Source organism: Pagrus pagrus (genome assembly GCF_965226575.1).
Source record: "Pagrus pagrus genome assembly, chromosome: 15".
NCBI lineage: Eukaryota > Metazoa > Chordata > Actinopteri > Spariformes > Sparidae > Pagrus > Pagrus pagrus.
Genome location: NC_140199.1, coordinates 21094586 through 21382943, shown reverse-complemented (window position 1 = coordinate 21382943; position 288358 = coordinate 21094586). Strand labels below are relative to the sequence as shown.

Here is a 288358-nt window from a genome sequence, read left to right as displayed (position 1 = left end):
TAACGGCGGCACTAAAATCTTTACTGTGATGCTATTATGACAGCTACTTTGATTTCCTGTGCTGCATCCTCATCCCACTGCTGGCTGAAGATGAACTGTGAGACAAAAATTTGTACAAAATGACAGAGAGAGGGAGAGACACGTCAATGATATTTATTAACTGATGTGATTTAAAATGGCAGTCACTGGTCCTTCATTAAATAATTCATTGCCGAGCACACAGACAATGATGCCGGTCATTTTGGGAAATATGCTTATGTGCTTTCTGGCAGAAAGAAGATCGATACCAATCTCGTGTGTGTATGGTAATGACCAAATAATAGTCTGGCACATAAGCCCCACACTGTTTAACCACAAAGTGTCTTTTTTTACACTTCAGTTTTGGGTCGGAGATTTATTGTGTTAATTAGTGATCTTCTGTTAGGTGGATTTTATTACCTTTGGACAGGACCCGGCTGTTTCCTCCTGTGTCAAGCCTTTATGCCAGGTTAAAATTACCAGCTGCTGGCAGGAGCTAGGTATTAACCCTAATGTTCTGTTTGGAGTGAACCTTCTTTAACAGCTTGAAACTTTTTTTATTGCCTTAATACCTTGTGACTTTTTCAGATTTTATGAGCTTATTGTTTATAATCACGATTTCAAATGACATACTGTAACTTCCCTGCAGAAAATGACACATTACATCCATTTGGGGTCTCGGAGACCACAGATGTTAAATAGCCCTATTTGTTATTAGTGTTCAAGAATAGTAAGATCACTATAGATTGCATACCATGCATTGACAAAAATGCCAGAAGGAAGGGGAAATTTGTTCACTCGAAGCCTGTGCAAGACTTGCTATGAAGGCATCATGAACATACTTACGTTGTTAGGCACCTATAGCACTGTATAATCATAGTTACAGGCACTCATAATAATTCATAATGTTTTATAACAATAATCACAACTCATCATTACACTGACATCCACAATTCTTTAAAAACATACTTATAATGCGTTACAGTGTGCCTCTAGTTATAAAGATAACTATACAACATGGCATATCATTTTGTAGGTCAGGTATCAATACTTGATAATTGCTGTCTATTGCTCACTATTTTTGCAAAGATCATAGTGTATGAAAATAAGTTGTAATACATGATAGTCATTTTAAACACATTATAATGTGATTATAAGTTACCAGTGGCAATTGAGTGCTAAGTAATGCAATGGAATCTGTTTGTTATAGGCAGATGTAACATATTACAAGTTAGTTATAAGTCACTATGGTCATTGTTTGCTGAGAGTAAGTACTAGCATACACTGAATGGATTATATATGGTTATAATGAGACATCAGCGTCATAATGAGATATGATTATTGTTTTAAAGCATTACGTATCGTCATGAGTGCTGAAACGATCATTATACGTGCTATAGGTGCATTTTAACGCATTATAAATATGTTCATGATGCCTTATAATGCATTATAAACATGGGCTTTGTAGAAAGTGTTACCATTTTTTTTTTATTTAGTGTAATACAATGCTTTATAATGCTTTATAATATAAATGTAGATGCCCAGTTTGTGGCAACCGGAAGGACAAGCATTTCAACACATTCTCTGGTGTGACAGCTAGGCAAGACAGCTGCCAAGTGAAAGACTTTTGCAGGCGTCAAGTCACTGGATATTTTTTTTTTTAATGAGACATCCAGCAGGGTTTGCGGTGACAGAACCAAGTGAGCCAAAACATGATCTTTTTCGAACCCTAAACAAGCGGTTTCCTGCCTAAACTTAACCAGACCATAAGCACAGCGTTGCCACAACTTAAAATAGAAAACTGAACCTCAAGAATAGTACAGTTGAAACATACAAAAAAGGTAAAGTTTTAACATATCCTTTTTTCTTTTGCAGAAACGTTGTTATGTCCCCGTATGGCTAGGGGATGAAGGGAGTAACATAGTCAAATAATAAACCGGATGTAAAGGAGGGGAAAGAAACAATGGGTATAGGGAACTCAGAACTGCTTTATTTAAGCCAGCAAAAACACTAATTAGCCACCATGCTATTGTCTAAGAAAAACTGTTGTTCGTAGCTCATGTGCTCAGGCTCTCTGCATGTCACGGTCGCCACCCCAGCCCACTGGCATCCGCGGCAACTTATACTGGTTTGGCCTAAGTGGCAAGTAGCCTCAGGTGTGGTGCTCCACACACTGACGAGGAGGAGGGGGAGGATGAGGGTGTCACCTGAATGGGACAAAAGAAAACACAACACAAAACACACCCACAGCACTGGGGCTGTAACAGACGTCCATTGCCAACATTTATTCTGGTGGTTGGGTTGCATCTTTACAGTGAGGTCTCTGGGACCCCAAACAATGAGGAAGGAAGGCCAGTGTCAACAAAATCACCACACATGGAAACAATCCTAATATCTCTGTTTGTGTTTGCAAATGAATATCAGAATAAAAGCAAAGCAATGATTAATATGATCCTGTAGACAATATTGGCTGGTGAGGGAGTTTGTGATGATACCTCTGAAGAAGCTTTGAATCCAAGGTGCACTGCATTGTCCTTGCAGCAACCAGCTCCCAGCCTTTGGTTATTCAACCAGGTGCTTGGTCTCGATCAATTGTGCCTTTGTGAGGCATGAGAGGCCGTCCGCCTTGGAGGTTCCCTGAGTCAGCAGGCTGGTTCCTTTCGATGTAATATCCTGTTTCTATACAGTGCGCTGCTGGTTATTTGTTATATTTCCCCTGGTGCTTCATATAATATGTTGTTCAGATGGAGTCGTGTCTGTGCAGTAAAATAACTGTTTGCATATTTTGAATTTGTGTGAAATATGTTGTATTAAATTAAATGTTAAGGGTTCAGGGATTATAGTGCTGCGTCGATATTTGTTTGAATAATCAGTTTGAAGGGTTTCTTTATAATTTGTCTGAAGCTTGTGCAGCCCTGTGGATGCTGGGGTCTTTTCTACATCACTGCGCTTTGAGTATTCCTGTCTTTCATTTCCCAAAGAGCCGTCCAAGTTAAGCTTGGAAAAAAACATAACACATACTCATTTTTCCTCTTGGCCTGCAATGTATTTTTTCTACTACATTGTGCTATGTTTTGTGCAAGGTAATGTAATTCCCTGAAGACATGTGCTATATCATCAAAGGCATGAGTCAACCTCGCAACTAAGAAGCGTGTTTTGTAAAGCGTGCCATTATTTCCATATGCAACATACTATCTATACCGCGATCAATAATAATATCAATAACATGGTTTAACTAGTTTACATGCCCTTGAGACTTAATATGGTTAATCAAGAGGCATGAATCTCAATGTCAATATTTTGCCCCGCTCGGTAATCATTTCAGAGCTGTGGGGATAGAAAGAAAATGTTAATTTCGTAATGTTTTGAAACGCCGTCATTTTGACCGATTTACCCATCAGACTTTATTTGCACAGACAGCAACATTCTCTGCATCTGTGCTCGGAGGAAGAGATTTAGCCCCGCTCATTGCATAATCATTTCTTTCTCTTTTGCTTGCTATACTTAGCAAGAAACCTGACATGCCTCACCAACAGGGCCCACAGACACCTCCATCCTCATGTACTCTTTTCTAAGGACTTTTTGCAGTTTGATGTATGAAGACCTGGCATTGTTAACATCAGTAAGGTGTGCCTGGCATGCAAATTCAGCAGATATTTTGTTATTTGTACAGTGTGTCTCCTTGCAGCCTGTGCTGAAGGTTAGTTTCTGGATGTGTTTATGTTTTCATGTACCACTAAAAAAGTAATGTTTTCCACAGAATGTGTGCTCCATCTGAAACAGAATTTTTCCCTCCCAGTATTTACCATATGTATTCTGCATTATAATTGTTACTTAGAGCCTGATCTCTTGGGGGTGGGGTGTTGGGGGGGGGTTATATTCAATCCTGTTTATCAGCCTGACTGCGGCAGTGATCTGCAGAGCTGAGCTCTGTTTTCGGGTGTTGCTGTTCTGTAATATTGACTGCTGGCTGGAGCTGGAGGGGAAACCACACAGGCTCCCACGCCCTCGTCCACACCGTTGCTCACTAATGTTAGCTTACTAGCTAATTAGTGTACAGTAAAGTAAACTGGCTGTTTGGGCACATAAACACTGCATGATTAAAGCAAATAAATACAAATGTTCCTGCCATCATACTCGCTTCACTGTTGATTTTTTTTTTTTGGACATTAAACAACCACCACTGCTGATGAAAAGGATAAAGGATAACAGTCATCAATAAATGCATATGGGTCATGTTTTCTTTCCTTTTCAGACTTGCATCATATTGCAAACATATTTTAATTAACAAGTCAACACTTCTCATAGCTTATTTCCAGTATAAAGACTGAAAGGGCAGAGGTTACAGCTAAACCAATTCACAAAAATCGTTTTGAGCTTACATGGAAAATGTCACATTCAACCATTTTCATCCCCAGTGAATTGCAGTGACTGACCAGCAACTGTAATGACATCATGTAGCAGCCAACAAGCTGCCGGTAGAGTTTCCTAACAGCCTCAGACCACAGAGGCTGAATAATGAAGCACTCTCACACCAAAACAGGATGTCATGACAAATCACAGATAGGCAACACATAACTAAGAGGAATAAATAGCCTGAGGCTGCATTCCTTTTTTTTCCGCAGGTTATCTGCAGCTGTATATTTCCTCTTTAATCATGACATGCACATTTAAGTATAAAAATTTAAAATGGATGCAAATCGTGCATTCGAACAATCAAAGTCCACATTGATGATCAGAAAAGCGGAGGAAACAGCGACTAAGCTCAATGTCAAATGCTATTCATTAAGTATCAGGATGGCTTATAATCAGGGATCGATTTTGTACCCTTTGATTTGAAAAATGCTCAAAACACAAGGCCTTAAATGCTGCTGTGATGCCAGCAAATGCACCTTTGGGCCATCAATCCCCCCACCCGCAAGACAAATGTTCTTACAAAAGCCGCAGATCAATTGACGATTGCTTTATATCACTTATAAATGGAGCGTGAGCAATCGAGGGAGTACAAGATGTGAGGCAGTGCACTGGAATGGCTCCAGCGGGGGGACTTTCAAACAGACAGGAGGGACGCTGTCTCTGCCAGGTATGGATGCGGCGACAATGCCAGCACCCTGACGTGAGCTGGTGATACACAGCTCAGACTATTCACATTAAATTCGAGCACATTCTGTCTTGGTTGGACTCAGGCAGGTGGAGTGGAGGGACGGCAGAACTGTCGGATGAGCTAAGTTCCAGACGAAATATTGAGCACTTGTGTAAGTAATTGATAGAGTGTCCATGAAACCGAGGAAAAGGCACCCTTGATCCGTCACATTTTCAGCTTTTTCCTGCCGATAACAGTGGAAAATGTAATGGTGTAAAAATAATGGCGCTTTTAAAGTCTGACCATGAGTTCCGGCCCCTTTAGTGAGGCGAGTTCAAATGTTATCAGGAAATTGCAAGGTGGAAAATAATCATAGAATTGCATGTTAATATGATTTTTTTTTTCATGTTTGCAATGACAGGAGGGCCCTCCTCAATAGACGCAACAATATCCTAGGAAAATGCTTCTAATAGCAGAGCGTTCAAGGTAGTCTCTCCAACCTATTACCCAACCCCTTCATACAGTCAAACCCTTGCTTTATATTGCTTTTAAAGGTCAACAAGAGTGACAGAGAAGGGCTGCTGGCGTTAAAATTGGCACTACGGTTATGATGATCAATTATAGTGGAAATGTAATTGACATTCCCTTTCATAATGTTGCTTATGTAGCTAAACGCGGCACACTGCACCATATATACGCAAAAAGGGAAAATGTCTCCCGTCTTGTTGAGGCCTGCTCTAATGCTCTCAGATCGCTGTGAATCAGCCATCATAAGGGTGTGTTTTGAAAGCTTTTTAACCCTCTGCACTAATGACAGAATGAGCACTCAGACACAGCCACCATCTTATGAAATACACAGACAGCCTGCTCCCACTCAATCTGCTCCCAGAGCCTGCGTTGTGCAGAAAATATCTCCTGCTCCGCGCTGCCGGTTTGAACTGCTCCCACTGGGTGCCTGTCTTTGCCATACCGGGTGGACAGCAGATAGACATCAAGCCTCCTTTGCTGCCTCAGGCCATCCAGTTACTAAACTAAACAGGACAACAACAAAGGCCCATGCATCTAACGTAGAAACAGCTTTGGCTGCCTGCAAATAGTGGCTGAGTAAACGCACTTACTCAGGTGACCCATGCTTTTGTATAACTGCAGTTCAGTTGCTGTGCAGCCCTAAAAAATAGCCAGATATAGATTTAACCTGCAGTGAATTGAATCACACTGAAGTTCACAGATTGAAGTGAACCGACGTGAAACAAGCTGCACTTTACTGAACTGAGTTGGTGGTTGACAGTGGGATGAAATGCTATTCCAGAAGTGCTAAATGATGTGTTAACTTAATATCTGAACACAAGCAATTAACAGCTTCACCTCAGCTTACCTGTACATACCTTCCAGGTGCTGTGGACGGGGAAGTGGAAATGCAGTCTGCCTCTGGTTTGAAGGTTACTGCTGCAGAAAAAAGAAAAAAAAACCCTGCTACACAAGGGTATTTGACAGATTGGCGGTGTGCTGTTGCTGCAGACACAGAGGTCCTTGTCGTGTCATTCTACGTGTTCTGTGTCCAAACAAACATATAAATAAATACATGGTTACATTTTTGGCCACACTAGTGGCGCGGCTCTGGGGATGGCACTCTCGGTCTGCCGGTCCATCACTTTGGTCTAGACAGAAATATCTCAGCAACTTTTAGATGGATTTCCATTAAATTTTGGATGAAACCCACTGACTTTGGTACTTTCCTGACCTTTCCTGTAGCACCACAATGAGGCTGACATTTGTGTTTGTTTGGTGAAATATCTCAATAATTATGATTATGGATTGCCATGACTTTTTATTACTCTTTGGCAATCACCCTGACTTTTCAGAGTGTCACCAGCCAGGGCATTCTTGACGGCTGATTGTAGGAGTCTTCAACTAATCCCATAAAGCAAGAGGAGATTTAGTAATGTCTTACCCAATAATGATGACCGATTCTGCACTTAAAGGTCTCATAAACAACCAGCAAAGTGTTAACTAATGTAGGCAGAACCAACCTGGGGCTAGGTAAAACACATACATATAAAATGATTGTTTTAACAAATATCTATTCAACAACCACTAAACTATTGTCCACCCACTGTTGTTGAAAGGCAATCTCAGAGCGTCTGAATGGCCTACCATGATGCATTATGATGTCACTTTTTACTGCAGCCTGCTAAAACCACAGATAAAACAATTAGTCTGCAGCAATACACAGTGTCAACTAGCAGCTTAGATAGTCAACTATAATTCTGTGGAACGCCTACAGCTGGACACTGAGAGATCTTCACATCAACAACATGACCTCACACACACTTTTTCTATCTACATTGTTGGTTTCCAGATGATGAATCCTACTAACACTTTTCACAAAGCGGTCGAGGACTCACAACACTGTCTGCACTCTTTTAAAAATATTCTCTCTTTCTTAGGCTACGTGTAGACGGGTGCAAGGTTTCAGGTCCAAATTGCTTCTTTATCATGTACAGAAACATCAAACTAACTCACTGAGTAAGCAGATGAGTCACAACTATATAATTCTACCTAGCTCTCAAAGACAGACTCAAACAAATATGTACAGCACCTTGAAAACCAGCATTTTGCACATACTTTATCACAAAAGGAACATATTGGGTTATTTTCTAGAAATACTGAAAAGATTAACACAAAATCAAAGTGTGAAATCTTGCATAAATATGATAGCAGCAGAAGGCGCGTAAAAAAGGCAATCAATCAGGAGAAGGGGACTCAAATGGGAACGTAAGATGAAACTTGTCAGAGTGAGCTACGTTTTGGAAAGGCATGCTATTTAAATCAACCTAAACAAACATCATCCCTGACAAGTCTTTATTAGCAACCAGGGGGACAGTGTCAAACAAGTTCTATTAAAATAGATGAAAGAATCCACTGTGGCAGAAAAAAAAAACCATATATTAAAAATACGACAATTGAAATCATCTTACTTATAAAAAAAGGTTACATTTTGAAACAGAGTCTATATATATATCTACATATGCATTATAACTCAGCACCTGAGCTAAAGATGTGTGTGTGTTTTTCATATTGAGTATCTCACATCCGCCAGGGGAAGAACTGCATCACTTTGTTGATCACTTGGCACCATCATCAGGTCAACATTTTAAATATGCCAGTGGTGGACTCAGGATGTTTGAGGGGCAGGGGCGAAAAAAAAACCACATGTATGCAGGGGGCACCAGTGTGCAGAAAGACATGATATATTAATAGTGAAGAAAGGGCACCTCACCACATTTTGTCCACTGGAAGGGCACCCTAGAGTGCACTTTATCATGTTTTATCTACCAATCCAAGAGGGCACATGGGGGCACCGGGGGGGCCATCCCCCTGCTGACTCTTAGTCTTGTTTCATATGATTTAAAATGTCAATGGTTGTAGCTGTTCAAAAGTCACATTCAAAACTTTATATTTGGCTTGTTTGCCTTAATTTGGCTTTTGTACTCGTTAATCTGTGTCCAATAAAAGATAAAAAAAAAAAAACAGTGGAGCTGAACATCACAACGCTGCATCAGGAACAAAAAGATATTCAACCTCTGCTGTCTTACACGTTGCTCACAGTGACACGACACAGTTTGGTGTCACAACATTAAACACAAACTGCCTGATTTGCACAAAGGCCTAATAATGTGGTCTGTTTGCAGGGAGCAGAGAGAGCAAAGAGCACGAAAGAGGGAAGACAGGGTGATTTTATTATATACACTCTATAATAAAGATGTTAAACTGTAAATTCAAGATGCGCACTGATTCGTTATACTAGGTTATCGACCTGCCTCCAATTACAATTTCACTTGATCATGTTTTCTTCGAGCATATAGGGTAAATCTGTTTGTTCACGAAAATATAATTATAAATGCATGTGAAATTGCTGTGAACCGTCGTCCTCATAAAAAACTGGCTTAAAATGTTTCTTTATTTCGTGGTGATAAAGATAGTTGATACATTTTGATTTGAATGGTCGGAAATTTAGAACGGCTTCACCTACTGACTAATTATTATGAGGACTGTAACTTTGACTGCTTGATAAATATGTGCAAAAATTGGAACAATGTGACCTTTAGCAAATATAAATGTCTCTCACAAGACAATATAATTGGCTGCACCGAATACCATGGGGAGAACAATTAACTATAGCAAGCAAATATCTCTGTCCCCAAACAGTAATGCAATGGAGTTGAAAATAAATGATTCAAAGCCTGTAGCCTGCAGGCATTTACTGTAACTTAGCATGGCGTGCATGTGATCGCAATACGATTACACGTTAACCGTAAATGTACACACTCTGCTAATTACAAGTCATTCTCTTGAAATAGATTAGACACGCGGTGCGCTGCAGAGATTGAGCAGAGCCCTACACGTGCAGGAAATGACAGTGTAATTACTGAGATGACTGCAGCATCCCGGATACCTGCTTTAGCTTAGTACGCAGCTGACAACAAACAAGCCTTTGTTGGAGAACCTGCAACACGCAGCAGTACATGCAAACAGATCAGATTCAATCATGATTTTACGACATCGTAAAGACAAAGAGAGGAACATGAAACGTGATTTTAAACCCACCTTTGTTTTCAAGATTTTTGACAACAGACAGGACTGCAAGGAAGTTCTGAATGTTGTGTTAGATGCTCTACATTCATGGTGTGTAACATTTATAAGATAAGAATAAGAACACTATAATGCTCATTTATAAATTAGTTTTGTCTGCTTACTTTTGCTCCTGAGGAGTTTGTGGAGCCTGTGTAGCACTGCTGCTGCAGTAGAGCTGTGCTTGAGGAGTCTGTTTTTTTGTTGTCAGCAGGATTTTTTTCACTCCTACATAATTCATAACTCTGTCCTTCACTTTCATATAGTTCTACTTGAATGCAAGTCAACCCCCTCCACACAGACACAAAAATAGATTTTAGTTCTGAGCATCCTTTTTCCTGCCATGGTAAACCCCCCCGAACTCACATGGACCTGAAATCTAAGATCCTTGGTTTGGTTACAATGGAGACTGTAATCAATCTCCATTGTACGCTGGTACAATGTGTCACTCAACTTCTCACATGTGGCATGTCGACCATATTTGAGCATGTGGAGCTTCTTTTATTAAAGCTGTTAAAGAATGAACTTTTTTGGGAACAATCTTTGTTATACGTAACCTAGACATCTACAAACATCCCAAACATGTGCTCATGTGTTAGCCTTCTCATTACTATCGCTTGCAACAACAAGCCTCATTTTCGTCATACTGTTAAGAGTTTGAAATTTTGGGCAATAAACATATTCGCTTTCTTGCTGAGAGTAAGACGAGAGGTTTGATACCACTCTCATGTGAGTGCTAAGATGATGCCAGCACCCGGTCAGCTTAAATGTACAAAGACAGCAAAATAGTCAAGTGCATAACCTCATGTAAAAAACATGCCTCATGTAACCTCATGTAATATTTTTGTATGGATTGAGCTAATACTGTAATGTGATTAATGAGCTTTAGAGGGACTGATTTATTGCCTTAACACACTCATGAGCTAGCTAGTTTACCCTGTTTCCTGCATAGTTTAGCTGTTTTTTTATGCAAAACATCATTTGGTGGTAGCTCTATCATTAGAAATCCTGAGAGTAACTGTTAACTGCTTCTAACTTTAGCTGCTAACTGTAGCTGCTGTTAGCTAGTTAGCTCAGTTAGCTGGGCAGTTATGGACCCAGCTGGGAATCCCAGAGATACCAAAGCTGGCAACATAACTGCGCTCAGTGAACACTGTTGGACTGAAACCAAACACAGCCTCCTAAATAGATGGAGGCCATTTTGATGGCAGGGGGCACAGTACCTCCTCTGGCTAATCTGACTCTGAAGGGACATCAAAGACATGATGGGCATAAGAGGAGTGACTTGGAGTTTTGACGTCAGCGCCATCAGCGTCCATTTCTGGAAGCTTGAGCTATTACTTACTATCGGACTATTGCCTCTTGTGCTACAAAGTGGTATTACATGTCATGCGTCACTGACAGCTAACCCACCACTCTGACCTCCCAGTCCAAAATGCTAACTGAGCTAAGCTACAGCTTGAGCTAACTGAGCAGTCAGCGGCAGTTAGCGGTCACTCTGGTGATAGGATTTTGAGAGGTGGCTAGTTCTTACATGCTGCAACGTCCAGAACTCTTCCTTTAGGAACAACACACGAAGCAATACTTCTGCAATTTAAAGGGAATTTTAGCTTATTTGTTGTTGTTTATGATAAAGCCTGCATGTGTTTCCTATCTGTCCATGTTTCAAGTGTTGTCCTGTGCTGTCGGTTCAGTCAGTTTTATTACAATCAGACACCTGCAACAGTTAGCTGCCAGTAACTCTTGATGAGAGAAATGCTTTTCAGTTTGTGAAAAATAGTTTACTACTGTAGAATAATTCAGAGGTTGGATACACTGATAGATACAGTGCATCATTTCGCAAAGATATCCTTCCGTTTTCCAGAAATAGCATCGACTATCAAGTATTGTTATGAAGATTTTCCCATTTTTCTGTTTTGTGATTATCTTGTGCCATATGGGGACCACATTAAAGTCAAAGGTTCTGTCTATCTTAATGTGCTGCCTCTGTCATTGCCTGGGATGTGTTTCCAGAATAGGTCAAATCATGTTGCCATTAATATTTCAAACATGCTAAATGGAAACAGATGTTCATATGGTCGCAGTGTCCAAATAGCTGTCCCTTCTTCTAATAGGACAATATATATGAGAGACAATTTCCTACATCAGATCAGGAAGATGGCCCTATCTATTTCTTGTTGAGCCATTTATCTTACCAGCATTGATGAATTCATTATGGTGACAATTCCTGCCGCTATAATGAAATGCCACCCAAAGATTGGCCCCTGCTTGAATTGGAGAGCAGAGATATCTACCCCAATAATTTTAAATTTCACTCCTTGGGAAATCCATCTTTCTTCTGTAGGGCTCATATTATTCAACACGCTATTGTGTCTGCCATCACTGAAGTTCTCTTTGACATCTAAATGAGATGAGAACATCCCCCTTCAGCAAACCATTTTCTTTAATTTCACCCCTTAGAGGTTTAGACAAGAACAGGAAACTTTGATCAAAACTAGTGATCAAATCTGTACCAAACCTGTATCATAAGTAGCAATTAGGGTTTTTATTACAGTATATTATCAGACTAAAATAGCTGTTCTTAGATACATGATTTTTGGGGTAAGGAATTAATGACAGACAAGCAATTGTCCTGATGACTAAATTATCATAATATAAAAATTCAGTAATGACAAGTCAATAAAAAATTTGCAGCTTGAGGAAACATTGAACCGTTATGGTGCCAATGATTTACTTTTATTTATATTTCAATTAATTCAAATATTAGTTTGGCTATGAAACCATGCAAGACACAAGAATAAAGTTAAACTCAAAGCCAGTCCTTGGGCTATAAATACACAAAGCCTCCCAAGGCAATTTCAGTAAAATTTTGGGGAACTTATACTTATGCTACTTTATTCTTGAGGAAAATATTGCACAATTTACTTCAACACATATATTTGACATATTTAGTTCCAGGTCAGTTTGCTGATTTAGTTCAATACAACAAAATATAAACAGCAAATGGGAACATGTTATATTAAGCCTTTGTCTATTATGCATCATAATGCATTATGAAAATACTTATAATGCGTTATAACACGCCTATTGCTGCATAGAATCATTGTTATAGGCCCTCATGAATATTCATAAGGATTTATAACAATAATCATAACTCATTATGACACCGATGTCTATGATGCAGTTTAAACACACTTCAATATAATGCATTAAAATGTGCATTAAAGTACTAACGGTAATAAGGTACCAATGAATGGATTACTCCAATCTTATTTTGTTGTGTAAAATTATTTTACTTATTTGAATAATGCATTATAGACAGAGTTATGGTTATTGTTATAAAGCCTTATGAATATGAATATTATGAGTGCTTCTAACTAAGATTATACACCACATTCTTGGTATGTTCATAATGTGTTAGAATGCATTATAGACATGGGCTTCATAGAAAGTTTTACCCAACAAATAAATTACAATGTCATATTTAGATTGAACTATTTAGATTTAGATTGAAAGTATAACAAGTTTGTTCATTGGTAATGTAACAGTCTCAGCTGTATACTCATGCATCTGTATAACCTACATAAGCAAACAAGACCATCATTGAGAAGTTTGGTTATTTCTTAATTGTCATAGTTATTCTTAATGTCTGTCACAGGGTCCATTCCAACCTATCCGGGTTGAAGTCATAAAGCTATTTTTTATGGCGGTGAGGGTGATTTGAGGGGGTCTGAGTCTGAGGAAAGGAGCTGTGTAATCTGGTGGTACAATATGGGACTAAAACAACTTTATTTAGCTTTTTTCCCCCTACAGCCACCAGAATCAACAACAAAAAAAATGAAAGCAGCTTTTAGTACAAGATCTGAGTACTTCTTTCAAATCTGCTCCTGAGTAGGAAAATAATACAAGGCGATAACAATGTGTCCTCCAAACACAAGAAAAGACACACGATCCATTTGGCAAGCCACGTCAGTCTGCTTCTTTTGAAAGAGAAAAGACGGTCTAAATGCGCTGTCCTCACAAGCTGTTGTCACTCTTCGCTGCCCAATGCTGTAAAAGTTTTGATGGGATGTGTGTCACTGGATTATCTCGCCTACATTCCCCCCAGGCTTTCATTGTAGGTCTGTGACATGGGCACAGGCATTTAGTGCAACTCCCAAGTGTCACTGGCAGCACAGCAGGACGCTGCATGGCTCCAGGAAACACCATCTATCATTGTCATAAGACCAATCATCCACATCAGCAGGGCCTTTCTTTCAGCAGGAACCATGACACCCATTAAGCGGTCTCGCTGACCCTCTTCTGGTATATATTATATCCCTTCTATCTTTTTTTGTCTCCCTTTTTCTATGGTTATTATCATCTAAATATCATCATGCAGTGTAAAAATCACCACTGATTTTGTTTAGTTTTCCTGCTTCGAGAAAATACCAGGTTGAAATCGTCTTTTTATGAAATTGCTTCTGACCTCAGGGCACAGTTTAAGTCAAGTGGTAATTGCCTGCAAGATATCAAGTTGGATTTGGGGACTTTATGGTCCAGATAAAGTTCAAAATCTCAATTGTTTGATCATGGTACTTTGTTCCTCGGAAGATAAGGAACTGTTGGCATGATAAGAGTTATTGGATATGGGAACTTCAATATTTGCCACCAATTGAGGGGTCTGGCTGTAATGAACCCTATGTAACCAGAATCACGACGGGAAATGGAACCCCTGGGTAGGCAAAAAGAAGTTAATTTCTTTACTGAAGAGAGAGTAGACAGGAATATATCTGGAATTTATGAACAGTTAAGAGAGCAGATATGAGGAAGGGGAGATGGAAAAGTGTTATCAATGAAGCTCATAAAATAAAATTAAAAGCTACATTTCCAAAAACATCCAAATGGTCCACCAGTGCCTACATTGACCCTTTTGCTTATTGTGATGTTGTTTCTTGGAGTACCTTCATATGTTTCGTGTCCGTATAATCTGTACAAGCTAAGAAAAAAGGTTATGTAAGTCACTTAACCGTAATATCAACCCTTCCTTAGTCCTAAACTTGGTACCCCTATGAACCTCAGTCAACTTTCTTGTTTCCTGTTAAAATTATATATCCTATGTGCTAAGCTAAACTGCATTGAAAAGAAATACAAGCTAGCGATGTGGTTAAAAGATGTTGCTGGGTGCGCGTGGGAGGTATTCCCAAAAACGATGAGACGTTTTGTCTGATGTAAAGAGTGGATTAGTCTGTGTGGTACGCCTCACTGTCAGCAGAACATCAACACCATCACCAAAGGCACCAGCGTTTGTTCAAAAGTAATATTTTGATGTAAAGTCACATTATATTAAGGCCATGATCTTCATGGACACATCACATTGTGAACAGTCACATCTTAGGTTAGGCAGTGTTACCAAAATGTGAGCTAACTGGCTAGCGAACGTATAATGTTCAGCACCATGGTCTGTATTCAGGAATAAATACATATACACATATTTCTTTTTTTCTTCTGTGTTCATGCAAACTATTATCAAGCTTGTCTGATCTAGCATCAGTGACTAAGGGGGATGGGACTTGGGGGAATTGGTCAATTGATAAAAGTATTAAAATTGTGTCACAACAATCGTCATTATAAATCAAATTTGACCAAATAAATGCACAAAAAACACATTGATTCAACACAATACTGATGTAGAAACATGAACGAAACTCTTCTTAACACTCATTTTTTGAGCTATGTACATTTGTAAGTTTTAACGTTGTCACGATATCTTGCAACGTGTGACATAACATGACGTGATGAGACGCAACGCAGCGTAAAGAAACATAACAACCTAATCTATGACTGTACAAAATGAAGCCTTATCCTTCCACTGCAAAAAACAATGAATGCTCTAGCTACTATGTTTGTTGTTGTTGTTTTTTACCAATTTAAACATACAATATGTAATTTCTGCTGCTGATCCAAAACCGTTTACCGATGAATCTCCTATCCTGGAAGTAGCAACAGGCGACCACATGAATCATAACGTTACCTTGAATAAACTTGTTGATTTCTCTGGGTTTGGACATTGTTGGAAACATTTGGGATAATGTAAGTACACAACTAGACAAAGTATATGACAAAGGCCTAGTCATTTTTAGACATTTTAATGCAGAGTTCCTAAATAATATATCTGTAAACAGGACGGTGGAAACAACACCCTCCGAGGTCCATTTTCATGGGGTTGATCTTAATTTTGTGCAGTAAGCACGGACCCACTCCTCTGCACCCATACTACTGGGAGATAGTCTAAATAAATAACTACAATTCTGATAGCACTATAAATTTTTCAGATGTCTACTTCGGTGCCGAAGAGTGCTTTAGCCTCAGGTGTATGCATTTCTAAGGAAGTACATGTACATGTTCGCAGACAAATTGGAGCTTTTTCACATAAGTCGCCATCAGACAGATGTGGGTCATGAGACTCATTTGTTTGAATCGCATATTAAACCATTTATTTCATTGGTGTAAACTTAATATGGGGAAACCGGGATAACCTTTGCAGGCTGCTTTGTCCATTTATTGTATTTGAGGGTACAAATCCTTGGAAAGAAAAAAATTCTGAGTGGGGTTCAAGTTGAAATTCACTAGCTATAGTGCCTAGTGAGCCAAGAAGTTAATTTCAAGCCATGCTGGCAGTACACAAATGAAATGCAGTTTATTTTGGTCAGTTAAAAAGTTTTCATGAGCCTATATTCCTCGCATGCTTGTATTTCACTTTACACAGCCTGCAGCTCAACCATGAAATCCAGCTACAAAAATGTAAAATTAGTGGTCAATCAAAACAGCACATCCTGATCTCCATGCACTGATGCTTCTTACAAGACATTCACGAGCTATATAGTACATACTGAGCTCTCTGCCCACACTGCTCCCACGTTCCCGCAGCTTGTTAATGCAGATTCCAACAAGGAGAACCTCAGGCTTTATTCTCCCAGTGCAGATCATGAAAAAGGATGTTAGCTCATTCAGTTTGATGGAGCTCTCTGCTCTAGCTCAGCAGGCGAGATAGCGTCTTGGTCGACGTCTGTGCAAAGACGAGCCCCGGCTGTACACGTCTGGAATAATCCACCTGCACCTCTGGAGAGTGGTTCAATTCAGGCCATGTTTCAGCTGACCCATGTCAAAATAGCTTACGAGCAGGATCATGCATCATTTTCTTTGGTTGTCCAAGCAGCAAATGGACATTGGCATCATCTGTGTCAGTCAGTGTGAGTGGCCCAGTTACATCAGAATATCATTTTAGAAATAACGATGGCAAACATTTCCTAATCCCAGGATTAGGAAATGTAAGAATTATGCTCCGCACAAATATTTACCATTCCATCTTTAAAACACATTATCGTCATTTAGCTGCATATTTAACTATGGTATACACCGAGTAACATGTACTTGGACGGATTGTGTACATCAATCATAAATGAGCGCATGGCTGCAGAAGACAGCTGTATTGCCCCGAGCTGGAGAATAACAGTTCTCGCGCTGTCCTTTTCGAAGCATTCGCTGTGAGGGGCTGTGTTGAACAGCAGAGCAAGAAAACATCCTCCAGCCTAACTGCCATAAACAGGATTGATGTCTGCAACCAAGACGTTTGACTTTATCCAGTCGAGCTTGAGAGGGATCATTCGGCTTCATTGAGCTGAACGGAGGTTTTGATGGAATTGTTTTTCCCCACATATTTTCTTTACCTGTTCCCAGCCATTATTACTATGTACTACAATGATCGGATGAAAGCGAGTATTATTAGCTCAAAAGCTACGTTATGAGGTGCCCTCTAGCTTGGGGCAACAGTCTTTCTTATTAGAATCAAGTTTTAGGTTAAACATACGATTATGAGTTCGTAGAGAGAACGTAAAGGTAAAATTACAACGTAATGGGTCTTTCCAGTGGAGCTATGACTCCATCAACATCCTAAAGTATACCGAGCTCTGAAACAAGAGGCTTGAAAATGATATGTTCAATTAAAGCAGGCTTAATTTCCGAGATATTAATTGCACTTTGTCTGCCATACCAGATATTAGAGGATTCAATTGGTGGAGTCATCTCTTAACAGCAGAGCTGACAGACAAAATGGTGGAAACACCAAACAATACATGAACCTCAAGTATCTAAGAAAGACTGGGATAGCCCTTTGCTTTCAGTGCAGGTTCAACTTTGTTTGGGACATTCAACAAATCCTCAGGGCTGAAAGTTAACATATTCTTTCGATCAGGACAAAGGATAACATAAATCCGCTTCAAACTCTGCACGCACATAAAAATTAAATGATGTTTACCGTATTTGAGGCCCTAAAATTGGACTTTATCCTAGTGTTGTCACATTTGTTTAGCAGTGTGCAGGGACGTATTAGCATTCTGCAACATTGAATTCTAATGAGGTGACATTGTTTGCACCGTAGGATGCATTGGTTCCCGTGAAATATCTCTCGATGGTTTCTACTCATAATGCATTGCAATCATGCCACCTATTGTCTCTCACGAGTTGGCAGTCCACTCTGTATTTTAAATGCATTCTTTTATTTTCTCCATAATCTACCTTTCTGAAGGTGCAGGTTTTGTTTTTGTACACTGGCTTTGTGGTTTCTGCTTAACCCATCTTACTTATCTGTAAAGATGCAACCAATATAACAATATGTTAACTTTCAACTTGGCACTTGCATACTGTTAACTGTCTCTGTTCATCTCTGTATCTATTGTCTTCAACTTCATTTTTATATGTTTGTTTTATGTCTACGGCTGTTAGGTGCTGCTGCCTACCTTGGAGACTCACTTGAAAAAGAGATTTTTTAAATCTCAATCACACTTTTCTCTGGTTAAATAAAGGTTAAACAAATAAAATCTATCAATTTCAAAAGACACATTTACTTTAGCAGATATATTTGTTCTAATAAATGGAAAAAGTTAATAAGAAAAATCCTGAATTAACTCATCTGTTATTTAAATGATTCACTAATTTAATGTCTGAGACAGCGGTTATTACAAGTGGTTTTAATAAAAGAGAGTGATTACATGAACATTTTTACTTGATTTGATATTTATTTTTATGCCAGAAATCCAAGTTTTGGGCTGATGTAACAATGGAAGTAATTCAATATTTTGTTTTATTATCGCCTTTATTGCAGATTATGCTGTTCACACTGCACCCAATAAATGTGTATTTAATCATGTTTGTTAATTTTTAACAAAACGATTCATGTATCAAACACAAAAAATGTGTTCATGCATGGTGTCCACAACCTTGGACAGATATCTAGATGCCATTATGTCCCAACCACCAGTTGGTGGACCCTGAAGTCTTCCCCACAATTCCATTTGATTATTATCTTTGTACCTGTTTGTCCATTTGAGATATGGCATTAGCAATTCAAAATGTCGGGAAGAAGTACATCTGTAATAAAGTGGGACATAGCATAACATAAGAAGTTAAAATACTTTTGTCTACATTTTTAATAACATTTGTCTTGTACATTGTATTCTGTGACTGAAGATCTATTCCAGTGGATGTTAAGCGCCTATGGGTATATTCTGCCTATTAAGATTCTGCCTTATTTTGAATGTTTAATCTTAAATTATTATATAATTTACACAGTAATAGTTTTATAAAACAGCAATAAAATATGTATATATAATAAAAATACATTTTCTAATTTTATTTTTAAATGTAGACCCAATAGGCAGAATATATCCTGGGGGGCAGTTTATAGATATTCCTGAAGCACTGTTTATATCATTGCCAAATGCAGTAGACATTAAAATGTACATAAAATGTATTAAAACAAAAATGATTTTCTTTTTGTTTAAGAGTATAAACAGACATTGAAAAATATTGCTTTGTCATTCAATAACTCATGCATGAAAGGCTTAATACAGCAATGAGATAAAAATGGATATTTGACTGAAAGTTGTATTTTTAAGGCCCAAAATCACATTTTTTTGGACTCGTGTTTAGCATTTAGTAACAATGGAAGTAATAAAAGCTATAGTAGTTTGTTATGGCCCTGGTAGATTATGTCATTTAACAGATGCAACCCCATAAATGCATATTTATTCATGCATGTTCCTTTATAACAAATGAATTCAAGTATTTAAAGCACAGAAATTCAGGAAATAATACAGTAGCACAGATTGTAATGCCTGGAAGGTGAACATATGTCAGTACATCCGTTAAGAAAGTTAAGACTTAACTTTCATTTGTTTAATATTCAGTACTCATTGATCATTGTTCAGAAAACTCTGGGTAATGTGTCACACAAATCATATAGGTGCCAGCGCGCAAAAACATCTAGAAAATGGGACCGGCTATTATAACAGGCGCCTGTGCCAACTGAAATGTGTTTGGTGTTTGAGGTGAGGCAGGTGCAATGGTTTGGCTGCAGTCCCAGATGATTCTTATCTTTGTATGCAACATTTATGCAGAGCGTGTTATAATGTGCAGCCTCAGTCTGGCTCAGTTTCCTCACTGCTGGGCAGACTGTGCTCCTGGAGTGTGCATGGAAATGAGCTTGTGGTATAATCCGAGTGAGTATCGGCACACATCCTCCACCCAGACATCTCCCAGCCTCTGCTCATCCGAAGATGCTGGTTAAGTGCTACCTGCCACACTTATTCAACACCCATTCAGGCCACTGAGAAATGGAACCGGGATGAGCTATTTATCCTAAAACGGAATTTTAAATACACAATTAACCTACATACAGTCTTTTCACTTCATTGTGTTACTCCCAGAAACTGGATGTAACAGAGAGGTGTTAATAATAACTTTTTCCCCCTACTTCCCCTCATTCATTTCTGTGCCGCGAGTGCATGGATTTGTCGAATTGCAAATATTATAAAGGTTCCGTTCAAATTTGATTCCGCATGAAGCATTACTGGCAGATTTTCTGTGAGAATGAGGGCACAAAAACTTCCCCACTTGAAAGCAGAAAGTGAGGAGGGAGCAAATTAAAATGCAGGACCCTGTTCCCCAGATCTCTCATAGCACCATTTGCATGATATGAAGTCCGCTGGGTAATGCACATTTAGTGACTGCAGTGTTTGCCAGAACCTTTGCTCTTCACATGTTTAACACCTCCGATGAAGTTTTGACACCTACAGTCTCACCAACTGTCTTTCTTCCCCGTCTCTCTGTCTCATTACCTCAGTCTAATCTCACACAGGACCTCGCAAACAAAGGATAACTCGTTTTCCTGTCATTTAATTGCCATTAGTGCACAGGATAAATGGATCCTGGAGGACGCAAGACTAAAAAGCTGCTGTATATAATGAAGTAAATGTTATCAATTTCTGTAGGAGCGATTTAACAATGCTGATTCCATGTCCTGGGTGAATACTTGATTGTAATCAAAACAGCCTTATCTAATCACTGCGTTACAGATTAGACCAAACGATGCCAAATTAGGCTTCGAGAGGGAAGGTTTTGAAAGAGTGTGCCCTGTGCCCAGCAGTGTGTATCCTGTTAAGTGTAACGAAACACAATCGATGTCAGTCTTGACAAGCAAATTTGAAAAGATGATCAATGGAAAATCCGCGGTACTAATGAGGCCAGTGTGTGTTTCAGGGTGGTTTTTGGGGAGATTTTCCCAATATCTTGCTGAGATAAAACCTTTCACTTAAAGCAATTTATGCTTATAAATAATTAAAAATGAATAGGATGAGTCCTACGTTGGGAGAGAGTGTACAATTTTTTTTTTACAGTGATGTAAGAAGAAAATCCACTGCTGCAGAGCTTTGTGTTGAGCAGGTTTAGTGAGTGATGGCAGCAAGTAGATTAACTGATCATGCAGATCATGCAGAAGCAATCATACGTCTAACCCACAGTGACATGTTTACTCTGAACCTCTGAAGAATCATGAGCACCAGCGTGCTGCAGCAGCAGTCCCGATCACTAATGCACCATGTGATGAAAGGGAATCCTGTTTGGGGGGAAAAAACAGCCCGAATGGTAAAACTTTCATTTCCAGCATGGTGGCTGTGTTTGTAATTCACCACAAATTACTGAGCATATTTGTAAATAGCTTAATACTTAAACATAATCAGGGCCCAAATAGATAAAGCGGAAAACAAAAAAATTGAGTCAGCATTTTCTGTTGCGCATCAATTTGTAAAAGGATGATGAATAATTAAGAGGAGCTCCATTAAATGCTAGAAGAATGCTGATGAAATGCCTACCCACATACCTAAAGAAATTTATACCCTACATTAATATATATTGGAAATGGAGTAGAACACATTAATATAGATTGGTATTTTCTATATGGGTCAGTTTAACTGGTCAAATGTCATTAATGTAACCCGGGCTTATGAACATCGCCCGTCTAGTTTCGAGACAGCTCCCTGAGTTTTAGCTAGGTCATTTACAAGAGAGCGACACAAACTCCAGTGTGGAAATGTGAAGTAGCATTCTGTAAGGAATGAATCATAATTGTTTTTAGCTAAAAATGACCACTTTACAAAAGATGAAAGCTAACAGATCCCCACAGTACAACCCTGACTCCCTAAAAAAACTCTAAATTATGGTAAAAAATGGTGTTTCACAGCACTGCAACGTGCAATTCTAATCCCTTTCATAGTAAAATCAGCCTTAGAAAAACAACAACATAGTGATATGGGTGTACACACATCATCAGCCCTTTAATTACCGGAAATATAATTGAAGACATCACCTTTGTGTCCTTAAAGATTATGTAGCATCTATATATATATATATATATATATATATACATATATATATATATGTGTGTATATATATATTGGTCTGTGCGCTTACACATTGGTCTCCAAAGCCTTTCAATGTACACAAGGACCAACAATTGTCAGAGTTGATTATTATAGTGGAATTTTAGAATTGTACTCTTCGTCTTCGTGATTATTCATCTTCTGTAAAGCAATTGGGAGCAAAGCAATCCTGTTTATGCATCAGAAGAGTTGTTTTTTCCTCAATCTTGTATTGTACTTAAACTGGTAACTCTTTTGGAGTGTGCTGAAGTTGCATGTGTACAGTATGTCTGTATTGTGTTGTGTACAAAGTGCAATGTTTACGCTGCCCTCTTGGTCAGGTCACTCTTGAAAAAGAGATTTTAATCTCAATGGGACTTTTATCTGGTTAAATAACGGACATATATATGTAACTATTGAAAGAGGAAGTAACACATTCTTTCTCTTACAAATGATGAGCTGAATTCAGAAGAAATAAAATGTTACCTTGTTCAATTCTACATATTATTTATTACTTATTGATTTATTTTATTTACACTAAACCATTGTGCTGCTCTGTATGTCCAGTAGCTTGTGGTGGCTATTGTTAGCTAGACAGATAAGTAGTTATATTTCTAGATAAAATATTACTTCCACTCTTTTCTACCTTTGCTAGCGTTACACTATGTTTTAGTATGTCACAGATAAACATTTAAAAGGTTTTTGAAAATATTTCATATCTCACCAGGAGACATGTTTGTTTTCTGCTTGTGGCCCCCTTCCTCTCAGTCAGATTGCATAATGTTGATGATATAATACCAGTTTTCATTTATATAATGCTTAATTTGTTATGTGTATTCACTACCAATTTCTGTTGAGCAATAATATGAATTGAATTTATAAAAGGCACTTTCTGAATGTCATCGGTTAACATTTAGACATGCAAAGTGGAGATAAACAAATATGATAAGGTTCAAGACCCTCTTCTGTGATATCCTGCACTTTATTATGGATGTACTGTAAGAGGACAGAGAGAGAGAGAGTACAATGGAAATGTGTCCATCACGATTAAGTTTCTTCAAAGAGCAGTCTCTGTCAGCACAGTGGGCTCTTTGGCTGACAGCTTCTGTAGAAACTCACATTGTTTTTTTGTGTGAAAAATGTTGTGTGCCTTTAAATTGTGCCGGCACACTAAAGGAAAAGCTCGGAGCAGGTATACGCGGCCCTTGTCATCACCTCAGCAGGAATTCAAAACACTTACATTGGCAAAGCAAAGGAAAGCTTGAAAGACTTTGCAGTTTCATTGAAGCTTTGAAATAAACGTAAAGTGGAAGAATCTAATGTAGTACAGTAGTTTTACATGATGTTACAGCACTTTCATGAAACTTGCTGCCAATGAAATAACCACTTGTCTGCTGGAATTGACATTTGTATATTATCAAATTGCCTTCATAATTACCTTGTGCTGAACAATATAATTACTGCCTGGATGTTTTTTTAGAGGCAATCTTTTATTGTCAAGATGTTTTTTATTGGAGTATGCTGACATAAGTATAGATACATGAACGTATATCTAAAAAGCTAAATAGATGAGGAGGTGACATGCTCTTTTTCTGTTTCTTTGAACATATGTGTATGAAATAAAATAACAATATGAAATGTTAAGGAGAGCAGGAAAGAGAAAAGAGGATGCAAAGGAAAAAGAAGATGATACTGGTAATATGTATTATGTGTTGTCACAATGCTGTGCTTATGGCCTGGTTAGCTTTAGGCACAAAAATCACTTGAGGATTAAAGTAACATCATGTTTTGGCTCACCCGGTCCTGTCGCCACAAACTTGGCAAGAAATTCTCCTGACATCTTGTTAAAAATATCATTTTTTCGGGCTGTAAATCATCAGTTACAATTCTTTTCTTAAAAAATACATGGTGTTGTTACCACTAACATGAGAGGAAAATGTCTTGAGGTCTCGTTAAAAAGTATCCAGTGGTTTCCCGCTGAGAAATGTTGAACATTTTTGCCACTCTCCAGGTAAGTTAACAACATTTCCTCATGATGCTGTTAGAAAATGTAACTCAGTCAGCGTTGCGTTTCCCTCAATATATACATGTATTTGCTGTTGCAAATTAGTTTTATGCAAACATAATTTATAGGACACACACCCATTTGCGATGTATTCATTTGGTTTCACTTCCTGTCTCAAAAAGGAATGCAACGCAATGTAATGTTACGTACAGAGGGATGAAAATATGGATTAGTTTACCATCAGACATTACACATTTAACAGTTTTAAATAAGGTCTAATGGAACAAAAAACCCGCCACTCTCCGTTTTGCTACGTAATATCTGACTATATGATCATTAACCCTCAAACACCTAGGATCATTTTGGGGGCGCCTGACTCTCCTGCATTTCCTTGGTTTTCCCTACCCTATTCCAGCAGTCAGCCTCGAGCATTTTATATAATTTGATTCAGGGACACCTCAAGTTTCAGTCGTATTAATTCCCGATTTACAATTGCTTTGTCAGAGAATGGATGAAATTACCAGAATTTTTCACGCCAGTCAAAATGTTGTGTTTTATATGACTGTGAACTCTTTTCATTCGTTTTCTTTATCTTTTTAGATGTACTTGGATGTTTCAGACTTCTTTATGATTCTTTTTTCTGAAAGTTACAGCCATTTATTGTAATAAGGAACTTTCCTGGTCCGACTTAATTTTTTATTTCATTGCGTTTGTTCTATGTCTCACTGACTATAGATACTGTATATGTGGGTACTGTCGTTGTTGTTGTCATTAGTAGTTTTATTGTTGCTGATTCATTGTTTTTTGTTTTAGTAGTCTGTTATAGTCTGTTTTGTTTCCAATTGTCTTTGATTTTCAATTGTTTTCTGATATGATGTCATTTTTACCTGTGTCGACCCCAGGAAGAAGGGCTTCTTCCTCAGTAGTGGCTAATGGGGAACCAGAAAAATTAATAAATACATCAAATTGGTATGTCGATGATGACTTTATCTTTTTTACATCGGTGCAGGCCAGACAGAAAAACACATAAAATTATAGTATTGACAACTATTTTCCACTCTTCCCAATAAAAAAAGGAAGCCTGTGAACCACAAATTGTCCCCATTCTGACTTTATGCTTTTTATCCTCCACCAACAGGTATTATCTGTTTACTGCTCTCACTCCTGGGACCCAGTAAATATTGTTACTTTAGCACTCTACAGCCTCTGAGCTGTTCAACAAGCTTCAGTTTTCATTGGATAAAAAGCTAAATGTGTTTTTCTCCTCACCGCCGCTGGAATTCAGGAATGAATTATAAACAAGGAATACAAACCGACCGGCTACACCACAACGTTTACACAACTGCATGTGCTGTAAAGTCAAGTACACTGCTCATCACCTCTGGCCCACAACTAGAGATGGGTTAGTTTACATTAAAAATTAATGTTCCATTATGCCCCCGGGGCCACTGTTGCTATCCTTGGTGCAGAGACATTGAGCACTGTGACCTCGGGGAAGGACCCGTGCCACCTGGAGCTACTTGGCTGACCTAAATCTTGGCTAACAGTGGTAGCGCCTGCTGTGACTCACCTTCTGTCTTTTGATACATATAGCAAAAGACTACCTGCTATTGTGTATGCTCTTTGAGTCCTTGTGTGTAGCCTATTGTAGCCATAGTATCAAAAGTAATGAGATGTATGGTGACCTAGATTTATGTTTTACCTTCTGAAAAGTCTATTTTCTGAAGTGAATAGAAGAAACTGGGTACTATAAAAATGTCTCCACAAATGCTGCTGATGAAAGGCTTCTTGAAGTGACTGCCCTTACTGATCAAAGAACAAGGAACATCTTATATACTGTATGTATTTTGTAAGGTACAACAGATGGCCAATATTTACAATTTACTGACATCAATGGGCACACACGGGTATTTAAATGAACAAAGAAATGAAGAAATATCTGCAATGACCTGTAAAGAAAATACAAAAAACATGTTGCATACATTCTATGAACTGCTTGTTTTTAATAAATTATCCATATCTACATGCATATTATTTTCCTTGTTAAAACCAACCTAATGCATGCTTATTATTATTATTTTTGAAAAAAGAGTCAGCAGTCTCATTCCAGTCTCTCAGTTATGGGACAAAATGTAGAATGTATTGTGGCTGTCTATTGTATGATACTGTATATGACTGCATGGATGACACATCTGTAAAACTGACTTAAATCAACAGAATGTATAATTAAGGAGAATTAGTTAGATGACGCGGAGGAAATTGTAAGACTTTATAATAACTATTGTTAATAAATCGTAAATGTATAGTTAATCAAACTTTAGTTAGTAGCTACTTCACTGTAAACAAACAATGAAATGCTTTAACATTTATTTATATTTGAAAAGGTTTCTGAACATTAGTTGCAATATAATAATAGCAATCCCAATAATGTTTATAGATGAACTACACAGTATTTATTTACCATTTACAAAGTATTATAAACAACGGTTGCAACTTTACAATAAACAATTGCTTGATAAATGGTTTATAAAGTGTTTTATTGTTTGTTAACAGTGAAATCACAGTTAATCTAATGTTGACCATTCACTAATGATGGTTATTAAAAAGTTTTTAATACTTCATATATAGTAGAATAATTTCACTTCCAATGCTTTGTATTTATACATTCATCATGTGTTTTGTCTGGAAATTTGGAATCTGCAAAGTTGATAGTAACTATTTGTGTTACACAAATGAAGTGGAGTACAATGTTGATTATTTCACTATGAAATGTAGTGCAGTAAAAGTATAAGGTAGCATTAAATGCAAATAAGTAAAGCTCAGAATTGTACCTCAGAATTATACAGGTAACACTTAATAATAACCGTTATCAATAAATGGGAGGTTTAATTAAACTTTTGTTAATAGTTATTTTACTGTGAAAAACAATGAAAATTGGTTAGCCATTTATTAATTCTAAATAATTTGTATAGATTAACTACAGAGTATTAATTAACCATTTACATGAACACCAGTGTAAACTAAACATAAACAATTGCTTAATAAATGTTAAATAAAGCATTTCATTGTTTGTTAACAGTGAAATAACTTTTAACTAAAGTTTAATTAACTATACATTTACCATTTATCAGTGATTTATCAGGTGTTCAATAAATGTAGTGTAGCAGTAAAAAGTAGATTATACCCTTCTGAAACAGAGTGCAGCAGAAGTACCATTAAAGGAATAGTTCACTCTAAAACAAAATTCAGTCATTATCGACTCACCCTCATGCTGATGAGAAGTCCGGTGTAGGTTCTTATTCCTCAAAGTGCAGCTTGAGACCCGCGGGGGTTCCCTCCGGCAACGATAATCCATATAACGAGCGTCAATTGTGCCCGAGAGGAAAAGGTCCATAAAACTACACAAAAACTTTGTAATATTCCTCCATACTGCTTGTCCGCTGCAATCCAATTGTCCTGAAGTGGTGACATCCAGAGTTTACTCGAAACAACGTTATTTAGTACATTTTTCAAGCCTAAACAGTCACTATGCTACATCTGCCTGGAGGCACGCTCCGCGTTCACGCGAGTCTCCCTCACAGCCGATTGCACTACGGAAGCCGCGCCGGACAAGATGAACGAGACTCGCGATAGATACACACCGGTATTTACTTCCTGCTGTGAGCGACTGCGCGACACACAAACACAAGAGGGATCTGCCTGCACTAGTGATTTGCAACTTTGACACTCATAGCAGGATGTAAATACCGGTGTGTATCTGTACGGAGGAAACATTACAAAGTTTTTGTATAGTTTTATGGACCTTTTCCTCTGGGTCGCCACTTATGCTCATTATATGGATTACTCCCCCGCGGGTCTCCAGCTGCACTTTGAGGAATAAGAAACTACAGAGGACTTCTCATCAGCATGAGGGTGAGTTGATAATGACTGAATTTTGTTTTAGAGTCAACTATTCCTTTAAATACAAGCAACTCAAGTTTAAAATTGTACCTTAAAATTGTACTGGAGTAAATGTATTTCACTCCAGCACTCTTGTGGCAGAATGTTGTCAAACAAGCTGAATGTCATCTGTATTATAAAAAGAAAATGTGATATAATTCAGTGGATACATTTCCAGGATTAAACAGGACCTAGAATAAAACATAACATTTCTGCTACAGAAAACAACGGGGTCCCTTCACTCGCAGAAAACTACCTTGAATGCTTAACATCCTCAGAGCCAAGGGCGTCACTTTGTGTTGGAAAGTGGTGGGGAAATGAGGGCTCAGATTTTAGGCGATGTAATGTGGGGATCAAATGAGGTCAGGGTAGATGATTGCATAATGGCACTTGAAAATTCATTTAATCTCCTTTGTTAGTTCATATTTCTTGGTGCAAGTTAATTTCTAGCACATTGTATCATGCTTTAAAAAGTGATTGGGACAAAATTTGCCATTTGGAAAAGTGGTGGAGACATGTCCCCAACATCCACTGGTGTAAATGACACCAATGCTCGAAGCTACATCAGCTAAAATAACATGATATTTCAGGTGATGGATCCGTTTTGATAAGCATCGATCAGGACTTCTGAAGAGAAGCACAAAAGAAGGGCTCATTGGAGGTGGCCTTTTCGCTTTAAAACCTGGTATGCTTTTAATAAGCCGCCAATGTTCGCTTTGCTTGAAATTTGACTTTTAAAACTGAAAACAAAAAACAGTGATTAACCAGAGTCCTACTGAAGTTGTGCCAAGCCGTCAGACATGAATGACAGAGAAAGAGCAGAAAATGTGTCTAACCTGTGATATTGTGGTATAATCAAATTTCTTGCTGAAAAATGCAGCGTTCACATGTCGCACAGACAGCACATTTTCTGTGTTCACGTCATGAACCTCTATGACATAAAGATGAATTAACAATATAAAAAATGATATATTGCTCTATGCGGCCGGCTTATTAATCCTGAGAACATCATTCCTCTGATATCTGTCATGGTGGCCAACAACAACTACGAATGTGCTCTTTTCTGCAAACACTGCCAGCTGTGACTCCGAGGAAACAGACAGTATCCTCCCATCTGGCAGACAATGTTCACAATTTATCACCATCAAATAAGTTCACATGTACTCTAAAAAACTTAACTTCCTTAAAATATTAATGTCATACTTTTCAATCTAGATACTAAATGACAATGATCACATTCAGTCAATTAGAAACTAGTAAAGATTGTGGGAATAAGTAAAGTACTTCCAAAAGATAATGTACTTTCCCATTTCTGTAGTTCTTCATTGAGGTGAGCATTGAAGTGGATAATTAAATGTAAACTGCCCAGTGTAATTTGTCATGTCATGTGAAGGACCCAAGGCATTTTCACAGCGAGCAGATGCTACTCAGCACTTCTCTAGCAAAATCTTTCATATGGGTCACAGTTTCCTTTGCTGTTGTTCGTGCCAGATGGCTAAGTTAGAGGGCTTTGCCTTTCAAAACCACCTTTGTGCGCATTTTAATAGATTCTAAGCGTAACATTAATGAGAGCCCGGACTGTACAGTTGTTGTCCAGGTGCCTTTGAGCAAAGCGCTTGACCCCCAGCTGCTCAGTGATCAGCGGCGAGGTTATACCAGATAGATAATGGGTGGAAAATACATTGGGTAAAAAAATAGGAGGGTTTTGTTGGAAAGAGATAGTACAAGTGAACTCTCCACAAACCTATTGAAAAAAAGACTAATATTGAACGAACCATTGGCCGTGGCATGACCTTTATTTCTGTGTTACTCAAAGGACACTGGATTTTGAATCTGAATTTGGACATAATATGACTACTGGCGAGCAGTGGGCGTTCAGCTTGTTCATCTCATCATTAAAAAAAACTGAGAGTCGGAAAGTGTGCAAATGCAGGTCATTATGTTTTCCAATGGAAAACAAGTGTCAACACATTTGTGTTCCTGGAGCATTAACGATAGATTATACAGTTTGCAGACAGTTTGAGTCTTATGGCAATGTTGAAACAGTTACTACAATCACTGGTTTTATATTATTTTTTTCAGATGCTTTGGGCAAATGAAATAGATTTCAAGGGTAGAAAAGGAGAGGAGTCTTTGACAGATAAAAGCATGAAAAGGCATCCATGATTGCAGTTTTTTTTTTGGAATGTTCTAACCATTTAATAATGGAATACTGCGTTTTGGATTAAATATGTTTCTGAAATGTATCTAGTGGACATTTGGGAATAAGAGAAGATAGCTCTTGTTGGAGTTTCATGTACTACTGAAACTTTGAACATTCTAGCTTGTTAGATTGTTTGTTTGTTTGTTGACTGAACCTTGCTGATGGGTTTTCATCTTGAAATTGTTTGCATTAATATAATCATGACAAGCTTTCTAACAATGTATGGCATGACTATAACTATATAAATGACCTTGTCTTGCTAAAGTCCTGGAATCATTAGTCAATAATCAGCTCAAATCATTCCTCTCAATACATCCTGTTTTGAGTCCTCACCAGCCTGGTTTCAGAGCTAAGCATAGTACTGTTACTGCTATCACCTCAGTAACTAATGATATTATATCTGCTGTTGATAAAGGGAAATACTGTGCTGCCCTCTTTGTGGATCTAACAAAAGCTTTTGATACTGTTGATCATGCTTTGCTCATACAGAGGTTAAGCAATGTTGGGTTTGATTGTAATTCCTGTAATTGGTTCAAGGACTACTGTCTCATAGACAACAAAGTGTGACTGTAGCAAATGATCGTTCCGTGTTTTTACTTTGTCTAAAGGGGTTCCGCAAGGTTTAATACTGGGTCCTGTCTTATTCACAATCTATATTAACAATATTACATCCTCCATAACAAATCGTAACGCCCATCTTTATGCTGATGATACAGTCCTGTACTGCTGTGCTAAAACTGCACATAAAGCTAATAAAAATACAATTATCCAGCAAGCTTTTGACAAACTGCAACTGCAAACTGCAAACTGATTCTCTTTTTTAACCTGAAGTTAGTCCTCAGTTTAAACAAAACCAAATTCATGATATTCTTAAGAGCCAGAGATGCTGCAAACAGATCACTGAAGCTTTCTTTTTATCTGTCCTGGATCATGGTGATGTTATCTGTAGACATGCCTCTGTCTCCACTCTTACTCCACTAGACTCGGTTTATCACTCTGCCCTCAGATTCATTACTGGTGACTGTTATTCCACTCATCATTGTATTCTATATGAAAAAGTTGGGTGGGCAAGTTTAACAGTAAGATGTGACAGCCATCGGTTTCTGTTTCTTTTTAAAGCCTTGAAGGGCAACATGCCACCATATATCGGCTCTCTATTAAACTGGTCACAGAGTCACTTTTCAACATGCTCTAGTGATTGTATTATCATTTTCAAGCACTTTTTAAGTTGTATTGTTATTCTGTCATATTGTTTTTTATCTGTTATTATTTTATGTACCCATTCTGTTTATTTGCTCTGTGATTATGTTTGTACCCTCAATGATTTTTCGAGATTTAAATAAAGGTTGAATGAATGACATGAAGGAATACACATAAATTAAACCGTTAGCCTGCTTGCTTAGCTGTGTTTGTATTGTTTGGCGAACTAGCCGTGCAGATTAACATGTTAACAGACAACAAAATGCTTTATGAACCTTATAAAGCAATTGTAATGGTTTACATAACAAAATCAGTTGCAACTTTACAATAAGCAGTTGTTCAATAAATAGTTTAAAAAAACATTGCATTGTTTGTTGCAGTGTAACAACTCTACTCTCAACTAAAGTTTAAATAACTATATGTTTATCATTAATTAATGATGGTTAATATAAAGTGTTACCTCCCCTTATGATGCCAGAACAAATGAGGGTTTAGTCAGGAATAACCATGGACCAAAAGACAATAGTGGGATATCTGGCTTGGACCCATAATCATCCAAAACTGCAATATCCCTACATCCCTAACCAGTAGGCAACGCAAGTCAAAGGCACCTGCTTTCATGTCAGATGAAACATGATTTAAGGTTGTCCATTTCATAAATGAGGTTCCAGGTGCCTTGAACAGATTTTTGCAATGATTTACAAAAATAAAGCCTTTAATCACTCTAATAGACTGATGAGCAAATTAAGTGTAAACAAGGTGAAATATTTGAATGTCTTATTTGCATATCTCACTGAGAGCAGAATATATTTAGTTAGATACTGTGAATATCCCTGGAGGAATACATTTGGGACATTAATGTACGATAAGCAGAGACATGTATTCATCCACAGCAACATTTTTCTCCAAATTACCGTTGACTTTAACCCAACTGAGACTGCAAATCAGTAAGCCTGGCATACATGTGCTTTCTCCATTTGCTTGACAATGGGCACAGCTTAAAATCATGAAACGATCTTCACTGATAGTTTTATGTCATACAGCTGACATTCAAAGAAATCCCAGACTGGGTTTCTGTGTATGAAACCAGCACTTTTATATAAAGTTTTGGACTCAAACGGATTTAAAAGCAAGCAAAACAAGCCTAAACCTTTCTAGCTTAACTATAAAGGCTTTTTGGTGTAGCCCACAGCGTGACTGACACATATTGGGGTATATTCTTTTGAATGTCTTTTGAATGAGATACTGAGAGCAAAAAATGGAGCCTGCTGTGAAACCTGTGCAACCTCTTTTGTTGCATTTTGCATCAGCATGTGATCGCATTTTGACCGCTTTTACTTTGACAATTCAGCAGGAAATTTTGAAACTAAAAATAATCTGAGCACATTCTGACTCTTGTGTAAACACTCTGACACTGTGATTGCTCCTGTAATGAGTCCTTTTCATTCACACACTCATGACTGGCAGTGTAAAGTGTGCAACCTTTTAATGTCCCCCACCCTCTTATTTAGTTCTGATTTTTCACATTGCTGTTCCCATTAAGAGACACACAACAGCAAAGCTCAAGGTTGAAATGGTATTTTATTCAACTTGTCAGGGACAATGACTGACATACATGTTTGAAATGACTACTCGATTGACCTTGAACTCATTGGTGACTATAACAGGTGTATGTACTGTAGTGTTGCTTGCAATAGCAAAGGTGTGAAAAAGGAGCACTGCACAGGAGAATATACCTTCCCATGTTTGCACTTACATGTGGTAAGTGGCAAATACTTTTTTCCAGTAGAAAATGATTCCATCGACTCAGTGAATTATTCAGATTAGCTATAGGACCCTTTCTTGAGGGACATGTTGCTGTTGAGTTCTTCAGACGTCATTTTTCACCACAAACAAAGTTCCATATACCTCCATCATATATGCATACAGTCAGCTATCATTAAAAAGATGACTTTTTTGTTTCTTTTTTTTTTTTGCTTTGTTTCGGAATATGCATATTTGGTGCAGGACAAGTAGCAAAACCTTCCTGTTTAGATTCAAGGAAGGCTAAGTAGTCAGGAAAAAATGTAAGCAGTTAATGTTTCTGCAAACCACAGATACATTGAAATTTGTACGTGTCATAGCCTACTCATTGACATTTCCACAAAACGTGACATGGGTTAGGTGTTTCTAATGCGACCTCGGGGCATCGAAGTTTGTGGCAACCAAATCAGGTATTTTAAGCCAAAACATGATATTTTCCAGACCCTAACCAAGTGTTGTTTGTGCCTTAACCTAACCATGGCATAAGCACAGCATTGTGACAAAAGAAAAATGGAAAATTGATCCTTATGAAACATAAAGTTTTAAGTTATCTGTGGTTTTGCAGAAACATACTTTGAGAACTTTCAGAAACAATACTAGATGGTAAAATTAAAAAAACAATTCTCTAAATCTTCCTCCTAAAACATAAACCACTTTTCTGATATCTTTTATACTGAGCTTGGATGTTTTAGAATTGAATGTAAGACAGAGATACCTATCTGTATTATCTGTTGTTCTCTGTCTGGTAACAGACTTTGGTGACTGAGTTTTTAATTAATTTAATATTGATGAGTCTGATTTTGACCCTCCCCCGTCTCAGCACAACATCTTCACAGTAATGATGAGATCATTCAAATGTAATGAAGACAGTTAACATAAGTAATGTCTGACCAATAACACTCAACATGTTGTGGAGGAAATTACAGTTTTACAGCACCAAACAAAATTTTAACTTTTGTGCAAACTGTTTGCCATTCATATGTCATCGTCATATGAGTTTTGCCGTGAAGGAGAATGTCCAGCGGCCAAAATGTATTTTGGTCCACTGTTAGTGGGAGAGAAATGATAAGAGCTGCCCAGCCTATCATCAATTTCCATTTGTATGATTGTTGCAAAATGGGCGCAGTAGAAAGAAGCCATTGGAACTGTGAGAATCTTACACTGATGATTTCAATCAGTGAAAGATTTCCTGAATTCAAACTGGCTGTGCTTTCTAAATATGACATGTCATTGACCACAAACCCAGGAATTCAAACAACCAAGCAACCTTTTAAAGTGTTCGTTTTCCTTAAGGTTGAGAATTTCTCAGCAAATAATAAATGTTCTAAATCCAGATTAAGAAAGCCCGCGGTCATCTTTTATCCTGTTATCTTTTAGTCATTAGGTCCTGCAGACCTAATTTGTCAATCGTGCCATAGTAAGCCCCCTTCTTAAAGATTGGTGGTTTTGTGCAGGCAGAACATCTGCCGTTATTGATCCACGAGACTCTAATGCCCTTCTGATCCATATCACTGTAAGGCCTTATCAGTGACATACAGGGATTCTCTCTGATGGTTATAGTCTCCACTGAAGTTTCATGCATGGATGCCTGAATATGCAGCTTCTCGTTAAGGCAGTAGCATGGAATAACAAGATATTAACTCATGTAACTGTGTTTAATATGTCACATGGTTTCTATGCATTATATTGCTTTCAGTGTACAGTTCAGCTCTTTGTAGATTAAAGTACTTTGGTTGCATAAAGTAAATATGTATCATTTTAAATTTAGTTGATTTTCGCTTAAAGATCTGAGTAGTTTCACAGTGCTTAGGGGGGATTATGATATGCGATGTGAAGGGCAGTGTAGAGCTCTGCATGAGGATAATAATGCATGTGCTCATACTCCACTCAGTATCAGGAACCAACTCTTTGCATCTTATCAAGAGAAAATGAACAGTCACTGATGTGTGACTGCTGGTGGCCTCACCCACCTATCCCCTCATCTGAAGAACTACCTCCTGTTAAACTTCTTTTCCTCTGAAACAACCCAGTTTAAGTGTTAACTCTCCTTTGGAATACAGATTTCCTTTCCAGCGTTTCTTTGCAGGCAGAGTTGGGTCAGGAGTCTGTTAGAAATATTATAAAATCTCTGTGGTCAGATGCCCTGCTCCTTTCCACTGCGGCTACACTCTTTGAATGCACAAGATGCAGCCGTTCCCATGGCAATGTCAACTTTCATTTTTTCCTCTTTATATTTCTGTTTTTAGGCCCCGTCTTCATTCTCTTTCCATCTCTTGCTCCTGTCAAAAATCTTTCCATTGATTAGCCAGAGAATTTCATTAGGATTTTTATTGCAGAAATGTGAAGACAGCTCATAAGATACAGAGGAAGATTACAGAAACCATTAAACAGCAATTCAACCTAATGACCCCTTTAAAATGAAGTTCATGTGGCAAAAGAGGCTTCTGAGCAAATTCAGGACACATACATAAATACTCCAAAGAAAAATGTTTCACTTTTTTTTCAAAAAATGTAAAAAGTATCATTTACAAGAAGAGTTAAGTGTCAATATTAATCCTTTCATTTGTGCTGATAACAGGTACTGTAGATTGAATATAGGAGATGAACACATCCATCTAGTTGGTTTTGTTTATTTACAATGTAGTATTTCCCATAATTTCAATGTTTTTATCTCGATAAAAATAACGGTAAAACTTCCAATATTAAAAAAGGAGACTTCCCTTTCGGAAAATATACAGGAATGTCCTTATATGCAAAACATCCTTGTACCTAAACAACATAATAGGTAGTTACATATGTGACATAGCCTAAGTTATGTACTTGCTCTTAATACTACATCGAGTGACTTCCTCCTTTGCTCCTGTGATAATTAATATGGCCACTAGAGGTCACTGCCTAAACATTGGTCCTTTTAACCTCCTTAACCCACCCTCACTATTTTTGCATTTACTGTGAAAACATAAGCTTTTATGCACCAGTTACATAACAACAAGGATAACATTAGTAAGCTACAGGCTATAATAACATACAACCTTTCAATTATTGAAGATCAATGTAATTATAATGGATTTAAGAGACCAGTGCATATTTCTGATGACGTGAAAACAAAACTGTGCAGTTGTAAAAACTAAATGTCATCATTAATACTGAGATTTTATTTTTGATATTCACTTTTTTTAACTGGCTATTTCTATTTTTCACAACATTACCACTCTTTCCATGATTTCCCTCAGATCGTGCATGTTTAAAGTAGTTCTGAGCAGACTTCAAACTTGAAATGTCATGTTTGAAATGCAGAACTAATACTTGTGCAGCTGTGATTTAGCCCAAATGTCACTTTAAAAGTTTGTGCTTCTCCTTTGTTGTAATAAAAAAGTATGTTTATGTCAAAGTCAAACACGTTGGATAGCCAAACATCATAGAGGCAGTTTAATACATCAGACAGAGGACAGTTGCCGTCCACATGTCTACAAGAGGGTGGCCGCTGTGTCTCAGGAGGTAGAACGGGTTGTCCACTAATCACAGGGGTGGCTGTTCGATCCCTAGCCACATGTCGGAGTGTCCTTGGGCAAGGTACTGAACCCAACGTTGCTCCCAGTGGGCAGTCCAGCACCTCGCAAGGCAGCTCCGTTGCCATCTGCTTTGTCTAGCGCAATACGGTCCATTCACAAGAGACTACTATAGATCATTTTAAGCATTTAAAAAAATACTTACACTTGTGGTACTGTACCTTAAGGCACGTTGGCAATAGCATAAAGTTTTGGCCATGGCTGTGGCCACATGGCCTGCTGCCTTCTGTTGGAATGCAGGCTAGACATAACTTATGTGCTCCATCACAATGAAGCTCTCGTCATTGGTGGATTTTTATCTCTGTGGCGTTTTTAGTCAAGCTGATTCTATCACTTGGGAGTTTAACATGAAATGAAGATAGTAATATCAAGAAAAACATAGGTACCATAAGTACCCATAGCTGCATTGAGTCATGCATTTTGTATTATATCCTTGATTGATAATGATGTTCCAGTTTATTTTGGTCTTGTTTTGACACCTTGCACTAATGAGTCAGAAAAACAACCTCAATTGAGAAATATTCCATCCCTTTCCTGCGAGGAAACACTGACGTCGTAGTCCCACATACTAATCACATATTATAATGTTCTCCTTTTTTCTAAGGCCAGTGACTCATTGGCATCATGGTCTGTAGTTTCATATAAAATATTAATGTGTCTATGTGAGTCTTTTAAGTCTAGCCAAGTTAACACTTACAGCACACCTAAACCCCATATCAAACAGCAGCAGCTGCAGAGAAGCCCCAAGCCACCTCAGCTTAATCCAATTTGACTGGCCATCACTGTGGGCGATGCTGGATGGAACATTATGTGAGGTGGATAGAGCTTTTTACCCTGCATTAGTGGAAAGGGATTTATCAGTCCACTTTTGACTTTGCAGTGAGAAAATAAATTGGTCAAATGCTAATATTTGTGCCATTGTGTCCCACCACATGGGCATTTGAGTGATAAAATGAATAATCTGCCATTCATCAATATTAGCGACACACAAAGAAGAGACTGGGTGGAAATCACTGGTCTCTGTTGGTGGTAGTTTTCTCATATTTTCACAAAACATATTTTGCAAATGCTTAAGAAAAATGTCACACTAATGCAAATTATTTGTATTTACACTCTTTGACCTTGAAATGATCCGCTGATTCTATTTTTTCTTCAGATGCACAAGTTGGACAACCTCCATTTCTGCCTCTTGGACGCTTCACAGCCTGCACGTAATTTGGAAACTGGTGAATTGTCTGAGGAGTCTGAGCTCCAGTGACAGAGAGGGTGCAGAAATAAGCTTTTAGCTAATCCATGCCAAACATATCAGACATCTGTCACTTGCGGTGCCGGCCAGCCTTCTGCCTCGCGAGCTCATTTGGCACTCGAAACTAAAGATTTCTGAGACAATCTTTAGATTATGCTGCTATATATCTGTCTCTGTACTTTCATGCCGCATGCACTCTGTTCTCGCTGCCAACATATCAGGGGGCTCCCCGCGGTTTAAATGTCAGAAAGATCCTCATTCCAACCGACAGAATTAACTTACAGTCAGCTCAGCACGCCGGGGCTCCGAATGATAGGATGCACCATCGGGAGATAATGTTACTCACCTGAACTGCAGCACCGTGAGAACAAATAAGATGTGAGGCAGATGCAGAGAGACTGTGGCATTGTGATGACCTCAAAACAAACAATTAGCTTCACAGAATTTTCATCTGAGGGGAGATACGGCACGATCTTGCACCTTTTTTGAGAAAGGTTGATAACAAAAAAAAGAACAACAACAAAGGAATGAGCAGGTATTGCTCATTTGTTTTCACACACTCCAAACACATTTTATATTCTGTCACATCCTTTTGCTCTCCGTGTTTCTCCCTCTCTCATAACAGATGGTGAGAGGGATTCACTCCTGGGTCAGATGCACACACAGAACAGGTAGCACAGTGTGGTAGTAACTCAATGCACTTCACTGCAGTGTCATGGAAGAGTGTTTTTTTCGCAACGGCTTTCGCAATTTGAAAATAACAAAAGTTTGCTTAATGGAGTCGCCTGCAAATTTTAACAGCACTTGACGCAGTTGTGTTTGCTCGGTAACTGTTGCTTCCTGACCGAGCTCTTATTATCAGAAACAGATGCTGTGTGATAGCGGCTGCATTACAGGTGCCTCTGTACGTGTAACCCTCATGAAAATATCGCTGTGTAATTAATTGGGATGGCAAAGAAATAAAGAGACAGAGAGCACTGCGGTAACATCTAATTATCTGTATCATGTTTCCATTTTATCCAGATTGGGCATCTCAGCTCCTGAAGAACAAAAAGCTTCCACAGAGTAGATGGAGTCAGTTTTTAAAACACCTGGGAGTGAAACTAGTGAAATATGCTGATAGAGAGCAGCTCACAGGGATTATGTAATGTTGTGTTGACGCTTCATTTGACAGCGATGTGTTCAGGAGGCCCCTGTAGGTTTTTGCCTTTACATTACATCCCCCAGTGATGCTTCTTGAGCTAGTTTGATTGAGCAAATTACATTTCTTTAAATTGGGAAATGGAAACATAATGTTGTGCCTAAATATGGAGCTTTAAAGGCAGTGAGATTCAGTGAGGCCAGGAAACATAAAACTGAAAAGCTTTGGCACCCTCTGCTGTTAAAGAGTTTTCCAGATGGCAGCTATTTACACAGACCTGCTGTAGTGGTGCAGGCCTGACAGAGAGGAAAATGAAAAAAATAGCTTTTGTGTGAGGTTTAAAGACACCATTTTGCCCTCATCTACCTTCCTATTGGAATGCATTAGTTCTCTACATGAAACCTATGTTGAAAAGAGTTTTTTTGTTTTTTGTTCTTTTCCCAGGTGATGATTCCCGAAGGAACGTCAGACTAATTGTTGCTGTTGCTTGTTTCATATTCTCCTAATACCTTGCAGCTTTCCTCCCGCTCCCAGGAGTATCGCACTTTTGCTCGGCTGTTATTTGTCGGGGCAGTGCTTTGCCCGCGTGTTGTATAGTCTGCTCTGGTTATCCGGGGTGAACTAAGAAAAACATTAATTGGTGGCACTGGATTCTGTGCTCTGTACCCGCTGTGAGCCCACACCACGCGTCGGTGTGGCAACCCCATCATCCCTCCCATCCGAAATCTCCTCTGACAGGGCCAGCAGCACCGAGCTCCTGGTTATCATTTATCATCCCAGCAGATTGGCTCGTGCAACACACGCCAGACTGATGGGTCATCCTCATGCTGGGGACCTGGCTGGAGTAAAGCCGTGGCGAGTTGTCTGCATGATTGGAGACCTGAGAAATGAAGAGGAGGGCTTGTCATTAAAGAGAGAAGGGGGGCGGGGGGACGCCACACTTCTAATTCATCTCTCTAGTCATCGCTCTGCAGTGTAAGTGCTTCAGACAGCTCCGATATCGTATTAGCACACCTGCGCAGGCCCCAAGAGGAAAGAATAGGGCTTCGTAGTGGTGTTCCTAAACAACTCCCTCGGAGATGTACACCAGAGATTACCCCATTAATACATCCCACTACTCACTGGGGGTGGGGGGGTGGTGCTCTCCTCCAATGCACATCTGTAGGATACCACAGGTGGCACCAGGAGGTATACTCTAGGGCTCATCAGCTGAGTGGATGTCACGCTCAGGGTGGGACACTTGATCGCTGGGATAATGTAATGCTGCTGCGCTCCAGGGTGCAAGTCGTATAAATGCAAGTAATCTGACAAACTGTCATTTTACAGCTTGATGGGTGGTGAAAATCTGGAGGCACGTTCAGCCATATTCCAAGGTAAAACAACATATTTGATAACTTGTTAGCTAACGTCAGCATTCAACAACTTCCTAACTAAAATTACTCTTTGACTACATCCTGTGTGTTTCACCTCAAAGTGTCTCCAAGATGTGTGCTGATATTTCTGATTGTATGGTATCCAACAGTAACGTCAGCTAGAATGTGGTTGAAAGCTAACGTTAGCTGTTGCCTAATGGAAGCTAATCAGTTATCAAACCTGTCGTTTTACCTTAAAATATGATCTTGATGTCCCTCCGGATTAAACTATCCGTTGTCTTTACAGTTCCTAAGCAATGAAACGATAACGATTTCTCATTATTGCCTGCGTTTATATGACTTGCACCCTTGAACACAGCTGTACGACATTTGGGCTTCCCACCGTGAGTGTGATGTCAGAGGAAGATGGCCACCACGTCCATTGAGAATGTTTGGTCGGCTGTTGATACGCTCTTTACGAGCTTTTGAATCACTCCTTCAGCGCTAAGCCATGCAATGTTAACACAACACTTTTCATCTCGACTCCACTTCATTTATTGTGAATGCCTCGAGCTGATCAAAGGATGGCGGTTGACAGGTCATCATTAAGTCATAATCTTCCCAAAACTCCTTTGTTATTCTTAAGATCTTGGGCAAAGCAAATACATACTTATGAGCGTGGACTGCTGTCTTGGAAAAGGTCAACCCTGACCTGCTGACAAATGATGTCATGAAGAGCTGCTCCATCAACCAGGAGGTGACTTTGTTGACTCATGGGGATATTTCCTGAAGCCTCGACACATTAATGAGCTTAATTTCATAGCAATGCTAAACTAGGGGATATCTCTTTCTCTCTCTCTGCTGAACGTCACCTCTTAGTGTTAATGGGGCAGACATGGACAGTTTTGCTTTCATGACAAATTGAAGTATTGGCCAGCTTTCATCTGTTCTAGAAGAAATATGGTCTCAGACACAAGGCTGGATTTCACTGTCCAAGTTTATAGAGGTAATATAAACTATGTTTTAAAGTGGATTTTTACTTTAATGGAAATTACTTTTGCATTTCACTTTTTGGCATCCAGCAGCTAGCTGTCTCCCTGCTCCTATCTCCCAGGATGGACAGACTCTGACAGGTCCTATTCAATATTGCGAGGTGAGTTAATCGCGCCGGATATTATTACCGGTTTATTAAACTAAGCTAGTGCACGAACAATAATTCAAACAGCTGTAGGCTTGTAAAAATATAATTCGGAGGGTTCCATTATTACATTTCGCATTAGAAAAGGCGTTTTAATACATACCGGATCTAATTCAATCCTGAGAAGTAAATCTGTCAAAACTCACCCGCCCACTCTGAAGCAGAATGTACACGTTCAACTAGTTCTACCATAAGTGAAAAGCTGGTGTAGGAAATTGTCTGAGGAAGTTGTGTGGTCTGATTTAAATGGGCTGTCTAGTTGTGATGACAGAGGCACAGTTTACCATGACCATTCATGCTGTTGAAAGCAGCTCTCTGGGCAGATGTGATCAGCGGAGGCAGTGTCTCCCTCCAGCCCAGATTGACAAGCCAGACCAGACTCAGGAGATGGATATCACAAGGGACAGCTGAGCTGCAGGAAACCAGTGGTGCAGGCAGTTTTCAGCCAGCCTCATTACAGTGGACAGGTTGATCCAGGCAATTGCTCCTCAGCGAAGGTTGACATCCAACGCACTAATTGTGTAATGCAGTATAGGATGACAATTATGATACAGTTCCCTGGTGTAAAAAATGACTGTAAACAATTAGGGTGTTTGATTTTACTGGAGCAAAACAAAAGGAATGTGTGAGCTGTACGTGTGGGGAGATATATTGTTCGATGCACTTGCAAACCAATTTCCTTTATGCATAATTTAAGACGGGCCACATTCTTCAGAAGAGCAAATGGGAAATTTATTTGAACTGTGCACTACAGTTGTAATCACAATTAGCGTAATGAAGGTAACATCTCGTCTGCAACTCGCTCATTCACCTCATCTCGCCGAAGTACATTGTTTAATGCTCGTCTCTTTCTTAACATGAAAGCATCAGATCAATTATCGAATATGCACGCTCGGCCTGCATTTCAGTATTCTCTCATGTGTCTCACTCACCATGGCAAGAGCATAATCTATGAGCATTAATCTTTATTATTCAGCAGAGTCACAGCAGAATTCAAATCACCGACCATATACTCAAGGTCACCGTAAGGAGAGAAAAAAAAAAACATTTTACACAGATTAATAAATCAAAGTATATGCCCCCAATCAAAATGTAAGTGGAACACTCAGTATTGATTGAGGTGTCCTTATTTTGCTCGGTAAAACCATACTGGATACATATTTCATCACACATCCAAAGACACTAAATGGATTCAAATAGAGGATGTTTGCTTTTCACTTGCTACTTTTTCTCTAAATCAGGCGATTAAGCATTCTGAGGCCGTAGTTACCATCCGCTGTGCTCTGAGAATGCAAACTGCCCAAGACAAGCAGTTGTCCCCAAACCTGCTGTGAGAGCAGACAGATCACTGGTCAATTTACTGATTGGACACTAATTGTGCATGCACTGAGAAGCAGCCAATACTGCCCACGAACAGTACACAATACATTTCTCAAAGTCAAATCGTGAACATTAAAGATGTGCCAGAGAGATGTCAGGGGAAAAGGGGAAGAAATCATAATTCTTTCTCTTGTTGTTACATTAAATAGACAACATTATCTTTCTGACATTTTTTTTACTATTCTCCTCTTTCTAAAGACATTCCGTTCTGCTGTATTTGACCATTTGATAAACGCCTCCAGCAAATGACAATGACTGTCTAATCGTAGCTTAGCAAACGTAGCTAGGCATGGCAGGTCTAAATGGTGTGCTACAGTGAGGCGAAAGTCTACATTTACAGAGCTTGGAGGGTGGCGTCTTTTATTTTATTTTAGCTTTTCCAAAAACTAAATGAGCAAAAGTGTAAGGAACGGCTTAAACAGCTTCTTTAAAGATGCACTACTGCATGAAAGTATTGCCGTCTTGTTGAAGTCATACTTTGGAAAGATCGGGGGAAGCATATCAGCAGAATAACTGCTAACTGCTGCTAACTGTAGCTACTGTTAGCTTAGTTATACAACAAGCAGTCCAGACTGGGAGGTTGTGGGTGTTTACAGTGCTAGCACAGGAGCTTTGGACCAGTATGGGCTGGGGCTAGCTGGTTAGCATGCTAACTTCAGTAGATATCTCTGCAACACAATACAAAGATGTCAAAATGTCAAAAAAATAACAGTTTTGACATGTTGATAATTTGTGTTTTTTTTTTATTTTAATGTTTTCAACTCAAATTCTTACATATTGCACCTTTAACTTGCTCTCACTTAAGCTGTTGTTGCGAGTATATCTCGCTGTCTAGCTTACACTTACAGTAGTAGCCTCGTGTTACGTCCAAGTCATATGTATCATGCAAGATGAGAAAACAAATGACAGGTGACGCAGCAGTAACTGAGGAGTTTGGTTTGTGTGCCTAGAATAATCTATTTAAACTATGTTCCTGTTTAAAAAAGTAAAAGCTTGCCATTTTAACTTTATGTAACTTGCAGTCTGGTGCACTCCTTTTCAAACGTTGACCTGCATTCATAAAACACAAGTCTTACAGCATGTTTTGATCCACTTCTGCATAACCACTCAGCAGCATGCAGGCACTCATCCAGGTAAAGAACCTTGAACTAAAACATATAAAAGCATGTCTGCCAGTGAAAATTAGTCACTGACTTGTGGTTGTCCTGTCGACAGCAAATTGTTAGATGCTTGAAAAGTTCCTTATCAGTTCATTTGAGAGATTATGAAAGAATTTCACTCTCCATTGTCTGCCAGGGAGGCTAATTATTTTATCACAGACATTTTAATTAGCTGTATCTCAGAGTTGTCCACAGAGCTACAAAGGCTACAATAGATAGAGCAAATAGTGTACGTGAGCCTTTTCATAGGAAGACGTATGTTTCACATAGAACAGCACAAAGGATGCACAGAAGATATTTTATATTTAATGACTCTGTGTGAACTTCTGCAACGCACAAAGTCGATGTTAGAATTATTGTAGTGCCCATCTCACTAGGAGTGTTTCAGCATGTAAAAGCCTCATCCCAATCTGATGTCTACATACAGTAACATCAGTGAAAAGATGAATGTGATGAAAGGATTGTGCAAACACAGTAAGATCATCAATAAATCCAGCTGGGCCTTGTCTACATCGCTGAGGAACGCCGAGATATGAAGTTATATTAATTTTTTACGGCAGTGGAGCTGAAATCGGGGGTTAAAAGTGAAGGTGACGCAGATTGATTGGTGGCTCATGATTGATTAGTGAGTGGACAGCTGTACAGAAGACAATGGAGCAGGCTGATGCCAATGACAAAATTATGTGGTTAACTCATATTCATCTCTTTTATTAATGACTAAGCAGCTCCTTTCCAGGCATCTTCTAGATTGTCAGTTTTTTTTTTTCCCCCATCCCGCCCCCTCGCTTTCCTCATCGCCCGGTAAAATAAATTATAGACAGGAAAATGAAAATGTGGCAGGTGATTTGTTGGAGAGATAGTTTGTTATTGTGTGCATTTGGAATTGATAATTGCCAGGGTGACCTATGATCTCCTTGATTAACAAGGACACAGCTCTATATCCTGGCTGCTGCGGGGCTGATTTGCAGAGCTCTTTGTCAGCATGATTCCTTTGCCTTTTTGTACTGTGTGAATCACACCGATACGCTATCAGTCATCCATATTTTATTCCCTATAGTATAAAAAAAAAAAACCTTGTGAAGTTATATTGATTTTTTTCTTAATTCTCTTGTTGGAATTTTTACACCTGTATTACTCAATATTGTGGGTTGTTCAACATTAACTGACACATGCAAGGATAATGCCAATTTGTAAAATTAAGCGTGGCTACCATAGGTTTAAGTCAGCCATCCAGCACCACTGTTAAAGATGAAGTTTTAAAGTCATGAATGCTTGTCAATCCACAGTGTGGGGGCAGCTGCTCATGGAATATTTACACAGCTAGAGACGGGGCTTTGCTGGAGTCTAAGGTCTGGTGGTTGGAACCACATTCAAAGGAAACGGATAAAGGCCCTGAGGATTCATGCAGTGCAGCATTGTCTCTGACATAAAAAATAAAAAAATAAAAAAACAGGAACAATACTGAGAAAAAATACCTTTATTTAAAATTCAGTTCTAAACCCAGGCATGGAAAAGCCAAATAGGAGTGTGAGTGGAATGTAAAGCAGAGCTGCAAGCACCAGACTGGCATAGTTTAGGTCACACATGCATGACAGGCGCTACATATTATTTATTTTTTTCCGCTGAATGATAAATTCCAGTTAGAGAAAGTGTGTTTGTTGAAGCTTAGTGGCATCTTCTCCCTATGAGGCTGCCCGGCAAGCCTTTCCAAAGCTAACTAAAAAGGCTTCCTCACATTCGGTTTCTACTCATATATTCATTCTCTCAAGAATCATCCACATGATGCCCAGTTTCTTACACATGTATTAAAAATGAAAGTGAATTGATTAATATTCATCGCGAGCCATATGGTAAACAAGTAACTCTGTGGCGGGGAGATTTGGTCCGGTTTGGTGGTGTCAGCATCCTCTTTTTAAAAGGAGAAATTTGAAAAGCAAACTCCTTTGAGTAGACGGCAGACTGGTATATTTAACATCAAAAAGACCTGCGAGCGGAAGTAATGAAAGATGCTGATAGAAACCACGCTCGTCATCATGGGGATAATACAATTCTGTTGATGTTTGATTGCCTTTCTTGTTACCGTGTGAGCAGCCGCTGATGATACAAAAGGTTGCTCTTTAAATGTTATAAAGTGCCGAAATGGGGAAAAAAGCTATTTTTACTTTGTTAATAATAATTACCTGTATTATGATGAACATTTTTCACCAATAAATCCCCCAAATGTGATCAAAATGACCCGAAATCCATTACTCAACAGTACCAGTGTGTGTACATAAAAATTACACCCAATGACACCATTACGGACTCCAGTTTCCTCTGTCCCTCCCATCGTATAAAACCTGCAAAGTGGCAATTTTCAGAGTGTCATTTTTTTATGGTGGTGCATGTGCTGCAAGTCTGGTTTTCATGATTGTGTCCCGGTGGCTGGTGTGCAATTTTATTTTCCAAGAACCAGGATTAGTGATTATTTCCATCTGAACATCCTGCTTCTTCTGGAAATATTTCAAACCACTGCAGGGAGACATTATCAGTTTCCTTGTGATTGTGAGCATTATTTCATTCAAGGTTTTGTACAGGCTTTGCTAATTCAAATAGTGACCACTGTGTGTAGGGGTCCGCTCAACTGTGTCCTTGTGTACTACTGAGTAATCAAAGACAAAGTCCACACAGTCGGACTCGTTTCAAGCCCCATCATCTTTCCTCGACACGCTCTGTTGTTGGCGGACTGTTATCCATAAACACATTGTTTGTGACTGTCTATTCTAACTATTAATGAGACGACACACAGTTACATCTAGTCCTCATCCTCAAATAAAGCCAAACACAGAGAAGTACTGTGTTTGTTTGACCGCTGTAATATTGAAGCGATCACTTTGATTTTCATTTCCCAAACAGACTCGTCTGCGTTATCGAAGGTCAAGGATCATCTGTGCTTTTAGCTCTTCTGCCTGACAACAAACAGCAGCGAGGGTTAAAAGCACATCATTTCACCCCTATAAAGCATTTTTACACTGTTGACTAACTGACTTTCAGATTTCGCTGATTACTGCGAAGACGCTGCAGGGTCAGAAGCGCAGTTACATTTAGAGTGCAAACACCATATTAGACAGACCTTGGCCTAATGTCTCTGAGCAGAGACGGTTCAAGACTCTGTTCTTTCTCGGCGCGGTGGGTATCAGAGTGCAGTGTGTCAGTACACACGTACATTTCACCTCATTAATCAAGCAAGGTTATTCTAACTTCACATGTAAAGTGAGGTTCAAGTTGAAAGAGCATGTCCCGGCAAACGAGGTAGTAAGTAGAGGGACTGTGAAAACATTTGGAAGACATTTTCACTTTCACTAAAATAATGAAGAATATATCAATTTTTTATGCTTCGGCGGCTTTAAATGTTTCATTCACATTAAAAATTTGATAAAAGTGGACCCCTGAAACCTTCCTTTATTGATAAATGACAAGTGGATAAGTTATCCAGTTGCTTAAAAGATCATCTCCTAGTGACACATTTTCGATAATAAAGGACTCTTTTATGGCATTTTTGTCCCCCCCGAGGGTCTCAGAGACAGAATTTATCACTCAATACCACAATAATGCAAATTTGTGTTGTGTCATTTACACTGTTGCTGATGCTCATAAGGAAAAACCAAATGAAAGACAGTATTAATGTCTTCCCTCAGCACTGTTTCTGAGTGAACTCTTTCATTATACTAAAATTCAAATTGGCTTGCGACGAAAATAAATGTGGTTAATAATACATCGGTAATGACTAGCGAGGATCATGTGTGCTCGGGAGTCAAAAGGCTCATATCCCACACATGTGAAGTCATTTTGATACATCGACTGCGTGCATAGTATATTTTCAAAGAGCCTCGACCATGCATCTTTTTGACAGACATTGATTATCTCATACAGTTAACATACATTTCCCTTTGCACTCACTTGAAGTGTTTATGATTGCCATACAAGAGGAAGTGCAAGAACTGCCCTCAGCACTTAACCTCACCGCGTCAACTGCACTCCGCAATTTCTGCAACAGTTTTTAATTAAATATGAAGAAAAATGGGAAAACAGCCCTTGAACGGATGCAAGCAAAGTGCCCACGCTTTAATTTGTTAATAGAGCTGTACATCATTAGTGTAATGATCGCATCGAACCGTAAGACACAGGCCTGTATACACTGATAGTGACAACCAATAGACGCATGAAGCACATTACTGTAAGCATGAATCCATAATGCAAATAGTCTGCGTGTGTTAATAAAGGAGACAATCTCAAAGTGTTTGTGGATACCCGCATTCTCACAGTACGTCTAGACTTCTTCACAAGTTTCTTTGGCTTCGCCGCTTCTGTGAATGTGAAGTTAATCACTTCTATTCATGTCCCAGGGTGGGTTACTGCTTCCTTAAATCATGTTGCTCTAAATAGTGTGAGATCTGGGAGTCCTTCCTGCGAGATTATTGTTTTTATTACATGAAACCTGCAAGACAAAGAGACCCTTAACAAAGGTTCACAAGAAATATTTAACAACACTGACAGTCTTCAGCCATGCCAGCTGCTCTGCGAAGATGTACTTTGGCACAGTAGTGATTTGAGCTGAATGCTAAAATAAGCATGCTAACGAGAAAATACTAACATGCTGATGTGTAGCAGGTATAATGTTTACCATGTTCACCATCGGTAACACTTTATAATAAACATCATGAATAAATGGCATATGTTGAATTAATTAAACTTGCTTGAGTCAATAGTTATTTTACTGTTATCAAACAACGAAATGCTTTATAAAACATTTATAAAGCAATTGTAAAAGTTTATTAACATCAGTTGCAACTTTACAATAAATAATTGCTTAATAAATTAATAGCATTTGTTGTTTGTTAAAAGTGAACTATTAACTAAAGTTTAAAGTAAAAATGTACCATTTAATAATGATGGTTATTATAAAGTGCTACATTCCTTCCTTAGTTTAGCCTGTTATCATGGTGACATTTTCTGCCTACCAGTAAACACTGATTACAACTGATGCTGATGGTGATAATTAGTTTTGTTGGTATTTGGTCATGTGTAAGTATTGAGTAAATCAAAATTTTGACCAGATGATGGCGCTACATGAAAAGTGAAAGGGTTCACCAAAGTAATTACAAATCACCCTGAGGACAGTGTGAGTGTTTGTACCAAATTGCAGGGTAATCCAATGTCACTCAAAACAACAGATGTCAACACCTCCTGGTGATGCTAGAACAAAAGCCAGAGGATCCCCAAATTCATTTGGAGTCATTGTTTAGGGAACATGGATGTTTACATAAATGTTTTACCAAGTTTATCAAGTAGTTTCTGAAATTTCAACTGAGGAGTGAAAACTTTGACCTTTGGTTGCACAAGATAAAAAGTCAGGGGATCATTTAAAGGGGACCTGTTATGCTTTTTTGCTTTTTTCCTTTCGTTCAGTGTTTTATAGATGATCTTGTACGAGTGAAAGATCTTGAAAGGTCAAAGTCCACGCCAACCAAAGCTCCTCTCTCCCACAGAAAACACTGCTCCTGAAATGCCTCATCAGTAGTCCCAGTTTAATTCAGTTACTTTGTGACATCACGTTACATCATCATGTCACATTTGCATAAGTTGTGCCTTTTGGCTAATTTGGGATGTAAGAATTGATTTAGCACAGTTGCTCTGTTGTTGTTAGTGGTGGTGGTTCAGGCGTGGTTGAGCTGACCAATCAGAGCAGACTGGGTATTCAGGAGTGGGGCCTTAAAGAGACAGGAGCTAAAACAGAGTATTTCAGACAGAGCAGGAAATACAGTGCTGTAGCACTGGACAGTATGAGACAACTGATGTGTTTTGGGGGCATTAAAGCATATAGCTCTATTCTAGTAGTATCGCAAAATAAAATTAAGAACCTGAAAAAGTGCATAATGTGGTCCAAGCCTAAAAGAATGAAAAAGTCAGCAGATTAGTCCTCCAGGGACCATTAATGTATGTACAACATTTAATGGCAATCTATCCAAATTCATAGAGATAGACGTTGTCATCCCTAGAGTCACGCTTTCTTTGTAGCAAAAACAGGAAGGTGACTTCTTTCAGTACACAAGAATCATCAAAACAAACCAAGTCCAAGTACATAATACTACCCTTACATAGCGTAGCGGGGAAATGCAGATGCACCACTTCTGCATGGTAATTTGCTGGAGAAAAAGTAGCAGCACAGTTGTAAAGAGACAAACAAATACTCCCAGATCTGACCATTAAAGACGTATCCAGTACAACTTCTGTGATGACAAATGGCATAATAGCTTATTCCACAACATCACAGAAAAGCAAAAATGATTCAGCACTTCAAGAAAAACTTCTTTCAAACGAGCTCATTTGGGGTTTGCCAATAAGTCATCCAGCTGAGATGCCAACAGGGAGGAGTCCATTATCACTGTGCTCAGACAAATGTAACATATGGACTACCTGGTGGTGACGGAGCTGAGCTGGAAGTCTGAATACATTTCACTGCTGCCTGGAGAATTTACCCTTATCTGTGTGTGTGTGTGTGTGTGTGTGTGTGTGTGTGTGTGCACCACACTGTTGGGTACAAAGAAAATCCATAATTTTTCAATGAGATTGAGAGTTCATATATTCTTAAAGCAGTCAAACTATAATGATTCATAATGGTTGGTAAACATCAATAGACCGATGTTTATCACATGATCAATAGACTGATGTTTATCGCATGAGATGTTGTAATGGACATGAATGCTGTAAAAGAGCCATTATATCAAACAGACGTACTATCCTGCACCCACACACACGCCTGAGTGCAGGCTCAGTCGCACAAACAGGAGCAGGTGATAATAGGGCTATTCTTTATGCGGGGTCATGAATAATTCAGAATCCATGTGCTCAAACAGATTCTTGAGTTGACAGAATAATATGACAGATTCTGCAACTGCTATTAGATGAGAAATATCACAACTGTTTTTAGAGATTCTAGCAGGGAATAAATTGATCTGCTCGCTGTGTAACTGAATTCAATATCAGGACATTTCAGAAAATCCAAAAGGCTTCATGAGTATGTATATGTTTATAAATAGGGTTCCTGCCTCTGCTTTTCAATCTGCTGTACACGTAGACGTTTGACATGAACATGAGGCAAATTACGATCTCTTTTCAAAATAATTTCAAACCACATGATGTCATTTATGTTGTTTATTCGTTCCAGGAATGACTCTTTAACAGGAGATATCCCACTGTCACTGTTATTGCACAAATATGCACACTGTTCCACTCTCGAGCTGGCTTAGTAGTCAGGTCATTATTCCTCTTTCAACTTTGACTACATGACACCACATTTCCTCGTGAATTTCATCTTCTTTCCTGGTCACGAAATGACCAAGCGCGCAGGGTGCCATTTGGGCTCCGGAAACGTCTTTGCAGGGGAGAGCGATGGCAGCGTTTCCTCAGGCTTGGCAATTGGCCTCCCCATGAGTCAGTGGAGAGATACTTATTGTGTTCTCATTGTTCAATAAGGCTTTGCATGAATTTCTTCCACCTCTTAGCTTGCTGAGCCAAACGCTCCCTCAACGCCAAAGTCTTCATTATGGCCGTGGAAAGTGGGCTGGCTCGAGGTCACCCCTGATGTTCCACCGGCTGCCTGGGGAAGACTGGAATTAGAAAAGCTACCACGCTAACAGGCCACGGCAACCAACTGCGCTGAATGACTCCAATCTCCTTTATAAGTTTGGCAACAGATTAACAACGCTGTAAACGCCGCTTGGTACAGGATGCTGGGGATATAAACAAGTTCTTACAGATTCTCGCACTGCTGCGGCCGATACTCTCTGTGTGGTTCTGGAGCATTCTTTGGAAAGGCTGGCTCGCAAACACTTCACACTGAAAAACTTCCTGGAAATAAATAAACAAATAGGCTCTTCATGCAGCATCTGCTCAGATGGAACGCATTCAGTCAAGGCCTGAAAGAGACGGCCAGGCTAATGAGAGTTAACTGAGCACAGCAAAATGATTAGAGCGGCTGACCCAACCCTCCAAAATTAAAAAAAAAAGAAAAGTGGGAAAATACATGATCACATTCTACCAGGGGAACAATTGCCTCTATCTGCACTGACCAATCTCCCTTTTAGAATATGCAAATAACTCTAAATATGCAAATGGACTGAGCTCCTACATGTGTGAAGGTCATGCACATTCATTTCTCATTCAAGACCGAAGGCCGATAATTATGAATCTGATGCTTTATTGGCACCTGATAAAAAAAGAGCCACCAACGTGAACAAAAAGCCTCCATCTTCAGCATTCAATGGGAAGGCGGTGTGATCAGCAGGCGATGTGGATGACTGTAACTCCCCATCCTCATGTCCATCATAGTCCCATTCTCCCCATGAATTCAGCCAATAGGTAATGAAGGCTATTGCAGAGCCATTGATGCCGCATTGTCAGTGACCAACTGCTGGAGCCTGGAGGTTACAGTGGATTTAATTGACTGTTGATTGTTGAATGGATGCCACTCTGAATGTCAGGGCAAAGCACTTGAAAAAAAGGGGTTAAAACCGAAGCAGGAAGTTCTTTTATTTGTCAAGCAGCTCGTAATAAGCACTGTTTATTCTTACCTTGAAAACACACAGATAAGATATCCCACTGAGAGAACACGTGATGGGAGACAAAAAAAAAAAAACCAGCAGCTTGAGATGCACCTGTAAGGTGCAGAACAACCCGGAACAACTTTCCAAAGAGAGCACAAGTTGGCCCCAGAAGCGTTTGTTCCTCCAGCAGCGTGAAGGCGGCGAACAGGAGGACGTGCAGCTTGCCGTACACCACCAACCGGTGAAGGAATCAACACAACAGCGGCTGTCACCCATCAGGAGAGGAGGGAAGCATCACCCAACACACCACAGAGTCCCACTGACAGAGCGGCGCAGGCTGGAATTACGCTCATGTTATACTCTCACTTGGCACTTCCTCTCCTCTCCTCTCCTCTCCCCCCACCCCCTCTCAAAAATTTGGAAAAAAGAAAAAAATAAAAGTCCATGAAATATTCCTGCTTTTGGAGGACGCTGCAGCGGCAAAAGCGCGGAGCACAAGTGAGAGGGGTCCAGTTCAGGGGGGGAAACCCTTTTGACTCGAATTAAGGGGGAGGCATACATGAGAGGAGAAGAGGGAAAAAACAGAGAAAAAAAGAAAAAAAGGGGGAAGGAGGAGGGCAGGGAAGAAAGTATTGGTGGTGCCAGACGCAGCGGCAGTAAGAAGCGTACGTACGTGCTTTATCTTAGCGGCTGAGTGTGTGACGTGATATTGCAGCCTGCTCCTGGAGCTCTGCAAGCAGCACCAAGCAAAGCGCGTCTGTTTCTCTCTCTGTTGTAACTCACTGGGCCCCCCAACATCTCCACATCCACCCACTACGGATCTCTCTCTCTCTTTTTTCCTTCCTCCCCCTGTTGTTTTTTTTTTTTTTTTTTGGTTTTTTGGATTTTTTTTTGTTTTTTCCGGAGGGAGGGTTTGCGCGACTTGCTGGAGAAGAGAAAAAAAAAACACACATCAGTGGGAATAGAGACGTGGAGTCTGGCGTATTAATTTATGGTAATACTGTAAGAATCTCCTCTTTTCTTTCCCCCACTCCAAGAATTCTTCTTTTCTCTCTCTCTCTCTTGTCTTTCCTAGCCTCTGCCTCTCTCTCCCTCTCTCCCTCCCTCCCTCTCTCTCGCTCTCTCTCTCTTCCTCGGTGGCTGGCGTGTGTTGTTGCGCTCCGTTTTTTGATGGGAAAAACCCAGAAGAAGAAGAAGGAGACGGGGGGGATGTGAGCGGGCAGACCGGAGTGTAACGCATTTTATTTTTCATCCATTTGAACCATCTTGTTGCGCCGGACGGACTTCTATTGTCGGGGATGGGGAGTATCGATTCACCGGAGGGCTGCAGAATTTATTTATAAAGGATGTGGTCAAGTATGTTGGGAAAATAGCCATAGCTTCCGCAGTGTAAGGTAAGGACTTATTGCGATTATTTGTTGTGATTATTGCACGGAGCTCATTTTCATATGTCATCTGTCAGTTAAAGTTTCGCCTCCTCCCCCCCCCCCCCAGCCCCCCCTCAACCACCTCCTCCGTTAAATATTTGTCCTGTCTGTTCAACATGAGGGCTCTGGAAGCTTTCATCCGCTCGTATTAGTCCAGGGTGCTTAACAGATGATTTTTAAAAAAAAAGAAAAAAGAGCTGATCTCTCTCTTAAGAGGCGAAAAATCACTTTGGAAGCGGCGAGCGTCGAAGTGACACCGCATGAGATGTGGTCTCTATATTCAGATGTCCTCCCGAGACGAAGCCCCGGCAATAAAATCAGCGTCTCCTGACGAGCCGATCCTCGTCTCCAGAATACTGATTCTGCCCCCCACCACCAGCACCAGCACCCCACCGCCCCGTCCTGTAGCCTCGGCCATGAATCTTGCGGAATCATATGGATTTATCGCGACTAAAAAAATATATATAATAAAAAAAAAAAAAGCTGATTTCGCTCCAACGCCGCTTCCACAGATCTTTATGTAACACGTATATTATCCTAACGTGGTGTGACGGGCGGCTCTGAGCGCGAGGGGGGGGAGAAAAAGGCGAGAAGTTGGAAACATGAGTGCAGAATTTATCTATCAAATCTGGACTCCAGTGTCTCACATAGCCTACTTCGTATTTCAACGCCTACACACACACACACACACGCACGCGCGCACACACGCACGCTCTGCTGTGACACTGCTCACAGCTGCATTGCCTGTAGGATTAAAGCAATCAGGACATCGCATTGCATTCTCTCTCTCTCTCTCTCTCTCTCCAGCTCTCTCTCCCTTTCTCACACACACACACACACACACACGCTTAGGCGCGCATGCATGCATGAGCTGACGCACACACACACACGGGGAGAGAGACACATACTCACACGCTGGCTCTTTATCAAATTGCATTGTCAAATATGTCAAGCCCCGAATTTCGGAGACATGCAGGTCGTGTTAGTGGAGCGAAAGCGCGCAGAGAGGAGAGGAGAGGAGAGGAGGAGAGGAAAGGAAAGGAGGAGAGGAGCCATGGTGACCAGGCGGGACGCAGAGAGAGAGAGAGAGAGAGATGTTTTCATTGTGAATTTTGCCTTCCTCATATTATCACGCCGCCGTGTGAGGATGCAGACTGTAATCACGAAGAAAGCAGCCTGTTCTGAGAGAGATCCCGGTTACTGCGTAAAATGAGCAGCCGCGTCCCCACAGCTCGTGAGCGCCGACCGCACTCACTTGGACAGCTCCTCTCACCGCTTCGTCCCCTCATTCCAGATATTCCGATCAGCTATAAGTTCTCGAAAGTATTGTGCCGCTCCAAACACGACCTAATTATAAATGTCTAAATGACTCACATTATTGCACCCAACCAACCAACCCCCCCAACCTTCCCCCCAAAAAATAAATAAAAAAATAAATAACGGGTGAGGCAGCCACAAGGTGGCAATGTTTGCACAAAATATAGTAATGAAGGAGGCAGGATGGGGATGCAAAAGACGTGTTGCTGAGGTCAATGTGTCTTTTTTTTCGTCCTTCCATTTTCGTGTGAGGACTCTGGCTAGAAATGTGTGAATCACGTCGATCAACCCCTGACAGAAATCACCTAACGTGCTCCCTGTGTGCTCTGCTTTTAAAAATCCCTTTGTGTAATTCTCTCCATCTCTCCCTGCAGGCCAAATGACATAGGATGAAGGCTGTTCGAAACCTGTTGATTTATATATTTTCCACCTATCTTCTGGTTATGTTTGGATTAACTGGTGCCCAAGATTATTGGTGTTCCACTCTGGTCAAGGGGGTCATTTATGGATCATATTCGGTGACTGAAATGTTTCCTAAGAACTATACAAACTGTACATGGACGCTGGAGAACCCAGACCCTACCAAATACAGCATCTACCTGAAGCTATACAAGCGAGACTTGAGCTGCTCTGAATATTCTTTGCTTGCTTATCAGTTTGATCATTACTCACACGAAAAGATCAATGAGTTGCTGAAAGTCAACGAGTCTATAGTGTACCTGTGCGATTCGAAGAATATTTATGTATTTTTGCTGTATGACAAGAATTTCGTTCAGCTACGGAGAGTTTTCCCTTATGATTATAACGGATTGACGCCACAGAAGCTGGATGAGGAGGAGAAGTCCATTGTGGAGTTCTTGGTGTTGAATAAGGCGAGCCCCAGCCAGTTTGGGTGTCAAGTGCTTTGTACGTGGCTGGAAAACTGCCTGAAATTAGAGAAAGGGACAGTGGAGACGTGTGGGATCGTGTACACAAAATGCACATGTCCCCAGCATTTAGGCGATGGAGAATCAGAGAGCATGCTCATGCTCAACAACGTGGTTTTACCTTTGAATCCACAAACGGAGGGTTGCTTGTCACCCCAACTACAAGCTGGGCAGACCTGCAACCTGAGTGCAGAAGTGAAAAGGCCTCCTAAAGAAGGTGAGTATCCTGTCCTCTTCCTCCTTTATGCTGACATAGATATAGACTTAATGGACTACTGTATGCCTAGATAAGATAGCAATCATGTCAGTCAAATGTGCACGTCAATCACTCCCTTCTCTGCCCTTATTGCATGTTTGAAGTGTGATGGCCCATGAAACAAAGAGCACACATAGATATAGACTGCAGTTGGCTCAGAAATGTGTCAACTCCAAGAAACAAAGCTGCCAGAGGAGTTGGGTGCAGCAAAGACCACAGCAGCACAAACCAAAGCACCTAAAGGGGGTCTTTCATTTGGCTGGACTGCATTCAAAATGCACTATCATTGCTGTGAATTTAAAATGGCTGTTTTTCTACACATTGGCACAGAGTTAAAATGGCTGCAAATCCAAAGAAATTTTATTTTTGTGTGTTGTACATTTCTGTCAGTGTCATCCTGACAAAGACCAGCAGTGGCCAATATGGACACGTCCTTTGCTTTTTACTGGCATCTATGTCACATGGAACAATTTGGATGGTGGATGCAGCAGTGTCAGATTGGATTGGGGTCAAAACTTGTGCATATGGTTTTAGTGCTCAGTCAAATCTGCAGCAACTGATAATTAAACATATTTACACCGAGAGTACTGAATAAAAAACCCTTTCTAAAGATGTTCTATTACATAGGGGTGCTACTTTTCCAGTGTTGCCATAGAGCAATGCAACGTGTTTCACTGTATGTTGGAATTGAGCATTAATTAACACGTAGTCAAGGGAAGAAAATGGCATTGTCGGCACGCCTGCTTGCAGTTGTACCTCACACGTGCATAAATGCATACTAATAACACACAATACACATCCACCCACTCTCACAGGTAGTCAGCCGAATGAACATTTAATAGTAAATGTTTATGATAAGGGCATAATGGTAATGTTCATTAGTGTCACCAGGTAGCAAGGGGGAGATTTTCTAGTCAACACACTTGTGTAGCTTTTTGGATTACAAAGGGAGCCCGTCTTGGCACATCGCTGCTTGCATTTTTACCAGATAGCAGAGGAAAAACCCCAGAGGAATTCGCTGCATACTTCAGAGGTGAGGTGCGTTTACCGTGACACACAAAGGAGGGGCATTCATCACGACACACTGAACCAAAAGTAATGAGTCAACCTTTAGGTTTTTTTGCTTTTTTTTGGAGGGGGGGGGGGGTTTATAATGATACCGGGGAATGTTATGGAGCTCTTTCCCCTGTGGCACTTACTAAAATAACAGTTGCTATTTTAGCACCGTGGAGAACAGGTGGCAGTTTGCTAATCAAGACAAACAGGTGAACATCGATTGCAGTCGTTCAGCTGTTTGGTTGACTCCTGCTGCTAGATCACATGTTCCTGAAACGCACCAATTCAGGATTTCTTTCCCAGAAATATTCCACTACTACGCCTAAGGTATTTTTAATGCTTTTGTGAGAGTTACTCTCCCTTCAAAACTCGCCGGATGAGTGGATGATGAACTCGTTCTGAGTATCGTTCACCTACCCTTTCACTAGAGCCCTTAAGCAATAATGCATACAGTTTCTGATGCAAATTACCATTACAACTCACCCTGCAGTCAAGTAGCATGTGCAGGAAGACCAGGAGGTATGACTCAGCTGTGTATTTTTTGTCCGATGATTTCGTCATTTAATGAATCTCCTGTCCAAACCACAAATACAACCAGGAAGAGTTCAGCTTAATTTCCACAGAAAACTCTCTGCCCCCAAAACAACATTTGACATTTTTCTATCAGCATGTTAATAACAGCTTAAGAGCAGGGCTTATTTTTTTTTTTTTCCCTCTCAGAAGATTTTCCACAAGCTTCTATTTATAGGGTCGGTTGATGGGAGGTTTGAATAAATCCGTTTTCATCTGGATAACGGGGGAGATCACCGCTGGGTTTTTAAAGAGCACTGTGTCTCCAGTGGCATCATGGTGACAGAGTGGGTGTTCCTGATGAAGAATAAAGCATTACAAACAGTCGACAAGGGCTCCATTTGATAAAATCGCTTGTCTTTGATCTTCTCAGTTCCTGGTAGAGGATGGCTTTGGAGCACATCAAAGAAACGCAGGGCTGGAGGTTGTGTACTGCAGCCATGCCAGTGTTTCACACACATACTGAGGATAACAACATTTTAAAGGTTAAGCTTAACTGTCTGATTATGCAAAGAGATAGAACTCGCTCCTTCATTTTGTGGCATCTTGAACACCGAGGAGACACAATGAAACCCTTAACAGATGTACTACTCAGATGAGTCATTTATGCAGTTTTATTTTTATCACATTCTTTTATTTCATGAATAAAAAGTTGTAAAAAAGAGGCAGCACAGTGGCGCTCACAGCAAGACAGATTTCATTCTGTCTGTTTCTTTTCGTTCTGTTTGTGTGGGTTTCCTCCCACAGCCCACACATACGAGTCAAGTAGGCCGATGACTCCGAGCTGCCCATAGGTGAATGAGTGACTGTCTGTGTCAGCTCGGAGATGGGTGACGTGTCCTGGCTGTTTCTTGCTTCAATCCAGTGAATGCTCACATTGGCTACGGCTAGACTGATTCAGACTTTTGGAGTAGACAAAAGAAAAAACAGCTAGGTAGAAAAGGTTTTACAGTTTTCTACACTGCAATTGGTGCATTTTATTTTGAAAAGATGAATCAAGCGCATGAAGAGGCCTTCATTCTGCAGACAGCAGCTACAAGCAGACATTTTAGAGTATGCTCTCACCCAGATATCTGCCCTCTCCTCGTCCAATCCCGTGCAAACGCTGGTGTTTGTGTGTGTGCAAGTTTATAATCCTTAAATTCACAATGCACTGTTCAAATCATCCACAAATTGCTACTGGCTCGAGGAAATAAGCAACATCATGAGGCATCGTCTTGTTTCGTGGCTCAGTCTCACAAGTCTGCCCTTGCCTGAGGAATAGTGTCTCATCTTTTGTCTCGTTTGCTTGGAACTTGCCAGTTTTCAAGGATCGGGGTCAAAGAGTTTCATTGCTTGAGAGGGATGTGCTTTGTTGCATGTCTTTCAAGGTGTTCACTCATAATGAAGCCTTGAACGGTGACGTTCGTGTCACGAGCACTCTCTATTAAAGGAGAAAGACTTGTGACTTTCTGTTTCCTGACATACTGCCAGTGGAAAGCCTGTTTTGCAAAGTAATTCTTTTAAAATGAAAAGGGAAATCTGAGATTTCTCTTGCAAACATAATTTTGATTCTGTCAGATATTTCAGTTCATCTCTGCCTCCACTTCCTGTTTCCGTGTTGGTTATTGGCTTGTGGGGAGAGATGACAAACGTGGCAGTGACAGTAAGATGATTTCTGGTGATACGCGTTCGTAATTTGTTTCAAACCCGATGACGCTACAAAGATCTGAAGCTCATATGCATGCAAAATATTCACATTAATATTTTATGAGTCCAAAAAGTGGGCTTCTTAATTCATTGTTAGTACAAGAAGTAGGTTAGAAATGACTATGGCATCACAGATTTGAGTCCCAATCCACTTGTTTTCCACTTGAGAGGAAAGTGTCACATTGATTTGACTCTAACATGCAATATTTAATACTGTATATTAAAATAAATAATTTTTTTATTTGGATTTTCTTGCTTTGTCTAACAAGAGTGACAAAGAGGGAAAGAGACTTCATCCCTTTACTGCTAAAGCTTTTTATATTAACTGAGATACATATCCACCTTCAGACTAAATGCAGATGCTTCTTTGTGCAGTTGCCTATTTGATCATTACACTTTCTGACGACACAGACCGTGTGCCATGTGGAAAATGGCAATAGGATTTTATTGGCAAATGAAATGTGTGTGAAGCGTTCTAATGCACTGTCACCCGCCAAAGTCCTGAGCACTGCAGCAGCTCAGCCTCGCTGCCTCACATAGTGAGGCCTTTTATTCACTTTGGATCTCAGTCAAGTCACTCAGTAGTCACACTGCATTATGCTCACCCCCATTGTTCAGTACACTTGGAGGCCATTTTAGTTCCAATTCAGTGAAGGAGAGAGCTCAGCTCAACAGCACAGAATCTGTTTGTTTTATCTTCGACATGCATTATTTGTCTTTAGCTATAGTAAATACCTTGACTATCCCATGTCTCACTTCTCTCTAAAATCCTGAGCCGACTTATTCCAGCTTGTAGCCTACTGTAAATACTGTTCGTAGGCTCAGCTCTTGGATTTTCAGATGTGTTAGTTTAGTAGATGCTTCTTCTGTGTTCATCCTTCTGTATTCGACCTCCTGAGGCAGCTGTGTTGAGAAATGCCAAAGAAAGTTGTCCAGGAATGACAAGGTCAACACAAAAAGCGTGATAGACTGCAGGACCCTGAAGAATCAGCGTGAAAAGTGCCAGCCATCTTTTTTGTCCATTAGCTGCGCCTAAGATTTTGCCCATTTAAAAAAACAAAAAGGATGGTGCAGAGTGGGGAACGATTAAGTTTTATGCTATAATCAATTACGCAGCTTCGGTTTTGTGAAACACAGAAATGAGGTCAACAATTACTTCTGGATCTGCAAGACTGTGATTATTAGAAAAAGATAATGGAGTCTGGAAGTGAGTGAGCAGTCGTTTTCTGTACGAGGCTAGAGAATGTACATATATAAACTGTATATTCTTCAAATGGCCGAGGTTGCTGTTTCTGGGTATAAAAATTTATGAGGCTCTGAGGTGACTCCCAAGTCGTTTTACACAGAGATATGAAACCGCAAAAACTGTTGCCATGTTTAAAGTTCTGCTTAAGCCACTCACACTGTCACACATGGATGCAAATGGGCTCTATGGAACCACAAAAGTCTCAGTTTTCCAGCTATTACAAATTTATGATTCAATAAAGTATTGGGTCCACCACATGGGGCCTGGCATGGTTTTTATTTTGCACACAAGTTGAAGGATTAAAAAGATAAAAACTTGTACTTGTGCAGTTATTGATAATATTAAATAGCACTTCTGGATAATTGCTTTATTAAAGGGCCTGAAAACCTATTTTCCCAATTAGCTTCTTACATGAAAAGATGGGGTCTGATATGAACAATAAAATTTTATGCTAAAGTTAAATTAGTCTTAGTTATTTCACAGGGCTCAATTAGGAAAGGGCAATGTCATGTCTTTGTGCAAATGTTCTGGGTATTCTGTTAAATTTCAGCTGTAAAACTTAACTTTTCGTCGAAGTTCATTATTTTTAATAATCAACACCGACTATTTTGACATTTTCTTCATTTCTTATTAGAGCAACTATGCTTCTACTCTCCAGAACCTAGATTCAGCCCTGATGCTTATAATGATAACCTGGCAGTGGGGTGGATGCAGATCAGCTGTGAATTCTGCGGTTCATTTGACATGGATTTGTGATCTTAGTCTTGAGGCTCTGTTTCAGCAGCATGGCAATTGGAAGTCAGAGTGATAACTCTCCGCTGTACCCAGACTGTGTACTGCAAACTGCCTTAAAGTAAATTAAAGCCTCGTGTTGGCACAGCTGAACTGCAGACAGAATGCAATGAAATGCAGGAAGCCTGGAAGGAAGAAAAACCTGAAATACAATTTAAAAGTGTGGACATGATTTATGGTTTGCAGACATCTAGAAAGCATTACAGTGTGTGAATCAGTGAATTCATAGCAAAAAAAAATACTGCATGAATAAATGTTACAGTTAACATGTCCCCAGAATGCTGATTAAAAAAAAAAAAAATGTTGAAACTACTTTAAATGAAAAGACATTTTTTTGATAATTCAAGTGAATCTGAAATCAGTAAAAGTATTAGGCATATAATTTTATGGAGCATAAAATTATGTTTCACAACCCTGGTGTTGTTGTTCAAATGCAGAAATAGAGTATAACACTACAAGGAGCAATGTGCATTGGTAACACTTTATTATAACTCTAACGACCAATAAAAAGCTTTATAAACCTTTTGTTTATTGTAAAGTTGCAATCGATATTTATACGTTTACAATTGCTTAATGCATTTTTATAAAGCAGCAAATAACTATCAACTAAAGTTTAAATAACTATACATTTACCATTTAGTAATGAGGGTTATCATAAATTATCATTATCATTATTATAAATTATTATTATCAATGCAATAATGTGCTGTAGTTGATTGAGGAGGAGCTCTTTTTGAAGAATAAAGTAACACTGCATTGAAAATAAATACTCAAGAGTACTCAAGTACTCACTTAAGTACAGTACAGTACTTGAGTAAATGTACTTAGTTACAGTTCAACACTGACGGTTACAGATCAAGTCAAAGTACCACTAAATTGCCCAGAAAACCTCAAACCTACATTACTTAAATTACTGCATCAGTCCATCTCCATCACTTCTGCAGTGTCATGGAGGTGACAAGTCCTCCTTTTTAACTTTACAGCTTACAATAAATACAAATGTGATAAACACTGTGAGTAGCACTTGTGGCCTATAACAACGTCATATTACAGCAGGAATCGTAATCAGAGTAATGGCTTACGTAATGTAGTGTCTAATTCTCTGATGTGAGGCAGCCACACCTCTCTGTGGCACCTTACCAGTAAAACCCTGAATAAGCAATGCAGAAACGTGCATGTCTGATTTATTAGTGTTTGTATCCCACCTGTATGCATGTTTCTTGTTATGAATTCCAAACAGTGGTAGATTTGTGTGCCTGTATATCCACGCCGCACCAGCTCCCACAACTACTCATAAATTCTTCTTGAAATGCCACAGATTCGCCTGTTTAGCATTCAAGCTCTCATTCAATTCGGCTATGCCCATTAAATAAAAATAACACAGAGCAACAAATCTAAACCTCCACCGCCTTGCAGACAGTGAAAACGCTGGATTGGGGCTGGTTTGATAGACTGTTTGATGGTTTCCCAGTACATATGAAGAGAAGTTAATGTGAGAAGTAGCTTTTTTTTTTAACTATCAGTATCTCGGATGCTTAATTAATGCGCTTATGCTGAACAATTTGCAAAATGATCATCATTTTTGACTAAATCTCATATTGAGACAAAACACGTGGTCTGTATTTTAAATGGCTGTACTATAGGAAATGTGCTTGATAAATGGTAAGCATTTCATTATTGTTAACAGTACTAAAGATGTTACGTTTACTAATGCTGGATAATATAAAGTGTTACCAAAGACTGTTTTGCACATTCATTTTAAATGAATATGTTTTAGGTAAAACACTTTATATTAGACCTTTTTTGCTTTTCCAATAACTTGTTTAACATCTCATCATGTAGCACACTGGTGCTGCATCAATTTTGCCGTTGCAGCACATGCACGGTTGAGCAGATTCTGTTCTTTGTCAAAGGCTCCATGCAGTATGCCACAGCGCCGTTTCCTCGCCACAGCAGCAATGCATACTTATCATGAACCATTTCCATTTGTAATTGCACGTCTTGCTTTGACATCACAGCATCCAGCCTCTATTTTGCAATTTATGAGTAACAGATAAGTGAACCTTGTAAATCAAAGGAATAGCCACTGTTGTGCTCGTTTCCTTCAAAAAGGTTTCTATATGAATGCAAACATGACAATAATGAGTCTCTGTAGATGAAGACTGTCTCATGTTCTTATTATACACGTTTTTTTTGCAAGCATCATATGCATAATTCAGTAGTAACCATCATGTTTGATTTCCTGCCCTCAAAAAAAAGAAAAGAAAAAATATTCTAGCAGCCTCATTCAGGAGAAAAATAGGGAACACTATGAACTTGCTTCAACTGTATTCACTAGAACTCAGTGTGAAATGAAGATCGGGTATCTTTGCTTCACAGCATTAAAGGAGCAATTCAGCTCATTGTACAAACAACACTGGACAACAACAATTGTGATTCTCATATGACAAATTTCATTTTGAATGCAAAACCCTTCAGAGCGGGCCTCAACAATCATGCTATTCATCCTTTTACGAAAACATGAACATTCACATGAGTGTTTTGCGGCTTTGCTCAACAGTTCTCAAGTGAGGGCAAGGCTTTGAAGCTCTTAGTGTGAATAAACACTGTCAGATGTCTTGAACATTTCTTGTCATTTTTTAGAGGCAAAAAAAAAAAAAAAATCTAACTTTTGTGTGGGCTGACTTAATGTGGTAATTTTTTATCAAGCCCTTGTTGTGCGGTGCCAGAGATGTTAATGTAAATTATGCACTGCGTTCAGCCTCTCAGTTGCATGTTCCTGCGTTTCAACCCAGTTAGTTTTGGCCTGTCACTGGATGGCTATTTCAGCCCACAGAGGAGAGGCATTTGCATAAACATCCACCCACAAAACCTGGCAAATGAGTCTGTCACTCAAAGACACTGTCTATGTGGTAAAGTGGAGGCAAAATCCATTTTTTTCTCAAGGGGCTTCTGTAACTGCTGCAGCTGTAACGGCTTCTGTAGCTGTAATGGATGCTGCCTTTAAACGTACATGTTATACTATGATCTAGGGCAGCGTACACACTTACATAATCAGTGTGGCAAGACAACATCATGTATTCTACATATTCCCCAAGTAGATTTTTAAATATAACATCTATCAGACCTATTTTAATCATTGACTTACAGTTTTATGGTCAAGGGCATGAACTAAAAGGTGAAAGCCACTCAATAATTCACAGTTTTTCCTTGAAAGCCAGACTGACCAATTTAGAATTTAAAAACTTTCTTCTCACACTAGGAATAAGTGAATCCAGATTGATTTGTCAGGATCAGAAAATCCAGACCTAACTCCTGACCTTTTCTTTCTTTTTTACCTACCACACACAACGTCTATTGGTTGCCCTCTTTTCCATCCGCTCTAAGCTACATAATTAGCATGGGCAAGTAATGAGGATGAAAAAAAAAAAATCGTATTTGAACTTCCTTTGTAGCCAAGCCTTCACTTTGATGTGAAAACAACACAACCGAACAAAATTGGAGATGAACGTGTCATGTTCTGTAGAAGATAAAAGTTAAGAAAGTAGAGTAAATAAAACAACAAGAATTGCATAATAGTATAGGACAAACAAGTATTCATCAAACTATGTCAGTTCTCAGCCAAATGTCTTTGTCTTCAGAAGGGTGCACTATTAAGCTCGACAAAGTGCACAACAATTGTTGTCGAATGACAAGGGTGTGTTTTGTTGATTCCAAATATATGAAAAAAGATTGAACATCAAATTTAACAGCAAATAGTTTTCAGATTTTACAATACAGTGACAGTTATTGTTCACAAAGAAACTAGAATACATCACACACAACTGACTGTATATAACATATTTATTATCAATAAATTAAACATTATTACATTTCCTACAAGATTTTCATGTTTCAATTTGTCTTATTTGGGTTTTCAAACTTTTTGTGCCCAAGGCATACCAAAGGGCAAGCCAAAAACTCGAGGAACACCTGTATTCAAATCTGTGCAAATTAGCCTCTATAACACGTTATCTGATCACTCTGTACTGTTTAATTTAATCTTCTACTGACAAATAAAATATGACAAACAACTATATTACTCATGAAATATTTAGAAACTAAATGATTCAAGAATTCATTTAAAACTTTTTTATAAAACCACCAACAAAAATTTAAACCAGACAGGTCACAAAATTAAAAGTGATGTGTTTGTCTATATGTCTGTATATATACTGCACGTATTAGGTCTGGGCATTATACACAATATATATCATTATTGTGATATGAGACTATATATTGTCTTAGATTTTAGATATTGTTATATGGTGTAAGCGTTGTCTTTTTCTGGTTTTAAAGACTTTATGACAGTAAAGACAGATAATTTTCTGAACTGTCCAGACTGTTCTCCTTGTTCTAATATTTGCCTTTACCCACATAGTCATTATATCGTCATTACTGATGCTTATTTATCAGTATTGTTGCAATATTGAAATTGAGGTATTTGGTCAAAAATAGAATTTTTTTTAGAAGATTTCAAAATATTAAGATATCTTTTATCTTTGGTGACATAGCTGTAAAATATAGACATATTATTTCAAGGTCACATTGCCCTGCCCTGGCACATATGTATGTAAGTATATTGACATAATAATGAATGGTTGTAACAAAATCACATGGCACACCATTTGGGAATCACTGAATCTACTTGGCCCAGTATATATGTTATCAGGTGTTTTTGGGCGGTACTACAGACCAAAACAACAATATTACAAATGCCTCATCACATGGCGTCTTTAGGCACTGTTGAAATCAAATGCAGATGTAAATTCATAATTTTGAAGGAAGAGCTCTCTGAAATGGCAGCACTAATGCTATACAGATGCACGATGGGATATTTCAGTAATGGCCATCACTAACTGAGACAGATGACATTTGCTTGTGCCGCCTGTATGGTTGCATGGAGCATTGTGGTTATTCGGCTCCTCTCACTGTAGGGAGAAGTGTTACGTAACACAGAATGAGATTCAGAAATTATAACTCTGCAACACTCTTGTGCCAGATTGTCAGCCTTTCTACAACTCTCTGTCCTTCATAGCATAGACAGAAACGATTCTGGTAGTGAGTCTCTCTCAATAATAATTATAATAATAGCAAGATCAATGATAAACTAAATAATTTTAACTTTAAGAGGTACATTTTTTTAATTACTTGCAATAGTTTTCTGAAGATATGTGGTAATTTAATAATTGGTGAACAGTGGAATCATAATTTTATGGCAATGACATCTTTAAATCCCTGTAACTTCAGTGTGTTTTGTGCTTCTGTTAACTTCATGACCCAAACAGGAAAAGCAGTTACAGAAATAACTGGAGGATGGGCTTTTTTTTCTCTTGACTGCAGGTGCTTTGTTGGGCTCCAGATCTTGATTACCTGAGTAAAACAACAAGTGCCCAAGTGCAACTACAAAATGGTTCTGTTTTGGAAACGCTGATGTTTGGCACATCCAAATAGGAGTCAGACTAATTCATCAAGTCTGGACACAGGGGAACTTAATTTGAAAATCAGATTAAAACCAACATTCCTGGCGGCGTTGAAATCAAATTAGAGCAGAATTTCTGGATACTGTGTGTGCCACAGTCTGCCTGTTTCAATCAGATTTCAAACTGTTTCTTACACCACTGGCAACCAGCACACCACACTGATGTCACATTCAGAGCATGGTTAGCCTGCCAGCACTGCTGCACATCTTAAACTCATCTGTCAGTGATGCTGTCTGGTGTGGTGGCAGAGATCTGCACCACAACTAGATATTGCTATGGCATGAAGAGAGGGACGATTTATCTTGATGCATTCGTCTGGCCTGCAGCATGCTGGTCAGACTCTGGTCACACACCTACACGCGTCCTTACTGTAGCAACCAACGCAGATGGGGTAACAATGCATGGACATAATACCTAATCGATCACTTACAAATAGGAGTGTGGACAGTTGGTCCTGAAATTGAATTGGAAACATAAATGTGATTTTCTAGCCGTCTGGATATTGTCTTTTTGCAAGATAGCTTGTATCCACTGTCTTTGCTATTGAATTAAATGCATACCAGCTTATCTGTGAAGATCAATATCAGGGCCTATCAACACCATTGCAGATATAAGCATGTAACCCTCCCCTTTATTCAACCCTCAAAGACCAAGAACAATTTTGGACAACTGACTCTCCTGTATTTATTATGTTTTTCATACCCTATTCTAGCATTCAGCATCAACTGCTATACATCAATTGACTCAGGAGAACCGGCCCTTTTAAAGTCACTATTTTTACTGATTAATCGGTTTGGCCGATTAATTGGTGCCAATAGGATTTTTTACAAAATATTGTTATCAGCTAAATTTGGCTCCTATACTTAGATATGCAGTAGTGATACATGCGTGACAGACTTTAATTAATGTCACAACTTTAGCGCAGACTAAAAGAGATTAACGTTACATCAGAGGTAGTAATTCACCACTCCATGAAATACCTTCCACGCATTACTTTGGCGACAGGGTTAGGAAATATGGGCTATCGTTAAATCTTTGTGGTCCCGTCGTGATGTTAAGCCTTGGAAGAGCTGATTTTACCGTAGGCTGACAAGTGTGGCATTCAAGTCATATCTAGTCTTGCATAGCCAGACGTCTCTCATCTGACCAGTTTTCAGTTTATTCTCCACACAAGTTATCTGGTCTCGAATATATAACGCAACACCATCACAGTGGTTTCACAGATTGTTGAAACTCTAAATGTGGTCAAAATCTGGGACCAAAACATTTGGTCAAGGTTGGTTAAAGATTGGGATAAAATGTTCACTCTTGCAAAATCTTTCGCAGGTCTGGCTTCACCATCTTGGCACAACCCTGTTAGAGGCTGCACTTAGGCTTTGTGCAAGATGATCATTATTTCTACAGCATGCTCACACTGAACACAAGGTACAGCTGGGGCTAATATGAATGTAGTTGCAGGTATTTTGATCGTTAAAGTACTGGGTAAATTGATAGAGTAAGAGGTTATTACAGTTTATTCTCTTGAAGGTCCGAAGCAAATGTTACAGCAATCCATCCAATAGTGTTCCACAAATGTCAACTTCATGGTGGCACCACAGAAAAAGTTGGAAGGATTCACTCTCTGAGGATTTACGTCTGCATAATGGCAATCTACTATATAGTCCTTGAGATATTCGCTGAGATGCAATCGACAAGATTTTAACGTTTTCATCCGCAGGGCTACTGACAGTTTAAGTAGGGATTTAGTATCGAGGACTACTTGGTTCTTGAGGTAAAAAAAAAAAAAAAAATGCGTTTCATTGGTTGAGGGAAACCAACATTGGCCTCTTGTATCAGAGTCATGTGCCTTGTTGTTAGGCTTAATTATAAAGCTCATTTTCACCTGCTTTCACAAACGACCCACACTGTCACAGTCATGCTGTTTTCCAGCATTAATTTAGCAACAACCGACAAAGTACACAAGTGAAGAAACATTTTTTCTGCCAGTCTGTAACGTAGAGAATATAACTGCTCTACTGGAGTATTTAATATCAGAAACAGGCTCTTTATTTAAATAATCCTTAATTGTCGATTTAGTCACACTCTCCTCGTCATGTCTCAATGGCAGTCTCAGTGTGAGATCTCTAAACACAGTAAAATGAGCAAATCACACTCCACCAAATTAGTGAAAGTCTGCTGTGGGGGGACCTATCCGTTTGGCCAAATACAGAAGACACATCAGATGGTTAGTTGCTCTCTGTAGTATTGTATTAAAGAGAAAGAGCTTCAGAGCGCAGGAGTCATAATGAAATGTGACAGATAAATCAGAAGCACTTGGGAGATGGCTTCGGATTACTGAATCAATACTGTACCACCACAGCTAGTCCAGACTTCCCAGACTTGCTTTGTTTAAGCAGCGCATCCAGTAAAAGCCTTCACTTTGGTTTGATATTTTTTATCCTCTGACATTGCTGGTTTGTAAATCCAGTTTAAGTGCAGAGGTCCTATAGCAAAACAAGCTACAGTATATTTGAACAAATAAATGCAAAGATGCAAATGAAGTTCTGAGAAGGAACATAACTCACATGTCACCTGGGATCAATTAATTACTTCTCAGGAAGTCTACAGAGGCACAGGTTTCTGTCACTTCATTTCTTCACTTTGCTGCAATGAAGCAAATGTCCTCAGGGTGCATTGAGTACATTGTTACATCAATTTCAGGGGCGGTTACAGGTGTTACAGTGCATAGCTCTGATCAGTTTCTGATGAAACTGTCATTTTCCGCTTGGTGGAAAATTATGTGGAAGAGCTGACTGTTATGTAAAATACAGTCAACATTTTGTCATTGCTGTATCAATGGGCACGTTAATGCTGCACTCAGTTGTGGAAGACAAGCGCTGGATTTATAAAAACAGAGCTCATCTGTTATTCTGTAGTCCTATACAATATAAACCCATTATTGGATTATGCAAGAGGTCAACGAAGCATAATGTGTCGGTATCTGCGTTCCTCCCTCTGATGATGGAGGCGTCTAGTTCATTGCTAGAACTGTAGCCATGCTGTTACCTTAGTAACCATCCTCCCAGTCATCTTTGGACTGTCTGGTTATTTGAATTCCATGAACGACATCTCACAAAGCTGACATAGATTGAATTTGTTTCTCAGGTTTTTTTAGCAGCAGAAAAATGACATGTTTGGCAAATGTCATTCATGTTACAGTACGCTCAGTTTTTTTAATGCATGTTGGTGCATGTTAGTTAAAGATAATCAGGATGCAAAAAGGGATTTGAAGGGATGAAGAATTAGTGGTAGATGACCAACATTTATATTTATTATTAGAAAATAATATGCTTTGCAAAGTCATTACTGCATATCCTGTAACAAATAATTTACATCAGCAATCACTGTTAGCTACATACATTCCTTTATATTACAGAATGATTTTTATGGGTCAACTACAATTCATAAGTATTCCACTGCAAGGTAGTTGAATTTTAAACTGAAAACAGACATCCCCCCCACCCCCACCCACAGGCATTTGCACGAGGTATTATTATTTGCCCCGCTGTGGACAAGATAACCGGATCATTTCTGTTTTCCTCAGAGTAGAAACCAAGAACAACACAGGACAAAGCGTAACATTGTGCAACTTGTAGTTCATAATGTTAAGTTAAAGCGAAAAACTTTTCATTTCCAGTTTAAGATAGTGACTGTTAACTGCTAATATTATGGATTTGACATCTCTTGTTGTGATCTTTAATTCATTATTCACTAATTTGGCATCCTTTTGATCATGACAGAATCAAAGACAAATGTGATTCAGTTTAACATTTTCTTCAAACATTTGCTAAATTTGTTTTTATATTTCATTTGTTTTACTGTCTTCTTGGTAGCGTCTGAGTGTCTGCGACTGGGAGTACTCTATGATATATATCAAATATGACTGCCATGTAAATGCTACATTCTCTATAATCTGTTTAAGTCTTTGATTTGGCGCATTCAAAGACACCTTTGTTTCCAAAGGAAACATTAATAGACCATTTCTATGTGTGAAGCAGTTGTACAGGCCTTTGATTCTGTCTCTTTGATACTTACATCTATGAAAAAAGGTCATGTACACAGCTGCTGCTGTGTGTGTGTGTCCGTGCGCGTGTGACTGTGTGTATTATATCAAGCTAATGAATAAAGAGCAAATGGCACCGATATGATAATGGAGAAAATAATCGCCCCGTGATTCTTACCCCGCCTCTGAGCTGCATTTGGTTTCTGTCAGTATTAATAAACATTTCCTGCACTTCTATTTCATGATGACTCAGTGCATTAGAGAATTGTCTCTAATTATGCCATGCATTTGTACCTGATTTAAAATTTTAATCCAAATGCAGAGCGTATAGAATATCGAAACATATGTGGGGTCTATTATGTGCCAGGGTCTCTGAGATCTGCAACAGACCTGCAACAGTGACAGACATTTAAATAAATAAAACTGCATTTGCATAGTTACAAAGAATTACAAATGCAGTTATAAAAAAAGCAGGCAAGTAATTAATTTGTCATTATTCTCATTTTAATAATTCACTGCATCATCTGTTGTGAATTGGAATTAAAGAGTCGGTTATTTTGTCAGTTCCTCTCAAAACATTTATTCATATGTGTTAGTGTTGATGTGTTCATGCTGATCTATCATGGCACATATCATGTGATTTATCAATTGTAAAATAGCTTATGTTTCCTATTATGTGGTGAGGCTTAAATCCCGGTAAACGTCTAACCATCACAGTTGTTGAGAGTTTGACTGCATGACTTTTCAGCCCCAAAATCCAGTGCAGTTCACTGTAATAGTTGAAAGCCAAACCTTTATCATCAAGCTTATTCTGAATTCTGAAGGATTCACCAGGATCAGTATTCCTTGTTCAGAGGCTTTCTCACTTCTTTGCTCTGGAATGTACTTGATGGTCATCCTTGTGCGTCATTGGATCATGTGGTCACAGCCACACACAAAACCCTTCCTTATCACTGTGCCAATGGAAATGTGCCTTAATAGTTTTGTGGAAAAAATGTAACAAAGGAAATCTTTAACGTGGCTGATGAAATATATAAATGATTGCATCACAGTTTTGACTTTTGAGCAAAATATTTTGAATCATAGGTTTATAAATGTATTTATTCAATCATCTATATTTGATGCTGCCCTATTTGAGATGCTGGCACACAACGGATGCCACAGCAGAGGGGAAATAATAAAGTTAAATCATAATGGTTTATTGATTTTTTTCGTTCGGAACCCTGTTTTTGCATGGAAGGACAGATAATTATTGCAGCAACACAGATGAAACATTTGCAGTAATTTAATATCTAAAAATTAGATTTACTGGACTCACGGAAGTGTCACAGTGAAAGGTGAAGCAATGCTTTCATTTGTACGGCACATTTAAGTATAAAATTTCAATCTTATAAATGCATAGTACTCTTGTTTGTACACACACACACACACGCCTAATGTTGCTATTTGAAACGTCTAAAAACACTCGTATCCATGGAAACCGTTGCAGCAGATGGATCATGCATTCAGAGACAGTGGTGACATACTGCACAGCCTCTTTAATCATTGTTCAAACTGGAGGATACACAGTTGCTATACATACACCAGCACGCTCTTAATAAAGCAAATGCAGCCTCTATAATGAATCGTAAAGGTGACCCCTGCAATGTTGTCAAAACCTGTTGAAATGAAGCCTGCACTGAGTTCACACAGGGATTTCCTCCAGGAGAACAGATTCACAAAGGTTAATGTTTAATGTCAGTGTGACAATATAAACATAAACCTTCTTTTTGACCTTGTCAGGCCCTGACAAATATCAAACTGAACTGTACTGTGTGTTGTACTTTTGCTTTGGCACGTGGAAAAAAAAGAAAGAGTGGTACACGCAACACTAATACAATTTTCTTCAAGGCAAAACTCCAACACTGCAATTAAAGAAAAATTCACCTGCCAATTAAAAGCTTGTGTTAATATGCTTTGGGTCATTCTGTGATCTGATTCTCCGCTGTTTTGATTTCTCTGGTATTTCTACATGTCATGAAGAAAACATTGAAGCAAATATAGCTCTGGCTGGTGCACATGACAAGTACACTCGTGCTAGTGTTACTAATGATGGGCAGAGGTTAGACCTTTCTCCTTTGACCAGATTTAGTTATACAGCAAAACTCCAACTAGTAGCCAAAGTCTTTATTTGCACGAGCAACCAAACTGATTAGTGACATTATTTATTTGATGCAGCCTAATTGGGGAACTATTAGTGATAGAAACAAAGCTGATGAATGTCTGCTGTTAACACAACCTAAGGTCAAAATGTTATCAGGATAAAACACTTTCAGCATGAATCGTGACTATTGCCATTGAATTAGCAATTTCCTCATTGAAGTTTCACATGATGGGTGTCACATGCATTCCATTTTAAACAAGGATACAATGTGCTGAATGTGATGTTATTTCGCCGTTGGACACACAGCAAACAAAGCACCCATTTTCACAACAAAGTGCCCATTCACTTTCAAAGCATAAGCCCGAAAAATGCGTGACATTACAGTAAACTGCTGCTACAGGGCTACTGAGCAGTGATGGAGGCATTTCAGGTGTCTTTAGGCACCAACACCTGGAACTGCTCTGTGGGTTTACCCCTCGATGGGCACATTTATATGAAAATGTCTATACCCTCCAGTACTCTCCCGCAGTGATCTAAAGCTATCATTTAGCAGGTGCTTGGAGCTCAGAGATCCTCCAGTTTAAGAGCTCTGCTTCTCAGACCATCTTGCCAAGCCATCAGCTCAGCGGTGTCCAAAGCTCCACTGTTGCGATGTTGTCTCAACAGTTACTGAAGTGCAATAATTGCAGCTTTCTTCTCTGACGCGAGGTGACAATTAGAGAAAAGGGGGCGAAAGAAAAGGATGAGCAGTGAGAGCGAGAGAATTTCCTTGCCATTTGGCAGAGTGAACGTACACATACTGATAAATCAAAGGATTTTGTAAACATTGTTCTATGTGGGTGTCAAGAGATGCAGCGTTGACATTTTTTTTTTTTTTCCGAGTGGCTCCAGATAAGCGATAAGGCCCTGAATATATTTTCACACTAACACAAAGGCTTTTTGTGTTGCCTTTTGTCTTCCACTTTCACTTTGGAAATTACAGAGTTCACCTTAGCTCTGTGACTGTTAAGTGTAATCAGCAGCTTTAAGGTCAGTGTTGCCTCATATCGTTGACCCGAGAGACAAATGAAAAATAGTGTCTGATTTTGTTATCTGTGTTCGGAGCAGACAGAGGCATTACAATAAGCCTCAGATGTTAGGGTCAGTGGGCGTCTGCAGAGATTGCTCATCCCAGTGTCAGTGCTTATCACAGCGGCTTGCTCCAAAGTGTCCGTGTCTGAGTGACCCTATTATGGTAAGTCTCCAACCACGAGGCCTTACTGTTTAGTCCATAAGGTGAATTTCACCCTCCATTTGCCATTACAGTCTCTGCCCTCCAGTCTGCTGTGTGCACTTCTTATAATTTGCACAGCTTACAGATTGCTGATTGAAAGTGTCTTACTTAGAGCTATATTAGCTGTGACATATGTTGCTGGCACAGCAGTAAAGCGTGGGCAAGAGATGTTAATGAGTTACAGATTATCAGTCGGTGCATCCGCAGAGCACTACTGCTGGTTAAAGGAAGAAAGAGAATTGAATCGATAAAACGTTTAAAAGGTTCTGAAACCCTATTTTCTCGATCAGCTTCTTACTTAAAAAAGATGGCTATGTAGACGTGAGAATTTTCTGAAGAAGTTGCAATAGTTTTGGTTACATAGCATGTTAAATAAAAGCCTCATGTCTCATTAGTTCATTAGGTTTAAGTGGGCAGAGCTCCTTTGGGAATTGGTGATATCACATACTTCAATGTACCAATCAGAATATAGCAGTATTTGAATCAGTTAATTTTTTGGGTTAACTCGTTATAACATTGATCATTACCTATACATTCATTAATATTTAATGTTCTGGAGAGAGTTTTGAGGGAATTTAGGATTTGTTTTAAGTGTGCAACAATTGTAATGAATAGTACAGTATAATGTATGTCAAGTCATTTGTAAAGCCAAAATTATAAACACCTGCTAATGCAGTCTTCTCAAATGTGATGATTTACTACTTTATTCATTTAACATCACTGCAAACTGAATATTTGGAGTTTTTGATTGCTGTTTGGATAAAACAAACCATTTGCCATTTTATACTTCTGTCAAGGGCTGCACAACATTGTCATAAAATGATACTGCAAATATTTTGACAGATATTTGTGTTTGTAATATGATTCACGATTAGTGGGGATGGTCATTTGTGCCACAATTTTCATTTTCACTGAAAAAACATTAAAATCATGATGATGTGACATTTTGTTAGGATCTGTGCCAAACAACGTTTTCTAAAGTACTTCATAATTATATTATTATCAAACATTTGCAGCTTCTTGCTATTTGGATAGTGTACTGTGTAATATTGCAATAGCGAACATTTTGTGGATTAAACAAGTTAATAAAGAGATAATTGACTGACTAATTTAAAAATAACTGTTAGTTGCAGCCCTATGTACATCGTCAGAAAAGGACGGCGGACTTTATACGGTCGTACAAACAGTAAAAGACTAATATTGCAGGGATCAGACCACAACAAGCAAGATCCAACCAACAGCTTACATAACACCAAGGACTTATACAGAACAACAAATAATGAGGACAAAGGGGTCAACTCTTCAATCTTCTCAATTTAGGTTTAATGTACCTGTTGCACTGACCAACTTCAACATGTGCCATCGAGGCCCTACTAAACACTGCACAAGCGATGTGATGTTAGTGATGAGACATTTCATGCAGACACTTGTAGCCTTATTAATGAGCTCCTTTTAGCTACATGTAAAAATAGTAAAAACAACTGCAATGAGCAAACAGCTGGATATAATCCACTACAGCCTCCATGGGTCGGATATTCCCCACACTTGCCTCTCCACTGCTTGCACTTGCTGAGGTGATACTGTGATTAAATTACATCAGAAATTTTCCTTAGGGTCTCGCTGAGCTCAGCGAACCATTCTCAAATGTATCTGACAATCCAGATATCGAGCCAGGAGTTATTTTGACAAAACGGGCAAGTAGAAGTGTGGATGTCATAGGGTGGAATATTATCAAAGTGGTGAACACATAAACACATGATCATGTCAGGAGGGAGGTGTAGACATTGCAGTCAGCTGTTACAAGTACTAGTACATCAGGGTTTTGGTTCGAAAATGTCCTACATAACTGTATATATACACAACAATATTGCATCATAACAACTCTGGCTGTACTGAGAGTGGAAGCAACTCCGGGGTTTGTTCAATGAAGCAACTGATTTGATGTCACCAATTAAAAGTTATACAAGTGATTAGTTTCTTGAAGTGATTTTCTGGGACGACCAAAAGTAAAATTTCATAATCATGCAAGGCATAACGACAGATTGTTTCATAATAAGTAGAATGGCAGAAATATGTTGTTCCTCTAAAATCTCTACCTATCTATGCAAGAGCTTCTCGCATCATGCTCTCTGTTGACTGTCCTCACAATACAAATGATCGATTACATTTTTTTCCCACAATGATCCCACTCTGTTTTGCTGAAGGGCGCCCCAGAAATTTCAGCTTCCATTGAGCAACAATTGAGTTGAACTAGTTTTGTGTTTCTGTCTCACCGCAATGTGAGAATGCAGGACGCGTTTCTCTTTGTTCTTTTTGATCAATTTGCAGTTTTCCCAACCATGTTACGGGACTGCTAAAAGGGCTCTCATGTGGTTTACTTTATATAAGCGCAAAACACACTGAACAAATGTCTGTGTATGCTTTCAGCCCTAAGGCCATACTTGTTCACACAGAAAATCATAGAGCATTATTTTTGTCCTTGTGGGAAGCACATATTTGGATGTTTGGCCAGTACTTTATTTGTGCCTGTCCTACAGATGCCCTCCATCAATTTCTTCTAACGTTCATCTGAAAAAAAGCATTGATTTATTGGACTTGCAGCATTTTTGGACATTAACAGTGAAAAAAACAAATTTCATCTCAGAGGGAGAGTTGGTTTGTGTCCATTCTTGCAGCATGTCAGGTGTGTAAGTCCAAGCCTGACTGAATTCCCAGATGGACTGAAGCCATCAGCGCAGGCCAGACAGATGAATCTAAAGCAAGCAATGAGATTTCTGCCGGAGTCTGCCTTTCAGGACAGAATGGCATTGGCGAACTTAGTGGGAAAGAGGTATTTGGTCTAGACAGTGTCTCCCTGCTTTTAATGCACAAAGCCCGAGCTTTGTTTAGAAGGCCCCTCACGTCCTTGGGCAGGGCAAAGCCTGTCAAACAGGGACTGTCAGAATACCTCCTGTCTTTAACAAAAAGAGGAGCACGCTGATCCTGTTTAATTATTCAAGACCTCGGACTGGCAAGAAAAAATAAACGCCACCCATCAGATAATGTCAGTGTTGGCTTCGACAGAGTAAACACCCACACAAATCTGTCGCTACCTTGGTATGTTATCACTCCGTTTTCTCATGAGAGTTTAAAATGTAAATTGAATGTCTACGGAGAGGCGCTGCATTTCATTATTTTTTGAAACTGTGAAAGTCATGTAGAAACTATTTGCATTAAGCACAGCAGAGAAATGAATACAACCTGTTCTTTTGACTTCTGGCCAAAATCACAAGGAAGTACTGTATGTTCACACTGGGGCCATAAGGGGACCAATGGCTTCACTGAAAAGTCAGTAATCGTTTGTGCTGTAATTTGCCCCAAAAAGTCACAGCATTGCTGCATACCATCAATGTTACCACAGCACTTAATGCAAAAAGTTGTAAATTCATTTGTCAAATCAATCCAAATCCAACACATTTTCAGTCCATTTTCATGCTGCTATGCATTAGATTTTTTAAACCACTTTGCTTTTGAATAAGATTGTGCTGTGTTATTCTGTCGTCTAAAACTTCAGGGTGCTCAAAATCACCTTAAGAAATGTTAACACGGTCTTTTCAGCGTGGTGTGAAGTTAAATAGTTAAGCCTGTCAGATACATTTTAATGTTTTTCACTGCAATATATTACAGAAAGCCTAGGAACTATAACTCAGCAATCAGTGAAATATTTTTGCATTTAGAGGTTGACAAAAGCACCAGGACCAGGTTTTCATGAAAGGTTTTTAAACTGTAGAATTAAAGTAAATTGCCTCGTGGGCATTGGTGCATTACATTATGTCCCCATTTGAGTTAAACATACCCCCCATCAGAGCTGGATTCCGGTGTCTGTTATGCCAGCGTTGTACTAGTTCTGATCATCCCTTGGCTCGCTCTGTTAGAAATTGCTAAAATCGGCTCGGATAGACAAGAGCAGAGGAAAGTTTGCCCTTTAAAGTCTGTGCAGAAACACTGTGGGAGAGGGAGAGAAAACCAGATCAAAGACCCAAAATTATCAAGCCACATATTTTAACACTAGTCCCCAAAAGCAAATTAATGATGTAAAATTACAAGCATCAATGCTCTTGGTAAAACATGCACCTCAAACATTGTAGCATTTTTTTTTTTTACTGTAAAGACATATTCTGTTTCTAAAATGGGAGTGTGACAATACAACCGTTCAGACACAGTGCAGCTGACGCTTCATCGGATGTTATTTCCTTTCCCATTTATTTCTGATGCTATTCATTGGATTACAGTTTGCTGGCTCATAATAGCGTAGATGTTGTCTGAGTTGATTAATTGGCCTATAATTGTGGAAACAAACATGTGTGAAGCCTGCGTGCTGTACCACAGTTCTCGATACTGTACTGTAGACATTTTAATTTTGCTTTAGCCGTACAGCATAACCTTCTGTATTTATCATCTGTTTGGAGCTGTTTCATTTCTCATTTCACATAATTATCTGTATGAATTTCTTGATGGGAAAGGCTACAAAAGACGTCCACGAAAAAAAGGCAGACGTAACATAAAACATCTGTTGCCATCTTCCATTATATTACATACAGAGACAACATTCACTGACCTGCTTAACAAGCATCTGCCTGTGTGCTAAGAACATTATATCATATGAAGGTGATATGTCAGGCTTGTTTGGCTCATAGATATCATAGAAAAGACAGGAAAAAGGTGGAGATGCAACAAAAAAAGGGGGGGATGTGAGCACAATACAATGCATGTCCCCGCTTGCTGAGCAACCAGAACACCCCATGGCATGTTATATTTTGATATTTTCATAAACATGTCCTATTATTAGCTTGTCCTCCAGCATTTGTGACATCAGTCTGACTGCGGCAATCTCCCTTCATGTCTTGGCTTTGCCTATTACACTTCGTCTGACTCACCAGTGGACTGCGCCTCCCAGCTGGCCATAGGCTGACACTCTCTTCCACCTCATTACCAGGAAGGCCAGTGAATGAAGTGAACGTGCCTCCTAGTCTAGTTAGAGGTTGACACCCGGGGCTGTACAATACCTTATGTCATTTACCTTTAAAGACAACTGAGAAAACAGATATAATGAACCAAGTTAGGCAAGTGTTGTGCAGCCGTAAGATTTCTTTTGAAATTTTATAGTTACATGCACGAGATTGAAATTCAAACTGTATGCATTTCCGTTTCTTCAATATGCCTCTCGCAGAACACTGATGTTGTCAGTTGCTGGCGAGAGTGGGAATATTTATCCACACAATGCTGGGAGAATTCTTGTCTTGGTTAAAGGCGTCAGACCCAATTCATATTCTCATATCCATGTCCCTCCTGAACAACAATGCAAAGTGACTTTTTCCTCTATGCATTTTGCCCAAATATTTTTTAAAAATGTATTTAAAGCAGAAATGATTTTCGCCAAATACGCATGCATCCTCTACTTGGATTTAAATCTGTTACTCTTGCAACATTAAACCAGTAATTTGTTGACAAAATAATTTGGGCATGATAATGCATGCTGCTGTTTGCTTTTGCCTCTTCTGTATACAGTAAGTATAGTCATAGCTCATTTATTTCTTAATAGAAAACACAATATATTATGTTTTGTCCTCTTAGGAATCGGAACATTAATCGTGTTTTGATATAATGATCCTTTTATTCTGTTTTAATGAGCTATGCAGGAACAGTACATTGAGACCACTGATTCAGGTTCAGACATGCATGTGGCTCCAATTATCGTCATCGGCTGCACTGTACTATATTTCACCTGTCAAATCTTTTTAAAGGGCAATCTCCATTATTAGTAGGTTGTTTAGAGTAAAAGCATAAGGTCACCTTTGTTGCTTTTAGCAGCCACGCCAGCTCTGCAATTTGAAATTTTGCCATTTCGCTAAAGACACTTAATTATGGATGGGCTGAAGTGAGCATTTATCATATTTCACGCCCAATATTATGACATATTTGTCAGAGCATTAATTTAGATTAATGGCATGGGGAGGGTTTTGGGTGATCTGTAAAGCCTTTGACAGCTCATCCCTTTAAAGTAAGATGGTTTTAATGAAGGTGGTCTGAACAGTAGGCAAATGTATAATAAAACTTGAGCCAGTAAAATGTATTATAGCTGCAGTGTGAAGCCAGACAGCAGCGGTGTTCAATATGCAGTAATTGCCCCACTAGGTGTGTGCGCAGAATTAAGAGGAGGCAGGTGCTCGTCCAAAAATAAATAAATGAAACAGTGAGGGAGCAAGGGAGAAAACTGTTCTTTAGATAAGAATAGATAAAAAGTAAAAAGAAATGGGTTACTTAACAAGGGAACAGTCACCTCAGACAGCTTCACTGACCTCGGCGTTCATCCTAATATTAAATAATCTCACGTTTAAAATCTGCTCTTTCCATTTGCTCTATTGCCAGCAAAGAGCATTGTAGACACTCACAGGTGATAACAGGAGCTTCCATTCAAAGCCGAGTTTATTGAGACGTAGTTCGGCAGGGGCACTAGTTGTACTCTGTCCACGTGCCTTTCGACCATCACCTCGGCTCCGGCATCGCAGAGAACGGCTGCATTATTCAAATGCATTTTGTGTCCCAGCTATCTGTCACGCAGAGGGGCTGTCAAGTGCCATAAAAAGGTGGGTGGTACTGTCATATGCTTCCCGCCCGCTGCTGAACTGAAATGAACCTGACACATAGGCTGAAGCACATAAACATAGGATGGATATTTGTCGCGAGGGTGGATGGCTGGGTCGGGGCGGACGCATTCTCGATGTTTACATCCTCTCCTGCCCACTTTCATACGTATAATGGGACAGCTGTGGACTTTAAAACACTGTGCTTACAAAACTGCATGAGTCAGGGGTTTTTAGGCTCTGTAGCCCAGCAGAGACACGCTGTGCCACATAATATTAATTTTAATTAACCGTTGTATAGATGTAAGAAATGATAGATGAAGATACAGTATCAGGCTTTGTGTAGCTATTTTTTGTAGTTTCAAAAACCTTTGGACAGCTTGTTTTGTTTAAATGAATTAGAACCTTTAAAACAATTGCACAAAGTAGTATTAATTATTTTTTAACTGAGGACCTCATCTGTCTTTCCATCTGTGATTTCTTGATTCCTGATCTCAGAAAATAAGTCGCTTCTACTACAACTTGGGTCTTAATGCTAACAAAGACCAACTCTTTCCCCCTGTTTGCGTCTCACTCCCTCCCTTAAGTCCACTTGTATTAAAACCCTACAGAAAATGTATTGCCCTTACCATTGCCACTGGCCAAACTACTTTTGATTCAAGTCACATCAACTTGGGAGTCTCAATAATGACTCTAAATGAGCCAAGTTCTCATTAAAGGAATTTCAAACACCCCACTTCGACTTGATCTGTTGTCACACATTCCTACCGCTTTGTCCTTTATCGTGTTAAAAAAGAGAGCTTGGAAACGGACAGGGAGCCCAGTTACCCTCACCCTGCCTTTAATTTGGACAGAGTGGTATGCACATTGGTTGACTTGGTTGCTTGGTAACAAGAAGCTAGGCATGTGATTCCCTTCTCTCTTCTCTGTTTTAGATTTAATTATGAAGTCGTTTTATAAGCGATATGCGGGTTAGCTCATTTTGGACCTGTACCCATCTGATACATCGGAGACATTCCGAACTGACCCAGCTCAATATCACACAAACAAACCAGACATCTGCCTCATCCCTGACCCAGAGGATTGGAATGAGTGCAGTGTGGAAGTGGCAGTGTTTTTAATCCTTCATGCAATTCACTCGGTTAGATTCCAAGTGGAAGTGAAAGTGGCAACAGTATTGCCGGTTTCGGTAGCTGACATTAATAAACATAGTCATTTTCCGGGAGAGAAGCTAAATCTAGCAGACATCAGAGCACTGAACCCCACCGAGTTACCAAACAAAAGTCTTCTTGTTCTAACTCCAGAAGCCGCACTTTGTGCTGCTTGTGGCATTGCGGTCTCCTTTGCCCTCCCTTTGCGTTCGCTCAGAGATGCTGCTGAATAGATAGAAGGCGTGACTCTGGTGGGTTAGAGGCAGGAGGGGGAGGATGAAAAGCATCATGTAAGTAGAAAGGTCTGAGAGTTTTGGGAAACAGCTATTCATAGCAATAAGTCTTTGGTGTTTTTGATTATTTGTATGAATATACTTGCTGAAGCTGAATCCAACTAAAGCAATCACAGACTGCAGTCTAAATATGGAAGTGGCTATGCAAGGCTGTACAGAGGTACAGTGGTGCTTGAGAAAATTGTAAAGTCAGCATGCTAAAATGCTCACACTGACAATGTAAACATGCTGATGTTTTGCAGGAAAATGATTTACCAAGTTCACCATCTTAGGTTGTAACCTTATGACTGGGTGCTTTGGTTGTCAATGCCTAACATTTTTTGTCAGCTTTGTGAGTCAAAAGTTTGATAGTCATCCACAAACGGGACCAAAAATATACTGTAATGTATCTTGAACCCCTGAGAAGACATGACCAAAGCAAACATTAAAAATAGGCTGACCAACAACAAAAATAATCTGGGAACAAAGAATGTCTCTACAAAATGTTGTGCCAATCAATCTCGTAGATGTTGAGATACTTAACAATTTCCATGAAAAATTTGACTCATGGGTGGCATATGGGTACCAACAATTGGATTCATTAATGATTATCTGTACAAACATTCATGGCAATCCATCCGATAGTTGGATATTTTCAGGCCAACCCTGCCATTCTTAGAGTCATGCCACTAGCATTGCTTGTTAGCACCACACCATTCCTCCATCCTTATGGCTATTTAAAGTACTTGCAGTATTTTGATCAGTGATGGTGGTGGTAATGTGTTTCCTTTTCTCTATGGTAATCCTAAATTCATTCACTGTGTTTAGTCTTCCAAATATATGTAAGCAGAGAATTGATTGCTCCTCTCAGCTCAGGTTTCAAGCTGAAATCCCCTTGGTATTTTTTCCAATTCTGCTATTTCTCTTAATGACCAAATACTGTACTTGCATATATAACAAATTAATGAATTCAGAAATATAGCAGTAAATACTAATTACTATGTCTTCAAACTAATTTCTCCGTTAATTAATTGTTCACTTAATAGTACCAGAAGTGACAGTTGCATTGTGTCTTCAATGTCATATTCAGTTTATGCAATAATTGCTTGTCAATTGTGACATATTCAAAGGTCTTTTCATTTATCACAAATTTGTCACTGTATAGTACGAACTAATTACAGCAAAAGAGAAAATATTTTATTATTATTGTGATGGAAGTGAGGATGTTTGGAAGTTCGTATTTGATTCAAAATGTTCAAGGAAGTGAACTGTGAGCATTAAATACTGCACATAAAGCTCTCTCAGTTGTTTCAGTATAATTGGATGTAACTGTAGGTTGACCCTGAATAGAAGCGCTTTATAGATAGTGATATATATTGCTTTTTGAAATGAGCGGTGCATTGACTGAGCTTCGGAGGCTCTCTCTGAGGTTTATGGAAGTCCTCTGTTATCCACAGTACCTTGCAATTCAAAGTTTACTGTACTTTTTTAAGAGGGGGGTGGGTAAGTCATTTATTGTCTAGATCTCCAAAGCAACAGAAAGAACAGGCACAGAGTGAGTGAGAAGAGAAAGTGAGGGATGAAGCTGCAGCCTTGAATAACTGTGCAGCCTGCAACTGGGATGAACAGATAATGAGTGAAAATCTCCAATTGATTCATCCTCTTGTGAGATTCCCCTTGGAAGTCAATTCCACTGCATGTGTCCTATGCTTAAGATGTGGAAGAAAGTAGAAAAGGAATCTTTAATGTTGGCAAAGAATGTAGTTTATCGCAAAGCGAGATGTAGCTCATCATAGGTTGATCATGGAGGAGGTCACTCAATGTGAGCTGCCAAGCCACAGTTGACCAAGACGTTAAGACAAGGAGAAACAGGAAGGCTCATTTGTAATGAATTATTGAGAATGTCATATAATGAATCCTGTCTCCTGTCTCCGTAGGGTGCCTAGAGACACTGGAATTGCTGATTGCTCTAACTTCAAATGAATGTATTGCATTTTGCATTATCTTATAAATAAAGTCATGGAGAAAGTGTCGGGCCTCATTAGTTTTAGCTATTTATATGTCAGTGTTTATTAGATAGAAAGCTATGTATAAAGTGTATATTTACAAATAATTATCCTCACTGCAGAAGGGGCCAGTATTAACCAAAGAAAGTCCTTTTTCTATTTGAGAATATGCATTTTCATTAGGGATATACATAGCGATGAATCTCATAACATAAGTTGCTTGTTGTCTGTTCCAAGATAGAGACAGAAATGTTACTGGATGTCTGGCATAGTTTTGTGACAGTTTCTTGGTTATGTATTAAGGGAAACTAGCCTTCACTTCATATTAATTCTTCTGGGTATCCTGCCAGTTAGATTAATGCATATTTTACGCCCAACCCAACTGGTGCTCAAGAAAAGTATCCATCTTAGAGGGATGGACTTATTTCACTTCTGACCTCTATGTCCAAATAATTGATTTTTTCTTTTAAATGTTTTGACATCAATGTTATTGTGTTAAAAAAAAGATCATCAGCAAATCTGTCTTCCTAAATATCACTTCCATCTGCCTCAGGAGTGCCACTGGAAATAAACAGCATGGAATGCTAATTGTTGCCTTGAAAAATGGCTATGGAGACACTAAGGGGAAATATGTCACTTGTTAAATAAAGAAACCACAACAAGCATTTAAAAAATGCCTTGTAGGAATAGACAAATCAATATTGCAATAAAGGCTGTCCTATTATGACATTAGATTGCTCTTTTATGTGTAATCTACACAGTCTGATAAAAGTGATTTAGCTTAGTATACATCTGTAGCTGCATTTTTACTGTAGCATCCAGGGTATACCAGAGTTAAGCTATTCTTTAATATACATAGAGTGTATCTCCAATATACAGTGGTTCTTGTTGGGTTCAGAAATGTCAGTAACCAGTCACTGAGTTACAGGAAAGCTGTTGTACTTGTGTATGGGTAGGTGAGCAGGGCATTTAGCTAAAGGGAGATATGTTTGTCAGATGTGACAGATGCCAAGTAAGTTAAGATCTTGTCCCACTGAGCTCATGTTCCTTGTGGTGGGTAGCTGACTCCTAAGGAAAGTGGGACTTATGATTTGGTCAGCAAATGAAGGCTGTTTGGAGAACATGAGCTGTGTGGGAGCTGTTGGACTACTTCTACTAAGCATCCGATAAAAAGCCAACTGAGATAGGCCAGCATATCATCTCTCTATTTTAGAGTATGCTGTAGTCCTCAGGAGCCTGTGCATTTCCTTATTAATATTACAATCAGTATTTTTTGTCAGTATTAAACAACTACAGCTCCCATGAGTCTTAGCCATATGGCGTGCTGTCGAAACTTCATCTGCAGTGTTAAATGCTAACAAAGTAATCTTGATATCTTGTTAAAATGACAAGGTGCTTTCATTGGACTCTCCAGTGGTAGCATTAGTATCATCCTTCTGAAAGATGACTGCCTGCCCTTGATGCCAACCCACTTTACTTGGATCAGACTTCCGTCAATCTGGCTCTTTGATTTCAAGACCATCAGTACAGCAACCTGACTGCTGCTGTTCTAAGCACAGGAAAATATCCTGTGTTGCCAGCAACCAATAAATGTGAGGTATGAACACATTGATTGGTTGGACAGTCAGTCAATCAGTCTGTCCTGTCTGTAATCTGACACTTTACCCATAACCTCAAATGGTACTCACTCATTTTGTATTGAGCGATGCTTACTTGCCCATATTACAATCTTACTAGTGTGTGTGAGATTGATTTTTCACCACAGTGCAAACTGTGTATAACACTGTCTAACACTTTACTTAAACCCCGTTTGGGATTGTCTCATCTACTGCGTGGGAGACGGTCCCAGAAGGTCCCGAAGAAAAGCTCTGGGAAGCATCTGTGACTGGGGGTGTGGTAGTTAACCAGACAAAATGCATTAGTCGACATTCATAAAGTTGTTCCTCTTGCACAACCAAGTGTTGGAAAACAGTTCATATAAAGCATTAATCTCACTTTAATGAACCTTCTCAAAGTTTGTTTGTGGCTTTTGTTGAAAAAAATATCAAGTGCTACTGTGGTTTGCACCAACCGTCGAGTGACAGTGAGCCTCCAGCCTCAGAGGGCAGTGATGAGCCCATTATGGTGGGGTGCACCGCAAGTTAGCAAATAAGAAGCAGCATTAGAAAACGTACTTGATGTAGAGACACAAAAGTGGCATTGTCTGTTGTTAGTATTTTTGAGAAGAGATTGTAAAGATAAAAATGATCTGGTTGGTTTTGCAAATGTATATCTGCTTAAATGGGATGTTCCATCATGATTTCCTAGTGTCCAGAGTAATGTCTTTAGATTTCTTATTTGTCAATTCAACAATCCAAATCCCAAAGATATTCAGTTTACTAGACTGCAAGACAAGGCAAAGTCCTGACATTTGCAAGGCTGAGAACCAACAAACGCTTGGTATTTGGCTTCATAAATTACTTAAATTAAAGCGTAAATATCAAAATAGGCGTAAAATTATTTAAATATCAACTAATCAGTTAATTGACCAGTTGTTTCAGCTCTGCTAAGAAGCACAGCGGCATAGCAGGGTAGATGTAGATCTACTCTTCTTGACAATGGGAGGCTGATGTGATTATCCTGATTATTCCAGGATGGCAGTACCATCAACTAGTGCAGCAGCTGATGTTGTTAATGTTAAATATGCTATTAAATGAAAAAAGAACCCATATAGACGGGAAAAAAAATTCTCCAAGAGATGTTTAAATCACCATTATTTACACAAACTGGAAAACCACACAAGGCTGAGGGATATATTCATAAAAATCCAAACACACGACACCCTTGTTTTTTGCTAATAAAATATTTTTCTGATGCAATTCTGTATCCTCATTTTCTAGTTTACAGAGCTGTGTTTTTATATTGACACTCATGGTTGTTTGTTTCCTGTCATAAAACATGATTAGTATGTAGAGAGTTGTCTGCTGATGCTGGATTACAGGTAATTAATTTTTAAAAATGTCATCTGCTTTGACATTTTGCATTTAAAAAAAGAAACAAGTAGTACAGCAACAGCAGAGGGCAGCTGTAGGGCAAAATCCCAGATAAATGAAAATATAACGTGTGTTGTATTTTAAATATTGAAAGGGACAAAGAAATTTAAACTCAGAATTTTAATGTTTACAATTAATGAGGTAATGATACAAACTCCATACTGAATAAACAAGCAGTTCTCGGAGGAAAATAAGGTCCCGGGAACACTGTTTGAAGCTAGAGAGGTGGCAGGGTCAACCACATACAGTATAAATGAAGTAAAACATTATGAAACTGTGCTGTCCTTTAAGGTCATTTTGTTTGTTCAGTTTATTCAGTCATGAAAATGAAGAGAGTTTGTTTATTTAGTTCTTTTTGGCATAGAAAAATCAGTCCATGAAGATCTTTCTCTTCTGATTAAAATAGCTTCCCTAAAACTACAAAGTGCTCCTTTAAGATGCATTAAATTTATAATGATCCTTTTAGATTATTTATGCAGCACACTATGAGACAATTCACAAAACTTGGCATTGTATTTAGGACGCTGGTGTTGAACTTCTGGTTGTCCCACTGGATAGTTTCAAGTAAAAATAGATACAGTAAGCTATACATACTGCACACACCAGACCCTGTAGATTTAATGTTAATCATGTGTATATTTATCCACTTCTGTAGCTGCAAAAATCATCCTTATCGGTTTTTTTTACCCAATTTTTTTTTTTCATTGTAGACTGGGGTATATTTTCAAAAACAGATGTATCACTTTATATTTTACACTTTCTGTATTTTAGGTGTACATGCAATAACGATGTACAGTAAGACTGACCTCTGTGATCGTGAGAATGTTAAATCTATGACAGTCTGAAATATATTTTCAGTGCACTAGAATTTATTTTTCTATATAATGTTTGTGCAATTGCAGGTTTTTTATTTTTCTAATACTGTAGCATTTCATATGTAGACAGTTTATGGAGGACAATCATCCAGCCATAATCCTGCTGTACTATGTCTTGTCTGCATAGTACTCATGGTGCATTGTGCCCTCTGATTACCCTCTATTTTTATATCATCTTATGTCCATGGAGATTCAATTACTGGCTGAATATAGTTGATTTATGTGGCCATTCAGTGCCGCCTGTTTTAAAATCAGGAGGAAATACAGAAAATATGCATTCATCAGTGCCTCTAAATGCCATAATGAGGTGAAAGGATAGTTAGGACTAAAATGGTTCCTTTGCCCATTTGGCGTACCATCCTTCTCTACTGTCTGAGTAGCTAACTGTGACTGCGGAGGAAAATGTAGCTATTGATGTCCTTGAACTTCTGCGTAGTTTAATAAATTCTAATTAGATTAGAGCAAGAGAGTGCATGCAGAGACGGCTTTTTTGTCTTTGCTGATTAGAGTGGAAAAAAATATATGCACGGGAATACATTTTTTGCATTGAAAAGCTCATTAAGGGTGCTCTCACACAAGCGCGAGGGGAAGAGGAAGGAAATGGTTTTGTCATTCAGGCTCACGAGCAGATCACACATTGTTTGTTGTGTGAGAAACGCACAATGAACAAGTGGTTGCCTTCATATGAGGAAATGTTGGAAGCTATATTTTGAACGCTAAATACGTATTGATTATTAAATGCGTGTACACAGCTGTATTTATTAAAGTGTCTCACGAAATTGATACTAAAAGATAAGCTACTCCAAGCACTTTGAGGAATTCAAACACTGTGAGTAATTTTGTCTTATTCATTCAGGCAAGATCTGAATAAACTGGGAGACATTATGTGGAAAACTTGCCATAGCCATGACAGACTATTCTCTGCAAATTAACCGCTTCACCTGGAATTGAATTGCAGAAAAGGATATGTTTTAAATCATCTCTTTTTTTCTTCAAGCCTGACAGCACTTTGCTGAGAGGCAGACGACCTGAGAGCTTTGACTGCGTATCAGACAGGTACATCGACAATAACGTGAACCCGCCGACAATAGGTCAGACAGGCTATTCAGCCAAAGCTATTGGAGGGCTTTGGTGTCATGGGCCTTTAAAACTCCACGTTCCTCTGCAGTGAGTGTGTCTCCAGCTCCCTATTTCAGTGCTCTGCAGAGCACAGCTGAATGGACAGCAGCCATTGTGTGCCCAGATAATACGCTTCAATCATCCTTAATGTCATCACAGCCAAAAAGGCTCAGAAGCTTGGTTGAAGGCGCTTCACTTCCTCTCATATTCAAGAACAGAAGCTGAAGTTTTGGTGATAAGATTAGGGCTGAGTTTGTTTTGCACAGTAATTATAGTGACCAGCTGTACTAAGGCATGTGAAATATTTTTGAGGCTGTTTTTGATGCACGTTCGGTGGTGGCCTCTGGGTGGGAAACGATTAGGCAGTCATGTTAAGGTTGAAGCTGATTTAATTCACTTTGTTGAGTTGACTTTTTTTTTCCCTTTTACATAATACTTAATATTCTGGACATGGTAGGCTGCGGGGAAAGCTTGTGGTGTGGTAATCAATTCCATACATTGGCCACCGGTAAGATGTTGAATGGCTAATTGACCACAGTAATGGTCCATGGCTGTGTGCTGGTGGACGATGGAGACGTGCACATTAAAAAACAATTAATTTCCAATACTAATGTCACTCTTGGCTGCCTCTGCTGCTGCATATAACAAGGAGCTGTCACTGATAAGTCACTCCATACTCCATCTAGGATTTGATCCAGGCTTTGCAAAGTTAGAAGGCCCTTTTGTTGGATTGAGAAACATATTTTTCCTCTTGAAAGCCACTTGATGAGAATTTAGGCACATTTGGTTTATGAGGTTTTTTTTAAAAAAATGTTTCCCTCCTTCCCTGCAAAGCTTAAAGGGTCATGTTCTGGTCATGTACTGATTACATTTGCCGCTTCTAGCCACTGAGTCAAATTTTTCTCTTACTCTTGTTTACAGTATATTTTAAGCTGCAGCGGGCAACTCTGCACTTTGGCAGCCCCACATGGCAGCAAGATACATTTTTGACAGTTGTAACAAGTTCACCATCCAGAAATCATGAGATGACTTCAATAAACTGCAAACTCTATGCTCTAATTTCACTGTGGTAGAGGCTGGGCAATGTTTGAAATGATTTGAAAGCAGAGCCAGGAGGTTCAGCCATCTCTGATAAATACTTTCTGGTTGTGGAGTGGTTGCTGGCGACCGTGTAGTTTGTTTCATTCAAATTTAGATTTTTCATTTCTATTTATCTTTTTACGCACACATGGATAATTGCTTTGGTTACACTGTACGACAAACATATCAAAGTGAAATTCCCACACTGAGGCAATAGTTCGATTACATTATCAGCATAACCAAATTTTCCTCTAAATGACGCCTTTGATAACCAAGTCAATGGTTAACGTACCATAAGTACATGACAAATCACAGATATTTTTTTTTTTTAAATTGATGAATGAATGCTACTTTCACTCACAACAGCAATGTTTATGTTTCCCTCCACCACTGACAACACAGCTGTTTGTACACAGACAGACCACATTGCATCTGGTTGACACCGCTGCCTTTTTATAATCAAGGCAAAAGACCGAAAAGTGACAAACATGGAAAATGAATGGACATGCATTTCCTACTTGTTTACAATCCGCTCTTTCATCAGTTCTTCTCTTCTTTGAGTGGATAATAACCCGAGACCTTTTTCAGGATACAAAAATAAAAACATCATGAATTAATTATTCTGTTTTTAATGTGCCCTTCCTTTTCTTATTTCGCACAATTAGTTTGCCCTGCTGAAATTACAGTTATCCCCCACCAACACTCAGCATAATTTCAACAGCACTGCTCAGCATAATTTAAAATGAAGATAATGCTTCTTTGCTCAATTAATTTAACAGTACTTTGCATCTCTTTGATATAGGGTTGCAGAAGTTTGAGAAATAAGACTGTGACTACATACATTAAACTTGAAAAGTGTACCGTAGCCAGATGGTACAGTTCATTTTAATATCTTATTATTGAAATTTTCCAGTGTGTCTGTCTATTAATTTGCCTCTTTTGCAATCAACTTGACTAGAACCACTAATTTACAGAAGGTTAAATGGGCCAGATTTCAACCCAGTACATGATCACATCGCTGTTGAGTTTTTCTCTGGAATATTCTGGGCTTCCACTGATCATCATGTGGTTAAATCCCCTGCCTCTTGAACTAAATGGCCCCCTTGTCCTGGGACTGAATCCCCGTAGAGTGTTCTCTCCTGTGTTTCCAATTCTCACTCTCCCTCAACACTTTACAACTGTCTAAATAAAGAACCGAAAATACCACAGGTGAGAGGACTACAGACCTTACGTAAGACTAAACACAGGTTGTGGGTTAAGCCATTGCTCAGAATAAAGAAAAAGATTTGATTGATGTAGGCCTGGTAATAAAATAATGATTTACAGCACACTGTAGACAGATGAGCACATGTTTTTTTAGGTGGATCTTTAGTCTGTTGAATTACACCAAAACAAGCAATACTGTATTTGGTTATTTGACTGTAAACTGTAGCTGTTGGTCATCTGGTTATGTTTGATTAAAGAGCTTCATTACAAAACTGACAAGATAAACAAATTGTCATTTTGCGCAAATGGCCAAGCACAGCAAGCTGCTTTAAAATTCAACAAAATGAAAATACAAAATTCTCTTAAAAAGGGAATAATCTAGTTAAGTTCATGTAGCCCAAATAGTGTATGTGCTTGGTTATAAATATACAAACAGTAATTACCAGCGAGTGCAGCCATGCATGGCCTTAAAACTTGCAATAACTGTGATGGTTCTTGTGTTCCCAGACTTGGCATCAGAATCCATTAAATTAAAAATCCTATTGCGCTGCTGTTGTGCTCTTGTCTGAGGACATTTCAGCATCGCCACAGTGTCCTTGTAATTATTTTGGAGCGTGTGTTTGCGTTAACATGAGCTTAGCCAATGAGCAAAGACAGGGCATGTTGCAGGCATCTTCCTCATGACTAACTTGCATATGACACAATGTTCCCTGTGCTGATAGATGCAGGGTGGCAGTCTGAAGCAGTGGGTTTTACCACTGCAAAAGGATCAGACATGATTGGTGCTGTGGAAAAGCTGACAGCATGAATTATGGAGGTCTCATTAGGGGCTGTTGGAAATGATTTATCTTGCTCCGAAATATGGTCATCCAACCACATTTGCCTCCATGGTTACAGAGTCCATATTGTGATTTGCCCTTTTAATTTCTTCTTGGTGTATCATTTTCAGTGTATTAGTGAGGAATTTCCATGGACGCCAAACCATGACTCTATTAAATCTAAGGTCACTGCTTGGTATGCCAAGCAAAATGGCTCAGAAAAGGACAAGGTATGCTCTTTGAAAATTGGCTGCTGTCGCAAAGGTGCTAAAAAATGTGTCATGTTTCTCACTTGACAGATGCATTGCTTGGCATGGTGGCATTGAGCTTGGCAGTGTGTGCGACTGCCGGGTCATCTACTGGGGTTGTGCGTTTCTATACTGATGCCAAAAGCTGTCGCCATAGTTTTCCAATATCCCTCAGCAGGAGCATTGTAGTAAGGATGCCTCAAAGGATAATTATGCACAATTTACAACCGTATATTAGGATCATATCCTGCTGGTCAAAAGAAAATCTCTCCTTTTTGAGGCAATTGGCTAGAACTTACAAAAGAATATTTCATGAAACGCTTAAAGCATGAGCCGAGTGTCCCAGATTTGAGGAAGCCTCAGTATTTCACTCAGCATATAATGTGTAGTTTCTATACTATTCATGTAACCTGACTTCTCTTTACTGAAATGGTTTCATTAGTAATCCGCTTCCATCCTTGTTTCCGTCGGTGCACAGTAGTCCTTTCACTTGTGTCCCTGCAGCAGCCCCACTTTTAGTCACGGGTGGTTCAGCAGTGTCGCCTTTTGAAAAGGGCTGGTGATTTTGGAAGTTATAAGCTGCAATCTTGGCATTGCTCTCATTTTAAAATGCACCATAGGCGGATCCACTTTCTGATAGTATCATGCAGCTGAACTGAAAGCACGACACATTGCTTGCATTATCATGCAGAGGGTACATCTTGGTGAAAATCCGTAATAGATGACAAGGAAATGAGTATCTTCATTTGTTGTTTTCATTTTCCCCCTCTCTTTTATTTAAATCAAAATGAAGCCTGCTTTCTGGAGATTGATAAGCAAGCATTTGTTTACAGCCACAGTGATGCGGATGATGCCTTTGATTCCTGTGGTAGCAGTTTATTACTAAACTCTGCAGCTTTTGACAGAGTAGAGATTCAATTTATACACGTTTGGATGACATGAAACCAGACTGCTGAAGCCTGTTCCCTGAAGTGTATGGAAAAGAGGAGGAATGATCTGCTCACGGCACCCAGCAACAGGGCTTCTTGATGCAGTGCTTTGATAACGTCAGAGCTCCATCTAGGTTGCTTTGTGAGGTACTGCTCGATAACCTTGTGATTTAACACTGTGCTGTAAATTATCAATGCAATCTCCAGTAGCCACTCATTTGCCTACACATCAGTAATACAAAACACATCCTCTCTACTTGTATCTGACTGTACTCTGAGTGCTCGTCTGTGTGCTCGCGCCATTTTTAGGCAAGTTCACATGACTTCCCAATGAGGTGCAGTGGCAGTTGCACAGAATTCTAATTTGGCTTCAATCTAAGTCATTAGGAGAGTCAACAGGAAGCAAACAGATGGCAGAAGGAATATGATGGATAATTGTATGTCTCAGAGGACAATTCATAATTTGTATCTGATTCCGTGCAACCCCCTCATTTTCCTAATGAAGGACTAATTGAGTTTTTTAGATTGGCTCAAGCATATGGTCCCACCAACAGTGAAGGGTTTGTATTATGGCTGTAAGGAGATACAGTGGCGGCATTTGAGTAGATTTATGAGATTGTCTCTAAATGGCAGCCTGATTTTAAGGTCGGAGTAACATTTAAGATCTGGTTTGGATGTGGAAGTGTCTTCATGACATCATAATCATCATCTGTGTCATCATCATTGTCATATTTCTTATTATTTTTTTACATTGAAGAGTAGTTTCTAAATGTTGGATTGAGGAAAACATTGAAAAATAATCTGAACTTTACTTATGAATAAATGTATATTTGATGTTTTTTTATGTAAAGTATTTTTGTATGTCTTCCACCGTAACACATAATGACTGATATTCTTTTTGCTTCCCTCTGGAATGTGTTTTTGTTATTCTAACATTTTTTTCCCTCTCACTATTGTCAAATACTTCTTATAAATTGTAATTATGTTAATTTTTTTTGTAGCAAAAATCCACAATCAACCAGAACAGGCTTTGATGATCTCTCTGCATTGATATTTAGGTTTTAATAACTCCAGGGAATGAGAAAATGAACAGGTGCTGTACGAACAAACACTTTGTGGACCATTGAATTATAATTTAACCGTTTTAGCATCTGGTCATTCTCACCTTTTCTAAAGGTTAAATGTCTTTTATTTTGTTTTGGCATCTTTTAATATTTAAATATTATAATCTGCATTGTAACTCATGACTAAAACAGATATCCAATGAATCTAAAAATGTACTTTAAGCACCGTACATCCCAGAAATATCTCTACATTTTACCAAAATTGGCCAGCCTTGGTAGCTCAGCTGTTGAGAAATGGATCAAAGACATGCTTGGGTACAGGGAGGTATCCCTCTTCCTGGTCTGCGTGGACTGTACGCTTGTCTCTATTTTGGGAACTTACACTCTTCAAAGTGCCGTGGTAATGAAGTGCCTCTCATTAAGAGCTACATTTGTGACAGTCAGTCAGTCAGTCAGGCAGGAATGCATGGAGGGCAGTAAGCGGAGCGCCCCTGATAGTAGCTACTCATAGGGGCCTCTGAGTAAAGGCTCATTTCATGCAAGGTTAGACACATCAGTCATTGGACATGGGGCTGGCTTTTACTGCCTTTCAATAAAATTACACATGGAACGTGTCCACACAGTGAAGATGAACCTGGAAATGAAATGTCTTCCATTGGACTCTCTGAGGCTGGCGTGATCACTGCCAGTGTAAAAGCTTAAAATTCCCTGCATGCAGAGGATCAAAGCCTCAATGATGACAAAGGTCATGGACCCAGGGAACTTTTTATTGTCTTTGATTGCGTGCTGAAGTCTTTCTTTGTCTGTTATTTGTACTGCATGTGCTTAGTAGCTGGACATTAATTAGATCAAGCTTGAATATCTCTGTAAATATGGCTACTAAATAAGCTTGAAAGTATCAGTGCGCTGTGATGGGTCAGAGAAGCTTTGAGCTCACCAAATCAGACTTGCATAAATAGTTTGGCCTGGTCAGGATAAACACTGTCCAGCACTATCCATGTTTGCACACCTTTGACACACTGATGAAGGCCTGTGTGGGCCAAGGCACATGCAGTTACACTGTTGTCTCAAAGTCTGAGCCCTGGTATCCTTCTGTTCTAACCCTCATTTACTGTCACCTGCTGAGGTCACAGCCCAGTGGTGACTCGGTTGCTGCTCCTGCACAGCCTGTAATTTGAGCAGACATTTTGTAACATTCTGGCCAAAGATTTTCATTGTTTTGGCTGTTTCTGCATGCAGCGCTGGCTTCGCTAACAGATGCACCTCTGGAGATCATCTTCCAAAGCTGATTGGAACAAAAGAGTTATTTTCCTTTTTCCTTTTTAGAGCAGCCAGTTATATATCTCATGATAAGATCAACTTGCAAAGCAGCCTGACTAACAAGGCTATAGCCACTAAATCATTTCAGTTTATTAAAGTTGAGAGGAAGGAATGTTTTTGCTCAAAATAGCATAATCTCATTCCTCACCTCTTTATTGCTCACCTGATTTGTTGATAATCCCTGCAAAGCAGGCAAAATGGCTGCCATTATAAACTGATGGCACAGCATGGTGGCAGTAAGCAATCTTTGCATGCACCTTTTAAAGGATCCATTTTTGCACTTACTGGAGGTAATTGCAGGTTTGATTTGCAAAGTGTTACTGAATGTAGTGCTAATTCTGCTACTTCCTTTTGCAAATTAGGAGCTTTAAAAAAGTGTAAAATGTGAGAAATGGGAAAAGGATGTGTGTTGTGTATAGGTAAATGAATTTATTCTTAATTAGATATTACAGAAATATGTCTACTTTGTAGATTACTTTTTTCTGTGAGAGTGATTACTACATGAGAGGTTCCCAAGATATCAGGTCTATAATTTTGCCAGTCAAAAGTCAAATTCCACAGCATCATATTAAAATTTTGGCCACCTATGTTGTAACCTGCTTGGAAACTGTCAACAGACAGAGAGATTTGTTATTGACTGTAGCTGAGACTGACAAGGAGTCATCTTGGTTCATGAGTATCTATAGTGAGTCACATAAATCATCAGTGGGTCTGCTGACGACTACAGTTCTCAGAAGTTCTGCTATCATAACCTCTGGGACCCAGTTAAGTAATTTCCTGATGCAACATAACACTTTTGTTTGATGGAGCTGGCAATTTTATCTAAAGGGAAATACATGGCGCAGAGGAAATTATGTAGATATTTATACATTGTTTTGACATGAGACATTGAAATTAGTGAAAAGGGAGGTTAAGAAAGTATACAGAAAGCAGAGTTTATATTTAACCAGAAGTCCCGCTTCTCCATGTACACCATATCAAAAAGACAACTGCTTTATTACAGTAAATTGAACTATAATAGGCCTTAAGCATCTTTTTTTTTACAGTTCACTGTATATTGACTGCATTTCCATTACATTATTTGCACAAGCTGCTGTATATGACTGCTCTCTGAAAAATGACTACAATCCACAATATATAAACAAGGGATGCACGATATTGGATTATTGCTGATATCTGTTAAGCCGATATTTTCCAACTCATCTTGGCCAATTGCCGATGGCTGATATGAATCAATTCTTCTATAGTGGAATTAACATATTATGCCTACTCTTATCGTGATGGCCCACTGGCAGATGCACACATACGATGCTTTCCAAACGTATAGATAAATGAACACATAAAGATGTTGCACTACCTAGTCAATGTTTCATAATTTAAGTGTTATTTTATCGACCTATCTTATCAGCGGAAATGTTAAATTCCGGCCAATGCCAACATTTACTTTTAAAGCCTATATGGGCCGATGCCGATGCTGCGTGTATATTATCATACATACCTAATATAAACTAATTGAGATCTACTTGTAAGAACTATTTGTGAAGCTATTCTTCTGAAAATCCCCCTTGTCTGGTCCATCTGATCCAGCATGTGTAAGATTATTTGGATTTTTGCTGGGACAAGCTGCATGGCTTTGACCTTGTGTTAAATTGTGTTTGTAGTAAAAGTGGTTACTGCTGATCCGTCTACCAAGGTCATCTTAGCAATTCAGGCCTCTATTTTAGGCAAATGTATTCAATGCTCCACAAATAACCTGTGTTGACTATTTCAGTAAAGCAATGCCGTCTCTATTCCTCAATCCAGCTAAATTCAATTGTCATTATAACACCTGTAGTTTTTAATTCTTTGACCCAAGGTGCATGCTCTATCAGCGAGGCATGCCACTGTTATGTGCATGTGAAACTGAATGAATCTCTCACAAAAGGAAACGAAAGCTATCAGTGATTGATTTCTTTGAATGGCATTGTCTCTCTTTTGTTGTTGGAAGCACGATGGTTGATTGATATCAATAATAAGTTATTCTCTTTAGTCCAGACTGAAGGACACCTCATAAATCTTAGACTTCATTTCCTCTAAAGCACACAGTTAAAAAAGTTTTGAATAAGGCCAAAACTTGAAAATGATGCTGTCTCAAACAGAAGAAATGTTTCTGAGTAATGACACGCTGAATGCATCATCTGCGCTTTCTGCCTCGTAATATACAGTGAAGACACATTGTTTTGGGCTGCTTTGACAAATGACAACAGCCTGCCCCTCCAGTTATTAAAATTCTGGGTTGTCTCTCATGTTTACTGTCATATAGCCACAGGCTTGAATACAATCCTCGTAGTTCAATTAAACCGCTGTGCTTGTTTCTCAGTACTTTTCTGGTGTCATGTTTCGACATCCTGCTCTTTTCCATTCTACCTCGGGCTCTCAACGTTAGGAAGAAAATCTCAGCTTTGTGGCATCAAAAGAGACTCCAGTCTCATTCACTTTAACTGAGTCTCCTTATGCTCTAAATTAATTCATTTCTCATTTGTGTACCAACAGGTTGAGCTGTTTTAATAGCTTCCTGCCCAGACCGATGTGGATAGAATTACTCAAACATCAGCCATGAAACGATGATGATGAAACACTTCTATTTAAAAATGTGTGAAGTTTGATTCATGCAGTGTGCTCTGCAGTCACTGTTTGTCATCCAAGTATCTCACTGACATCAGACTTAATGACATTTTTATAATCTCTTTCATGTTGCAATGCTTTTGTTGTATTGTTCATCATGAGTTGCTGAAAGCTCGATTAGATTAGGTGAGACTGACTCCAGGGCTAATATCACTATTTAATAGGCTTAGTTGATCAATGTTGTGCAGAGGCAAATCATTTTTAAAGGTGCGACGGAGTTATGATCAATGAATTGTGAAGCCAGTCGTGTTAATTAACATTTAAAAAGGACAATATATAGAATATAAAACTCTGCTCCATTTAGAGTATGTCCTCTTTGGTACAGGAACTGACCAGTTTCTTTTTATTTATATTACTATAATATACTGATATCCATAAATACATTTTAAGCTCTGCTGCTTTTTGTACTTGCTAAAATTGTTGCGTTGTTACAGAATACAGGAGAGTAGTGTGTCTATAATTATGTCTATAATGGTCTATATTGGGCCGATAATGTGAAATTTATGTTATTGGCTATTGCCCTAAGAATGGAATTATAGCTGATAAATACAAAGCAGCTTGCTTTCTTTTACTTATCTACACACTCTGATACAGGTGGCGATATACACTTTTAAGTTGGTTTGCATATACTGTAAACACAGGGACAAAGAAGAAGACTAACAAGCGTAGCAACTTGTCGGATTCATAACGTCATACCGTTGCACCTAGGTAGAGCTAGGCAGTGTAGATTAGAGAGCCAAACATGTTGTTATTGTTGCTGACGTTTTTTACAGTTTCAGAGGAAGACAACACAAATGCAATTTGAAATGTGTGTTCCGCAAGGGTTCACAAAGGAGGGGAAAAGTCGAGTTGGGTTTTACCACACCACATCTTACTTGTGCTGTGGAAATTTTAATCATCAATCTTTGCTCACTAAATCTTAGCCTTTCTTACCCTCAGGTGTGCATAAACTACAGGTTAAAAACTTCTCTTAAAATTAGAAAAATGTCAAAATACTGGCCATGAGAAGCAGGTACAGTATTTGTCAGTTAACAGTATCGGCTAAAAATAATCCATATCTTGCATTCCTTATTTAGACTGAATGAAAAACTAGAAGTGTAAAAAGAAACCAAGGTGTTCTGTAAGAATTGTCTGAACCCAATCGGCAGAATAAATATTAGCAATGTATGTTTTTGCAAACCATAAATGCAACTTTATATTTCTTTAGGTTCAATTTGTTTTTATTTCATGTTGTGACAATGCTATGATTCTGGTCTAGTTAGGTTTAGGCACAAATAACACTTGGTTAGGGTTCGTAAAAGATACACTTTTGGTTGAAAATACAACAGGGTTTTAGTTACAAACATGGCAGTAGATGCCCGAACTTCAAAAGCATTGGGTTTTTGTTGTCACTAACAAGGCTGGAAATTGTCCCGAGATCTCCGTAAAAATATCCAGGGGTGTCATGCTTACCAATGTTACAAAACACCTAGTCCACATTGCCTGCATGAGCAGCACATGACGGCTGCCTGGCTGAACTGCTGCAGCTCACACATGTGTATGTGTGTCCACACTGACAGTGATACTGCTGCAGGGCTGCTACTGACAGCTTTATTTTTCCACACAGTTTGCCTTTGATAATGATCAATAAAGATGATGACATGATTATACTCTGCGATGAAAGCGATGGAGAGCGAGAGAGACACAGAAAGAGAGAGAGAGAGAGAGAGAGAGAGAGAGAGAGAGAGAGAGACACCGGTAAAATAACTGCCTTTCACCTGTTGTGTATATTCTTTTCATGTCAGTGACATTCTACAGATATAGACATAGAAGCCGTGGTGAAACGCTCGTGTGATGTCAATATAATTAATCACAGATAGTTTTCAGATCCATTTTTGCAGAGAACCACGCATTTAACGCAGAAATATCAGGCACGACCCTAGATATCTAGAAGATGCGGCAGTCACTTGCGTGAGATGCGGGCGAACATGGGCGCTAAAATGAAAAGCAAGATTTTCTGCCACTTACACGTGCCGCTCTCGCAGGCTATGTGGACCTGGCAGTGACTCCAACACCATCATCTTCACCTCCTGAGATGAAAGTGAGGCCATAAACATGTAATGTGAACGTGATATGACACGTTTTTTTACGAATGTCAACATGGTACGCGTTATACGTACACATTTGAATATATTAGGTGTTTGCAGAAACGTTAACTACCAACATTTTATTCTGGCGGCTGGGCTGTCTATATCCATCCAGCCCCAGTGAGCCCAGTGGCATGAAAGTGCTACTGTATGGTGTCTCATAGCTTACAGTGTTTAGTATTCATTTGCATGAATTCATTAAAAAGCAGTGCTTTTTGTATGGTTCCCTGCAAAGCAGCACACATTCAGGCAGACTAAATCAGACGGCTCTTTTTATCTTCTAAATAGGAGATAGGTTCACGATCCGAGACACCACAGGGTAGAGCACAAAAACACAATAAAGAGATAACATGCCAAAGTTTCTACAGTAGTTAGCCTCACATGACTGAATGCTGGGTGAACTGCCCGCTGTTTGTCCAACCATCAGTCTACCTGCACAATCTTTGTCCAGCACAGAATTCACACTGTGCTTTCTGTTTAATTTTTGTTGTGGACACAGGATCAAATCAGACTCAAAGACCTTTGAACATGCTTCTGAAGCTCGTTACTTTGTGCAGTCATGGTTCTGAAGATCCCAATCAGCATCAAAAGGCTGCGATGTTTGTTTCTACCTGGCGGCTTTACTCTCCTTTCATTATACCCTCCTTAATATTCAAATTTTTTATGCAAACACGAACACAATTCTCCTGATGCTATACTGGGAAGGGATGTTTTTGTTTTTTTTCTTTTTGGTCTTGATTAATTTATTTATTTTTCTTAATCCAATCATGGAACATGTTTGTTGATATGATTTGCTTAATGCCAACAGTCTGATGCGTGGATCAGACAACACTTTTTTTCTAGCCAAGAGATTTACCGTATAATTAGTCGTAAAATCTTTCAGTGGAACATGATCAGATGAGATGGCAGATTTCCTCCTCGAGGCCGCACTGCTAGGGAGGTCAGTCTTTCTAAGCCGACAGTTAGCTGCAGGGAAGACAGTAAACTACATTCGAAGAGATGAGTTAAACATCCTCCCTATCAACGGCTGATGCATTGTATTGTCTAATGTACTAACATAAGCTATGTGTGAATTTGTTGTTGATGCATCACCTGCATTGCCTATTTGCAAATGATATAATCACCTCATTAGGACCACACTGCCAAAAGTAATGCAATTTTTAATCAAAACAGGTGTTCAGAAACATTTGCATGAGCTATTAAGTAAAATAAATGTATTACAGTGTGTCGGACTTACTTAAAAGAGCTGATGCAAAATTCTTAACCAAATGCAAGATTGCAAGCATCGCTTTTCTCAGTGTGGCATCAGAACATTGTTCTCATTGTCTCTTTGTCCCTTTATGGGAAACAAAGAGGGCATGCATTGTAATGAATACAGCTCAGAATACATTTGTCTAATTATACAAAGGCTCAAAATATTTTGGTCTGGGTAAACTAAAAAGAAATCCTACAAAGATGACAGACTTTTGAGGAAACTGTGGATCAATAGCATGTTATGTCCATGACCCCCCTCCTCTGTGGCTTTCCGATGGCTTACACATTTTTACTTTCATTTTGTTTTGTTTTTCTTTTCTGGGTGTGCAGGAGGGTGGGAGGGAGGGAGCTGGTCTGATGACGTGTTAGAGTATTCAAAAAAATTAAACGATGTGAGTTTATTTGCATGTTTGCTATGTGTCTACGCTGTGCTTTCAAGCTCAATTAATACTTCCAACTCACCCTTATAAATTTGTTGCATTGTTCTATGCCCTAGAGTAATGGAGAAATTAAATACAAACGTGTGTGGTCTTTGTTTCTAGCCATGTATTGCAGTTGCTTCGAACATCCTGAAAAACAGTATGTAATAATAAGCTGTTGTTCTCAAGCCTAGCTTTCATATGAACCTCTTATCTGTCCCATAGAATATGGAATGATCGGAGAGCATACAGTAAAAAGTCAGCGGCCAAGATCAGTTCATGACACAAAGGCCCTGCAGGAGCAAGCTGAATCTGCTAAATTTATGGCACAAACTGGTAATACAATAGTTATGTTTCTTTACTTTATTTTGTTAACTAAACTTAATTTCATCATGCATGCTCTCTCTTGTACTGCACCTTTTTAAGTGGAAATGTTTTGCATTATTATTTTTTCCATTCTCTACTGCTACATATGAGCAAGGAAGATAAATTTCCCATTTCTCTCTGAGTATTTACTTTGAATATGGAACATAATTGGGTTTTGTGGGTCTGTTTGTTTTATTGTCACATAGTGAGTTGGCAAGTGGATTACTCACACAGTATATTCATAGAACATTAATTAAACAGCAGTTTAAAAACTAAGGCCCTGATGTAGTTAATCATTTCCTCCAAGGCATGATAAATTAAATGTCATTCGATGAAAAACCCACCCCTTCAGCCAAATATGAAACACACACTTGGCAAAAGTTAAACTGATAGATGTTGCCCTTAGAGATAAAAATGAAGATGTGTGGCTTAATCATGTGTAGCATCCAATAAATTAAAAAGTTAAATTACCTACATTCATAATGACTTTTACAACCTACCACCTTAGCATTTTTTATTAAATCAGATAGTACTGAAATGAGCAAAACCTTAATTTTGCTTTCAGTATCAGTTCTTTTTACTTTATTCTATCTTGAAAACACTTTAACTTTCAGTTTCAGTGGGTGGGTTTAGATCTAGCTGCTGTTGAGATTTTTTTTTTTTTTAATTCTTTATTTTGATTTTTGGGAAATGTTTTATTTTTTTCCATGTGTTGTTCCATTTAAATTGCTGTCATTGTTTAAGATCTCCTTTCATGACCATTTTAATTTGCGACACCATACAACAATACTAACATATACTCATTAACACCTCTTCATTTTACACACGCTGTAGGTTTGTTGTTTCCCTGTCGAGTCGCATCGCTGTGCTTTTCTGTTTCTCATTCTCACACAATTTACTCTCCCTGTACTGCCTCATTTAACAAATTGATCCACCTTTCAGTCTATTTTATGATCTGCAAAATTAAGGGCAGGGTTTAGATCCCTATTTGGCTGAATCTGTGTGTCCTTGATACTAAACTCTGAGACTACTTTAGAGCATATTGTACTTAAAATTCTAGCATGATTTGATGACTTCCAATGACATAAATGTATTCAGAGCTGCAATTGAAACTATTCCTCTTTGTAATAAATTATTTCTCTAATGCATAAAGGCTTGAAGAAAATGAATACTTCACCTGAGGGTTTAACATAATCAAACATCAATTATTTGGTGACTACTGACGCAGGAATTTGACTGTTCATTCACTTGTCACCAAATAATTTATTCTTTTTTCATTTAGGCTACATGGCTTTGGAAATCACCCCACTGCCTCATCATAATATACAGCTTTATTTAGCATTTCATGGCTTCTTGATATTTGATAATTTTTTGGACCATGAAGATTGAAAGTTTCTTCTTATTATTATCATTAATTTAACTCAAAAGAGATCTTAAGATGAAATTAACAACCATGGTCCTTATCCTTACTAATCTATTAGAAAATACTATATATAAATATTTAATGACTTGTTTAATGTTTGCATGCAGAGTCAAATTACATTTCAAATTACAAAGTCTGCTTGCCAAACCTTTATATAGGTGCAACTGCCTTGACACAGAATCCATTCTGATTCTGTGGCTTGAATGCTACCTGTTACGTTTCCTTCTGGGAACTCACAATTGAAATTTGAACACATGGAAACAGCTGTGATCTGCTGAATACATTAGCTAACTTTCTCATTTTCCTCCACCCCTGGGAGTTAACAGGCTAAGACGGATTTGAAAATTATTTGAAAAACCATCGTCTCAAACACAGAATTTGCTCCACGGTTGTCAAGGAAACTAGATAGTTTGCTGCAGTGCAAGGGATGTCCATATCTCAGAACTCTTTCTGAACTAACACCCATTAAATTCCATTTTATTTTCTCAGATGTTGTCTTTCTTGCATGTCACCATGTTCTTATGGAGTTTTTGTTTGTTTATGGTGATTTTCTCCGTTTGTTCAAACACATTATTGGGTTCCATTGAAATGCATGGATTATTTTTTAAAGATGAAACAGTTAGATGTAACCCCAATGTCTACTGTCCATTTTTATAGTCACAGCTATGCCCTCTTTGTGATCTTTGCATAAATGCACATCTAAATTTGTTGTTAAACGGCTGATTGATTTACACATGCACTACAGAGACCATTGTTATTGCAGATACTCACTATGATTCTAAACACAAAGCTCTTTATTGTGTCGTATACAAATAACATTAGTAAGTATTTAGTGTTTATCAAAGGTCACATAAAGGTTGTATAGACTGTATAATAGTGTTCTTGTAAATCTTAAAGACCCCACTTCACCCAAACGTGACTCATGTTGGCCCCTCCCCACATTTGACTAAACCTTGCCCGCCTTGCACAACCCTGCCCCGTAAGCCCTGCCCCAGGACCATATTGCTGCATTTAACTAGTGTCACCCTTCTCCCACACAGGTGAATCAGGTGCAGAGGAGTGGTCCCAGTGGAGCTCATGCTCTGTAACATGCGGTCAAGGGTCGCAGGTGCGAACAAGAACATGTGTCTCACCATACGGAACACACTGCAGCGGCCCTTTAAGAGAATCAAGGGTTTGCAATAACACTGCCCCTTGTCCAGGTAGTGTTAGCCGCAGATTCTTGAATATTAATGTTTTTTTCTCATTTGTTGTTGATGGGAGGAAATGTGTTGTTGTGTTTTAACGAACTTTTCAATGTGTATATTTAAGACTGTATTACTATCATCATTGCAGGTAATATTATAATAATTAATCTAATGCTTTTTTTTCTTTGATGTTATTTTGTGAATGTGTTTTCTTTCTCATTATCACTTTTGTGTTTTCCATTTCATATAAGTGTAAAGGCAATTCATCAGCATTGAAATGGTTTTAATGACATGTGGTTCTGCATGGAGCTCGGGGAGCGGTAGATACTGATGTGATGTCAGCTTCATTTCCTTGAAGGTCAGCCGTGCATTTTAAAATAGCTTGGCGGAGTTTCTTCAAACACACTGTAAGGCATTTCTTCCTCAACCCATGATGGCAGGGCAGATGAGTCACTGGCAGTCAGGTATCAGCATCAGATGTTTTTTTTTTTTTTGACTAGTGATTGCAGCGCGCCAATGCCGTACTAAACCAGGCACCTGGTCTTTTTTGGGGGATTGTTTATGCAGATAAATATGTTGATTTAATAATGAGATTCTGAACTCATGTTTAGTCAAGATATTTGATGGCGCTGATGAGTGTAGTGCATCAAAAACTCTTAACTGATAATTATTGCTGATCAAAAATAGCGCTAGCTGCATCCTCTGACATACTGATTGATGATGTACTGTATTCAATTTTAGGTCTGGCATGTGCAAGTGGGAAGTTGGCAGATTTCAAAAGGGCCATTCTCTTACTGTGCGTGGACACTTAGAGCTAGAAAAAGAATGAGTCATTTAAAAAGAGCAGTTTCCCATATACCAGCCTTGGTGTGACTCCTCTACTGCCATTTATATTTAGCTCAGACAGAATTTAAGCTCCTAATTCTCAAGAAATAAGAAGCTACACAGCCCAATTCCAGGTACATGCATCCATTTCCATAAAGAATAATTATTCATTCAGAAGCAGGCCGTACAGAGCTGTCCATGTGAATTCATTATTGTCCTTGATTTATCTCAAGACCTGCAGACATCCGGCGTTTGCTCGTGGCTAATTGTGGATCCAGACTTTTCTTTCACATAATAATGCAGAAACACTCATCACCACATAACTCGGCTTTAAATTCCTGGGACAACAATTCTGACTTTTCTCACAAGAGTGTGTCAGATTGTTAGAGAAAATAAGAGGGAAAGTTAGTACGAGTCTTTTCCAATTTTCAAAACTGTCACCATACCAATTCATTATGTTGTTTCATGGAGTTTTAGTCAGATTATCAAACGTACAGTAGTCCTGCAGTGTTGTGAAATTGCATTGCCTGTAATATCTGAGAGATCCGGTTTTTTCTCTTCACTTATAAAACCCTGCACTGGGATCATAAAATTTATTTTTCCCAAGTCATCCTCAAAAAGCAGCTGATATAGCACTAACCTAAAAGAAGAAAACTGGTGCAAAAAGAAAATCCCACCTGGCGTGGTGCCACATGAAACAGAGTCTATATCTAATATTCTGTAAGGCAGACAGATCGATTCGCTTCCTTCAAACTGTCTGTAGTATGCCAAGGCAGAAGGATACCTTAGAAAATACTGTATGCTTAAATTATAGACACATCACTTTCAGTCTGAGAGGAACCTTACCTCATAGTCACCATCACCGAGAACACAAACATCGTCCGTGACCAACGGTTCAGGGGCCGCAGGCTGACATCAAGCATGCCTCCATCCCAGCTCAGATGCCGCACATCCAACACAATGCATCTGTCGAACACAATAATACTACTGCTTTACAAAATATTACTTTTACCTGAGTAGTTCCCCTTTTCAACCCACCCAACAGCACTCACAGCTATTTATTTTTCTTTTTTTGAAAGTCTGGTGCAGTTATTCTGCAGGAAGAAGGCAGTCCATTACAGATGGATATATATTTGACATTTCTACAGAAGATGATTTATGTACAGTTCTAACATTCAGCGCCAACAGTATTAGTTTATTTATTTATTTATTTTACTGTAGCACAGAATACAGTGAGATGAAGCTCTTCAGCATTGTTGTTTGCAGAGTAAATATGCTCACTCAGTTTATCACAACACTCCCTGTCCTCTTTGAAACATTACTACAAAACGGGTAGCCTCATTTTATTTGATTTATGTTAGTATTCATTATTTATTTCAACACAATATTTACAATGCGTGGTTAAGATATTTTCAACTTGGCTTATTGAAAATGCTTGGCTGCCAGGAGAAGGTGCTAGCTTGTATTACCTTGCTACCAACAGGTGACAGAGCAGTCTGTCCACCTCGATAGATTAATAAAGTGTTTGCCACTCCACCCCACTGCCATCAGAAATGCTCAAACACACAGAAAAGAGCCATACCTTTGAACTTCAGTGAGATATGTCTTCATTTCAGTGAGCACGGCTAGCTCATAGTTGATTTAAATTAGCTTTTTGAGCTAGCAAAGCGGTGATGTGCAGCGAATCACGGGCCACTACGCCGCGCATGCGCAGATACGTCTGTCCGACCTGTTGTACACAAGTTCATTCAGCCGCAGGCACCTTGCAGAGTGAACTAACTACGCTAGTGCTCCTTATAGTTATTATATCACTCAAGTGTAAAGGTATGTCTCTGTTTTTTAATGTGTTGTGACGACAGTGACCTCCGACCGAATAATCTGTTGATTTGTTGGCTAGCTAAATTCCCTAGCTAAAGAAATTTTATTTCTAAAGGTAGATCAGTATTGTCAATTGATATCCAAATATCGACTATATTGACTCAAACTAATGAAAGTTTATAATTTAGCTGTACCAAACACCTGCCACCAGTAAGCTAGGATGGTTGTGTGCAGGATGTGATATGTTACAGTATCACCAGCAGTCGCACTGGTTTTTTTTACAATAAACAGGGAGAAACTACAGCATAAGCTTTAGCTTAGCTAACTAGTGTTAGCTTACTAGCACAAGCAGAACTAGCCCCTATGGAAAACAAAACATATGGTTCAGTCAGTTTACAATGTTTAAACAAGCAAACCAAAGACAAATCCAAAATTAAAGACCTGAGAAAGTTCTGGCTTCTGTTATTAACCATAAACACAATGCTAGTACAATTAAGAGCAACGTTAATGTAACATTACAGTTTGACTGAAAACAAGAAGGAAAAAGAAGGAAAATGATTATGTCACTATATGGGATTAAATATGATCAGCAAATGTACAGTGACAAGTAGGTCTTTGTTGTCTATTGATATTTGAAGGACCCTGGAACCACTTCTGATAACTGTACATGGGAGGCAGACCGATAGTACTTAATAGCTTTTCAAGGCACTATTTGCATTGTGCAAATACAAGTGCCAAGATCAATATTGTGCATAGCATCCTTGTGCTACCGCTTAATGATTGTAAGTGCGGAGTTGATTGCGTTTCAGTCAAAACTAACTCAGACAGCTCTGTGGCAATAAAGAGATTGGAACTTTGCAGCAAAATAATAAATACAGTGTGGTGTAAACACACTGCACAAGTTAAACAGGGAAAACCTTACTGGAATGTTATGAGAAGATGAACAAATCCCAGCTTACCACAAATTAATGAAAACATTCTTGGCAAATGCATCCCCTTTGTCCACCATCTCGTGCTGGTCCAACAACTGCACCTCTAAGAGCACAATACAGTCACTCATGGCTGTCCCCCTAAATCAGGGCTGCAGTTCAGAGAAAAAACACACAAAGAAGTGGAATCCTATTCCATCATTGCTAACTGTGGTGACTGCCTGCTTTGAACTCGAAAATTTTCAAAGTAAGTGCTTTGGCCACCACGGGACACTTAGCTAAGAGCATCAAAGCAGCGCCTGGAGGCAGGGTCTGGGACAGACGGTACTGTAGCTCGCCTCATGGCAGACCATCGGCTTGATCCCAAGGTCCAACTACTCTACAACTGATCCTGAGATCTAACTGTTTACTGCTGGAACTGTAAGCCGCTGCACAAACAGTGGATAGTGACCCCTCTGAAGACGAACCCCCAATTCCCCGTGGACAAAGTAGTAAGACTTCCAAGGTCTTAAATCCCATTTGCAATCAACAGATGATAAAAGGCCACCACACATGTTGTATTACCCGGCCATCTCCATTAAGTCTGCCTTTTATTTTGTGCCTCAGTCTGAGTCCAGCCGAAAATGTAAAGGCATGGCTGCAGCCCACACACACATCAGCCTGTTATTCCCATCGCAGTTACTTGTGTGCCATTGCAGTTGATAGGAAAAGGATTTTGCAGCTATAATGTGTTTTGTCCTTGGCATACAATACATCTATAGTAGACACATACACTTCTGGTGCTAATGAATAGCTCCAGTGTGATTTGAGTTTGACACAGTCTCCATCAGCTTCAATTCTGCCACTTCATCGCTGGGATTAAGATGCCAGCAGTTGCTTCAGGAACTAATATCAGAGGTTAAACTTTTACATTTTTTTTTAAAAGAGTGTGTTCACCCTGTCACATCACTGTGTACATTCAGGAACGCTGTGAGTGCCAAGACAAGAGGTGTCTTACTTCTGTCAGCCTCTCAGATTTACATATCTCCCTCTGCAAAGTAAAACTTTGAGCCAATCGCAAACATTCTCTGCAGTTCTGAGAAGACTCACCATCTGTCAGCCCGAACCCTGTTAGGCTTACACACAAACCAGGATGCAAGATGTAAGAGGAGTGATGCTTTTGCCAACTATTGTTTGAAATTAAATGGAAAATAACCATTTTAGGTAGGGCTGCAAAATGATCCGACATATGATCGAAACTGCAGTATCACAAAAAGGTAAAATGTGTCACGCTACAGAGATTAACAAATTATTGACAAAAAATAGTTCCACTAAAATTGTGACACATATCGCAATCACAATATCTGTCGAAATAATCACAATATGATTCATTTTTGCATATAGTTCAGTTCTGATTTGAGTGTTAACATTTCAAAATGATCAGTAGCATTATCTTTGATACATGTGGTGGAAAATGATGTGCTAATAGAAATATAAAAGGAAATACAGGAAATGATCAGAAACTCAAAACTTACTTCAATAATTCCTTGAAATAAAGAAGGTGAAATTTGTGTTCATCAAATGATCAAGACCTTGAAAAAGGAACATCCCTTAGTTGTTGTATTTTAATAATTTAGTTTTTAAATTTTGTGTCCAAAATAACAACATGCACCATGAGATTTAGAATTAGCATTTTACTAATTGCTCAGGCACACTTATGCAATGAAACATACTAGTGAATACATCGCCTTTTGGATTTGGGCTGTCTAGCCTGATATTTAGTCTGAATGGCCGTTTTATCGCTCGACAAAACCTAAAAACGTGGGTGTTTACTCAGAGGTCTGGAACCAGGTTACGGGCTGTCTGCTTTGTGTGTAAGCATGATTAGTATGTTGGTGTAACGGCAGATTTGCAGAACCATTGTCAGCCCACATTAACCTGAAGGTTCACTGCTATTAGTTTCCCGGTCAACCAAGAAGACTCACCGAACTAACGCTGTGCAGACCTGCTGCTCCTCACCCACGCCTTGAACTCCACCAGTCTTATTGTTACTCTGTTCAGATTTTATACCTTTTGCTACCGTATGCAGCATTGTTAGTGGGTAGCTTTGTATGTCTTATCACTGTGTACATGATAAACAGATGTGCAGAGGTGACTGAAGCTTGAGACGAAGTCCCACAGTGTCTGTGTGCTCAGTGTTTCATTTACATTTGTTTTGTTGCTAATTGTTTCTGATTGATTTCATTTCATTTATGGCTCACTGCAGTCTGTTATGGGTTTGTTTATGCTATAGCAGGGGACATAGACATTGATTAGGCCTGACGCCCTTTCTGTGCCCGCAGTACATGGTGTATGGGAGGAGTGGTCACCGTGGAGCCTGTGCTCATTCACGTGTGGCCGAGGTCACCGCACTAGGACTAGGATGTGTGCCCCTCCCCAGCACGGAGGCAGGGCCTGTGATGGACCTGAGACCCAGACTAAGCTTTGCAACATAGCCCTATGCCCAGGTATCACCTGTCTGCTCTCTAAATACATTAACAATTATCCCTGAAAGCATGATGATGAGAAGGATATAAGAGGTAAAATCATGAAGTCATTTACAAAGATCAGTCCTTGACAATAGCAGCAGTTTTCCTGACACACAGCTATGGCTGCAACTAATTTTTTATTTTTTTATCATCGATTAATCTGCCAATTATTTTCACAATTAATTATTTAGTATTTAAAATGTCAACAAAGTTTGAAATATGCTCATTACAATTTACCAAAGCCAGAAGGATGTCTGCAAATTGCAATAGCAACAAAATCCATAGACTCTTCTTCACTATCATAAATGACAAAGAGAAGCAGTTATTCTTGACGTTTAAGAAGCTGGACAAGCCAATGTTTAACATTTCGTTTGAAAAAGGACTGAAACAATTTAACAATAATCAAAAATAGTTGACTAATCGCTGCAGCTGTTCACACAACTATATAACAGTTATTCAACCCAATATTGCAAAGGTGAGTAAAAAACTGGATGTATGCAGGCTTTTATAGATATAGTGCTTACTGCTCACACTATGATGCAGTTTAGGAAACCCTGCAGAGAGTCAGTACTGTAATACTGACGTCAAAATCACTTACCCGCAATTGCCTGTGAATGGTAAGCAGATTAGTGATGATGAGTTTTTTCCACACAGTAAACGTTAGCTTTGCTCTGGTAAGAGACTCAGTGAAAACCACTCAATCCCAGATGCTTTTCCTCTCACCCGACAGGGAAAATGGAAGGCAGCTAACAAAACTGTTTCTGCCGTTTGTGCCTTTTGATATTTGAATAATCTAAATCTTAACACAGAGACCAAAAAATACCACAGAATACTTATTCTGCTTTTGCCTTTGGCTGAATTTGAAGCTGTGGGGAAAAAAGCAGGACAATCCTCAAAAATTTAGTAGCCATGTAATTTTTTTGCTTTTCCACTTAATGTCTGTTTTACTGGCTTTCACCCTGAGAGAGAATAGTGATCTGAATATCTCCTCCCATTTCTGTCTGCCGTCTTTCCCCCCTTCACATGGGACATGCTTGTTGGGTTGTGGTTGGTGCCTCAGTGGACGGACAGTGGCAGGAGTGGAGCTCTTGGAGCGATTGCTCGGTGACCTGTGCCAATGGCACTCAGCAGAGGACCAGGCAGTGCTCAGCGGCCGCCCATGGGGGATCTGAGTGTCGCGGTCACTGGGCAGAAAGCAGAGAGTGCCATAATCCTGACTGCACAGGTAAAATCCTGAGCCTCTTAATTCTATATCCGCTTTGATGTCTAAATTCGAGAACATTAATTCACACAGGGAAAAGAAGAGACAAAAAACAGTGCGTTTCATATTGTCATCGAACCCTAATCAGTACTATCAACTATGGATAAAACATGCAGTCTGATTTTGCTGAGGTGTTTTACCCTTTCTTTGTGTACCGAAAAGCTCTGCAGCAAGAATCAAAGCTGTGTTGTAAGAATCAAGAATAATGTTTAAGACCATGCTCTATCAATTGGATTTGCAAAATCCAGTTAGATATACTGTATGCCTTTCACATAATTCAGGGTTAGCTGTCCAAACTGCCTGTCAACATCATAGATGTATTAGAGGCTCAAAGATGTCAGCTTAGTGGTCTCCATCAGGCTTTGAATTGTCTGATCATATGAAGGGCCTGAGCACTCTCATAATCTCCTGATGCAATTTTCACTGCAGCAGCATAAAACAGCTGGGGTTTTATTCCGTATTTCTCTGGTATGTGTGTGGCAAATATGGTTCCTCTCAAATGTTTGGAAGTCAGTGTAAACGTTGTGCAACTAGCCCTCCAACTTCATGATCTCTTGGGCCGATGATAGAACGCTTGTGAATGTCTCCTTTCAATTTGTTTTCATGATAATGAAGCGGGAGATGCTGTTGTTTGCCTCACAGTGAGAGGGTGCATTATACAATTTATCCATTTAATGAGACCCACCTATTTAGCAATTCTAATTTGTTTCCAAGGTGAGAGATCAAACATTAGCGAGACAACACAGTCTGAGCCATCATTTAACAAGTCAGCACCATGTCCATGTCCATGACTGCTGGAGCGCTTTGTCTTGCTTTGTAGAACAAACAAAAAGAGTTCAAGGCAAACCCAATATGTTTTTCAGAAATATATATCATTGAACAATGCCGTGTGCTAAAAAGCAACAGGCGTTCTTTTGAAACGCCAACAAATCAGAGTAAAGGAAAAGAGACTAATAAGTTCAATAGACGCCTGTGCAGGATTCAAAATCAATGATATGTCTTTCAAAATTGGAAGAATTTCTCCAGGACTGCTGACACAATGAGCTCTTTGAAACTCATGAGCCTGCATCCGTCTGAGGAATCAGCCGCTCTGATGCGCAGCAGAGGCTTCACTATCTACTGGGATTTGATCAATGTCTCACAGATAGTTTTAGCCGACAGGTCACACACTGGTTTCTGTTCTTTTCTTTCCTCCGGAAGCAATCCTGACAGAGGTTAGTTGTAGGACACGAAATAGCCCCGCACGTGCGAAGGAGGGGGTAAGTGGAGGTTAAAACGAGAGTGGAGTGAGTCTTTCCTGCTCACAGGGTGTTGCACCTTTCCATTCAGACAAGGGCGTGTGATTTACTACATCGCTGGAGGGGAGCATCTGTTTTTTTTTTCGTCTAATGCACAATTTAACAATTCGTTACAAGGGCATAAAACATGGTGCTGGGTTTGGAAACTTCAGCATAAATGCCTTTTTAATATTGGCAAAGTGAGGCAAATGATCACCACTCACAGAGCAGCTTCTTTAGCCATAAACCACACACCACATCTTGATTATTCAAAGTAATTTTGTTGCAGATAAAACTGCATCTACAAACTGAATGCAAGGGAGGCAAAATAAATAAATGTAATCAAAAATGATATTATTGATGTCACACACTAATTAAAAGCTGAAAGCATAATGCATAGTAGATGTCTTGTTGTAGATATTTTGTAGTTCATTTGGTTATTTCTATGCCTCTGAGAGTATCTGTTCCTAACCGAGAATGATTCTGTTCTAGCTAACGGCCAGTGGAATCCTTGGGGTCCGTGGAGTGGCTGCTCCAAGTCCTGCGACGGCGGATGGCAAAGGCGAGCCCGGGTGTGTCAGGGGGCAGCAGTGACTGGGCAGCAGTGTGATGGCAACGGAGAGGAAGTCAGAAAGTGCAGCGACCAACGCTGTCCAGGTGAGCCAAAGGATAATAAGACTTGCATCCGAATGAAAGCGGGGAGATAATTATCTGTGTGGGGTGAACGACACTTCTCGTTACACGAGATCAGTTAAACAGGAAGTGAAGGGGAGATGCAGATGAGCAGATACAGAGGAGGGATGAATGAATATATTCCAAAGTCACTTAAATACTTGTGACATATGGGTGATTTTCAAAATAATCCCTTTTTTAAGTGGAGTCTTAAACATAATGTCACCTAATACTTTTGTTATCTGAAGTAAAGAAAGGAGGTTTGATTCAACTTTTTTTAATATCATTAAAATGAAGTAACGCCTGCAAAAGTTGCGATTAAAGCAGAGGGAACATTTTGTTATAATCCTTAAACGCAGTGCTCATATTCACCAACATCATACAGCTTTGATCCCCTATATTTTACGTGCTCACTTGTAACGTGAAGAAATTGTTGCATCACATTGGAAATGCTGAACAGCTCTTTGCATTGACACTCGTGCCGCTTTGCTTTTCAGCACCGTATGAGATTTGTCCCGAGGACTATGCAGTGTCAATGGTGTGGAGACGGACGCCTTCAGGAGAACTGGCCTTTAATAGATGCCCCCCTAATGCCACAGGTAAGGATATCAGCAGTATCTTAAATTTCTTAATTTTTTCCTTCTTTTGTTAGTTCTTAATTGGTATATTGTTCAACGACAGGTCCACTTTGAGCTAGTCTCCTGATTCCTCTCTTAAGGAAATAAAAAAATCTTTGCTGTGAGTGAAAAATGAAAAGAGTAGCCCTCCAAACAGGCAACAAAATGGCGGCGTACATTTTAATATGTATGATGAGGATTCAACTTTTTGCTAAACTATCCAATGATACAACGTGATTGATCAACCTTAATCTGACTTAATGTCAGCAAATGGCTGTTTGAATCACACTGATGTGCCCGTCACTTTGCCGCGTTAGAATTAAGATGCAGTTTTAAACTAGTTACATGGTATCATTGTTTGAATACGCATCACAGTGTTAGTAATTTGGTTGCATTAAAATGACTAACTAAAAAACAGATTTCTCACCATAGTAAGTCATCCTCTTTTACGGAAGTTATCAAGCCTTTTTAAGTTGCCTGGTGTAGAAAATCACCAAAACACCACGTTGATAAAACTGTATCTGGTGCCAAAAATGTGTTCCTCCGTGTGAGGAGAAAGCACATATCCTTTCATCCCGTTTCCACATGCAGTGATGTAACTGACTACACCCGCCAGTGCACAGCGTGCGCAGTGGATGGAAGAAAAAAAAGAAAGGTTACTGTGATTCTGAGAGCATTGTTGAAGGAAAGCACACTGAAGGCTGTTTTCAGACAATAAGCAGAGGCTTTTATATGTGCAGGGAGAGAAGAGCATTAGAGCAGAGGATGCGAGTCCTCTAACGGGGCGAGGCTAACACTCAGCTCTTCAAAAGAAGAGAAAGGAGGGAGAGGGGGGTGGTGGCGGGATAGGGGTAAAGAATAATGCAACCTCTCATAATGCTGTTATGATTTCTTTTGTTTTTGCTGAAGGTCAGTTTGCTAACAAAGCAGGACAGTGTAGCTGTTGCTTAAGTTACGTGTTAGTTGGACGGAGTAAGCTGTTGTTAAACTTGAAACAGTCGAGGTTTCTAAACTGACATTTCTTCCACAGCCATAAAAAAGCGACCTGGCAAACCTAGCCGTAGCAGCAAACCCGCTGTCATTCACAGATGGCTTACCCGCGGCAAAGTTATCCAGAATAAGATTTACTAGCATGACATTAGCTTTCCGGCATGACATTAGTTTTATGGCTAATAACTGTTTGGCACTTTGAAGCTATTCCCAGCTCGCAGTGAGGCTTTTTTTGTGTTTCTTCTTCTTCTTCTCTGATAGGGTGTTGTTGAGAAATATAATACCTTAACTGATTAAGAATTCAATTTGCACCAAGAGGTGTCTCTTTGTGCCTTAATGCAGGTGAGTCAGCTCAGGTGAGATAGTCGCCTCTTTCATACAAACTAATTTGGGTTCTTTACAAAGCAGTGTCACAATAATTAATTACATTTGTATTTAAAAGGAAGTAAAAATTGTATTATCGTGAACCCTGGACATTTAAAATGTTATTCTACATGTTTTTCTTATATGCAGCTAAATTTACTAATAACTCCAGTCTATGTATTATTTATATTTTATGATCATACAGTAGGTCAACACATTCTGACATTTTGCAATAGTTTTTTGTGTCTGTCAGTGTTGGTGCACATTTGTATGCACGGCAAAAACAGCACACAAAGATAATACGAGGGTGCCATGTCACTTTAGCAGAGAACCAGAAGACTAGTGTCATGATGAAAGGGTAAAATAACAGAAAGCAGACATATATCATGTTTAATCACCGTGCATTCGCCTGTCAAAGCTGGCACTGACCACTGGAAAAAGAGAACATGATGGACAATAGTTTAGGTCAGGTCAAGTTTATTTGTAAAGCCATTAATCACAGCTCAATTGTCAGCGGGTTTCACAAAGCACACTGTAAATGAAAACAACACCTCCCAACCTTTGACCACTAATTAGATGAAGGTCAAAGCCACAAACCCATAATGAGAAAAATTTGAAAAGAAACGAAACGCCTCTCAAACAGACCCCCTCGCTTCTGAGACAGTCAGACGTGTAATTGCTACTGAGTGCGACTAAACAAAGATGAAATATTGATCGGCAAAGGCAACACAACAAAATGTGCGACATGAATGCAGTAAGGCTGCTCGGATGAAGAGTCCAAATGTGTTAGGGGGCATCCGCGCCTACTCAGCCGTAGTCACTGTCGTCATCAAGGTCATCGTAGGAAACAGCACCCAGTGCAGGGGCGTCAGCGTCGCCACGGTCATCACAGATGACAACTGCCACCAGAGGCGAGAGGAGAGGAAAAGTGGAGAGGATACGTACACACAGCAGATGAATTTGTTCGCTTTGTATCACTCAACGAAAGGTTCATACACAAAGTAGCCTTTCCGTCTTACTAGTCGGATGTTCCTGAAGAGACTGGGTGACTTCGAGGCATGGCGCACGGCTGAGGCAAAAGACACGAAGACAGAGAAAAATGTCATGTTAGAAAAAGAGATCCCTGTTTTTTTTTCTTCTTTTTTTGGGGGGAGGATACTGCACAGAATTCTTTAGAGCAGATAACCAGTATGTTTTAATGTTTAACTAACTGTCAAAAAAAAAGCTTTTACATGCATTTTATGTTTTGCCCTACTGGCACCTGAAGAGATTCTGTGTGCCTCTTATTTATGTGCCTGTCTAATGAGAGCCCCAAATCTCAATTAAAGTTCGAGTCAACCAACTGAAAGAGGGAGCAATTAAAGCAGGAGAATCGCACGCTGATAAACAAATGCCGAGAAAAATGATCATCAGCGAACATGTGCTTTCCTTTAGAATAAATGAGGTCATTTTGGTGAAGTGCATTCATCGTCCCGATAGTAGGTAGCTTCTAGGAAGATAATTTTTTCTACCACTGAATCGTATTAACACACTAAGTCCTTCTCCGAGTGTGTTTTTAGACACCTCTTATCTCTGCTAACTGCTGTTTCTGCCTCCTGTATTGGGGAGGACCATTGAGTGAAAATCCTGTTTTTTTAACGACAGCTGAGTTGAGGACGCTGTAAAACCGGACAGTGACAGGTCAGTGCCTCGGTGGAGTGCTGTGCCTTGGTTTTGATCGAGCACATCTCCACTGACCTATATTTCATACCCAACCTACTCTACATCACTGATGATGCAAGGAGAGACGACAGATTGATGCAGAATCAAAGCAAAATCCTGTCGTTGCCATCACTGACCTTGTTTGAGCCGACCATCAACACGGATCAAAGCCTTAATCACTGAAAAATGTATGTTTTTACCCCATGCACACATAAAAGTGATGCATTGATGGTAAATCCTGATGACAAGGATGTGGTGTGTCATCTCTCTCCACTGACTGTAGCTTTACTGTTGCTTATGCCCACCTCATTAATACATATGAGCACTTAAGAAGTGCTTATGGACATTTTTTATCATGAAATGTCAGTAAGTGTGGTTTCAGGTTTTTTTTCAAAACTGTTGTGTAAACACAAAAAAGAGCTCTGGTGGAGGCTTTCCACATTAGAAGGATTTTGGCCTTGGGCAGTTTGTAACTTCCAGTACAGCTGAAATCACATTAGAATTGCAGCATCATACAGTGTAGCGCTAAAATGAAAACAGGCTAAAGGTCGTCAAGCATCCTCTGAAAACATCTTTCTGTAGCTTTTAATTTAAAGTCATCTTTCAGATCAATACAAAAACCAGATTTGCGTCCGTCATTCGAAGAACTCTGATGCTTATCATTTTTTCTTGAACATTAGCTCTTTTCACTGCTTTGTGTCTTTTTGACGATTCCCACTTAAAGCCCACAGTCTTTCTGAGTTTAAAACGACCTTAAGGAATGTCACAGCCGAAACACTGATGTGAATCTCTAATTACGCAATACAGAGCCATCATGAAATACACTTTTTGACACTTTTTTTTTTTTTGAGTGTGAGGGGCCCGAAAGATGATCGAATAAGAATAAAGTGATGGTATTCTTTTGAGTGCTAGTGTCCTTAAAAATAGGATTATGAAAGAGAATAAAACCACCCAGGTGAAGCCGGTTAGGAGGAGACGGATGCTCAGTGTGGTGTAAAGCAGTGGGCCTCTCCCGCTGCCCTCTGGGCTGTCTCATGGTGCTGCATGGGCGCTCTCGGCATATAGTGATGTTTTGTGTGCACTCACGGCTTCAGTGCATATCACCAGGTAGTTGCTGTTGAGAAGGTGGGCGTAGGAGGTGTGGTTTTGATCTGTCTGAGTGTGTAGAGAGAGAGAACAAGAGATAGCGAAGGGTTTATGTGAAGCGCCGATGCCAGGGGAAATGTTTTGTGCTGTGGGAGTTTTCTTCAGGATGTCAAGCACCTGTGTTGGAGCGGTGGGGTGACGTGTGAAGTGCACTCCACTAGGTCGACAGCTGGGAAGGTGTGATGTTGGACCCCTATGTGGGATGTGTACGGCGATGTGGGTGGATATTGGGTGGTTCTGCTATTTCGGGATCACTGTTTAAATGCCTGACAGCTATCGCAGCTGAGCTGCCGCATGCTTGAGCAACTGTAAGTTGTATTAACATGGCACACAGTGCATATATTAAAAGCCAAGGGACTGTGTTTCTAGCTCATAATGTGAAACCACTTCTGTTCAAATACTGCAGCACTTTCCCTCCAGAAACCTCCCTCTCTCTCTCTGTCTATAATGTGCCTCAACTCTGCTGCAAAATTTAATGGCCGGCATCAAATTTTGATGGTGAGTGATGGGCAACAGAAATGGACAAAAGGGAAAAAGATAAGTCTCTCTTGAAAAGAATTAATATTTCTGTCTTCCATCTCCTTTTTTGTCCTTCTGCTTCTCCTGTATCTCCCCTCTCCACCACTTCCATCTGCCTTTCTTTTGCCTCCCCTTTGGTCTTAATCCCACACACACTCCCCCTCCCTCCCCCTCTACGCTCTCTACGCCTCCATCCTCATCTCCCCTCTCATCCCTCCCTCGCTCTCCCCCTCCTCTCCAAATCTGTCGCTGTCTCTTTCCCCTCTACAGGCACCACTAGTCGACGCTGCTCTTTGGATCACCGCGGTATGGCCTTCTGGGAGCAGCCCAGCTATGCTCGATGCATAACAAATGAATTCAGATACTTGCAGCAATCAGTAGGTGCAAAGTCAGCTCCCTCTCACAGCCTCTGTTTCCAATGCATCATAAATTACCTCCCCTGTGTTTTCCCCCCACCCCCCTCCATTCTCATCACACTGTAGCCAAAGATTAACCACTTTCAATAGAGGAGCAAATTAAAACACAGCTTTTGCCATTTTTCTCAGTGTAATGAATGGTCATTGTCAAGTCCTTAAATTATTTGATTTAGAGTTTCTAGCATGTTCTCATCTGTGTTTGTCGTGTTGCTTCAGCTTGTTGTACTTTTATACCTTTATGAGCACTGAAAGAAGTATCTCACCATCACTTTACTGCATTGGAAATAACATACAATGTAATACATTACTTTGTTGTTTGTTTCACTCCTAATCTGGCAAAAAAAAAAAATCATGCCAAAAACCTTTAGTTGCATAGATGTGCAGTGGACATAATGCATGAATGGTGATTCAGAAATAACTTTTAAAAGTGAAGGTTAAAACTAATTAAGAGATGATTCTGGAAATACTTCTATCCAGATTTATCTCCACATCTTTTTTCTGTGACTGGAAATACGTCTGCCCTCTCCAGTGGAAGTTGTGTGCCAAAGGGTATATTCTTCCTGGCTATATATTGGACAATTTAACACTGCTGTTAAATACTGTAGAAGCAGTCAAGTGTAAATTAAATCATAATCTTAAATAACATATAGGGCAGGATCTTATATACCCTTTGGTGCATAACGTCCTCTGGAGTGGACAGAGGTATTTTCAGTTACAGAAGAAAATGTACAAGAAAAATGTGATTAAGGTCTGGATAAAAGTATTTCCAACATCTTCTTTAGTAAAAAAATATATATATTATTTTTATCTTTTTAGGTTTTCCCTCAAAATTCTGAATTTATTGTGCCATATTTCAAAATGACAAAGAGATACAGGGGTTATAATCAACTGTACAAAACTTTAGGGTCCACCACTTGGTGATTGGGACATCATACTCCAGCTGATAGTTAAAAATGGCTTCCAAATATCTGTCCGATGTAGTGCATCATCACCTGGTGTGAACTCTGTCCGTCTTTCATCCTTTTTCATCTCATGTATGACGTGACACCTAGATCACAGAAAAATTGAGTCTGTTTTTATTAAAGTTTGGGTCCATTTTGGAGAGCTTTATTAAATATGTTTTGCTTTAGTGTGTTTGCCTTTAGTCTGGAACCACTAGACCAAGCAAACTTGGTAACCCCTCTATCACTGTTGAAAATAAAATAAATCAGAAGAGCTGAGGAAGCACATACAGCGCTGCACCTGTGAACGTGTATTTATGGACATAAGCCCTGTGCAATGATGTGAAATGTCATTTCGCTGCGCAATTTCTGCCTAAATGTGTGTCTTCTGCTCCAGTTAACTCTTTTATTCATATTGGCTCATTTCAAAACATCCGTGAGGCAGAATACATTTCAGGCCTGGCTTAGATATAAGTGTCACATAAAGGGGCCCTCAGAGAGTCGAGTCTTTCTTCCTGATTTTTGCACTCCATTTACTCCAAAATGTGTCGCTTAGTGCATATCTTGAGGACACCGATGCCCCAAGTTCTGTCCTTTCCTGTTTTTGGAGGTTCAGGGGCACCTTGCGAAAGGCCAGAGGATGCTGGCGGGGGATGGGATGTCGCAGGTCACGAAAAACCTGCTGGACCTCACCCAGAGGAGGAACTTCTACGCTGGTGACCTGCTGTCTTCTGTGGAGATCCTTCGCAACGTGACAGAGACCTTCAAGAGAGCCAGCTATGAGCCTTCTTCAGACGATGTGCAAGTGAGTTTACAGTGGGTTTAATTCAACACGTAGGCGTGGATGTTTGTAAAATATATTAATCTCCTACTGTGTAGTGGTTTCAAATGTATCTATCGTGACAAATTAATCAGTTGGATCAGGGTCATGTCTGATACATTTTACTACCAACAGTGCAATATATGAGAAAACATGTCTGAAGTAGCACAAAGGCTGAAAAACAACACCCCACAGCTCTATTGTATCAAGAGATCTCCTGCACGTCCTAAGCTGTTTCATCTCATCATGTTGGGCTCGACTGCAGTCTTGATCCTCTTTATGTCAATAGGATGATGGAGATTATAGCTAAAGCTCCGCCTCCATCACCAATAAGATAATTTATGTCCTCGGAGCAGTGTCATTTTCAAAGACAACCTTCTCGAGCCTCTTTGTGGGCTTGTGGGGCTGTCACAATCTGTGTGTATTTCAGTTTAGTTTTAGAATGAAGCTAAACTGCAAGGAAATAAATATTGCTCGCAATTTGGTGGTTTCAGCCAAGCAAGTTTTAATGAAAAACCAAATTCTCCATCATTGTTCTGTTGAGAATTTCAACTCGTACTGTATCAGGCATGTTTTTGTTGTCCTCCTTCTGCACTGAGATGTGGTTGATAGTGGCAGAAAAATAGAAAAGTATTATCCTGCCCATCAGCCATTTCCTGTATGGAAGTCGAAGGTATTTCTGCTTTGATAGTGTCATGTCAACACAGTCATGTTTTCATTCACTAGGGAGTTTTTGTTTCAGTACATTCTGATATGAAAATGTTTTGGATCTTTTTTTTACATCACAAAATTCTCATAATTTTAGTTGTGTACTGTCTTCCAGCTTTGAAGAGTAATAAAATTACATAAAGAAAGGAAATACACAAGCAGGACATCTAACAGAAGTGATGTGATATGTCAGTATTTGAGCTTTGGAGTCTTTTAAAATCTGATTCTTCTTCATCGGCGTACAGTTTGTACTTCAGGAAGGTATTTAAATCTCCAACATGTTTAAAATGTGACTGACGCTCTCTTCCTAAGTTTTCCACTGGATGAAAGGCGTTTGGTCTGCTGAGAATATAACAAAAATAAAACCTAAACGTTGTGTCGATGGATGGACGACCCAGGGCCCATTCAGCCATTTTCCCACCTTGGAAAATCTATGAGATGAGGAAAGCATCCTGTCTCTGGTTATTATGAGAGCTCTATAGTGTGTGTGGGCAGACAGGAGAGCAGTCAGCCAGCCCACCCCCTCCGTGTGTCTCTGCGCTAATGCAGTGTTAAAGTGGGCACATTACCACCAGAGGGAGCATAAGCATTCAAGTAGAAAACAAGATAGCCTGTGTCAAGAGAGAGAGCCACTCCCTCAGGCACATTGTAGACCAGACGAAATAACAAGGCTAAAGATCAGACAGGGGGTCCTATTGCTACTGCAGGCATGCACCCCCAAGCAGCCCCTGCTCCCCGCTGCAGAAGAAGACAATCCACACAGCTGCTCACACAGTCCCTTTCATCTTTTTCTTCTGATTGCAGCTTGTGCTCCTCTCCTCTAGCATTAAGTGTTTGCTGCAAGCTGCGGGGGGGGGAGGTTCAAGGTGTATTTTTTGTCAGAGCTGGTCCACAAAGTCCGTCTCCTCTCTCCTGGTTCACCATCATGGTGTCAGTGGCAAATTTTCCCTGCAGGGACTGTCATTATTCCCTTGTCGAAATCCCTCCAAATGTCAGTATATTATCCATAACAGTCCTTTTTGAGTGCATGGTGTTTATGTGTCATGCTTTTCAAAAGCATCTTGCTGCAGTGCCTGTAATACTTGTGTGTGGGTGTGTTACGTATTTTCCCTTTCCTTTCATCATCTCCACAGAACTTCTTTCAAATCATCAGTAACCTCTTGGAGGAGGAAAATAAGGAGAAATGGGAGGACGCGCAAAAGGTAAGCATGTTGCTGCACACTTAGTAAATAATTCACTTTGCTGCACGAGTGCTGCGCGTCTCAAGAATCGACTCCAGGCATGTTTGCAGTTGCTCCATCCGAATAGCACAGATGAAGAAAAGTCAGGTTAGTGTTGAGACAGTGTTATACATGCACGTATCACTGTGAGAGGTCTTTGGGCAGGTGAGACATCTGGCCTCATTTAGAGAGCTAGTTCCCCAATGCACCACTTGGTGGCAGCAGCACTGCCACAGAGACTGTCCAAGTATTAACACTGCAGGACTCACCCAGCTCATACTGATCATGGCAACCAGTGTGATGAGACCATTAGTTCAGCTGAATTTTATAACAGGAATAAACACGTTAGACTTGTCCTTGCTTGTGCCACAGGAGCCTCCCCTGTGTGCCTCGACATTGTAAGGAGGCTCGATCAAATGGAGAAGCAGTATAATAGTCTCAGTCCAACACAAACAGACTGCATTACTGCTGTTTGAATACAGAACAGTCCACTTTTTCAACAGTGTGTTTATCCACGATGATTTGCTTCGGGCCATGTCCTCTGTCGGACACATCTCTCAGCTCGAGAGGTGGCAACTATCGTTTTCAAAACCACCACTGGTGTCTGAGACAACCTGAACCCTGAAATCACGCACATCCAGACTCTGACTGAGATACCATCTGTGATGACTGCGAGTCTGCAGAGGGCATCTGCTCCGTTGTCACCTTCACTGGTGAATTGACTTAAATTAGGTATCACCAGCGCTGACACTCGACTGATACGGCATCTTAAAATCAGTCTGATCTATTTTTTTTGTCCCTGTTACTCCACGCCTGGCTTCAGGTGGAATAGAAAGGGGAATGCAGGCAATTCAAACTCTGCCATGAGTGCCAGTCCTGAGTGTCTCCACGGGCAGTAATTAGGTGTTTACTCGCTGCAGCTTTGGTTTGGCAGGCCCCAAAGGTAGGTTGTCGGTGAGAGGCGCTCACAAATAAGCAGTTTCGTCAGTATGGATGCGTCAGAGATAGAGACAGGCAGATTGGGGAAATATAGGAATAGGAAAAGTTGTCTCTGTGATTGAACACCCAGAAGAGATATGTGTTAATTATTTCTGTAGTTATTAATGTGCCTGTCTTAAGAAGGGCTGCTTCTCCACCGTGAGCACATTGGCTAAGCGACGTCGCCTGATTTCATCGGACGATGCTTGGGCTTCACAGTTATCAATTTTTCTCACTTGCCTTCTCTTGCATTAATGAGCTCAGATTTTACACAGCACCCACACACTGCGTGCTGTGGACATTGAAAACACTCACATGAAACACCTCACTATGAGGTTTTTTCGCTGGCTGCAGAGTTGGCTCTGTGCGGAGATCACTATATATTCACCTCCTGTCACTGTTACCATGGCAAGCAAAGGAAGAGCTCTGTCTACAGAAGCTCCACTGCAGCCATTTCCCTGCGCTGCCTTCACATCTCATGGTTGCCATGGAGACCGGCCGAATGAGCATGACTGCACTGTGCGTCAGACATGCCGGAAGGGGCGACGTGATGTGCTTTTCTCCCCCACTATGGCTTTCACTCTGCTGTGTCAGAGGCTCTCGACTTCAGCATCACTGATCCGCTTGCCGGGCTTAGCAGCGGCACATGTAGGGGCATGTGCAAACACACAGAGCCACAAGGTGTTACCGAGGAGGGAAATACCTGCCTCAGGTGTTTGTTGAATACCAAGAGTGAGGTGCTAATTGCTTAATGCCACTCAAAAGGCCTTTCTAATTGCTTGACATCATCACTGTGTGCTCACACTTTTGTTGGAGCCCTGCAATAATATTTGTATAATTTGACACATTTCTCGAGCAATGTGACATTTTCAAATGTTACAGCATTGTTCTGTGGCAACTGTGTGAGAGTCTGGCATAAATGTCACCATGTATGGCACAGCTACACAGTCCTACAAACTGTATTCACTATATCCCAGTCAAAGGACAAAACTGCTGGACCCCAAATCAAAGCCTCTTATTAGATCTGACCCATCACCACTCAATTGGCAGCCAGGACCTCGGTCCAATCTTTTGAAGGTCATTTATTGGATTAGCGTGCCTTTGATTTATAGACTTGGGGGAAAAGAGCTGACCTGACCAGCAGCATTACTGGTCGGGCCACGGAGCTGTCCGCGGTGCTGAATTCCTGGCTCTGCGTTCTCTCACTGAGCCCTGATGTCCGTGAAGCATCGCATGAACCCGGGCGATCACCCTTGACTTGGCAGAGCCTTTTAGACGAGAAGCCAACCAACAACTGTGTGTGTAAACTGGCTGGTTACAGCTCTGATGCTTATGTCACATGGATGGTTCAATTAGGGCTGCCACTACATGTATATGTCAACAATTTTCAGGATTAATCAACTCATCCTTTGAGCTATTAAGTATGTTAATGTCCCATTAGAATTTAGCAGAACTCAAGGTTAAATATGCAAGTTGCTTATTTTGTTCAATCAATCCAAAAAACATTTAAAGATAATTTCTCAAATCTTTTTATTTGAGAAATCATTTTTTGCCAGTTTTGCTTTTAAAAGGACTTATACAATTAATCAGTTATCAAAATGGTTGCAGGTTTTCATTTCCATTGATTAAAAAAGTCATGAGTTATATGTCAGACATGTCAGAATTTCATGCATACAAGAAATTTTAAAATGAACCTAAAGATCTTTAACTTTCTCAAACTTTCTTCTCATGCATTTTTTCTTTTTCCTATATTCTGATTTTGCTTTGTCATTGCTTTACTGTTTATGAAGCTATTACATTTTCTAACATTTTTTACAGCTTTAACATTTAACTATGTAACTGAAGCTTATTTCCTTCTATGCATTCATGACCTGCTTCTTTTATTTGCTGTCTCTTTCTAGTTTTATTTCATGCTCCACACACACTTTGTCCAGCCATAGTGACTCCTGCTTCAATTGTGAAAAATCAAAAGTCTCTTCTCGTCTGTTTTTATCTTGTCCAGATTTATCCCGGAGCGGTGGAGCTCATGCAGGTCATTGAGGAATTCATCCACATCGTCGGATTGGGCATGAAGGATTTCCACAATGCCTATTTGATGACTGGGAACTTGGGTAAGAATCAGCCTACTTTTTCTTCCCAGCCCCGCAGCCGCTGAGGTCGTTTCGCCATTTATTTCTGCTTGACATGGACACATAATCCCTGAGCTCTGCTGACTCCTCGTGTCAATTTCCCCACCATCATTAATTTAGGATAAATGGCGCGTGGTAAGGGTGGGGGAGTAAAATTACTGCAAATCAATAATGTTAATTAAAACTGAGCTTGTGGTCTTAATGTGCTAAATTCCTATGAAAACACTTAACACCCAATCCAAAATCAAGAGCGTGCAGTGAAGGAACCCCCGCAAGAGGAGAGCACTTCTTTAACTGGAGCTATAAAGAAAATATGCACACAGCACCTCTGTAACATAATATATTTTTATACTCTACTGACATTTTATTCCAGGGAATACAAGCTGCCTAAATGGTTTTGAAGTAGAAGTATGAAGATAACAGCATTTTTTACTATATTGTTTTCTTAACACGATATACATTTTCTGTACGTCCACAGTTTCAAAGATTTGGCTGCAATAATCAAATAAAGTATTTGTGGCATATTTGAAGTCCCTCTGTCTGATGTTGCAGTGTACTGCAGTCCTTTGAGAAAGACATGATTAGCCAAGCGTACCCTAAAGCATGTTGTGCAGACGCGCAGCAGCATGAAAGAAGATTGTTTGTCAGTTCCTTGCGAGATTAGCAGTTATTTAAAAAAATATGTTGTGGGAGTGTCTGATAAAAGGCTATAAAATTGGAAGTGAAATTACTAGTTATTCTTCGCAGCTGTAATGAGCTTGCTAACATTTTTCTTTCTGCACCACTGATCGTGGTCCAGATTATAACTCCCCCTCTCTGGATAAAAAAAAAGGTCTCTGGATATGAGTGTTTGTGCAGTATTTCTCCTCCATAATGTTCTCGTGGGTTCTCTTTGCTCTTGTCGCACAGCCTCTTGGATGATCTGAGGTCTCTGTGGCATTTCATTTCTTACTCAGCCATAAATGGTGTCTTACTGGAATGGAATAATAGAATTGCGGTCGTGATTTATTCATGGTAGTGAATGTGAGCATGTACAGCTATGCTGGTAGGCGATTCCTCTGGAGGAGTGAGGCTCCTTCCTTGTATTCTTTACAATAGCTAACATTTGACCCACTTTGCAGCAAACACTCGCACTCAGTGGCTTTTTATGGTCGATGATTTCCATAATGATGAATAGGTAGCCCCCAAGAATAGCATACCAAACATGGTACAATGAATGCACCCATCAAAATGCCATTATGAAACACCATGAGAGGCAAAGTAAGTAATGGACACTTGGAAATAAGGCCTGAATGCATCTCATAATGCCAAGCATTAATGACTTCTTTCGTAGACGTGAGAATATTTGTGTGCCCTCCTATTTTATACTTCTTCCAATTTGGCTTAATGGTCGTCGTCGAATATCAATGCCATTCCCTTCTCTTTATGCTCGAAAAAGCATTAACACATGACCCCTGCTACACACACAATGTGCAATCTTTTCTGTGAGACTGACTCTAAATTGACCGTTCAGTCTTTATCCAGATTCATTCAAATTCCTTGAGCAGCAGTGTGTATAGCGTGGTAAAACTTGAATAAGAAGTACTTGACACTTATTATATTAGTAAGCCACGTGACTGTCTGGCCTTCGCTCAAATCTGTGGGAATATGGATTAAAGCATGTCCATCCGTCAGACATGATGTGACAGGAAATCTCTTTGTAAACAAGCGATGATGCGACTCAGCATTGTATTTTAGGGGTTAAAGAAAGCACTGACTGGCATATCTCTTTTTTTAGTTCCATTAGTCTCTATTTAGTTCACATGATATAAAAATGAAATCACACAAACTTAGAAACTTGACAGAAAATGTCTTTATGCTTATTTTTCATCAAAATGATGATGTATGTGTGGTAATGCATTTAACCGGCACCTCATATAAAAATCTTAAAGACTGAGATTATGTTTGGCAATAATACAGTATATATTTTAGTAAATGGGTCAAACTTACAGCAGAGAACATCCGGTAAGCCTTGGTTTCACAAAGGCTATGCCTGTCACACATTTCTGTTATGGCAGTAATGAGGAAACTACTCTATAATCAATGTTAATTTATTAAAAAATAAGTCTTAACTGTGCTGTTTTGTCATGACCGGCAGGTACTGGAATATTTTAAAAACACTGACATTTAATTTTGAAACTATAATTAAAGACTTAGGCATTGGAAGTGCTAAATTAAGTGTGAAGGATGACACACCTGCACAGACCGGATCGCAACATCGAGGTCACAGCTGCTATCAGTTTAAATTATCAGTTTAAATTACACCGCAGAGGAGGGGGGGAATACAACACTAACATTTGACTTCTCATGTAGCAACGATGCCTGAATGAAGGCACATTTAAAGAACAATGAATTTATCATGTGTTAGGTTTGATCAAATGATGTACTTGATGATGTATGTAACTGAATGCAAATCAAAGGCATTGAGAACTTGTTGTGTCTTCCAGTTGTCTTTTTTGCCTGTCAGAGGTCTTCAGGTGTGACTGAAGTCTTCCTGATTACTGCATGCACCTCGGTAATGAGTTGCAGCTGTGTTGGCTCATCAGTTTTATTAATAGGGCAGACCGACCCTCCTTTGTTTCTGACTAATTTGTAGAAATACATAAAACTGGCAAAATCCTTAGTTCAAAAATCCTTAGAAAGTGATTTTTTTTCTTCTGGGGATCCAACAAATGAGGATTCATTGATTGGTATATCGATGATCAATTTGGTCTTTGACTCATCCGGTTTTATGCCAAACTATTTGTGAGAGTTTCTCACAGGTTTTTTTGTTCTGTAGTTCAGATTGGATATTGTTATGGAGGTTTTTTTTTTTGGCATTTGTCCCCAACTGTTTTGGTTTTGTTAGCTTTGCTGCAGCTTCGTTTCCAACTTCAGAGGACTTGGTTGGCTATTGAGCCTTTTGTTTAAGAGGAACCTTTTAGCGCTCTTTGTTGCTGATAAAGTGGACGCAGTAGAAATCCCACTGTTGAGGTGTAGATGAACATTGTCAATATCAGCATACATTTAAAAGTATGATTCAATTTCCTGACTGACTACTTAAATTGTGCAAGAAACATCCAACACTTTTTTTTTTCGAATAAATCAAAGGCTACTCAAAAGAAGACATAGAAAACAAAAAAGATAACTCTGTGAAGATGTGATAAATAAAACATTAAGGTAAAACTGAATCAAGTAAAGATAATAAACAGCAGGAGTGTGTGTACAACCGCAAAACAACAAACAAAAGAAAGAAAGAAAGAAAGAAAGTTACTAATGCTAATCGTTTTCTTCTGTGTGTCTGCTTTCCCAGCCTGAATTAAACACTGACCTGCTGTGTTGGTAGATGGAGGCAAATTCTTCAGCTTTCTCTTTATTACTGGCTATCTGATATCTAAGGACATGAGTGTAAACATAAATATATCTTGCAATTGCTGGAAAAAAAACAACAATTACAATTCCCAGACCGTTTGTAATAATTGGTTGTAATGATTTGTTTTAGCCTTAAGGGTGTATAAGTATTCGAAGAACAGCTCACTACAAATTAATTGAGTGTTTTTTAAAACAAATCAGCAGGGGGGTTGAACGCTGCATGTCAAAAGCATAACCACGTATTACTTTTTTAAACAATTTGGGTCAGTGGGTTTTGACTTACTGTACAAATGTGAGACTGCACAAATGTGATAAATAGTTAACAGTGGAAATAAACTCATTAAATAGATTTTGTTAATGGTTCAGTTTATGTAGATAAACTTTGTGGAATAATGATTAAAAATGTCAAGTGTCATCAATTGTGAGTTGTGATGTAAAACTTATGCAGAGCCAATTATAGAGTTCAGTTAATAGCACTGGTGGGCACACTGTGTTTTTCTTTAGGAGTAGAAATATGTTCAACTTTTCAGCACAAAGCTCTGGGTCGCCCGGCTTTTCCTCATAATAACATATGATGGCACTCGCAGCACGGCTCCATGGGTGTGCCACGCTGTTTTGTCCAGAAAAGGCTTTTCAAAGGTGTTTTTGAAGCGAACACAACTGTAGCGAGTCTCTGTGTGACTGGGGCCTAAGCCTTCCCCATCAAGCATTTCACTTCTGCAGCTTGTAAAGAGAAACAGTGGCTCCTAGCGCTCTTTGTCCCGCGAGATTTCTGTCTCGCACAGTCGAACCCTCCAGAGGAAGTCAGACAAAATCATTAACCATCATGCAATGCACTCAGCAAGACAGCGATTGAAATTGTATGGTTCTGGCTCATCTAAAAGAAGCCTATTGTCCTTTGGTTTGTGTAATGGTTAGTGTTGACTTTTTTATACTCTTGTTTTTCAGTAAACCTCCCCCTTGTCACATTCCCTGAGCCAGTTTGTGACAAACACCTCTTAATAAGACCACGTGAACGCTGAAAGTCCGGCAGGATTGTGATCATTTTGGCGATGCAGGACCGAAGCAGGCAGATTCCTGAAGCAGCTTTTTGTAAAAATCCGAGCACTGTAGGGCCTTCTGGCTTTTGAGCAATTATCTGAAGATGTGGCAGTAATGAGCTGCCTCTGGCTATAATCAAGCAGAACCTTACTGGCTGCTGGTGGAAAAATATAAAGGTCTTGAAGGGAGACATTTTTAGTGAAAGAACCGACTACATGCTTTACCTGTTTGTTGTAAATGCCAAGAAAAAATACTGCTTTTTTTTGTGTTTTCAAATTTGCCGTTGTATTGCAAGAATGTGTCTCGCAGACATCGGGTTTTTATACAAAAGGTGCATTTATTTAGTCGTATTTTGTTGTTTATTTGGAAAATAGTCAAAACTCTATTTTGACAATACATGACTAGGACATGGACACAGGGTTTTCAGGATAATTATTTCACCCCTGGACACAGCACAGGCGTTGGTAGCTGGCCACACAGTAATTTGAGCTCTCACCACAGTGGCCCTTTTGATTAAAGGAATGGAAAGTTTTGTGGATCCATCGGTGGAAGCCAAGTGGAGAGCATCTGGCTGAGTAAGATATTGCGGCATCATTTCGTCACTAATTTATGGCAGCCTCTTGACACCTAGATAAATACTGGCTGTCACCGGTGCATCGTCCTCTGTCCTCCCACTTTTAGTCAAATAACCTTGATTGCAAAAGGCTCTCCACTCCGGCAACTTATCCTCTCTCCTTACAAGCAAACACTTGGAGGACAAAGTGAAGCATGGGACATGTTAGAAAATTAAACAACGCTTTGAAGGTGAAATGCATCATGTGCGTTTGACATTTTCGTTCTGGCTGTCTATTGTGAGGCTGTACTTCACGGTCGAGAGAATATTTTGACATTAATAGTGATTAATTGCAATTACACACACACACACAATGGCTCCAAATGCGCCTTAATTTATTTTCCATGCAAAATGTTTGTGTTGTCTGACTTCAACAGTTTACTTAATACTGAACCTCTCATGAGCGCATTCAGATGTAATGAGCAATGCTATAATTCCCTCTTATGAAAATGAGCCATGCAGAATGCACCGAATCGCTGTTCAGAGGCATCGCAATCCTAACTGATCACTTTATTTATGCTGTCTGGCTCCATCAGGCAAGTGCAAAGCCCCATTTACCTGCAGAATTACCCAGAACTCTGAAAGACGGTCTTCCTAGCACCCTGTTGTGTTTCACAGTGCGCCCCACGACTAAAATCCCCAACACACACACACACACACACTCTCTTACCACTCCTGCTCCCAACATCTGGCGCTGTGAACAGGCCTTTTTTGCAAATTCCGGGTCTCGTGGCGCTCTGTGATTTCATGCCCGCTGCTGGATCATCCGAATCACACAGACACACCTTCTGTCACAGATTTCACTCAAACATGGCGTCTTGCCAGCATTCAAATTGTATTATTGGCAGAGCACAAGGAACAATAGAGCTTTTTTGCATCAATGGTAGGATTAGCCTCAGATTCCCCCTCGCTGAAGCACCACCTGACCGGGACTGGATGTGATACCAGGTAGAGAACAGTGCAGCTTTATTTTCCCCTTGTAATGCTGAGGCCTTTTCAGTTGATCCTGGGAATTTTCCTTGTCGTCGCCTTAGTGCACGGACCAGCCTTTTATGGCACCTCAGCGGGAGGCGAGAGAAGAATAGAGTGATTAAGGTGATTACCTGTCTACCGGTTGTCAGGTGCCAGTTCTTTGATTGTGCATTATGTGGTAAATGTGTACATGAAAGCACTAACAACCTATTTAGGGGTTTCTTTGACATTTAAATTGTCTGCTTATTCAAAGTATTCTTGGAAAAATGTTGACCTGTCATCCTTAAACATTACTGATGCAAACAAATCTTTAACAGCGTCTGGACACATCGGTAACAAGAAGTCATTGTTGTGTGGTTTTAGCGAGAGTATTTAAAGATGTGCCTCTCAATTTGGCAGTGATTGCAGGCTTCAGTCCTGTGATTTGACTCTTTGGGTTTATATTTGGAATACAGATTTGCCTTTAAAGAGCAGATGGGTTGTTGCACAACCTCTGGAAGATGAAAGTTTTCAGCTCCGTTGTGCTCACCTGATCTGAAGTGTTCAAGATTTAGCAGGTGAACACAGGTAACAAGATATGCTCTTCCCAGAGTGATGTAATATTGCACTAAGAGTGCAATGTTACATCATTTTTAGGGCGTAAACTAGACGTGGAAAGCAGAGTGAAACTTCTCAGCTGCTACACAGCTGGAAAGTCAAGCTTTGATTTATATTAATAGGTTGTAAAGATGGAAAATTCACTCATATGGTAGCTTTGAAAACTCCTCCCATCAGTGCAATGTTAAGAAATGTCTGTTTTATTAGGTACTTGAAGCTACAGCGAGCATCTGGTTAGCTTAGCATAGCATTAAGGCTGTCTCTGACTGAAGCAACTGCTCTCAGCCCCATTTTTAAGTTACAGTTTGTTAAAATAAATAAAGATTTAACATGGTCATTATGGACAAGTTGTACATATTTTTTTAACCTTTTAGCAGATCCAAACTAGCTGTTTCCAGTCCTCATGAAAACTAACTAGATGCTGGCATCAGGTTGCGTCATGATATTCACAATTCAACCACGAAAAATACCAATAAAATGGCTCAGTATTAACAAGACCATAAGCTGGACACAGCTACAAAAGCACACAAAAAGGTACAAAAACAGTTCCACACGATGTCTCTGTTATTCCCCTCTTGAAGAAAAGTTTGTTATTGACCAGTTTGATGTCATTTGACATTTGTTCCAGGCAACAAATATGTATATTTTCAGATCAGTCTGAAATGATGCTAATGTGCAGTATCTATGCAGCAAAAATGAACACTTGTTGTGAACACACAACAAATGCATACATATGGAAGTACAAAAAAACAAGCATGCATCTATACGTGTGTGTTCCATACTTCAGTTCACACTGAATGTATGACCCGTGTGTACAAGACAGAAAAAACATGTGACGGAGAATTTTTCATCACAGGACAACTTTTTGATAAATTGAAGAGGGTTGATTCTCCATGAGACAAACTCATAAATACTCTAAAGTCTATTGATCATCAGTATTTCTCCGTTGGTCTGTGTGTTTGAATTCTGCAGTGGCCAGCATCCAGAGACTTCCCGCAGTGTCTGTGATGACTGACATCAACTTCCCCATGAAGGGTCGTAAAGGCATGGTTGACTGGGCCAGGAACTCCGAAGATAAAGTGGTCATCCCAAAGGGCCTCTTTGTTTCCCAGTCAGCAGGTATGTGACTGATTGTGTCTCACAGAGCTACTTCTACTTCGAGTCCAACGCATATTTCTTTAGAACTCCAACATGCACTGTCTTCATGTACAGACTTTATGTTTGTAAAGTTTATTCCAGTATGAAACTATAAAGAGGAAAGTGAAGTAGAAACGAGGATAAATGCATAGTGAAGAGACATTGATGGATTCATGAGCACTGCTGAGCAATGGGAAACAAGTATCTTGACATCTCAGCAAAAGCAGAATGACTTTAGTTGAATTGCTTTGTCTGAAAACTCACAATAGACTTTCACACAGATGCATCGGTCATCTGCCAAAGGTATTTTCTTTATGTTTTATGCTACATCACCCCTTGTTTTGGGAAATAATGCTACAAGCCTTCGAACAAAGCCAGTCTGCTTGCCTGCGCTTGTTCAGTCAATGAGTTTTCCATTGACGCAGCATTTTCAGCATCCTTTCAAACACTGCCAGTCGCCACTGTATATCCAGAGCCAGACAATTTGGTTAATTGGTGTAATCAGTCTTATCTGGAATATATCAAAGATAACAAAACAAGGGATTGATTGGAAATCTGTGCCTAATCCCAGCCACTCTAATTTGGACGGTGTAAGAAGCTGATTCAACTGGAGACTTTAGCACTTCTCTTACTGGAGTCAACAAAGTCTGTGGGAAAAAGTTGCGAAAAGTGCCCCTTGTTAAAATAAATAAATAAATAATCATTTTCTTTTAAAGTGTTATTGGCAGAAGCTGCTTTGGCACTGCAAACTTGCAGGTTTGCTCGAGCCAAGTGTTACTCCAAATCAAGACTTTCCTTTAAATTAAGAAAATTCACCAAGTTATTGGATGGCAGAACTTACTGTATTTTATATAATATACAGTATGGACATTTTGAATGTCTGGCAACAAGTTCCAGTTGCATAATGAGGTCTGGTGATACTGTGAAAAAGAAAGTCTATCACTATAAAAACCAGACAATGGTGTGAATTGTTCATTTCTCCCTTTAGATATGGAAGGATCGCCTGTCTTCATTTTGGGAACAGTTCTCTACAAGACTCTTGGACTCATGCTACCTTCACCAAAGTAAGTGCAGCGTGTCTCCCTGTCTGTATTTTCTGGTCTGCTGGCAAGAGGAAATATGAGGCAGATTTAATCCTTTGGAAGCAGCCGAGGTGTCCTTTTTTATTCAGAGCAGTAGATCAAGTCTTAAAAACAGGCGGCGCCTGACTCCAATGTCCCTGAATTAATCCTCTTCAAAGACATGGAATTCAAAGTTTCCATGGAGAAAGAGAATACCAGATACTCTCTCTGTACTGATTTTAATGTACATGCTGTTTTAAGTCAAAGTTGATGGCTTTAAAGATACTTATTATAATAAGGTCATTCCAGCCAACTCAGCCAGAATCGAGAACATTTTCCAGTTCATGTCATTGACTATCTCATGTAAAAACGTCTGATAAATGAATGGGACCTTACAAAATCCTTTGACTGTACACTTTTAGTTATCTTTTTTTTTTTATGTTTGGCCCTCAGAGCAAAATTGTATTCTTTATGCGATTATTTTTATATGCATTCTAAGCCTCACAGATTACTTATTTTTTACTGCATTGGTTCGGAATTTGTCCTGAACATCCAAGAAAACCCTGAGGATAATTTGCAACATGTACACGTTTAAAAAGCTGTTGCAGGATGTTTGCAGTGATCAAGTTAATAACAATAATTCAATTTTACCCAGATGAAAAACCTTTATTTTGAAATTTTCTGAAAATATTTTTAAAAAATAAAACATTTTAAAGAAAGCCCATATCATGAACTGGGAGGGCCTCTGTGAGTCTGGATCGGATTCTTCTAATCTTGATGAAAACAAACACCACATTCATATCCAAAACTTTGAGAAATTAGTGTGTTTGTGTTGACTCTAATTTAGCAAATGAAACACATTCACTGTAGCATGGAATATGGAGTTAATTAAGGATGACATTAGTGTCTGGAAAAGCAGTGGGTTGTCCCGCACAAACACCTGGTGTCAGACCCCAATCAACAAGTCCCTGGCACCACCGTCCCAAGGACAGAGCGGTCATACCATGACCGGCCAGGCCAGCTGTCACAGGTGGAGCAGCAGCCCTCTGTGCACATGTGGAGATGAGCTCATATTGGGACATTGAAGCTCGCCCTCTCCAGACTTACAGGAGGATAAGCAGATCAAGTGGACACTGTTAAAAGCTGAATCCAATTGCCTGGACTTCACTGCGCTTGCAGACTTTGCAGACGTTTTCCAGGGAAGTGTGTGAGTGCCGAGGGCTGTCCAAACCCACAATTCAACCAGTTTGCAAGGGCCCTCAAAGGGATTTTAAGCAGACTTCTAGAGATTTTGCTTGGAGGCAAGACTTGAGATTTAATTACTCAACAAAAAACAGAAATTCTCATAAATGTGTAAAACAATTACTTCTAAAATGTTACATGAATTATGTAGGCCTATTTAATATTCAGCCACATCATGATACAGAAATGTATAGCAGCAGAGGCTGTAGATTGAATCAAAATGAATTGTATTATTGTAGCATTAAGGCCTGTCTATGAGCGGTCTCGCAGTCTTGCACCCTCGCAGACTTTACGTGATGACGGTGAACGTGTCACAGTACATGTGACGGAAGTCTGCAAGGGCGAAGTTGTGGCGGTGAAAATTTGGATTTAGCCGAAGACTTGAGGAGATTTTCCATTTGCCAAATTTTAAGCTTGTGAAGTTTCGAAGAGGAAAATAACTTTTTTGTCGCCAAATGTCAAAAGTCGCTCAGTGCACTTAAAGTGGAGAGCTGAAAAACGAATCCATTTACTCCATTGATTTCCATTTTAAAATAACTGACTTGTACCGTACGAAACAGTCGGATAAAAATATTCTCCGCTTGAGTGGTGCTGGTAGGACGGTGGGCTGCTGCAGTATCACCTCTACTTTCCTTTGTGAAGTTGTCAGTTTTCTTCCTAGTGGGAGGCGCTCATAGATTTCAGCTTCTAATAAAACAAAATTTCTGTCAGCTATACAATAGCTGGAGATGGTTTTTGAGACAGAACTATAGCCAGATTTTAAAAGCGAAGGACACAAAGAAACATCTTGTTCGTCTAGGCCGAGCCTTTGATTTGTACTCTGCTTGCTGGTCTGCTTGGATGTTTTGAGCACCATTACTGGCAAACATCCTGTATGGCTGCTTTGACATCTAATGGGCAGCTTTTTCTATCATCCTGTTATTGAGTGTTTGATATATGTATTCAAAACAAGCCGCACGAGAGAAGAAAAACATACATGACTAGTTTAGAAATTAATTCAAAGAATGTGCTGTATGAATTTAAAATTATTACTTTGCCAGCAGAGAGGACGTTTGAATTCAAAATATGTGCACATAATCTTCTCCGAAACCCTAAATCAGGTTTTCATACCAGCGTTCCTTATAGAGCCGACATAAGTCTCACAGACTCTGCACTTAAACCTAATCCTTAAGTGTTAATGCTTCTTCACGGAGCATAAAAAAGAGACCTCAGGTGTTTGAAGTAAAACCAGAGTTAAGGCTTTCTACACTGGAAATGTTGTCTGATGCTCATCCTTTCTACCCATAAGCTCCATGTAACATTTAAAGGGATGTACAGTATGCTAATGCAGTTAAGCTCACATATTAAATGTGAGCTTCTACCGTGCATTATGTAAAAGAATGAGGTAGATTGCATTTTACCCTTAATTTAACTCATTACAAAGCCAAGAAACTGTATTCATTTTCTGACATTTGTGTGATTTTGTTTGACTCAGGAACCACACAGTCGTGAACTCCAAGGTCATCGCTGTGACTGTGAGACCTGAGCCCAAGGCAACCGAGTCCCACCTGGAGATTGAACTGGCCCACCTGGCAAATGTAAGAAAAATGTATTGCATAGATCAACAGATAAAGATTTTGTTTGGACCTATGAATAATGCAGTAAAAGATTAAAGGCTCCTTCTTTTTTAAACTCTTGAAAGAGTTCTTTGTCTGTTGTCTGAATGTTCGACAATGACCACAGCACATATCAGCACCCATTAGCCAACGCACAATGGCGGTTAATTGGCTCCATAATTAATTTGCAAGCATCCGGTGTCAGGAGAGTGCGCTGCAGTCAGATAATTACATGGACAATCCCTTTTATGATTCAGCCCTTTTATTCATCGTGGAGATAAAGTGCATCTCAGTCTGAACGTGTCAGCAAGTGTGTGTGTGTGTGTGTCTGAAGGAACACATGTTCAAAAGCTCTACATAGAAGGACTGATGTGCAGTTAATTTATAATGATGATGACGATTATAATGATCAGTTATCATCATCATTTTCCTGATAAACATTTTGTCCTTTTCCTGCCTTCCAGGGAACGATGAACCCTTACTGTGCACTGTGGGACAGCACCATCATGTAAGTGGGCATGCACTTTCACTCTTCTAACTCTGTTTCTGTGTTGTTTGGATTCGTGGGTCTTGTTGTCAGTTACCGTTATAAATATCAAGGTAACAGTGTGTTATTATTAGGAGAACACACTTGCTTAATTACTTTCCTGTTACATCTCTGATATTGGGGTAGTGTGCATTGTTCCTTCGTCTTCAAAAATCGGGAATTTCTCTTGGGCACATCTTTGCAAAGAAGCATGAAAACCCAAAGCAAGAGAGCTGGTGAATAAAACCTGCAATGCTAAATTATGCATTGAACTCTCATCAGGGGGTGGACAAAATAAAGGAATACCTTTTGATATCGAATAGCCCTCTACAAAAGACAAAGAAAAACACAGGCATCGGTGAAACTTTAGGTGTTTATGCTTCAGCCAGTTGTTGCTCAGTTTGTGGAGGTTGTCAGTGTCTTCGGCATCTGACTCAATGTTTGTCTGGTTCTACAGTTGCAGTTGTTGAGCGTATGCCGTCATGATTTCGTCAAGACTCCAATGCAGACACAATATGACTCACTCATGAGTCATAAGTTCACTTCTGTAAATTGTAGAGATATTCGTATAACTGAGTGGTACTGCACAGAATGTTTAATTAAAAAACAATTAGCAGTGTGTGGCGTGTTCAACTGACATCTCAAAAATACTAATTTTTCAAGCGAGCGCTGATAAGGAAACTTGCAGTCAGGCCAGACAGTGATTGCCTGAAGTGCCGGAGCATCAGCCGCAAGTACTGCAGAATTATGTAACGTAGCGAGGTGAAAACTCCTTAAAATCACGAGGACATATGCAAAACACAGCTGCAAAAAAGAAACACAAGCAGCAGAGACTAAAGCCTTATGACAACAAGACTTAGGCATCAGAGGCATCACAAAGAAAGTAATTGTATAAGGTTGCATTACACTGTGTTGTAATGTGTTGTGATTATTCTGTCCACGTCCTATACACTCGCACAACCAATTAATGCTTTTCTGAAATCTTTATCGCCTGCTATACATACCCTCTATCATTGCGGTTGTTTTGGCTGAGTCTGATGTTTTGATGCTGTTGAAGGGGATTTAATATCACCTTGTTTGCAGTGCAATGATTTTTGGTTTGACAGCGGTGTTCTCGTCAGTGTCACTTGATTAACACCGAAGTTACTGGAGCATTTCTGCTTGGAGAAGGTCAACGTGCCTTGCTCCATTGCAGTGAGGCCCGTTTGTTGCTTTAGCTGAGAGGCAGCTATTCACTAATTACACCAAAATAGGAAGCTGTAGCTGTTGAATTATTAACAGTCATAAGCCTTAAAGTTTTCATTAGAGCAAACCCTATTTTTTAATACTATTTCTACATTTCAACAATTCTTGAGCAATTGTCTTTGCACGCTGTAATTGTCTTCCTATTTATAGCAGTTTTAATTGTCACTGGGCTGCTTTTCCTGTTTGGGGTTCAAATTGCACACACAACGATGCATGCACACATTAGAAGTGACACAGACGACAAGTTCTGTTGAATGCGGGGAGTCCTCTCAGCCCATGTTTTGTTTGGGTGAGCTGTAAACAAACACAATAATCGCTCTCCCTCTGTTGCATTCCTGATAAAGCACAGTAGCTTCTCAAGGATAGTTTGCTTCCCCCAATGGTCAATAAGTGTCTCTTTCATATGCAACTTGGGGACCAGTGTTATTAGTAACCACAGGTGTCATCAAATCAGCCAAGACTGAAATTACAATCTTTCTAATTTCAAGATTAATTGCTGACTGGTAACTGAATCAGTATATCTAATATTTTTCTAAAACAGACTAGCATGTTACAACACAGCCCTCCAGTATATCAATGCTAATTATTTAATGCATTTTGATGTGTAATTAAAGTTTGATGAGCATTTACCAAAAGAATTAGGACCTTAGTTTTGTTTTATTAATGGCAACCTGACAGCAGCTGTGGGTAACCCAGCTTAGGCAAAAGCTTATATGAGGTTGTTATTTTAGCATGTGAATTGTCCTCTATCATGGTATTTGAGGGCAACTGGTCTATTTTTGAACAGCAATGATACAACTGGGACAACTCTGCTCCATTCTCTTTCTCTGACTTTCACAAACCAAGTGTTTCACATCAGTTTTTATTTGTCTGATCCACACCAAGTCATTTCAATCAGAGCACCACAGAATGACTCCATGGTACGATTATCGTGTTCATTTCAAACAGTTGGCCCGTCCTTTAACACAGTAGCGGCCACTCTCAGCACTCATCGAGGGGGTAATGCGCCATCTGTCAGCCATGTTGGTTGAAGCTGAATAAGAGTGCTCACTGTAACAATGAGCAGAATGAAATTGTTGTTCACAAGTGGAGAACCGTGTCCTCTGCGCTGCCCGTCGCACCAACTCATTGTGGTCCAGATACAGAAGTGTGAATACTGAGCTGAACAGTGGAGGCAGCAGCAGTGACAGCCGCGGGGCTGAGACAGCTGTCACACCTGAGTCTCTGCTGCTTATGTGACAACAAGAAGAAAAACTGCTGTGATTTGTCTTTTTATGTAAGCGACTGGGCGGACCAAAGATGCTGGAAATCACAACAAAGCTGAAGCTTGATGTTGTGATAGACTCCACACTTTCTGGAGTTACTTTCAGGCTCTCTGTGTCCTTTTGCCCGTATTTTTGCTTCAAAAAGTGAACCGACTGGGTGCATTTTTAATGAGGCTGTTAAATCTTAATAACTGCAAAACTAGAGAAATGTATTGTTCTGTTTTGGAGAAAGGGAGAGGAGAAGTAATGAGAGGCAGCAAGCGACTGTTCTGTTTTTATTTGTGAATCAAAGCACTGGTTTAATGAGAATAATCTGATATATTATAATGTGTTAAATTAGGGGAAGTAGGCCAGCAAAAGATTTCTGAGAAACAATCAAATGGCACAAAATTCTTTCTCACCAGTATATTAACACTTGTAGACTACAAGATCCCCTTTATTATATACAGTATCTTCATACTAAGTACATTTACTCAACTACTGTTGTGTAAAAAGTACAATTTTAAGGTACGTGTACTTGTAATTCACATGTGTAGGTCAATCTCATGCATTTTATACTTCTTCCCCATTACATTTCAGAAGAAAATGCAATAATTTCTACCTTTTACTTTTACTACATTTATCAGACAACTATAATTTTTTATATATGTACTGAATGTAACATTTTCAAAGGAGATAAAAGATTTAGCTTGAATACTTTTTCCCTTGCACTTAAAGAAAGGGTTAGGGGTTAGGGTTAACCCACAAGAAAAAATATCATCTGTTCTGTAATAAACTTCACCCTGAGCTTTTTTGTAAGACACTCAATGCTATGTTTTAAAGGTTTTCTTATAAGAAAAAAAAAGAGGTATTTGTAAGTTGTGACTCGTTCAACCACCTTTTCATTCTAAGTAACGATCTGCTAAGCACCATCATCTGCATTCTTCGACCTTGAGAGGCACATCCTTTTAGTTTTGTCAGCACTGAGTACTCAATCTACAATCTCAATTTACAAAGATTCCTCTAGACAAGATAAAAACAGCAGATCATCTATCACACACTCGCTAACGACGAGGCAGAACCATACATAATACTGTTATAAATAAAAACTAAGGGCAGGCTATTGTACAGAATCATATTGCACCTTTTAAAAAAAGACAGTTTAGGATATAGATGTAGGGTTGTTGCAAACACTAAGCAGCATCATATTGTATAAATATATTGAAATGAGCTCCAACTACACTATTAAAATGCTATGTTAATGTTATGCATCACTAATAATAATTTAATTGCATATTTAAATACAGTTTTAATTGTAATTGACTTTTCAATTTCAACTTCAGTTTATTTAAAATGCACATCACATAGAGAGTCTCTGTACACTTTAATAAAAACGGCAAAACAGTTAGTAAAAACAGCAAAACATAGTGTTACATGTCAAAGAAATATACAATATAACATATAAAAAAAACAGTAACAATACAGCAGAGCTTTTTCTGCTTCATTTTGACAAGTGTTTAAAGGTGCAATACGTAAGGATTTGCCAGCCAGGGTGCAAATAGGGTGCAGCATATCACCACAATAACTGCTTACTGCTGCTATCTGTCGCTACCGTTAGCTAGATTGCTCAGTTAGCAGGGCAGTTAGCGATGATATTAGCTGACTATGCCTGGACTGGGAGCTCGGAGAACTGGGAGAGTATTGGTATTGTTTCCTATCTGATCATCGCTTCCTGAGGGGCACAGTGGTAATACAAGACAGGAGAAGCAGGGGCTAGCCGGTTAGCATGCTAACTCAAGCAGATCTCTGCAACACAATACATAGATGTCTTTGTAATGACGCAAAACTGTCTTCACATTCTGTTGATAAGTTTAGTTAATTTCTCAATTATGTAACCTTACATTCTTACATATTGCACCTTTAAATAACACATTTTTTGTAGAGTTTGTGGGTTTTAAATACAGCTTTGTTACAGAAAATGGTGTGTAATATCGGCTGTAATATGGCAAATTTTAGTTCAGTCAAATGTAACACTACCTTCCAACATTTACATATTGCGCTTTTAAGACAATTTGTTTCCATTTGATCTTCATGTAATTCCTCGCAAGTAAAGTAAACAAAATTATTTTCCTGCCAGAACTAGCGTTGCAGGTTTCAAGTGAGGCAAAGTGAGCCACGCTTCCTGGGATCGTCAAATTTTGACTAGTTTTGTAACCCAGAAAACTGGAGCAAAATGTAGCACCTGGCTGCCACAGTGATTACCTTTAAAGTCATGAGGAAAATAAATGCAATGAAGAATAAAGTAGAGATAAGTTATCATGCTCGTATGCCTTGCTCCATGCGCTGTTAAAAATAAAACGTAAGAGCATTCAGGGAGCCAATATCCTTTTTTTTTTATTCACTCTCAAGTCTGCAGCTCCACAGCACCAAGTGTAAACAGGTCAGATGCATACACTTTTATTACTCTTTCAAATGTCAATATTTTCAGCTATCAAACAAGTCTGAAATTACCAATATCCCACCACTGCGCCAGGGGAAAAATATGAAATGGAACTCAGTGATTTCAGATGTGTTAATGTCCCTGTAGTGTTCAAAGATAAATATTTTGGAGGAATAATGTACCAATAAAATCAAGAGATATGACACTATCTCACACTATCTTGCACTATCTTGGAAATGTTGTATCATTGCATCATGATCATGATTACTTATCAGCCTGTCTAAGCTCTCAGCTCATCTTTCTTTAAATGGGTTTGGGAAGATTATTAATCTCATTTTGAGTATTGTAATCACTTGCATAAATTCTAGCTCTTTAGTTGTTCCAGACTGCCACTAAACTGGCAGAAAAAAAGGAAATTACAGAATGACATTACAAGCTCGTTCTAGCCTTTTGGCTCTCCCCTGCAATTAAAATCCTCTGAATCCTTGTAAAGCAGAGCATGGAAAGCCATATGAGTGTCTCTCAGACTTTTTAATCGCAGATGTTTGAGCATCCCCTCTGAGATTATCCAACAGAGTCTTATAGAGGCCAAACCTTAAACTGAAAAGGACAACCTTCATCATTAAAAGCTTGCCAATGACGTGCCACATCAGGATTAACAGCATCTCAACCTTTCTTTAAACCATCTTCTTACAACACACACCTGTTTCTCACTTTTAAAGATGTATTTCCCCTTGTTTAATCTGTTTGTGTCCTCTCTAAAGCACTCTAATAAATTGTAAATTACACTATTACTCGTTGCTATTGGAAGTATTAAATGTAGCTACCTTTTACGGCGCAGTGTAACCACAAAGATTGCAATCTTTATGGCCAAACATGTATGATACATTTGCCAGAACTACAGTGCTGAAACTGGAAACGGTTGAGATGATTTACTCTGCAGAACATACAAGGCTATATACTAAACAATAACAACCTAAAGGCTGTCATAAAAAGCTGTAGGAGACCCCTGTAATAACAAGACTGAGCAGCAACAAGCACTTTATTAGTGGATTTATCTGCATTGTTTTAAACAGTATAAGTGCTAAACATTGAAGAAATTCATCTTAAAATACAGGATAGTAGAAAAGCTAGAAGAAATCTGAGAGAGATGTAAAAACAAATTCAGGTTTACTTATGACTCATCTCAGTAGCTACATCTCAAATTACTCAGTGCTACACAGTTCGTACCATGAACGTTACCGGGAATACTCTTGTGGAATCAAAGCTTATGAATCATTTACGCATCAAGGTGTGAAAAGCAGCTGTAGCACCTTCAGGTTCAACAAACATCTGGAGATGCTGGATTCGAGCCAAACAGGACACACCAAACACTGCCAGCTACAGTGAATCTAAAGAACCAAGAGAAACCTTTTCTGTAAGATATGGTTCTTGATCACCGTCTTTCAACAATTTTATAATCTAGACACCAGAAGACACATGAGTGCCATTTGATACTCTTGAATATCACCTTTGTTGATGTTCCGTGACGGGAAAAAAAACTAAATCTGGCCCTCCAAGTCAACATCCAGAAACCTATATATATAAACCATGTAGTTTTATAGTAAAAGCACGACATACAGTTAAAGATAAAGATAATTATATTATGCTAATATGCTTCTTGTAACATTCTAGTTGTGTGTGTAAATCTTGATTCATGCTGTAATTATGGTATGCATCTGCACTTTGATCATATTGATCTACTTTACTTGGAGCTTCTTTAGAAGTTCAACAGTACATACACCTGCTGCAGGTGATACATACTTAGAGCACACAATGCACATCTCAAGCTGTATCTTTCAGTCTAAATACACAATATGCAATTTATGAAAGTGAGCGACCCTCAACCAAAATGATGAAAACCAAAGACATGGAGAGGTAGAGTGGTATAATGGGAGTTGTTGTCTTCATTGGTAATCACCATTGCAGATGAAAATCTATCAAAGTAACTCAGGCAGGACGAATGTAACTCAAGGAAGAAGTAATGTCATAAAGTATTCATACGTTCACCAACTTGCTTCTTCACTCTCTGATGTATCATCGAATAATTCCGATAATTCTGATAATTCGAAGTGACACACACCGTTGTCTTGAATAAAATCAGGATTTCTTTGGGTTGGAATATTTATGGAAGGATTTAGCATATGTCAATACGCAACAAAACAAAAAATAAAGCAAATGTACTTTGGCAGTGTTTTAGACATTTTAATGTGGAAATGTTACATTTAGTGTCTAAGTTGTCTTTGATTTTTGGTTCCATCCATCTCTTAAAATTCTGTTGATAGGCTCTCCAATGGTTTCCCTCTTTGACATCAAGCTTGTTTGACATTTTCATATCTGAGATCAGCAGTTGTCAAGCCTTTTCACATCATCGACCCTCAAATAGACACATATCCTCCAAAGACACACACATGATTGGATTTAGTCCAAGGACACCGTGTAGGAAGATTTTTTTGTTGTTTTTAGGTCTGTTTCACGTGAATAGGAAATGTCCTCGCTGCAGATCGGGAGACGATAACGGTGAGAGCGTTGCATTCTTCATTTCTGGTGGATTCATTTAGATTAAATTAAAGCACCTTTGGATTTGCTCTGGACCTCTGCTGGTCCACTTTGAACTGATCTCTGTGAAAGGACGTTGGCAGGCAAAAGAAGTAACAATGTGGGCGATGTTTACAGTAATTGTAAGCTTTGTTCCAGCAAGGACACATGATGGACTGATAAGGACACTAACCATGCATTAGTTGACAGCGGGAGGTATTTCTGTATTTGCGTGTGTGACAGCACAGGATGTGAGTTGGGGCAAATCACATGTACACCCTGAGGTAGTGCATGAAGTAGAATTACAGCTGCAGTGTCATGGCGCTGTGATGACTCAGTGGTGTTACATGCAACGAACAAATGAACAGCTGTGATTGATTTGATTGTGTCGCTTTACTTTTAAACCAAATTGGGTTGAGTCATTTGTGAGAGACCAAATAACCAGCCTGCCTTTCACGTAGAGTAAAAAAAGATTTAAATAAGCTGTGTTAAATTGAACACAAACTGATCTGGACAGGCACAGTTATAGGTCAGCGTAAGGTCACCTAGCTGCAGTGATAATAGGCATAATGGAGCTATTAGCAGGTGCATGACACCTTCACTTTGTATGCACCTGTGGAGTCATTCATGTCCTCACTTTAAAACCAAAACAGCAGGCTCTCTTGCTTGTCTACCTCCTTTTGATGGGTTTTGTCCCACTCAGGATTAATGCATTTTTTTCCTGCTACATAAAAAAATGCATTCGTTTTTCTTTCATCTTCACTCAGTTAACACACGCAGCGTGGCCCACGGGCTGGTATAAATTGCCCGTCATCAAGTGATCCGCAATGGATGTAATAATTTTTCCCAGCGCTGCCCCCGCCCTCCTCTGCCCGTCATTGTGTGTCAGTCTCTCAAGACTTTATAAAATTGCCTAAAGTGCATTGCCTAAGGCACTCTTTAAGCCCCCAGTCCAGTGCCTGGCTAATCTGATGTGGGCATGCGATGCATTAAGAGAGGTTTTTGAATTGTTTTCCCCACGCTACTGAAGAAATAGCATATGGTAGTCTCACATGCATAGCTGACTGACGTGCATAAGAACAACACAGACGTTAAAAAATGCAGCTAAATTTGGTAATTTAGTCTACACGGCTGCTTGTTTATATGGACAACCATGAAGAAGCACAGCTTCACTGTTTGGCTCCTAAGTGCACTACTTGGACATCTGGAAATGTGATGGGTTTAGTAATAAGATCTCTATGCCTGGAGGAACTCAATCTGTCAAAGTTCAGCGAGGAACATAAACCTAATTGGAGTTTGAGAAACTGTCTATCTCTCTGTTTCAGCGAGACGCAAGGGTTTAAATATTGAATATGTCTAAAACTTTGTCGACTTTTTATGTCACTCTGCTGTCACTTATCTTGCATCTTGACACTGAAATGTGTTCAAATTGGAGCACGATCAAATTCTATTTCAATCCTGGAAGTTGTGGCACAAAGTTGTCAATACATCACTGCACGGATAGAAAGTGGTCAACAAAGGGTATATGATGAACGTCACATCATCAGTCTCACTGTGGTTAACATCAACACTGACACTCTGTCTTGGGGACGTTTTATATTCGAAGGCCACCGAGCCCAGATAAGGTCAGACGACACATCAGACATGGCGTACATAAATCCCCAGTCAGGGATGTTCTCCTGTCAGCTTCTCTCACTGGCACAAAAGAGAAGAAAACATCTAGCAAGTCAAAAGTTAGGAACAGATCATGTCAAGGATTGAGTCCTCACCGGGGGGGAAAGGTGGATTCATCGCAAAGTTTTCAAAAACTAGAGGCATCACACATGCTATCAATCTCATCGCAAAAGAGCATGCATTGGAAAGTGGGTTTGCTCCTGAATCTGACAATCATGTTTTGAGAGTAGAACAGCTCTGTACTCAAAAGGCGATCTCATGTGGGCAGCTGTGTAGAAGGGTGTGATGCTTGTTGGTCACCCAGCGACACAGCCTATTTCTCTGTCCTACAGGAATTACCTCAAACAATAAAAGGGCTGCACTACTACTAAAAGACATGCTCAAAGTGTTGGTTTCAATCATGTATGACAATGCACAGAACAACCTCCCCAATAGTAATAACATTTTTGAATGATACAATACGATATGGCATCTACTTTAGGTTGAAGAACTCTTCAGAATATATAGTAGTACAGTTTCTTAGAACATTTCTAGTATCCTGAGTAGAAGTGGAAGGGAAGTGGTAATAACACTGAAGTCCTCCACATGCACCCTTGACTGAATCCCAGCCTCCTTTTGGAAAAATGTTTTTTCACTCTGTTTGAGGAGGTCTTCAAAATGTTTTACCACTCAATGAAAGGAGGCATGCTTCCTACAGCATTCAAGACTACACTTGTGATGACTCTAAGAAAAAAGCCTCTTCATACCCACTATAGATCAATTTCCAATCTTAAATTTTTAAGTCAAATTTTAGGAAAACTAATGTAAATTCAAGAAAACGATTTTATTGGTTCAAAGTCAAGTTGGAAATGTTTCAATATGGTGTTTGGGATGAGCATAGTACTGAGCGAGCCCTGATAAAAGCACTCAATGACATTAGGACACATTAACATACCAATGACCTTTAGGGTTGATACTACTTTCAAACAGAAAGTTCTTTGTTGCAGTTGATAACTTCTCCAAAATAACCCTAGGGAGTTCCCCAGGGATCAATTTTTGGCCCACTGCTTTTCACTCTATATATGTTACTGCTCAGTAATGTCATCTCTTTCCATTGTTACGCCAAAGACACACACATTTGAATGTCACCAGGTTTCCTGATAACTCCACAGTACCAGCTGATTACCCTTTTTAAATGTATGTAAGATATTAGTATCTCTGTGTCACACAACCACAACATTTTGTAGCTTCACCAGGATAAAACGGAACTTTAAGTCATAGGTTCTCAAGCTCAGAGAGAGAAACTGGTAAGAAGATTAAGTTCTCTTGGACTTACCTTAAGGCAACGAGTAAGAAAACCTTAGCCTGGTATTTGAAATGGATCTGAACTTTTAGGGTCATGTCGGGTTTTTCACCAAATCTGCTCTGTATCACCTCAAGGAACACAAAACACATTACACTATTAAAGTCCTTACATTAGTTGCCCGTCAGAGTGGCATTGATTTTAAAATTCTTTTACTTGTTTTGTTGTTTTCACATGCTTACACTGTGTTAACCAGCACGGCCCCTCAGGTCCTCTTGAATGACTCAGTTGTTTCTAAAGTACAGGACTAAAACCTTTGATGAGGCAGCTTTTAGCTTTTCTGCTCCGAGACACTGAGGATCTGAGAGCAGCTGTAAGTGTTGTAATCTTTAAACGTAAACGTAAAACCTACCCCTTCAGCCTGTCTTTTGATTAGGAACTGTTTAAAGACGTTTTATTCACTTATTCTTCTGTTGTATCTTATCTTTTATTTTATTATCATTATAGTCCACACTTGTTCTGTCTTGTTACCAGCTTGGCAGTCATCTGTGAAGCACCTTGAACCGCACTAACCTGTACGAACGCTGCTATACAAATAAAGTTTGATTGATTTATATTGTTCAGCGCAGCTCAGTAGAGATACGTTTATAAAAGCCTCACCAACTATTATCGTGAAATGCCAGTGGTTGAACCTTCCTTTATGAAGCCACCAAAGAAATCCTTGAAAATTAAAGTTGGCAGAATGCATCTACAACGGACCTTTAAGGTGATTTTGGGCTCTTTAAGTGTAATTCATCCACAGCCTGCATAGAATTTGGGCTTAAACTACCTATTCTGATACTTACATCTTTTGAAAAATGTAAAAGTTGTTTGAAATGGCTACACGAACGGTAGCAAATTAAAAAAAAAAAAAACAAGAGTAGTTGTCAGCCCTGGTTGGAATTTTGCAATGGGCTCCCCGGCCCCTTCCAGGAACAATAAATATTGTTGCCATATTGATCAAATGGCAAAGCAGGAATGCTTCACACAGCAGAGGCCACTTGGCACACAAATCAACTTGCAAGTATGCTGCGTAGGGATGTAAATCAGTGGCATGAGTCTTGTTTTATCTTAGAAAATGAGTGGGATGCTGTAAAGTGGAAAAACAGCAATGTGTCCTGGAGGACAACAGGTGTTTGCCTGACACGATTCCTAATATGTTGCGGCAAAAGGCTCATCTGAACGCTGCCATGACGCGTGTTTGTGCCAATAAAGTTAGCACATTGGGCTTTTAATCAAACGAGGATGATGTTTTTGTGTGTGTGTGCGGAGATAGAAAAATGAGTGGGGGCGAATGACAAATGGAAGAGAAGCGCTCCTTTCATTTCACCTGCTAGTGGTGTGAAGTGGGGACCGGCTGCAACCATTTGCGCTGCTTCCGCGGGGTGGTATTAGTTCTGCAGTGGTTTTTGCAAAGCGCCTCGCGCCGCGGAGCGACGACTTTCGTGTAAAATGGTTTTCAGGAATAATCCAAAAACATCATTTATTCCCGTCATATCATTAGACTCGCAGCCGAATAAACAGATCCTGCGACAGCGTGCGTTTCTTTTCTCATTGTATCAGCCTCCCCCTCTCACGCCAGCAGAGAGGAACAGAGTATCAATCTGATGCTGTCCACCGTTTCCAGGGTGAAAATCCCCCTAAGGAAGCATTCAAAAGCTGCTAATTAAAACAGTTGAGGGGGGCGACCAAAAAAATCAACCGAAAAGGGAAGAAAAAAAGAAAAAGAAAAAAAGGACAGGATAACAGGGTGCATTGAGAGGAGGAAAAACAAGGAATACAATCGTTTGGAAAACATCTAGAGGAATAGAGAACCAGCCATACAGGTAAATACGAACGATCTTATCTGAGCATTAAGAGGGAGTGATGCTGTTTTCATATCAGTTGTTTGCTATTTATCTGCGTATAGCGAATCAATCAGCACCGGTCTGCTTGGACAGCTCCGTGCGTCCTCCCCCTCCTCCGTGTCTCTGCCTCTCTATCTGCTTCCAGCTGAAATGCTGCTTGTAGCCACACAAGAGCCGTGTCGATGTGTCTGTTCGCTTTTTTTTTTTTTTTTTCCTCTCTTCTTCTTCTCCTTTTTTTACGTAACGGTCCATACGGCTCTATAGCTCTCTCTCTCTCTCTCTCGATTCAAATAAATAATTAAGTCAGGGGAAGAAGAAAAAAAAAAAAAAAAGAAACGCACGAAGCGATGTCGATAAGTCCTGGGAAGTCGTGCCACCGCTGGAATTAAAACCTCTAAATTGCCTCTCTGCCTTCTCCTTTGCAGGAACGATTCTTGGGGAGCCTGGTCCACAAAAGGATGTAAAACGGTGCTTACAGATGCATCCCATACAAAATGCTTATGTGATCGTGTATCTACCTTCGCCATTTTGGCTCAGCAACCAAGAGAAATAGTAAGTAGGCTATTGATTTGTTATTCAGTGTGGGTTTTATAGGCCAATGTAAAGGAGAAACGCTGCCCGTGTGTATGTGTGTGTGTGTGTGAGTGTGAGTGAGTGTGTGTGTGTGTGTGTGCTGGTGCGAATGCAAATTGAATCTTTGGTGTGCTAATCCCGTTAAATAGTAATTCAGCGGTAAGGAGAGATTGTGGGGGGATATTTCTAGTTTGCACATAGATTTAGATAACTCTGTGTGCGCGCGTGCACGCGGGAGGGTGTGTGCATGCTGATGCTTGTGTGTGTGTGTCTCCCCCCCCTTCTCATCAGTCACATTTGGGGATTGAGAGGGATAGAAGTTGTCAGATTGAACATGTTTGTGTGAGAACCTGTAGGTGAGCTTTTGAAATCAAGTCTTTGTGCTCACCCTGCTGTAATCTGATTACTGTAAAGGAGCCAGAAGCCTGTCATTTTGACAAGATGGAGTAATTAACATTGAGAACAGAGGGTGCTTACGTTGTGGCCTCTGCATTAGTACACAGTAGGAATTGAGATAGCACAAAGAAATCTATTACCTTCAGCTGCATCAGGCCTGAAACATTCAGTGATCTTAATTTGGCCATAAAATTGATTTTCATTCTGGAAAGACTCAATCGTGGCAAGTGTATGCAATGTATGAAGCCACACCAGTGTACAGTATGCTCCCAAATCGCAGGCCTGTGATTGGCTAGCTCACATGATTTTAAAGTGTGACTGTTAAAACAAATGACAGACTCAAACAAAACAATAGATTTCTTAGCTTCAGCCTTCGCTGTCTTCTATCGCCACAGATAGGTGGAAAGTTTTGGCCATGTATCTAAACAACCTTCAAGCCCACGCACGCACTTAGAAACCTCACAGTATACTAAGGAACCCACGGTGGACTATTCAGATTGGCGGTGGTTTTGTTTTGATTGGTTCCATCTCCGGGCAACAATAAAAGCTTTACTGTCCTGCGTGAACCACATCCAACCTCCCACTGACTGCCTCGTCTTGCTCCGTCTCCTCCACAGACCATGGAGTACTCAGGGGTCCCATCTGTGACATTGATAGTTGGCTGTGGTCTGTCCTGCCTCGCCTTGATCACGTTGGCAGTGATCTATGCCGTGCTATGGAGGTAATTGCAAACACTTTAAAAGCATTACGCAACCACGTGATGATGAATGATCTCATGAAGATACAAATTGAAAGAAATCCGCTGATTTGTTTTTCTTTCTTTTTTTCTTTAGATATATTCGATCTGAACGATCCATCATCCTGCTCAACTTCTGCTTATCAATTATCTGCTCCAACATATTGATCCTTGTCGGACAAACGCAGACGCACAATGTGGTAAGTGTCGTTTTACAGATTTATTCTGCTCAGTTTAAACATGTGGGGCTCCAGTGGTTGTTTTATAAATCCAAAGATTTAACTGGGGATAATGGCAGTGTAAAGATTCAAGTTGTACTTCACTGTGGCCACGTCCAGGCTTAGTAGAGCTTGATACTTGTTACTTTTGTATTGGCCACTGTGAGTGTTTCTTTGAGATCTTCAGGTTTCTGTTGCAACACATGAACATGTGCTCTGACAGCTCACAGAATAGTGTGAGGTCCATCTTATTCACCTGTTCCTAATCAATCCATTATTTTTACTCCACCTTACTCTTATTTTGAAAAGGCTGAGATTTGCTTCCTCTCGTTCTTCATTTACCAGAAGTATAATCTGCAGGACAGCCCCTTTTGTATACCAGATGTTGTCTTTGTCATTGAGAGTACAAAACAAGACTATAACAGTTAGGTTATAGCCTCTTTCAAGCAAAGTGCTAATTTTTTCTTTGGTCTTGTGCAGACAAGCTTTCCATATTTCATCCAAATGGAAAATTAAGTGTTTCTAATGCCTTTATAAGATGTAGATCTACTTAGTTTTGGCTCAGGACCATTGGTCTTTACTCAGGTGTTACATTGTCCTCTGGTAAACTTGAGACAACCCCAATCTGTTGGCGCTGAGACAGTGATGATCTTTAATTGCAAAGCGCAAGGCTATAAAGAAAACAAAAAAGGGAGACATTCTGTTCACTTTGAGATGAAATACCAATGCTAGTTTTATTGCTACGGTTCAAACGTGAAGCGCTGCGGTTCTTAACAAGTCAGAATAGTTTGGCTGTCGAGGACATTCAACAGTGTAGGAGAAGAAAGGCGGGCATGATGCACAGCAGAAAACATGGCGCACCGGTCAATCAAAGACTAATGAAATTATTGTGATGTCGCCCCTGAAAGGATCCTATAATGGTGACAATAAAGCGGATGCCTGATAAAAGCAGCTCTCGTACTTTCACTTTTCCGTGCACTGTGCATTACTGAAATGACTCGAAGCAATCACAGACGCATATGAAACTGTTTTTTGTTCAGATGTCAATGAGAGCTGAAGTTCAAATCGAGTCAGCAGGATTCAAAAGGACAACTGCTATAGTTAAAGAAGGACTGTGTCCAATAAATATGTATCACTCCCTCTCTCCGGCTTCATAACTGGCCAGTAAACAAGTGGCTAATGTAAAAGATTGTTTGGCAAACAGTAGTTGGGATTTACAAGCTGCCCACACAGATGCCCTTCTCAGTCATTTGGCAGCACTACAGAATGACACATTGTCCATTTTATTGTATAACCATATTCTCACTTTACCTGCACCTTTTTGCAAGGAACGCACTGTTGTTTTCCCTCATCTCATTATGCCCTACTGTTTCTCCTCATTAATGCATTGTCCTTAGTTTTTCGGCTCATTAACAAGCCAGCGTTTCAGTATTTGGACGCACTTACGAGAGTTTATGAGTTCAACATGCAAACCAGAGCCAAAAATCTTTTAAAAACGCTTGCAAAAATTTATATCTGTGGGGGTACTCCATCATTAGAAATGCATTTGCTTGTGCTGAGCAACATGGCTACTTATGCTGTGCTTACATGTATGACTTATCCTCGGAGCAGATGGGCCTACCAGCAGTCGGGGGCTCACATTGGACCAGACTCTGCTCATAAATCAAACTGCTTCCTCCCATTAATTTTCCGGTGTTCAGTGAAAATTGAATCATGAATAATGAATGAACGAGCCAAAAGAAAAATAGTCTAAAGTGTGTTTTGTAAACCTACAAATTCTGTTGCTTGGTGACGCTGTATATTAAAAAATGTATTAACTGTAACCTTTCACCAGAAGGTAAATTGATTAACACTGTAATCTCACAGAATAACAAAAACAGCAACCACACATGATAAGTTCATCTGTTTCCTCACTGGCCCTTGCATCTGGCACACAGTAGTAGCTGAGACTATGAATGCACAGAGCTTTAGGGCATTTTTAAAGCTGAGCTGATTTGAAGCCTTGTCAGATTTAATCAGGGCTCCGGTCATCTCCTGTCTTGATTACTAGGACCACCACTTAACATGGAATATTCACTCGGCATGCTCCTAATAAGATATCTGTCTCTGAAATCTGCCGAGAGATTAGGTGGTTTTCGGAAAATCGACTGACATACTGAAGATGTCAATTCAGCTTCTCCCAGAGTGATCTGACAAACCCTCACCGACTCACAGGGGGCCGAATTAAAGCAACACTGGCTAATATAGTTGCAATTGTCCCAGTATTGTTATTTACAGTATACTGAACATTAAAGCTTAAACTTCAATCCTACACTATACTACTATCAATATACTTATCTCAAATTACTATGCAATGTGAGAGAGGTTGCTTCTAGTGATGAAACAACAGAGAATAATCACCGGACTCAACAGCTCCCTTCTGCTCTGTTGAGTGTTTTAGCCTCGTTCAGCTCATCGCTTTGGTTGAATAGCTTTTAACTTTACTGTTTAACTTTAACTTTACAAATAAGAGACAGAGTTAGCAGCTAGCTGGTGATCATAGTGGAGTATTTAGCTGCTTAAGAGCCAGATATTTCCCTCTGGAGTCAGTGGAAACCAATACAGAGAAAAAGGAGTATGAATATTACACATAGATTCATGTGGTGGCCAGAAACACGACTCCAACTAAATGCTTATGTTGCCTTGCATCTTTACTAACAGTTACAATGGCACTCTGTAGAGCACATACCTCCACCAAGGCCAAACAGTCTCCTTTTGTACTTACTCATAGATACTCTCCAACTAAATATGCCTGATTTTTTCATCAAGATCAATGCATTATTCCCTTCCTTATTATCTCTCAATATTAAAGAAAGTGAGAAAAGAATTCTGGATCCTCACCAAAAGTTAATTGGGTCTATTCTGGGCTAAGACCCATCCTCCATCCAGGTTTCTTGGAAGTCTGTTCAGTAGTTTTTGTGTAACCCTGCTGATAAACCAACCATCGAAACAACGTTCAGGGGTGAGAACATAACTTCCTTGGTGGAGATGGTGAACAAATGCTGCTTCTGTATGGATACAAATGGCTGATAAAGTTGTTGTTCCTTTTTGAATTTGGTCTTCGTGAGCAAGAAAATATGAAAATCAAAAGTAAAATGTTAGTGTTTGTATTAATACAAAAAGCTTTACAAGCATTAGATTATATTTCAAAGAGAAATAAGAATCAGAATCCGTAAAATTTTATTAAACCAGAATTTCTCATAATTGTCTCTCACAGCCTCCAGAACCTAATTTGTAAGCTTTAATTGGACACCTCGAAACCACACCAGCTCTTCTGAGGCCCATCATCAACCATAGTGAAATACAATGCTGTTGGCTCAGTCAAGTTAGGAAGTGGTCTCCACAATGTTGTTGATAAAAGTTCCAGGACGATTTATTACTATTGCCCCTTTGTTCCGTCTCGACTGTGACTCTCCTGTTGTAATAATATTTGAGAAATATTTCATTTGTTTGATCAGAGGTACTGTAGAAGCCAGTGTTTGAGGAGCAGGCTAGCAAGAGAAGAAAACATAGCCCCTGTGTGGGTTTAATTGCCATGCTGCCTGACACTGCCTCACTTGTTTTTCCTGCATCTCTTGTAAGAAGTGCATATAATTGGCTCCACTGTTTGTGGATTCAGACTTGCTCATCGTCTAATAGAAATCATCTCTTTGGTGTGGAGGTGTCCTCTGGGAGCAAGAAGTCAGTGAGTCACCTTTGTCTGCCTGTGCTTTCCTTTTGTCCCGTGTCGTTGTTCATCTTGGGTTTATGGAAAGAAGACAAAGAGGAGCAGACACTGTTGGTTTTTCGAGCAAAGGTAGAATTAGAAGGTGTAAGAAATATAGAGGATATTCCAGTAAAATGCGCATCCTGTAATGAGTGAAAATGTATTATACATTAGGTGGGTGGCGGTCAAGTTCTGCTGCGTGTCAACCTGTGCTTTAACTACCAAGAGAAGACAATAAAAACATCGCCAGGAAATAGTTGGCTTTTATAAAATGATGAAACACCAGCACATGACACATGTCAGGAAGTCACATCTGGTGAGCATTGTGAGCTGACACAGTTCTTCTTTAGACAGCCGGCTTTAAACAACTTATCTGCTTTTGATTTTTCGGGTGTCTAAACCTCCTGATGCGTCAGGAGATTAACAATTATCACCTTTTGTTTAAACGCTGCATGTCGTGTATCAGCACAGATGGCTTATCAAAGCTGGTATCTTGTCAAAAATCGTTATCCTAAAAATATGAGGAGCTTGGAAATTCTCAGTTTGGATTAAATATACTATATAATTCCAATGATGTTGGTAAATTGTTGGCAATGTTATTTGGTGACAGTAGCCAAAATGGAAAACTGGAGCGCCATGGTAGCATGAATGGTTACAGTGAATGCTGCATGGCCACAGCAAAACCTGTCCAATAAAGATTTTTTTTAAAAAAGCCCAAAAAATCATCTTTTGGCAAACAAACTGAAAAGGAGAAAATGAGCACTGAGCTTTTAGATGTGTTTTAAGAAAACAAAGAATTAAATCTTGTTTTCAATTTAGATTTCTGTGCACGGATATACGAGAGATCAACCATAAAAAACAACATGCTCGAGCTCATATATGTGCTGTATATTACACATGCAGTAACTGCAGCGTGCACATTTGAGCGATAGCATATTGTTAGTGCATCAAGCTTGACCTCCCCTTATAGCGATGTGCGGGAAAGAGGGATTGTATATATCCCTGCCTTCCAGTCAAACGGTAAACCAAATGATTTATGAATAGCAACAGTCAAGACCAACATACAAGCTCGTTCCTACATGTTTGAAAGCAGCTTATTAACTGCAGGGATCCTCTGAAGGGTAATTGTGTGCATTGTTTTTTAACCTAACGAGTGTTACATATTGAAACAAAGTGGACAGGAGTGTCCTAAGTATGAGCTCGCTCCAGGTTGTTGGGAGGTACATCCATAGAAAGAGGAAGTAGGAGTAGCCATTTTCTGACTGTAGTGGCAAAGTTGATGCATTTTTTGCTCAGAGTTTCTCTGCGGTTCAACAACACTTTGCCTCCACCACCACCACTTTGTTGTTTGAGGCTTTTGAATGTCCTCCACCCAAGCACCTACTGTTTAAAGCGCTGGGGCACTTGTTGCTTGATTCAAACGGAGGGTGCTTCAGTCAAAATAACAACCGGCCTCCTCCTCCCACACTGATTCACAACCGTTGGGAAGATGAAAGTAGCGTTATGAGGTCTGGTCCAGATTCTTCTGCAACATTTTAAATAACGTTGTAGATCTTTGCAGAACTAAATTACACATACTGTGCAATTAATGTGATCTCCCAGAGCAAACTATTCTTAGTTTTCTTTAAGTGCTTATTGTAATAATAGAGGAAATATGTATGAAAAGTTACAGTATTTGCTGGACTGAAAGTTACCTTAAATAAAGAATGAGTGTGATTGGCAAATAATAAAAAGAAAAGAGGGTTTTCTTAGCTTTGCTATGAGTAAAACTAAAATCCCTTTTTCACTTTAACAGTATGCCACTGCTCCCTTCTTCCATTCAATCCACTGCATTATAAAGCAGTGTGCAACAGTTCATGACAACGAGGCTTTCAGTTCTTAACATTTGAGAGAGCACCGAGGCTCGGGCCAGAGCTTTCAGTCAAGGTTCAGTCTGACCACAGAGAGAAATTCTTTAAATTTCCTGTTCTGACCTTAAATGGACATTACTGAACCGTCCTGAAGTATTCACTTACAGCCCCTACTCTTACCTTCATGTCTATCAGCTCTGCAATGTTTTAATGTGGTCCCTTCCTCAGTTTCCATGGATACTGACACAGTGCGCTCAACATCTCCCGGCATTTGCCTTTCTAAAGGGCAGTGTGAACTCCGGGTTTCAACCTTGTTTTTGTATGACTGCCTTTGTCCAACCAGTGCCATCCTCGTGTCTGTACCTTTCTCCCTTTTCAAATGCACAGTTTCTTATTTTCGAGCACTAATGAGGCCGGATGGTACAGGCGCCCGAGTGAACCGTGAAACATAACAAGCGCATGTGACCTGTTTCCAGGAAACAAGGCAGACTCTATTTTCAGCACCCTGGACAGCTCATGAGCAACACTAGATTTAGCTTCCGATGCAACTACAGGCGGTATAGCTGCTATACTGTATATACTGGAGACAGTGACAACAGCTAAGATTATGGAACACAACTTTTACCATCAGCTAGCTGATTATTAGCATGCATATTAGTAGCACGTTGGCTAGTTATTACTCATTATAAGGCACCTATTAATGCCTTACTCTGCATGACCATATTCTACAACTACTAGCCTATAACCTTTCCTTCAATAGCCTCATATTACTGCGACATATATGCATGCTAATGAGCAGCTATCTAATGGTGAATATACAGTGCGTGCCTTTAATATAGAGTGTTGTGGCTGGTTCCTCCTTCCCCTGCTGTCTCCTTCATTTCAAAATCAGCATGTAAAGATATACAAGATTAATATAAGATGTTCCTCCTTTATTTGTCAGGGTTATCCAGTGACAGTCACATACAGCACAGCAGTATGCTACATACAGGTCACTGAATTCATAAGTCCGTATAAAAAGGCTAAAACATTGCATAAATAGACGCTGTGTGGCTACGATACAGCACAGTAAATGTCCATTTCAATTAAGAATGTACTGATCAAATGCAAAATGTCTCTCACAGTACAACTTAAACATTTTGGCAGATAGAGGTACATTTTAAGAGGCTAGAAGTTTGAACATTTAAGTATCAGAAAAAATGCGTGCGTTCTCTGAAAGAGCCCGCTGCTGACCCTGTATATCTCCTGGGAGCTGCCAAAACTGACTCATATTCGCTTAGGTAACTCACCATTTACAGTATATCTTCATATCTTTTCCCAGTAGATCTTTACTGCATGAAGGTTTGGCCAGGGGAGAAGTTAGTGCATGTTGAACTGACCAAGCAGAATCCACCGTGACTCATGTGTTACAGAAAGTAAAGATTTATAGAATTATAGATTAAACTGTAAGTTTGATATTGCTGCCTGTGCACCATGCTGTTGCCACTTTGCACCAGAAAATGACAGTATATATAGCATGTTTAATGTATCCTATTAATGGTAGCGGGGTGATTCTTTTTTATAGGCTATTCATTTTAGTCCGATGTTCTTTAAAGTCGGCCGTTAAAAACCCCAACCCTGACAATTACATTTAAGGGTCAAACTCAGACATCAGACATATGGCATTATACAGCAACATACCTGCTGTACCTGAATGCATCCTAAATTAATTTTGACTAACGTTTTTTTAACCTGAATCCACAGTTACATAACTTACATCCCTCGCAAGTGTAGGTAAACAGAATTTACCACCCTTCGCGCTGGATCATTATCTCGTATGAACCCCATGAACACTACAGGCGATGGATGGATTTAGTGTGGTTTTTCTCAGTGGGTGACGTAAAGTGTATGGGAGATCTCACAGTATGGTGTGGACGCCCTGGGACGAGATGATACACTTCAATCTTCCCCTCTTTGTGCGGCGTCGCTCAGATTACTGCGGCTTCACACTGCAAACAATCTGAACTGACAAAAAATAAACCTAATCTCTTCTCACTCACGAATGTCAGCGTGCCATGACAAGATTCCTAAGGATACTTCTTTATTTCTAATCCTCTCCTAAACAATCCCATTTGGAGATTCGTCTCCGTGGAACAAAGATGGACAAGCTAATGAAGCTGAAAAGTGGCGCTACATTGTCGAGCCTGAATGCAATCTGCTGCCTCCGCCGCGTGCGTTCTGTATCGTTTAGGCAGTGTTGTGGTTTGTTCCCCTCCTGTCTGTGTAAAACAGTTGACCTTGGCTCACATGCCTCCAGGTGGGATCCCCAGCATACTAATGAGGGTTAGTGCAGAAGAATGCTACGCAATGGCTTTCTGTGTCAGCCAGCCTGGCTCTGATCTTTACTACAACTGCCACTTGTGTTGCTGCAGTTTTAAACAGACGCTTTGTTTCATTGGATGCACATGGTGGTATTTCAGTGGATGGTCTAGACAGGCAAACGCTGTCTGTGCTTCAAGAATAGTTCAAGGAAATAAAGAAATATCAATATAATCAATGTGTCTCTGCAGGGTGCACTTGTTTTAGTTGTGTTACAGCTGCATTTCCATTTTTATATTAGCTGTGGCTAATATATCTCTTTCTGACCCTTCTTTCTCAAATCGATAGGGTGTCTGCGTCATGACGACAGCCTTTCTGCACTTCTTCTTCCTGGCATCGTTCTGCTGGGTCCTCACGGAGGCCTGGCAGTCCTACATGGCGGTGACAGGAAAGGTTCGGACCAGGCTCATCCGCAAGCGCTTTCTGTGTTTGGGCTGGGGTAAGTAAGCAAGCAGCACGTTTCCTCTGAACCTCTTCATTACCTCCCTTCATACCTCGCTGCCGCCATTTCTCTCCCAAGGTTTCTCCGGCCAAGGTGTCTTTCCAAGTAACCGGACGTCTTTTTCTCATCCGCCGCTCTCATCCTCTGTGGGGCAGCCAGATCTTCATCCTATCACGTTCTTTGTTGTGATGCTTTTGTGCTCCAGTCAAGCTCTCTGAGGGCTGGGTAAATGGACTGGCCTTGAGCAGTGGGGGGAGACAGACTGGTGCGGCTCTCCCGTAGCAGGCTGCAATGACCTTATGTCTGATAAAGAGGGCGTGAGCCGAGCTTTTACACTGCAGCAGAATACATTTTATCTCAGAAATAGAGTTCAGGTGAATGAAAGGTGTTTGCAAAGGTAAAATGTATTGAATTCATACACTCCAGCTGGTTTCAGTACGAGTTGCATGGTTATAGATATTCTGACGCATCCGTAACATTAACACATATCACAAATGAAATACAGGCGGCAGCGCTCGACCAATATAATGTGCTTATTATCCATATTGCGACAGATTTTAATCAGTCTGAGTCTCAGATAATTAAGTTTCTCCTTCCTCCCACGCTGCTGTCCCTGCGCTTGAATGTCACATAACAAAAAAAAAATAGAATAATGACAATTATACATATCCATCGATAAACACAGGCGGTCTTAAATATCTGTATCAGAATCTTTCAGATTTTGATTTTCACTTCATTTGTTAAATGTCAGTATGGATCCTCGTCCAAAGGGCTCTTTCTTACAGACTACTAGAAATCTCTGCTTTAAAAAAAAAAAAAAATCAATTTGATTATGAAAGAGCCCACACTCATTCTTCTTGTTACCTAGCAACAAACAAGGCTCTCTTAGTCATTGCAGTGCCACTGCTTGCTGCAAAAAAAATGGACAAAGGCTGTTCTACAATCACATAGATTCTCCCCCAAAAAAAACGCCATGAGACACAATCTGATGATAAATAAGACCACAGGGTATCGTTGTATGACAATAAAAGTGCTTCACATAATCGGGATGCTATTTATTACGTGTAACGACGGGAGAATGAAATTACACTAATCCTCTACAGATTACCGCCCGCATTCAAACAGAACATTTTGGAAAACTGATTTCTGAAGGCAGCACACGGTACCTGTTGTCTCTTAATTCAGCCTGTTTGAAGTGCTGCGTCTCCACCAGACTGTTGAACGCGCGGTGATTCATGACATGCTTGTGTACACTCGGCACTCTTTACCTCTTCAGCACTGCGGAGAGGCACTGGATGGCCACGGGGTCTTCGCCTCGTGCCTCCAGGAAACTGATTACATCAATAGCACCTGCCTGCGCCGCTCCGAGAGGAAAAGGCGTTAATATTCTGAGCACACAGTAGTAAGGAGCTGAATCCATTACACCAATCTATAATGAGGAGCCATACAGCAAAAAAAAAAGAAGAAGAAAAAAAAATCATAGAAGAGGTGTGGAGGCAGAGGGGGGATCTCTTACAGTACAGTGATGAGATTTCACTACGTGGTTTTCTGGACTGGATGCACTGCTGCCATTTTGTCAAAGCACAGTACAGTCTGTTCTCCTCCGCCTCTTAATGGAATGCTGCACAGTTTGTTGACTGAAATATTGAAATGCATACGCTGTAGTTGATCATATACTCTCAGATGATTGTATAGTCTCATTCTGTAGCTTCTAATGGAGTGAATCTAGCTGCACTTTGTTTAATGACTGCGCGGCACCGAGGCTGACTTCTTCTTCTGCACTGAAGTGGGATCATACTCTCAGTTCTGACAGGAACTGCCTGAATAACTATTGATTGTTTTCTCTTTTCAAGGATTACCAGCCTTAGTGGTTGCCGTTTCAATGGGATTCACCAAAACAAAGGGCTACGGGACACCCTTATAGTGAGTTTGTCTTTTTTTTGTCTTCTCTTTTTAAAATCTGTATTCATTATTCGTTACACGCACACGCAGTGGGTTCATTGTAACACTTAAGAGTAATGATTAAGTGCTTCTGCAGTGGCTTACTTATCCTAAACAGTGCCATAAACAAAGTCCCCTGAACCCAATCAAATTTCAAAATAGCGCAGCAAGACCCCAATTTCCTGTGAGTTGTATCCCTGCTGGATACCAGACGCATAAACACTGCTTAAAATCTCTTTAGCATTTTATTATCCTGTGAAACTTTGGAAATAGAGTCACAGCATATGGCACTTCTCCCCTGACAATTGGGGGGAATACAATTGTATGCTGGTGTGCGCCATTAACTTGGATGTTAATGTCTTTGGTGGGAGTTAACTGTGTTTTGCTGCTTTTTCCCTGCAGCTGTTGGCTGTCTTTGGAGGGTGGGCTCCTGTACGCCTTTGTTGGACCCGCAGCTGCTGTTGTTCTGGTACGTTTCAGGCATCAGATGTCCGCCTTTAACTTTTATACGCTGAGAAAACGAGGGAAATGTAGATTTGCAACAACAAAGCCAGTGTTTGAGCCATCAGAAAAATTTGCATGTGTTTGACTGTCTTACTTGTAGCGCTATGTATCCATCCAGATTGGTTTGGTGTGATTTGCAGAGTTTTGGAAATATCGGCTGTAGAGATGACCGCCTTCTTAATATATAATGCCACTCGGCTTGTGGTGCTCAAAGCACCAAAAAATACATTTGAAAGACTCAACAGCAATGTCTCTTCCCAGATATCATGACCCAGATACTCATGACAATCCACAGACCTTGTTGTGAGCAGTTTCATCTGTAGGAACTATTTTCTTTCTACCGAACTACAGCCGCCAACTGTATCACAGCACAGAAGGGAGTGTGCATCGTTCATGGGTGACAGCATGGGATGATTTTTTGGAAAAAAGACATTGCTGTTGATATATTTTCAAATGCATTTTTGGCACTTTGAGCACCCCGGGAGTGCCAGCTAGTTCCATTATATTTGAAAGAAGGCAGACATTTCTATGGACGATATCTCAAAAACTCACACCAAAACAGTCTAGATGGATATATAGCACCACAGTAAGAGGAAAAATATATATTTTTGATTTGGGGGGAACTGTCCCTTTTAAGCAATATCAAAAGAACTCCACCTAACTTGGCATAGCTTATAAATAATGATAATAATATCAAAAAACGACATTTTGCTGCTTGTTCCCAAATAAAAAGATGCACACAAACCATAAAGTAGTGTTACTGATGGCACAGTACCAATGTGGGACAACTGCACTGTGCTGAAACTCAACAAAGTGTTGCTGTGAAAACGCCTAACAGGAGGAACACACTCTGGTTTCAAAGTCAAACTAATGAGCGTCCCATCAGGCAATGTGCTCAAGTAATTCCCTTTCATTTACCATAATGGTGCTCCATGTAGCTTTGAGGTTATAAAGTATTCATGCGTTAGATTTGTTCAAAAATCTAATATACTAGGGTATTTTAATCATCTTGTATTTACACTGTTGTACAGAGAAAATTACACAAAGAATGTGATTATGCAAATCACTCCGAGTGTGTGTCAGAGGGACAGAGGACAGCGAAGTCTGAGTCACAGTCTTCATTGTCAAACCTCTGTTCTGTGGTGGGATTTGAAATAAAGCGATTTCAGATATTTCTTCTTTTTAAAAGTGACTAAACGCCTTAGCTTGACTTGACGTCTCGCTGTTCCGCGGGTTTCATTTGTGATGAAACTCCAAGGAACACGCGCTAATCTCTTCAAAAAATGGCAGAAACAAGCCTCTGCAGTGAGAACACCACGCTGCCTTTATCGCTGTATTGATACTGTAGCATCTGAATGAAATGTCTCCCAGTAACAAAGCTTATTGGATAAAAAAAACTTCCCCAAATGAATTTGTATAAATTACTGATGAGCTCTTTATCTCAGCGAGAGGGATTTAAAATAGCAGCAGCCGAAATGTTTTAAAGAATTTGCGTCCCGGCTCCTGTAAATCTCCCTCTGTTTTTCTATTAGGCGCTGCTAATAATAGGAGAAGGTGCCTTTGAGAAGACAAGTGTTTCTTGTCAAGCAGATCTTTTCTTGAGGCTGTTGTGCTGGGCGAAGTATCCAGGGCATGCCTCATCCATTGGCTGAAATGTCAAAGAGATGAGCAAACAATAGAAGCTAGAGGTCAAAGCTCAGCATAGATGGAGAACGGAGGGGGGAAAAAACGCCTGCAGGATAATGACATTAAATCATCGGCTACCTATGTGCTGTAGAATGTCAAGCTGGGAAATTAGAGGTATTTTTAAACGCACTACAAGGAGTTTTAAACTGGTTATAAAACAGGCTCGATTTAAGAAGATGCCTCTTTATGACGTACATGTGCAAACAGGATCATCAGCGAGAAGACTGGCTATTTTAATGCCTGTCACCAGGTCGGACTGCAGCTTAAACAAAGCGCACTTTCTTGCACGATCGTCATTTTACAGTTATTAATCTTACACAGCCATAAATAGATACATTATGCATGGTACAACCAGCTGTGCTTAAAAAAGAAAAACAGTCACTTGTTTCCAAAGCAAATGCCCACACTAGTCAGATCAAGATCTTTATTATTCGAGGTGCTCCTGGCCATTCTGTCCACAGTGGCCGCCACAATCAACAACAAAGGAAAGCTCCTTGTAGCTGCTTTGACAATGTTTTTTTGAAATAATATTGTTGCAAAATTGTTTAAAAACTAATATTCCTGTTTCCTCTCCTGTCGACAGGTGAACATGGTGATCGGTATCTTGGTCTTTAATAAATTAGTGTCCAGAGATGGCATACTGGACAAGAAGCTGAAGCATCGAGCAGGGTATGACAGCACGTCCTTGTTAGTACCTCCATTTTCTATTTCCTAACATTTCTTCTTCTTAACTTCTTGCAAAAGTATAAACATGCTTTGATTTTCTTATACATATGGAGATTCAGACCTCCTTTTTTCCTCACTGTTGAAAAAGGAAATTAGAGGCATAAACATAAAGAGGTCAGATCTCTCTCGGGAGCGACGTGGCTCCGTACTTTCTTTGGCAGAATCAGTCCAAGATGAAAATCATTTTAAAAACGCCCACACGCTGGCTGCCTCTGCTGCTGCTAATATGACGGGGGAGAATTGAAAGTCGGACTAGTGGCTGTTAGCGTTGTTTGTCATGCTGTTGTCTCTGTGTCCCACAGACAGATGAGTGAGCCGCATACAGGATTAACTCTCAAGTGTGCCAAATGTGGTGTTGTATCAACAACTGCTTTATCAGCAACTACAGCTAGCAATGCAATGTAAGTGCTTGTCAGTGTCTTTGAATCAATAAGTCAGTGCTACGGGGAGTCTCTGCATGTACAGCGTGTCCACCTCCACAGTATAGACCTTAGTGCAGTCCACTGCAGTGTAAACTGATGTCCCAATCACACCCACAGAGCATCAGATCAGTACAGGGGTCTTTTACTGTAGACTTACATTACTACTAGCATGAACATTAAATCCCTGCTGTTACCACAGGGGTGAAAAAAAAGATGTTACCTTATCGAGATGTTACTTATCTACAACGATTTGCTTGCTTTTATTTCCTCTACACGACCCTTCCTTCCTCCTCTCAGGGCGTCCCTGTGGAGTTCCTGTGTCGTCCTACCTCTGCTGGCTTTGACCTGGATGTCTGCAGTGCTCGCCATGACGGACAAGCGCTCCATCCTCTTTCAGATCCTCTTTGCCGTCTTTGACTCACTGCAGGGTTTTGTCATTGTGATGGTGCACTGTATCCTACGGAGAGAGGTAGGGGATGATATGAAGTCACCTTTCTTTTTTCTTTCCTTTCTTTTTTCTTTCAGTGTTGCAGGGAGTAGATTTGCTCAATACAAATTAAGTCACCTCCCATCTGTATTCAGAGGTTGTTTGGAATGAGAGAAAGACAGTGAGCTTACACCTGGTAGTGAGAGGGTTGCCTATTAGAATATGCTATGTACAAAGGGTAGCTATAATAAGGTAAAATGTCAACCCACAGTTTTTTGGTCAGTTTTTGTTTTCCTCCTTATTTTTTCTTTTTCGTTTTTTGTTTTTTTCATTTAATTGAATGCCTTATTTATTGGGGAAATTGTTAAAGAGGACTGAAATAAAATACTACTATTACTACTACAATTGGACATGATTTTACTTGCTCCCAAGAGTAAACTTCTGAACACTCTCAAGTAAAACTAGAATGGCACTCATTAGAACGCATACCTCTGCCAAGGCTGAGCAGTCCCTTTCAATTCAATCCAATATCAAATTAAACATAACCTAAATACATATTTTTATGTGGATCCGCATCATACTGTACTCACTCATAGATCCCAGCCACCTAAATACATGATTGTTTTCATCATGATCCATGTATTATCTCCTGAGAACTTAACAAAAGCCCTATCTTGCAATTTTAAAGAAAGCGAGAAAGAAAAAATTCCTGGATCTGCACCAAACGTTAATGGGGTCTATTTTGGGCCGAGACCCATCCTTCATCCAAGTTTCATGGAAATCTGCTCAGTAGTTTTTGTGTAATCCTGTTGACAAACCAACCAACCGACAAACAGACACCCTCGGCGGAGGTTTTAATCTTTATAGACTTGACAGAGGCCGTGACCTGATAACAAAAGCAAACTTTTTTTAAGAAGTGCGATGTCATTATTATTGTGTTGTGGACACGATGAAAACCTGACGGCCTCTGTCTTCAGGTCCAAGACGCCTTCAGATGCCGGCTCAGAAACTGCCAAGACCCGATCAGCGGTGATGCAACAGGAACCTTCCCGAACGGGCACGCTCAGATAATGGTAGGTGCAGTTACCCCCTGTTATCTGTGAGCATTAGATGCTCTATAATTTAAGCAGACAGTGTTCTCTGGTTATTTATAATACATATGCAAACCTCTGTGTTCTCATTGACCTTAATTTAACTTGTGTTCCTCTTACTGTTTTATTTTCATTTTCTTTATTATTCGGTTTAATTTGCCTTCTAACACATACGGCATTGTTTCCCATAGGTTAATAATTTTTCACGCGACGCTTTTTGCAAGGCTGCAATTACATGCAGCGTGGACACTTGGCCCTCTGACAAATTGCATTGGTTCCCTTTGGTTTTCTTAGGCCCCGAGCGCAATCCTTTATTTCTGTTTGATTGAACTTACTGTTTGCCATGCACCCCCTCTCATTTCCTCTCACAGGGTAATAGAAGACTGTTCCCCTGCCTGACCTTTTTGAATGGGACACCAGTCTCTTCATCTAACGCGACCCCGCCGCTGGCACATCATGGCAATGATCTGCCATTAGTATTCTAATACCCATCCGACGGAAATACTTTTCACGATAGCAGAATGGTGTCATGGGCGTCCTGGTTCAATACAGCCATTAGAAGAGAGCGCAGAATACTTCCCAGCTGCTGCAGTTGCATTTCTTTCCCCATAGTTGTTTTATTGATGTATTGTCAGGATAAAAATGAGTGCTCTGCATTTTTCTAAAGAATCGGGAATGTAAAAAAAATACCATTGATCCTAATGTTGCAGCTAGCTTTTACAGATGAGACTAGCTCTGATTTTGTAGAACAGGAAACGGCATCATTATTTTTAACGGTTTTCATTTTTTAGCAACGCTGACCATTTGTCTGTCCTCCTTCCACAGACTGACTTCGAGAAAGATGTGGACATCGCCTGCCGATCAGGTAAAGAACAGATGGTCGCCCTCTCGTTAACTAGATTCTCCTTGCATGGCATGTTAAAAAAACCAAAAAAAACAAAAGAGGTTAGACAGTAAAAAATAGCTGAGGTTACATAACAACCAACAATCCCCACAGGAGGTTTTTCACAGTTACCAAAACACTGACTTTAATCTGGGAACAAAACAGCACAAAGAGAGCTGTTGGATTTTCGCTCCATTTTTTCGGATTTACAGCAATAAATGTGAATAGCGGCAGCTTCTCCCGTCTTCTGCCAGTCGCACTTTGTAATTATGTTTTTCATTAACATGTCGAGGCTGTCATGGAATAAGTGCGTAGGTGCTATGGGTCTCATTTTGAGAGCATTTTCTCCCTCAGCTAAGTGGGGAGGTAATATCCCATCTTGATTCCTGCATCTTCTCTACTTTTGAGCCGCAGTAATTGCTGCTAGACAAGTGTATGATTTAATAAAACAATAGTGAATAAATGCTCCTCGGAGATGGTGCAATTCATCCTGCATGTAACTAGTGGTGGCAACCAGCGCGAGCCCCGAGCCCCGTCTCTCTCCAGTTCCTTCCAAACCAATGAAAAGCACAAGTTAAATGGATCTGCTGGGAATAACCACGCTGACCATTATTCAGAGCTCTCTGAAACACAGCTTGTTAAGAGACGAAAAGAGGCTGTCTGGCTCTTGTGACCCAAGTCGCTTCATTCTGTGCAGTCTTGTAAAGCTAAAGTGGACATAGCCGATACAAAAAGGCCGAGCTCAGGTGTCATTCATAAATCATGACCAGATCCAGTCTGAAGGAGAGCTGCAGTCAGGGAGAAGTGCACTTTACAGATAATTCTCTGGACTCACAGAGTTTAAGTTTACAAACAGGGATTATTCTCAGCCGCTGAAGTTAGAATCTGCTGTGTCATCCCTTCAGTATGTGAGAGTAAACTTTGATCTGAGGAGTTCTTCAGTGTGAATACAAGACAGGGACAGTTTTATACAAAAAGGCGAGCATTATATGCCTTTGTGATCTCCTTGCAGGCATTTTGTGAACATAATTCACGATGAAAAGATGAAAATGCTCAGTGACGACAGGGTGTTTAGAATCACTCTATCTGAATTAGAGCCGAACAAAAGAAGCAATTTGAAGATGTCACTTCAAACTGCAGAAAAATTTGATAAGCTTTTTTTGTCATTTTATCGACTAAATCATCGATGAATCATGTAAACAATCGCAGATTAATTGATTATGAAAATAACCGTTGATTTCAGTCTATTTTTAATAGATACCTCCTGTTTCTCAGAACATGTGATGCATTACAAGGTCATTATCTGTTATTACAGTTTCCCCTCTGCAGCACAAAATCCTCTGTGAATTGGCTCACATTGATTTGATTTCTCTTGTTCTTTTGCTCATATGTTGGATAATCTCAAACTGTGACACCACTTTCATTACTGAGAAATTCCACCTAATCCTTGTATCGCTCTGCCCTGCAGCACTCCACAAAGACATGGGCTCTTGTCGCGCCGCCACCATAACAGGCACCCTCTCCCGCATTTCCCTCAATGACGAGGAGGATGAGAAGGCCCCCGAGGGCCTCAACTACTCCACGCTGCCTGGCAACATCATCTCCAAAGTGATTATCCAGCAGCCTTCGGCTCTGCACATGCCGATGGGAGTGGGTGACCTGAAGGAGCAGTGCATGGCTGACAGCAGCATCGACATGCGCCGCGCTGTTTACCTGTGCACCGACGACGCCATGCGCCAGAGCGACCACGACATGGGCGGCCACGACATGGAGGGCCACCCGGCGCAGGGCCAGATGATGGAGACAGACTACATAGTCATGCCCCGTGCCTCCGCGGCGGCAGGGTCGTGTAACACGTCCACCCTCCTGAAAGAGGACAAGATGAACATCACTATGGATACGCTGCCGCACGAGAGGCTGATGCATTACAAGATGAGTCCTGACTTCAACATCAGCCCGTCAGGCATGGACCACATGAATGTGAACCTGGAGCAGCAGTATCCTAGCGCTCCGGAGCAGATGCAAAACCTGCCCTTTGAACCTCGCACGGCTGTTAAGAACTTCCTCGCTGAGATGGAGGAATCTGCGGGGCTTTCTAGGAGCGAGACAGGGTCGACAATATCTATGAGCTCCTTAGAGGTACTTATCCTCCTGTGGGGAAGCACAGAGGACACAGCTGCAATGAACACTTTAAAATATACCATACATGTTATTAATGTACGTATCTTCTTAGTAACCCCTTCATGTTTTATTTTCACAGAGACGAAAGTCACGATATTCTGATCTGGACTTTGAGGTACGTACAAACACGTCTCCCTCCACAGTACATGCATCTAGCTTTTTTTATGCAGAAAAAAGCCATTTTTTGCAGTTGTGTTTGTCATTTGATTTACTAGTACTTGTTATGCCTCTTAAGCTTATTAGAGTAACACAGCCTTGACTCAAAGAGATTTATTGACTCGCTGTGTCGTTAAGGTAAAAGCAAGGCTGTCAACTGACAAACAGGGCAACAGTCCTCATCTACATTTTGTCCTCCTCCATCTCCTACATCCATTAGCTATACGCTGATTCCCAAAATGTATGCTTTTAAAGTCATTTGCACATTTCACATCTGATTTTTTACCACTGGTTTCAACTATGATTATATTGGCTTGCAAACCCCCTTCGGCAGGTTTTAGCATTTCCTTTGCATTGTTAAATCAGGCTTTGCTGCATATATATTGTACACGCTTTCGAAGTAAAGGAAACACGAGGCTCCTGGCAGCTATTTTAGCGTGGCGTGCATTTTGTTTGATGCACACCGACTCTTAAAATGGAGGATCTGTGCCAAGGTTTGATTATAAGGATTTCCCTTGCGCCAACAAAACTCTAAACGAGGCAATTTGTCACTAAAGAATTATGTTTAATCCAGATACTCCAACTGCTACAAATTAAAATAGTGTTGTATCACCCCAACTTTAATTATCTTGGTGTTTCCTTTATTTTGGCAGTCACTTATGAATATATATGCAGGGACGAGTAGATTTGTTTCAAACCTGGCCTTTACGTCAACTACCATGACACTAACAAATTGATCAGAGTTGGAGGGGGTGGAGAAGAAGATGCATTTCCATTATTGGCTGTCAATACCAAAGAAAAAACCCTTGCCATTGCAGAAAGTCATGCACACCAGGAAAAGACACATGGAGCTGTTCCAGGAACTGAATCAGAAATTTCAAACCCTGGACCGATTTCGAGACATACCAAATATGGGCAGCATGGTGAGTAACAGGAAACCAGGGGGGTGGCGGTCAGCCAATTAAAGAGAGCAACATCCAAATAACCCTATTCAGACATCCGGGTGCAGGGCACATAATGTGTGATTGTGCAAATGAGCAGCTACGTAGCTGGAGTATTCATGTGGAAGTGAGCCCTCCCATACATAGAGTGGCCTGCCAGCAGCTGGCGGGGGGCGAGTGAGGGTGCTGCCCCTTTAAAAGCACGGAAGCATTTTCTCCACAAGGCCAGTCTCAGGGAAGAAAGACCTTTGGTAACGCAACAGAGTGCATCCATTCCAATGCAAGGCCATGAATGCACTTTTATTTACATGCACATTTATCTACTTAGCAACCCCATCATTTTTCCATTAATGCATGGCAGATTTTTTAATCTATCAACATCTATACAAGTATCCCCTTAAGTTCACTCTTTTCTCTTACTGAACCTGTGTCGGGGGGGGGCGTCTCTCCTTTCGGGCGGGTTATGAGAATTCCTCTCGACCTCGCCACAAATCAAAAGTCCCACCGTCTTGTCTCCACACCTGGCTGGAGCTGCAGACAATGGGGGATGTCGAGCTTTATCCATCTCTCTCAGACAAGCAGCAATGTTTACCCTATTGAATGCAACAAATAGAAATTGGGCTGGTGACCAAACACAGCCAGACTATTAGACAATGTCAGCCAAAGAAGGCTTTTTGGCTGCATGTTATCCTTTTTTTGCTCACATTTCAGTCAACCCTACAGCACAATGTAATTTGAGGCCCGTTGCTTAGTTACCAGTGCAAGTTCTTTTGTATAGAAAACGATATTACAGAACATTCTCACTCCCCCCCCTTTTCCTTTTTTTTCTTTTTCTTTCTCCCAAATGAATCTGCTGCAGATCTGGCTGCAGACATTAGTATCCATTTTATAGTCCCTGAATGGGAGCAGCTTCTTTGCCTTATGTGCAATAGTGTCTTTGGGACTGTCAATGAGAGCACATTCAGATGAATGGCTCACACATGAAGCCTATATAATGCACCAGTTTCTGAGCTTGGGGAAAAAACACAGTTCTGCTACGACTCCATGATAATAGTGTAAGCATGGTCACATTTAATACACTACCATTATCTTTTGTTATTTGATGCTTTCCACAGCATTAATCCATTATTTTCAATTAGCGATGGGTAGGAACTCATATAATGCCCTTTTGAAATGAACTAAATGTTTTATTTTTGTAAATATAACAAGTTTAGCTGCAGAGGATGTCATGCCATTAATATCACGCCCCGCTGGCAATGTTCACAGGACAAGACAATGCCAATCAAGAACCCATGGGAGAGCTACAATCCAGCCTGTGAGTACCAGAATTACGCCACTATGAATGTACTAGAATCTGACACCAAGGACTCACTGGAGATGACGCCTGCAGAGTGGGAAAAGTGTGTCAACTTACCCTTAGACGTCCAGGAGGGAGACTTCCAAACGGAGGTCTAGAGGGTGAAGAAGGAGAGAAAATGCAAACTAGGAAAAAAGGAGGAGGAGGAGGGGGATGTATTTTGCACTGAATAAAGCAACAGACTTTTCTAACAGCCTTGGCATACATATCTGGATAATACGAGTGTGGCAGGGACATTATGTGCCAATACAATATAAGGACTGAGGAGAGAGGAAAAAAGAAAAAAAAAGGGAAAAAAACATCAGTGTTACTTTTTGTATTCTCACTAGTGTACTTAGTGTGGGGCAGCCTGGTGTACAATATTTACCATCATGTGTTTCAAATTATCTGTTGGAATTGGCTAAAAAAGGTAATCTCTCTAGATGAAACCTCACAAAGCAAAATGACATGCCATGTCGTCCCAGCTTCATTGGGTCCAGTTTTGATTTCCTAAAACTGGACCCGGGAGCACAATGTATATATTTATGCAGGTTTTTAAAAAGTTTATAACAGTCTGTTTGGCCATTACTACACTTTTTACTTTATAATATAAAACATGGGAGGCAAAGAGGATTTTTTCTGTCATATTAAAATGAATGTTTGTCAAGCTACATTCTTCATTGCTTTAAATGCAATAAAGATAATACTCACTTTTATATAAATAATATATTTCACAACTTTAATACTGCAGAATCTGCTTGAAGGATCCCAGCAAGCTCTCTCATCTGCAGCTCTGTATAAAATATTTAAAAACAAAAATGTTGTATGGTGTAAATAAACTTTTGTCTACATATGTTTTACTTGTGCCAATTTATTTTAATGAGAACAAATGCCAACCTGATCAAAAAGTTATAGCGAAAAATGTTAACATTTGAAAAGGAATGTAAATAAAAGAGGAAATATGTTCGTACTGCTTCAGAGGTTGTGTCAAGTTTATGTGGTTTGTTGGTTGTGGAGTTGGTGCTTTTGTGAAAAGAACATTTGAATGTGTGAAATCAAATGATGGACATGTGTCTGATGATGAACAAACAGCCATCCCCGCCGGAGTGTTAGCAAGGAAATTTAAGAAAAATTGTGCTCCTCCTATTTCTCTTAAAATGCATAAAACATTGCATGGACTTTGGTTTAACATCCAATCCCCAGTTGAGCTCGGTACAGACTGGATTACCCAAACAGTTTTCTTCAGAAACTCTGATGATTCATAGCTCAGGTTAGTCATTCCCTTTCTGATTCAAACCTTCCATTTAACTGGAGGTGAGCACAGTAGAGTTTCCTGACTCACCTCATAAATCCACCCCCTGTATCTGATTTCTGAATTTGGATAGGAAACATTCAAACTCCTAATAGGTTTTCTGTGCCTCCAGAAGGTTCACCTGATAAGATCAGTGAAGATATTCGGGGCCCGGACGGACCACAAATGGGAAGAGGGTGCGAGGGCTTAGGGAGAAAATCTTGTTTGTCCTGTCCGGTGGTCTGCGGCACGGCTAACACTTTGGCGATGAGCACATCGGTATGAGAGCCTCCTCTGGGAAGCGGGGGAAGAGACAGATGAGGAGGAGGAGGAGTGACTTGGATCTGCAGCATCAGTGAAGAGTGATGACGAGAGGGAAAAAAAGGAGGAAGCTGACAATAAAGGCAGGCTTACATTAATGAGGTTTCTCAGCTGTGCTCTGATGTCCTCACAACATAAATTAAGTTGATTACACGTAGTGCTCGGTCTAGACATGAATGTATGAATTAACAGTGCATTTCAATTTACCATGCTACCATGCATAATCAGGTTAATTATATACTGTACTGCTGCTGCCTGTTAGAGATTTATTTTTTCATTAATGTGCCAACGTCAGTGAAGTAACTGCCTCTCATCCCACCGCAGTATCTATCTCGATACAAAACCTGAAAGCTTGTAAAAGATGAGACAAATTATCTTTATGACGGACATTTTCAGGGATTGATGTGAAACTATTTTAAAAAGGTGCAATATGTAACAATTAGACACCTGTTATAGGTCATCCAAACAAATAGGGGGCGGCATATCACCAGAGTAATCGCTAACTGCTGCTAACTGTAGCCACAGATGGGTCAAGAAACCTGGATTCAGTGTTGGCGTCCTGTTCACTCCTATGAAAGATGCTCAGTGGTGCTTCAGACTTCAGCCAACAGAGCTGGCTAACTTCTGGTTTAGCGCCGGCTAACTTGAATGGGTATAAAAATAATTTAATTCTGCAGCTCTTCTAAATTTTATTGGTAAAAATTATTGGTTATTAGTAAAACGAGTCATTTAGCATCATTCTCCACCGCTTCTTTCACAATGTAATGTAAGCTTATGGGAAAAGTATTTTTGGGCTACAGCGCATGAAGTGACGACACATTTACACCGTGTGGCCCTGATAAAAACTGGCCTCAAAGCCTGGCGCTCTTTCTGGGGGCTTGACTGTAGCTGCCGTGAGCTAGTTAACTCAGTTAGCTTAGTTAGCCGTGCAGCCAGCGGTCCAGACTGGGATCTCACAGTGGTGTTACGAGACAGGAAATGCAGGGGCTTGTTGGTTAGCATGCTAAGTTCAGTAGATATCTCTGCAACACAATACTACAGTAGATGTTATTTCTTTAATTTCAGTTACACTCTTACATATTGCACCTTTAACGCATAAGGGGTCACAAAAAGGTAAAAATATATGCATTATGACATCAAGTTTTCAGGCGACACTACAGTATTTGTATATTGTCCTCTTTTTACACCAATGAATTAATGTTACCTTGTGTTTGAATGGTTCAAGAACAGTCTATGTTAAGCTTGTCAAGACGCAAGAGGACCACTACACTCTAGATAACAGAGGTCATCTCACAAAAGCTCACGACACAAGCTATAGAAAGCATTATTTTATTTATTCACGAGACGTGCAGTTGTTCAAACGTATTTTTCTCTCACAAAACTTGTTGGCTCGACAACATGCACGGCTGTCAGGCAGTTTTCTTCTGCAGAATGAATATCTTCCTGAGAGTGATGAGAACGGATCGGTTTCGGTGCCTCCAGAGATAATTTATGTTCCCATATGACCTAATGGTATTCAAATGTGGGGATCCGGGATCAAAGTTGTTCATCAGCTCTACTGGATGAATTATGTCACTGTCAGATGAGTGCGCCATGTACGTAGTGACTCAGCAGCAGCAGCATCTGAGCATGACACACTTTAACCGTACAAATAAACCTTCTGAGAGGGGCCTATTTTAATGTTTGTTTAGAAATGCTGTTTGTGATCATTCCTCTATTCCATTTGTGTCAAAAGTTCCTCAGAGAAGAGGCTTTTTAAGTGTTTGTGATCTAAATTCTGCCGACGTCATGCAGTGCAGTTCAGGGTCTTTCCTTTTAACTGTTTGTTGGTTTCCTCTAACAAAACTGAGCAAGGTACTGAGGTGAAACATTTCCACCTTTACTCCGACAGCCTGCGGATAAGTCTCCAGAAGAAGATGATTAATGTTCATCATTTTCTGCCTGCGTCAACACCTTCCTGCTAGTCTTTAATCAGGTTCAAATGCAAAAATAAAAACACATGCAGGCATCATTCAGCGTATAAATGCTTAACTTTACTTGAAATAATCAAATATTTCAAATGTTACTGTTACTTCACGAGAATCCTGCAGAATATTTAAGATTTGAGTTCCAGATCATGCCGTAAACTTGTCCGTATGTCTGATGTCGTTACGAAGTGAAGCCGGGACGTGTTGACAAGTCTTCATTTGGGAGTGAGTGGCAACTCCCCCGGGCCCAGGAGAGCAGAGAGGTTAACCTGCTAAGGGGCTGCAAACACTGAATCAACATAATCACATTGATCCTGCGTCACTTTCCTCCCTCGAGGGGTGACTGAGGGGTAAGGCAAACTGTTGATCTATCAAGGGCCTGTCAGAGGAGTTAAAGCCCGGGGGAAAGATTCAAAAATCACAGAAACCACTCCGGCAGATGTTGTGGAGGATATCAGGAAAGAGGAAAAGTGTCGGCAAAACAGTAATTGGTACGAGTTCAACCCAACTTTTGTTATAACTTATAACAAAAAATAACTTCTAAAGCTGCCATGTTACGGAAGCTTTATCCTACAGGTGTACTGTATGTAGCCGAGATCAATGATAATGTCATTAGTTTTGTAGGTAAGAAGTTGTAGCTGAGAATGGCTGTGCTTATTATTTTGTTTTCTCTAGAAAACAAACTTTGTTGTCTCAAGATAACAAGAGATTTAACCCATTAGCACGCGAAAACAAAAGGTTGTTTCGTCTCCTCGGTGCCATGCCGGCATGTGCAGAAGGCATCTTGATAAATGTCGCAGCAGATAAAGGAGTAACACTTATTGATCAATACATCAGGTTGTACTTTTATTTATAACATTCATTTCTGTTGACCGCTATAAGTAAGCGTACGCCTTACAGCAAGTAGCTAGAATGTAAATACCCTCATGTTGAGTCACTATATTCACACAGCGTCAGGCTCAGGGTGGGAAGATGTGATGCTGGGATAATGATGTGCTGCTGTGTTCCAGGTGGTAAGTTGTTTAAATGTGGGGGATCTGAAAAAAACGTGAGCATTTCACTGCTTCCTGATTGATCAGCACCTGAAAAGACGATGGATAGCGGAAATCTGCAGGGACTTTTTGACATCTTTCAAGGTAAAAACGACATTTTTGATAACCCACGAGCTAACGTTCAGTTCGATTCACCCAGTGCGTTTCAACTCCACGCTTAAATAAATGTGTCGATGTGTGTTGACATTTTAGAATCAGTTTAACTCAAAGTTAAGCTCAAAGCACGGCTAGGCGAGCTTGTTGACCTTGCAAACAAACGTCTGTAGCTAAAGCTAGCTCGGCTTCAAGTCGAGCATAAATGAGCTGCATCAAACATATACAGTCATTTCAGCTGTTTACAATCAAATATCTGGCATTAGAAAAGGCACTGTAACATTATAATACGATCTAAATATTTTTGTTAAGCTAGAAAAAAATAAATCATCCAACTCTGAGACAAACGGCAGCGGGTTAGCTGACTCGAAGCTGAAGATGAACTGTAAAACTGTGACTGTACTTTCCAAGATATCTGAACTGGAAAAGAAGAAGTTCCTCAACAAAAACTTTGGAAGGCTCCTCACAGCAGGTACTTGCCATGCGCTGTATAATGCAGTATGGTCTTTCATCCTGTGGAGCAGGAAGATAGATGATGGGTACAGAGGCCCCCGACAATGGCTCTACTGTTGTGTAATTCCTCTCGGTATCTAGGGTACTCCACACAATCATCTCTGCCTTATTTGAAAACAGTCCTTTTATCTACTGTGGGCAGTTTCTTCATTCCATCTTTTATGCTATCTCAAGTTGTGTTATAAATAACCATAAAGAATAAAGGAGAGAATTATTTTTCTGTTTTGTTGACTGATAATTGGCAGGATGGTCAGGTTATCACAAGTTGGGAGATAATGAGACCAAAACCTGTTTCAGGGTCTCCAATCGATCCGAGTCTGAAAACCCACAGCTTTCGTGGTGGCTTAGAGAGAAAAAAAATGGTTTAAAATGATTTAGAGATCTAAGTCCCAGTCTCGAGCTTTCCGGTGGGCTTCCTCTGTAGATATTAAAAGCTCATTCAAAGGTAAACACAATGATTCTTCGTTTCAGGCGATTACACACTAATGGAAACACAATTATGAAAATCACATTCCACTCCTGCCGGTACAGCCGCCCCCTAAATCCTACACACTGAACCTTTTTCATACTGGAACAAACTGAATTTGAATAAACATTTCAGTTCTATGATGTAGGATCAAACTCAATCATGTTCACCAATACAGATGAAACAGTTCTGCATAAACTGTGTCCAAATCAAATTCATGTTATGCACGGCCCTCAGGCTGATCTTACTATAATGCAGCTCCCTGCAAAAATATTTGTATTTTCCTGAACTAATACTTCCATTTTTTCATTAAAAGTGTCTTCATTGTTCCCAAACAAACTTGCGAGAGACGACCTAAAAAAGCGATGCCCGAAGGAGCCAGCAAATGAGACAAGACTTTGGCTTTTGAATAAGGGCCATGACAAGACAAAGTTGCACTCTGAGCAGCAAAAACCCTCTGATCTGACATGTTGATCATCCTCTCTGCTGCAGTTCCGGGACTCCATGATTTTTGGCTCAAGGCTCATATGGTTTATTAGTGCATGTGGGGGTGGCACATCACATAATGGCTTTACTCAAAGCAGGCTTGCACAATAGTTATGACAAGGTATGCATACCACAAACTCCTAATTGGACACGCACTCAAAATTTCATGCAAATCCATCCGAGGCAGGCGCTGAGTGGTAATATGCTAATCCAGGAACGGATGTATTTGACTGTCACTTTCATTTGATACGTGTCCTTATTGCTCTAAAACTTGTTTAAGTGTCAAAACCTGAGCTTTAAACGGCATAATACACTTCCTCACACACAGAATTACTGATGGAGGTTATGTGCTTTGCGGCTCCTTAATAGAATTTGCCAAATCTGACCACAGTGTGGTAATAGTTTGTCAAAGCGCTCATTATAGTCAGGGATTAATGAAGATAAATATGGTAAGTAACACAGAATTAAAGGCTGGCTAATTTAGTTTATGTCTTTATCACAAACTTTATATTCGAGAGAGATGATTTCATAAGGAAAGACTCGATAGCAACCACATTTTATAGACAGCAGGAAGAGGAATGATCAGGAGGAAGGGGCTGGTTATGGAAAATGGCTGCAAACTGTCCAGAGCTGCAGAAACACCGACTCAAACACCGGGCATTATAAAGTAGAACTGCTGAACTCACTCACTTCAAACAGTGTGAATGACTGTCATCATCATGTTGTTTTATTTCTTTGAATACAGGTATCATTAAATATTGACACAATGTCCACAACAGCTGCTGATTCTTAATAATTAACCAGATCTCAAAGAAAAAACATGAGATTCAGGCTGATTTCCAAAATTTAGGGGAGCATATATGTATATGTACAGCACCATGTGCCCATCGTGTCACTGTGCATTCATGAGGCACAAACATTTGGTCTCCGAATTAAAAAAAAGAAGAAGTCATTCATCATAATATTGTGTCAGTTTGTTAATTAAATCAACAGTGTGCATTTATTTTGACACTTAATACACTGACAGGAAATCAAACACAGCAGAAAAAGTCATTAATAGTTCTATGTAACAAGCCTGCTGTTGATCAACTCCACAGCACTGCAAAACAAGAAGTACTGCTTAATTAAAAGAAAATCACATCCATATCTTTGATTAATATATTTTTCTCATGCTCTTCCAACACAGAGAGCAAAAAGCAGTTGAACCCATTTCATTTAAAACCAAGAATAACTGAAAACATCAGCTGCAGTTGGTCCGTTACATTTCAAACACAGTGCAGGTATGTCAATACAGTAACATTTGCTTAAATAATAATGGTCTGAGACTGCAAGTACCTAAACATAGGGGGGGAAACAGCAGCCAGCCCCTAGCGCTATTTAACCTCAGACAAAAACAAGCTAAAAAAATAACTTTGAAAATGTTACTGCTGTCAACACTCAGGAATCATTATTTTTTATACCAATTACCTTTTCAGAAAACAAGCAAGCAGAACAGTTTGTGTAGGCTCAATTGTCTTAATAATATTTCACTTAAAAGGTAAATTAACGTCAACCAGCTCTTGATTCTGTCACAAAATAACCTTTAAAGGGTCTAGAAAGTGCTTAGAGGGTTTAAAAAGTAAGTTTGTGTCCAAACTCTGTCTCAAAATAAAGCTTAAAGTTTGGGAGCAGCATATGACTCCGTCTCCTCCAGCAGAAAAATGACCAATTTGTGTCAGTTTCAAACTGTTGATAAGTGAATTCTCAAGGTAGGATTGAGTTGGGGGACGCTCCCAGAATCCCAAAGTCATCAATAATATTGACTGAGAAAGACACAACAATCAGTCTGAGCGGTCTCATTAAGGGGGAGGGATGTGTCAACTCGAAACAAGGCAGGAATCCACCGCAATTACTCCTTAAAAGCAATAAATTACATTAGGACAAATTACTCACATTCATTTTTATTTTCTTATGAAATTGTACTTTCTAGTCCCTTTAAGTTTTGATTGGAAAATCTGTCGTCTCAGTGTACATATTCATCATCGCTCACGTCTGAGTCATCGGCCTCCACCTCTCCTTCAATCACAGACTTCTTCCCCCTGCAGCAGGACACCACCAGACCAATGAGGAAAGCCTAAAAAAATAATAAGCAAAGCTCGCATTAGAAAATATTTCATAAGGGCCATTTGATCGATAGAATGCATCCACAGCACCGGGAAGGAGGCTATTAAATGTTTTTCTGCTGAGGAGATTAGCTGTGTGCATTCTTGGAAAATCATTTTCCAGTAACCTTTTTCTGAGTAGAAATTAAATTATGTGCTTCTGCTCTCACACTCGTCCCCGGTGCAAACACTCTTGAACTGCTTTTGAACTAAATTAAATGTTTTATAGATGTCGTTTCTGTGAGTGTTTTGCTGCTCCAAAGATACAAAATAACAATTTTCACTGTTTTGTTATTAATCGCTGCCAAACAATGAGAAAAGTCTCAGCCTGCGTGAGCTCTTTTTACAGCCCAAATCCATAAAAACAACATTCTACTGTGATTTTGACTCGACTTGTCAAGACGATGACATTTTCTTCGCTTGCTTGGACTCACCCCAATGAAGGCCCAGTTACCAAAGTAGTAGATTGTGCTGAAGAACCAGAACTTGTGGAGGAAAAGATAGGATCTTGTCACGATGCACTGGTCTGAAAGGGATAGAGAAAACACAATCTTTGTGTTAATAAAAAGTATACAAGTTAACATAAATATACATGTTTACATTAAAAACTAAAGCATTTATTTATTTAATCTCTTTAGAATTGAGAGCAAAAACATTGTGCTAGAGTTACTCCTACATGCTGGGAGATGTGGTGGAGACATCTGGCCACATTTCGGATTTAATGAAATTACTGGGAAGCATGAAGTGAGTGGACAGGACAATTACCAATTACTAACCATGTTAGCTGCGTTCCCTGAGCTAACGTCTGCAATCACAAAGAATACAGCAGGAAGAGGCGCTGTCAAATTTGCCGTCCAACTCTGAGAAGTGTGCGCAGCAGAGTCATGTTTATGATGTTTGCCACATTCAAGAAGTACCCCGTTTTAAAACTGCTGTGTGAAAATGAAATCTTTGTACATTACAGCACACGTGTAATGCATTGCAGGCGGATTTCTGTTTTGTTTTTGTAATGTTTATATGCACTGGGGTGGGTAACACAGATACTGGTATTGAAAAAAGTTTTTATATTGTAGTCTGTTGGGGTCGGAGTTCAGATTTATCTAAGTGCTTGTATTAATGGATGAAAAAGTAGCTGTGTGCAGTAACAGAAATTGAGGATGCTATACATTGAAGAATTGTTGACAGGTGGTTGTAGCCACATCAAATCACGAGCCCAGTGAAGATTCACACCACTATTATTTTCCATCATGTATATATGTCACATAATGTCAACTTTTTGTCTTTATTGTGACACCCGTCATGTCTCCAAATAGAGAAAACATTTCATCAATCTGCAACTGAGTGGAATTAAGAAAGTTTAAAGTTTAGAAAAATGAGTTGTTACTGAGAAAAATGGAAGACAATGTGAACTGGTCTTTAAACACAGTGAAAAAACAAGCATGGATTTGCCTTCACAGTGTGGAGGACATTCGTCGTACGTTGTCTATATGCATGTTTGTTCAGCACCACTTTTGATTCCAGCCGCGAGTCGAGATCTTGTTGTCTGAGAAGACGTGTTAAAGGTCAGTCCTATCCAGAAAGCAGATTTCAAATTATTGTTGTGCAGGCTCATTCTTGGCCTTGGGAAAACACATCTGTCCAAAATATTATCAAGGTTCACTTTCTGAGCCATTCCTTAAGAGGGATGCGTTCTCATAAAACTTTAAAAATGTAAAAGTTTTTCATTAAAAAGTTTGCTAAATCACAGCATCCTCTGCCAAAACATCTTCTGGAGTATTTCTTCTTCTTTTCAGTTTAGTATTAATCGATACAGAATCATTGAAAGGAATAGTTATAGGAAATACATCTCTCCTCCAAAATGATTAATGAGGTGGAAAGCTACAAGAACAATATTTTGGCACAGGAGGACTTAAGAGAGAGGAAAAGACAGATATGTAGCCTGAGGAGACAGGGTTTTTGGTCTTTAGAGAAGTATGAGAGGTAACTTCTTTGTGCCGTGAACTATCATCAGGCCTCGGTCAAGGACGCCGGCAGGAGAATTAACCTAATACACGCTTGTGATGGTAGGGGAAAGCAGAGCACTGGCAGAAAACCCCTGCAAGCCTCGAGTAAAACCCACGCAAACACAGGAAGAACATGAAAACTTCATACGGACTCTGCCCCAGACGGGAATCAAACACTGAATCTTCTTCCTGTGAGGAAACAGTGCTAGCTCCTGGGCTCCCGTGCTGCCCTGATGTTTATATTCACACAGGAACAGTGCTTGTTATACATCATTGTTATTAAGGGGCTTGCGCTCACTTAAGAGCCAAAAAGCAGGCTGCTATTACTACATGGAGCGGTCCCTGAGGCAATTTTGTCACTGTAACTCAAAAAGACAACCAGTCTTCTGAAAAGAGGAAACCCATGTCCCTGTCAATGTGAATATGGCTTAACCAATAGATAAAACTGGTGTGATGCAACATTTAATAGAGTCTTGCGCCAAATATATCAAGTGTTACACACTGGAAAGGCAAAAGGTAAAAGCACAGACACGCAACAAGACACCAACAAATTGTGAAGACAGTCAACCGTAGGTTATGGGTTATGCATGTAACCCCGATTCTCTGATGAGGTACGGAGTATGCAGCTCCGTTTGGGACCCTCTGGAAGCTCTCCAGATTATCATTGTGAGCAAACAAGTACAAAATTATGATCTTATCATCGTAGGGATCTGAAGAAGAACTTGTATGTATATGTTTGACTCAACTTCAAATATGTGGAAGACATCTCATTGTTGCTTTTATTTAATATCAATGGTTATATTCTGATTGATGTCTCCATCTATCTTTGTATGAGCCTTTGATATTCTACAACTAAGTGCAGCCACAGTCATGAATAAACCAGTTAAGAGAACATTTCTGTTTACCTGTGATGTGCTTGCCATACGGAGGATGGAAAAGTCCACTCGCAAAATGTACGAAAAGCTTTCCTTGCAGGTGAACCTGATCTACCAGGCAGCAGCTTACTAACTAATTTACCAAAAAGACATTTGGAACTTTGGTCCCTTTTTCAAGTATTGCTACTGAATGTGTGAAGCCTGAGAGCACATTAGGAAAATTCAAAAGAGTAAAAAATGTAACGTTATACAACAGTACTACTTCAATTTCCACATAGTGCCATTCAAACTGACCTTGCTAAAGGTCAGCATAACTCGATTCTGTTATGTTCTCAAAATGATATTTAATTGCTGTGACCAAGGACAGCTCAATTGGTATTGACTAAGCAAACACAAACACGTCAAAACCTTAAACTTGAAGAAATAAACTAATTTATTGCTTGTAAACTCCAAATGCTTTCAGTGCTTTATGCCGGTGACATCACCTTTGAGTCTGAGCTCTCCAGCTCCTGACAGAACTGATACTGCTATTGATCTGACTGGCAGAGACGGCAGGAATAATAAAAAGAATTCTTAAGCTGAGTCATTCCCCTTTATGTGCCTGAATGGGTATTGGCAGGCATGGGAAACGCTGATGACGTCGAATGTGGAAAGTGCCAATGATATGCGTGCAGTGTCTGGGTCTCTCTTCAGTGCTCTGATTGGGTTTTTTTTGTTTGTTTTTTTAAGGGGGAAAAGGAAGGAAAAAAAATGCTTCCCTTAAGATCACATGTATTAATTAGCTCAGCCATGCACACTGAAGCAATAAAAGAAAATATTTCAATATAATCCTAATAAGACTTGTATAATTCCAAAAAAAACAAGGCAAGAAAGGAAGTCCACAAAGCTTAAGTGAAGACGAACCGCACTGTCTGGCTATGTTAGAGAGCCATCTGGAGCATTAACGCTAACCCTGCTGAGCTGCTCCTATCACACTGTTTCTTACACAGCTCTTCACACTGACTTGAACCCCATGAACAGTGCAATCAGAGTTTTACAGAGCGACGTGACATCGAGGTCCAAAGCAATAACTCAGCCTGGTTCAGAATTTATTCATTAAAAGACAGTCTTTTTGAAAACTTTCTCCTCCAGAGTGTTGAATTTGAAATAAAAAAAAAAAGGGTCCAGGTCTGTGCTCTTTCATGTATCATAAAGATTAGATAGAATGGGCTCACAGGGCTCTGAAGGTATACCAACAATGGGCTTGTACTTAGCCAGGATCAACAGATAATAGCAGAAGCAAGTCTATCTACATCCCCATGACCCCACTCTATTCCTCCAGCACCTCAGCCATCTGTAGCTCTCCAGCTGCTCAGCTGAATTGCAGGGCTCCGAGTGGGACTTGCAGATGGTTCACAACAGTGGTCTGCCTAAATATATTATCATGTACACCACTGACCCACTTCACCTTGAAATCATTACCGTGCTCCGATAAGAACATGGGGCAGTGTGCGAGTGCAGGTAATTTCACCTTGACTCATGATACCTGGGTGAGTGGTGCCCCGTGTAGCATGATGCATAATGTATAACTTTCATCTCTGCGTTCAAACACAAACACATGCAGGAAACCCTGAACACATAAACACACAGACACACACAGAGACACACAGAGACACACACACACACACACACACACACACACACACACACACACACAGACACACACAGACACAAACACACACACACACACACAGTCCTTTGTGAGAGCCTTTCTATCGGTAAGCACTCATGTTCCTACACTGTGCACTTTTACTTTCAACAGAGCACTTTCATTCCAGTGTCCTTAGAGGATGCTGCTGTTCCTTCAACACAACTATTTTCAAATCTCTGGCTTCTCATATTAGTGTTATGGATGAATGTTCACCAAAAGCATCTTCATTGCATATTCTTTTTTTTCTTTTTTTTACTTGCAAAGAAAATCCATTTGAGGAGCATTCAAGAGCTTCAGATGCAGACAGACACACAACGGGCAGCACATGTCAAAGTCACCTTACCTTACTCGACCCAACCTAAACCACTCCTTAGACCAACTTAAAGCAAAGAAACAAAGTTCCTGCTATTTACAACGCGGGTCTTGTTTCCACTACTGTTAAGGTATTTACACACAGTGACAAATAAAAAAACTCAAAAATGCTTGCCTGCGCAGACGTCACATCAAAACTGTTCATATTGGTAGTGACGTGAATTTGCAAATTGTATGCTCCAATATGCGTGTTTGCAAGATGTGTATGTTATCACATTGAAATGATACCTACTGCAGACTAAGGGTAGATCGATTCATCTGGCCAATATTCAAAATTTTTCGGGTTCATCTGTTTTTTTTGTTGTTGTTTTTTTTAATGTCTGATTGCTGATAAGATAAAAATAAAAACCACTCTGGTCTCAGTGTCCACAATACTATCTGATGTCACAAGTAATAGCCAATCACACTGAATAATCTGAATTTGCTCATTTAAGTTATTAAATAAATTAAGTATTATTATAAGTATAGTACATGTAAAGTACTTTTAAAATTATAGTACTTGAATAAATTGTACTTGGTTACACTCCATCATTGCTTATTCTCGACTTTGAGATCTTCAATTTTTATTTTTTCTGTAAATGTACAGTATATCAGTTCCAATTATTGGCTATCGGTCTCCTGGATTACTTAACATCAGTATCAGTATCGGTCCTGAAAAAATACATATCTGTCAACCCCTACTGTAGACCAGAGTTACAAATGAATGGTTGACCAGAAACTCCCAAGTTACTGCATGGTAAATTTATTTAATTTAAATTTAATAAATCCACCAGACTGCTTTTATCAAAGCAGTCTGGTGGATAGGTGGATAGGTGGATGTAACAGCTAATAGAGTCTGTCTGTGCAGAGATCATCCCAAATCACTGTTGTCACACTGTCTTTATAATTTTGTGTTTTTTGACATATAACACAGGGTGGTGACAAACATATACAAACAAACAAGTGCCATCCTCATGAGTTGTGACATGTCGTCAGTTTTAAACATGATTGGTTGACAACTTCATTCACATTGCCAAACCTCAGTAAAATTGATTCTCACTCCCAGTCTGTAAACCTTTATTTGAGACAAAATGACTTTACTCAACAGGGTCATTTTGGAGGTCTGGGGATGCAGCTACATCACTAGTCGAATCTATCTGAAGTCATAATATCAGACAATAGTCGTGTCCAAATTCAGGGGCTGCATCCTTCGAAGGGTGCATTCGAAGGCCAATTACGTCACAACGCTGCGCGAAGGCTGTCCAAATTCGAAGGCTCCTCCAAATACAGCCCACAAATACAGCCTTCTTCTCCCTCTTTTTGGAGGACGCACTGCTACTATCCTTCGCGGCCCCCCATATCCCAAGATCCTTTGCGCGCCGCCAACACCAGATATGTTAAACTTCAGGGGACTTTGACAACCTCCAAATTTGAACTTTCAGTTAAAATACGTGACGCTGGCAATTCTTTTCAAGGTAACGGTGCATTTCATTTGGTTCGCCTGGCAGATATTCATCAGCAATGGTTGTTGTTTAACAACCATGACAACAATCCCCACAATCCCATAGTACTTGTGTTTTGTGTTTTGTCTTTGTTTGAAAGACCCCAGTGGCAGAAATTACATACGGTGAATTTAACAGACGGATGTACGTCCAACATTCACTCTCTTTTTTTATCACTGTTTTTTGATCTCAACCAACTCCTGAGGGAAATAGCTGCTCTATAGCTGCTTTCAACAGCTTAAAAAAGGTACCAGCTGCAGCAGGAAATAAAGATGAAGTATAACGATTCGAGCAGCTTTAAGCGCCATTTTAATTAGACTCATTTAATGCCTGATCTTGATCAGAAAGAGGTTTTAATTCTATTAATTAATAGGAAGTCTATTCAATACCAAACAAACCAATTCTATCCATCGATCTATCCATCTATCTATCTATTTATCCATCTATCTACCTATGAAAGGTAAGGCGTGTCTGTGGATTACAAGATGGACGTTTTTCTTCCAAGAGAATACGCTTTGATTGACATATTCCATTGTTACACAAATTGATAATGATCCCCTTGATGCAAAGACAATTACTATTAATTTGTGTTGGGGTTGAGGGAGCCTCCTGTTGAAAATTGCCTGGGCACCTGACATCTCAGAGGCAGCACATAAAATTAGGACCATCTTCCACCCTGAAGCTCTTTAAAATAATGCTGTGGGAACCGGCAAGTTGCTAGGAAACAGACAGCGGTCCACAGTGTAAAGTTTCATCTGTGGGATTCAAACAAGAAAAATGTGAAATATCTTCCAAGGTAGCTCATGGTTGGAATTCAGCTTACAGAATGAGACGGGCATCAGGGGTCTTACGCTATAACGTCTTTAATTTCGTCTGACAGTTTCGACCTTAAACGTGGAAAGGAAAAAAAAGAGAGAGAGAGAAAGAGACCCAGAGGGCATGTAGTGGTAAATTGAGCAACTGTGTCAAAAACAAAACCTGGAGTTGGATTTATTGATATTAAGTGTGAAATAAACTTTCCTTGCTGCAAAGGTGCACTTTTATATGTTTTTGACCTGCCTTTTAATAAGAAATGATATTGAGTTAGTAGACAGTGTTGTAATATGCCTTTCATGTACGCACAGGGTTTCTCAGGAAATCTGACATAAATTACCTCACAAGAATCTTTTGGTTTGGCGAAAGAAATTGAGTCAGGTGTGCTTATGGACAGAATGTCATTAAAATCATCGGTCAGACTGTCAGGAGAAATAATGTAACCGACAGTGGGAGTTACAGATGTGATGATGGAGGCGTTAACCTGACAGCAATAAACAACAGAGGAGACAGTTAATTACTTGAGCAAGGGAGTGATCATTAGAAATGGACATGAAGACAGATAAATCTGTGATGGGAGGCGTCACAATTAAGAAAAATCCAATGCAACAAAAAGTGAGATGAAGGCGTTTTTTCAAATGGGTCTAATGAATCAACATCTGAGATCCTCAACAATTAGACAGTCAGTCAGACAAAAAAAAAACATAAAATATAGATCATCATATCATCCGAGAGGGCGGTGAGAACGAAAAATACCATTTTTACTGACAAGGGCAGATGGGGGATGTAGATGAACTTATATGAGAGTCAGAGATTCTGATCAAAGACACTCGCCCACCATAAGCTGCAGCATGACGGTGGTGAGAATAATTTGAAAGAGCAGCCTCATCTAACGCTGAGAATTCCTCAGGTTTCAGTCAGGCTTCTTGAAGCCATAAAGGTTTTAACATGAAACACATTTATACTTTTTTTTTTATTAGAAGAGCTTTATACTACTGGATACACTAAAATATAGTACCAAGAGGAACTGGAGCTCTTGGTTTGAACGCTTATTTGAACATTTCTTAAAAATTAAGACACTAGAGTTTGAAAAAAGAGTTGTTACTTAGCAAAATAAAAACAAAGACAAAGTGAAACCAAACTTGAGAGATTTACTGCTGCAAGGGTTCACGTTTGTGTGTCAATGAGAACAGATATACAGTTGGGTCCAAAAGTCTGAGACCACTAACCAGAATACTGCTATTGTGTTTCGAATGTAATACAATTTTCTTCATTACCAATTATAATATCAGCTCAAGTGTGAAACGTTGAATCTTTGATAGACATCCATTCATTTCAGAATATCTCAGTATTTGTTATGTTATTATTTGTTATGTCCTTTAATGACAGCATGCACTGGAGCTTGCATGGACTCCACAAGCTTGTGTAAAATCTGATGACTCATGTTATTCCAGCATGACTTCAGTGTTGACATGACAAACTTTCTTGTCAGGCCTGGTTTTCTCACTCTTCAAGCGCCCCCATAATGTTCAGTGGGGTTTAGGTCAGGTAACTTGTGAAGGGAAGTCCATGACAGTCAGGACTCCTCGGTCTTTATTGGTCTTCAACAGTTTTGTGCTGTGTTTGGGCTCATTATGCTGCTGCAGTAAGAATCGACCACAGGGTGTAGCACATCTCTGAAGAATGGAGGTAATACAGTACTTCTCCTGGGTCAGGGTGGAGTCAGTGCTGTGCAGGTATCAACTTGCCATCATCTTGTCATCTCTTTTCTGTTTGTCTCCTTACTGTACATACATCCTTCTGTTACTGACATAAATCTCAAACTTGGATTCATCCAACGTGAAATTCTGGCATTTCTTCACTCACCTCAAGTGCTTGATTCCTCTCCTGAGAAGTGGTTTAGAAACTGCTACTCGTTCACTGAGACAGCCTTCTTTTGACTGTCATTTTGCTGATGGGAGTTTTGCATCACTTTTTTTTTTAAGCAAATCTTGTATCTTTGATGAAGTTGCTTTTCTATCTCTCAATAAACTAAGCTTGATGTACTGATCCTCTGATGGTGTGGTCACTCTGGGTCTGCCTGATTGTGCTTTGGATACAACTGATCCTGTTTCATTCTTTCTTCTGATTATTTCTAGGTTTACGTGACATTATTAGAGATTTTCAATGTGGTCTCAGACTTCTGGACCACACTGTTAGATGAAATGGACTAAGACAATACTATTCCCAAGCTAAAATAAACAGCTGCTAAAATGAGGAGGAAAGCAGCATCACTACTAGTTGGAGGTCCAGATAACAGAGGCTCATGGAACGATAATTCTTTTCCTTAAAAAACCTTCGTACACTGTGTTAAATCACATACCGAAGAGGGTGCAAGGTGTGTGAGGCCATGGCATCTAATTCCTGAGGATCCATTTCCATTATGCTGAATAATTGAGTAACGGTGTGGTAATGACCTCAGAGTAGATAATGGAGAGCTCGACACTGAATACCTGCTTACCAAGATGTTGGTGTCATTATACCACTGTGACCAACTGGTCAATCAGTCACCAGCTTGACTTCTACTCTCTTTTTGCCTTTGCTGTCTTTTTTCCCCGTGTCACACTAAGAGTTATTACAGAGAGTTGCCCTTGCAGATGCCCTGTTCCTTTTCTTTTTCTACCACAGTATATCACCATTGTTATTCTCCACATCCACAGCGAGAGGCCTTGTCAATTCATATTCATGTTTCTGAATCTCTTGGTCATGCTTCGGTAAAGTTTTTTTCTCCCAGGAAACATGGCATGAGGAACACTCTTTCCATGTTTACAAAAATACAGATATAGTACACCATCTGATTTAATGCTGTAGCTCTGGATTTGAGAGAAGCTTACAAGAATGCAACCAATATTTAAACATTCTAATGCCATAATATATAAGTCTTGCCAATATAATGTCATGTAATGTGAGTGCGGATGGAATATAATGCAGCAGGTGTACATATGATACACATTCTTCTATGTAGGGTAATACTGAATTAGTTTTGTCAACAATATTGATTCATCAACACAAATCAATTCTGAATCTTTTAAACAGTTTCAATGCTCAGTTTTTACAGCTGTTTTGATACGCAGGTACCAGATGTGCTTTCTCACTCTCTCTTCTCTCCGATTCCAAGGTTTCATATTATTTTCTAATAAAAAAGTGAATGTTCCTAAGTAGCTTGATAGTGAATCTTTAGTACAGTCATTCTGCTGTTCTCCACTACAAAAAAAGCCAACATATAGATTTGAAGCAGAATATTTTGTGAGATAAAAACATTAAATGAATTTTGGGCATGTTACATGTTATCCCAAGTTTTGATGTTTGGATTTTATAACACTCCAAGTTATTGGAAATGTTTGGATCACAGTCGGAAACAATGGTACATAGCCAATACTGAAATCTAATTGTACTGAATAGTATAATATTACTAATATTAGCCTACTCATTATCTTTAATTGTGCAAAAATACTGGGTTTAAATAGGATGAATAGACAAATGGAAATAATAAATTAAGTGATAATAATAAAATAAAATAATAAAAGCTGTACAGCATTCAAAGGTTGATTTAGATTTTGAATGTCAATGTTATGAATGAAGCTCTGAACTTGATACAGGCCTATGAATTGCATATTTTATGCGAATGTCATAACAATGCTTTCCCATTTACATTTAATCATCATGACTTTTCAGATTGAAGCTGCTCATATTGACACAAACAAACAACGGAAATTGCTGTATGAATGATCTGGCAGCACATTTAGATGAGCTTTCTAACTGACACGTAGCCACTTAGTACTCTACACTCATACCTCTCTCCAACCTTTTCACTGCTTCAGGCATTGTGAAATATAACAAACCACCTCATACCAATGGCTGATGAGGTACTCTCTTCTTTATAAAAATATGATTTATGTGAATTAGGAAAGAAAGAGTTATACTCTTCCACCATACAAAAAAAATCTTTCACCTGTTACTTTGTACAGTATATCATTCGATAAGCTTTTGATCGTGTTCCCTCTCAGTCCCATGTGTTGTCTCTGCTTGACACTTCCTCCTCCTCATGGTAGGTGGTACAACGGCTGTTATGAAAGCAGGAGCTGTTTCCAAGAAGGCCAAAATAGGATCAGTCCTTCTGAGCTTGTTGAAGGAGAGAGTAGAAAAACTGCTGGCCATTGTCCTAGTGACTCCACGACTCCTTTAATGTAACACCACTGAAGTGTGCCAAAACGTCTGCCTAAATGAACAGATCCAATAATCCTTTGACACGTGCCCTCTGTAATTAACAGAAGTTGAATATACTGTATATATATATATATATATATATATATATATATATATATATATATGTATATATATATATATACATAACCTGATTTCTGTTCTTACAAACTGTGGGTCTCGTGGTGCCAGCAACTCATTATTTCACTCACTTAATCCCGCTCAGCTTCAACAGCTATCAACAACTTCTCTTCTAGTCAGATAGGAAACAGCTTCCAGGCTGCGATAAAACAACATGACGAAGAGGTGAAGAATCATGGCTGAATCTGTTCGGGTTAATTGTGATAGTTGTGGGACAGGAACCAAATTACTTGTTTGAGAAAAACAAACAACCAAACAAAGAAAAGCCAATTAATTTCCCCAATTCTGTCTGGGCAGTCATGTAAACAAGAGTATTATGGGGGATTGTCAGTTTATGTAATTGCTCAGTGTTGGCAGTATTGGTGTTATTATCACATGTAAACATTGCTGGATTAATATTCCAGTTTCTTGAGTTTTGCAGTACTTACGTTTTTTATTATCTCTTACTATTATAATTGTTATGCACCTAAATACTTGGCAATAATTGAATGCAACCTTATTAACTGTTTAGGTAAATGTGATTAAAGCTGCCAAAACAATACATCATGTTATTGTATTTTGTTTGGTATATATACTGTATTTTCCAGATTATGCACTTCCATAAACTTCCCAGTTTCACCATATTCATACCAGTTTCTAAATATGCCTTTCTTTAGCCATGGACCTCTAACCAAGAAAATAGCAACGAATGGCTGCTTTTAGTGCAAGGTGCCACTGATTCATTAGAATATGGCCCAAAGAGATACACTTCTTTCAAATGTCAAAAGACCATCAGCGCCTCCACCCTGTAAGGCCCTGCTGAAGTCACAATCATGGGCTAAATCCACTGCTGAAAGCCCAACCAAATACAATAATCACTTATGGTTCTTTCTTGATTCAGTTTGTATTTAACCTAATCAGCGCAGGGCAGCAGTGTAAAACAAACAAAAAAAAAAAAACATTTCCAGAGCCCAAAGTGACATCTTCAAATTGCTCCTTTTGTACAACAGACTCTCCAAAACCTGAATTCCTTTCATTTACTATCCTAAATGGTAAAGAAAAGAAGCAAATTCTTATATTTATCAAGCTGGAAGGAGCAAATGTTTGACATTAAAATGACTGAAACAATAATACGATTATCACAGTAGGTGGAGATTCATTTTCTCTTAATTGACTGATCGATTAATCGACTAATTGTTGCAGCTCTAAATCACTCTCAAGCCATTCCTATTTAGTTGAGTGAGGTGTTAGCAAGTGTTCAGCGAAGTTGTTTCTGTATACCGAGTATGATTCTAATATTTTACAAAGAAAACCTCAATAACACGTAATTTATCATACCATTACTATCTGCTGATAAATTATATCACAATGTCCCTTTGCAGGTTCGAGGAGATACTTCTATGATAAATTACTACTTTATCAACACAGTATAGCACCACATTTTCAGAGGGAAATACCTTGTGGCTCATAACAAATGGTGTGTCATAGAATATGGCTTTGAATATACACTGCAGTGCTCTGAATCAAGTCATGTAGTCGACACTATGCAATCAATTCCTATCTTGTACACATCTACCAACAGTACGCCACCTCTTTCTATACTATAACAGCAGCACAATGAAAAGAACAACGAGGACAGTGATTCAACAAAAACTTTTTTTGTTATTCTAGACAGCTATCAGCCATTTGATTTCCACACAGCCTTTTTGCTGCAATGTGTAAAAAATCAGTCTATCCTCCCTACAGGTAGGAGAGGACCTGAATGTATATTGACTACACATCAGATTATTGTAAACAAATCATATCGTGTCTTTGATCTCTGAAGTTACTCGTCTGTCTCCGCTTATATTTCTTATTTTCTGCCTGTCTTACCCTGTCTCAACGATATTTTCACCACTGTTGGATAAAGTGAAAATTATTCATGAAGACCGAGTCAGTAATGGCTATCTGTAACATCTTTGCCGTATTCAGGCATACACCTCATTGTCATTCCAAACTTTGCTGCCACAACAGGTCCAGACTCACATGTGTCTCTCAATGGCGATGGAAGTCACTTAAGGAAACGTCTTCATGGGAACTGAGACACGAGAAGGGACTCTTAAGATAACACAAGCTATATGTGGAACTTAAAAATTATATAATATTCCCGGTGACAATATAGCTAAAGACATACTGCAAATAAAACAAGACAGTTACCTCATTTTCCACGCCTACAGTTGCTTTCAGCAGTCTACTTCAAAGCCGCTAAGACGCTATTTACAATAGTTATTATCAAGTAAGACTACAAAATGTTCTTAAAAAATCTATTTGTGACCCTTGTAGAGATGACAACCAACCTGATGCAGTACAGGCAAAACTTCTAGCATCAACAACATAAAAAAAACGAACAAACAAAAAAAAAAACTGTAATCAACCAAATTAAAACAAAACATACAGTACAACCTAATATACCCGTATTCCAACATATGTTCAACCAAACAATAATGCAATGCTTTTCAGACTGGTACAGTCAAAGGACAAATGAGAGAGAAAATAAATATGATATTTAGAGAACACAAATATTCTTAAATTTAAATTTAATGTAAAAATAGCAACTCCTACCTTATTGTTCACAGGAACTGTTCTCCATGTCTTATTACAAACTTGACATTTAAACCCATCCCCACTCATTAGCCAGTAGTTTAACTAATTGCGATGCAATTCTATGTCTTCGGGAAGAGCAGTTTTGGCCAGACACCTTGATTCATTTGAATAAATAAATAATTATCCCCCAGACTAATACACCTCCGCTAACACAAACAAACATGCACAAGAGCCCACACAGTCCAATGGGTTAAAGACAGACCCTGTGGAATGACTTCACTAGTCTAAAAGTCAGTCTGTGTGTGTTGTATTGTAGTGGAAAACAAGGGCAGGGATCTGAGATATGACAGGTATATCAAAGAATAAAGTATGTTTGCGATCTTGATTTCTTTCTTTAAACCTTTACATGAATGATAGATTTGAGTATTGCATCATATCCGCTCCAACACCAACGAGAGCCGTCCTTCAGCACTCAGCAAATGAATAAATTAACATGATAAAGCCCATTGGTGTGATGTATATTCACACGTTTGTATTTTCATGGCTGATTTACTGTAATAAGCGCTGGCATGGATACAGCAAGAGGCCATGTACTGCATTACTAAATGTTTGTCCTTGGTATTATTCCCTCTAATGAATAATGAATGGTGATAAAGATTACTGAACAGTGTTCTACACGATATGGCCGGGTTGTACGATGTCCTTCCTTTCTTCTAGTATAGACTCGACTTGTGAGGAATAAATCTTTGATGATGTTTTGTAAGTTCTTCCAAACATCTCACATAAGACCAGCGCTACCTTACTGTGCTCACCGAAATGACAGACTTACCCTCAGGCGCGTCAGCATCACAGATCCTCGTTGTGCCAAAAGTAGCATTCCCAGACGTAGGACCTGCTGAGGGCATCTGACTCTGATCAGAAAACAGAAAAGGCATGTATCTGTTCAGCAAAGGAGCGCTACAAACTTCTTCATGTGGTACAAACAGTTTACGGCTCAAGAAGGACCATGAAACCATAGTCTCTGAAAATCTAAGCTAAAAGAATAATACCGAACAGCATTTGGCTTTTACTTATGAATTATAGAATGACCTTGTTATGTCAAAATAACAGAAAAATCACCTGGAAGTTATGGTTCAAGATGATGCTCTGAGTTTTAATTCATGTACTAACAGAGCAAAACAGGCTTTTATTAGTTAGCAGTAAACCCAAACAGCAGGTAATTATACTGTAATATACAGTAACATAAGAAGAATTTAAAAGGTTACCAGATTGTGAAAAAAGGCATACATTTAAGGAATGTACTGTGTATAGCACTACAGACGTCACTGAATATGCTAGGCTGGTATAAATGACACTGAGAGACAATGCATTCAAATGCTGGAGGTGAAAGCAGAGAGGAATAAGCCATGTTTACCCTGTGAGTCATATGGAGCTGGTTTTAAAAAGGTTATTTTCTCTCATTTAAAAAGAGGATGTTTCAGCAAAAACAACACCGCGGTTCATTTTAATTATGTTGTTTAAAAGATTTTTCTAGACGAAGCGTAGACACGAGGATGCATCTAAACTACATGCATACACCCACGCGCGCGAGAGAGGAGCTGCATCAGATCACACAGAGGGTAGACTGTCAAACAACAGATCCACACAGTAATAGCCACGTAGTCTAATACAGACAGACAGAATCCAAAAAGAACAAGCATCTAAAAGCTCCGCTGCCAGTCCGTGGAGACCATGCTGCTGCCTACACCCAGCTGGACCGAAATGGTCTGAACCAACTGACTGACCGACAGTGGCATTGTCAGAGCCCCATCCATAGCAAGACGTACGAATACTTTTCCTCACCTGCACAAGATACTTCTGGCTGCCATACATGACATATTGTGGGGCGAGGCTGTAGATCATGTAGCTGGTGTGAAGGACAATCAGTAGTAGAATCATACAGAGGAAGAGAAGAGCCTGGGGGCGAGTCCTCTTAGGTCTTATTTTGTACAGCTGAAAAACAAGAAAACGGTATTGTGCAATTAATAATAAACAAATCATACATTTTACGGTGACACAGCAATACGTCCTTTGCTTACCCTTATCCAGAAGAACCAGATGCCCAGGTTGCGAATGCCAGCCATGGACGTGACTACAAAGTACATGGTGATGACCGTGATCAGGATATAATCCAATGGGAAAACCTGTGATATACCAAGGACACAAGTCAGCTACGTATACAACATCCAAGTGCCTATATAAAGTCAATATTGACAGTGAAGGAAGTAACTAAAAACATCAACTCAATTACTTGATTATTTACAGTTTAAGCTACTAAATACTTCTACTACACAATGCCTCAGAAGCAAATATTACACTCTTTACTGCATTACAGTAATTTAAAACTTGTGATTAGTATTTTGAAGTTTCAGATTATTAATGCAAAATATAATCATATATATTATGATGTATTATAAAAGATTCAACTGTATAACGTTGTAGAAAACTAGCCCCACATTTACCAGCAACAACATGTAACGGATGCACACATTCATGTATTAATAATTATATTAATTATAATCTAATAAAATTATATACATGATTCAGAAATTCATGATGATTCTGCAAAATGAGTACTTTTACCTAATAATGTTATGTGTTGAAACGTGTATGTTGAAGTAAACATGTATGTAACGCTATGATCCTACCCTCTCACTGAAGTTACATAGTGCAGAAACAAGTGATGGGGGGGGGCAGAGTGGCTGAGACAGAGACACCATTCACCCTATTACAAGACACTGTACCATCAAATTGATTTGTGTGCTGTTATTTTAAGGTTAAAAAAAAGTTACATAATGTTGCTTTAAGGAATGTTTTGAATGCATGACTTTTACTTGTAACATATTCCTTTGTGGTATTATTATTCTTACTCAAGTGAAAGATCTGAGTACTTCTTCCACCACTGATTATTGCTATCAGAGCCAAACATCCAGGCTGGCTGCCTCTCAAGGATCCTTGGAGCTGTCAATGAGCAACTATCATCAATAGCACTTGTTCTAGCCCAGTCATTTGAAGCACAGCTGAGCTGGTCACTCAAGAATGTTGAACTCTAAAATATGTACTCCTGTCCTCTTCCTATTAATGAGTAAATAGAATATTTACAGATATAGTGTAGACAAAAACTCACAGTGCCTGTGACCTGAAATGATCTGATTTAACCTTAAACCTGATCCCTATAGAGTACCGTATCCCATTCCTGGTTTGGTGCACTTAATTCCTTAAATACCAAGGTCATACTTCTAAACACTGGCCTTAGACATTTAATCAATGCCAGTATCTATGAGGCAATTCTTTAATGGCCTGAGCTGTCAGTCATTTTTTCCTCTAAATTCAGCAGTAGCATACTAAGTTTAAGAGAGGTGGTTCTTTTCAGTATCCATACCCGCGGCAACGACTTGGAGGAAAGAAGCAATGGTAGAGATTTAATAATCTGTCAATCTCAACAGTTCACATTTTAAAAGCTTAAAATGAGGCTTTAGCCTTTTGACCACATTCCTAATACTGCTTTACAGAATCCACAGGTTAATTCATGCAATAAAAATGCTTAAACATGAATTAGATTCATTATTTGGCAACTTAAAAGCTCATAATTTTGCACAATTTCACACAAAAAAATGATATTAAATGACGAACAAAGAATTTGATAATGATTGCATTTTTCAATTTTGAATCTGATTTTGAGATTGATTAATACCCTGATTTGTTAAGCTCCAAGTGTACAATAAAACCACCAGTTACAACACTAACAACTAAATCATTTACTGTAAATTCATATTGCCATTTATTCATCGCTGGTAAAATTACATTATCGGCGAACAGTCATTTGAGTGCAGATCGTTTAAATAACATGCAGAATAATTATGGGTATTGGACAGTTTATTTTGTCACTTATTTATTGTCATTTTTTAGGTGCTGCACTGTACCTTTTATTCTTTTATTTCTAAATCTGGTACATTCAGAAATGTAAACAATGAAAACTTGACTGAATGCAAAATGAAGAGTGCCCTGAAGAGCATGCAGTGGTTTTATTCGTTCAGTAATTCAATCAATTATGTCTAAAAAACAAAGTAGTTGCTTAGTTATGTTTTTTTAGACTGTATTGTACTGGACTATATTGGAGAGGTTACCAGGTTTTACAACTGACTGAATAGTAACCTTTGCATTATTGTGTATAACCTTGTAAATAAGCAGTTTCAGATTTGGATCAACGGGTCCTTTAAACAGTTGTTCCACCTGTACAATGCTTATTTTTGCAGGACCCTGTCACAGAAATGTTGATTCATTCATTATTATTTAGAGTGTAGCAATTATCCTTTTTTTGTCATTTACTATCCATTGTGCTCAGGTGCATAAAAGTGTTAACTGTGCTCGTCATGTTGCATTTGAAACATTTAATTATTTTGAGGTTACTACCTAAAGTGCACTTGTGAATATGATTTATGTGGGGACAATGTCCTGTTTTGTGATTTTGTTATCTTATGGTCTTTGATAAAATGATAGGTTGTGCTTATCAGACTGTATTTAAAAAGTAAAAATTGACATTTAAAGCAATAGGACTCCCTTAGTGAATGTCACTGCTTTTGTAGTTGAGATTCTGTTATTTCAAAGTTCACCTGCACTAAACTGAAGCCCATACACTTCAAGTTTTTAACAGTATAACAAGTGCATTTAAGGATAGCCAAGAATGAAGCTTTTAAATTAAGCTTCATTTAGGTTAATGATGATGGAGACAAGCAAATATGGCTTTAAGCATATCTTAATTGAGGATAATCATCTTTTCACCATGACAGATGAGAGGATACTCACGGGTTGCAAGGCTAATAGAAGTTCATTCAGAGGATTGGTGAGGTTGGTGCCAAAGATTATGAACCCTGAGCTGATGCCAGCAGAGTGGAGAGCTTTATCCAAACTGAAACACAAAGAAAATATTTCAATATATGTATTTATCTCCTGGAAAACAAAACAATTAATAGGAAAAAACTACACAGTACATTTTTGTTACACTGCCTGACTTGATGACACATATTTGTAAGCTTCATTGTTAAAAATCATGTTGTTACAGAACATATCAGGACTTACTTTGAAATGAACAGGGCGACAGTGAACAGCAGTGCAACCAGGATAAAGAAAATGCCCAGCAATATCTGAAAAAAAAACAACAACAATGCAATAAAACACATTAAAATACCGAACATTGATATGCACCCACAACCAAAGGCAGGATCAGCTCTTACAGTGAACCCCATGCCTGAAGCCTAAATAAAGGAATATAAATGTTTTCAAATGCTTCCGCTGGGTCAGAAAATATAACCTTTCTGCCATTTTGACAAGGACGGACCATATGGCTTGGCCAGCCTCAGTTTGGCACTGTTGCCTAAGGTGACAGAGGGGAGCAATTGCACAGCCCAGACTGAGTAGGGAGGTTGCAACCAGGGAGGCAAAAGGTGGGTGGCAGCCAAAAAGGCAATAAACCCTATCAACTGTCCGCCTTCAAGAGGGTGTTAGCTAACATATCTTTTACCAGCCATTGTGATGAAAAATTCATGTGAACACATGATGTTCGAGCAATGTATAGCACCATGTAAAACAACAACATAAACATGGTGGTATTTGGCCCCTGATATATGACCACCAGTTACCATGCTCATCACGCCTCAGGATAAAAGAGTGATTAGAAGAGACTGAATGTAAATTGAGGACCTCTGACATACCAATGTCAATGGTATTTTGTCAAATTAGCTTTGACAAAACATTCTTCATGTTATTTCTCAATGATTGCAGTAAAAGCATCAATTACAATCAAGAAACTGATAATCACCACACTTTTTGTCATTATTGTTTGATTTTGTTTGACAACTTGAAATGTTAGACAGCCAGGTGGAGGAAAAATACAGTCATTCAAATGTACTGATTAAACTGCCCATATCTCCTTATCCAACCAAGCAAAAGCCTAAAGAAGAGATTTCCTAACAGTGGCTTCTAAAAATGAAATACTGTACTAAAGGCTAATAAAAAAAGTTTTTAAATCTTGTAAGATGGGATTTATTTTCAATATCTTAAATGAAAAGGTGGCACTTTTCTTTAACAAAGAGAATGGCATAGTATTATAAATTACTCTGCTCTGCTTGAAAACTGTTTTATTTGTTTTAACCTTTGTTTTATGATGCCATCATAACACAGTAATTATTTTGTGAGGTCCAAGCACTACAGTGTTTGACCATTGCTGTTCCACATGTTCAATAAGTCATTCTCACTCACCCATGGTTGATATAAAAAAGACAGCATGTGTTTGAGAAACAGTGGCACAACTGCTCTGGAGACATCACAATCATTTGGCTTATCACTCTGCACCAGTGCCTAAGTATACAGTAAATAAATCTCCCAACTCATTACTGTTTAAATTTGAGTCTGGGGACTGTCATTAGCAGCAACCCCCATTGGTTAAAGACAAACTGTTATACAGGCACTGGTTTAAATTGTTTGTGCATGCCTGCAGTGCAGAAAAATACTGGAAAATGAATGGCAGTGCAAAAGTAAATGTGAACAATAAGAATAAGGTTGGCACTCGTCCGGTCAGTAAGATAGAAAATGTGATGTGAAAACAGTGGGACCTACAGATGGGTGACAATTTAAAGGACAAACCAACACATCTCCTTGTCTTAGCAACCCTCTCTTCTCTTTAATAGGTATTTAACTGATTTCTATTATATTATATACATAAATATTCTGCTCATCAACCATTCAACCACTCATGCCTGTATAAAAAGCATCTGCATTTCTGTGATTTGCTCCTCTCATTCATTTTTCCCTTCACTTTGTCGCCCATTAGTTGATTGCCGTTGCTGTTGCGTACAATAGACAATAAGGGCATGTCAAGCATGCATGCTATTATGTGCACTATGCGCTTCGTGCAGTTGTGGGTAAAATGAAAAATTAATTTGAAGGTGTGGAGATTATTGCAGTGACTCATTTAGTAGCATTTTGGCCAGGTCCATTAGTCTTATTCCTGTTCAACAGCTAAAGCAAGAAGTGTGGGAGTAGAAAAGCACCCTGCTGAATGCACAGTCTAAAACGATCTTTTTTTCCACACCTGCTACTGTGGCAGGTCTCTTCCACTGACCACTCATTTTTCTGTCAGTCACTTCTGAAATCTATGTAGAAGGCTTAACATTGTAAAACTGACTCAGTGTGGAATATGTAATATATCACAAAACCTTAATCCTGACTTCTTTTAACTTAAGGATTTATTATTTCGTGATATTCAAAAAAGCTTTCCTGGTGGCAGGTGACCTCAAATCTTTACCTGCCACAGCCAACATTTACCCTGTATCTGGCAGGCGGCAGGTGTTAATATCATTTCCTGGTTGTCTTTCAGGTGTAAAGAGGTTGCATATATATGACTCCACAAATCTTTTGCCAGAGAATGATAATGTGCCTTTGAAGTAGAATTTACACCTTAAGAGACAGCCAGTTACTGTGTGACAAGAAAATGAGTACAGGTGAAATATTTTTTACTGTGATGGGTTTAAGAAAATTTGGGAAAAAACATATTTCCCCACCCACCACTATCACATTGACCCAGAATAATTGCAGATGATGATTCTGTTATTCTCACATTGGTCATGACAGCCTCTGGGCTTTGTAAAATTCAAATAAAGTACTTTTTGGAAAATTAAAAATGCAATGCTGTTTATATGCCAAACCTACTACAAAGATGCTAATGATCACAGCTGCTGCTCCCTGGTAACTGAGTGGTTTGGTTTGAGTAGGATGCAGAAAGTGGTTAGGATGAGTGGGAATAGGCAACCTTGAGGGATTTTGGTTGTGATGAGCATTTTTAAAAGGAACTTGTTGTTTTCAACGTGACCCCAGTAAGTACTTTCTTTCGACAATTTTTGATGGTTTAACTATTGTATGAAACGGTGTAGTTCATAACTGAACAATTGATCAGTTATATAAGAATCTAATTAGTTATGGTTATTCTGTGCTGGTGCTTTAGTGAAGGTACCCACTAGGGATCCAGGGAGCTGTCTCCAGATGTTTGTCTGGCCCAGTCCAGACAAACATCTTTTGTCCATGTTTCATCCATGTTTTTTTGAAGGGGCACTTTGTAGTTTTGGAGAAGATATTTAAACTCAGAATTTTAATATTTACTTTTTTAATGAGGTAAAATACAAACTCAGAATTGTTTTCTTCCATAACAACCTGTTCTCAGAGGAAAATAAGGTCCTCAAAACACTGTTTGAAGCTAGAGATGTGGCAGGGTCCGGCAAATATAAACAAAGTAAGACAGTATGAAATTGTGTTGTCCTTTAAGGTCAGTTTGTTTATTCAGTTAAGTTTAGTTCAGTCATGAAAACAAAGAGATTGTTTATTTAGTTTGTTAAGACATAAAATTCAGTCAATGAAGATTGTTCTCTCTTAATTAAAATTAAAACTACATAGTGCATCTTTATGTCTAAAACAATTCGTGGTATAACCCCTTTTCTTTCCCAAGGGCGAATTTGAATATGGGAGCAACAATATTGAAACTGCATAGACGAGGTCCAGGTGCTAGTTGCCCAACCCAAAAAAAGTAAATCAAAGAGAAGTTTGTGGTTGCTTTGGTGAATCCCTGGGGCACCATGAGATCCTGCTTGAGAAATGTGAGTCTCCCTGAGAGACTTCAGAGTAAATTAGGTGAAGAGACTACCCGTGGGAATCGTGTAAATATGCAGTTGTGTGAAGTAGAACTAAAAGTAAATCTAGAGCAGTCCAGATTAGAACTTGAGCACAAAGAAACAATTGGGGGGGAAGATGGAGAAAATGAGCAAAAGCTGTATACTTCGCCAAATATACATTTTTAAATTACACAACTATTAAGTGAAAATACATAAAATTAGCTGTGGTATATTGGGCAGCCCTAACCAACTCTACTTGGAAACCAATTAAAACAAGGCCTGAACACATGGAGCTAAATAATGTTGTTTGTAGGATCACATCCAATACACAGACATTAAAAGTATTTGCCTTTGTATACAATACCGTCCATATCAAGACACTGGAGCCAATACCATTCTCACAAGACTCACCTTGATGGGCCTGAGAGCAGAGCCCACTTTAGTGCAGCAGTTCCTTTCTGCAATTTCCAGGTGTCTCCCCCTGCGCTGGAGGACCTGCAGTTTGCTCTCTAGCTCCTGCAGGTTGTGTCTGTCCCTCGAGGAAAGGGGACGTCCATCATTACACTGGCGAGAGGACAAACAGCCATATAAATAAACAACCTATGCATGTATGTTCATTCTGACATAACGTAGTTGGAAGTTTTATCAGGATATTTAAAGTAGACAGCATACATAACTGAAAATTGAAGTTTTTAACATACCCTGAGATTCCCAAAATATCCATTAAGAGAAACAGATTTGCATTTAAAAACATATTTAACATTCTCTTTGGATATAGTTATTATGTCGGCAGGGGATATTTGAAGCATTAAATATTGCGGTCTAATGATTTGGGTATAATTTAGCTGCCAGTTATAATTAGCACTATTACAAATTATGTTATAAAAGTTGCTATTTCTCTACCTTCAGTCTCTGAATAAATTATTCAGTGTAAAGTATTCAGATTATTGCCATTCCCCTTTTAAAGCAAACTGTTTCGTGTGTGTTCTGTGTTGCACTTTAGCTTCCTACTGTATGTAATATTTCATACAGCCATACCTGGTTTTCAATTATTATATCTACGCAGGGAGACAGAGGAGGAATGATGAATGATGAATGCTCATTCCTTCATGTTGACACTGGCAACTAATAGCAACTAACAGATGTGTCTACTTTGTTTGCTTGTTTGTGCTGCTTACATTCGAGGGTTTCGTCAATAAGGACAATGCTAACCATACATAATTGCATGCTAAGATAGAGGAGCACGGCAGAAAGATAAGGAAGAAAGTCTGAGCAGCAGGAGGCTATGCATGTGTACCTTTCAAACAATGCATGATTAAACAGGAGACTATTAAAATGTGTAAAAAGAAAACAACAACAACAGTCTAATATGTTTAATTGATAGCACTGTTGTTAGAATGATCTATGTCCTCTAGGTTATGTTCTATGAAGTTATTCCATGACTTGGATATAATTTGCACTATGTCTTTATGTCACATAAAGTACTAGTACTTTGTGTCATTTGGTGAGACCAACCTTGGATTTCAGCTTTTCTATCTGATGCTCAACATCATCAATGTCCTCTGTGTTCTCCAGGCGTTCATACACCACACTCCGGGTGCCTTTTATCAGATTCAAAGGCAGCACAGACATACCGTATGCCTGAAAGAAAGTGCAAACCCACCATTATAATCGCACATTATTGTCATAGAGGGATGGCACATATGGCACGTGCATCCACCCACATACCAACGGCTGCCTGATGACAGACTCATCACTATGTGGAACGCGCCAACAGTCAAATGAGGGTAAGTAAACACACACACAGCAAATCATATAGTCCCTGGCCTCCTGGGCTATGTCATTTTTGATAGAGGAAAGAATATTAAAATGGTGGAATCTATAATTGTGCTGAGGTTTATTGGTGAACTTGCTGCAACCATTTTGTGTGGATATCACTGCCTTATATCACTCTGATGCAATTTACAGCTTAACAGTGCCCCCATGTGACAGCACTATCCTCTATCCAGGATTTGATGACATTTTTATAGGCAGAATTTTTTGGAGGAAAATCTGGGTTAGAGGAGTGGGCATCAAGGTTCCATCAATACTGAATGACATGAATTTAAATGAATAAACATAGACTTTTCTTCTCTGTTTAGCAGCACATACAATATATAAATAATTAACAATGATAGCCATACATACAGAAAGAGATACACATACATAAAGTGACAGCAAAGAGAGGCAGAGAGAGAAGATGTGCACTAAATTCAAAAGACAATTTTCAGCTAATAGTGGGCTTCAACCTCCTGAAGGGATGTTTGAACTTTAATTAAAAATGATGGAAATCTCTAATACCAGGAAATAGACTAATCAATACAAATGAAAATAACAGCAACAGGCCGATGCGTTCTTGTTCTCCCTGTACCGTCTCATTCTAAGCAACTTGGAGGAGTGCCATTTTATGGGTTCATAATAAAACAAAGGGGTCCTCTGTGCAAAGACACTTTCAGCCCTGTCAAAAGATGCTGCCCTCTTTCTTCTATTTTTCAAGTGGAGAAACGTCAGAGCCTATATTTTTCAACCAACTTTTACTAGTTTCTGAGTGTTAGTAGCGGTAAGAGAGTCGCATGGGATACTAAGTCAGGCTAGACTATTATTAGTCTCTGCTGTGGATCTCTGCTACGGGCGAATGTCGCCTCCTGCAATGAATCATGGAGCTCTTAAGGCCGGAGCATGTCCCGAATATCAAACACACTCATAAAAGGAAAACCTGTCCCAGATCCCAAGAGAAACATTTCCCTTCCCTTCAAATGTGCAACTACATGGGAGAAATATAAAAGGAGAGAAAAAACACAGGTGTCCCTCTGCTGGAGCACACAATTTTAGTTCACACATTATCATGCTTGCTCATTAAAGTTATTTTAAAACCCAGTGTGGTCAATAATAACCAGAAATAGCTTGGAGCAGGGTGGATGGGAGTGTGTGTGTGTGTGTGTGTGTGTGTGTCATTTGATGGGGGAGTTACTGGCTGAAATCATTCAGAGAGAGTCATGTGACTGCTGAGTGGGAAGAGGGAGAACTAAGTGGACATGGGTCTCCTACACAAGCCTCCTCTTTGTTGCTCTTTCTACTTGTGATGATGGAGCCAGAAGGGAGGAGGCAGAGGAGGTCCCCCTCTACATTCTCCATACCTTTTGATAAAGAGGTCAATCCAGTATAACGCAGCTAATTGGAAGGACTCAGACTACAAGGTGGCTTTAAAATAATTCCACTAATGTGAAATGACCAAGCTCATGCATTCAAAGATATCAAAATTAGTACATGCACATTTCCTAATTCCATTTGATTAATAGGACAATTCGGCTGGTTGGAGCATTAAGAAAGAAAAGCTCCACAAACCTAATGCAGAACAGCCTTGTTAATGCGTATTTGTGTCTGTGCTAGAAACGAGACGGTGATTAGAGGTCATAAAGATCATGAAATCAAACTTTTTCCAGTAAGAAATCCTTTAGCAAGCTATGATAATTTTTTTTTGCCTCCTATATTTTCATTTAATCCAAAATTTTCAAAGTCTGTACACAGGTTGTGCCAACTGACAATCACGTCAGCTGATTGACAGTTGAAGAGATGATCACTAACTGTTGCCCCCTGTTTTTCAGGCAGTGGAGCAAAGTGTTCTGATGAATAATTAAAAAAGTTGAATCAGTCTGCTGTGGTATTTCACAAGTAATTTCCTACACATACGTGTTTTGCATTATGAAACCAAAATGTAACAGAAAAAAATACCTGCCACTGTATCCCCTCCAGCACATTTTCTGTATGTTGGTACATTTGCACATTTTAAGAAATGTTCTCCAAACACCAGATGCCCCCACTGAGCTCTGTCTGGTCACTGTTTTTATACATCAAGGTCAAGTCACATTTTAGAACATCTTGGCAGAAGCATATGATAAATGTGATGGAAATGAACATAAGCCATACTTCTAATGATTTTGTTTAGTTCATTAAATCAGCAATCACAGAGATGCTTTACAGTCTATTATGGATTTATTTGGTTCCCGTCTCACAGAGATTGGAACTAAACTCCAAAATATTGCCTGCATGTCGCCATGTTTGTTACAAAAGTGTGAAGTACTGGATACAAACAAAACAGGAGCAGATGCCAAAACCGGAGGAGCATTTGGGATCACTAAGAATATTGAGGGTCTAGGTGTATGACTGCTTGCTTGTTAAAAAGTTCCTGTTGCCGCAACTAGCACACTGTTTTCTTGGTCCCAAGGTGAAACAAGGAACTCCTCCATGGTAGCCAACCAGGATTGTCAACGTACATCAGTTTTAGGTCGAGCAACCTATGGACCATCCACAGAGATGGATGCTCCATAGATTCAATAATTGACTGGCAGTTTGGCATTATGGTCTAGTGTAAAATCTATTGTTCTATCCGGGGGGGTTACATCAAGGAGTAGAAGGGACACTTCCTTGACTATTATTATAATGGGAGTCAGGACTGACAAAGAGGTGTGATCAGGTGGTAACACACATTAAATATATTGAATTATTTAGATTGGTCAAATCACAAAATGGGACACTGTGACAGAGACATGGTGCATGGCTTAGCCAGCCTTTACTAAGCTTCTGCTAATGTTTGAGCCCTATAAAATATTACATATCCATGAGTAAGAGTGTACATTTGATTCCATGTTCCACAAATTAGCCTTTTTGTTTTTGTTTGTTTGCTTTCACACAGAACATGCCCTCCATGGATCGACCTGTGCTGCATTTTTAATCTGTTCACCAATAGTTGAGGTCAAAAGCAGCAAAGAGCAATGTCCACAGTGATTGTTTTAAAAATGTCCTCACAAACCTGAGTACGTTCATTATTTAACAAAAATAGTTAAAATAATTTAGATAGATTTTTCTTCCTCTTTGCTGTAATCAGAATGCTAAGGCTATAACCCATGGCTTCACAATGAAATGTTCAAAAATGTAAACACCAAAACCATGAACAACAATTAAATAAGCTACAGAGAGCTTGTCAACCCTTTGGACACTTTAAATTATTATCTTTCTATCTCAAATACTGAGAAATGTCTATTTATCAAACATCAGATGTATGAATTGATCAGTAAGATGAGCAAGTATTTGACTAAATTGGGTAAACACCTGTCCCAGTCACTTCAGTTGAATTGGGTATTATAGTAAAGACATTAACAGATTGTTTAAAATTTTAAATAAAAAATTTTTAAAAATTGAGTCTATCTTTCAATGTAATTATTTAACACTACAATTCTAATCTAATCTCCCTCAAGCATTTCAGGAACAGAGAAATGAAACAAACATACGGTGCAAAAACACATTACAGCGCAATCAACAACCCGGCAAAATAATAGAGTCAGTAGCCCTGACTGCCTGACTTCTTTCAGTACTTTCAGAGCCGTCTAACTTACCCCATATGTAAACATTGTTCACTTCTTTGGAATCTGGGTTTCTTTCTCATACTATGGTTACTAAAGTTCAACCAGAACAGACCAACAGACATTTGCTTGACAGAGGCTGAAAACTAACATCAAAGTTTTTGAGCTACAAGGTTAGAGCATATTCTTCTCGATTCTCATCTTAGTAGATAGACCTTTACACTTCAGACATTTGGACTTGTCAAAGCAGGAAAATACAAACATTAACAATGGCTCAATGCCGGGCTAAACTCCCTGACACTGTGACATCATATCAAGTTTTGTGAGGATGTGTGTGCCGACTAAAACTTTCAGCAAATACAGCAACAACAATCACCGGTTTACAGCTAAAGTCAGGATGCTTTGTCAAACCAAGGAGGAGGCCTGAAGAAGTGGTGAGAGAATCTTGTACAACCAGGCCAGGGCCAGAAACACACTGACAAAGGTGATCAGAGAAGCTTCACTGAAAAGCTGAAAAACAAGTTTTCAGCCAAAAAACCTTCATCAGTGTGGAGAGGCCTGCAGGACATCAGAAAATCATCCCCCCGCACTATGAAGAACCATCAACTGACCTCAAGACCTGGATGTGTTTTACTGTAGATTTGATAAGCCAACATTCACACCTCTCACCCACTCTGACTCAGACCAACTGCACCACCTGTCAAACCCCTATACCCTCCCCACTGTACCCCACCTGCACTCACGATTTGTGAAAAGGACGTGTTTTGGCTCCTTCAGAGGTAGATGACCAGGAAGTCACCAAGCCTAGATGGCATGTCATTCTCCTGTCTAAGAGCCTGTGCTGATCAGCTGGTCCCTGTGTGAAGTCCCCTCTTGCTTAAGATGCTTAAAGATCATCCCAGTCTCCAAGGAACCCTTTATTTCAGAGCTCAGTAACAATAGGCCTATTGCCCTGATGTCTGTGGTCATTTGGTCTGTAGTTTAACTTGGCAGTAAACATCATCTCAGAAATCCTCCACTCTAACCTCACCGAGCTCACTGTACCAGCCCCCACTGGTCAGTGGATCACAAATTTTCCCGACTGACAGGAGGGCAACAGGTGAGGCTGGGGGAAAATCACATCCAGCACCAGGACAATCAGGACTAGGTGTCCTCCAGGGATGTGTGTTGTCCCCACTGCTCTTTTCCCTCTAGATCAACGACTGCACCTCAGGAGACCCATCTGTTAAACTCTGACATTATCCAGGATGGTGATGAGTCGCATACAGAAGGGAGGATGAACAGCTGGCACTCTGGTGCATACATAACAACCTGGGGCATGCTTTAAACTGTGGCGATGACAGACGACTTCAGGAGGAGCCCCTCCAACACTAGCCCCCATCACCATACTCAATAGCACTGTGTCTGAAAATCTACAGGTTTCTGGATTCTACAATCTCCCATGATCTAAAGTTGGCATCCAACATTGACAAAATAACGAAAAAGGCCCAGCAGAGGATGTAATTTCTACACCAGCTCAGGAAGTTCAAAGCTCCTCAGGAGCTGGTGATCCAGGTCTAAACTGCAATCATCTGTTTTCTGTAGACACATCGCTGTCTGGTTTGGATTGGCCACCAAACAGAACAGAAACAGACTACAACAGACAGCCAGTACTGCAGAAAAAAATGACTGGTGCCAACCTGCCCTACATTGGACTTAGACAGGAACCCCTCACACCTTGGACAACTTCTCCCCTCTGGTAGTGCACTGTATGCGAAAGTAACCAGCCACAAGAACAGTTTCCATACACCATCACTATTGTCTCTGTCGCACATGCACATGCTGCAACACTTACATTTTCTGGACACTGCCCCTAGGTGCTGGCCTCGACACTGAACAGACTTTTCGTACAAAGTTGATTTGCATGTTGATGCTGTTGATAAGCTCGCACTAAGTGTAGCTGCTACAAACTTTCAGCCTGCCTGTATATTGCTTCCCATTCTTTTGTTGGTATTGCGGATACATCCAAATACATGTAGTATTGATACCAGCACAATATTACAGATGAGTCCTCCTCCCACTCCTGCACAATCTACCCAGGGGCCACCCTTCACCTTAACCGGAGTATTTCCAGTAGGAGAGAACGTGTCTGACATGTATGAAAGGGCAATACATGTATCAATGTCCAAACCTGATTTTCTGGATATTGTCCAGAGGTCATATGTGAAAATGGCTTATGATGAACAGTTAAATCAGTCGTAGAATGTCAACATACCTGTAACACTAAAACATCCAAATATCTACAAATTACACACCATTTTTTGCATAGAGGATTTCATTATCATCACTGTATATACTGATATATGCTGTACATGTATCTTTTTCATGTATGTTAAGTGATCTGTTACATTGTTTGTTTTTAACATATGTGTAGTGTTTTATTTATACCTGTCTTGGTCAGCATTGTTGTCCTTTCAGCTGTATCTCTATTTCTATCTTTCTTGCTTTCAATTGATCCACCCGTTTTTTTCCTGCTTTGCCATGAAAAGGGCCTAAGTGTTTTGGGTCGTTACTTATGCAATAATATTTACAGACAGTTAGATGTTCTACCCTTTGTCGCTGCAGAGCAGCTTTTCAATAATCTAGTATATCCTTCCAAAGTTAATATGAGGGATTGTTTATTAAGTGATTTTTTTCTTGTATTACTCCCTGTGTGACACAGGTCTCAGAAAGGACATGAAGTTTTCTACAGCCACATTGGTACCCAGTCACAGCATTGAAAGATTAGGTGTGGCCCTCTGGTGAGAGGTATTAAGGCTGGTTTCCAGTAATTAAAAACGTCCCTTTATGCGAATGGCATCATGAATTTTTTAGATAAAAACTAATATAATGGGTATCCTTTCTGAATGCTCGCCTGGTAAAAATATATTTTAATGCTGGCCTACTAAATAACTGAACATCAAGAGCTCAGAAAAACCAAATCAAGCCAGCCGCCATTATAAAAAGACTTGACCAACAGGCTTCCCAGATGGTTTCCAACCTTTTAGAGCATTCTTTTGTTTCTAAAGACATCGTACAACGTTTGACCTTTCACAGCTTCCTTAATTACAGTAATTACAGAAAAGGTTAAATATTATAACCCATGATTCTAAAAAAGTTGGGACACTGTTAAAACGTAACTAAAACAAGAATGCAATGATTTGCAAATCCTTCTAACCCATATTAAACTGAATTCAGAACAAAAACAATTAAAAATAGTATATATGAAACTTAAATATAAAATGTAGAAATCAAACAACCAATACGAATGGGAGAATCCTAAAGTAAGTATTAGAAGTACCCCTCTGATTCACGCTGAGTGAGGTCAATCTCAAGGCCTGTGATTAGATCAACAGACATTAATCTTCCCAACTTTAGTTCCGCATCAGCATCTTATGGCTGGCAATTTAAGAGCAAGAGAAAGGTAGGTCCATGGGAGACAGAGCCATGAGAGTCATAAGTCAATATGCAAGGCAAGCTATTAAATGAAGCCAAAGGACTTCACATGATGCATGAGCTTTGAGATGGGTCCAAACAGTCTCATGTCATCACAGCTAGGTACAATCAAACAAATGGGAAATAATATAGGAGACTATGCAAGTGCAAACGATCCAGAGCAGGTGGAAGAAATTGACTTTAATTATAGATTTGCATTATTGAATAAAGTCCTCACCATTAAAAAGTGATTGCTTGAGTTTAATATGGCTATAACTTTCAGCTCAAATCCAATGCAAAGCTAGTTAACCATTTAAATAAACTTGATGACTTTTAGATAGGTAGATATAGTAGATACACACACAAAATTCATTTTTATGCACTTAAATTTGCTTTCATCTCTTCTTTACTTAGTTAATGTCATCTGTGACCCATGGCCTTGTTGGCGACAAGGTGGGTTGGAAAAGTTTTTCCTTGACACGTAATAATTTTACCAAAAGCCTTTTAGTAATGCATTAATATGACTTTTTTACTGCAAAAAGGGATACATTGCTGTACCACCTTACTGTTATAACACATTAGCCAAACCCCAACAGTATTGGAGGCTAGGGTTGGATGGGTAAGAGGCTGTATTGAAGAAGGGTAGATCAGTGCAGCACTTTTAACAGAAAAAAAAAATCTTGAGAAATTAATGTGAACTAGTTCATTTTTGGACAATGAAAAAAACAAAATTAAAAATGATGAACTCTGAACATGAACTAGTTCATTTTTAATCTGTGTGAACTGAACTTTGTTCTAGTTCTTGTGAAGTGTGACTGTGCACAAGACTGAAGATTGAGCTCCATTTCATATACTGTAGTTGTAGGACTGTCACTGTGCCAGAGCAACGTAAAAGAAAACAAGCTAAATATATCATTAGACTTTTTTTTTTTTTTTTAGCAACAGACACATGTTGCATTTATTAGCTGGTAAAAGCATTGGTTTAGTTTAGCAGAGCTATAGAAAAGCAGACACTAAATCTGGTCATACAAAAGGATACTAATTGTTTATGTTTAATATAATTTTAAGACCACCAGACAAGGGCAGACGGAAAGACAAAAAACACTGTAAAAGCTATAACTTGCTTCACTTTATATTAATTTTAAGTGCACGAGACAGCAACGTTACATACTGTTTACATCACAGCGTTGTTTGCATTAAGGGTAGATGGCGAGTTCTGCACCATAGTGATAAATTAGCACACGAGTCATGGGCAACATTTCCGCTGCTTATGGAACCCGTCACTTACATTCCATTAAGTTAATCAGGCTTTATAGTAACATACACAGAGTACAGAATGATAAATCACACAGCTCTTTGCACATATGGGAGGATTGCCACCAAGAAGTGTTTGGCTGCTTCTAGATAGAAGAGACAGTAGAGAGCAAATAAAGTAGATGAAGGGATTTAAAGAGCTTCTGCATTTGTGTCTGTGAGAATAAAACAGGGAGGGCAGCTGCTGTTGTTGCCTAAAGGCCTGATTTCTTTGATTGACTTCATCAAAACAAGAAACATCAAAAACAAAAACACACTGGGAGTTTTGATTTCCACAGGGCATTCAATAGCAACATGGGGTCACTGCACACTTCTATCCCCAAAATGTACTGGGTAATTATCCACTCTTTAGAGACTGTGAGAAGCAAAGTGAGAGAGCTGGATAAAATTCCAGCTGAGACGGATTACATGTCCTTAAGGGAGATTGGTTCTACAATTTACTTGACTAGGCTGTGTATTATTCATTAAGAGCTCCACATTCAATTGTTGTGTAATTTGTCAAATAGGACTCTTTGAGCTCAACAGAAACTGGATAGATTGGGGTTGCCTGTCACTTTTACTCTCACTCCCTGGGTTGATACTCGAGTAGTTTTTTTTTGTATTTATTTCCCCAGTAGGCACTATTCTGTGTTATTCCCACCCTGACACCAGCGCCACCACCTCAGGGGAATATTCACAGTCTAGTTAGCAAGATAACGGCTATGAAAAATGGACAGCATTAAGAAGTGTTACAGCACAGTCAATTTTTCTGATCCAGGAAAAAATGAAAAAGTGCAGAATGCTGAGGGAATCAAAATATAGGCATATATTAATGGACACTGAGGTAGATCTATATATATAAATAGGCAGCAGATAAGTGGTTGATAAGCCAGTGAAGGGAGAACATACATCATGCAATAGTCTGGGGGTGAAAGACAGCAGCCTGGGCAATTTGAGCAATTGAATGCCAGAGCTCTAAAATCACAAGGCATTACTAATACTGAAAGGCCACTCCATCACTAGGTACATTTCAACCAAGAGGATGGGAAACCATTTGTACACAAAAAAAACTTTAAGAAACTGCACTGCAGCTCAAGTAATATTTTATAAAAACATACTTTATCAACCTAGACATATCCACTGAAAAATCTTGTTGAGTGTATCTGACAAAAGACATTTTAGTTAGTCTTCATACCTCAAAACATTTTCATCATGTCAGATGTCTCAATAGGCAGAGCAGAGGTCCTACAGGGCTGGCTAGATTTGGAAATCAGCCCGTTGGATGATTTGCCTTAATTACAGTGCAGATATAGCTCCACTGAACACAAGAAACAACATTAACCACTTGTCTCAGGCCCCAACTCACCGTGTAAGTGATCACTGCCAACATGCCAATCAAGGTCAAAGAGCTGATGGAGAAAGACAGAGCAGGTAGACCATCTGCAGGTGGAAAGACAGAACAGGCATTAGGGTTTTGATCTTGGCCTCGGACAGAAATATCAATGGATTCTTTGCCACATGAGCCAAACATCAAGAGTCTATTTTCTTGTGTGCACTTTGATGGCATTTTCAACAGTGACAGCTATGTTTCCAGCCTTCAAACGATCTTGCAGGGACTGTGTGAAATGAGAAACACTGCATCTAAATTTCTTTGAATATTCTGAAGATGCTTCTAAAATTTCATTGCAGTGCTCCTGCAGACAATCCAATGGAAACATTTCATGAAGACTGTTTGACATAATAGTGGTTTGCTCTAAATCCCCCGGCTGTGCAGCGCATATAATTAATAAGGAACAGGATTGCTGTGTTTCTTGGTGAGACACAAATGACTTTAATGCACAGCGCCAAAACTGCTGTTACCAATCTGAAGCTGGTGCATCGGCAGGAACTGGATGGAAAAAATAGATTAGCAAGCAAATGTCAGCTACTCTCACTCAGCCAGCTAACATTTGGGATGGGAAACAATCGCTCTCTTCAATGGGTGTGATTGATAGAGTCTGATGCACAACTTTCTTAGTGGAAACTGGTGGAAACTGTAATGGGGACAGATGAATACTGAGGATAGTGAAAGTGTTCAACATTGTATTATAAACAAATAAAAATACAGTCTAAAGAAGGCTTTGAATTATCCTGAATAAATGGGACATTGTGATCAGTTTACTTTTCATGTGGAGTACTACTCAGTGAAAACAGTTGTGTAATGTCCTTAGTGGCTCTAAAGAAGTTTTGTCTAGTCTGAAGAAATAACCACAGTTGTATACTTGTGTTATTAGGGCTATCCCAGCTTGGGTTCAACTTATAAAGCCTGAAGGTCAAAAAACAATATTACTGAAAAGCACAACAAAAAGTAAGGAATAACATTTCAGGAAACACAACAGAATTTTGCAAAACTCAACAATTTTCTGTGATGTTGTGTTTTGAGCTTCAGGGCCACTGTAGTTTTGGTATCTGTTGATACCAAGCTGCAAAGACAGCCAGACCCTTTCAATGTCTTGAATGTAACTAGGAATTGTTGAGAGTAAAATGCATAGCCTCAAACATAAAGAAAAGTGTTTAATTGAAAGAACTTTTAAAATAATTTTGAAATTTTTAAAAAAGTTTGTTTAATGGCACACCTGATTCCAGGAACACAGCCAATTTTGACCTACAAGGATCCATCTTTGTGATAATATTCTATAAGTGAAAAATTCACGGAATTAATTTCATTTCAAAAAGGACAAGAAAAATGTATCATGTTCATATTCTGTTATCTGCCTTTAATGAATACACTACAGCAAAGTCTTACTCTTGAAAGACACATCTGGTCACAACTTTTCGCATCATTGACTTTTCATACATTGTTCACGATAAGCTTTTAAACAGCTGGATCTTTCAATGTATGTAGCTTGAGTTGATGAGTGTCACCTTTGATTGAGGCATAAAGGGGACCACCCATCAGGCAAGGGCAACAGTGGGTGTCATACCAGCTGTCAGAGCTGGAGTTAGAAGACAGGGATTGATGAAGAGACTGATTGCCTCTCTCCCCTGTCAAGATCCCACCTGTTAAAGGGTTCCATGTAAAAAGCTACACAGTTGTTTCGCATCCTCTCAGCAGTAGCTACATGGTGCCCAGCCCACCTGTCAGCTTGGGCATAGGTGGCTCTCTGTTTGCCTTTCTCCTTGACGGTGGCATTTGATAGGGAATATTAAGTCAGTATTCAGGGCATGTATAATTTGTCCTGTTTATAACATTCATCACTTTCTTTTAGAAGCATTTCACAACCAGCAGGACAAAGGGGTGGAAAATGGAGATAAATTATATGCCTGCTCCCCATTGTATTGTATGCAAAAAGAAAACTTTGAAGTCTGACAGCTGGGCTGAACATTAACATTTGAATACATGTTTCCTATTCCCGAGTGTTTCATTGCGATTTTTGCTGCCTTTGTTTAGTGGTGAGCTTGGTAAAATAGACAATAGCTCCATGTTCTGCATGGAGAACATTCTGTTCATGAACTCCACACAAAGCAAAGGATAGATGTTTGCTGCCACTCTTCTTGGTTTCTTGAGCAGATTTTCCGGGGATTAAACAGAAGGAATATTGTCTATTATCGGTGGTGCTTCCACATCTGTACAGCTTCGATTCCAACACCAATGGAATGAGGTAGCTCTTATCTCACCCTGCATATAGCCCTTCAGGCTGGTGTGCATGCATGAGACTTGTACAGAGAGGTGTTTATTAAGGAGCTCCTTTAGCCCAAGCACCCTACTTATGTGGAATGACAGAATCATCAAAAGCCAGTAAGAAGCAGCTGTATGCTCCAGGGTTGGGATATAGTGTACTGTATGATGGCAACAATAATCTCTTCCTGCCACAATGCCATATGACAGCATGTTGTTAAAGCAAGGTTGGTCATGTTACCAGGCACCATCAGTTGTAAAGGTCTTAAGAGTATGATCTGGGAAATGGGATTAGATCATAATTTGTGTCTAAGAAGATATTTTGGGCATGTTGTAACTTTAAACTCACAGTTGAGGGACACCATGCTAATACAGATAAAGCACGATCACAAACTTGAGGGACGGCAAAAACTTTACTTCAACCCCCTCAGCATGAATCTGTCAAGTGAAACCTCAAATGTATTTTAAATGATAATAGCATCTATTTTTACCCATGCTATTTTATAATTCAGTTAGCTAAACCATTGAAAATGTACTGTGTATGTGCAGAACTTATCGAAACAAACAGCATGGTTTAATTGCATAAAAAAAATACTAAAGGCTGAATGTAAAATAAATGCGTTTGACTTTATGGTTTTATGAAGGCACATCAGAGTTACAAGGCTCTAAAGACACATTGAAAACATGACCAATGCATAGGTCTGCAAATGTATTCATGTACTGTAAGTGGTGTCTCATTTAGACTAGAGTTACATTAGATTGGATTACTGACAGGTCTAAAAGCACAAAAATAAGATTTTGCACAAAATGCCGTCTGGTCTGTGAATCTTTGAAACCACATACAGATTTTAGTTGTGATTGCATTAGTATTAGTATTCCATGAAGTCACAATGTTAGTACAATAACTAGAGTTACTGCATAGTGGTTGTATGCCTCTGTGCATCAAGTTGCTGTGAAGTTGCTGTTCCTGAGCTATGGCGTTGATAATGGCGAGAACATTTTTAGCAGAGTGTGTCACAGTGCATTTAACCTTTGGACACAAAATTCTAATCAGTTCATCCTTGAGTCCAGGTAGATGCCTTCTCTCAAGGCAGTTCTGAGATATCGCGTTCACAAGAACAGGGTGCCATGAGGTCAAAGTGACCTTGACCACCAAATTGAGTCCAAGTGAACATTTGTACCAAATTTTAAGAAATTCCCTCAAGGTTCATGAAATATGGAGTAGATCACAAGAACAGGATGGACAACCCAAAAAACATAACAAAAAGGCTCTCAAGAAACATTCAAGTGTATTCATACAGTGTAAGTACTGTCTCATTTAGACTAGAGTTACACTTTATTACAATGAAATGTTTCAACCCCAATTCTCTCAGATTGGATTACTGACTGTGTAAAAACACAAACATTCTGTGAGAATTTGAAACCACATACAGATTTTAGTCAGGGCTACATTAGTATTAGTATTCCATGAAGACACAATGTAAATACAACAAAAATAAAGAGACATTATCAGCATGGATTAAAAATAATGTAATTAAATGCAGGAAAGACAAAATCCTTCAGGATCCTGCTGCAGGTTTATGGAGACTTAAAGTGGTGACCTCTCGAAGACCTCACCCAGTGACTCAGAGAGGGTTTGGTACTCTGAACTGCTGTTTGCTGCACAGGATCAATTAACAGTCCAGTGAACATCCCGTCTACTTTTAGATTCCAAAACTTAAATTATTGTGCATAATATCGCCTTCAATAGCACAGACTGATATGTGCTCCTTTTTTTTTTTTATCCATAATGATGTAATTATACCCTACGGAAACCACAAGTCTTATCAAGTTGATTGCCAAATTATAGTGAAATGAATGGATACCAGTGGCTGCTTTGGAGATAGGAAGAAATTATTTAAAACACATGGTGCGCTTTTGTCCCCGCTCAACAAGAATGTAAGTTATACTACACACGATTTGTTATATTGTACATGCACTAAAACGAGCAGAAATAGTTGTTTGATCATTTAACATGTACAAATTTTTATGTTTTGTTATTTTATGTATTTTTTCATTTTTTTCTCCATTTTCCAAATCATGTGTGGTATATGGTATAGTATCTTTAGAGCCCTAGGAGTCAGGGTGAGATATGAATAGTCCATTCCCATATAGGAAAACACAGAATAACTGCATACTAATATTGAATTAAAGTATTTTTCGACTGTAAGCGATGGGGTGTGAAGAGAGTCAAATACGCTGGTAAAAATAAGTTCTATGGTTTAGATCTGCTCACATACTCAAATGTGTATGTGTATGTCAGGGTCAGTATGAGGTTATTTGTTCTTTTCTCGCTGATAATGGGTAGAGGCAGGAAAGATAAAGAGTCAAGAAATCTTTTCCAAGTACTTTTGCTAGTTTAAGATGGATTCCCACCCACTCCACTCCTCCTTGAGGCATGGCCAGAAATACAAGAGTGCACTGTATGGTCTTGCATACCAACATTAATAGCTACTGATCTGAAGTACATTCAGGCATCATTGGAAGATTGGAGCATGTGTAATGTTGGAGCTATTAAAGGATGTAGTGGCCTTAATGAACAGTCTTTGCAAAGCAGTCAGTAGGTTATGTGGCAAAAGTGCCTTTCCTTTCCACAATTAACCTCCCATCTGGAGACAGATGAGATGGGGAATTAGAAAAGGGATGAACCTTGCATTTCCTCCTCAGCCGCCAAGCAATTTCCCCCTGTGCCAAGGAAGGAAGGTTAGGGGAGCATGTAGGGGTCCACTATTGTCAAGAGAGGCAGATGGTTCAACTTCCTTCTTGATCCCCAGATGGCAAAAGGCCAGAGGACTGTTAGGAGTCCACATTTGGCGATGCTCCTCAGGAGCTCAGGAGCTCAGGAGCACGTCTTCACAGAGTTGGGATCACACAGTCAACTATCATTACTAGATTACTTTAACTTGTACACTTAATTGCATGCACATTGACATTTAAAATGTTAGAGGAAGTAGTGTATCCACAATGAAGGGTGGGCACAAACATCTGGGAATACCATACCAACATACAATATACACTGCCCAGCCAAAAAAATGTTATGCAAGTGTTGGAAAACTGATAAGTATAGGTAGGTAGGTAGGTAGGTAGGCAGGTAGATATACTTTATTGATCCCAAGTTGGGAAATTAAGGTGTTTAAAGATGTTTTCTTAATTTGCTTGTTTTGTCTATTTGTGCTGCGCTGCAGTACATTTGCCCTTGACGACCTCTGCCGACTGGCACCATATTGGTCTCAACCCTTTGGTGTGCATCACACTTTGTCCCATTGGCGAGCAGCAACGTGATCTTTGACTGCAAGCCATCCTCTGACATTGCAGCCAGATGCTTGTGCTTTTGTGCTTAATGTGGTACAGCTCGTACTACTAGTAAACTGAAGATCAGCATCACAAACAGAAATATTACTTTCGACTTTGTTGCCTTTCTGGAGAAACTGCTCCCACAACGAACTTTGTTTAGTATGCTTCATTTTATACCCCAGACTGCTTGCTAGCAAGGCTGTTAGCGGAGTGTGTGTTTGTATGCAAAATTCATTTATAGACAGACCTACGTAACTGGTCAAAAGTTTTCCTATGGGTTTACCGATTAATGGTAAACCATTGACATCCCTACTTAGAACTGACCCTATGAAGTGTTATTTTCATTTTAAACATGCTAACCTCTATTACCTTGTCTTCCATGAGCACTAAAAGGGGAGGAACCTGTCAAAATCTATCAGTCTCCATACACACAACCTGTGTCTTTTTTGTCTTACCTGCACAACATGCTTACCATTCTGTCTAAACAGTCAAACAAACTTCACACTGATCAATGAGGCTGGATGATAAATGGATACTAGAAAGAAGATAACAGGAAGAAGCAGGAAAGAAGAATCGATGTAGCCATGGATGTGGGAGAAAGGGAGTAATGAATATGACTAATGATGGAGTAGGGTGGAATGACTGAAGTAGTCCGATGTAAAAAGAGATAAAAGAAATAAAATATGACAGTCAGCTGTAAAACACAAATTGAATATAACAGGAAGTGTCTTCTTGAGAGGATATACTTACGACTACTGCCAAGCTCCTCAAAGAGGTATTGCACTTTCTCCCATTGAGTGGAATTCTGACTGGGTGGGGGATCAAGTGGAACGAAGGCTCTGAAAACAATGACACAGCAATTTATTAGAAGTAAGGACAATGCATTAAGAAACTTCTGTACTTCTAGGCTGTCACTGTCCCAAGTACACAATATGCTCAATCTTAGTCTTTGTAGAGGCAGTGATGGTTTCAGCAACAGGTGTATGTTTTCTATGAGCCACACATAAAGGAAAATAAAGAAAACATTACCTTCTATGAACCTCCACCACAGCCAAATATGTAAAGCTACCAATCTCATTACTGTTTCTGAAATATGGCAAGAGAGCAATAGAGACAGATAGATAGACTGCTGCTAGTTCGGCTGGAAAACAATGAGAATACATCTTATTTTCTTACATACAGTATATAAAGGGATGTTGCAATTGACCTTTTGGTTATCTATCTTAGTACTGCACCCTTGAAAACTGGATTAATTGCTATTTCTAACACAATGGACAGTCTTCTGAGCTCTGCCTCCCCTCCAATCCTTTTCAATTTATTTTGGGAAGGAACAAACAAAACACATAAGCTGCTTAAGATCTCAAACGTTATAGTCTTACATATTTAGTGCTATTAACCATGACTGTCATAACCTACAGAGTGACTTTAGCACTTCTGTGCACAAAGTGTTTGATATTTGTGCCCCATAAAAGAATAACATTACCTTCCAATCAACCGGATGTTTTAACCTTTACACCTGTGTTTCCTTGAATAGGCAGATGTTTATTCGTAATATGTTAATTTACATCCTGTAAGCTCAATATTCCTGATGACATGTAGCCATTTAGACGCATCCCTCACATAGACAGACCTTTATCATTGCGAAGGTTTCCTTTTAAATAGAACTTTAGTTATTTAGGGGCAGTTATTTAAGTTGTACCTAAACAGCTCCTTGATGTTGAGGGGGAAAAAAATGTAAAACATATTTTGTCAACACTTCTTGGGACTACCAGTATATATCTATGCAAACTTAATTGGGGAAAAGGTCAGCAGTATTGATGCCAGATGCCTGTGCAGAATTTGATTAATCATGAAATCCTTGTTGACACACAACAGAGAAATAGGCCAGAACCCTTCTTAGTATTTAGCCTCTAAAACCCAACGAAATAGTGCTCTGTGAATCTACAGGGATTCTTTTCGGAAGTTAATAAAGTGTTAGTCCAAAAAAAAAAATAAAGTTTTAAAAACCTTCACCAGGGGAGGTGAAAGAGATTACATCAGCATCTCAGAGACTTTCCTTTGCCTCATGCAAAAAAATGAATTCAGGTCTCAATAGGCTTCATCTGCCCAACTATCATGTGGATAACCCCAAGGGCCCACACTTGCACTTAATCTTTTTCATGCGCTTCCCCTCAGTCATGTTATTTGTCATTTTTCATTTTCAGAGAAAAAAAAACACCTCATCAAAGTGACCTTCACCCTTATCCAACTCTTCACAGATGTGTCTGCAGTAAGGATGTTACTCTCACAAAAATTAAATCTAAACAGGTTTTCTCTTTAAATGAGACACAGAAACATATAGACATAGCACTTGAAATTCTGCTTCATCTTCAACAAAATGTGTGCTATGACACCGTGTCATAAAGAGGGTTTTAAAATACTACAAGTAGCCACATACTCCAAACCTCTGACATAACTCAGCTTGTATTGCTTTAGTCTTAAATAGAAATTGATTGGGAAATTCTCTTTGAAGGCACCTTTTCAGAGCTGCCATCCAGACTTTTTCAAAGCATCACTTTTCTTTAGATCATCACAAAAAGCACTGAAAAGTGAATTTGAGACTAAATGACATGTTGAGATAAGTTATTTGCAGTTGCCAAAATAAATAAAAAAAATCAAAAACCTGTAGCAGTGAAAGATCAGGGGTCATTTAAGAAGTTTAAGACCTTGCTAGGTTTAAAGACAACAAACAAAAGCCATCAAGAAAAGACTCGCTGAGTGAGCAGTCACAAGTGAACAAAGCCATTATGTCTCCTGGCATCAGAAAAGCAGCCCAGGATAAAAGCTATCATGTTGTTGAAAATCAAAGGACCAAAGCAACAATTGCCAGAACAAAGCGGCAATAGTTCCAGTTCATGAGGTAAAAAGAGGGGCTAAATTGCTTCTGTCTATAAAACTTTCAAACTTCAAGCTGTAAGAAGGTATAGTCATGTGTCCTTTATTTTCCCAAACTAGGTAAGCTTTCCAGACATGCACCATTTAATGGTCCAGAGAGCACATTAAATCGTATAGGGTGAACTCTAGGCATGTTGCTGTCACGGCTGCAAAGGAAATCTATTATGTAGTGCAGGCGCTACTGAGCAGAACCAGTATAAAACTGGCGGATAAATGGGACACGGCTGAGAATGTGAATCACTATAGATTTGTTAATAGAATGTCACAAAAAGACTCAATGTTCTCTCCACATTGACAAAATTCAAGGAATTTAGTTGAGAATCAGACAGACAAGAATAAAACCTATATTTAGACAGACGAATATAGTTTTTTTCTGTCTTGAATGGCTTATCATGGCCAGACAAATGGTACTGTAGCTGTTTGAAGGGGTCCTCCTCTCATTAACTGAACACAATGACATATCCACACCCCCTTCCACCTATCGTGTACTGAAGCAGAAGAAGCCATCCGTGTCTCCAGCTTACCCAATTAAAAGGAGCACCACGCAGACAATGGCAAATCCAATTGTGTACTTCAGAGCGTTTTTCACTTGCTGTAATAAAAGAAAAAATTAAACTGGTCAATCGTGGGCATGAAGTGAAATATTATTATTCATTGTGAGTGAGGGAAGGGGGTCATCCTCCATTTAGCTGACGACTATGGTGAGTGAGCGGTATATAGAGTGAGTGTAGATCCAGTTTGACCTGGCAGAGATAACATGTCACTCCCAGTGCTATTCAAGGTGCTTTTAAAGTAACAATACAAAAGACCTCACTGTCTGAGAGAAAGTGCCTCTGTCAGCTCAAAACTGACACAAAGATGGAAGAAAAGACACTGCGAGATAGCTGGTGTTTGGTACATCACTCACTAAAGTGACTTCTGAAGATAGGGATTTAAATTTTTTCAAAATTTCAGGTGACTATAATTTATAATATGGATGCAAGGGTTTGACAATGTGGCCATTTTTACTGCCACAAACTATTACATACATATTAATGAATTTTAATCTTTTTTCCTTATACTTTTATTTGAAACACAAACTCATATTGTCTGTATCGTTGTGACCTGTGAAACATGCTGACTGCATTTCCTACCTTATAAAAACAACAAACCTTTTTTTCTTGTTTTTGAATTCATTTTTTTTTTTTTTACAGCAAAGATCTTTTCATCTTTTACAGATATTATCTCCAATAACTGTTGATATACCCTCTGCAGTCAGTGTAAATGTGCATCATATCACCTATGTTCTTATGGTATGCATGTGTGACCTTTCTGAGACGTGTGTGTGTGTCCTGTGACCGCATGATGACAGAATACAAGAATATAAAACACTGCTCTGTAGCACCACGAGGGGGTAAAAATCTACAGGGCTATTTTCAGTAGCCAAATGATTTTCAAGCTCATACTTGTTCATTTTGAGTATGAATATAATTGCACATTTCAAAATACGTTAAGAAAAAAAAGGAAACACGGTCATTAACAGAACTTGGTTGATGAGTCTTAAAGATGAAGTCTATGTCCATTTCCTGAAGACAATGGAATGTAAGCACCGCAGGTCTTTCTGGTGGTTACAGGCACACTTTGGACTCTTCAGGTACACTGTCCTTATTCCATCTTGTAAAGGGTGAAACATAATCTTGATAAAAAATATAAAAATGCAAGTCTCCTTCAAAAACAGTACAAGGCACAGTATGTTTTGTGCAAAAATAAAATGCCTTGATTTTACATGGCATTATGTATTTAAAATGAACAACATAGGTCTTGATCAAAATCATCGTCAGCAGTAGCATGATTGTTTATGAAAGAGACTTGCATTTTATTTTTTAATCAAGATTGTATAAAACCCATGCAATCAACACACAAGATGGAATAAGCTATGTCTATATCCTGTCTGAACAGTAGCTAGGAATACTAGTTATTAGATAGACTGTACAGGCAGGCGAACAAATCGCATTATAAAAATACAGGTGAAATGAGATGTTATTTCTTCAGTACCAGGGCACAAAAAGACTCAAAATATATTCTCAAAAATATTGAGGAACATATCAACTATCTTGTACTTGCTGATAAAACTAAGATTCATATTAATGTTCATGCAGAATCCAAAGAAGTAACATTGGAAGGATAGACATTTGCTTTTATTGCTTGTCAAGTAAAATGTGGACAAATGGATTCAGGTTGGAAGTTCAACTAAAAATTACTTCAGGGCATTTTAGCATTAACATATTGGTCAGCTCCACCTAAATCATTTGAATCAAATTTGAATTCCTCATTATCGCATCTAAGCATTGCACGGAGTTGTGTGTAGAAGAAGAGGGGTGCATTCTTACCGAGCATTTGTTCACGTTGTCATCATCCCTTTCTTCATAGTAGAAATAAACAAAGGGGATCCATAGGAAGACACAGAAGAGTATGATGGAGTAGAGCGCTATATGGACACAAAAGATAAATAGAAATCCAAGAATTAATCAAAGATTAAGATTTTGTGACAAAAAGTGCCAAAACTGAAAAATCATTAACTCTTCCTAGCATACAGTATGGTAAACATCCTAAATCATAACACTTGTATGTGTAAACACTGCAGTGCAGTACATACAAAAGTACAAATCTAATGTTTTTGATTCAGATTTGTAATTTTGCTTATTTTTTGTGCGACTGTGAGATTCAGCAAACATTATTTATCTCATGCAAGTTTGATATTACTTTAGGGTGTCCTCTGTTTATCCACTTGAAATGATGCTGAGTTTCCCTTGACAGGCTAAAGGCAATGTAAAGTAAACATGATTTCTTTGAAGCATATGCTGTAATTTCTCTAATCAGGTTGTACCACACTCAAAAACTAATAACTATAATTCTCCCTTTCAGTCACACCCCTCACTTACGAATGATAATAGCAGCTGTGAAAAGTTGAAATATGACAATGAGTTGTTGACTTTTTGCATGGCATGTCAGAAAAAAAGGGTTCAACTTAGCCTCCATTATCATCCATTCAGCACAGAGAGTATAAAGCCAGCCAAAGTGACCTCATTCCTTAAAAACGTTCTTATGACAAATCTAGGGCATGGATCATTTATTAATTTCTTGAGAAACATTGATACCAAAGAAATACTTTTAGTCAACTATAAATACATGTTTGTAATTATAAATCTTACATTTAAGTTGTTTTACTTTTTAAGCACAAACCCCAAATTTATTATATTCCATCCTTAAAAACGACAATTTATAACTTTTCTCTTTTCTGGATTATTGTCTAGTTTGTTACTTGACAAAATACTGCAGCATCTGTGGTTGTCTGTTTCATATGACACAAAAAACATTTTCAGGCAACCACACCCTGCTACTTTATAAGGAAAACAAAAACATATGGGGCTTGTGTTACATTGAAGTGCAGCTAAAAAAACTGGCTGTTGTTGCAATTCCCATTAGCTGAAAAAAAGCAGACACCCAGGGTAGTTAAAGCAAAAAAGCCTTTAATATAACACAACAACGTCTGATATATAAAAATAACTTGAGGTCCCGAGACATGAGAGAATTTCAGCTGATGTTAAGGCTTCCATCACATCCTATTGTTGCTTTCTTTTTGTGCTTATTGTGTTTAATTGCTTTGAGTTCTGCTCAAATTCCTCTCTTTAACTTTACTGCGATCCAGATAATTCATTCTTTTTGACAGTGACACAGTATCATGAGTTCGAGGTGCAATGTTTCTAATCATTTGAGACTAATAACTCTAGTTAGAAGCATGCTTGTGGGTTTGTGAAATGCAGCAATTTGAGAAAGTGTTTTAAAGAATTTATATTTGGGCCCTACAGGTGGTTATTTCATAAGAGGTCCATTAAGCAATCATCATTAACCAATCGTTAACCTTATTTCATTAAGGTGCTAATGCTCAAAATGTTACTACAAATATTGTATGTATACTTTCAGGCATTTTTTAACAAAAATCATCTTAATGTATTTGTGTACTGTTAAGGATTTGAGCAGGCCTAAACAAGAATTGATGCAAAAGAACCAACATTAACTGTTTAATTGTTGATTAAAAAAAAGAAATCGATATTCCAGCGCACACCAGGATACGATTGACACTGTTTTATTATTACAAACAACAAGAAGCAAACTATGGCTACCGGCTGCACCCAGAAGAGAAAAGATGAATTGTCTATCCCCAAGTAGCTAAAACTATTGTATGGCATTATCTCCTAGCCGTTATCTTGAGTGCATTCATGTTAACCCAAAAGTTAAATATTTATTTTTGAATAGAAACATTACAATCCCACTAGTAAGTTTCCCACATTATGATTGGTGTGGTTTTATTTGGTAGATTATCAAGCTAACACATTTATCCATCCTGTGAGCTGATACTGTAGTCCCTTTGGGTCTTTTCAAACAGTAGCTCAAGCTGAGGTTTAACATGGCACGTTAAGCAATGTTAAACAGCTAACAGCTTTACAATGGTGTCTAACCATGGTTGACAAGACTTATTTTTATTTATTATAGGTTGAATAATTCAGTTAACTTTATTGTTCTCCATCTTTGGATAATAAGTGGACCAAAACCACATTATAACAACTGTTACCAATCAAAAATATCATACTTAATATTGATAGCAGTCTTTATAGAGGTGTTGTCTATATTATAAGTGCTATCTGCAAAAGCCAGTTAATACGATAATATCACTTGGTGTGTTCTGAGTAAACTAAGAATGCTTTTGTCTCAAAAAACTGATTAAATTAGAGGAGTACTTGCATTTGAACACATTAACCATCTTCCATTGCATTCTTGAACATTGCTTTTGCAAAACTAACAAAGCAGGCAATCATCACTCCCATTTTCATGTTGACCACTGCAAGAGGAAATGGTAATCTGCATCAAAAATCGATCAATTGATATGAAGTGGATGCAACACACCAGTCTTTGCTGGAAAAGACTTTCTATTCTCTGATCCAAGCCTTTTTTGTTTGTTTGGTTCTCCCTGTACAAGCAGCTTTTATAGAGAAAAGACCAACACTCAAATACATTAGAAATTCATAGAATGGAGGTGAGGCAAAAACACTTAAATAGAGAGATGCTATTTCAAGCTTGGGGCTTTTCTTTCCGCAGCAAATGGATGTCAGTGAAGACAGCCCAGACAACCCCAAAATAACTCAAAGAAAAGCATGTTGCAAAGATGTGTTCAGCAACATGGTTGGCATAGCTCAATAGCCCCTTGAGGTGATAATGTGAATCATTAGCACCAGTCACATTGTGATGCCAACTAAAAAAAAATGTGCAGGAAGGCAAACAGCTCACCACAGACACATCAATTTCACTTTTTTCCTGGGAGAGAGGTTTGATCTGACAGCAGCTGTTTTTAATTTATGAATCAGGCCTCAATTTAACGTCACCAAAATCTAACTAAATGAAAGGGTTTAAACCATCAACCCATAAGAGATTTAGGCCTTCACATAAGAAAAAAAGAACTACTAAAAACATGCCTGAAGCAATATGACGATAGCATGATAAACTACACAACAAATTTAAATCGAAAACATGCTGCTGATAACCACTTAATCCATAACATCAGCACCGCACTTCAACTTCAATGTACATGTGGAAAACAACCGCTCTGTATCAGTCAAGACCGCATTGCCTCAAGCAAGTACAAACATGTACCCTGTGAAATGGACTATATTTCACAAAACGCTCTCTCAGCTGCAGACAAATGAATGTCACTGTTATAGTGGCTTGCTTTTTGCCAGCTGTGATTGTGACAGGGCATTACTTTCAATAAACACATGCTCATTGCTCCACTAAGGTATCCATTTACACTCATTTAGAGGCAGACAAACTGAGTTTAGGATGATGCCAGAGCCAATAAATGCAAGCCATGCACAGTATGCAGCCGTTGGCATATGCTTGTGGGTTAAGGCAATGGGTAAAATTAATCATAACACCATGAATATTAACATACTGAGAGAATAGGTCATACTGCATTACCATGTATCATCCATTACTCTCTAAGCAGATCTTCTACTGGGAAGAACACCTGACCAGGGATAAGAGTTTAGCACATTTATCCCCCTGACAGAGAGTAGAGGACTAAATAATTAATTGTCCTTGCTTAACCCTTTAAAGTTATTGTGTTCATATATAGCATATACTCCAACTTACTCATGGTGGAAGCAAAAAAAGTAAAAATAAATCTATTATAATATTTTGGAGATTTGGTAGGAGAAGTGGCTATAAAAGCTTATAGTCTACCAATGGAGTGCCAGCTGGGTAAACAAAGTGAGGACAATAGTTATACCTTATTATGTCTTAATAATTATTTATGGAAATCTATAACAATTATAACTAGGGATGTGCACAATTAGTCGGCCAGTTGATTAAACATTGCTAACCTCACTAGTCAGCAGGTCAACTTATGATTATTATTATCTTATTAATGTAATCAAAATTTACACTGAAAATGCTTTAAATAAAGTTTTTTAAAAAAGATGACTTCCGAGTAAAATGTTGCTTTATAAAAAACGAGCATACGTTACAAACTAACTGATGGTTTACTGCTGTGTCTAAGATTTATTTACGCATTTGCTATGCAATTACGGTGACGATGAAAGAAGTTGTAATAATCAGAAATGTTTTTAAAAGACATTGTTACCTTGAATTTTGCTTTACGTTGAATAAGTGTTATTTGTTACCTTTCATCAGTGGGTTGTAGTGTTCTGTAGGATAATGTGCAAGGTTCATAATGCACGGTGCAAAGTTCAACACATTTAAAATTTGTTTTGGCTGTTGAGGTTTGTGTTTAACAGTTTCAAAAGGCTCTCATAATGCACACAATATTTAAGGGGACAATGTTTAACCTTGTGGATTAAATTTAGCTCAATTTGACTGTGTTTGAGTGTTTTAATGCTTTTAGACTAGTCGACCAATGTAAGGTTAAATTTGCCTAAAACATCAGGGAAATTAGTCGTCAGGGCATCCCTAATTATTACTATTATTAACTCTGAATCAGAGCAGTACCAATAGTTTCACTTCCAGTACCATGTATGGCTTAATGAGAAACATTAGACCCTTGTCCTCACCTTACTGTGACCCTCCACAGAGGGATTAGCACCTGGACTCTTGTCCCTTGCAGACTGGCAAAATGTATTACATTTTTGTGAAAATTAAATGCCAGGGGAGATATCTCACAGAAACACTGTCTCTGACAAAGGACTCCAGAGACTGAAGAAACTATCTGTCTGTACAGACACTTGCTGAAAGGTATGACACTACAAGCTTGCGCTCTCATTTTCAGTAAACATCAGGGGAGACACCATTTTTGGAGGGCCAAACCTGGGATGAAACACAAGTGGATATTAGATCTAAATTTGACAGGTAGCATGAAGGACATGCTGCCCGTGTTGCTCTTATGTGTGAGTAAACAGATGTTAGCTAATATGCGAGACAAAAGAAATTGATAGTCTATGAAGACTCACTGCTGTTAGTTGTTAAGCCACTTAATGCAGCTTATAGGTCAAACAAAGGTATGATAAGATAGAAGAAGAAACATTTTCAGTATCAAATAATAATTTCTTAAAGTGAAATTTTAAAGTCACAAAACCTACTCCAGAATATTTTTAACTGTACACTTAGGGCATGTAGCTGCTTTTTTTAACTATGTTTTCAATTGTTTACAACCATGAAAGCCGAGACAACACATTCCCTTCCCTTGTTTCCCATGCACTTGTATCAGACTCTGCAAACATGTCTGTAAGGATCATTTTTATTACAAAGAATAAAATAATTCCTTAAAACAGAAGATCCAAAATCACAGTATATCAATACTTAAATAATAAACACTATAAGCGCCAAAACAATATCATATCAGGAGATGTGCTGACTCCCATTTCTTACAGTATATTAGCAGCATGTTTGCATTGACTGTTTCTTTGGCTATCACACTCAACTGTTTTGATTTACTCTTCCTGGCCCACCTCTCTCACACCCACATTTCACACTGTCACCCAATTTTTTTAGATTTACTGACTCCAACCTGACAAGATGGCAGAGAGTAGTAAACAAACTCTCTGGATACCTATAGGTTTTTTGCAGATGGTAATTATGCATGGAGAATCTCTTACCTCAATCCAAATGTTTTTTGTAGTTTGTTGCCATGTGCTTGACTATAAACTGTTGCAAAATGAAAACAGTCTGCTGTCACATTTTAACATTTTGTTTCATTCCATTGATCAATGGCAAGATTTTTTGGGATGAAAAGAAGTCACAAATGGACTCCACATGTCACCTTGTCAGTGTAATTTCTAAGGACATGAGCAGTGAGCTGGTATGGAAGAACCTCTTAAGACGAACAACATCTTTGTGCACCACATTATCGAAAGGTTCCTGAGCCAGTCTCAATATTTTTAAAGCTCCATTGAGCACAACCAACCTTCCTAAAAGGAGGTTCACAGAATACATACTGCACCATGCCACTTAGATACATTACAGGAAAAAAATAATAACAGCCTCTTATTAAAGCAAAGTGATATTTGAAGATTCTAATTTTTTGACCATTAAAGACATCCATATGCAAGATTTGCATAGATCTCTCAGTGTTGGACATCACAGCTTACATCCATGCTGCAATAAACCAACATGCTTCACCCCTTTTTTAATATCATTAGGGCTGTCAGGAGAGGAGAGTAAAGACTTAATTCTACCCATAAAACATATCACATCGAGAAGACACACATTTTCAGGACATTTCTTCAGAAGTATTCAGAAGAGGCTGCGTGTGTTTGTTTTTGTTTTTATTATATTTTGGAATTTTAGTAAAAACCATACATTTCTATTGCTAAGTAATTTGAAGAAATCAGGTAAGAAGGTAATGTGAAATTGAGGACATATAAGGAAAAAAATGCCTGCATTCAGAGTAGGTTTTCATCAATCTTGTCTTCATATTGGATCCATGTGCAGTAATAGGGACGTTCATCATGAAGTGATGACATTTATGCATTATTCGTAAACAAGATCATTGGAAAGCTGGACATAGAAATGTTATTTTTAGCTTTTTGGCAGGCTAACAGTCAATGACACATCCATCAACATAACATATATCATATTTACTGTCACGGTGGCAAAAGTGTTTTAGAATTGATTATTAATGACTTTCTCTTTTGGCTTGTTACGTCTGCCAAGGAGGTCATGTTTTTTCCTGCACCCATTTTATTGTTTGTTGGTTGGTTGGTCAGCAGGATTACACAAAAACTAGTAAACAGATCTCTACAAAAACTTGGATGGAGGATGGGTATCGGCCCAGAATACCCTATTAACTTTAGGTGCGGATCTGGTGGATCCAGAATATTTTCTCACTTATTTCATCATTGCACGATGGGGCATTTTTGACATTTTCTTAAATTTCTCAGGGAATAATGCATGGATCTTGTCAAAAAGAAATCTGGGACAATTAGGTGGCTTGTATCTATAAGTGAGAGTAACTTGGTGCAGATCATACATCTGGTGATCTTAAATTATGGTAAGCAGTTCAGGGTGTTTTGAAATTTAGACAGAATTTGATATTGGATAGGCTTAGTCTGAATTAAACAGGACTGTTGGGCCTTGGTGGAGGTATTCACTCTACTGAGGACCATTCTAGTTGTGTCTATAGAGCTTCATTTGAAATAACAATAACAGATATCAGTTAACAGTTTTTATTTTCTTAAAAATCTATTCAAGTTATTTATGAGCACGATTTTGAGTAACAAAATCTGTTAGAGAAGTTAGTTACCCCATGTACTCAATAGGTAACAAACACCAAATAATTAACATTTGTTGACTGTATAAATGAACACTAGGTATTCTGCCAAATTCAGCAAATGGCATCTGCATGAAAAAAAAGCTCTGAGATGATTGTTCTAAGATTGATTGCTAAAACAATGATGATAGAAAAGGGAGAGAAATTAGTACACCAGTACATCAGAATGGCCAACATTTGCTGATTATAGATATATTGGTATAAGCATACCTATCTATAAGCTGGATCGTATTTTGTTTTAACAGAGGCTTCTATCATTAAGAGGTTACTGCATGCTAGGGCAAACTCTACTGGTATGTTTATGTTCCGCATTTCTGCAAGTCAATGAGGTTATGTGAAGTTTTGAAAACAGAAGTAAGAGGACATCAATATATATATTGCGATCACTGAAAAGTATATTGTGGGCGCCTTCAGAAATCATGAGATGGCCCAACCCTACTGAATGCTAACAATTTTGTCCATAGTCTAAATGTCAATATTTGGAGGCAGACGAAAGGTAGACGTGAAGAGCTATGGGTTGTGGTTTTTGCACATAATGGCAAGAAAAGTGCCCTTTTCTTCTTCTGCACACTGGGCAATGATCTTATCGTCGAAGGCCCTTTGTATCACACAAACTGTCCTCCAAAATAAAACTGCAATTTGTCATTGTTTTCAGGATGCTCTTAAAAGAAGTACTAGGCTACCACTTTCCAATAAAATTCAGTCAGCACATGTAGGTGGACAAGAATCACAGACAAAAAGAAAGTACTTGCAGTGTATTTACAAGAGGGTTGCATCCTCTCTTGCTTCTTTTCTACAAATGGCGTTAAAAAAGGCCCAGAGAAAGGCAATGATTTATTCAAAGGGCCCAGGGGTATTTTGCCCTGTTGCTTAAGGGTCTTATGCACGACTGCTTTGAAGTGCTGAGCAGTCCAAGGAAATGTATAAATGGACAGAGGCTGGAGATTGAAAGGCTAGGCTTTCAAACTTAGGGTTCATCAAAGATCACATAAAGCTATTTGGGCTCTAAAAGGAAGTGGGTGTTCAAGTTACAGAGATTCATGCCCTCTGTAGAGCTAAAAGTACATTGTATCAAATATTACACTATATAGCATTTGTGAATAACTGCAAGGTACATGATCTACAGACAGTAAGTAAATATCACATTGACAGAATATTATCACTTTCTATTTTTTGCCATTACAACATTCTGATTATCTCTGTATTATCTCTTTATGCATCTTCATGCAAATAACTGCAGTCTACCCATCATGGTCATAAATGCATGCTTTTATCTAAGATGTAACATAAGTGGAATGCATTTACTTGACCTACTTATGATGTTACTGTTAATGTGTACTGTAGCCACCAAGAAAAAGGAGTCTGAGCAACGGTGAAATTTCACATGACGCACAGGGGGCATTCACATAAACACACATCCAGTTCAATGAACAGTAGGTTGCAAAACAACCACTAAATATCACCCACTCCAACTGATTCTGTATAATTGCAGGAGTTTCTTTTAAAAAATAGAATAAAAACCTGGTAAAAAAAAGTAAAAAAAGAAAATCATTAAAATAACAATGGAATTGTGCTATAATTACCTCCAATAACTACCACACCATGACAATGTTGTGCTTATAAAACTCCACAGGGTAATTATACAGCAGGAAACTGGATTCAAAGGTGCTGCAGAAATGTTGACAATATCAATTATAGGTTTGATGAAAGACTTGTACAATGTACACATTTCTGAACCAGAAACTGACAGAAATTCACCACATGACAGCTATGTAAGGCCATCAAGTGATTTCAAATATTAAGTAAATAGTGTGCTAAAAAAAACACTGGACATACACATGCTTATTAACTGTGATCACCACTGAATACAAATCAATCTGCCTTGGAGAAAAACATGCTCCAGTGGAGGAAATAGGTAATCTTTATGTCAACCCTGTAATTATTCTATTTGTGAAGAGAAAAATGGACAGTACTGTCAAATATGGCCTTAAAGAAAATTCCACTTTAAAGGTTAGATCTGTAAGGAAGCTGTGCATACAAAACACATGGAGCTAGGTCTCCACCTACTGGCAAATAAAAAAGGAATGTCCCTCCAAACAGAGAGGAAAGAGTCTCTGGTTATGCATAAACATAATCAGCAAAACAGTAACATAGACTTTGCAGCCAAAATAAGACATATCATATTTTCATATTTAGCCTACCACTGTAGCCTTCAACAAAGGATGACTTTGCCTCAGCACACAGTCCTCTTATACTGTCATCTCCACAAACAGCCCTTGCTGCAGAGACGTGTTGCTACGTAGAAATGCATCATGAATCCCATTTGACTTTCAAAAATAATCAATGGTAAGCCAATATCTGAACAAATTATTATTTAAGTTGAAATAGCCAAGGCAACTGATCAAATTCAGCAGAAAATCTTCAACAATCTCACAATATATTGCTATAACACCTACTGTCAGCTTAACAGAAAACAACTACAAATCTAACCATAACAACAAAGCGCAATGACCCGAGGAACATGTCAAAATAATAAATAAAAGGCACCCCTAAGATTAGAATACATTGGCAATATTTAAAATGCACTGTAACTCTATTCCAAAAATATGCTCGGAGGAACTGAGCACAGTATCAATCAAAACTGCAAGGCTCTGATTTTTGTATTTCAGGTGGTGTTACAAGCACTCAACCTTCCTTATCTACAGCCAAAGGTTACAACACCACAACAAATTTGCAAGCCGATCATTCTGCAGCACACAGTCCTGGAGCTATGATCACATGTATACATGCCTGAGGCAAGCAGCTAAATCTTTCAAGCTTTGCTCTTATCCCTCTCCTAGCTCCTAGAATGCATACTGTTGGTGTGTCTAAGATTTTTCTGCTGGATAAGAAAATGTATATGTGAGAAAAACATTTCTTTTTTCTCTGTGAAAAGCATGAACAAACTATAAAGACAATGTATCTAATCAAAGCATTTAATTAAGGAATAAGACTAGAATAAGACTGGAATAAGGAATAAGACTAGAAACAGCATAGCATGAATCCCACAATATGAAGTGCCGTTTGATTCAAAGGAAGTCTAACTGTCACACAAAGCAATAATAAAGTTTTAGATTGTGACTTTAGGTTAATTCTCAAACTTTCTGATCAGATAGAGATATACATAATAAGCAAACTTCTGAAGCAACTATATGAGCTTTTGATTTGATGTGTGACAAATTTCCTGAGTGTAACTGCTGCATCATGAACATGGTTTCCAGGCAGTTTGTCCATTAAATAAATTAAATTACTGATGGGACACAGCCTTGCATTCAAGTCTAAGCTGACAGAATGATTCATTTGTTTAAGTGTGTTTGAAGCAAAGTTTCCATTTAAGGAGATAACTTACCCAAAGTATAGATAGCAACAGAGGAAATCAATCTTGTGTATGAAATCACACTCGTGTACTGTGTCCAGAGGACCCTATTCTGTCGTCCCTTCTATGCTGGATTCACATTCAGTCTTCTGTGGTCTGTGAAAGCCAATTTTCTGATGTCACCACACCAGTGGAAGTGGTTTCTTTGATTGGGCTATCTGGGCAAGGAGACAGCTTGTCTTCCTTGCATTTGGCATTTCTGAACAGACGGTACATAACAGTGTTGCTGACAGGCACTTTAAGCCAGCATCTGTTCGAAAACGTGTGATCTAGTGTCTCTGGCATGACTGAATTTGCTATCGTCAAAGACAACGCACTCATGTTATCCATTAATATGACAATCAGTAGAAGAAGAAAGAAATAAAATGGCACTAATAGCTTTGAGTTAGGAATTTATCAGCCAAACAGCCTGGATACTGTCCCCATGAATTGCAACTACAGAAAAATACTAGAATTATGGAGCGATCCATTGGGACTAGACCTGCCCTCTCTCATAGCAAAAGAATCTGTCAAGATAAGTCCAAACCTACTAATAATACAATACAGCATGTCACAAGCCAAAACCAAATTGTCAGTGCCAGTGAAATGGTATCATTTTACTGAATACAAGCCAAACATGACAATTACGACAAGTGAAACAAGTGAGGACTAGCTTGGTGAGAATACAAGAACAGTTGTAGCTGTTGGTTTTCTTGGAAAGTTATACTGCCCACTGCGTTTTCTGCTGTTGTTGTTGTTTTGTTTTGCCAACTAGAATAGGGCAAGGGACACAAGCCCAGAGACGATACAAAGGTTGTAAACACATTCTTGGCGAAAATAAAGCCAAATAAAAGAGTAATCAATTCACAAAGTCCTGTCACAGGCTGTATTGTTGATATCTCATCTTTATCCTTTAAAACATGACAAAAGCCAAAAACCTCAAAATCCACTTCTTATTCTACTTTGCGTTCACATACGTAAAACTGGTCTGACAATGACCCAGCAGCTCCCTCTTGAGGAGAGCTTTTAGCCTGCATGCAATCAAGATGTTTCTCATGCCTGAAAGGCACTGCACACTCACACAGGTGTTTTCACTTATTCTGGCTAATTAGACCTCTGCCCAGGTTACAGTAAGACTGAGCTTAGTCTAACTCACCCGATGTAGACTGTGGGTATAAGCTTGCCACTGGGGCACCGGTTTCAGGCAGCATTTTTCTTATTTCCGCTAGGATTATGGTTAGTCTCCGTCACTACAGGAAGCATCAACAATTACCTCCGAGCTACTAACCTATACGCGGAAAATGGAAAGTTACCCTCGAACATAGATTTATAATAGAACTAGATATGAACTTAAAGATGGTGTCTATTCAGTCGAAGGATAATTGTTGCCTGGTGAATGAACCAGAAAAGGTTTCTTGCTTCTGGGTTTACTTCCTGGGGTATGCGGCCCACTGAATAACACGTTAGCGAGAGCATCATCGAGAGAGAGACAAGCTTGCCCTGACACTATTTTGCAGGGGGCACTGTCACAGCATCCTGGGCTTAGCACCACCCAAAACGATTGTGACTTTTCACCTGTACCAGAATGAGAATTGTTGCAGTCGGACCTTTTTCTGGCTCTGTAGAGATAGGTCTGGCTATGCTAGCCTCAGCTATACTGGAATTACTCATTTCATGAGATAACCAAATTTCATGAGCCAATAAAAATAACAACGTTGTAATGCAAACCTAATAGGGTCAGACGAGTGTCAATGAAGCAATGTCTGGACCCACAGCTACTGCTAGTCATAATGTATCCACAATGAAAAATCAGTGCTCAAAACTGACAACAACAAGTCTTATATGACCTACAATAAACTGACAAGAACTGTCAAGAGTATTTTTGTGACAGGTGTTTTCACAACCACTATGCTAAACCTGACTAATCGGTCTATTAAACATCGTTATTTACTTACTCTGTAAGCAGACTGTCCTCACATGAAGGAGGAAGAGTTTGTAGCCAATCAGATGCAACATCAATATATGCAAAGCAGCGTCTTTAATATATAGTGAAATCGCTGTTACCCATGGAGAAAATAAACTATTGGTGCATCATGGTAGGGTCCAGCAAAGAAAATATATGAATACACAAAAATTGACATTACAAAAATACGTAACATTAGGGAAAATAATAAATAATGCCAAATCATACATAAAAACAAGAATTGCAAGGATACATAAACATGAACCAAGAAAGGAATTAAATATTTGCATTAATGGACTTACAGTATATACGACCAATGATGAAAGACTTTAATAGTAAAATGTTAACAAGGCAGAGACCGCAGGGATTGCACATTGTAAACTGCAAATAGTGTAAAGATGTGAGTAAATATGATCATCACTGTCCATCATTAAGACACAGTTGGAAAATTATAAATGACACTAAAATGTTCCTCCATGTGAAGGTCATAAAAACAATTCACTATGTTCATTAGTAACATAGTGATGGGAACATTTTCTGTGCTCCATCTAATGCATAAGTCAAATCTAAAACATTTCGGCACACTTAATATGCATGCTAAATCTAATTTATTATTGACAGCTATAGTTGACTAATGTAGGCTGTCTGCTATCTGACAGATTCCATTCATTTTCATGGTCATAGTGGGCTTTTTGCCAGAAAACACTGTAAATGTTTTAATATCTCTGATATATTTCATCATCATGGAAAACAAACTAATCTGTCCGTCCATTAACATCACCCTGTGAAAAGGGCTTTGCACCGTGTGTCATTTCAGCAGTACTGCCCATTATAGTTCATTATTGTATTAGTCCAATTCATTTGAATGCCATATTCATGTTTATATCAGGTTTTGTGAATAAAATCTAGCTTTTTAAAAAAGGCCAGAGAATGTTTTAAAACCAGTGAGCTATTGTATGGGCATTCAATCTATCCTAAAGTGACAGCCTGAACAAAAATGCCCAGGTGCAGGAAGATGCGCAGCCTGAGTTACTATAGAGATGCCCTGTGTGGAAATGAGTCACCATTGTGACGATGAGCCAGTGTGAATCCACAAGTTAGACTACTAAACCATAAGATTGCTGTGTGGGTGAGTCAGGCAGGCCCCAGCTGTTATTAGACTGAAAAGTACGGCTATCAATTGAAATGGGAGATAGGGTTGATATTGTAGCAGAACGACAAAGCAGACGCATTAATAGATCAAAAAACAGATAAATTCAATAGAAATAGTCAAACAAAGGGGCTGACTAAAAGTAGATTAATTAGTTTCTGCAGTAATCCTCTCCAGCTAAGATTTTTGTCCACACATATGTGCACCCATGTAGATAGGTATTAAGAGAATGCACTTACTGTAATATCCATACAGCACAGTGTCTTCAATTTGTCCCCTCGTCTCATTGTTTGCAGCCCATTCCTGGATGTTACCCAAGGAAAAGTCATGGTGAAAATAAGAATCAAGTTCAACAGGAATAAAATTTCAACAGGAATACAAATCAATAAAAACAGGCATCAGTTCCAATAAAGCTAATCAAAAGACAAAAAATAGTATAGAATACAATATAGTGTGAGAAATAACAACAACACAAAGGGAAGTATGGTGTATTTTCACTTATTTGTTTACCAGACTGTACTACAATTCAAGATCGATGTAATACACAAAAAACACATTGCACCAATTAATAAATGAATGCAAGACCCTAGAAATGGTAAGGCCACACCAAATAAGCAGGCATGTTAGGCATTATAGTGCAGGAGAGTGCTCTGGCATCTTTGTTTATCTAGTTTCACAAACTGAATTTAGACAAAAACAAAAAATAATGCAAAACCGACAGGCCCGAGGAGTTATAACTCTGAGCTATAACTGAGCTGTCAGACTTCTATTTCTATTTTTATTCATGCAGGTAGCACAGGTGTTGGAAATTGTCCATCATAAGCTTGAATTTCCTGCATTTTACTTTAAGAATGAATCCTCCAATTGGAAAAAAAACTGTGAAAAGGTTCAGAAAGATTAAAAACCAGGTTTTGCTTTTAAAGAGTAACAGCCTAAAGGGAAATGTCTGTGTCATTCTGTCAATTTCTGCAGTGTCATGATTCTCACTGCTCTGAGCCAAGCTCAAATGATCTTTTTTCCCATCAGAAGCTTCAGAGTTTTTTACTCTTATATTTTTCTGTTTCCACTTGTCAAATTTCAGCAAACAAGCCACTTGCTGTCATGCCTCATTGCTTATTTAGATTAGATTAGATTGACTGTATTTATCCCACAACGGGGAAATTCACTTGTTACAACAGCTCAAGATGCAACAAGTACAGGAAAAAGAGTCAGGCAAATACGCATAAAGTTAAATAAAAAATAAATAGAAAAAATAAGATATTTACAAAAAACAAAGTGAGTGGAAAGTGATTGTTCAGGTAGTGCTTGAGTTAAACAGTCTGATGGCTGTGGGGATGAATGATCTGCAGTAGTGCTCCTTCTCACACAGTGGGTGTAAGAGTCTGCTGCTGAAAGAGCTGCTCAAGGCTTCCACAGTCTGGTGCAAGCGTGAGAGGTGTTGTCCATGATTGACGTCAGCTTGGCTAACACCCTCCTCTCACCCACCATCTCTATGGAATCCAGTGGACAGTCCAGGACAGAGCTGGCCATTGAACTGGCCTTACCAGTTTGTTTAGTCTCTTCCTGTCCCTGTCCGTGTTGCTACCTCCCCAGCAGACCACTGCATAAAGGAGCGCTGATGCCACCACAGTGTCATAAAATGTTTGAAATAATGTCCTCTGCACACCAAAGGACCTCAGTTATCTCAGCAGATGTAGGCGACTTTGGCCCTTCTTGTACAGGGCATCCATGTTATCAGTCCAGTCCAGTTTATTGTTATGGTGAACACCCAGGTATTTGTATTTTGCCACCATCTCTATGTCCAAACCCTGGATGTTCACTGGTGTGATCTGTGGTGTCTTCCTCTAGAAGCTGTTTTACTGGTGTTTATATGCAGGTGGTTGCATTCACACCACTTAACAAAGTTGTTGATGACCCCGCTATATTCCTGTTCGTTCCCCTCAGACACATATCCAACAATGGCTGTATCAAAGTGTTGTGCATGAAGTCCGATTTGTAGAGGGTGCCAGTGCCGGCTGTATTGTATTGAAAGCACTGGAGAAGTCAAAAACATGACCCTCACAGTGCATCCAGTGTATTTTTTGTAATTTTTAATTACCTACACCAAAGAGGTAATGTTTTCGCCCATGCTGGTTGGTTTGTTAGTTGGTTGGTCAGCAGGATTATACAAAAACTACTTCACAAATATCCATGAAACTTTGATGGAGGAATTGTCTCAGCCCAGAATAAACCCCATTAACTTTGGGTGTGGACAAGAATAAAGGGATGGGTCCCGGCTTTTTAACTCACATTCTTTCACATTGCAAGATAGGGTGTTTTGATAGGGATAATTTTCAATTTCTCAGGGAACAATCCATGGATCTTGACGAAAAAATCTGGTGTATTTGTGTGAGTACAATTTGATGCAGATCCAAATAAAAACCAAAATAATATATGTTTCATTTTATATTGGATTAGGCTTGATTGAATAAAGGGAGCTGTTGGGCCTTGGTTGACGTATGTGCTCTACCGAGTGCCATTATAGCTGCAAAGAATCTAGAAATTATATTTGATGAAGTAAGTAAGGGATTATGTTATGATGAGTTATCATGTGCTGCCTCAGTTAGGTGGCCATGACTAAAAGACACAAAAAAACCTTTAAGTAATCAAAGAAGCTCTCAGCCCACACGTAGCACCTAATTACCTGCAGCTCAAATGAAGATATCATTACACACTTTGCTGAATCTTCAAATAGAACGAAACAGATTAAATGACTTGGCAAAAAATTTATGAGCCAAGAAATACATTCAGCTGTTAGACTGGACAAAAACAATATCCACTTTGTCTAATTCAAAGGAAATTACAAAGCAAAGTTAAAAGCTGCCTCAGGAAAAGTCGTTAACATTTCTCAGATTGATTTTATTGTCGCTATTAGAAGAACAGATACTAACCTTATAGGTGCCATTGGGATACTTCATGAATGACACGAGGAATATATCCACTGGTAGAAGTGCTGATGTTATCAAAGCAATGGCCAGTGCACATATTGCTGTGATGGTTGAAACGACTTCACTCTCCTGTCGGCTTTGGAATTTGCGAATGTAGACCCAACAGAAAGCCAGGATTACCTAAACAGCAAGAGCAAGCAATTAATAATCAAGTTAAAACACAATAATATCTTTATGTAGAAGAGTAAAAATGAGGAATACGGTGAGTTGAAAATTATTTGTCCGAGAGCGATCTATCAAATCTACAGCCAAAAATGTTACTATTAAATATGAGAGACTATATGCAGTTAAAGAGTTAAATTAAATGTTAACTTTGTATCTGGATGTATTGTCAGAAAGATTGTCTGAATAAAATTCAAAAGGAGGACATGATGAAGTTATTATGAAATAATGAGACAATTTGACATAAAACCCAGCAATAAATTCTACCTATGGTGAGCTTAAATGGGTCAGTGATGTTCTGCTATATTTTGTCGAACTTTATAATAATGCATTTACAATTTTCTCTCCTCAGCTTTGCCTGAGTGATCAAAAATGCTTCAAAAATTCGAGCTAGTGTGTGTGTATGTGTGTGTGTGTGTGTGTTGCTATGTAAAAAAAGGTAATACTCAAGCTAAAGCATTGACACATCAAGTAGTGTATTATAAACCGAGAATAGCCTGTCTGCAGGCGCTGTGGAAACAGCTGATGTGATTATATCATACTCTCTCCTCTTATCCTCTTACAGCATAGGAGTGAACACAGCTGACTAACACTGTTAAGTATTGACAGGAAATAACACAAAGTTGACTCTTTATGAGAAGCAGAAATTAAAAGACAATTATTATTTCAAATCTTTGAACTAGTTCATGAATGTATACATTTGGTTGCTGTTTGAGTGGAGAAAGACTGCAAAGACAGGAATTGTCATGTAACAGGGAAGAAACTCATTAGAAAGAGAAACAAAAAAAAAAAAAAAGAGGAAGCTCCAAAATGACAAGGTCATATTCCAGGCACACAAGCAGTAAGAAGTGAGGACACTGCTAAAACTAGTCCCTTCAGATCAAGGGCTGCCATTCACAGACAGGATCAATTAAAGGCCCGCAGCCTTAAGCCTCTGGCTGCTTGTTTTGCCAGGTAATGACGCAGGCTTTGCATCTAAATAAGATCCACTGAAAGGTTTGCTCAAATAGAGGGGTGCTAGTGGCGGGTAGGGAAGCAGAGCAATTTACTGGCATCCAGGCATTCTTCTGGCAGGCTTCTGATCTAGCCATGTGACTGACAGAGGTAATGAGTGCTAAATTGGGCAGCATATTACGAAGCTGACCAACTTCAAGGTATTCATTTAGGTATTACCACAGCTAGTAAGTAAACTATATGACTAACAGGAAAGGGAAGTGTGTTTGTATCTGTGGTGAAAAACAGCATTTGCTTTCTATCACGTTCGCATTACTTCCGGAAAACATATTTTTTGTAAACTTCCCTTTATAGCCTTGTTGTGATGGCTAACTGGGTGAACATAAAGACATAGCCGGAAATGTTAGTTTTCTTTACGATAAATAATACTCTTTTCCCCAGTTCCCACCGCTGTTCCTACCAGTATAAAAATATAAATGCATGCTAATAATAACCACAACGAGCGCCTCTAACAAAACAACAGCCTGTAAGTGTGTCACGGCTAATGTTAGCTAAAACCCAGTCCAAAGCCAATATTGACGTTAATACACCGGAGCCATGTCGCGCCAGGTTAACACGTTAACCAAAGCGCCCTGTCCGCCCGCTAAAACACCCAAAACCAATTACATGACGCTCTACGACTTAATGAAGCGACTAGGCAACTTTATGTGCGCTTACCAAAAGTATAAAGGTGAAAATAGACCATCCGAGCATAGACTCGGAGAGCAACGACTGAGCCGCCATCTTCACTTCCTGCAATAACAAACCCACGTGCTCCCGGTGACGTCAGCGCGGTGGAGGGCGAGCATCAGCCGTGACGTCTCCACAGGAAGTCCATCTGTCTGATAATAAGTCCATATGTGCGCTGATTAATACAGGAGATTTAGTGAACTGTAGATTGGAATAGCTTCATTTGTGTTGGGACAGGACGGCAGTGTAAAGAGAGGCGACATTCTCAGTGTCCTACCTTTCTACCAAGAGCTGTACCAACAATGCAATAAGGCAATGTGGTGCCAAAAGAGCAAGACATTCAGGGTCAGCTGTTAGAAGATTAAAACTATGTAAGTATTGTTAGCAAAATGTTACAACTGCTATTATTATCATTATTAATATTATTACAAAATAGAAAGTTCAAGTTACAGTAAGTGCAAGTACCTTAAAGGTGCATATAAGAATGAGCCACCTGTCGAATTCATACTCATAAGAACGGCCGGCAATGAAGCCAGTTTTCGCAGTGGCCAAACCGTGTAATTACATCGCCATGTGATGCTCTGCGACCCAGAAAGACTTTCTCCTATAAGCTAACATTGTGAAAGGGTGTCTGTAAAACAGTGGACATGTGTTTTTGAGTGTCGCAATCCCGTAACTGGAGCCTTTCGGTCTGACAAAGTTTGTCTAGAATGTCTAGGAGATGATTAAGTTATTTTATCCCCATTTAAGTTAGCCGGGTGCTAAACCAGAAGTTAGCCAGTTCGATCTGTGGAAATCTCTAGTGCCCATGATCTATGGGCCGCACAACATTGAAGATACAGGTATTTTCATTCCTGGGAAGTCAAGCTTTTTTGGTTTCAAAATGGCACTAAGATGTCTGTAAAACTGTTGGCAGGACATCAAGAACTGCAGATAAGGTCGATAATGATTCTTTTTTCAATGAATTTTTGATCTATGGAGGTTTTAGATTTTTAAAACTTCCAATAAGCTGAGAAAAGTGATTTAAAAATATGTGTGAAAACTTTTTTGGCATATGTGCCAGGCAAGCACTTCTCATTGGTTTGAACGGACGTCATCTTTGCGTCTGGTATCTAGTTTTTCTATAAATTTATGCCATTAGCTAGTTAGCACACTCAACCGTGCAACTTAGCTGCCTCTGCCCGGAATGGAGAGGCAATGGAATGTGCACCAGAGTTTGAGCCATGCGACAGGGCAACGGAAACAGGTGCAACAGCCTCCAAGTGAACATGGCCAGACCAGGACAGACACAGCCTCCCAGACTGTGAGAGGCTAGTTTGATCACAGAAAATACAGTGCCAAGGCGATTTGCAGTGGCTTCAATCAGGATTCTGACACTTGGGACAACAAAGACACAGCGAGTGCATGCAGGAACAGGACAGACATGAAGCAGGAGAGGAGCGAGAGGGAGGCTGGGCATCAATCAGCACTCAACTCCAGAGGCTGAGGGTTACGGCAGGGTCAGCTCTGGAGTGCCAAAGGTGAAACCCAGCAAGAATGCCACTTTGGTGTTGTTGGACTGAGGGCTCGATGGATGCCACAGTGACTCACTCTCGCCTCTTAATGTACAAAGTGGTTTTATGAAACAGGATGCGGGATGTTAGCACGCTTACTTCCCAGTTGATATATCTGCAACACACTAAATGGACATCTTTGACATAACATCAAAACTGTTATTTCTTGACATTATATTGATCATTTTTGTCAATTTCTGACTGTTTCAACTAGAATTCTTACATATTGCACCTTTAAAAATTATACTTTTACAGTATATTACTTATCTAAGTAGTGAAAAGAGACAAAATGTCTGTAGTTACTTGCCACCACTGCATACAGTTAACTTAGACTGACATCTACAGACTAAAGAGGGCAGGTGAAACACATTTATGTCCACAGGGTCAGGGTTATATTGAGGATTCATTCAGTTAAGTTCATGTTTGCCCAAAGGACACCACGGTGGCACCTGTGCTTAGAAATGGGGCATTTATGCCAGCCAAAGGGAAACCTGCGTGGTCCAACCAGACAGGCACTTTGGCTTACCTAAGGGGCACCTCTTGGGCAATATCCATTAGGCATGTGTCCTCTGCACAGGGAACTTAAGATGACCTTGGACACATTTAGACCACCATTTAAACACATTTATGTAATATCATAGTGTTATCTTTCACCTGTTTCTTTGTATCCCGTTATCTCTGAATTTTTCTCTCTTTTAGTGTGCTTTTTAAAAAAAAAAAAAAAAATCTAGTATATCTGTCACACAAAGGGCATAATCATACGCAGTAGCACTGATATAAAGTTGGTGCATATTCAAAGTCTTACATGCACCATACTCACATGCAGTAGTCATCCAGATTAGGAAAACTAATCTGGTTCATTAAGCTTTATATTTGCTGAAAAGTAGAAGTAGGTCACTGTAAATTAGGGTGCGGTGCACCTGTAGCTGCATTCCCATGTGTAGGCCAGATCATTGGAGTAATACTTGCTATTAATTATCCACCACAGTGGCCCACAACAGCAAACAGCCACTGTCTGTGGTGCTGCAGGTGTCTGTTGTGAGGAGTATCGACTTGCTTTGTCACATTACAAAGTTTTTTCTTCAGTTTTCTTTCTTGGCTTCTTTCTCTTTAATCTAAACTTTGTTGTACATTCTCTCTTCTGGCCCTCTTTTTTGGTTACCAACCAAAAATGTGTGGGAGCGCTGAGATTTGCTCCGACACTGTAGGCAATAATCAGTATGTCTTCTGTCTTTTGATTTGCATTTGTCATTTTCACTAGGGCCTCAGGAATATATAAAACCAGTATTTATTTTACTACCTGTTAAGCAATGGCCAATGTTGAGTCAATTTCAATATGAGTTTCACAATATAACAAAAATCAGTACTGTCAGATGTTTCTGCTGCGACTCGAGAAACTTGTTAAGGTGTTTTGTCTTTTATATTCATCGGTTCAATAACTAGAGGGGCCTTGAATCCCTGAAAGCCACTGTGTGTATTTATTTGAAGTAAGAAAATGCATCCAAAGCAATACCACTCAAAATTTTCCCCAAAAAGTTGACTCTTTAGAGGTATGAGCTTCTCTTTCATTCAACTGGGGAGCCAAACTTATGCAGCAATGGGATTATATAACTTTTCCAGACTCAATGTGAAGTGTAATCAGCATGGGGCTTTTTTGTGCACCCATATGCCAGGCACATTCTCCATTTCTTCCCATTCTTATCCAATTTATCTTGCCTACAGATCCCATGGTATCTCAACATAAAGAAATTGCTGTCTTTTCATTCTGGTACCCTTGTCACAGTCTTGAGTGCACAGCATCAGGAGAAGTCTTCTCCATTTATATGGAGTATATTGTCCCTTAAATTACAACAGTCTAAGAGTGTGCAGTCATGCTTCACCATGTCTGGAATTATTGAGACAAAATTAAATTATTACTTGAGTAATTACTTTCGAAAGGGGTAGGCTATAACAGTCCACGGTGACATTGAGGCTCTAAAGTTTCTGAAAGTGAAAATAAGACTTCTCTATATTGTATTCGAGTAAATTAGACCGCTGCTAATTGGAATGAAGAACATTCCCACCAGTTAATTAGTTGGTCACTATTGGGTTTGGACACCTTTGAATTCAACTCACTGCAATCAGTAACCATATTTCTAAACTTCATACCCCTGACTCTCAGATTTTTAATTAAACTAATGTAATTTGTTCAAAACCCATTATTCACTTGCACAGGGAAGGTAGGTCTGCTTAATTCATGCAACCTTTCAAAACTTCAAATGCCTTTATCATGCAGCCTGGCAACGTGCCCCAATAAACCATGTACTTACCTAAATCTATTAAAAGGGGCATACTGGGAAAAAGGTAGGAAATTGTCAAGATTTTCTGTCAATCAATGAACGAGTTGAGCATTAGCAGACTTACATTTAATCCTTTTCATTTCATAGTGATACCAGTCAGCTGCCAAGGTTCCTGCAGTGAGCAGATCACAAAACCCATGTTGCCTATTACACATTTCTCTAGTGGATGATAGCTCTGTCAGAGCAAAATTATAATATCACATCCACCTCTCATCCACTCTTCTTTGTATTTCCTGACATCCAAAAGCAGTTCTATCATCCCGGCTGAAGAGCACAAGAGATGGCGCAAAAATGGCCCCAAACATGTCCAATAGCGGTGGCCCTGAAGCGCCTGCTCCCTTATTAAATTTGTCCTTTAATTCTGAAAATGAAAATGCACTCTCACCATTTAATATGACCTCTCACTGATTGGGAGAGGAGAAAATAAATGGAGCCCAGGCGACTAAAGCAGACAGTGATAAAGCACAGGAATTTTGGTCGGGTGTCAGGTGGGTGTTTGCTGTTGTCATCGTGATGTGCGATGTGGTGATGTGGGGTCAGTCTCAGAATATATATACATATACACATATTTCTAATTTAGCATGACTGAAGCTGCACTGTAACCTCCCCTAAATCATAGTAATGTATAGTGGCCTCACCTTACTCTAACCTTGACTATAGCATTAACTTAGGGTGTGTATCATTTGCAGGTTATGCGTCGGCAATTATAGGTAAATGTATGTAAAACATCATGTGAACAGTGCATGAGTACAGGCAGCTGAAGAGCAGTAACAGTGTAGAACAAGGTACAAGGTAAATGTATTGATTTATAACGAAAAAATGATTAATAATGAATCCTGCCACTTTATCCCCCTTTCAGGGGGTTGCAGGGGTTACTGGAGCCAATCCAAGTTTCTCTATGGATGAAGGCCAGGGTACACCCCTGGACCAGTCACCAGCTCATCGCAGGGCCCTTTCTGATGGCAGAGGCTGCCACACAAGGTGCCATCTGCACATCATCTTTTAGACAAAGGAGTGTTAAGGATGAGTTCAAGAGTCTCAGCCTGGGGAGTGAAGCTGCTCTGTAGTCTGGTGGTATGGCAGCAGATACTTCTGTATCTTTGGTCAGATAGAAGCAGGATGAACAAACTGTGGCTGAGCTGGGTGTCGTCTACTGTAGTTAAAGCAAAGTCAGTTTACAGACTGAAATCTATTATGCACAAATGTAAAATGTCCAAATTCAGTGTAGAATAGTGTTGATATAAATACTGTAGGTGTAAAACACTGTGTAGTGATGACAGGAAACAACAATGTCTTCCATGGCCAAACACTTTACTTTGGATTCCAATGCCATTTGGAGCAGCATTGACTAGTTTAAAAAAAATATTTTTTTAATTTGGATAGGACAGCTTACAATTCAACAGGGAATGGTGAAAAGAGAGAGAGGATGACACCCAGCAAAGGGCCTCAGACCTGAACAAAACCTGAGCTGCTGCTGACGACCCGGCATCCACACATGGGGTGGATGCTCAACCAATCAGCAAACTTTTGATAATCAATTAATTGTTCAAGTCATTTTTTTCCCGGTATAATCGCAGAACATTTCAGACTTACAGATTCTCAAATGAGAAACTTTGCTGTGATTTTTCTCCTCTCATATATCTTGAGGTTCCAATGTTCTGAAGACCTAACGATTAATTGAGAACCTGACTGACAGATAGTGATAACGAAAATAAGCGGTCCTTACGGCGTTGCTGTAAGAATGGTATCTACAGACTAGACATACACAACATAGGAATTGCTTTTAAGATGTGTGTTAACCTCAAATTGACTTTTTTTATTTGAAAACTTTAACCAGAAAAATCATGTCTACAGTGCTACCTGCACTTGCGCCTCTTGTTCTAAACCTGTACCAAACCACTGACTGTTTGAGTTGATATCAAAGAGAACCAGTTTCACACAGCTATCCCAATGAGGTTCCTACCGAATGATTTTCTTTCATTAACTTTCAATAGATGGGTCAATTATATGATCATATTTCAAGAATACACCACAGAACTATCGCTGCAGGCCAAACTGACATGTTATTGTATCGTTTTAATTCTTCTGTTTTTTTCATTTCCATACTGAAAGCTTTCATGCCCAGGTGAGCTCTCAGAAATGATGAATGAGACTACTTAATGGCTTTTGTGATTTTTATGAGCACATGAAAGGTACACATCAATGGTTATGTCTGCATACAGATTAGTAACACGCAGTTGGCTGCCTTTGTCTAGTGCTTTGCCATATGTCAATTTAGTAAATGATCCTGTAAAACGGACAGGTGTTTTGCCTCTAAACCTTTCCAACAATAGACACTTGGCTGGCGTAATGAAGAATCAGAATACAGTGATTAGTCTGTTTGTATTCAAGGCAAATGGCCGCTTGCCCAAAACAATAGTGTTTACTGAGGCCATGTGTGTACCCAGCACAAATATGATACTACACGTACACTCATACATACGCCAAAAGAGGTGAGTGCTGTATTTCCTTTACATGTTCATTATAGGATTTAGTGAGCTTTAATGCATTAAGGGAAGCAGAACACAGTTATTCAACAGTAAATTGTTGTTTTATGCTCTTCAGTTTAAGGAACATATTTTTCCTCATTGTGTGTATACTGTTTGTGTTAATGTATTCACATGCATGCATATGTGTGTGAGAGGCTGCTTATCATTGTTTGTTAGTTGCCCCTCATATGATCACTTTCAAATACATAATGAAACATCATTAGCATCAAAATCAAGAGGAAGAGTGTCAAAAGAGAAAGTTTCCCAAGTACTAATGTTACAGTGTGATCAACAAATTCATCAACAATGCCAAAGTGTGCGCTGAAGCATGTGATGTTGGTCACAGCACGCTGAAACCTGATGGTTTTATCTGCTGCTTCTGCTCAACATGTTACCCTGAACACTTATGCATGCTGAAAATCAGTGAATTAATCGCATAATTTTCATCTTGAGTAAACATTGTGAAAACGGTAAATCAAAAACAGATGATACAGTGACACACTGGAGCTCTGGGAATCGAAGCACTTTTGCTATCCTGCAGCCGCTGTATCAACGAGAAGTCATTTTGTTTCAGTGCTATGTCCAGGCCATGAATACTATCACTGAGAGCAGTTTCAGGCAGATCAATAGACTGTAAATGTGTCTCATGTATCAAACCACCACCTTCAAATCATCTGAAAAGCAACTCAGAATAACACCACGCTGTTCTGTTCAGCTGCTCTCTGCCAATATATATATATATATATATATATATATATATATATATATATATTTCTCAATATATATAGACACACATTTTTAGTGGCCATTGTAAACACAGTGAGCATACAATAACGCCACAATGTGTAAAGGATGATCTGGTCAACATAGAGTGATATTATGATCCATAGTGAAATCTGAAGAAGATATCTACAGCCTTGACTTCATTGGTGGACTAACACCAATACTAACAATACAGAAAAGCTCCCAAAACAGAATATTATGCAGAAAGGAGGTCATTTACTGATCCTGGTTCAGGACTCATTATTCATATATATGGCATGCATACAACAGCCACTAGAGGGCAGATAAGCTAAGAATGAATAAATAAGTAGTGATATGCCTCAACAAATCAGGTAGTTGTCCTGAAGATGGAGTTTATATCTATAATTAATCCTGTTCTTGCTAAAGGAGGGTTCAGAGGTGAGCATGATTTTTGTGGACTGGAAAATCGGTTTCCCCTGTCTTTGGAAAAATGGTTGAACCTCAGCAAAATTAGGGCTAATGTTAGGCTAATGAAGTCTGTTTTATGGGGGATAGCTTTTAAAAGTTTAGCTAGCTATGCTGGTAAGTTGAAAATGTTGTCACATTTCCCTTAAATTAAGGTTAAAGTAAGAGTTAAAGTCAAGAAGCCATGTTGCTCTTAGTTGCTCTAATAACACTCTGCTAGCGTTTGCTAACTCATTGCTTAGCTTCTTGCTAACTTAGCTATCTTGTAGTCAAGGTAATGAGTCATATGCCATGTGAATGTTTTGACTGAGACATATTTAGAAGAGATAGTAATATTATTAACAAGGAAGGTTAAAATGCACTATATAGCAAAGAAAACCTTTAATTGGGACTCTTTTCAGTCAAAGGTGGTCAGTTAGCACAGTGACTTTCTTTCTATTTATTTACTCATATTTTTGTTGTACACTGTTAGCCAGCTGTCACTTTCAGCTGCCATCTTTACTTGGTTCATAAAACACTTGCTAACGCTACTAATGTGCAGCAGACATTTTCGGCTGGACAGAAGAAGTTTCAGGGAAGCCTCAGATATCTTCAAAACACTGGTAAGTGTTGTCAAGGGTCAAGTCTGATCTGAAATTTTGGCTTTTGACAATGCAAAAGCTCTAAAATGCAAAACAATAATTGAGAGTACAAACTAACAGCTAAACATGTTGGAAGAGCACTTTGTCTGAATAAAACATGCAATGCTCTAAGTGCACTGACTCTGAGGGCTAAGAAACCTCTAAAAGGGCAATTTCTGATGTAATGACTTGGAATATTGTTTGAGTCATGTCGAGGGGCGCCAAACATGTAAATACAATGGCTTGGGGTCAGAAACAGCATGACCATCTGTTGTTTGCCACATCCCCCGGTCTCCCTTGTTATCCGACTTTTCACCGATGTGTGAACTGTCTATTGAAGCTGAAATGCCATGAAAATAGTATTTCAAAGGGCAGTTCCCCAGAGTTGCTACAAGGGTCCAGAGGCATACATCTATCCTGAGAGAGAATTTGAGAAAATCTGCTCTTAAAATAAAATTAAAGTTTTAATTTGAATGAATTTTTGACCCCTTACATCTGATTTATTTGTACCTCTGTGCTCCTGCGTGCGTGTAAGACACAAGTCACGAACCTCATGTCCTTTTAGGTAAATGTTGGATATGTTGCTTGCATTCGCCTATTTGTTACTGCAAAATAAGATACTAACAAAAATGTAAAAGAGGTAAAAGAGATGTCCTACAATCGTCCAGTCGTACTCAGTCCAGCAACACTCAAACCCCCAAAGTATTACATTTTTTATGAAACGATATTGGGGAGCTGCTGAGATTTTCGTCTCTAACCAAATAAGTGGAGGTCAGCTGAATAAAATTAAATTTAAGCTGTTCTCACCATTAAAAAAATCAACTGCAATGTCTGTTTTCGAAACCATGTCCTGGTTACTGTCCTGGATAATGCACGGACCTCACTGGAAAGTTTTACTGCAACTGCCGAATAAATACCCTGAAAACTTTTGACAGCTTGTGATTAAGCGAGGATTTTAGGCAGGGCAGCAACCCCAAATTCAAGCTAACAAATGACTGAATTTCACCCTTTTTCATGCAGGTATGGCACAAAACACCCACACACTCTGTCTTCGCCCAGAGAGCAGTGACCGAGCACGGCTTTTCACAACACTGTGAGTAGAAGACTTCCAAACAAAGATAGAATATGTCGAACTTTTGTCTCAAATTATCGGTCTCGTTCCCACAAAGGAAAGGTTTGTAATATCTGGTTAGGCTAACAATGAACTCCAGTCAGAAATCCTGAATAACATCTTATGAACTCCCTTCATCTGCATTTATCAGAAAAACAATCATTTTTGACCCATTTACATTCCATTAGAATTTAATTCCCAGATTTTGTATTTTTCTCAGCGATGTGTACTCTTATGTAAATACCTGCACAGAGAATTTCTCAAACTCCAATAATCTCCAGGGTATTTGAGAGCCTCCTGTTGTGCCGGAGACCTTGAAGTTTATAAGATGTCACTCCAGTTCGGTTTGCTTGGAACATTTACCTTGATGCAGCAATTGGTGGGCTGCATTTGTCACCGGTTTTTACCTCGACACACACTCATTCTGTTTAGTGACAGCCAGGGCACACAAGTTTAGGTGATTTAAGTGTTTGGGTGACGTGAGGCTGTGGATGATGCATTTCTCAAATGTTTGCTCGGTGGTTTCTCTAAATTACAACTCGATTACTACAAAAAGCAATTGTTTGAACCCACTAATGGAAATCATGCTCTGTTTTGATAAAAACTCAACTCGTTTGATTTTCATACTTCTGACGGATGTAGCTTCGGCACACATTGGATATGAGAAGGCAGGAATTTGTCTTACAGTTCAAAACATTAAAAACACAGATCTTAAAGGCACACCAGCATAACATATTTTAAGGACACAGGTGAAGCTGCAGTTAAATGATACACACTGTAGCCTGCTGGCCCATCAGACGCCATACCATTTTCATTATTTCACCATGGCCCCAATCTTGCCCTTACCTTAAAGGGTCGATTCACACAAATGAAAAAAAAGCATGTTCCTTGTGGTACCGAGCTATTCGCATACCTCTGTTGCCACCCCAATACAATGGAGGTGAAGAAAATCAAAACATTGCTTGTTTTCAGAACTAACCATCCACAGACTCCATAGTAAGCCATTTTTATATAAAGTATTAGAGTAGTAGAAGTATAAGAAGAAAAAGATGCCATCTTTAAGAGAAGCTGGCATTCCTTCTCTAAAATACTGGGTGAGGGTGTTCCTTTTTTTAAAAAACTGTGCCTCTAAATGCCTGTTCACAACAACCTTGTTATCGAGCCATTGTTAGTCGAAAAAGACATTCCTGAACTGCCAGTAAAACGAGAGTGAGAGCTTGAATTGACCAGAGAGCACTGAGGCTTTTAGAGATTTTGTGACTGAGTGTAAATGAATACATCAGCATTGCAGCTGAAAAGACAGCCAATTTGCTCCAAATGTTTTGCTTGCCTTATTATATTTGAATTAGAAAACTCCCATCACCACCACTTTTATGCAAAGCGTTAACTTTTTTTTTTTAATAAAATGATGGAATTCCTGTAACAGAAAAAGCCACAAAAGATTAGTTATTTCCTTTTGTTACTGTTAACTATAGAAGGCACTTTTTGAAAAGATTGTGGTGTGAATGCTGAACCTTGAAAAGCTGAAACTGCATCGCTGGCTTTAAAAGTTGAATAAAACCAATAATGTATAAAAGATGTGGAATATTTAAAGTTTTTTTTTTTTCTTTTCAAAAGCCTATTAAAAATTGCTGGCTTTAATTTGTTTGAAGTAACAGCTGAAGAAATATAATTGGTAAAAGTTAGGAGATGTTGAAGGATGAAAAGTAAAATATAAGCTGGGAGCTAAACATCATTTGTGGCTTGATCAGTTGCCAGAGATTCAAATAATTCGGTCCTCACTTCAGACAAAAACAAAGAATTACAGAGAAGACGGAAAAATAATGCGAGGACTTAAAAGTAAAAATGGTTATGTTTGCATAATGTCCGACAAAGAAACGTAGCCACCTGCTTCATTTTTATCTTCACTTGTTCTTAAAACCATTTTCTCTTTGTTTCTCTTTTCTTTCATCGCACCACTGAAAAGCATGTGCGAGTGTGTGTGTGTCCCTGTGGCGAAGGGGAGGGTGTGCTGAAATCATCTGTCTAAACAGTTATGTGTGTGGTGCCTGAACACCTGTTTCTGTGTGGGGACTTGAAGTGTTTCAACAAAAACTTCAGGGGGACAAAGTACAGCGCACTTTAACTTTCATGAAGTTTTCACCAACGGATTTGTGTTCTAAAAACAAAGTAACACAACAATTAGGGTTTTAACGGTGTGAGGAAATATCACTGTTTGACAGTATAAGGTATTACACATTTATTATACCATTATTTTGTACTATTATCAGTTACAGTAGCCCTTAAAGGAACAGAAATCAGAAGGGTTTTTAGGTTCAATTAAGGCCTTATTATAATTTCACGAAATATAATGTCCTGACAGAAATAAAGTGTTATATAAACTTGGAATAAACATATTTTAATAGGACAATAACGGAGAATTCAGTACCGTGGATAAGCAAATGAACACCTAATGATAATCATCAACTTTCCTTCCTCGATAGACCTTGAAATTGGTATATCGCTGCAACTAGGGCTGCAACTAATGATTGTTTTCATAGCTAATTAATCTGTTGATTATTTTCCTGATTATCGTCTTAGTTGTTTGGTCCATAAAATGTCAGAAAATGGTGGAGAATGTTGATCAGAGTTTCACAAAGCCTCAACACGATGCCCTCAAATGTCTCATTTTGACCACAACCTAAAGATATTCATATTCATTCTGTCATAGAGGAGTAAAAGCAGAAAGAAGCTGGAATCACAGACAAAAAACATCAAAATAGTTGGCGATTAATGTTAATAGTGGACAGCTAATCGATTAACAGTTGCAGCTCTGAACACACCGTGAGCAGAAACTCCACACAGCAGCACAGTATTGCAACATAGGTGTCTTCTGACTAAAATAGTATGCATATGGAGTATAGTGCTGCTGTTGCAGCAGGCCTGCTTTCACAGCTGAGAGCTGTCTCTCTATTATGTGTGATCACCTATTATGCTCATAATACACGTCCAATACGAGCTGTAGGGTGTTATGTGATGAATAGACAGGTGGGATTGTTTTTTTTTTTCTGACTCGCCTGAAGATGAATGATGTGTTGAGACCTTATTTTTGCATTGTTCCCATATTTACTTTTAAGCTCGATTTACACTGCTAAGTAAGTAATAATAACACACCTGAAAAGGCGAGTAAATCCAAATGAATCAGGCCTTGTATTGAGAAGAGTTTGATAAGATGAGAATACATCAAACGAGGGTTTAATTCCCGCACCTGGCTCGGCTCAATGGGAGAGTCAGTCTGAGCCCCCGGTGGGCATTTATTCCCCCTGGTGTGAAAGCTTTCGGCGTGTGTTCCTCTTGTTTGCTCAAGTCTCTGTCAGTGCGCTTCAGTAATAATGACAGAGTGGGAGGGCCACTCGGTGCAACTAATAAGGACCGCGATCTAGCAGCAGGCGAGATCCCACTGTGACTTTTTATTTCCAAGTCCAGGAATCCGGAATCAAGACTGATCGTAATCACACATGGATTATGCTTTTGTCGCTGTTTCACGTCTCTTTTTGCCTTAGAGGAAACTTTCTCAGCAACTGTGAGTACTTCAAGAGCACATTTCACAGCAAATTAAAAAAACCCACATGTATATATGTAAATATCAGCGTGTTTATTTCATGAAATCCCCTTCACGGCGGACACATTTTGCATCTTTTGTCGCGTGTTTTTTTTTGGTTTTTTAAATCCGCAGGCATGTCTCGGTCCGTCCAACTTGCCTGTTAACCGGGACGCATGCCTCACGAGGGGGGTCGTTTCTGATTTATGAACGCACTGCAGCGGCAGTAAACGCATCACTTGTGAGCAGCAAAGTGCTAAAAACGTGGAGCGGGACACCGAGGTGGAAATCGTCTCGTAATTATTACAAAAAAATTAAATCAGCCAATCAGCGGTCGCGCAGAGAAAACACGCTCTTTGAATATTGAGCGAAGTTCCAGCCGCTGAATGAATGATGGAGAGACGTGCTGGAGTTTAACTTCACTTTTCACTAACCGTGAGGGATAAAAGCCTGCAAAAATAAATAGACTGTGTCAGTTTGGGTAATAAATCCACGCAGGTTTACAGCAGATGGTGCACTACATGAGGCAAAACAACGTGTGGTCTTAAAGTACCGATTTAACTCCCACACAGCCCTCAGTGATCAGAACCAGTCGTGTAGAGGTGTAGTGTAACTGTGACTGCAGGGCTTGCATGCATTTGCAGAAATGAAGGGAATAACATGACGCCTTCACGCAGACATGGCATGTGATACCTCTGTAGTGCTGCTTGTCTCCGGCCCCATGCATGGTTGCAGTTGTAAGTGGCATGGTCACTTCATCTCCAAGCGCCATGATAGTCCTACTGTAGGCCTGCATGCAAAACTTTAGGATCCAGCGGGAGAAGTGCTGGTACTGTAGCATGCATGGGGATTAATCACGTGGAGGAGAATTAATTTGGATAAGACAGCAAAGAACAGGCAGTAAAAGAAGGAGTGTATCAGGAAAAAATACTGTTGGTCACACTTTATGAGAGTGTGCATATAAATTAAGTTAATGTGTAGTGGGTGTATTATGGTCCATGGAGGTCAAGTTCATTACTCGGCTCTGGCTTTAGCCCTTTTCTTCCCCAGTGGAAATAGATAAATTGTGCAGCAGGAAGGGAGGATTATGGTCTTGGTAACAGGATTACGGCTGTGTTGTCAAAAAAACTACACTACAGGTAGGGCTGGACACAATAAGATTGTCAGGCTTTGTTAACAATATAACTTGATATTTTTTAAATCTCCTCCAAAGCACTCGGCAAAATCAAACATCACAATATTTCCGAACAAATACTGCGGCAGTATTGTGGGGACGACTATTGGTACTTTGACAAAATATTAAAGGTGCACTACGTAGTTTTGGGGAAGACATTTTAATCAGAAGAGAAAGATCTCCACTGACGGATTGTTTAAACAAGCTATAGAAAACAAACTCTTTTCATTTTCATGACTGAATAAACAAAGTGAACTTAAAGGACAGCACAGTTTCATACTGTTTTACTTTGGTTATATGGGGCAGACCCTGTCACCTTTCTAGCTTCTAACAGTGTTCTGAACAGTGTTTTAGAAGTGTTTTATTCAGTTATGGAAACAAATAATATTTCAGAGTTTGTATTATTGCCTCATTAATATTGTAAAAAGTAGCCCCTTTAATACAATGAGATTTTTTTATCAGTAATCATCAGTAATGTGGATATGATGACAGTTGAACAGTCAGGAAAGTTCAGAAAATTACATCTCTTCAATGTAGCCTCGAAAACTAGGAAGAAGTAACACTCATATAACAATATCCAACATCTAAGACAATATATACTGTATAGTCTCATATCATGAGAACAATATAGTGTTGATTTACTGCCAAACCCTAATTACAGGTACTATAAAACCATGTATGCCACCGTGAGTTATAATTTGCCACTTCGTTTTCTGTAGGATAGACAGACTGGTCGCACCTGCGCTGTTGTTTAAAGAGAATTACCACAAAAACAAACAGATTTTACATTCATCTATTCGGTGTCACACATGTGTGAAACTGTTTGCAGGCTTCTATTGAGTTTCTCCTTTTTTTTAAGTCCTTGAAAGTCCAAGGAAAGAAAAAAAAAAAAAACTTGAAACATTTTTTTTCTTTTTGACTTCAGTCACTATTGAAGTCATCACTGTTCAGGCAGTGCACCAACTTTACAAGCAAAATACTGAAGAAGTTTTTGTTTGAGTTGGAGTAGTCCTCGAAAATAACTTCACTGACTTAACTTGTGAGCAGACTCTTACCATCAAGGGTGACTCTGCCCTGAAAAATGTGTGCCGTCTTTGCAATGGCATGAGAGTAATGCTGAAGATTTGGTTTGGCACCATCGTCAAATTGTTTAAGATACTTACTTGTAACTGGAGGTTTTCCCAGGTTTGATCCTTGTATGAGATGTCCTTGACCGAGACGCTGCTGACAGCTTACTCATCAAAACTCAACAGTGTTAATAGAGTTGAAACAAAGATTAAGGCTTTGGCATTATGACTTAAACCGGACAATCTAGCACACGAGCAGCCAAAAGTCATGTATTGCAGATGTCTGTAACTTCTAATATAGTTACTTTGTAACACAAAGTGTAAACTTAATAAATATAATATGTAATATTAATACATTTATTTTGGGAACGGTGAACACCCAGCAATAGGATGATCACATTGCAACGAAAGTAAAATAATGATGAAAACTGCTTACACTTGCTGTCTGTTTTTTTTTTAACATGCAACATAGTGCATCCTATAGATCAACATCAGACACAGTAATACCTCCCTGTTGTGCTGTCTTTACGTTGCTGTAGATTGTTTTCTGAACAGATTAAGTGCATTGGCGCAGTTCCACATCTAATTTGTGGCGATGACACACAGGCCTAATGAATTGCAAACTGTCCACGGAGAACAAGAAGCAGCTTGGCTCGCTAGTTAACAACCGAAACCTTAACATAAACATAGCTTAGAGTATAATGATTTAGCCGCAGTGTAGACATCTCCATTCATCACCGCATGACAGGTGTTCATGAAAACTAATGAACAGAGGAGTCGCAGTTGCTTTCCCAGTTTGGGAGACTTTACCTAGATACATAGAGTGACTTTAGGGACAAAAGAGTGGGCCATGGGAGTGTGGGTGTAAGGGAGAGTCAGGTACAAATCCAAGGTAAAATTGAGTTTCACAATAACACCACTTGCACATAATCTTATTGAGCGGCTGAATTTTAACAGAAAAATGAAAAGACCTGCTTTGAAGACAATTGACAGAACTCTGAGAAATATAATTGCAGCCAGATATAAAAGAAAGAAAACTTCTGAGGCACACAGACAACAGATTGTTTCAGTGCCAGGCTAGCAGATTGATTCCAACCAAAGTTGCTGTTGCACCGAGCAGAATAACAAGTTCAAAATACAAACCAGCAGAGTCGCATTGTTTGCTTGTGTCTGCCGTTAATCTCAGTCCATTAGCTTTGCATTTGTTTGCACTTGCACGCAGATAAATGCTCAGTTAAGATTAGCTTTAGGCAGGTGTTTTCGTTAATGATTTCTCTTTTACCAGGTACGATGACTGAACTGAATTTTAAATTGATTCTCTTTGCTTCCAGGTTTTCAAGTGGACTGCTTTCTCGTGTCAGAGCCATGATTTACTTGTTGAGATGGGCTTCTTTCCTTTGGACTATAAATTCCATTCCTTGCACTTTTGGAATGGCAGTGAGTGAACGATCAGGTGTGTTGTCCTCAACTCTTTGTCTTGTGTCTTTCAACAGTGGGGGGTCATTTGGAAAACTGGGTATATTTTAGTATAGCTGTATCAGTTACTCTTAAATATTATTGTGTCAACATAAAGTGGGCAAGTTTAATCTATTAAATGAATGATCTCTCATTAATGTCACATAGCGTCCTGTATTGGTTAGTCAGAATTATTGGCCTATATTGGGTCATCACAGATGTATCGGTTTTGGTGTATATGTTGTCGGTTAGTGCCAATATGAAAAAATTATTTTAGTGCAGAAAAAGATTCCCAGTGAAGTTTACTGTTTCAGACAATAAAGTTTATTGTTGAACTGCAATATATCCTGCCTCCATTACAGTACATATCTTTATCGCAAAGGTTTGATAAACACATTTGAGAGATCATTGCAAATAAAAAGCATTTATCAGCAGATATACTGTATATCGATATAGACATTTTTGTCGAGGTCAAGGTAAAAAACAGGTTGATGGACAGACATGTATACATGTGGCAGATAGACAGGCAGATGTTGAATCTTATATATGCTTTACATACCAAATCCATGTTGAGAGGATAAACATATCCATATTCTTGCTACGCTGACTGTAACATTTGATAAAAAGCTATAGTGTTGGGACTATGGGACTATCAGTATTCATGAAGTGAGTCTTCATTTAAATGTCTGTAAAGCGGATCTAGGCTTGCCTTTAAATTACATCCTTGAGTCTTCTCTCTTTCTGCTATTTTTCAGTGTTGAAACTAAAGTTTTAAAGATTAATGGAAAAAACTATGAATTGATTTTCTGCTCTGATGTGGGGGAAGTTTGTTTTTAAAAAGAAAGTAAATGCGCTGTGGAATTGATTTAATGATTCAATTTATCATTTGCTTTTCTATAATACCCAGCGAAACCAACTTCTTTCTGGCTTTTCTCTAGATGGCTCATGTCCTCGTCTGACTGTGGAGGATCACAGGTTTTCTGATGTCTTAGATCGTCCCCTGGAACTCACAGGTATGTTCTGAGTGGACACAACTGCTTTGGATAAGTCAACATGGGGTCTTTTAAGCCTAACGATACTCTATCATCCCGTTCACAGGATTTGATCTCACAGAAAAGTTTCTCCTGCGAAAGGGAACAATCACAGAAGACCTGCCGTCGTTTCGATTAGGAAGCAGTCCTCTCATTAAGCCAACAAAGTGAGTAGCATCCTTATGTATGTTGGCGTGCATGCATGTTTATTTTCTGCATCGTTTGGACTCAGACGTTATACCCCGGCTCCTTATGACATTTGAGGATAACCCAGACAGACAGCCTGAATGTCAGCCACGACCCAGTAAATAATCTCCCAATATGCTGCTTCATTTCCACCACCCCCTTGCTCTTGCTGTGGAACCATATCACAATACAAGCCTGCTATAGGATGCAGTCACTCATGTGTGGCCAAGGCTATCAACAGTATTAAACCGGAGTGTTCGTTTTGATTAACATCTTGGCTATTACTCTTTTGCTCCCTGATGTAAATGTTGTGGATATGCAGTTATTTCTTAAAACTCAAATACACTGTCAAATAGCTTAAATGTTATTATAGATTGCTGTTGCACAGACCATGATGAGGATTTATGCTTGCTTTCCCTCAGATCCACATATTCTAAGAAAAAAGAATCTGTGTAGCCATAACTGGATGTCGTGAAAGGGTTGACTTGAGGCAACCCAGATATACCCTGCTCAGAGCAATAGTTCCATTTGCCTTGGCTAATAAGGGCAAGCAGTGAGGTGAGCTGTTAGACAGGGAATAATTTGAACAGAATTAATATATATTGCGTTTATTCTAGAAATCTCCTAAGGGCAAAAAGTGGGACATAAAGGAATGGAAAAAAGAATGTCTGAGCACGTATAATAAGATAGGAATATTAAAATAACTACATAAATGACACACTGAGGTGCCATTTACTGAAGACCTTTATTCCCCTGGTCAACTGGTCGGACCGCTCTGTGGTTTCACCTTGATGCTGATATGATTATATAGTGGGGATTTGAATTTGATATAATATTTATAAAGGCCTTTCTGCTCTTTTACATTCAGTGCCTTAAGCTGTATCAAGAAAGACCAGTGGCACATATGAACCTGTAATGGCTGCCAAACTTAGCTTTACAGTGATGTTTTGGATTTTAAAAAATGTATCTCGAGACGCTTGTCGCTTTGTGTCCTTAGGTCGTAACAGTGAAAGAGAACACTTTGTCGTTCTTCTGGGAGGGGCAGGATATTTTTAGCATTTTTACATGACATGCAAACTGTAAACATTTACTGCCACTCTCTCTCTGGCGAGGTGAAGGAATCTTTGAGCCAGGTGATTTGTGATCTCCTTCCCCGTTCAGTCAGCCGGCTGAAAATACATTTACTTCAGCCGTTCCCTCGGTCTGGGCCCATAGTGCAAGAAGATGCTGGCGCTCAATGACACTGCTGACAGTGTCATTGGTTATAGTGGCGAGACCGCGATCCCTCTCATATCCAATTATCTAAGTACTTTGACAGGTGATACTGCATGTCAGCTGAGGAGGGAAAGCTAGGGCAATTGCACGAAGCAGGAGGCCCCTCTGCCCCTGCCACAGCCACTAAAACATTGCTCACTTAACTCAGAGGATATGCAGCAATAGATGCTCGACTCTCTGAATCTGCCTAATGTTCTGCCAGCTCCTTGGCACAATACACGTTACGGCGCATAAATCGGAGCTGACACGTTCAAGAAACATTTGTGCAGGGCGACAAATTGCCCTACAAAATGCAACACATATTCATAACATGCTTCCATACAGCAATAAAGCAGAGTGCTGCAGTTGCTGTCCGTCTTTAGAAGCATATCTACGTTTGGCCTTTAGGTCACATATGAACTTCTGTCTCATATTTATGTCTGATTCACTATGTGCATGTTAGCTACTCACTTTACACATTTTCTTTCTTATATATAGATAAATAAGTTTCCTTGTCTTTACTTGCCATTTGCAATAAAGGTAGCACGCAGCCTCATTAGACTGCGTTGTTTTGACTGAGATTACAATCCTAGTTTTACAAAACAAAACCCACCGAGGTGTAAAGGTAGAAGGCACACTCGTCTTTATACCTTTTATATCTATTCAGATGTATTTGTTCTTTGCTTCAGCTGTACCTTGAGAGAATTCACAGGCCTGTTTGTTCTTTGTTCCTGTCTGAAAGATCAAATCAAATGCAATTTTTTGGCATATCTTTCTAAAATGGGACCAGAATGAACATTTCTTTTGAATGCGACCGCAGTGTCTCATTATGTGGTTTTTGTGTGATTGAACGCCAACTATCATGAAAACAACTCGTAACAAGTAAAATGTTAAATGGGATTCAGTAAGGTGTTTTCATATTATGTGTTTAGATGCTACATTTGAAATGCAGACACAAAGGAGTTATTCAGACTGAGAAAAAGTGTATCATATCACCAGGGTTTGTGTTTGTTTATCAGTCTGTGGCTTCGGGGGTTTGCGACTGTCTTGTCAGTTAATTAATCATGAGGGCTTACTGCAATCAATACTGTAAACCTGATTCAATCTTTTTTTAAGTCATAAGCATCTATATTATTTCTGGAAAATACAGTGTGTGTCTGTGCTTTTTCGGTTTTATGTTTAGAAACATTATTGTAACCATACATGTGTATGTTTAGGTCAGTGGCCTTTTAGCCTATGGCCTCATAAATACCAGCAGTACTTACTGACAAATATACATCTAGGGATTGTAACTTGGGTTACAGGGTGCATGTGAGGAAGTAAGGAAAATGACCCAAATGTAGACAACAGGGCAGACAGGATTTTAACTGTAAAAATATAATACAGAGGCTTACATGTACAGGCAGCTGAGAATCCACACAGTAACAGGAACAGGGCAGATAAAAGAGTTAGAGGCAGAGGTTGTATTGGCTAGAAAGAAAAAGCACAAAGCAACACTGACTATCTACATGTGTCTGGGGTAAGTGAGAAGTGGCTGGAGACAAGGATGGAGCAAAGTGAACCCAACTGAGCCGTTGTGACAACTTGTTTAGTAGTCATACTATTAGCACATTCTGTGAAAACAGTTCAAGGTTGACTGGAGGTGATAAATTACTGTAAATGAATGTAGTTCTGGTGGCAGATTACACAATTTTGTAAATGGCCGCCTGTTATCAGTGGCCTCTTGAAAGAGTTGGGTACTTTTCGCATTTGAACAGAAGGTACTGGGACCAGTACCCAATGGTACTGGGTTCCAGGTTCTGGTTCTGGATTCAATATTGGTTCCATACAAAGGTTTGGGACATATTAAAAACATACTGTTTTAGCTTACCAAGTAGCATGTTTGTGAGGCATTTCAGATGCAGTCAATGTCTGATAGTTGGCTTGAAGCTAGCAAAAATGCTAAGATAACGTCAGAGACAGTGAACAAAGCCAGTTATCTCAAAGAACAACTTATCCAACTAGCTGATTAATTACATGAAGAGGTTGATGAAGTAGGCAATGCTTCACTTAAAGTTGTGTTGACTAAGCAGGGTTTAACTTTTTGTTGCTGGCTGAAGGTGTGTTTACTAATATCAGCTTCGGCTCCTGTGAGGGATATCAAAGGATATCAAACATGGTACACTCTTCAGCTTTTAGATGTATTTTGTGTTTGACCAGTCGTTTCAGGTAGGAGCGTTTCCCTGGCCTGCTTTGACTTTGGCATTACAGATTTTGCAGCAAGTGTTGGCTGTGTTGAGTTTGAAAGTGTAACCACACTTGGAGGGGTGTAGTCTTGCTCTCTCTTTCTTTCTATACTCGAAAGATGCACTCTCAGGCAGCAAAATTTGGCACAGCTTGCAGCTTGATTTTCATGTGAATCTGTACTCGGTAGTCCAGACGTAGTTCAGTGGATACTTTTAAAAGTATAGAGTTTGGTACCTTGAAATAAGATCTCTACATTTATACTAACTGATGATAACATAGAAGTCTTACACATCTCGGCTACAGACATGTACACTCAGTTGTATAAATTATACTTCTTCTAGATCACAGGCATGCATTAGATTTAACTTGATCAGTGGCAGTCTATCATGCTGGCAAGCACAGCATTTCCACATTTAAACAGGAAAGGGAACTCGTGCTGAGAGGAAGTCCTAGCAAGCATGAATGATGCATTTACTGTGTAAACCAACATGTTGGATCCCACTTTGATCTGCTGGAGGATTGAGTGTCAGTGATAAGGATGTGAGCCAACTAGGCTAACATTTGAGGTTTGATTGTTTCAGCTACAGCAATCTGAGTCCTCTGACTCGTTTAAAAGAACCCTCCTGGATAGGATTTCTGACAAGCCAGGACACTAAAGCCGCTTCCGGGAGATTCTCTACCAGGCCGGGAGTGTTGCTGTGACATTCTGTCAAACCATTGTCTCTGATTATACAAGGGGTAGCGGCAGCCAAGCAATATACATGGTCAAAGAGATTTTCCGAGAGTGGTGATAGTTTCCAGAAAGCACATGGTTGTTCCTTTTAAAAATGGAATTAGGTCTGATTATAACTCTGGTGGCAGCCAGGGTGCTATCCTGTGATGTTTCGTTCTTCCGCTGATAATTGATGTGCACTATTTAACAACATACAGCACAAATCACTCTTCTCTAAAAGACATGTTACTCAAGAAGATGTTTTTTTTCCAGTGTCTTTATTGCTGTGGCAACTGCAGTAGTTAGTAGTTAGTAGCTCTGGACCAGGCCCCACTACAGCACTTCACATTGTAGAATCCGGCCCTGTAGTAAACAAACGTCACACCATTTACAATGGAGCAAAACATTCTCATTAAATGAATCCAGGAGGTAGTTGCATTTCTTCCAAAACATATTTGCAGATGCAGAGTCCTTATAGATCCTCACTCATTACTTACCCAGACATTCTTCCAAAGAATCAGAAATACAGCGTTCAAGCCAACTTACACAGAGTTTCGGGTTTTGCCATTTAGCCACAGATGACAGTCAACACGAGGTCGGGAACTTTAACCCTCTGGGCCCTCAGAGATCAAGTGTGCCGCACTGTAGACAGACAGTTGTTTTGAAATCAGAGCACTTAGTTGGAGACTTTGAGGAGAAGGGTGTGAAGTCCAGGGCCCTAACGAAAAAACAACCCTGCAGAGTATTCACAGTTAGTGCATACGCTCTTGGAGTTCTCTGTTATATTTTTCTCTCATGTTATTCCCTGCCTCTTGTAATAATGTGTAATACGTTGGGTACAAGCAGTTAGTGTATGTGCAGCATGGTAATATTCTGTGTTGAGTTTATTTCATAAATCCACATTTTTATAAATTGCCCTGCCACTTTTCATATTGATTTGCAGCTGAAATAGTCCTTTAGCCCTCGGGCAACAAATAACCTTCCCAGTCCTTGGCCTCTTAGAGACATGTTTGATTTTTCGAGAGCTTTAACTTGGTGTATTTATCATTTTAGTCATGTACCGTTTACACTGAAATCTAAAGAATTCAAGGGACACAATAGAAGAGGGTATGAAGCTCTGAGAGAATAGGAGATGATATATTGGAGTGAAAACTAATTTCCAACCTGTCTGAAGAAACTCTCTCTCTCTCCCTCCCCCAGGCTGTGCTCTGCCTTCTCAATGACCTTATCATTGCATTATTATTATTTTTGCTGATCTTGATTTATTATGTTTATGCTCTTCCACTGTTAATCTGAGTCTGGAGTTAGGGCTAGGGTTAGGGCATTTTGAAGGGTACAATGTTTTGCTGCTCTTATGTATAAAATTAGGGAGGTAAGGGGGGGCTGTGGGCTGAGGGATGAGTTACTGAATAAGCTGTAATTCATACAAGGGTGGGTGTGATTTGAAAAATGATATTGTTTTTCCTATATATCCCCTATTTTCTCCGCATATTTTGCCTCTGCTAGAACACATTTTCGGCTGTGCACACAGAATTGTTATTTGACTTTACAGAGCAGCTGAGGTCACACACATAAACCTATAGCTGCATTGCATGAGGCATCCATAACCCTGTAACTGTGGCACGTGAGGTAAAAGATTGTGTTCTGTGACTTTGGATCAATGAATGACAGGGAAGCCAGTATAAAATTCATCAAGCTTAATGGAACCAAGTTTGTCAGGTTTATTTATGTGAATGGCTCTGCGGTAAGAAGATATTTAAATGTTTTATTGATCATCGCAGTTGATTGACTGGTTCATTGTCCAGCCTCTGAGAGCCTTTAGAGTTTTCATTCAGTGTTGAGAAATGAAACATGACACCATTATCTTTCATATTTAAGATGTTCTAATGTTAAATTTATTAATCATATTCTAGGTAAGGTAAATTTGTAATATAATCTGAGTGTGTTATATTGTGTGTTTTTTTAGAGTAATATTTCCAACTGGGCTTTCAAGTGAATACTCCCTCGTCACCCTCTTCCGGGTGAGAAGAACGACAAAAAAGGACCGCTGGTATCTTTGGCAGATATTCGACGAGTCCGGAGGCAGTCAGGTGGGCCCACACTGTATGCTTTAATGTCACACAAGAGTTTCAGGTACAGCTGGGCAATATATCAATACTTTATTGTTATCGGGATATGAGACTAAACTTAGTAATTATATCCACATCACTGATAATTATTTATCAATAATCTCATTGTGGGAATATTTTGGGAAAGTGCCAATAGTCATCCCTGCATTATCATCACTGTGTTGATATTTAAGTATTTTGTGTATTTAGTATATTGTGTATTTATTTATATATGTGTGCGATTTAGCCTAAACATATTATGATGATTAAAAGATTTTAATGATGGGATGGAAAAGAACCCTTTTTTCAAACTCTCCTTTGCTCCTCAGGTGTCTGTTGTGGTTGACGGTGGCAAGAAGTCGGTGGAGTTTTCTTCCCCGGGCCTGATAAAAAACACTCTGCGCTACACGTTTAAGAGCCGTGACCTACATGCCCTCTTTGATCGCCAGTGGCATAAGCTGAGCATTTCTGTACAGAGCAACATAGTCTCCATTTACATGGACTGCAAGCTAATAGAAAGGAGACTGACTGATGAGAAGGACAGCATTGACCCCAGTGGGCGCACTCTCATTACTACACGAGTGGAGGATGGACGACCTGTAGACGTATGTCCCAGGCAAACCTTTTTTTTGTTGTCTTAAGTTGCATCTATTTTAGCAGTATTGTTGCTCGCCTCCAGTATCAATCAAAAGCATTCAGTGAAATTTTGAGGAATGCTTTCAAAACACACTTCGGGGCGTATTTTTAATCTGTGTAAATCTTCTATTGTGTCATATGTGTTACGCTCATTCTCAGAGGTTCCCCAAAGTGCTGAAAAATCATCAGGTCACCCGATGCCTCTGGGTAGAACTCAAGTAGCGTTAACAGCCCACTGTTTAGTCCATGTGATTTGTAAAGTTGAAAGTCAGTAAATCCAAGAAAATGCCCGGGTTCAAGTTCTTCTGCAGTTCTTCATAAAGAGTTTTCTTCAATTCATATCACAGGTTTAGATGTGATGTTTTTGAACGGATTTGCTTGCAAGGACAATGTCAGGACAACTTCAAGCTAGAACAGCTGACAGTTTAACAGAGTGTACCTCAGTGACGAGCAGACATTTGTCAGTCAAAAGAGAAGCATGATGTGATGATGAAACTGTTACATGATGCTGGAATGGTCCTGTAATGAGAGCTCTTTTCCACAGGTTGAAATGAAGCAATTTCTGATCTACTGTGACCCTTACATGGCTGAAATGGAAAATTGCTGTGAGCTGCTGGAGCCTAAGGTAATGTGCTATGATGCGTCACCATAGAAGTTAAGCCTACTATTCATTTAAAGTAAAGTGGAAGCTGCTTATAGTGATCACAGTTTCAGTTATCAACCACTCATACGTATAAAAAAAAGCTTCAGACAGAAACATTCCTATCATACCGTTTAAATAATTTAGGTATAATAATCAAATGCTCATTTTGTGTCTTTTCACACAACAGTACAGTAACAGTAATCCTGTTGTGGTAACCTGTCTGTTTCCAGCTACTTATTTGAGGCTGGTGTTGCATGAACAGTGACATCTTAATGGGGGAAAAAAAAGTAATTTCCTCTCAATGAAAAAATGTAGTCTCCTAGAATCTCATGACAAACTGCCAAAAAAAAAGCCAACGAGAAGCAGCAGTGAGATTCTGCCTTCCTCAGGCTACCTTGTGTAGCCTGCTCAAACAACAAGAAACACTTTTGGCTGCTAGCGATGGAGACAGAAACGAATGTGCACGGGGAGAGCCCCTGTGGTTGTAGTGAATTGATAATGCCCAGTCACATAATCCCCCCTTCAGCTTGCCCTTGTTGAGGGAAAGGCTCTACTGACACTGCTTTTAAATTCACTAAATAGCAAAAAAAGTCTGTTTTATATTGTGAAATAAAGAGAAATATTCTGTTCCAATAATTATCCACTGTAGTGATCAAATGAGCCCAGCCAGATATATAATCAATAGAAGGGGTTTCCACGTGAGTAATGACATATCTATCCTTTACCATTTACATATAATGCATTTAACATCTAAATAAATAAATCAGAAGATACAGTTACACCCTATAACAACCAGCATTAATAAATGGTAAAAAGTTACTTTACTGTTAACAAACAATGTAATGCCTTATAAACCATTAACAAAGTAATATAAACATCAGTTGCAGCTTTACCAGAAACAATTGCTTAATAAATGGTTTATAAAGCATTTCATTGTTTGCTAACAGTGAAACAACTATTTACTGAAGTTTAATTCATCATGAATTAGCATTTATCAATGAGCATTATTATAAAGTGTTACTCAGGATACACTATATAGCATGTTTGGATTAAGAATTCAGAGGGGGAGAGCTGTGCTTCAGTAGCACAGTGTTGAAGTACTGTGAACCTACGCAGCATTATCAGACAATCAAAACATTTGAAAGGTTTTTGTCTGACCCATGAGGGCATGCATCCCCGCAGAGAAACTTAATAACAGACATCTTCCATCAACGTAAATCAATCAGAGCTAATGTTACAGTGATTCCAAATGGAGAGATGACCTTTGACCGCTTTGCCATTACATGTCACCATAAGCATGCTGTCATGTCAGTGTAAAGTTACTCAGAGGGAATTGTAACAACCTTGAGAAGGACTTATCACTGGGAGTCTGCTTAGTACTTTCTAAGTTTCACTGCACAGGATGCACTTGCAGCCTGACCAACTGTAACTATAATCCAGCTAAAAGCCAGGTTACCTCGGGTTAAGTGTGCTGAATTAAATGGGATTTTGGAGTTGCCATGAAGCAAACATGACAAAGGATGGTATCTAAATGGTGAACTTTCTGTATCGATCCAGTGTGAAGCCAAGGAGACGTTTAATGGTACTGCCCCTCCCCTGGTAACAGCCCATCTGCCTCAGATGCTGTCTCAACCGGCCATGCAGTCAATTGACAGATGTCAATGTCCAGCTGAAAAGGTACAATCAATTCAGCCCCACAAGGGCCTCTAATTGAGTAAGTGTAATGGCTATTTAAACTGACCTAGCACTAATTTACACTGTGTTTACTCAATACTTATAAGCACTAAACAACCAGTTAAAGGACATTTATACCAAAATAATTTTCTTTGGATGTCTACCTAAAACAGTATAGCCATAATATATTAGTAAACACAGGTATGACTCCTAAACTTTCAATGGATGGTAATTCTGCACACCACTATAAATTTGTGAAAATGCAAAAGTATTCTTTCAACTGCAAATTTTAATGTTAGATTGAAATGCAAATGGAGACCTGAAAGCTTCGAGCTGTCTTTGAAGAGAGCAGATGGTACAGCTCTGAGCCGATGTCCAATTCCACACTCCGCCTTTTATGATTTTTACATTTTGCCTGTAAGTTACAAACAGAATGAACTGTTCATAGTCTAATCAACATAAGAGCACTCTATTTCCTACAGTATAAATACAATTTGGATAAAAGACTAGGGTCATATAATAGAGATGATACATTTTCTTACTTCTCAGGCAAATGATACTGTGCAGTATTTTCTGAGGATTGACTTTATTGTATAGAACATTTTAGTTAGTATGTGAATTATGGTCAGTATCACTAAATTAAGAATACTCTAACTCTAGACTACAGTAATGTGTCTTGATTTAACATCACCAACCTCACTGATAACAAACACAGCCTGAAGTATATTCCTGTAAACAACATCCCTAGATTAACAGCTGTAAGCTATAACAGTGCCCTTCATTGGACAAGTTCATGTATGTGTTGTCAAATGTTAATATAAATGCAGCACTATGCAAAGCTATATGTTATCATGGCAACCATAAGTAAAGATGATGAGCCTAATTTTTTTACTTTTTCTTATGTCATCATCAAAATGAATTAATTCAAGTACTTTACTTAATGCTGGGCAGTTTAATCTACAGCATATATATAAGACCATCATATATATGTAGCATTGCTGTCCTGTGAGAATCACGTATCTCTAAAAAGTCAATTTTTCACGAGGTCAGAAAAACAGCCTAATCAGAAAGGGTTTTAAATGTTTATTACCTTAAGAATAAGGACAATTTCCTAAACCCTCAAAGGAATCCTTCAGTTTATCAGACAAATGCAGATTCAGTATTACCAAATTTGGAGTTTTGTGGTTTTTAACTGAACAGCAAGGGTATGTACAGTAGTGATCTGAAAAGTAACTATTAACTAAAGCTGTCAGATAAATGTAGTGGTGTAAAAAGTACAATACTTGCCTTTTTAGATGTAGCATAGCAGAAGGATAAAGTTGCACAATATGGAAAAACTCAAGTAAAGTACCTCCTCTTTGTTTTTTGTTTTACGTTCAGAACTCCAGTAAATGTACTTAATTACATTCTACCACTAGAAGACCAAATCAAACGAGTGGCTCACACAGAATCAATAGTCAGATTTACAAATCATAAATCAGTCTTTTAATGTCATGGCACAATGTGTTGAAGAGAGATCCAGTAGCAACAGCCACATTCTCTCTTTGATTATGAGAAATCTTTTAATCCCACTAATGTAAACTGTGTGCACAGGGAGAGTCTGGTCTTCCAGGTGTGTCTGGACTGCCAGGACAAAAGGGGGATAAAGGAGACAAGGTATGGATGATATTTTTATGATGTTGATATATGCACTTATTTGTCTCTGTATTTATTTAAAAGGAAACATGTAGGGTTAAGTGAATGTTAGAGATGCAATATTTTCACTGCAGTCGAGACTTAAGTGAGTGGGCAGCGTTACGTTCAACGTTCACAATTCACTGTAAGTCATACATAATGCAGAAACATTGATTTAATCATGGAGAGTATCATCACTGGGCCACCGGGCTTTGTTCCTTCTTGCCAATCATTATAGTCTTGTTCTCAAATGCAACTCTGAACTGCTGCCTTTGTCTGTGGCCAGCACCACTGGTTCTTCAAGATGTCAAGTAAGCGAGCATTCGAGTCCCTTTAGGACAGGACACTTGAAAGTCATTGTCAGAGGGAGTGGGATACAACTCTCCATCAGCAAGCAAATATCTCTGCTGTAGTGTCTGACAAAGTTCAATGTTCAGACTTAGATAGATACGATACCATTTACAATTACCTTGACAAGGTGAATTTTCTCCCAAATCTCCCAAGGTGTGTGAATTGGGAAATCATACATTTGTCCATTCCCTAGAAAAACAGGTAGTTCAAAAAGAGAAGAACACTTTCTCAATGACAGCTCAATAGACAGGTGGATTTGTAAATGCTAAATGCCCTGGCACTGACAAGTGTGGGTGTTGCGTTGGTCGGAGGTCAACAAAAAACATAAATGAACCGCCAAACATCCAGACAACAAATTGTTCTCTAGACAAATCACAGTATGAGATGCCCTTTTAGCCGTCGGTGCAAGGTTAAAAAAAGAACCAGAGGAGAATGTGTTCAGCTATGAATGGAATTCATAGGGATGAACAGGTGGTGGTACTGTACGTCTGATAAGACCAGATGGCTTTTGGGGTCAGTGTCCTAATTACCATTATGTGGCTGTTGGATTAGGATATGCTGGATGACTGTTAGCCTTTTCCTTCAGGAGAACTACTCCTCCCTCAAAGCAGATATGCATGTGTGTAAAATCATTATACCTTTAGAGCTCAGCACTGGAATTTGGAACCGGGGTATTTTATTGTGCTGTCTACATAATAATGTGTTGTGACTGTTCCATTGACACAGTCCTTAATACTGTTTAGATTAGCCTCACAATTAAGTTGCTGCTCTTTCATAAATAGTGTAAAATTAATCACAAATGACAAAGATTTCTAGATTATTGAGAGAGCAATTTGGGTTTTGCATTTAGCTGCCATGTTTCCATGCAGTTATTACAATTTAAATCAGGAGAGACTTCATTCTGAGTGAACAAATACATTTTTATTGCCCTGAGCACAATAAAATGAGAACGTAAAAGTCTTTGGCTGCTAGACCCAATCGTGAATTCATCATATTTGGGGGTTGTTGAAGCTGTGAGTAGTATAGGAAACCCCACCGATGGAGTCTAGACACTATTGGTGGTGGTGATGGGATGGAGAGAATGGCTGAAGATCTGTATAAGATGGGGAGTGGATTCTGGTGAGCTCAACCCAGGTACTGGATAAGAAGGACTGGAGGTGAAAGAGGTGCAACAGTTTGTACTGAAATTACAGCTGACAACAGCAGAGGGGAAAACAGATTTAAAGTTTGACGGCAGTGACACGATAGGCAGGTGGAGACTGTGGCAAAGTCTGGTTGGTTTAAATGAAAGAGAAATAAACGGCTCCTAGTCAGCTGATTAAGAAGAAGTAGGAAGAGAGAGAGAGAAATGTGAATTCCTGGTTGAACTTAGGCTGAGCTTCATGTCAGTGACACTTTGGGAATAATGAGCTTCTGTCATTATATTCCTATTATCTAAATATATAATGTATATGCGAATAGATTTGTATAGCATTAAAGCTTTATAGTTTTTGTTATTTGGCGAGGTGACAACTCTTAATCAATCGTAGATCTTTGTATATAAAACGCCCTATGTTGGAACCCATTTTCTTGCATTTCTTAATCAGAAACAAAGAATATTACATTCAAAACTCTGTGTGTATAGCAACAGATTGTCTTAATCAGATTTGTAAATGTGTTATAATTGGCCTCTAATGACTCTTAATTGACCTAGCAGGGATCAGCTCTCAAGCTGTAATGTGTCCGTGTATGAGCACTTTGAGTGTGTTGGTGGTGCTGCTGATTAATTACTTGCTGCTAATTGTTATGTCTACATTCAGTGGGTAAGAATGCATCAGGCAATTTCACATTTCACAAAAGGCAGCTTGTATAGTTTAGCAGGCACTGTGACAAATAGTTTTATTGGCCAAGTTTGTTTTGAACCCAAGCACAACCAAACAGACGCTAACAGCCGCGCACATCTCTTATCTGTCTGTGTACAACAAAGCAAAAGCATGTTCACAGTGCATGTAGCTGTAAATCGCTTAGCTGTTACGTTACAATACTCAACAGTTATTTAAACACAATTTTCAGGAGCACAGGCCATTCCATGTTTTTCTATTAATTCTGCGGGGCCATGTCTTGTGCTGTGAGTCAGTGACTCATACTGTTAACATCTGAAATCTAATTTCAGGTCTTCAACAAATCAATACTTGGCACCATTTGTTTACTTACCGAACAACAAAATTCAAAACAAATCCCATTACATGCTTGGGCACTCAATCAATGAAGTTAAGGGAAAAACTTGATCAGGGGCTACTCGTTCTAGACCCGGCTCTCTAGTTTGTGTTCAGTAACCTGGTACACTGAGCTGATAACAACCCACCGTCGCTTTTTTCACATTTTAAAAATGTTATCCTGATATTTTACCCGTTGTTCCGCTTTTGATTAGTAGTATGATCAGGTAAAAGTTATTTGTTTTTCATCAGGCTGATAAATCTCAATGATAGCCCGAGCAATATATTGATTGTCTATCACATGTATATTGGTATTGACATATATATATGTATATATATATATATATATATATATATATATATATATATATATATATATATATATATATATATATATGAATATATAGGCTAGCGTGGTCCCCGTCGTAGTGGGGGAACTCGGGGCAGTAACCCCCAAACTAGGAGAGTGGCTCCAACAGATCCCAGGAACAACATCTGAAGCCTCAGGCCAGAAGAGCGCAGTCCCAGGAACAGCCAAGATACTGCGCAGAACCCTCAAACTCCCAGGCCTCTGGTAGAGGACCCGAGCTTGAGGATGACACAGATACCAGCCCACCAGGGGTGAAAAGGAGTTTTTTTTTTTTTTAATATATATATTACGTATATATTACGTATTACTTCTGTTACGTATCTTTGTCCCGAGTGTTTGAAAACCACATTTGAGGGATCATTGCAAAAAATCAGTACATAACAGCTGATATATCAATATCAGAATTTTTTTCTTCCTAATAACGGTATCAGTGTCAGCCCCAAAACTCTAGTATCAGTTGGGCTCTGCTCTCAAAAGTTAAATAAACTTAACCAAACTCAAGAATAATGTCATGTTTAATGCTGATAAAGGCTTGTGATATAAGAAACCTGTGTGGCTGGCACACAGCTCTTTATTTTAGATTATTTTTCAGGCTTTTGAGCCTTTATTTGACAGGACAGTTTAGAGAATGACAGGAAATGGAGGAGTGAGTGGGGGAGGACATTCAGCAACATTCAGCAACCAAGGCCGCTGTTACATGAGTCACCCACTCTGCCAGTTGAGCAATACAAGTGCCCCAGCTTTTTATTTCTAATTAACACCAATTATACCAACACAGCCAATCTAAAGCTATTTCTTTTCACTGTGGTATTATTAAATCATTAAGTGAAAATGGCATATCTAAGTTAAGATATTACTGTAATTACTGCAACAGTATTTTTCTATATCACCAACGCCTAATGTAGGGTTGAGTTACGAATGTCAAATGGCTTGAACAAGTGTTTCGAACATGTATGCACATAAAATGAAGTTGTGGCATCAGAAAGCAATATGCTGAGTCTGAAGTTGTTAGCTTTTCTTGCTTTTCCTACAGAATACTTTACTTAGATGATTAAATGCTCAAAGTAAATATGAAAACTAGGTATTCTGTTCCTGACATTTCATTTTATTGTTGAGACAAAGTGATTACGGTTTAAAGTTCTGACCTACTTCTCCCCATGTGTTCCTCCCACCTCGGGTCTTGAGAGGTTCATCATCTTTTTCATTTCAACCTCCTTCTCCTCTTAATCCCCTTGTTCATCTCCTTCATCTCCTTATACGTGCATAGTGTAATGAATTGTTTTTGCAGCATGAGAGATGGAGGCATTCTCAGTGTGTAGAAATACCACGTAATCTTAGGTTAAATATTGACTTAATAAATCTCAGGCACGGAGACATTTGTTTAAATGATGAATCAAATCAATACCTTTACAGGCGTAGAAGCTTCAGTGCCACTGCAACACTTGGTACACTGACAATGGGGCTTTGAGATAATTTAACTAACACAGTAACTATAGTTGCTGTGTTTGATAGACTAATGTGCAATAGTTAAATAAAGAACTAGAGATAAATCATGATGGTTTAACATGGTAAGAGGTTAATGGTGCAATGTGTAATACTTATACATGTGAAGAGCTATTAGTTTTGACATTATGCGAAAGATGATGTTTATGTTAAAGAGATGCGTGCTAACCAGCTAGCCCAGGCCTGTCCTGTCCTGTCCTGTCCTTTGTAACTTATAAGACAGTGGTCCCAGTTTCAGCTAGGAGATGTATGCGAGCGACATGGTTACTATGTTCAGCAAGCTTTTGTAGATTTAAAAAAAAAAAAAATGAATTGACTCGTTATAAAACGCACATCTTGAAAATTCATTGGAAACCAAAAAAAACAGTCATGGTTTATCTTTCCACTGTCAACGATCCACAACAATCATCTCTGGTTTGGTCGAAATGAATCTTTAATTCTCTTCTCAACACCCTGCTTTTCCACGCTGGTGACGACCAACCATCCTGTCGCTGCTGTGACGCTTCACACCTCTTCTGTCGCCGTCTTCGTCGTCCCCAGAGTCAGAGATCTGGTCAGAGCTGCTGTAAATTCCCTGTCGTCAAACTGGCCTCCGTCAGTCTTTGAGCCCGGTAGAGCTGCGCGATGATGCTGCTGTGACCCCCGCGATCCATGCAGACTCCAGTCAGCTAATAGGGTCACTAACTTGCTAACGTCAGCTAGCTGCTACAGCCAAAGATAGGAACAGCAAGAGTGCAGTGAACAGAAGTTATGGTTTTCTGGTGATATGCTGTCCCCCTATCCTTGGCCATATCTTACACACTGCAGCTTTAAGGTATATTTGATTTGATAGTGCAGGCAGAGCTGCATATAATATGATGTCAGAGCAGTATATGCAGTGTGCCATTGACTTGACGTTAGCTGAATTTAAGTAAAGTAAGCAGCTGGAACAGAATCATAATTCTGAGTGAGAGCAGCAGGTACGTGAAGATGACAGAATGTCACTGATCATTCAGTGAAAATGTTTCTCATGTCTCATGGGATCTGCAGATGTTCCCATGCCACTACCAGTAAGAGAAAAACAGTAGAAAACTAGTTTATTTTGAGGCATCTGTCACGCTAAGACACTGTCATGTGTAGTAATCGCTTTTCTCTCATTCACTCTGACCTTGTTGCACATTAATCTGTCTGATAAATTATGGTAGCGGTTCACGTCTGCTAAAGCACATTTAATTAATATTGATCCCTAAATTTCCAAGGGAGTTCATGTGACTATTAAACGGTGCTGCACCCTTGTAGATTTACATTATAATACATTGAAGGGGGGTAACAAAGTCATAGCAAATACTGTTAATAAGGTAAGCTCATGAGACTTTCAATTACTAACATGAGAATCTCAATCTGTCTAAGATTAAGAAGTAGTCAGAGTGTGGCTATTAAGAAATGTAGCTTGACTTTGTAGAGATTAATCAAAGACATCTGGGCAATTTAGAGCATTTAAAACACCCATAATAAGAACTGCAGGCCAATCACCGTGACCTACTCAGAGGGTTTCTTGGGAAAGTGTGTGTGGATTACTTAGGCTGTGTTACTCCAACAGAAAGTACTATCCCGCATTACAGTCAGAGTTTGATGGAGGATTCTAATGCACTGCAAAGGGATTAAACTGTGATGATTAATCCAGAATCCCTCAGGAAATTAAACAGATAAGGATTGGGTTATAAGAATGCAGCTTACTTGAAAGGAAATCCATTTTCTATGGCCCTGCACATAAACCCTGGTATTACTAGATTTACAGCTCCTGCATGTACATGCAAAAGGAAAAAAACACAGGCATAATGGTGAAATTAAAACTTCTTCTCCTTTTACAATACCCTTAATTTGTTTTGCACCATTTACAACTCTCCTGCCCCTATGGCTTGTGTTTTCAATTAGAGCCCTCTAATTCAATTTACACTCATTGTACCTCCAAAGTGAATAATTCCAGGAGTTTTATTCAAGGCACTTTATTATTGTACTGACACTGAATTTTGATTAGCTGTCAAAACCTTGCATTGTTTCCATCATATTCATCATAGAGAAAATATTATTTGGGTTTCTAAAAGGGTTTGTGCCAGTGGTGGAATAGCACATTTGAATAAATGTAGGCTAAATTCAAAGCGCTGTGAAATGTGTACATTCCCATATGCATTTCATGGGGTTTTATCTGTTCATAATGAATATCAGCAGCTGTGAGCTGGAAAATATTACATTGGCCACATGGTATTTGTAACATCTACTCTTTTATTCGCTTATATGAATCAAATGGTTCATATTGATCAAAGGTTGACTTGGTATGTTGTGTAGACTAATGGGACCTAAGGGATTGAGATGACATCTCAGTTATTAGGTTTGGCCACATTTTCTCGTTCAGCCTAAAAAAGCTTATTGAGTTCAGACAAACAGGGCTTGAAATGAGGATGTGACCATGAATGGGCACCATGTTTAATTAGATTCTTAGCTCGCAGCGAGTTCTGTATTAGCTTAATTTGTTGAGTGCCTATCTACCTCCGTCGTCTCTCTCTAAACATTATAGTGGAGAATTTGTTCCCTTATCTTTCCACTCTCATCCTTGTTTTATGCTGCCTTGTAAAGTTATACCCCTGAGACCAACAAACTTTCTTTCCACTCTGGCCCTGCCCTGCCCTCTTTTTTTTTTAAATAATACAATTATTAAAATGATACAATGAACCTTAACAAGGTTCAGATTTGTGTGTCCCAGTTGTTGGGAAATAGTATCCAAGTCTGCAGCTGCTGAGACACTGTGTCAGTAAGAACTTGTGTAACAGCTGTCGGGGCAAGATCGCCGACAAAATGACAAGCGTTCATAAAGCTATTCACTAATGTGTGAACGAGAGACCTTTCACTAACTGGTCTGTGTGTTGTTCCCGTCACAGGGGGACAGAGGGGAGGCCGGGTCTCAAGGGAACCCAGGACATAAGGTAGGCCGCCCACTGACGAAACAACTTAAAAACCTTCAATTCCTTAAAAGTCCCTCGTGTTGTTTTGCCCTTGAAGCTTTTATTTAAGCTGTGATTTACACAAAGTCCGTTTTTTTCTGTTTTTTTAAATAAATAAATTGTATTATAGTTTTGAATTGATTTTTGTTTGTACTGCATGTTTTTTAGCTCCAGTGAATAGCAGGTGGCACTTGTTGTTCAGTGATTTATGGAATCTGTCACTGCCTCTCTGGGATGATTTTCTAACATCATTGGATTGAATCACTGGCTTGCTTTGTGTTGACCCCATCACAGCAATACAGAAAACAAAGCAATCTCAAAATCAAATCAAACCAGAAAGTGGGTGCCGGCTTGGCGCAGAGTGAATGGTGCTGCTACAGACACACAAGTTCAGTTCCAGGCGGCGGTGCTGCTGGTTTGGCCCGCCGCCCCATTGGACACTGTTGCCAGTATTTGTGGGTGGGAAGCCAGTGTCCTTGTCGCTGCACTAGCAACTTCTACTAGATGGCCGGCCTGTCTGGATTGAGGGGGCTGATATCTCAAAGTAAGCCTAAGTGTCAATAAATCAGCTCTAGTTCTTGTACCTGTTCAAGATTATTTGAACCTAGGTGCTATTTAGTAAAACCAGCCTACACGTTTCCGCATGTTTGAGCTTTTAATCAAGGCTACGTCATTGCACAGTGCACAAAGACCTGTAAATTATGACATGCTTTCTCTGCAAGGCACTTCAGGTCAAGCTATTTTTCGGTTCCAGTTGGAAACCAACTTTTCAGGTTCTGAATTGGTTTAATTTTGGTCGAAATGCTCTGAACACTTAAAATGTAGGTGTGCGAACCGGAATGCAGCCAGTTCCATGTAGGTGGAAAGGGGATATCAGTGAATCTCTTCGCTGTTGGGTGAAAAACAAAGGGCTTGTGTAACTTTTTGCATATTTGAATCAATATTTAACTGTCTAAACCCTCCCGAGGCTGATAGTGGGCGTCAGGAGTCGCAGAATTTGCTGTGGAGTCGGACATTTAAATTGGGAGGAAAGTGCACACTTGAAGCTGTGAGACGTGATTGTGCTTGTTTTGTAATTTACTGTTGCTGTTACAGTCCAGAAGAGCTGAGAAAATTGCCAGAATTTGAATCCCCTCAGTAAAATTACATTCAACTGGCATCACTATTCTGTTGCTTGCTCTCTTTCTCTATTAAATTGCCATCAGTGAGATTGTTGACCATCAAATGCGGTAAAACTCATTCAGTGAAGGAGGGTGTGTCTAGTCATCAGAAACCACCACTTACTGTGATGCCAGTGCAAGGGTGTTGTTTTTCCTTGTCTTAAACTGATATTGTCCTGTTTTATTTACATGTTTTGGAAAGGGAGACTGTGGCATCTTTTCCTCAGAACAATGAACAAAATACATTGCATGAAAACATTGGAATCTACTAGATATTATAATGCATTAAAGCGATCAATTTTACTGTAGACTGTTGTGGAAGCAGTTTATGCATCAGCAGTAGATCAAATCATTCCTGGCTGTGGAAGATGACTTAATCCTGGACCTATATCCACTGAAGATGTTAAGCTCACTGTGGGGTGACAGTCTTGCCGATGAACCTTGATACATGGAGAATGGAATAACACTTAATGGCAGAGCTCTCTCCACTTGTGCTTTCAAAGATGGGGTTCAGGAGCCAGCTAAAGCTGTTTCGTTACACAACAGTACGCAAGAAAAGCCTATGTCAATTGCAGCACCGGTAGTAGTATTGATATTGATGCTAATGCACGCTACTGTACCTTGTCTTGTAGTATTTCATACCTAAGCTCAAGTCCTTGACAGAGAGTTTCATGAAACACGCTTACAGTGCAGATCACAGTGTGTTTTGCGATATTGTGAATGAGTGAATGTGTTTTTGCATTTATAGATGTATGGACACGTGTTCTGCACAGATGGCACAAGGCACTTCTGGCTCAAATGGTGCCCCTGGAAAACAAAAAACAAAAAAAAACCTCAGACACACGCACATTTTCATGCTCTTTTGGAAGCCATATTACGAGAACAACAATTTCATGCAGCTGTCGATACCATAAGAATAATGAAATGGTTGCCCTTGGACACTATAATATGGCAGTTTGCTTGAGTTTTATGGGCCAGCTGAGGTCATGAAACTGTATAGGTTACACTCTCAGAAGAGAGCCAACAAGTTCCCAGACATCTCACACATTTCTGGCAGAGTGTGTGGAAAGTCGGGGCTGGGCAGCTTGAGAAGAATCGGTGATCAGGAAGATATTTGTGGAAATAAGCCTCTAACAGCTTATTCCCTGACAACATATAATCTTACGCATGCTATAGACTTTTTCTGAAGCTCAAACGATGCAGTGAGCTCACTAAGCTAACAATATTGCTGGGAATTTGGTATCTGGTTCCCAAGTGTGTTTTTGTGTTGGTGTCACTCGGGTGCAAGTGCGTGGTTCCTCGCTAAGCTCAATTGGGAGGAGTTGTGAGAAAGTTTTAGAGTTTGGGATTTAACTTTATGGCACCATTGAGCACAGGACATAAAAATCTAGATACTCTCACCTCCTTTAGCACTGTTTTGTTTACATAGAGAATTGTACAGTATTTAGAGAGGATTTCTTTTTTATGTCCTGCCACTGTGGCACATGGTAGTGCATGTGCGACACAATGAGGCATCTGTGCATTTGTCTGAGTGTAGATCAAGGCTGCCCAAAGCGGGGCCTGTGGGCTTAAGTGGGCCGGCCATAAGGTTCAATTTGGCCCGACAGATGTTTGTCAAGGGAAAAACAAAGTTGTGTTCATGCTGTTTAATTTTTTTGTGAGGTAAAAATGCTTTTTAAATATGGCACTTTGGCATGAAGTCAGTCAATAAAGGGAATTTGGGATCTGAGTACCATTTTGCAATTTAACAATGCAATACAATAGGTGTTTGCCTTTGGCCTGTGGCCCACCATTAAAGACAATTAAAAAAAAGCAAGCTAGGGTCACATGCCAACCATAACTGTCAGTATTTGATGAGCTGTGGATGAGACTCAATAATTAACCATCCTTCTCCAGGAAGTTACATTTTGTTGCTTTGAAGCCCTTTTTGCCCCCTAGGAGAACAAGTTTTGGCTTCCCTGGTGTGAACACATTCCTCTGAACACAATATCTTAAGAAATGATATGCCATGATAGCGTGATGATGATAGAAATATCACACCAACTTCACACAATACATCTGTACAGTGGTGTGATTTGATTGTGTCCCTTGGTGCTTGAATTTGCATGTTGATGAGGATGAAAATGGTTTTCTTGACACCACTTAAACTCTTTTCTGTTTTGTCATCCTGATTGTCTACACTGTACAGTAATTTTAGTATGCTGGTCTGTTTTGTACACACAGCTATTGCATGTCTGTCTGTCCTGAAATAGGGACCCTACCTCTATTGCTCTTCCTGAGGTTTTTCCATTTATTCCCTGATAAAGCTTTTTTTAGGGGGTTGGGAGGGGGGTCCTAATCTGTGTCATATGCTGGCCAGGTCAGCCTTTGATGCAAAGTTGTGATATTTTGCTAAATGAACAACATTAATCTGACTTGACTTCAATGAGAAGAGCTATGTGCACATTTAGTCGATGTACTAGTGGATGAATGTCTTCTTTAGCTTCTGTAATTAATATTTCATCATTGGATGAGCACTGAAACCTTCATTTTGGAGAGACCATGTTCCTCCTTAATTCAGTGAGCGGTCGGTTCCCATAATGCTGACAGGAACGTGACATCAAGGAATTGTGCTAAATTGTTCAGACCTACTGGGTGTAAAAGAAAAAAAAAAAAAGATTAAAGTATGAACTTTTCAGGGGTCCTTTCTTTGCCTTTTAACTTTCAATCTTGTGATTGCAGGGGGAACTTGGATCAGAAGGGCAAAAAGGAATCGATGGGGAGAAGGTAAGTACCACTATCTCCAGCCGACATATATTCCATACATAGCACATCAGCCAGATCTAGTTTCGTCAGGGAATCAATTCTTATAGGCTTTTCATTTTCTGTGTGATGCCCTGGGGGTAGGAGCGAAGCACAGTTTCTGTGTGGCTGTTTTCAGGTGCCTG

At 39.3% G+C, this 288358-nt stretch overlaps 4 protein-coding genes across 16 annotated transcripts in view; 2 read left to right on the top strand and 2 right to left on the bottom strand.

Annotated features, from left to right (window-relative positions):
- Nucleotides 1–51826: 51826 nt before the first annotated feature.
- On the bottom strand, nt 51827–109195 carry LOC311270919 (uncharacterized protein). Of its 3 annotated transcripts, XM_084376172.1 has the most exons (4): nt 109097–109195; nt 108361–108480; nt 52460–52553; nt 51827–52302 (listed from the first exon to the last, which is right to left on the bottom strand). In XM_084376172.1, the coding sequence occupies exons 1-4, from the start codon at nt 109123–109125 to the stop codon at nt 52204–52206; spliced, it is 342 nt and encodes a 113-aa protein (XP_084232298.1). In that variant the 5' UTR covers nt 109126–109195; the 3' UTR covers nt 51827–52203. The 3 variants fall into 3 exon arrangements, 1 of the variants encoding a protein (XP_084232298.1); XR_014624315.1 differs by lacking the exon at nt 52460–52553; XR_014624316.1 differs by lacking the exons at nt 51827–52302; nt 52460–52553 and adding an exon at nt 92167–92244.
- Nucleotides 54151–176638, top strand: adgrb3 (adhesion G protein-coupled receptor B3). Of its 8 annotated transcripts, none has more exons than XM_084376162.1 (31): nt 54165–54642; nt 56367–57135; nt 103939–104049; nt 106543–106704; nt 112583–112747; nt 113829–113993; nt 115799–115963; nt 116476–116577; nt 121585–121691; nt 123288–123476; nt 125333–125401; nt 128400–128508; nt 136112–136258; nt 137265–137340; nt 140054–140156; nt 140639–140682; nt 153474–153600; nt 154635–154738; nt 154851–154953; nt 163213–163363; nt 165220–165289; nt 165710–165776; nt 168081–168184; nt 168526–168624; nt 168943–169114; nt 170050–170145; nt 170989–171028; nt 172515–173185; nt 173307–173342; nt 174202–174306; nt 175591–176638. In XM_084376162.1, exons 2-31 carry the CDS (start codon nt 56382–56384, stop codon nt 175777–175779), a joined length of 4602 nt encoding a protein of 1533 aa, XP_084232288.1. In that variant the 5' UTR covers nt 54165–54642; nt 56367–56381; the 3' UTR covers nt 175780–176638. The 8 variants fall into 8 exon arrangements, with proteins under 8 accessions (XP_084232290.1, XP_084232292.1, XP_084232288.1 ...); XM_084376161.1 differs by having other exon boundaries at nt 123282–123476; XM_084376163.1 differs by having other exon boundaries at nt 54166–54642; nt 123282–123476; nt 168081–168166.
- A 5916-nt stretch (nt 176639–182554) lies between these two features.
- On the bottom strand, nt 182555–248160 carry lmbrd1 (LMBR1 domain containing 1). The gene is made up of 16 exons (XM_084375525.1): nt 248083–248160; nt 246193–246369; nt 243502–243565; nt 229308–229405; nt 227463–227530; nt 224755–224843; nt 218380–218453; nt 208384–208509; nt 207280–207432; nt 203288–203352; nt 203015–203117; nt 200248–200352; nt 200012–200161; nt 198999–199080; nt 184425–184516; nt 182555–183962 (listed from the first exon to the last, which is right to left on the bottom strand). The coding sequence occupies exons 1-16, from the start codon at nt 248146–248148 to the stop codon at nt 183852–183854; spliced, it is 1623 nt and encodes a 540-aa protein (XP_084231651.1). The 5' UTR covers nt 248149–248160; the 3' UTR covers nt 182555–183851.
- Nucleotides 248161–255615: 7455 nt separating this feature from the next.
- LOC311270834 (uncharacterized protein) overlaps nt 255616–288358 on the top strand; it is a 115615-nt gene continuing 82872 nt past the window's right edge. Inside the window, exons 1-13 of one of the 4 annotated variants that reach the window (XM_084376026.1) lie at nt 255616–255696; nt 256265–256325; nt 257364–257436; nt 264607–264728; nt 265669–265743; nt 265829–265928; nt 272106–272229; nt 272577–272852; nt 273428–273508; nt 275084–275203; nt 276794–276856; nt 284209–284253; nt 288153–288197. In XM_084376026.1, coding sequence (XP_084232152.1) covers nt 257366–257436; nt 264607–264728; nt 265669–265743; nt 265829–265928; nt 272106–272229; nt 272577–272852; nt 273428–273508; nt 275084–275203; nt 276794–276856; nt 284209–284253; nt 288153–288197 — 1122 coding nt within the window. In that variant the 5' untranslated portion in view covers nt 255616–255696; nt 256265–256325; nt 257364–257365. Of the gene's footprint in view, nt 255697–256258; nt 256326–257363; nt 257437–260833; nt 261017–261353; nt 261470–264606; nt 264729–265668; nt 265744–265828; nt 265929–272105; nt 272230–272576; nt 272853–273427; nt 273509–275083; nt 275204–276793; nt 276857–284208; nt 284254–288152; nt 288198–288358 lie in introns of those variants that run through there. The other 3 variants (XM_084376025.1, XM_084376027.1, XM_084376028.1) reach the window with 3 other exon arrangements.

Bases quoted from the DNA above. Each gene is read 5' to 3' on its own strand.
- adgrb3 (XM_084376161.1), top strand. From the start codon at position 56,382: ATGAAGGCTGTTCGAAACCTGTTGATTTATATATTTTCCACCTATCTT. The intron at 57,136-103,938 runs GTGAGTATCCTG...TCTGTCCCATAG, and splicing joins GAAAAGGCCTCCTAAAGAAG to AATATGGAATGATCGGAGAG. The intron at 106,705-112,582 runs GTAGTGTTAGCC...CTGTGCCCGCAG, and splicing joins TAACACTGCCCCTTGTCCAG to TACATGGTGTATGGGAGGAG.
- LOC311270919 (XM_084376172.1), bottom strand. From the start codon at position 109,125: ATGAAGACATATCTCACTGAAGTTCAAAG. The intron at 108,481-109,096 runs GTATGGCTCTTT...TGTGTTCGACAG, and splicing joins TATCTCACTGAAGTTCAAAG to ATGCATTGTGTTGGATGTGC. The intron at 52,303-52,459 runs GTAAGAACTTGT...AGTCTTCCCCAG, and splicing joins CCGCAGCAGTGCGAGAATCT to GCAGCCGGTGGAACATCAGG.
- lmbrd1 (XM_084375525.1), bottom strand. From the start codon at position 248,148: ATGGCGGCTCAGTCGTTGCTCTCCGAGTCTATGCTCGGATGGTCTATT. The intron at 199,081-200,011 runs GTGAGGAAAAGT...TTTTCTGATCAG, and splicing joins GCCAGAAGTATCTTGTGCAG to AGTCAGATGCCCTCAGCAGG. The intron at 184,517-198,998 runs GTAAGTCTGTCA...TATCCCTTTCAG, and splicing joins TGATGCTGACGCGCCTGAGG to ACCAGTGCATCGTGACAAGA.